Source organism: Actinia tenebrosa, unplaced genomic scaffold (assembly GCF_029948245.1).
Source record: "Actinia tenebrosa isolate PJP-AT-01 unplaced genomic scaffold, QUT_ActTen_1.0 PGA_scaffold11__36_contigs__length_13525064, whole genome shotgun sequence".
Lineage (NCBI taxonomy): Eukaryota > Metazoa > Cnidaria > Anthozoa > Actiniaria > Actiniidae > Actinia > Actinia tenebrosa.
This window is the reverse complement of record NW_028292571.1, coordinates 4,901,770-5,118,563: the sequence shown is the minus strand read 5'-3', so window position 1 is coordinate 5,118,563 and position 216,794 is coordinate 4,901,770. Positions and strand designations below refer to the sequence as shown.

General features: G+C 37.0%; 12 protein-coding genes and 1 non-coding gene across 24 annotated transcripts in view; 7 read left to right on the top strand and 6 right to left on the bottom strand.

Moving 5' to 3' along the window:
- Nucleotides 1-1,110: 1,110 nt before the first annotated feature.
- LOC116307803 (uncharacterized) lies at nucleotides 1,111-39,243 on the bottom strand. 6 transcript variants are annotated; one of them, XM_031718122.2, is made up of 19 exons: nucleotides 39,121-39,243; nucleotides 16,509-16,697; nucleotides 13,440-13,528; nucleotides 12,849-13,040; nucleotides 12,172-12,264; nucleotides 11,248-11,389; nucleotides 10,468-10,543; nucleotides 10,149-10,208; nucleotides 9,151-9,294; nucleotides 8,529-8,655; nucleotides 8,087-8,197; nucleotides 7,430-7,503; nucleotides 6,861-6,976; nucleotides 5,977-6,273; nucleotides 4,885-4,953; nucleotides 4,120-4,370; nucleotides 2,539-3,509; nucleotides 1,933-2,090; nucleotides 1,111-1,609 (listed from the first exon to the last, which is right to left on the bottom strand). In XM_031718122.2, the coding sequence occupies exons 3-19, from the start codon at nucleotides 13,509-13,511 to the stop codon at nucleotides 1,338-1,340; spliced, it is 3,225 nt and encodes a 1,074-aa protein (XP_031573982.1). In that variant the 5' UTR covers nucleotides 13,512-13,528; nucleotides 16,509-16,697; nucleotides 39,121-39,243; the 3' UTR covers nucleotides 1,111-1,337. The 6 variants fall into 6 exon arrangements, with proteins under 6 accessions (XP_031573982.1, XP_088883873.1, XP_031573983.1 ...); XM_089027747.1 differs by having other exon boundaries at nucleotides 39,125-39,222; XM_031718123.2 differs by lacking the exon at nucleotides 39,121-39,243 and adding an exon at nucleotides 29,022-29,123.
- Nucleotides 39,244-41,050: 1,807 nt separating this feature from the next.
- LOC116307800 (A disintegrin and metalloproteinase with thrombospondin motifs 16) lies at nucleotides 41,051-57,272 on the top strand. The gene is made up of 23 exons (XM_031718116.2): nucleotides 41,051-42,265; nucleotides 43,303-43,366; nucleotides 43,705-44,018; nucleotides 45,001-45,181; nucleotides 45,831-46,015; nucleotides 46,331-46,414; nucleotides 46,998-47,122; nucleotides 47,308-47,366; nucleotides 47,595-47,700; nucleotides 48,495-48,629; nucleotides 49,221-49,374; nucleotides 49,688-49,780; nucleotides 50,455-50,603; nucleotides 51,185-51,248; nucleotides 51,523-51,640; nucleotides 51,989-52,128; nucleotides 52,363-52,507; nucleotides 53,158-53,241; nucleotides 53,976-54,136; nucleotides 54,645-54,795; nucleotides 55,149-55,284; nucleotides 55,672-55,882; nucleotides 56,524-57,272. The coding sequence occupies exons 1-23, from the start codon at nucleotides 42,107-42,109 to the stop codon at nucleotides 56,683-56,685; spliced, it is 3,180 nt and encodes a 1,059-aa protein (XP_031573976.1). The 5' UTR covers nucleotides 41,051-42,106; the 3' UTR covers nucleotides 56,686-57,272.
- Nucleotides 57,273-61,941: 4,669 nt separating this feature from the next.
- On the top strand, nucleotides 61,942-73,406 carry LOC116307802 (cyclin-dependent kinase 6). Its single transcript, XM_031718118.2, has 7 exons — nucleotides 61,942-62,107; nucleotides 62,275-62,651; nucleotides 65,774-65,912; nucleotides 66,454-66,621; nucleotides 68,758-68,918; nucleotides 69,758-69,893; nucleotides 70,317-73,406. The coding sequence occupies exons 2-7, from the start codon at nucleotides 62,443-62,445 to the stop codon at nucleotides 70,443-70,445; spliced, it is 942 nt and encodes a 313-aa protein (XP_031573978.1). The 5' UTR covers nucleotides 61,942-62,107; nucleotides 62,275-62,442; the 3' UTR covers nucleotides 70,446-73,406.
- LOC116307801 (THUMP domain-containing protein 1) lies at nucleotides 68,720-77,786 on the bottom strand. Its single transcript, XM_031718117.2, has 7 exons — nucleotides 77,587-77,786; nucleotides 77,387-77,491; nucleotides 76,396-76,652; nucleotides 76,007-76,127; nucleotides 75,461-75,610; nucleotides 74,476-75,001; nucleotides 68,720-69,884 (listed from the first exon to the last, which is right to left on the bottom strand). Exons 1-6 carry the CDS (start codon nucleotides 77,695-77,697, stop codon nucleotides 74,510-74,512), a joined length of 1,236 nt encoding a protein of 411 aa, XP_031573977.2. The 5' UTR covers nucleotides 77,698-77,786; the 3' UTR covers nucleotides 68,720-69,884; nucleotides 74,476-74,509.
- Nucleotides 77,787-78,378: 592 nt separating this feature from the next.
- On the top strand, nucleotides 78,379-80,698 carry LOC148912383 (uncharacterized). Its single transcript, XM_089027605.1, has 2 exons — nucleotides 78,379-78,666; nucleotides 80,312-80,698. Exons 1-2 carry the CDS (start codon nucleotides 78,379-78,381, stop codon nucleotides 80,696-80,698), a joined length of 675 nt encoding a protein of 224 aa, XP_088883731.1.
- A 472-nt stretch (nucleotides 80,699-81,170) lies between these two features.
- LOC116307819 (ATP-binding cassette sub-family F member 2) lies at nucleotides 81,171-92,800 on the bottom strand. The gene is made up of 11 exons (XM_031718136.2): nucleotides 92,430-92,800; nucleotides 90,223-90,421; nucleotides 89,102-89,356; nucleotides 88,495-88,597; nucleotides 87,517-87,612; nucleotides 86,887-87,006; nucleotides 86,459-86,548; nucleotides 85,781-85,954; nucleotides 84,995-85,123; nucleotides 84,222-84,425; nucleotides 81,171-83,998 (listed from the first exon to the last, which is right to left on the bottom strand). The coding sequence occupies exons 1-11, from the start codon at nucleotides 92,722-92,724 to the stop codon at nucleotides 83,858-83,860; spliced, it is 1,806 nt and encodes a 601-aa protein (XP_031573996.1). The 5' UTR covers nucleotides 92,725-92,800; the 3' UTR covers nucleotides 81,171-83,857.
- A 428-nt stretch (nucleotides 92,801-93,228) lies between these two features.
- Trnae-uuc (transfer RNA glutamic acid (anticodon UUC)) lies at nucleotides 93,229-93,300 on the bottom strand. Its single transcript has one exon. It is a non-coding gene; the product is annotated as a tRNA-Glu (tRNA).
- A 1,027-nt stretch (nucleotides 93,301-94,327) lies between these two features.
- LOC116307820 (small glutamine-rich tetratricopeptide repeat-containing protein alpha) lies at nucleotides 94,328-103,972 on the bottom strand. The gene is made up of 12 exons (XM_089027674.1): nucleotides 103,740-103,972; nucleotides 102,408-102,532; nucleotides 101,084-101,156; nucleotides 100,741-100,840; nucleotides 99,635-99,739; nucleotides 99,180-99,234; nucleotides 98,326-98,482; nucleotides 97,899-97,963; nucleotides 97,325-97,362; nucleotides 96,444-96,527; nucleotides 95,715-95,860; nucleotides 94,328-95,236 (listed from the first exon to the last, which is right to left on the bottom strand). Exons 1-12 carry the CDS (start codon nucleotides 103,837-103,839, stop codon nucleotides 95,214-95,216), a joined length of 1,071 nt encoding a protein of 356 aa, XP_088883800.1. The 5' UTR covers nucleotides 103,840-103,972; the 3' UTR covers nucleotides 94,328-95,213.
- Nucleotides 103,973-105,882: 1,910 nt separating this feature from the next.
- Nucleotides 105,883-134,815, top strand: LOC116307821 (methionine--tRNA ligase, cytoplasmic). 5 transcript variants are annotated; one of them, XM_089027670.1, is made up of 28 exons: nucleotides 105,883-106,106; nucleotides 117,436-117,473; nucleotides 118,075-118,133; nucleotides 118,375-118,474; nucleotides 118,735-118,863; nucleotides 119,252-119,327; nucleotides 119,823-119,932; nucleotides 120,313-120,355; nucleotides 121,167-121,192; nucleotides 122,160-122,278; nucleotides 122,494-122,610; nucleotides 122,960-123,035; nucleotides 123,320-123,447; nucleotides 123,875-123,964; nucleotides 124,214-124,265; nucleotides 124,816-124,875; nucleotides 125,527-125,601; nucleotides 126,109-126,154; nucleotides 126,255-126,411; nucleotides 126,557-126,620; nucleotides 126,868-126,985; nucleotides 127,180-127,313; nucleotides 127,927-128,006; nucleotides 129,104-129,235; nucleotides 130,187-130,291; nucleotides 132,167-132,278; nucleotides 132,849-132,920; nucleotides 133,213-134,815. In XM_089027670.1, the coding sequence occupies exons 1-28, from the start codon at nucleotides 105,899-105,901 to the stop codon at nucleotides 133,354-133,356; spliced, it is 2,670 nt and encodes an 889-aa protein (XP_088883796.1). In that variant the 5' UTR covers nucleotides 105,883-105,898; the 3' UTR covers nucleotides 133,357-134,815. The 5 variants fall into 5 exon arrangements, with proteins under 5 accessions (XP_088883796.1, XP_088883798.1, XP_088883797.1 ...); XM_089027672.1 differs by lacking the exon at nucleotides 105,883-106,106 and adding an exon at nucleotides 107,574-107,784; XM_089027671.1 differs by lacking the exon at nucleotides 105,883-106,106 and adding an exon at nucleotides 110,669-110,943.
- A 9,019-nt stretch (nucleotides 134,816-143,834) lies between these two features.
- On the top strand, nucleotides 143,835-148,114 carry LOC116307799 (fibroblast growth factor 1-like). Of its 2 annotated transcripts, none has more exons than XM_031718114.2 (4): nucleotides 143,835-144,025; nucleotides 145,163-145,433; nucleotides 146,210-146,313; nucleotides 146,813-148,114. In XM_031718114.2, the coding sequence occupies exons 1-4, from the start codon at nucleotides 144,002-144,004 to the stop codon at nucleotides 147,011-147,013; spliced, it is 600 nt and encodes a 199-aa protein (XP_031573974.1). In that variant the 5' UTR covers nucleotides 143,835-144,001; the 3' UTR covers nucleotides 147,014-148,114. The 2 variants fall into 2 exon arrangements, with proteins under 2 accessions (XP_031573974.1, XP_031573975.1); XM_031718115.2 differs by lacking the exon at nucleotides 143,835-144,025 and adding an exon at nucleotides 144,982-145,065.
- Nucleotides 148,115-153,412: 5,298 nt separating this feature from the next.
- Nucleotides 153,413-201,997, bottom strand: LOC116307805 (uncharacterized). Of its 2 annotated transcripts, none has more exons than XM_031718125.2 (43): nucleotides 201,239-201,997; nucleotides 201,116-201,161; nucleotides 195,724-195,957; nucleotides 194,782-195,015; nucleotides 193,684-193,992; nucleotides 192,650-192,915; nucleotides 191,481-191,610; nucleotides 189,594-189,769; nucleotides 188,904-189,050; nucleotides 187,289-187,433; nucleotides 185,735-185,989; nucleotides 183,929-184,084; nucleotides 183,392-183,535; nucleotides 181,682-181,929; nucleotides 180,853-180,973; nucleotides 180,266-180,508; nucleotides 179,653-179,940; nucleotides 178,892-178,999; nucleotides 178,082-178,393; nucleotides 176,864-177,232; nucleotides 176,071-176,186; nucleotides 174,896-174,948; nucleotides 174,244-174,365; nucleotides 172,969-173,268; nucleotides 172,157-172,462; nucleotides 171,361-171,672; nucleotides 170,497-170,808; nucleotides 169,317-169,628; nucleotides 168,263-168,577; nucleotides 167,325-167,554; nucleotides 167,014-167,089; nucleotides 165,747-166,058; nucleotides 164,997-165,344; nucleotides 163,630-163,989; nucleotides 162,961-163,254; nucleotides 161,459-161,761; nucleotides 160,842-161,323; nucleotides 159,806-159,900; nucleotides 159,222-159,378; nucleotides 158,862-158,928; nucleotides 157,667-157,944; nucleotides 156,450-156,624; nucleotides 153,413-155,747 (listed from the first exon to the last, which is right to left on the bottom strand). In XM_031718125.2, exons 1-43 carry the CDS (start codon nucleotides 201,260-201,262, stop codon nucleotides 155,512-155,514), a joined length of 9,516 nt encoding a protein of 3,171 aa, XP_031573985.2. In that variant the 5' UTR covers nucleotides 201,263-201,997; the 3' UTR covers nucleotides 153,413-155,511. The 2 variants fall into 2 exon arrangements, with proteins under 2 accessions (XP_031573985.2, XP_088883542.1); XM_089027416.1 differs by having other exon boundaries at nucleotides 153,413-155,744.
- A 4,590-nt stretch (nucleotides 201,998-206,587) lies between these two features.
- Nucleotides 206,588-209,302, top strand: LOC116307822 (dermatan-sulfate epimerase-like protein). The gene has a single exon (XM_031718141.2). The coding sequence runs from the start codon at nucleotides 206,837-206,839 to the stop codon at nucleotides 209,180-209,182; it is 2,346 nt and encodes a 781-aa protein (XP_031574001.1). The 5' UTR covers nucleotides 206,588-206,836; the 3' UTR covers nucleotides 209,183-209,302.
- Nucleotides 209,303-213,796: 4,494 nt separating this feature from the next.
- The window catches only part of LOC116307818 (uncharacterized), a 5,607-nt gene continuing 2,609 nt past the window's right edge, over nucleotides 213,797-216,794 (top strand). Inside the window, exon 1 of the mRNA XM_031718135.2 lies at nucleotides 213,797-214,013. Coding sequence (XP_031573995.1) covers nucleotides 213,957-214,013 — 57 coding nt within the window. The 5' untranslated portion in view covers nucleotides 213,797-213,956. The remainder of the gene's footprint in view (nucleotides 214,014-216,794) is intronic.

Here is a 216,794-nt window from a genome sequence, read left to right as displayed (position 1 = left end):
GCACTGGTCAGATTTACCTATATTCAATATAAATCCCGAAAGAATTTTCTTGGTTGCATACGTCTACCACTTCTTGTAACACTGACTGTTTCGGCTTCTTCTTCCTCTCTGTCATCGTCTTCCTCGCTATCAGAAATTCCTATTTCATGAGTAACAATGTCAGTTTCTTCGTCGCTATCCAAATCTTCAGTATCCTCATCAGTGTCCTCACATGAATTATCATCATCTTCAGTGTCCTCGCTTAAAGTACCATCTTCATGCTCTTCCTCTGTTGTCGAAGTATTTAAAAGCTGCATAGACAGTCAAGCATTCATTACTTGGACTTTCTCACTATTGTACATTTCGCGCTTGAGCAAGTCGTGCTTTTTTAAAGAGTTCCAAGACTGCAACCCTCTGCTTCTTAAGCATTCCGCTTTCTTGTATGTCTTACCAGTCATAGTCTTCGTATGCTTTAATAATAAGTTTCTCTGCTTCCTTTTCATTTGCCCTTTTAATTTTTCTCATTCGAATTAAGCTACTGCAGATGTTCTACATACTTCCTAACCAGATCCTCTGCAAATGCAAATTTCCTTAAGAAATTCTGATGATGACAATTATAATACTCCATATTTTGGGTAATAAGTTCATGTTCTAGAGGAATACAATGCATATATTGTATAGCAGTGTATTGTTTTATATTGTATGCATTGTCTTGTCTTCTATTGTTGTTCTATTGTTTCTAGAACATGAACGAACTACCCTATTTGGTAATAGCCCACCCTTTTTAGAGTAAAGTCATTAAACCCGCACTTTAATAGACCCTAATTCCATATTGTTTTCCTTTGTGTCTATTTGAGTATTACACGTTGACTAGTATCTTTTGTTTCACGGGTTAAATGCCTTCACTCTAGTTGTCAAATTTTATCAACAGCCCACCCCTTTGAAGGAAATGTAACCTACCACTTCGCCTACGGCCTCATCCAATTTTGTCAGTCCTCAGAATTTTCCTCGTCCAGTTAGCATGGAGTCCTATTACATATACTACTAATAATAAATACATAAGTAAAGCTGACTTTTTACTATCTAATACATTGGAGAATTTATTCATACAGAGAACTCTAGCCAAACAACTTCTTTCAATGCATTTTAATAACATTCAATTCTTACACTTTGTTACGACTTTTTAGAGGCGCGCACCCTCTATTTTATTGCTATTTCATTATCATCAGTCTTGCCTTCCGACACATTTCCCTAAGTAGACCTTTCACAATGAGAACTCGATTAGAGTCAACAAGAATTGCCATATAAAAATCAAAGTACAAAGTAAAAATAAAGCCATATTATTACTTAAAAAAATCCTATGGGTTCGATTGCACTTGCGAATTGTTGTCCGTCGTACTGGAGGATCCGGGCAAGCGAAGTTTGAAGTTAGGGCTGTTGATCTGTGCTAGAGCTTGCTCGGCGTCTGCCGCGCTTGTAAAGACTGCGCGCAGTGTTTCGCCGGAACTAGGGCTGTTGTCACTCGGCCGTTTTATTCTGGCGCCTTTTGAAATAAGTTCATCAAAAATGTCGGCCTCGTGGTCCTTCACTCCACCAATCATATTGTAGATTTCTAGCACAGTTCCCCCACCTGTGAGAAATACAGGACATTCATAGTTAGATGGATAAAGTGATGACGAACAAGTGTTTAGATAGTTGAGAACAAACTCTGGCCCCGTGAGAAATTCTAGGATATTTAGCTATGTGATGGTCGTAGAAAAGAGGAAAAATAAACGAAACGAAATTAAAAGCAAAGAAAGGGAGGGAAAGCAACGGCACAGCACAGCGATGCAAAGCATTACAAATGAGAGTAAAGCAAGGCAAGGGAAACCAAGGCAAGGCAAGGGAAAGTATGGCGTGGCTTGGCGAGGAGAGGCAAGACAAAGGAAAGAAAAGCTCTAAATAAATACTCACCGCTTGAATTTTCGGTGTCTGACGACTTGCTGCCTTGTCTCTTCAAGGAACTTTGTTCGCGTGGGCTATCTTTCTTTTTGTGATATTGTTTAGACTTGTGTTTTGAGTATTGTTGATGCTGTGCCCCTTGTATACTTCCTCCCTGTGTTGGGTTGAACCTGGTATCACAAAAACAAATGCAAGTTATTTGACATGATGAAATAATGCATTTAATTTAAAAACGAGGCACGTATTTGATCTCTGGAAGACAGGTCAAATAGGATTTTAATAGTTGGATTTTACGGAGGGAGAAAACCCGGAGAAAAACCCTCGAAGCACAGAAGAGAACTGGTCACAAACGACATACGACACCGAGACTGGCGGGACTCAAAAACTGTGCACATTGGTAACATCGCTACGTCACCCGTTACTCTATGTTTCTATTTCCTATAGGAACGTAGAGAAACGCTCAGACATTAGGACATTGGACTTTATATTCCTGATGCCGCAGATTATTTTTGGCAGATGCCCCAATGATTCCTTAAAAATCTCACTGCTTAGCTTTCTTGTTGACTAACTTGACTGAAATAAGTATACAGTAGTAGAATAAGAGAAGCTATATCACACCTTTGGGCTTGATAATACTGTGTATAATGTCCTCTTTCTCCTGCAACCATTCCCATTGGTTCTCCATATTGAGTAACAGCTACTTGCCCCATGGCAGAACCCCCCTGACCTGCCATCATCGCAGATTCAGCCGTGTATAAATCCGAGGACTTCTGTGTTCTCCTATCTAAATTATACATTCTGTTCTGACCAGGAGGGTGAAACGGTGCCGGAACTTGGACTACGTGTTGTGGGTAGTGTATGGTGCCACCCTGAGCTTGCATCTGTCCAGGTTGATTGCCTGGAATGACAGGAGCTCCTACCTGGACAGGATGGGCACCAGCAACGACAACAGGAACCATTGGTCTAAGAACTTGGGACTGTGAATGCGATGTGTTGTGGTACTGTGTGTTTTGGACCTGTTGGTTGCTTAGCGAGTTTGCAGCAATAGATTGGTTGTATGGTGTTGCAAGTACTGGGGATGATGTTTGAGGTGGTGTTGGTGGTGACTGCGACCGCTGGTGCTGCAGGATAGTTCCATCCTTGCTGAAGCCATAAGTGGGCTGGTAAGTTGAGGGCGAATAAGGTGTCTGCGCTGTCACCACAAAGGCTTGATTCTGCTGTGATGAGGTTCCTTGCTGCATGGCTTGTGGTACCATGTGTGAATGGACTGGTTGCCCAACCATGGAATGAAGGGGTTGATGAGGATGCATTCCCTGAGGTGGCATCATCATGTACTGAACTTGACCTGCCTGCCCCGACCCACTAGCTTGGGATACACTTGCTACATACAGGGGTGGGGTGGTAGTTGATGACGCTACAACCCCTGAATCTCCACCGCCAATCATTCCCTGTTGCATGGTTTGATCAACTTCTTGAGGTTGTCCAGATACAGACATGTTAGTGAACTGATTACTCAAGTCTCGATATGATGGGGACGTCATTGGCTGAGCACTAACCGTCCATTGGGACTGGGTAGGGCTATCTGTTCCCTGAAAAGTAATACAAACCAAAGAAAACCTCAAATGCAATGTTCCTCTGACCATCGTCCTAACCATTTATCTCATGCCAGTACTAAATCAGTTGTAATATTATGATTGACAGTTACCATAACCTTTTTTCCCTTCCTTCCTTCCTTCGTTCCTTCCTCCCTCCCTACCTCCCTCCCTTTCAGCATCACAAGTGAGTAGACTTTGTTAGGTCTCTCCCTTGCTACGAGGGTTTTTCTTTCCCTCCACAAAAATAGGACGTTTGCATGGTGGCGTTTTTTAACTTCCACTACCAAGATGCTTCGCGAATTTTTTTTCTTATTCAAATTCGTACTTCGTCGTGATAACAGTAAGACTACTGAATAAAAGAAAGTGCGCACGGGATTCTGGTAGTTGGAATTCAAACGTCCTATTCAAATTCGATCTGTGAGTTAGCTGTGCCCTGACAAAGTTTTTTCAGGGCTTGATATTGGCTCTGGTATATCGTGCAAGTATTTCATCAAACAAAAGATAACAATGCACTAAAGATTGCTAGAATGTTTGTTTCCTTCTCCCTAACATTTCCAACACACTGCTTTCCTAAAGATGTAATTCTTTCAACATTACTACCAACCTGCTGCTGCCCATAGTGCGACCTGTTGGGCTGTTGTACCATATACATAGATGGCTGTACACCCCCGACATACTGCGGCACCACTACCTGGCCACCCTGAGGTGACATGGTAGCACCCTGTGGCATGGGCTGCTGTTGTTGTCTGTGTTGCTGTGGTTGTTGAGCATACCCTGGATTATTTCCTGACTTCATTACCATGGGTTGGTATGGTGACTGGACAATAAACATTGGGTTACCATCGGGACCCACAGCTGCAATAGTAAATGGTAATATGGCCGTTAAGCCTGGTTCTCATTAGCGCGCAACACAAGCCGGCACAATTATAAGGACAAGCGCAAGCCAACGCAAGAAAAACTAGACGCATATCTGCGTGAACTCGGGCTTCATAGCAGAAAATTGAAAGAATTCTTCGTAACACTGTCATCCTTCTGACGAAACCTTGAAAAATTCCGCCATTGCTCGACCATGTGCTTATGTGGCGCATACTACGCACGCGCATAGAACTTGCACATGCGCTTAGAACGCAACTACGATTTGAGACAGAACGCAAAAAAAGGCCAATTTATTCCTCGGGCATTTCTTTGAAAGCCCGAGTAATAAAATCTTCCTTTTTTGCGCTTGCATCGATTCTTTTCATAGTGAGAATATGGAGTCGCGTCTGCTTGCGTCGCTAGTGAGAAACATTAACAACCTCTGCAGCAACGACATGTTAACAATTGGTGATAGTGATATATATGTTGCAAGAGATGAAAATACAATATGTACCTGCATTAGGGTTTATAAGCATCATTCCTTGCTGTAGTGAATCAGAAGGTACCGACCACATGACATTACCTGTAACAGTAAAATGTCGTATACCTTTACAGCGCTTCTAAATCACACACGTGAAATCGTACAATTTGCAATCGTGAGGAAGAAGGTTTTGGTGACGTCAATCGATGCGTTTCCATGACATTCCATAGGCACGTGCACTTAAAAGCTTTGTGTTTTCTGACAATGCTGGTAAACACTTTGATTGGCGTCCACCAAAACTCTATTATGTCTGGAATAAACTTTTTCACGATTTCGCGTGTATGATTGAGATACACACTACAAATCTTTACTTGGGTTAATCAATACCTCACCATCCCTTACCTACTACCCCTAAGAAACTACCAAGTACATCATTTTTTAATCAACAAATTTACCATGGTTTTACCTGGCATGTTCTCTAATTTACCAAGATATGACGTCATGATCAATGTATGTACTCATGAGACAACTATATAATTTAGACCAACTGTTTGAATCGTATCATGGTGAATAAGAGGACATACCACACACACAAAATCGGAAATTTGTTTTTTTACTACAAAAAAAAAAGAGTTTGAAAGAAAAATAATTTTAGGATCAGCTGGCTGCTCGAGCCATTCATAATGTGTTGAAGTAATTTGTTGGTATGTCCTCTTATACCACAGCTCTTGGCCAATCATAGAGTGAGAAAACTTACATTTGTATTAAAAGAGAGATTTTCAGAGGGTAGGTTTTTTAATTCTACACAAGATGACAAAATATGAAAACAAATCTTATGGTCGGTGTAGTAGCAGCAAGGAAATAAGCTTGATAACCAAAACGACATAGTAAAGTTTTAACCGTACTGATTTATTTCTGGCAGACATGTTTCGCCGTTCTACTACATATTACACTACGCATATACACGTACTATTCACTGTATTTAAGCATTTGTAAGGACTATCTTGTCACACTGATGATGGCGTAAGGATGCCGAAACATGTCTGCCGGAAATAAATCAGTACAGTTAAAACTTTACTTTGTCCTTTTGATTATCGAGAATAAATCACTAAAGCTTCCTCGTACCTTGCGAAGGTCCACCAGCAGTCATTACAGGAACCATTCCCCCCTGCATACCAGCTGGCATCCCCTGGGTTTGGACCATCTGTACCTCACCTCCTTGTACAGGTACAAAGGGCACTCCCTCTGGTGTCCAATACTGTACCCCAGACACAGGCATAGTGTAGCTGGTCAGAGGAAGCCTGCTTCCCTTAGGGCTTCCTGAACCTTTGGACATGTGCTCGGCAGCTGCAAAGGCAGTAGCACTAGCACCTGGGCTGCTGTATGACCTGGTCATCATTTTGTTCGACATGATTCTTATGCCTTTAAACACAAGAATAATGTTACTGGAAAATTTCCTTATATCGCAACCCTTCATTTTTTAAAATTGGTTGGATTTTTGGACTTTTTTTTCTAAGAGAATGCAAAGCATTTCTTTTGTATTTTCCTGCAAGCCTCAACATTTTCGTAATGAACATCACGTGATTTGTTTGTAACAGCACTGACATTTTGGCTTCTATGTTAAAGAAATTATTTCAAAAGATTAGATTCTGGATTCTTTGGTCTTATCATCCAGCACTGTGGCTATTGGGGGATATACTTTCCTTTCCCATATTAGTATCTTATATTTTCCAATCTTAGCCTCCCCCCCTTCTTCCTAAGGAGCTTGACAGTCCTTGTGTTGTTAGAAATTTTTAATAGTCCATATTACAGTTCCTTGCACCATCTTAAAAGGTAGCCGTGCCTTTGCATTGAAGAGAGACAAACAGTGGGCTTGCAATGATAGAGACCCTTTTTTAACACCTTGGATTATTATATACATCTCTATCAATACAAGCCAAGTAAACTATTTGTGGTCTTATTTCCAGGGGACATTTGATGGGCAGTTTTGCAAGAAGATTATAGTTTACCTGATGCAGAGGAAGCCCTCTTGTCCATAGTTCTCTCATTATCAAAGGACTGCGACTTGTATTTTCGTACAACTTGTTCTCTTGGTAGCTCCTGTGTTATTATATCTGGATCATCTCTGCAATGAAACCACATCCTAAAAGTTACTAAGAGTAGAATGAATTGGAATAGACCTTTCCAGAATTTGCTTGACTAATCACGAAACAATGGTTTCTAGTTGAGGTTGAACTTGATGAATAAAAGAATCAAGTTCAGTCTCAACATCAAACCATTGTTTCGTGGTCATCCAAGCGATTTGGGGAAAGGACTATTGGTTGGTTTTTACGGCTTGTTTTGCAAGGGTAAGAGTTAATGCCCAGTGGCAAACAAACCCCCATCTGTTGCCCTTGTTCCATGATCAACTTGGGATTTAGAAGTTGATTTTAGTGGAGGGAGGAAAATTGTAGATTTTATAGACATTTCTGGAACTACACATTATGGAAATGGTATAACATTAAATATGGCTCATATCTCTCTACAGCATATCTCTTGGACTGTTAAATCTTACACTGGCTTGGTCCAATTTTATTACCTTGTGAGTATCTGTGTTTGGGGCATATCACTTGGATCTCCCTTGGACGACTGAGAAGACTGTGATGAAAAAGACTGAAAAGAATAGAACAGAAAGATTAATCAATAAAATAATCTCTTTCTCCCCTTCCACAAGCAGGGTTTTTTTATTTCAATAGGAACACTGTCCAGCTATTCCATGTTCAGAAGGAAATCAATGGAATCATAGGACTCTTAGGACCCCCTGTCTACCACCACGGGTTAATCCCAGGACTTCCTAGCACTCAGACCATGTAGCACCTTGAATATTTTGGAGGTGATGAGGGGGTGTTGGATTGAAACCTATTGCAGCATGTCAGAATGCAGCTCAATTTGGAGGACATAACAATAGGTTTCCAATTCTCATGAGATTAAAATTCTCTTGTTTTGTCCTCCAAATTGAGCTCACATTTTTTGATGTCACATGCAAGGGGTCTATATAGCAGACTACACTGTAGCATGGGAAAGGCTAAAATTGGGTTGAGGGGAGAGAAGGCCTTTCCATGGTGCTACTTTTAAGTCCTTTCTTACATAACAATGCACCATTTCTACATTATCGTGATACTCATCAAAGGAAAGACACCTGCTCTGAAATGGAAAATACATGGTTTTGGTCTGTTAGATTCAATTAACTCCTTACATCCTGGTTGAAGATTCTTTCTCTTGCTTTATGGTACTCCTCTACTCTTTGTTCGATGGACTTGGACCTTTTATCCTCCATTCCAAGACTTGTATTCGATGGGCTGTCAACCTGGAGCAATTAAGCATTTTTTTTGATAAACTATGAAGAAACAGTCTATATTGAACTCTTTAGCTCAGACTTAATGTAATCCATTTCAGAGCAACAATGAATGACAATAGACCCCTTCACAGTTCCCTGCGCCATCTTGAAAGGTGCCTCTACATCGAAGCGAGAGCTTGTGAGCTTGCAATGATAGAGACATGTGAATAATTGTTCAAGGTGTTAAAAAAAGGTCTCAATCATTGGAAGCTCATCATTCTTCTCGCTTCCATTCAAAGGCATGGCTACCTTTCAAGATGGTGCAGGGAACTGTGAAGGGGTCAATTTATCTTTAAATTACCTTTGGGGGAGTGCTTTCTCCTGACGGTGTGTTCTGTCGTCTCAGTATTGCTCTTGGCATAGAACCCTCAGAATCTTCTGATTCTTCTCTACTCAAAGACACAAGATCTGCAAATCGTTGCTCTGGACTAAAGGAAAAATAACAAAAACAATAAAATGACATAAGCTAAGGTCTCTAACCGATGACAGTCATAAAGAAGAAAAAGAACAAGAACAAGAACAAGGAAAGAATGGGCAATGAAAGGGAAAAGAGGTCTGCTTGCCATCATGACAAGTTAATATCCCAAGTGAAATGGTCACCATAGGGACTACAAATTTTGTGTTAAAGTTATACCCTCAAGGCTCTGATTAATAACCAGTCACACAATGGTAAATCCATTGATTAATTTCACAAATGGCAGCAAAGATTCATGCCATATACAATCCCATTATATTAATAAAAGTATTACAAGGACTGTGAAAGGCCCTAGATTGAAAAAAAAAGAAATGGTGGAGAGCCTCTCATTCTCCTTTGTGCCTGTATACTATAGTTAAATAGGGTCTCTCTTGTAAATCACCTTATGGTGACAGCGATAACCTCAATAAAGATTATTTATTATTATAAATACATGCTATAAACTTACATTCTAGTATTTATACTTCTGTTGATGATAACAGACTTGCCAGTCTGCTGGTCAACATTGTGCTCCATACCAAAAAATGCAGCAACTCTATGCACTATCATCCTGTAGTAGGATGTCATCGGGGGATATTTAATAAAGATTATCCTACAAGAAAAAAGACAATCCACATTAAGATATACTTTAATGTCTTTTAAATACAATGTGAGGAATTTGTGCAAGAAAGCTTCGCATGGCTGCATGGCCGTTATGCTGGTTTTGGCAATCCTTCAAGCGCGACTCCATGAACGTTTTAAGGAGCAGTTATCAAGTATGAAATTAATTCAAGGAGTTTAACAATCACTATTTTGCATATGAGAATATATATAAACTATATATTTGTACTGCAGTTGTAATGTATCTAATCGAGCTGATCTGTGCAGTATATCAAGCAACTTATGCAGATGCTGCGGGATTTGAACCCGTGCACTGGCAATTTGGGTGCTATGCTCTAACCACTGAGTTACCAAGTCTCATATGAGACTTACGAGGACACATTATTTGGGTTTATCGGCCAGATAGGATATATACATGTATGTATATGAGAATGTATATATAAACTGTAATAAAATTATATTTGTACTGCAGTTTTAATGAGCTGATCTAATTAAGCTGATCTACAAAGTATAAGCACTCTTTTGCAGGCATGTCATAGGGCAGGGATGATATCATGCTAGAGGCAAGTACTACTCACACTTCTTGTCATAAGTACTTTTGATACATCCTGTGTGCTTTATTACTGAACAGAGCATGGAAAAAGCGGTTTTATTTGCTTGAACGAAAAAAATCTGCTGCAGTTTTCAATGCTGTTTTTTCTTACACCATTTTGCAGTTTGCTTGGACATGCATGGTTGGTGTCAGCCACGATTCATTTACTAAATACAGCACAGTTGTCAACCAATCAGAGCACTGTGCATACATTTACTATTTAAGCTATAAAATAAAAAAATTATTGGACTTACATTGGATCTTGGATAAAATTCAAAAAATCGTGCTCCAATTTCAGAACAAATTTTCTGTCTCTGAAATAAAAGTATATCCAAAGATTGAGCCAACATCCACAGCGGCAATGAGACACATGGGAATCAAGGGTGGAGTAGTAGCAGTAGTGCACTTATCTCCCAGGGGGAGGGGGAATCCGGGGTAAAAGTATCCGGTATGCTAGTCATATTTTTAGGGCTGAAAATAATTTGGTATACTGTGCTTCCAAGCTTATTTAATAACATACCGTTTGTCTTCTATACTAGCAGTAAATTTAAAATTTTATTGGTACTACTGTACCTTGGATTTCGGAGAGTCTTGACAATAAATTCATGTAAATCTGTGCCTGTAGAATCGGTGTATTCAAATGAATTATCTAAAAAAATAAAGATTTAAAACCTCAATTATTAGATTCTCACCAAACCTTTAGAGGACCTTTTTAGAGTAAAGTATAGAAGACTGTTACTGTCAGCATGTGTTATCTTTCATGCCTTTTTCATAATCATGCAACCCAGACACATGGCTATAATGGACTACTTCTACGGTACGGCAACCATCTTGGAATGCAAGGCATCCAGGGTGCAAATTTAATGCTTCGTTACAGTATTGATGTCCATTGATATTAACAAATCAACACAAGAGAATACAACAAAAGATGAATTAATATGGCACATTGGTCACCTTTATATAACTATAACTATAACTACTATAGGAGAAAGACAAAAACACCAAACTTTTTTTTTGTTTTACATTTTGCCTCTTGCCAAGATGGCCACCATATCATTGAAGTAGTTCAATCAAGACGTCTGGTTTTTCAGCTTTCAAAAATAAAATTTCTGACATCCAAAGTTTGTATTTTTTGATTGGCAGAAACCAAAACCCAAGATAGCTCTGGCACATGTTAGTCACATAAAAACTTTACACGTATGAAAATGGGAGTAAAACAAAGTGGTACCAACCAACCAAAAAGTTTGTATTTTTTGATTGGCAGAAGCCAAAACCCAAGATAGCTCTGGCACATGTTAGTCACATAAAACATTTACACGCAAGAAAATGGGTGTAAAACAAAGTGCTACCAACCTCTAGAAAATGAACCCTGTTTAGAAGTCCTGCCGAGACTTTCTTGTCTGGACATTGTTGTCTCACGCAGCACTTCATTGTCACTGGACTGGTATATGTAAGAGTCAAAACTAGTGTTTGTAACCGTTTGAGGTGTAGGTGCCTACCAAGAAAACATTGGAGTTGAATTCATTAACATAGTTTCAAGTGTATCATTTCAAGGGTAGATCCAGGTCGGGGATGGGAGTGGATTGGGTGGCTAGCAACACCCGTTTCAGAGTTTTAAAAATGTGAATAATGAGCTAGGGTTGCAGCAAGGAAGGCTTTCTTTTCTGTGAATACTACAGAGGCAAAAAAGTGCCACAATTTCGCATCCAAACGTCTAAGATTCCACACACAAACGTCAAACTTTTAGTCTACATTCCTTTCTCCATGTGTCAGTATCCATTTGATAATTTGTGGGAAATAAAATGATCAAAGGATGCTGACATGTGAGAAAGGAAATGCAAGACTAAAAGTTTGATGTTTGTGTGTGGAATCATAGACATTTGGAGGTGTGACCATTGCATTTTTTTTTTTTGTCTCAGTTTCGCAGTTGGCTTACATCCGTAGTAATAATTATTTTATTTACATTTTTGCACCTTGAATCTTGGTACTAGAACTGTATTTATTCATGCAGGATTCTGTTGATATGGTTGGCAACACTATGAAGGTCCTGAAGGAAAATGGGACCTGGGATTTGCTTTGTTAAGCTGGGGAAATGGGATTTTATGCACTGCGAATAGGATTCACAAACAAAAAAAAAACAATCAAAAAATGGGAATGGGATTGAGAATTGGGCAAAACATAGGCTATGGGATTTGGTCAAAATGGGGGCTGGGAAATTGGATAAGTACCTCCTTCAGTACCCTGCACTAAAGATGTAACATTTAAATATGTACGTACCTCTGTGGCTTCTTCGTTGGGCAGTGGCGGAGATGGAGTGCTTCGTACAGCTGCACTTCTTACAAGCGTCTTGCGAGGATTGTGTGGTGATGGCTAAAATAATAACAACAAATTTAAGTTACTTAAATAAATAGCAATGATAACAATCAAAACTGCTACAAATGAATAAATAAATAGTCCTTGTTTTTTTTGTTTTTTGTTTTTTGTTTAAAAAAAACCTGTGGCCATTGTTCCATGATTGAATTGGAAATTAGAAGTTGATTTTTGTGGAGGGAGGAAAACCAGAGAAACTGGATGAAAACCAGAGAAACTGGAGAAAAAACCCTCAAGCACAGGAGAGAACCAAAAACCTACTCTACCCACACACAATATCACATCCAATGAAACCCATGTTACATGGATAAGAGGCAAGCACTCTCACTGCTACATTACCCTTGCTTCTTAAGTGATAGTAATAACAATGTACACTGTATTAGTCTCCTTGTACTAATTCCCAATCTGGGGGACAAAAAAAGAATTCCCTTCTTATGGATTGAAATCTTTTTTGCTGTCAATAAATTTCATTGTTTTCACTCCCAGGTAGGGATATATATGAGATACATTCAGTAATCACAAGAGAAGCTTTTTGATACAGTGGCTGTTTGATTTGCAGCAAGCCAATGTACACATTACAGTACCTCCGAAGCAGCCTTCGGTAAAAGCAGTGTTCTCATTCCCGAAATAGCTTGGCTCTGCTGTACATGGACGGTGCTATACGACACTGAGGGTATGTCTGTTGCCATGGTTACTGCTTGGGGTTGTTGTCGAGGTGATTCTGTTGTCTCTGCACTGGAAACTTCAGCAGTTGTGACAGTAGCAATGGATGAATTCTGAGAAATTAGAAAATGGGTCAATAATGGTAATTCAGTAAAAAACTTGGTGTAAAACACAAAACAAAGTCCTACAACAGAAAAAGAAGTCAACCACTACTTGCAGTTTTCGATATTCCAAAGACTCTGAGAACTCAGTAACTGTAAGCTGCATTGCTGAAATTTGTTTTTTCTAAGCTTTTTTACAGCCTGACATTTAAAAGTATGAGCAGCGATAACATTATTGACATTACTCTTATGCAGTTTTTTTTACATAAACAAGTGAAGCTGGCTGGCTTTACCAAACAAGTTGTGTAAAAGCTCGTTTAGCAGCAAAACTCCTGTGCACAGAATCATGCAAACACAATAAACATATTCACATTTTTGCATGTTGCGCTGTAATAGTGCAAGTATACTTACATCTGGTGAATGGTTGTTTTGCAGTTTGGTCATGTCCTGACTACTAGAATCTTGAGATAAACCTTTATCCATTATCTGTAAGAGTGTGCCTGAAAAAAGATTTGGTTGAGTTAGATCACATCTAATATGGTCCATATACAATCAACTCTCGTTACAGCAGAAACCCTTGGGACCGTCAATTGGTGTCCGTAATAGCAAGCGTCCACAATAGCAAGAATTGATTACGGTCATTTCTTTGTCAATATTTTTGTCGGGGATTTTTCTCCAGTCCGTAATAGTGAGTTGTCCGTAATATCGGGGTGTCCGCAAGGTGAGAGTTGACTGTATACATTTTATTAGAAATGACTGTAATATATTTTGCATTTTCTGTTTCTTTGTTTGCATCCAATGGCTATTCTAATTTGTATCATAAATTTTATATCAATAAAAACTTGCCCACAGTACATGTTGGAGTTGGCAGAATGCTCGAGAAGTGTTAAGAAGCACTTTGCTACAAACCACCCTTCTCATTGCATTCTGTCAATCCCTAAATGTTTTGCAAGGTTTCCTTTGCAACAATTTCTTCACAATAAGAGGAGTTAAAATTATGCTCAACATAAGGTGAGAGTAGTCTTCACGTCGGCTGCTATTGTTTCCACCTTGAGTGTAAGTCAGATACTGAAATCATATGATTTGAACTATTAACTAAACTCACACCATGTAAATATTAACCTTTTGCATTTGTTGCGTTTCCTAAGTTTGAATTCCAAATGCATGGAATCAATGCAACAATTCCTATGCATCCATTATTCATAGGAATCAAAAGCAATGTCACTTTTGCATATCAAAATATTAGTTTCAATTTTTTATGCCATATGTAGACGACAACTATTTGATTTCCTAATTAGTGTAGGTTATTAATATTCATAAGTTGAAATTATGGGATGTAAGCCGGGACAGGCAGCAAGACGATCGTAATACGTACACCATATGGTATGTCAAGATTATATTTGATTTTCCGTAAGATATAGGCTTTTAATTTGTAACTTTTTATTTCTAGTGAGCCTCGTAATTATAAATCTGTCTATTGTGAATGAAATAACTGAAGAACATCAAGATTATCGAGAATTAAATCGCTGATATAATCGACGAGCGTTTTGCGTTGTGTACCCATTACTGAATTAGATGTCCCCACTGAACGAAAGAAGATGTCCGCTACACCATAATAAAGCCAAAACAAAGAATGCACAAGCCAAAAATTTTTTGCCATCATAGAAAATATTTTTTGAATTTTTTCAAGAGATTGAATTAGGGAAAAAGACTCCTAAGAAATTTAACTTGTCATAATATTATAAATCAATTTGCAAGTTATACAATTTGATTTGATTATTTCATGATAACTTGCAATCATGTAAACAACTACTAAACCTTTCCTGTTCAATGGCTGAAAGTATCTAAAATTATTTTGAATCATTTTGAATTTGATTAGAAATTTCTAATGGTGAAATTAAAAGCATAATATCCAATAAAGATATATATCTTTCTGTAAACATCCTTCAAAAAAAGATACTTAGTTATGCAGGATTTCATCAATATTTAAACTGTACTAGCTAGCAGAACCTTAGAACAAACACAGGATTTAGTTGTTCTATGCAAAGAATCAGAGCTATAAAATGCAAGGCTGGAAGCTTCTGCACTTGAAATTTTTTGGGGGAAACCTGAAAAACATTTTCATAAAACCTGCCAAGTGAAAATTGTCACAGAATAAGATATGCCAATCTAGTGAAAATGCTTTAGACATGTTTTTTAGAAAACAGTTTGTCTAATTTAATTGATTTTCGATGTAAGAATATTGAAGATATGTGCAAAACTAACACAGGAGTACATTTTGCACTATGAAAACTATTAATGCCTTTTCACTTTCCTTTCTACAAATTCTACAAGTTTGCTAATGTATTTTCACAAATTTGCTTTGAAAAAAATAACCCTAAGAGGCATGACACTGCTGAGAGTAACACAAACACTCTAGGTTTGCTCTGGGCTATAGTTCTGATAACATGTCAATCTATAATCACAAAACGACATTTCAAAGTGATTTATATGCATTTAACAGCTAAGACTTTATAAGATTTGTAACATACACCTAGATCTCTTCAGCCGGCTGGGACATTAAATAATTCTAATTTAATTTTCTTTAAATAATAATCACATAAATGGATAAAATATAAATAGCGTAAGTCACCTTAAAAAAGTGAACACTAAAAAGCTTGTATATTTAAAATGAATTAATTTAGTGTTCTACAAGTGCTATCAACCATAGGTTTCAAAGGAGGTCCCTTTGAAATGCATTATTAGTTATTTTGTTAGAAAAAGTGATGGATGTATTTAAATTAGCCGTTAAGGCCAATGTGAAGGTCATCATTCAAAAAATATATCTTATTCATTGCAAAAAAATTCTCAGATCTCAATAATAACATATAAAAGATACCATCTTTAAAATCGAAATCAAGAAGGCTCTTAATGACATTATACCTTTATTTGAAAAGGTTAAGTTACTAAAGAAAAATTGACAATTTTTAAAGTATATTTGGTACAATGTAATTTCTTGTTAGCATAAAATGTAGTAATTTGATTTTCACTAGCTTACAGTCTATAGTAAAAGCAAAGTAGCAGACATGTGCTAAATATCACAGAAATTAGTTCTTTGGCAACTTGAATAAGTATGTGTGGGGGAGGGGTAAATGCAAGGACAATGACGAAAATAGGATCTTTTTAGGCAAACTTTGGAGAACGAATTAGTTGGTATGTCTGCCTGAAAAGCTTGTTATTGAGCACAAAAACTTCATGCATGAATTAAAATTTACAACATTGGAGTTATTCTGAAAGGTGGCTTGTATTCTTCTTAAACCAACTTTAAATAAAATTAAGGTTTTTAAGGATAAACCGGCATGCGACCCTTTATTGATAAAACCAGATCTCAAAGCACTTAAATCCCAAATCTATTGTGCACAGCCTTATTGATGCTCAAATCTGTGCCTCATCAAATACACTTGGTTGAATCGAACTTAAACATAGAATTTCTCAACGTACCTTGTATTTTGGTGTGTGTGAAGTCATCTTGTTTTATTCCTGGCTGTAGGATTTATCTTTACGCAGTGTAGACCATCGTTTTGGAAGTGAATTATACATCTAATGATAAACAGAAGTTTAGGATGTGGTTTGGTAGAGGACGTTGCTTGGTACTGTTCTACTCGAAGGAGCTGCCCATCATCCAGTTATCTGCGAATCCATTGAAATATACAGGTACATGTTAAAAGTGATCTGGGATTTCTATGGGTATCAATAGCTGCAAAGGTTGTGGAGAGAGAGAATAATGACAACTGAGCCATAACTCCTCTCTCAAGGACTGAAGGCCATTGAAAGAAAGCGCTGTGAGGTGTGTGACAAGACGTTCTAAGAGGAGTCTCGGCGAGTAACACCATAAAAGCTTCCCTTCAATACAACGAAATACGTCAATGGACTGAGGAAAAAAGAAGTCTTAGAAACCTAGGATAAGTTTTCCCAAAGCAGAATTCACAAACACCAAGGGTTTTCCACTAAGCTGACGGCATAAAATCGGCAGGCTATATGTAACACTAGTTGATTAATAATTCAACTTATTGGAACTCTCTAGTATTAACAAGGAGCAAGTACTACTTCCACTTCGCGTCAAAATCTATTCTACCTAGCGAGACTGCATCAGTATTTCTTCAAATTCGGGGTAAAACAACGCCCCGGAAAGGAGGGAAACTGTTCAAAGACACGCGGATTTGAAAGCATATTAAGGGAATAAAATGACAGAAGAAATGTATTAACTGTAGTGAAACAGGAAAGGTACACATCCCAAAGAACGCCACCATATTCCCCTAACTTATCTCGAAAGCGTGGGCGAGAGTTAATTTTAAATTCGTCTAGTGAAACCCGGGAATTCATAGGTAGCCGTTCTATCTTACCTGGATCTCTCTAGTGCATATTTAAAACGTTTGTTCAATAGAAAAGCTGTTCTATCTGAGGAGAAATCCCGACTGATGAATTGCAGGACACAGTTTTGAAGTGACTTAAAGAAACCGTTTGTACTCAAACCCCGGCCAATTTTGACGGACAATAACGGGCTTTACACACCGTCCTCTGTTGTTCCACCAAGCAGGTTTAGAAGATTTGGATAGGAAAACAGAAAAAAACCCTCAGAAGTAGAACAAAAATATGACATGTATCAGGCATGGGAGCTTTATACAACACCGGCTCAAACCATACACTGACCGCTGCGATCCATGGGTGAAATGACGTCATAGTAAATGACAATATTTAGAACACTTCGGGAGGTCTTCGTACGCCCGAGGCCGAAGCGGGACTCCTGACGAATGATTCCGAAAAGCCGAAACGCTGTCGGGTTTCTAATTTATATGACTTCATTCATTCAAAGTTATTTACTCGAAATTAAATGAAGACTACTGTTTTGGTTATTCAATATTAATGGTACGAAAATACCAGGGGTACCGTTTGCGATTTGGCAGGTCTCTATGTAAATCAAAACATTTAGAAAAATATTTTCAAGTGTGGGACGTAAAAAATTATAAAAATAGAGAAATATTGAATAATGATAAAGCGATACTATTAATGAAGAAATACAGCAATGAAAGTACGTTTTAAATGGCATTTATTTAACGTTGTGACTCTTAGGGACATGAAGTAGTATAGCCTTAAGCCACAGCGCAAAATGTGGGTGATTGTAAAAAAAAATCATTAAAATGCGAGACTGAACGAGTCTACTTCAACGTGGAAAAGATACCAAAAATTTGCGGGTGAATAAATATCTAAAATAAACTTTCCAAAGATGAAAACTCAAAATCTTTATTTAGAAAATATTAGAAAATGCTGGCCTCTAGTTCTGGCTAGTGTTACGAATGATTCTGCTTCTTGCCTCGTGATCAGAGCGAACATATAGAACTTGAAATTTGAAAAACACAAAGAAAACTATTAATAAATGCTTATATTCAATTTGAATTGACTCGTTTTCCTTTTTCTTTTTTCTTTTCGCTTAATGTAATGGAAATTTTATCAACTATTATCAATAGTTATAGACAAGAAATCACAACATTCCAATAGTGTAACCTTATCAATTTTTTTACTTTCAGTTTCCTATAAGGTTTAATTTCAATTCAGTATGCAATTTATAATACTATTTTTTAAATTTTTTTGCTGATTTGCCTTAATTATTTTGAATAGAATTCAGCTTCAAGCATGATCATTGGTAGTTGTCTTAGCGATTTTTAGAAAAATAACTGATTTATTATTTGAATATTGTGCAGCACTGCCTGTTCTCAGCTCAATCATTATAAAAACAATGTTAGTATGAGATGGCTTCCGCAAACTGGAGCACTCTAATTGGATGAACTGGGATTCCATTCTAGAGTCACGACAGCTCTCAAAAGGCTTCCCACTTTCAAAATTCCTTTCCAAACGTGACATTTGGCAAAGCGTAATCATGACTACTATCGAGCACCGTGATTAGGTAATCTGCATTTCATTTCTATTTGATTGGTTAAGAGCGCAATCACAGTGAACGTGCGCTTCCAAAATGCTTCCCCCACTCACGTACTACTTATTACGATCCTCCGCAAAGCTCGAATTCATGAATTAACAATTGCTTCGGGCACATACGGCATTTTAATGGCTATTTTTCTATCACATTTCTATCATTAGTCATTTAGACATTTAGTGGTCTGACGCACTGATTTGGAATGACGTTCCAGTTTGGAATTCATATTTATGCTTCATACAAAATAGCTCGAAGTTTATATCAGCAAGTAAGCCTGGACCCTCCATGTTACGCATTAAAATGACGTTATTTTCTTGAATCGCGTCACTCTGATAAGCGTGTTATTAACCGCAGTCACCACAGAAAAGACGAAAATATAGAACCTAGAGCGTGGAGCGTCAACCGACGTCAGTTGTGTTTGGCCTAAAATGCTAAAAATAACATGAGTTTTTCTGCGTGTCGAATCATTCGTGCCTATCTGTCTGTCTATCCGTCTGGTCATTATCTGCCTATCTATCTCTGTCTCATTCTGTCCATTCGTTTGCCTATCTGTCGGTCAATCCGTCTGGTTTGTCTGCCTATCTATCTGTCTGTCTGTCCATCCTTCAGGTTTGTCTACCTGTCTGTCTGTTCATCCGTCAGCTTTGTCTGCCTATCTGTCTGTCTATCCATCCTTCAGGTTTGTCTACCTATCTGTCTGTATGTCTGTCCATCCGTCAGCTTTGTCTACATCTGTCTCCTTGTCTGTCTGTCTGTCTGTCTGTCTGTCTGTCTACACTTAATTCATACTCGAATCCATCTCAAAACGGTTGCATCAGTCAAGGTAATTACTAAAGTACCCTAGACTATTTTGAAAATACATAGTCCTGGTTAAAAAAATATTACAAATAGCCAAACTAATATTTTATACACTCTAAATTCCAGTTTGATCACGGAAAGAGGGCGACAGGTTTGTTAGCCAAAAGGCCGGTCTATTAATAATTGAATTGCTTTGTAAACTTATTTTATCTCTTATAATAACGAATCCACACGTCCACACGTATACGTTTTCATTCGTGACGCATAAGCGTTTAGCCCTTCCGTCCACACGTAAACGATGAAAACGCTTACCGTAAACACATACTTTTGAAAACGCTCTCCAAAGTGGACACTTTTGAAGAAAGAAAGTTAATGAACTACTTCGACGATACGGCGGCCATCTTGGATCGTGAGGCATTATGGGGCGTCCCGGGGGCAAAAACAAATCAAAGATGTCGTGTGTTTGTTTTTCTTTGGGTAAAGATGATCGATATGCTGTGTTTGGTTGTATATAATAACGGGCGTTATAAAGAGCCGGAACGTATACATTAGCTCTATATTAACCCTCTGGACGCCCCACAATGCCTTACAAACCAAATGGCCGCTGTATCGTCGAAATAGCCTATTCAACTGCCTTCATTTGTACGTCCTATGAAATACCATGTTGTTGAGTAATGAACTGACAAGCATCTACAAAAATGTTCTCTATTACGGAAAAGTAGGAACGCCACATATGGTACTTATCGTTTATTATTCCTATCAATAAATGTAATTGTCGATCTACGTGTGTTAGTATCACACGTGTGTTAGTACATGAAGTACCATAAGACTAAGGCCTGTCAATCAAGTTTGAAATTTAAACTATCGAACGTGGCCTTGATTAATGACAAAAAAAGTATCTTGCTGTTAGCCGCCTCTCATGTGAAATAATTTTGTTATTTAGGATCTTATAACTAACTTTATAACAATATTCCGTACATAAAGGTACGAACCATACCGTGAAATCCGAATGACATATAACGAAAGACAGTGGCGGATCCAGGGGGGTCGAAGGGGTCCACGGAACCCCCTTGAAAGTTTGATCTTTTAGGTAATAGAAATATGTTTTATATAAATTTTGCTTAAAAGTATCCACAAAGATAATATTGAACACGAAATGATAGATATTTGCTGTTATAATGTTTAATTTACCTTTAATTTCCGTTACTAGATAGTAAATTAGGTGATTAGAGCCAATTTTTTCGTCAAACATCGACTAAACAAAAGAGAATTATACACAGTTTAAGAAACGGAACCCCCTTTTGAAAAATCCTGGATCCGCCACTGAAAAAATTTAAGTGTAATATTTCAAAAGAAGTGGTCGCAAATCCAACTAAACTTCCCGGCATTCCCTGCGAGATATAATCTTGGCATAATACTCAGGCTAGAATCCATATCAGTGTGTTAACATAATGGTTCAAACACCGCTGATCACTGTACAATATCACCTTGAAGCTTACTACCATGCCATATGTTCGAGTCATCTAGCTCAGAATTAAAAGAATAAAAATATCATTCAAATTTCCTATTTAGGTTTCTACGGATTCAGAAGCTGAAATTTTTTCTTTGTCAATCGATTTTTCTCCGTTAACTTTGGTATTTATGCCTTTTTCTTTTTTATATATGATAGCTTCCCTCGTATCTAAACTCAAAAAGATTATCCCATCTTTAGTGGGAGCTATTTCCGTCCTCATATCTCAACACTAATTCAGTCAAGTTGATATATTTACGGACGGATGCGTTATTCATATAACCATAGTAATGTGTTGCTCAGACACAAAAGGCACGATTCGACTTGCGGTTGGATCTGCCAGTCAATAAGCATGACATTATTTGTGTACACACTAACTCCTTCATGTTCTTAATAAATTTATATGATTATTAATGAGATTACTCTGTCTTACGACGTGTGGGAGCAAACGGTCAAGGTGAATTCAGAGAACGGGTAAGCTATATTGCCGACTAGGTGAATTTTATATTTGAATAAATTTTTACTCTGGAAGGAAGTTACATTTACCGAATTAATTTGAAATTCTTTTTTTTACTTTTTTCTTATTTTTCTCTCATTCGAAAAAAAAATGCATTCATTTATTTAGAAATACTCTAGCTTCATTCAGTTGGAACCCCAAAACAGTTAGTTATTTCATCCAAGTTTCAACAGCCAATCCCCTCAAAAAGACAACAACAACAACAAAATAGAAAAAAAACACTCACACACAACCCCCCCTCCCCATGATTTCAATCCAAACTGTAAGATTTATTGCTGTTCAATTTTTTTTTTTTTTAATTTCATTACTAAAATTTGGAATGACCATTTTCTTGTCCACGAGTCAATTTTATGCATCCCCAATTCCTTGCGTGACAAACTAATGTTATTGAAATTACAATTAATTTCTTGGCTTATTTAGCTATTAGCTAGAAAACAATTTGAGAGATAGGTTCGTTGATTTACTGAATCAGGACCTCTGTTTGTTTGGAAGTCAAGATATTGATATTTTGAAGCAAGCCAAGCTTATTGTTTAGTACAGATTGACAAGACAAGAAATGGGGAAAACCTGGGAAAAAGTAAGAAAATAAGACGTACATTCAAAATGATTGCTATATTCATTAAATGCTGAGAGAGAGAAAACATGTTATATCTTCATACTTTAGGATGATAAAGCTGAAATTTTTGATAGCTCAATAATAATAAAAACGACAAGTAGGCAAATTTGGATACGAGTTTAAAAATATATATTACAATCAGAGGTATTATATCAGAAGACATTTCGCTAGAGTTTGTCCCTGGCCAATTTCCCGTTGTCGATCAAAAGTTCAACTCGTGAGGGGAAGAGCGGTGTTTTGTCCGTGAAAAATGGCTTATAATATTTACCGAAAAAGCCAGAGAGTTCAATTCAAAGGACTGTCCTACCTTAGTGCATTCTGTAACGTTTTCCAAGACAAGCGACGGCGGCAGAGAGAGCGAAAGTGTTGCCTGAGAGTGCAGAGCGGTGGAGGAGATCTCAAGGTTTCCAGAATTGGAGGCACTTTTCACTCGGGCGTTGACTGGATTACGTCACCAGAAATAGTAGTTCACATTTAGAATCACCAGCCCACGCTTTAACCGCCCCCACAAAGGAATACGCGCGCTTCTTTTACGTAGAAATCCAGAATCGAGCAGGTGAAAAGGGTCGTGTTTCTATTTATGATGGTCGATACCTCATTAACATACAGCCTTCAAAAGGTAGATAAGTTGAGCGGTGACGTCATCGTGACGTCAATCTGTCGTTTCTGTGTATTTTAGACAAAGGCGATGTAAAATAGAAGGGGGAAAAAAAGATTGGATATTATAAGATTTTCAGGTTATTTGCCTTAGCGATATAAATATGCTGCGCTCTTCCGTGAACCGAAAATAAGTGTACCGGGAAACAATTAATTGTTCGTGCTATTTGTAGCAAATATAAAGTATTAAAAAAATATGAGAATTAAGATATTTTTAGACGACGGATTAAGCATTTAAAAGATATGTTTCGATAGCAACTTATATCTCATTGTTTTGGTTAATATTCTAATATCGTTTTTTTAAGTGCACTGAACTCTCTATTACGCTACCTTTTTCCTCCTCAATCACGATCTCTCGATGGAAATACTTCTGAACGAGATTCTTGTAATGTATGATTATCTGTCTCATTACATAAATACCAATTTCATGTGGGGCAGTCTGATTACGATGTACCCTAGGCTATTCCTGGATTATTTACACTTTCCGCAAGAGAACCTTTAGTATTATTTATATAGCACACTGGATGACCATGAGCTTCAAGTCCACTTGTTTTCACCCCAAGACTTGAAGATGAAAACCCTGCACCTTACGGAATCTATCACACGCAATGTTTTAATTCGAATCTCAAAATAAAGAAAGAAAAAAAGAAAAAAATATATAAGAAATGAATTTTTTGAAAGGTCATCGACATTTGAGGTCAAATTTGCGGTCGAGACATTTATAAAAGATGGTTTGATTTGTCATAGTAAGAATAAGTAGGAAGTTGGAAGAATAAATTATACAAAAACCATTCTAGTGCCGAAAGAGGAAACGTTACTTTGCAAGGGAAAAAACTTAAAAAGTTAAACATAAACTATCTTTTAGACCGGAAAAGAATTGAAGATTTAAGCTGGAAAAAAAACTCTTGAAGTTTTCTATTATAAATCCGCGCCAATGAAGTTATCTTCAATGGAGTTTAATTTTTGTGTCAGGATTATGTACAATCAATACCTTTAGAGCTCGTCTTTCAATCCCGGTTTTCCACGGCGTAATCTTGTTGAGCACGTAGCCATTTCGTAGCTAGTAGAAAGTGAGTAGCTACAATGCCTTAGCGCACCTTGTGGTGACAATTTTGTTTTAATCACCCACGTAAAAAAGGTTTTAAAGAAAATAATTACTACTGGATATAACTCTAAGAACAGACGTTTTCAACATCCTACGTTCATGCAGTTTAATACAACTCAGAGGCTCAAAAAACATCTTCAAAATACATCATTAGTTTTCTAAATTCAAGGGAGAAATTCTACTTCGTTCTTTTTATATATGAGAATCCTGATAGTCCGACATTGCGGCATAGTAGTCGAATCTGGTATTTCTCTAAAGTCTTGAACTGTTTACCTTTATACCTGACCAATCATTGATTTATAAACGGTATCATTAGAAAAACATGGAACTGTAAGTGTGAAACGAACTGGGACTTAACAGTAGCTAAAGTAGTGCCGATTCAAGACATAAGCATCGAAAAGAATCATTCAGATTCCTTCTCCCAGAAGGCCTGTTTTAGGAGGGACGTCTGAGACGGGGGGGCTAGGCGGGCTATAGCCCCCCACCTTTTCTACACTAAACTAGCACATCTCCTTGCACGTTTTATATCACTTACATATAATCTTAATTGTAGCGGGCCCCCCGTTAAAAACAACGCTCCGACTTCCCTGGATTAGTGGGGGTTTTGACATGCTATAGCGACTTGGCAGTTCAATAAACGTTAAGTTAAAAGTATGTTATACTGTGTGTATTGATAAACACACAAAATAAAATATCCAAGGTTTTCGATCAGTATATTTCAGTTCGGCAAAATTTGTTCGAAGGAAGGCGAGTCTGATAGAACAGGAACTCAAAAATGTGGGTCGAAATGTACTCTAAAAAATATTCTACAAAAACTGAAAACTTTTGAAAATAGGTTGAATGGCTTATTGAAGCAAAGAGAAGGTTATGTGTGGATAATAAGAAACAGAATGTCACCGGATGTAAGCTCGTCCCTTGTCGCTCTAGATATGTCCATATTTTGTATGTCTAGCTCACTCATTCTCCCCCACACAAGCCGGAATTCATTCACTAACACTTAAACTTAAACGTGATGAAACGACAGAGCAAACACTGTTCTTTGAGCGCTGGAAATTCAATCAAACATGTTGGGAGCACAGCCTTTAAATGCGTCAAGCGTTTGAACACAATGCTTGAACAAGGAAAAACATAGTAAAGGTTTTTGAAAGTACAGGATTGTATCGTTGTTTTCTCTTAAACTATACCGAAGTGTTTAGGCGAATGAATTAACTCTTTAGTAATGGACGTTGATATATGGATATGTTATTGCTGTTATTGTTGTTGCTTTTGTTATATATTTAACTCAACCACTTCTAATTGCGTCAGTTTACATATCCCTGAGTTTATAACAACTAGCGCGTCGGAAATGTTACGTACATCTTGTATGATCAGTATACTGAACGAAACTGACGAGAAGGGAAGCGAGCACGGCTTGATAGACGAGAATGAAGTCATCCAAGGAATAAGAGCAAGATGGAACCTTAATTTTGTTAATAGTAGGAACTAGATATATTAGCAGTGACGAAGTTCAAATACTACATATTTCGATACAAGCGAAAATGATTGAAGCGATAGTTTTTGGTTTCTAGCGCACGTATTGTAGGTAAAACAAAAAACAAAAAAAAACACGGGGATTAAATCCGGTTATCAACTGACATACCAGATACAGCCAAAGCATATTTGATTATTGATGATACCGGTTCTTGCTTTAACTACTTCTCGTAGGTGAAAACAAATACTGAATTGTCATCTATTTTTTGCTTTCTACTCGGTTTTCAGTTCACGTACAACTCTTGGTGAAAACACGGAGAGCGATTTGGCACATTTATCAACTATTATGCTAGCTCGATACAGCTAAAGCACTCCTATTGATTACCGATTGTCGCTTAGCTTTATCTACTATTCCTAGTTCAGTACAGAGAGAATAAGAGAAAAATATCAAATGCCCTTAGTTCAGTACACGTGCTTTAGGTGAAAACCGCCGGACGACTTAACACAGTTATCATCTATTATAACCGGCTCCCTACGATGGCCAATCTTTTATTCTTGTACCAGTTCTTACCTTACCTACTCTTCATGAGTGCATGCACCTAACTAGGTGAAAACAGAGTGACTAAGCACAGCTATCATCAGTATTATAATCCCTACGATTGCCAATCTTTCATCTTTCTTCCTGTGCACGTATCATTGGTAAAACACAGTGACTTAACTTGACTATCATCCATTATACACCAACACATCTTTTGTAGATATTCCTTTATACACGTTCTAGAAACAAGGTCAAATCGGCTTAGTAATAAGCCTTTCATACAAAAAAGAAAGCACAGCAAAGCTAGTCATGACGAAGCGAAGGCTCCTGCTACCTTTTCATTTCTTGATTTGTATTCTTACTTGTTAAAAAGTTACTGTATCTGACTCTAACAAGTATTGGACTTATACCTCGACTCGCTCTCTCTAAATGAATCCCATCAAAGTTGGTATGTACTGAAACACTAATACAGGTTACTGAGTTAACCCAAAACAGATATAACAGACATATCATTATAGTCTTTTCTCAGCCTTTTCTAACAGCTTATTCCTCACTGATATGTTTGCTCCTCTGGTATGTCATTCATTTTGTTTTAAGAGGAAACGAGCAATAATGGCAAAAAGCGCCAAAAACTAGACCTTGGTAGGATTTTTTGCCCCAATTTTCGTTTTGGGTTAACACTCAAAACCTTTTTTGAACAGTTAGAAATTGATGCACTATGATAAAATGCTTGTTTGAAGCCGTATTTTCAATCGTAGAAAGATGTTTTGTTGCATTTGTGTTAGAATGTAGCTTTGTCAGGCTTTTTTATAGGAAATGTATGGGAAATAAGCAAATGAAGGCCTAAACCTCATTTTCGATTCAAATTTTTGCTTTGGTTTAGCACTTTTATTCCACTTTCATCGGTCATCTCCACTTCCAAACAAGTTAAGCTTTCTGAATAACAAGATTTTAGCCTTGTACAACAGCCTTTCTTCAAGAAAATAGTTTTGGCGCTCACCGCTTGAATACGAAAAGAATTCTCTCTTAATTCTCAGGCTCGATTGCAGGTATTCATCATATTTTGATAACTTCAATACTAGTGTATTCACTCGTTCCTAGATCTGATATCATGTGTCTACTGAGCTAACTTTCTTCGAGTCAGTAAATTGAAAATCAGCTAACATAATACCTGAATTATCCTTGAGTAATTTAAAGTGTATCTTCTTTCAAAACAGCTGAAATATTGCATGAGTTTTTTTCGTTGTTTTTTGTTTTGTTTTTTCGTTTGTTTTGTTTACCAAATAAAAAATGAAGCAATCTTAGGTTGCGTCTTACAATGGCTGACTATGTAGTTGGTTTAACTTCCTATTCAGTGAGCTTATTTCTTTTTTACCCAGTCTTTAAATGGAATTTTTCCTCGCTAATTTCAACTTATAAACACCCCGCAACCTTTACAACAAAAATGATTGATACATCAATAGGTTGGTCTTTGTTCATCTTGTTGAAACAGCTAGTGTAGCAAGAATAACCGCGGTCGATCAAACGAGACTGATTCTATAACAGACAATCATAACTGAACAATAAACTACTTATTCTCTTAATTTCAGGGTTTTTTCTCGGGGTACTCGGGTTTTTCTCTCTCCTCAAAACCCAACACGCTATATCTAAATTCGACCTGCGAATCGGCCGTACCCTGAATTAGATCAGCCGAGAGGTTGCTTCACGATTAATTTCGAAGATCTGTGAGTTAGCAGTGACCTGTTCATCAGTCAAGAGGTTGTTTCAGGGTTCGATCTGTGAGTTACCCGTGCCTTCTGTGAATTTGATCAGAACCCAGAGGTTGTTTCAGGGTCCGTTAAAATTGATGTTCATCAAAGCCGGAAAGAACAGAAGAAGTTTAATATCGAAAATAGATCAAAATTAAGCCTCAATGATCTTTTTTAGTTCACCGACCATTCTTTAATCTTTTTTAAAAATTTTAACCAAATCTGATGTGAAGGTTAAGAGATACAAATGTGACACTAGACCGTTCAACTAATGTCTTAACGGCCAACCTACACTAACAATTTATTAGCAGAGAGCTTTAAGTTTCTACTCGGTTGGTATATCAGTTATCTCTTGTAGTTTCATTGGAACTAAACTTCACTTTTTTTCTTTTTTTTTTTTTTTTTTTTCTAAACGGCAAGCTTCCTACGCTAGCCTCCCATATAAGCCTCTACAACTTATTTGCCAGGTTTTCGAGATCTGGATCTGTCTGGTTCACAAAAGACTTTCATTGAAGTTCACGACTTTAGCGATGGATTTCAGGGAAAATCAAAGGAATGTTTTTAAAAACGCTTTGCTTGTATTTTCTCTCTCTTCGTAACTGCTCCTCACTGAGTGATATCGTTCCGTGTAACAACTTAGCAACGTCTGGCTAGAATCATCCCGAATTCATAGCGGTTCACTGAATTTCTTGATGCAAAATTGCACCGAAAATTATTGGGTGTTGGAAATACTGCTCCACAATCTGGCACAGTGTGTTGTCAAAATGTTTTAGATAGACTGAATCAAATAGACATCAAGAGTTTCAAACACTGAAAGATTTAACAGGTTGAATGCGACATTTTTCGTGCATTTGCAGCGGACTCTCCGTGCATCTGCAGGCTATCATGCATTTAGTCTCAATAAAAGCCAAGATTTAAAATGACCAACTTGGATTTCTAGTGATTTTGAATACCTTAGATTGATGTAACTTTTCTATTGCTCTACTAGGCTTCAAAGTAAAAGTTCTACTGGGCTAGCTTAAAAGTAAGAGATTCTCTAGTCATGGGCCCCATCCTACAAACTTACCATGGAAAACGCCAGTAGATTTCCAATACAAAAGTTCTGCTACAAAAACTTTTCTTTTAAGTTGATCAAAATGGATTACTCTTTCGTTTGTAGACTTGTCTAGCTACTGATCTTTGTTTCTGTAATCAAAAAAGCAATTTTATCACACATGAAGGGTCGATATATATCCGTTTGACAAAGCACAGGGAGCTCAATTTAGATAAAAGTTAATGGTAAAAATAAAATCAGACAAATTAAATAATCAATTACTGTATTTTTTTATTCGAGGCCAAGATAATATCCTTCTTTATACGAAAGAGTAAAAAAGTCGATAAAAAATGTACTAGAAATTTTTTTTTCGCGCGCGCCTTTGTTTTCCTATATAATTCCCCTATGGTATCTAATGTCGCTCATGCCCTTTACGGTGAACTGGAAACTGCAAATTTTGTCGTTTTATCGACCTTAAACATGAAATAAACAAATCATCACATGTTTAGAGCCTGATATTTTTTTTATTCACTCGTTTTGCATATTATATTACTCACTCCCTCGCGGACTCGTTCGTTCGCGATAAATGGAAACTCGTGAATGGAAACGATATCAAGCTCTTAACATGTAGCAATCTCTATATATAATGGAATTATTTTAGAAGGACCATTCGTTTTACAAAAGATTAAAGTCAAGATGTTTACAAAATCTTCATTATTTTCGAATTTCTTGATTTTCCAAAGAGATGGTATTCAAAAGCCGCTTTGTATGGAGCCCCAGACGGCGCATGTTCAATAAATATAAAACTGACAATTGAGTTGCCAAATAAGATGCAAGTTAAATTGACAATTGCAAGTTGACAAATACGAGTTAAGTTGACACTTAAATTTACAATTATCAAACTCGGTTATCACAAAATATCGTGATTTGTTATTAGTGTCTCAAGCACTCATTTGCCTCTGCCTTTAGCATCACCAAATAATTGCTCGCTCGCTACCAACAAATCACGATATTTTGCTCAACCTCGTCCAATAATAGCTTATTGTTCCACGTGCAAAGTAAAATCACTCTAGCTAATTCACCATTAGTCATGCAAAATTAGGCTGGACGTGTCGCTGGACGTTAGTCTCCCCCGCAACCGTTCTTTGCACAAAGACTTAGACTGTGGGGGAGACTATTGGACTACTTGGAGTATGCTCAAGGTTAAGTAAGAGGTTCCTTCCACTTCTGTTTTAAGAACACATTGTTTAAAGAGTGTTTCTCTTGACTTGGTGTGTTTTTCCTTTGTGAGTTAGGCATTCTGGTGATATGTAGGGACACGTTTCTGTTTTCTCTCTCAAAATATTAGCCATAACGAATGTGGTTACCTTACCTTATAACAGAACGTTCACATGAAGGTAGGATGACCCAGGTGCTAGGGACAAGTCTTGGTTTGAAGGGAGGGTGACCCTGGTGCTAGGGACAAGTCTTGGTTTGAAGGGAGGGTGACCCTGGTGCTAGGGACAAGTCTTGGTTTGAAGGGAGGGTGACCCAGGTGCTAGGGATAGGTCTTGGTTTGAAGGGAGGGTGACCCTGGTGCTAGGGACAAGTCTTGGTTTGAAGGTAGGATGACCCTGGTGCTAGGGACAAGTCTTGGTTTGAAGGTAGGATGACCCTGGTGCTAGGGACAAGTCTTGGTTCGAAGAGAGGGTGACCCAGGTGCTAGGGACAAGTCTTGGTTCGAAGGGAGGGTGACCCTGGTGCTAGGGACAAGTCTTGGTTGGAAGGGAGGGTGACCCAGGTGCTAGGGGCAAGTCTTGGTTAGAAGGGAGGGTGACCCTGGTGCTAGGGACAAGTCTTGGTTTGAAGGTAGGATGACCCTGGTGCTAGGGACAAGTCTTAGTTTGAAGGGAGGATGACCCTGGTGCTAGGGACAAGTCTTGGTTTTAAGGGAGGGTGACCCAGGTGCTAGGGACAAGTCTTGGTTTGAACGGAGGGTGACCCTGGTGCTAGGGACAATCTTGGTTTGAAGGGAGGGTGACCCTGGTGCTAGGGACAAGTCTTGGTTTGAAGGGAGGATGACCATGGTGCTAGGGACAAGTCTTGGTTTGAAGGGAGGGTGACCCTGGTGCTAGGGACAAGTTTTGGTTTGAAGGGAGGGTGCCCCTGATGCTAGGAACAAGTCTTGGTTCGAAGGGAGGGTGCCCCTGGTGCTAGGAACAAGTCTTGGTTTGAAGGGAGGGTGCCCCTGATGCTAGGAACAAGTCTTGGTTTGAAGGGAGGGTGACCCTGGTGCTAGGGACAAGTCTTGGTTTGAAGGGAGGGTGCCCCTGGTGCTAGGAACAAGTCTTGGTTTGAAGGGAGGGTGACCCTGGTGAAAGTCTTTTGTGTTCTTTCTCCAGGGAACACCAAAAACAAAAGAACTATCCCTAGCAGTAGGTTCACCTTATCTTCATTGAAACGGTCTACACTATGCCAAGACTACTTTATTATTTCATTCAGAGTAAATTTGAAAATCATAAGTAATCTTAGAAATACATTTTGAAAGTTCATTTTGTCGACTTATTTATTTTATTTTATCGTTTATCCTCATTTCTTCCATTGCACCTCTTCTCGTTTACCAAGCTTTCAAATGAAGGGTAAACTTAAGTTTCATCCCATTAAGCTACGAAGATTGTTTGCTCATTTTGATATCTTTGAACTTAAAAGTGAACTTGACAAAATTGGTCCCCGGCTTTAATGGGCGCTCGTGGACAAAGAAAGACATTTTAAAAAGCGGACCAATTATAACGTTTGCTTTCATACTAATAAGGGACGCATAAAGTAATTCATAGAGTCACACTTTTGTAGTGTTTGCCTTTAGAATAGCGCTACTCACCAATAGCTGTGCCACTTTGGGAATACTCATCTTTTTAAGGTCGAAAATGACCTTCATAAAACGCTTGAGAAAGAATCAGTAGGTCATGCTCCAAAGACCGCTCAAGACTGTTTAAATAACTCTTGCGGATCACTCGCAGCTGTTCTTCCAGACTGATTGATGGATATTAGTAGACGCCCTCTCTTTCCGCTCTTGTAGTCCTATCAACGGACATTACTAACTCGCAACGATGCATTTACGGAACGAGTTAGATCATCTTGGCTAAAGTACTTTTGAAGAGATTTCCGTTCCGCGTTCCCTAGTTAATGACCTGCCCCAGCTCAGCCAACTAAAACTCAATCCGATAATCAATGACTTAAATCGTCGTGATTTTGGCTTCTATCGATGGACTATATTATATACACCAGTAAACCGTGCGCAAAAGAGTGGAAAATTATTGTGTCGTTGGAGAAAGTGGACCATTTGTTCCCATTACCGGTGAAGGATTCACGAGTGATAATCGAATAGGAAGCGTAATAATGAACCGTTCAATTAATGCTTTTGTAATCAACTAGGTGAAAAGAAATTGAAAGTGATTCTATAGTTACACAGCCCAACAAAATAGAATGGTTTTGGTGGCTGGTTTAGGGAGTGTTTTGAGCCATATTATACAAATGACTGCTATAATACTGGAATATAGAAAGAGATTTACTGACTTCATTCACCGTAGTAGATAATATGAAATCAATAGAATAGATTACTGTTCGAGATGTTTTATGTGACGAACCCCACAAAAATATCACGTGTTTTTAATCTAAATAAGAGAGAGATTGTTTAGAATTTAGAATTTTAAATTCATTGAGATAAATTTTATATAACTAGGCCGGTATGCGTAGAAGTATCTTGTTACGCACGCTAAAGCTATCTAGAAAATGAAGAAATTAGTTCCAAGTATGTAGGCGGTACTCGAGATGGTAATACAATGCTGTTATGAATTCCGGATTCTTTTTCTTTTTTTTGAAATGTTCGACAACCTAATGGGCTGAAACTAAGCCTTAAGTGGATGGGTAGTTAGGATGTAATTTATACAGAGATGTAATTTATAAGACAGATGTAACTACACTAACTGATTGTGAAGGTCGTACTCTGTGGGCTTGGGTTTGGCTGGATGTTGCACTGTTGGCTAAGCCTTGAGCGGCCAAATGGAAAACTTAGAGGTTAGACTCAATGATGCTACCCAATCATAGACGCTTTGCACTTTGTCCTCTGCATGAAATGCACGTCTTCTGAGAGGTTTAGTGCTCTGGTGTGAATTCGTGCTTCACCTACTGGAGGTTCATCTGGAACTCTCAGGCTTCTTTTCCATCTCAATTGTTCCTCAGTGGCGCTCGGCCTTGGCAATTTCCTTTTCCAATGCAAGTCTTTTTCATATTTCCTTTTTCTCTATCAGCCTTCAGGGAATCTTGATACAGCTTGTCTTGCTCATTTTCTATTTTCCTTCGTTCTTCTAAACTTTCCAAAAGCGTTTGTGGTGCTTCAATATTCACACAATTCATGGGGGCATGACTTATTCTTTCCCTGTATCCTGTGAATTGAATTTTTTATCTTAAAAACTGGAATCTCTAAATCAGGATCATCACTGTTGTCAATGTCACTTACATCGACATCCTTGTCTGTGATGTCAGCTTCATTACAACTTGCTTCCAGGTCCGTGTCGTTGATAACACTGGTCTCTTCGTCTGTGTTTGATGATACAACCCCAAAACCAGCAGGTTTTAAAGTAAAATACAATATACTTCTTGTCAGCTTGTTCTGATCTATACATCTTGCAGAGTAAAAGGTAGGGTCAATCCTCCCACACTGATTTTGCTTACATCTTTCGGTTTGAAATTCGCTATTTCAAAACCCATCGGTCAAATTAACTAGCACTGTTGTCAATTTAAATGTCAAGTTAACTTGCAATTGTCAATTTAACTTGCAATTGTCAACTTAACTTGCAATTGTCAACTTGACTTGCACTTGTCAATTTAACTTGCAATTGTCAATTTAACTTGCAATTGTCAACTTGTCAATTTGCATCTTTTGCAATTGTCAACTTGACTTGCAATTGTCAACTTGACTTGCAATTGTCAATTTAACTTGCACTTGTCAATTCAATTTGCATCTTTTTTGACAACTTAAATATCAGTTTAATATTTGGTGAGCATGAGCCGACTGGGGCCTCCGTATCTACAAAATGGCGGAACCAAAAATACAATTTGCAGCACTTGCAAATCAGACTTTCTATCAAACAAAATTCAACAAAGCTAATTTCTGGAAAATAACAATTCGATTTTCATTGGAAAAAAAAAACTGTAGGCAAACCTTTAGTGTTTCAGTTTCAGTTTCAGCTTAAGCACTTTTGATATGATGGAGCGTGAAACCAAAAAAAAAAAAAAAAAGAATCATCATTTCTTGCCGGCTAAGATAGAAAATAAAAAAATACGATTTTCTACAACTGTCCATCACTACTTAAATACTATCAGTTTTCAAGCTGTAGAAGGCATATTTGGGAAAAAATAACAAAAACCTTAGGATTCGATACTTCATTTATGCTGCAAAAGAAAAGGTAATTTGAATTAATTCAAGTGGTCAGTCAAAAAGGATAGCCTCATCGAGTTCTATCTACATGGCAGTCAGTCCAGTTTAGTTCAGTTCTCTAGCCTATACATTTGTTAATACCTGACCAAATAATTTCCAAATAATCAAAAGAGGAGCGATTTTAAGGGATGAAAACTTCAAATTTTTGGTATATGAGTCGGACTAATTAATTATCTGGATTGCAAATCATCTGAAAATCATTAGCTCAGGCCACCATCTTTCTTACTTTCAGTTTTGCTATAACATTTGTGTAGCGTATACAAGCATTCATGATAAATTTTTATCGAATGATGAACTTACTATAGTATTGTTACTCGCCGAATTTGGTACTTTTATGTAATTGCATTAGATATCGTATTCTCATCTTTTGAATACCGTAAATTATTGATACTTATTGTTGAAATAGTTGTATATATTGAGTATATATATATATATGTTTATAATTTCTATATATTTTCTATTTTTATCGTAATTTCTTCTTACACTGCTGCTGAAAAGCCCTCATAGTGAGCACCGATAAAATGTATGTGTGTGTGTGTGTTGATGTTGTCAGAATAGAGATAAAGATTAGGAGCTATTAGAAAATGAACAGCCAGTCCTGAAGTGATCTGAACCTAAAGTGTCGACTCACTTTTTCTTCAATATAATCCTTCCCTACACGCCTACGTTCAAAGACTTAAAGCTTCACTGCATTTAACACTGAAATCAAATCCAACCCACATTGAGCAAGGTCGCATTTAAGCTCATCCTAACTTTGCCCAAAATCTTTCTATGATAAACAAACTATTTCGAAATGATTGCATGTATTTTGTATAAATGGCACTGTATTATAGTATTATGGTATTTGCTTATCGAACATTTTAGCTTAAATCTTATTTCACTGCAACTGTCTTATCAAAACTCAAGATATGTACTTGATGCATTGGGTAGAAAGATACTTTTTTAGTGATGCCAAAAATATCCCCAGTGCTTTCTATAAAAAAAACACTTTCGAATCAACTGCTTATCGAGCTCAGTACGGGGACCAGGGTACCGACTATGACGCAGTAGAGTTTCCCCCTAATAATTAATAATTATTGCTATGATCACAAATTCACACTTCTTCAAGATCTTGAACAATCAAATAAAGCGAGAAAAAAGCACTATTTGTAACTTATCAATTTTAAATTAGGCGAATAGTATGGTTACTTTTTTTAGGTTTTCCAAACGGCGTGAGCCGATGACGATAAATCCTTTATTGCATCTGCAGCTAATAGTGGTTAACCTTGTTGATGTCTTATACACAAAGGACTAGGGCAATGGCAATTTTTTCGGGTGATATATTTTCAAATGTGTTATTGAAAGTTGTCGTGAAACAAGGATGTTGTTTCCACCATGCAGACATATGGCTCAGAGCCGTTCAGTTTAAAGCTGTGCGAAGCACTCCCTGAATAAATCTCTCATCCTTACCTTTTGCCAAAACTTTACCGCTGAAGTCTCTACCAAAATTCTCCTAGACGTTTAGTAAATGATATCACTGAGTATTCGTGATGCGCGCATCATTCCATTAAGCCTAAATCAGTCCAAACCAGGGAACCCTAGTTCAGTCATTCAGTTCTTCTTTCTTCCATACTAGTGCAAGTAAACATGGAATTTAAAAGTAAACTCGGATTTCTAACCGTGAAGGTGGTACTTAAAAACTTTGTTTTAAAGTGAAATCAGTTGAAACTGATGACATAGAAAAAATCTTTTCTCCAGTCTCCAGTTTGCTCGTATGAACTTTATCGAAGCATTCACTGGATGGCAAAATATAAAACAAGTGAAATTCAATTAGAGGGTATCGTGTTCTGAATGAAAAAAGAGTGAAAAACGAGTTTGAAGTCCTCACAACCCCCTTTTATTGGGTCCTCGATAGAACTAGAACGTTCCAGCCGGACGCAATTTTTCAATTGATCCCATTTTCGTGGCTTAATTACAGGACTGAAAATTATAGCTAGAAAAAACAAGCAAGTATCATTCCAAGCTAGTGTAGTGTAATTGTAAAATCTCAGATTTGTCAACCTACATACATCGTGTGGAACCGACAGCGAAGGTACGGCTAGAAATGCAAACGAATGCAAGTAAATTTGTTAAAATCAAAGTTAATCATCAAAGACTGTCTATAGAATCCTCTGCAAAATTTTGTTTGAGATAATTTTGTGAAAACTGATGCTGGATAACAAAAAGTATCAAATATATCTTTTAAGATTGCCAGCAAGAAAACCCATCAAACGCTGCGATAAATTGCCTCTAACAACACTTTTGAAATATAAACGTTTTTGAATATCAAAAACGTTAAAAAAGATCATAAATATGTAGAGAATATGAATTGAGATTTTGAGTAATTTTTCTTCATTTCTTTTTTGTTTTATCAAATAACTAAAAAACAACCTTTGATAAAAGAAACTTCTAGAAAGTGTATTGGCCGCCATCTTGAATCAGTTACGCCGACCGGTGCTTTTCCGGAAAAGATCGAGTTTAGTTCGTTAACTAAAAGACACTAGTTATACGGCATTCAGCTAAGTAGTTTAAAGACCTTAATGCTCCAAGAAACAGCAGCAATTCTTAGTTTTAATTTTTCCACAAGATGAAGTAAGATTGAAGTAAAGTTAGTTTTACAGTCTCAGCCTTGCGACTCCAAAAAACCCATTCGTCAGCAAGTTTAGTTTAGCTTTCGTTTGCTGTTTTTTCTCCTAGATAAAATATTCTTAATTTTCATCAAAATAGTTTTTAAAAGGTTTCTCGGTCGACATGCCTTGGTTGGTGTTGTCGATGATGATCATTTTCGTCGAAAAACAAAAAAAATTGAAGCTATGGACTCGAATATTTTATGACTGATTACAATTCATTTTGTAGCTGGAAGGTTAGCAAAGGTCAACTAAGTTATCTTGCTAAAACGAAATGGAAAAAAAATGTTATAGTAACAACTAAAGGTATTCCATATTTAATCTTTTGTCATGTATGCGGTGAGAAAACTAACTTTACTTCTATTTTACGAGAGCTTTTTTCTCTGCAATATATATATATATATATATTCTGACTTGGTGTCAGAGTGGTGTTGCCTTTCGGTTGCAGAGATCGAAGCCTTTGCCATCACTAAAACTAAAGCTAAAACATAAGCTTAAGACAGTTAAAAACATTACGATCGTTTTGTTAATTAGCTGATTTTCTCTTTTAATCTTTATGGAAAGAGGAAGGTTATGAGAGCGGAATTTTTGATAATAAAAATGAAACACTGAAATGTCATGAGTTGATAGCAAGGAAAGAATGGCGGAAAATGCCACCTTTGCACAAAAAGTACACTTAATTTGAGGACTCGAAGATTGTTCGTATTTCTTCAGTTTTTTAGTAAAAGAAAGACTGCGAAAAAGAAATTAAAAAGCCTTTTTTTATTATTGGATATTAATAAGAAAGTAAAGTTCGAGCTTACCATTTTGTCTAAATGAATAAAATAAAACCGGCTTTTGTTGCCCACAAGGCCTTTGGCGAATTTGCCGATTTTTTTCGCCCCCTGTTCTCTAGTCGTTTTTCAATTTACTTCGTATTAGAAAGAAAACCAGAAAAAAATTCTAGGAGCGAAAAAGAACCTTTAAAATGTTGTGGATAAAAAAAAAAGTGAACAAGTTTTAAAAATCTAGAGATAAATTTTTTGAGATAAGTAAAAAAGAGGTGGGAAAAAAAATGAGATTTAAAGGTGAGGTATTTTCCAGTGTTTATTGTGCGGTATTGAAGTGACAGAAGAGGAGAAAAACCGCTCGGTTAATGTAACTGTCGACTCGATTCAGCCAATGAATTTAAGCCAGAAAAACATTCGTGCTTAGTATTGGCTAAAAAAATACAAGGCTTTGAATTTTTCATGCAACATTACCGACGACGTACGCGAAAAAATGAACGAGGTAAACTGACAATTCATGTCGCTAAATTTTTTCTCCCTCAAGGTAGCAGAAAAAAGTCTGTGAATTAGAATGTTAGAAAACGATATTTCCATTTTATACACTAAAAAAGGTCTTCTAATTGGAGCAAGAGATTTTCACGCCAATTGAAGCAATATTGCCCTCTCAAGCAGAGGGCATGTCAAGTCCGTCAATTTTCGGAACCTAGGAAGAGTCACGATCTCTCTTGTTTAGCAAGGAGATTTCCAGCGGGAGAAAAATTTCCGCACAGAATAAGGAAAACACAAGCGAAATAAAATGAGGAAACCCTCGTTAAAATATTGTCAGCTCAAACCATTTATTATGCATTTTTTAATTTTAAAAAACGTTTATAGCGCCCGGGATAAGAGGAATTTAATTTCTCTTATTTTTTTTAATGCCTGTTCTAGAAAGAATTGAATCGGGCGAAAAATTATGCCAATATTTTTTTCTGCTTTCCTCCAAGCGCCAAATTCTCGGGCTCTTTCGAATATCATTTTCGCCTTTGATCAGCCGATTCAAGAATATTCACAATAAACTCCTAAATACACCGTTCAAGATCTTAGATATTTTTCAAATCCGCGAAAAAGCTCGAAAGATCATAGAAAATTCGAGGACGAAAAATGCGATCATGCAAGATATATCAACATTATGCAAATGAGTGTTTCGGTGGATTTTGCGAGCGTTTGAATGATAATTTTGAATAGATTACTTGTGGATCACTTACGTACGTTTCCCTGGATTCCCAAGCCAGCGGTAGAGGACATAGTAATAGTTTTTCAGTCCAAAAATAGCAAAAGCGAAATGCGTGGGTGTTTGGTGACGATACCCTGTATGTTTGTGTTGCCTTCTTCTGGGAAATCCGAAGTGTAAATCAATAACCGGTTTAAACCGGTTGAGAACGACTAGACAACTCGCTTGAGTTTTGCACCTGCTATTCGCCTCGTGAATTATTCAACGCGGAAAATCATTACGTAAACGGACGGTAAAATATTGTCGCTAAGCGAAAATGTAAACGAAATAAACAAGTTTAAATACCAAATATATGGGATTCAGATAATTCATGAGGATTTCCCCTGACAATTACCAACAATATGAACAAATAAATAAATATATATATATATATTTCAATAAATATGTAAATAACCATAACGAAAAAAGTACTAGCAGTAATAATGATTATATAACGAGTAAAAATAATATAAAAAATTATAATATTCAAATAATAAAAACAAACATAATATATAATAATAATAACAACAATCATGATAATAATAATGATGATGATAATAATAAAGTTTATTTATATAGCGCTCATATCCATGAGCATGTCCAAGGCGCTTTACAACAGGAATGATGATGATGATGATGATCTTATGAATGGACGATCATGGACGATCTAAACTCTATAGTAAGCATGAAAAAGAGCTCGGTTCCCTCGTCCAGACAGTGCGCATATTTAGTGACGACACTGGTATGGACTTTGGAATTTCCAAGGCTTTATTCACACTATACCAGATAGCTTTTTAAAACGACACATTGTATTCCCGGTCCCAATGTGAACAGGCGTGAAACGGAGCATAAGCCAGGATTTTGGATTTTAATACTAGTTACCAACTCCCTCTCTTTACTCAAACCACTTAAACTTCCGGCTACGTACCGGATCATGCTGCTCGTACTGCACTCTAATCGGGACAAAAACTTATCCGATACAAAGTGTAACACGTTTGAAACCGGAGTGGAGCAACATCTATCCATTACAAAAATCACTCCAAAAACAAGCGCTCCATGTGTGAACAGAAGGCTTATCCGGTATACTTTTTGAGCCGAAACGATTGCTATCGGGTATAATGTGCACATAGCCCAAATGCGCAATACTAGTCATGAATAATTTGCTATCAATAGACGTCACTTCCGGTAATTATTATTATTATTTTTTGATGGCTTGTAGAATCCTGGAGGTTGTTTTGATCTCTTGTTTTCTGGTTTGATGTCGTGAAAATAGTCAAACACAATAGTTTGAGGACTTATTTTGATATGTTTTGACTTAACATCCGCTAGTTACCCCCCAGTCAACCGCTTGTTTGCCCCCCCAGTCAACCGCTTGTTTGCCCCCCCAGTCAACTCCAAAAAAGTCACGTGATTGATAGTAAGCAATAGAGGCAAGAAGATCAAGAGTAAAGGAATTTCTCTTCCAGATGGGAGAAAGCTAAAATTGCTAGAAGAAGATGATGATTGCTTTAAGTGCTCGAAGCTGATGAAATTCTACAATCAGAAATAAAGGAAAAGCTACGAACTGAGTATGAAGGCTGGAAAAAACTCCTTATGTCGAAACTCTCATAAAAGCAATTAATACGTGGGCTGTATCATCAATTTGCTACAGAGGAGGAAAAGGAAAGTAAAGTATGTGGCGGATCAGGAGACGTGGAGTCGGCCGGTGATGCGAAGAAAGAAATGCTTATGATTGCCGCTCAAGCAGACTTTAAATGCTAATGTCTTAAATTCTAGAATCGATAACCATGGAATTTTCTCAAAAGTGTGCAATGTGTGGAACAAGTGACGCACAGTAGAGCATATAATTTGCGCCTGCAGTAAACCTGCACAGAGGGAGTACAAGCAACGTCATGTCACACTTGCTGTACTTTCACCCTGGTAGCTGTACAAAAAATATGGATTACCATGTCATGACAAATAGTACGAACATGTTCCTGAAAGTGCGATGGAGGACCATAAAGTCAAGTTGCTGTGGAATTTTACCATGCATTCAGGCAGACAGATAGGATAATAGAGAGTTTTAGATTTACGTTCACGGCAAACGTGAAACGTCAGTTGACCAGTGAAAAATTGTTTCAAATAGCTGAGAAAGTGTCGCAAAAAAGTCCAAGTAGTAGAAAGACAAAAGAGTATTTGGCGCTTGGTGAGAAGGTTTGTAAAAGGTAAAGTAAGATAAAGGAAAACTATGAAAACGTGGTCACGTTTGCCGTTTGCGGGGAGAAAAAAAGTCAATCTAAAACTCTCTAAATCCAAGCGAGCTGGACTTCCAAACTACATTGATGTTGAATAGGAATTAGTCAAGCCTGAAACGGACCGTTTGAACTTCCGCGGCTAAATTACTCAACCAGTTAAGCGTATTTTAACGGAAATTATTGCTAAAGCTTTGAAAACAAAAGCCACCGATGCGAGAACGTCTTTAAGCAACCTCTCGCCATAGTTGATATTAACTATGCTCACGCATTACAAAACCCAAAAACTAAAAACTCAATAACTTCCAATATCGATAAACAAAGCCCATAAAGAGCACTAAGGGGAAGACTATAGAAGACAGGGTTTTTCTACTTCAAATTTATATATTTTTTGACTATCAAAACCTCGACTGGCACTTGCCTTAGACGTTAATTTAGGCGGGAAAAATCCTTACGATAACATTTCAGGAAACCACTAATTGAGAATGAAAAATTTTCAAAATATTTATCGAAAACAGGGTTTTTCTAATTCAAATTTTGTATGTTTTTAACTATCAAAACCACGTCTGGCACTTGCATTTGAACGTTAATTTAGGCGGGAAAAAGCTTTACGATAATATTTCAGGAAACCACCTATTGAGAATGAAGGATTAAAAAAACAAACAAACAATGGAATATAGGAAATGTTTTTGTATATATGAATTGTTGCGTAAATGTTTTGTTCAATGAACGTATAAAACTTCAGCTGTCATGCTAGAATTAGCCATTTTATCTAAGATAGTTCAAGCGGCTATTGCTACTTCATTTTCCTTAGCAAGAATAAGTATGGCAACTCTGGGATTTTTGATTTTATTTTTCGTTTTGGTAATTACTGGAAACTTGTGGAGTGCAGAGGCGAAAAGCTTGACGGTAAGTTAATAGTTTATAAACTTTAAGAAATACTGAGATAACTAGAGAGCCTAGATTTCAAACTGATAACTAAATGATATGGATGGGGAAAGGAAAAAAAGACCTCTAATCTTCAGTTGCAAAATATATAGAAATATTATTATATAAAGCACTATTTTATAAATAAAGGTTATGATTCAAGAAGCTAAACAGATACTTAACTAAGACCTAGCGTAACTCGTGTGAAAACGCGCTAAGTAAAGTATTATAACTGAACCGTGGAGCAGTTTTTTCAAAGTGCCAACTGAAAATTCAACGAGGCCCTACCGGCTGACGATTTTACACAGCTGCATTTCTTAATACTGAATAATGTGCTATAAACAGCAAATTTAGGCCCCGTCCACACTATGCCGAATAAATTTGAACCCGCAACTTTCGCACCGAAACCGAAAAAAAAGTTTTCCGTCCACACATGAAAACGGATAAAATGTTCGCGTTCACACTAGTCCGATCAGAGGGGGTAAAAACGCTTCATTGCACATCTGAGCATGTGCATCGAAGCTGAAATTGAGCCCGCGGTGAATTTTTAGCCTTCCCGCCGTGTTCCCATGACGTCATTGTATTCGAAAATTTCGGGTACAAAATGTTCTCCGTCCACACTAATGCGGCTAGCCGGCGTATTCAAATTGTTCCACTCTGGAGACCGTATTCGAAAAAATTCGTTTTCGGTGAAGAATTGTTCCGGATTCGCCCGAACTAGTGTGGACGGTAGGTCTAACCGAATAAGTAAAAATTCGGATTCAAATTTATCCGGCATAGTGTGGACGTGGCCTTAGATTAAGTTGAAATTTATGGACTAAATCAGTAGGGAATCAAGGGAGGCGTAACGCGCGGGAGTCAGTATGCTTGCCACTAATCTCTGGGGTATCGGGTTATATATTGGACTCAGCATATGTGTTGAAGTAATCTGCTCAATGGGTTTTGCCGAAGCCACACGATATTCAATATTCACAAAACGTTTTTATGCTCGCTCAGTGCATGTTTGTGATCTATCGTAGGACCTACATAAACTGTTGACCGCAGATGAAGTTGAGAAAATCTTTGGAACAGTGACTGAGGACGGTAGGTGACATTTTAAAAAAGCTTTGTTCTCAGAATTACCGTCCCTTCTTTTTTCTTCTCTTCTCTTCTCTTTGCTTTTCTTCTCTTCTGTTCTTCCTTTTTTCCTTTCTTTCTTTTCTTTCTTTCTATTATCGCGGCCGCTCCGAAGTCATTCACCAAACTGGATGAATTTATCAAAAGTACGTACTTTCTTTGTATGGTACTAGTAATCTAAGCAATGAGCACGCCTTATATCCATGGGAATGATTACAAACGCCTCTCAGAGTGGAGGTTTAGATAAGAGCAAACAACTTACAGTCCATATCAAATATGTATCTAAACTGATATTTTTTTACCAGTTCCGGAGTATGACGTCATGCATCCTGTCCAAACCGACCACCGAGGAAGATTCCTTTCATACGATGTATCTTATAGCAACAGCAACAAAGTGAAAAAGAACTTGTTCTTTCGAATATCAGCCTTCAGTTACGTGTTTCCCCTCAATGTATCCATCAACACGGAAGAGTTGTTTTCGCCTGATTTTGTCACCGAGGTGCGAAACAACGGAAAATCGCAGTTGAGTACAAGTCCCCTGCGCTGCCATTACGTTGGTCACGTGGTATCACCGGAAGGACTGCGAGCTAAAGTTGCCATCAGTAACTGTGATGGACTGGTAAGGAGTTATTACTTGTGTGTTTTGCAATAGACTTGCTCTAAGTCTCGCTCGCTAATTTTTTTTCGTAGCAAACTCGGGTTCAAATAGTGCACTTCCGGTTGCGACGGCTTTCCGAGGGGAGTGGCGCGAAGAAGGCGAGCGAGATCTAGTTTTCCAAGAACAATAGAATTATGTATAAAACGTTTTGCTCTTCTCTTACTTTAGTTTCCTTGTTCGCTGTATACCTAGTGTCCTCTTGCATTTGTTCACAATGCCAATTTCGTTCTGATGTCTCGTTATAATCTGAAACACGAGCTCTGGTTCAGAAGACGGCAGCGATTATTCCCATCTCTTCGAGGTTGACTGTGGAGAGATAGGAGGGGTTGGGGTTATAAGGATGTAATAATAAACGAACTACAGTTCACTGCGCCATCTTGAAAGGTAGCCGTGCCTTTGAATCGAAGCGAGACGAACTGTGAGCTTGTGATGATAGAGACCTTTTATTAACACCTTGGACAATTATTTACATGTCTCTATCATTGCAAGCTCGCCTTTCGTCGCGCTTTGATGCAAAGGCACGGCTACCTTTCAAGATGGTGCAGGGAACTGTGAAGGGGACTATTGTTGCCATAAATTTAACTGAAGAAAATGCATAAATTATGCAAAGACCTTTACCCATCCATTAATCTTTCCCAGTAATTATCCATTCCATTCCATCTTTTCCTCCACTCATCCATCCCTCTGGATTCATGCATCGTTAGACTTAAACCAATCTACCTCGTATCAATAATTATCTTTTCATTTTCCCCTACAACTTTTCATTCACCTAACTATACATCCCTGGCCCATTTTCATCCATCCATCTCAATCCACCCATCAATAGAGATTTCGTACTATAACGTCCAGTGGTTTATGTTAGATGGCAGAACAACAGAATCCCTACTCTGGACAATTGAATTGTCTCTCATGTTAAATGACTGCTTGTCGTTTTTGTATTCAGACTGGTATGATTCGCACCAAGAGAGAGATTCTCATGGTTAGTCCTCTACCAAAGAGACTGAACATTAACGAGAATACCAAGCGTGCTCATGTGGTGTACAGGATGTCTAACAGACACGCCGAGACGATGATACGAAAACTGGGCGTCAACACAAGATCAGACACGTGGTGTGGAGTCAAAGGTAACAACCTTTAGGCTTATCGAACACTGAGTCAGGGCAAGGCTAACTCACGGATCGAAACCTGAAACAGCCTCTGATCTGAGTCAGAGCAAGGCTAACTCACGAACCCTGAAACCAGCCTCTGATCTGAGTCAGGGCACGGCTAAATTACGGATCGAACCCTGAAACAACCCCTGGGCTGATCAAAGTCAGGGCAAGGCTAACTTACGAATCGAACCCTGAAACAGCCCCTGGTCTGAGTCAGGGCACGGCTAACTCACGGATTGAACCCTGAAACAACTGGGCTGATCTAAGTCAGGGCACTGCTAGCTCACAGATCGAATCATTAAACAACCAAGCTCTGGGCTGATCAAAGTCAGGGTTCGGCTAATTTACAGATGGAATGTAGTGTAGCGTGTTGTGATGACAAAGAAACGTAATTCTCAAGAGGATGTCATGATGGCCAATGCATGCTAGAGCGGTATATTAACTCATGGTGATTTACATCGCTTTAAGATTCTCAATTATTCCTCTTGTTCTTTTTGCTCTGTCTATCCTGAAACAACAGACTTACACTTACACTTATTTGTCGAGCGTATTGAAACTAAAAATTTATAATAAAAAAAATATTTTAATTAAAAAATAAATAAAATCATGGATCTCTTTACAGCACCAGGTGAAACCTCAAAGAAAGATACGGTCATCCCAGAAAAACAAGATCGCGAGGTGGTATCAGACGTTTCCAAAAGGGATAAACGATATACCATCGAAGCTGTCGTAGTAGCAGACAAGAAAATGACACAGTTTCATGGCGTTGATCAAATTAAGATCTACATCCCAACCCTCATCAATATGGTAAGCAAAATAATGGTTTTGATCAATCTGTCAAGTTGATGATGAACAATGAGAATGAGGAGGGAATGAGATATTCTGACGGAAATGGAAAAATAACGTGAATGGTGAAAAAAGAAATAATAATCAAGGGAATGATATGTTCTGACGGAAATAGGAAAATAACGTTAATGGCGAAAAAAGAAATAATACTCAAGGAAATGACAGGTTCTGACTGAAATAGGAAAATGGCAGCCGGTGATGAGCTGTGTTTAAAGAAACGTGTCACTCAATCCATGGTATGATAATGATTATAATTTAAGTTTTTCTCAACGTCAGGTACATAGTCTGTTAGCTGACAGCTCCATAGGTGTGAACATCAAGTATGTACTCAACAAACTACAGATCCTTGAAACAGACGAGGTGAAGAGCATCTATTTTTATCTATTATTTACTTTTCGATATAATACTTATTTGATCTAGTGCGTTTACTTTGGCTGATTACCAAGCCTTGGTCTTGATGATTTACGATATCATCCTCAACCTCATCCAATAACTGCTTATTAAAAATATGATGATAAAACTTTAAAAATTCTTTTGAATTATTATCGAGACTTGAAGGGCACGGACAACACATAGCTCGAACCCGGAACAACCTCTGGGCTGATCTAATTCAGGGCACGGACAACACATAGCTCGAACCCGGAACAACCTCTGGGCTGATCAAAGTCAGGGCATGACTAACTCACAAATCAAACCCTGAAACAACCTCTAGGCAGATCTAAGTCAGGGCACGGCTAACTCACAGATCGAACCCTGAAACAACCTCTAGGCAGATCTAAGTCAGGGAATGGCTTACAGATCGAATTGGAAATAAGCTGGTTAGGTTTTTGCGGAGTGAAGAAAACCAGAGTAGCAGGAGAACAACCATTGAAGTATTTCACTGTTATAAAGTTGTCGTCGAGCTGCAGAACTGATGTTTGTTGTTTGTACTGGATTGTTTTAGCCTGGCTTAGTGATCAATTCTCATGCTAGTAAAACGCTGTCAAGATTTTGTCGCTGGATGAGTAAAGAAAACCGCGGTGATGATACGAACCCTGCACACTTCGATCACGCTACTCTTATATCAAGGTGTGTATTATCCATTCCACCCATCCGTCCGTCCGTGCATCCATCCGTCCGTCCGTCCGTCCGTCCGTCCGTCCGTCCGTCCGTCCGTCCATCCATCTATCGATTCACTAACAACACACACTGTCCCTGTCATTTACGCATGCGCATAAACAAATTTAATTTGCTAATGTATTTTCTTTTTCCAGGCTTTCGTTCTGTAGCAACACTGTTGACGTCACCAGTCCAAGGTGCAATTCCTTATTAGGTGAGTAAAATTGAACCTATTTTATGCTAACTAAGAAGACGTCTAAGGCATGTTCTAGCACTCTTACATGAGTCTAAAAACCATTGATTTCTTGGAGAAAATCAAAGCAAAAGTTGACCACATTTTATGCTTACTAAGAACACAGTCCAAAGTGATTTACCTGGAGTTATAGAAAGGAGAGTTCCGCTCTGTTCCATTGTTACATGTTTGTTATTAACTCTTGATCAGGTCTTGCTGATCTGGCAGGGATGTGTGGTACTGACACAAGCTGTACCCTGAACACGGACACTGGTCTTGGAACTGCATTCACCATTGCTCATGAAACCGGACACAAGTAAGTAAAGGCGGTTAGCCTGCGAAACGGTTCTCCGGAGAGGGGGGTTTGGGGACTGAAAACTCCCGCGCCAGAGAGCCGTTTCGCAGGCTAAAAGGCGGTGATTACATTCGGTAATGGTCCATTCAACCTGTCTTGCAATAGGCCATTTTCGAATTACGCAAATGTATTCCTTGATCACAGACTTGATTATACGAGGTTAGCCTCATTTCACTGTCCAAATATTCACAAACACCAACGGTAAAGTAAAGAATGTACAACTTTAACAATAAAAACACTTTGAAATTCCAAGGGATTCTTTTGGAATGCGTAAATATTTATAGTAATTCCATACAAAATCGAGGGTAGTTCCGCAGAACAGAGAATCCCAAACTGGAGTATTTTATTGTGCGAGTAAAACGCGTTGTAGTTGAATTAACAGAGGATGTTACATTGGACAATGTTCCTTGCAACTTGTATCACACATTCGACCGTAGTGGACCGAGGCGATAAATAAATAATTTACGACGATGAAATATAGACAAATAGCAGGAAGGGTGATACACTAGGCAATGTCTTGACATTGTTACCGCAATTCTTGAAGTGCAACCACATGCATGACTCAAAATCCCTCTATATATGAAACAGCCTCCATGGTTGATCTAACAAGAGAAGCTAGTGAGGAATGCTTTGTTGTCTGCGTCAATCAATATGGCGGCTATGACGTAACATGCACCCCAAGAATAATAAGGGAGGTTGGGTTATTTTAAATGCATCGATCTGACAGTTTGTTTGTTTGTTTGTTGGTTTGTTAGTCTTGGTGCCGAACATGACAGTGAAGGGAACAGGTGCCCTAACGGAGTCAACATCATGGCAACTAAAGCAAGCGGGAAAGCAACTGCTTTCGAATGGTCAGCCTGCAGCTCCAAGTACATCACCAAGTTTCTCAGGTGAATTCAGTTTGACTTTCGCACTAAATCTTGCCATGTTGAATGAATTTCTCCTCCAACATGGTAGCCATGGCGAAAAATGTTTTTTTAAAAAAAAGTTCGTGAAATGACACTTGAAATGGAACATAATTCTTCACTCAAGCGCCTCCAGCAGAAATATTTGTCCAATGGGTGAACGTCCCAAATTTGAGTCCATCCTGTTTTGTGTCATTACCACGCGCAAGAAGCTGATTTAGTCATGTAGCTGTTATGCTGTTTTGCTACACCGTGCTGAAGAGACCCAACAACGTCAAAACAGCTGTCCACGGTTGCATTTTGACTTTCAGTTTAGATTTATCATGTCGTTGTTGTTTTAAGTATTCAACGTAGTATACTGAGCCTTGCCTGTTGCAGATAATTTATTTTTATGTTATTTTTGGCTTATTAGATCTTTTTACAGATCCTACGTTTATCGCGGCATTTTCGTACACTTCACATTTCTTACCAGAAATATCCACATACATCTAAGTTTATTATTTTACAAAACTGTATTCCTCCAGAAAAGTCGGAGATTTGAATTCAAAATTGTTATATTTTTGTTTTTGTTATTAGTGGGTACACCTCAGGTTGTTTGAACGATCGGCCAGGAAGGTCCGTACCATTACCAAAGGCCCTTGCAGGCCAGGAGTACTCGCTGGATGACCAATGCCGAAGAATGGTTAAAGGTTCGTCAGGAGCTTGTAAAATGGCTGATAAAACAGGATCGGTATGTACTTCATTTGTTGTATAATTCGTTTCATTTCCAAGCTCAATTGGTTCATATTGGATCCCAGGACAGGTCATAAACTGGGTATAAAGGACTCAGTCCTTTTATGATCCATGTCGTTTTTTAGAGATCAAGACAACAAACGGAAATAGCGCGCGCCTGCTAGTTGACACACAGGAGTTGGGTAACGCGAAATTTAAACACATGCGCGATATTAAGAAGTTTTCCTATCTTATTTATACGCTCTCTTGATTTTCCATATATATATATATATATATTTCTGAATATGCTCTTACCTGATTGGCTGCTGCAGATCACGTGTTACCAGCTGTGGTGTACAGTAGGGGATAGTTGTACGACGATCAACGAGCCAGCTGCTGAAGGGTCATCTTGTGGGAAAAGAAAAGTAAGTATAAATATAATGAGCACACGGTAACGGTACGAAGTGACGTTATTCGTTAACCCGCAAAAGTGCGCAAAACCTGTGACCTGTGTTGAGAAAATTAGAATGCTGGGAAAGCACGCCGTCACGGTCACGGCACAGCATGCTGTAGCAAAAGTGTTTCAGATAATTTAGTCTTCGTGTCCTCTATATTATTACAAACACATGGGGGGAAGGGGGGGAGAAGGTTAGTATTATTTGCTAATGGGCTACCTCATACGGCTGTAGTTGGTAGTTGTGGGTTGGACAATAGGCTACGTCATGTTTGGGTAAAGTTTTTTAGAAGAATATTTTTTTCCATTTTGTTTGTAAAATACAAATTTCAAAAAACCGTTCATTGGATATGAATGACAAATATAAAACGCTTGAGCATAAATTTAAATCATAAATCCAACACTTAGATTTATAATATTAATCTTACAATTGTTAGTCCCGTTGCATCGGAGAACTTTTCTCCTTTTACATAACCGAATACTTTCTTCTGGGACCGCTGTAATTTATTTGCCCATTCGATCTGTAGCACAAGTTTCTTCGATTTCTTCTATAGCTGTGAAAGAGCGCCTCGTTTGAAAGGAATTTATATCTTACAAGATAATTTTTTATCCAAATTAATCATGTATATCTTTTTTAATCTTCAGTGGTGCAGAAGAGGTGTCTGTGTTCGGATAGGCAAAGAAGGACCAAAAGCTGTCGATGGAGGATACTCAAAATGGTCCCCTTGGGGAAAATGTTCGCACCCGTGTGGCGGAGGGGTCAGGACTAGGACTCGTCAGTGCAATAATCCAACGTATGTAATGATCTTTGGTTATGGTGATACGTATTTCTGACAGTTGTCGTTGTTAGATATTGTTTATGGATCAGCTGCTGAATGATTGATAGGTTGAAGAGTCAGATTTATAAAAAGGTTCAAAACCAATAAAGGCAGTCAGGATTTTAAAAACCTTTTTAAACGCACGTGTTTAAGGTGCGGTAACCTCGACTTGTTGAAATTATACGAGCAGCCACAACTTGTAATATCAATGTTTGTTACGTGAGAAGTTGCGTACGTTAGTGGTAAAGCAACAATGTTGCGCAAGGAGGTGCACGATTTTGTTGCTTAAATTACCGCACCTTTACATGCACTCTGAGACTGCATATTATCTTTCTTCCTTTTGTTCTTTCCTTTGCTCCCTTTCTTTCTTTCTTTCTTTCTTTCTTTAATTCTTTCTTTTTTATCTTTAGTTCCTTCCTTTTTGCTTTTTTCTGTTCTCTTGTCATAATATCTTTCTTTTTTCTTTCTCATTTACGTCTATCGTTGCTTCCTTCTTTCTTTCCTTCTTTCTTTCCTTCTTCTTTCCTTCTTAATTCTTGATTCCATTCCTTTCTCAGGCCTAGAAATGGCGGAAAATTATGCGTAGGAGAATCAAAAAAGTTTCAATATTGCAACAACCAGGTAACCAAAGAACAGAAATTATTTGAGGTGCTGTTTAGAAAAAGATTCCTTTCTCCGCAAAAACCAACATTCCTTTTGCGCCCAGTGTCATTTGCCTACGTGGCAGCGATTTCCCCTCCATTATCAAGGCAGAAACGAGTTCTTTGACACATTTTTGCTTCGGCATCGAACGTCATGATAATGAATTCAAAATGTGTTGTCGGACAACGGCCATCCATGTGAACTGAAAACCTCCCCAGGGCTTATTTAACCAGTTTTTTAACGTTAACCATAGAAATGTTCCTCGAACGTTCCTGATACACGAATGATACAGTGCAAGAGTAAACGCAATCAGAAGTTTGAATATGGAGTCAAGTACAACTGGGTCTACAACCCGAAGGCACCTGTACCAAGTATGTACTGTTATTCCAGGAAGAAGTAGCGCACCGAGGGTGGCAGAGTTTCAGGGCACGAGAGCACGCGTTTTGGCGCGCGGAACTCCATTAGTATGAGTCAAATCCTTTTGTTGGCTGTCCCAATATTGAGAGTCCCAAAGTGGGGCGAACGCGCGTGTTTTGGCGCGAAAAAGATCGCACTGAATACCCAGGGACTCTATTAGTATAAATCAAGTTTTTATCGGCTGTCACAATAGTTCCAAAGTTAATTGCTTCAGAAATCAAGGATTCAGTTGCTATAGTATGTCATTTGAGTACATTTTTAACAACAATTCGCTAAGGTGTCATTTTACTTGTTCTTTTTAGAAAAAAAACGATGTTCATTGTTTTGTGAAGCTCCAATGGACTTCAACGAAGTAATGTTCTATGACTTTGGTAAAGTAAAGGATGGCACAAAATGCAATGGTGATGGGCCGGATGGTGTGTGTATTGCAGGCGTGTGTAAGGTAAGGTGGTGAGGTAGACAGAGTTGATTTCTGTCGTTCGTTTGACTGGCTGGCTCTACATACTGATATATATATTAATGGCTGGTACTCAGAAAAACTGATCGAATTTCGATAAGGTATGACTGAACTATGAAAAAAGGAAGGAAGCGATCAATAGCAAGGAGAGAAAAGCCTATATGATCCAGCTTTAACTAGGTGACTATATAACCTATAATTTCGACTTCTTTTCTTCAGGTGGTTGGTTGTGATAACGTCCTTGGATCAACAGCAAAGAAAGATAGATGTGGTGTTTGTAAAGGAGACGGTACAAGCTGCAAGGATAAGACTATCAATACTATAACGAGAAAAATATACGACCAGTACCCGGACCCTTATGGTGGTAAGCAAACAAATAACCTGTAATTATCGACCACTCTTGGTCATAGTGCGCTCATAATATATTAAAATATACGGCCAGTACCCGGACCCTTATGGTGGTAAGCAAACAGATAACCTGTAATTATCGACCACTATTGGTCACAGTGCACTCCTAATATATTAAAATATACGACCAGTACCCGGACCCTGATGGTGGTAAGCAAACAGATAACCCGTAATTATCAACCACTCTTGGTCATAGTGCACTCATAAAGTATTAAAATATGCGACCAGTAACCGAACCCTAATTAAAAATTATGAAAAAATTACATCTTGATTTTTTGCACGAAATCAGCATAAAATTACTAGCTATGAATATTAAGCTAAAAATTATAGAATGAAAGCTGAAAATTGAGCGTAAAAACGTTTCACGATCCGCACGATCCAGTTAACCGAAGTCCAGTCCATTTCACTAATGCACGGTTCCAAATTTTCCAAAAATAAAAATCTCTCAAAACTGGGAATCTAGACGCATAAATCAAATTTTAAAGGTTGGAAATGTTTTTGCTATACATTACGGTTACCCTCACCTTTTAAAAAGCTAAAAGTTTGACGAATTTTTTTGTGATCCAAAACCCTCATATGCATTATATATGCTATTTATCCTTACGGCTTACTACCAGACCATCACAACCATTCCCGTTGGTGCTCGAGACATCGAGATCAAAGAACTAAAGCGCTCAAGTAATGTCTTGTGTAAGTAGATTTCTTATATTGGCATCCTGTGTTACTGTACCCAAATAGCTTAATCCACAGGAAGCCCAAACTCGATTTTTGTATTGATGTTTCACAGAAACGCTTTTTTCACAGCATTGTATTTTTGCTTAAGTTTTGGATGGAGGACAATATTTTTCCCTTAAACTACTCAAATTTTAAAATGGCGTTTTTGCAGAATACTCTAGTACTCAAGGTTAGCTTATATTCTATGCACAATTCTTCGATTGCCATTTAACAAAAGATTTCTTATTAGCATCCATTGTTAACGGCACCACAATGGCCGCCATGCTTTTGTCTTTTAACTCTCTTGGGAATGCTTGCAACCATCAATATTAATGTATTCCAGTGAAGGTCCGTGAAATTTTAAAGTGTTTGTGCATTCTTTGCTACTTAACGTTGGTATTTGTGAATATTCTATCACTGTAAAGGCCGGTTTAGACGGTACGATTTTCGCCTACAACTATTGTATACAACACGCTCATGTCTGTCATAGGCGAGTTGTAGGCTTGATTTACACGCTACGACTCGAGTTGTAGGATGACGCGAGCGTGTTGTATACGATAGTTGTAGGCGAAAATCGTACCGTCTAAACCGGCCTTAATGATGAGCCTAAGCCTGAGTAAATAAGTCTGTAATCAAGAAACACAGCGGGATTGTAAGAATTCGAAAATCACAATCACTCGTTAATCACGTGCTATTACTATTGTTCACAGCTTTGATAACTCTAAATGACGAACCAATCACTGACGAGTATTTCAAGTCAAATAAAAAGTACAAATACCACGAGGCGGGGACGACGTTCGAGGTCATAAAAAAGAATGCAAAGGAAATGATCACAGCTAAAGGACCGCTGACCAAAGCTGTTATATTGGAGGTACAAACATTTAAAAATATTTTTATATTTCTTGTCTGTTGCTTGCGGTCGATCAATATAGAGCATGTGCATGTTACGTCATAACCGCCATCTTGTTTGACGATAACAAAGCATTTCTCATTAGCTTCTCTTGTTAGATCAACCATAGTTAACTATGCAACAACCGGTCGTTTCATCGTTCTTCATACTTCAAGGGACTTTGAGTAACATAGTTGCACACATTGTATTCGGATCCGAAGGGAGTCGAGCTGTGGTATAATTCCGTGTTTAAGATGCTGCCTGGACTCAGTACACGGACAAAATTTGTTAGCCCCACTTGGTTCTCTTTCTGTTTTCTTTTCCATTGATATGTTACTGGAGCTACTAACTATGTACATATCCCAAAAGGGCCCGTACAACAAATAAGTGGCCAGCCCCTCCCCTCACATTCATTTAAGGTTTATACAATACAAAACTGACCCGAACCTCTAACACTGGGTTTCAAATCTACCATTCTTTTTTTTTTAAGTATTATGTTGAAAACTGGGATAGCAAGTATAAGGTTTCCTACAAGTATTCCATGACGTCATCCACCCCGTCGCGTGCAGTATCCAGTGACACTACCACTCATTACAAATGGATGACAAAGACCCACGGATGCTCGGCTGAATGCGGTGGAGGTATGTCTGGCTCGAGACGAAGAAATATTCATTCAACTTAAATGACACAAAATATTTTTAAAGTACTTGAATGCAGCTTGTTTCATTCGAGAAACATATTTTCGTTTGAGGACGTGATTTCAAGCTGATGAACTTTTGATCCTATTTTCTCGGTGGATGCGGGATTCTATAGGGATTCTCAGTTGGAAATATTAAAGACCACCCAGGTGGATAATTTTGGGAATCTTGCAATATTTTCTTAATCTACCTGAAAATGGAAGAACTTATGGGATTCCTGCGTCCTGCGCAAGCCCATTATTGCGAAGAAAGAGCGAAATTTTGAGTGATATTTATTAGACTGTTATCTTTTTCAGGCAAGATGTTACTACTGGTTTCGTGCGTGAGAGAAGATAATGGCTCACCGGTGTCCCATGAACTTTGCAGTGCTAAGGAAATACCTGACATTGAACAGGCATCCGTTGACTGTAACACGCGGCCTTGCAAACCAAGGTAACTGGATCTCTTGCAATCTTGTTATAATTGCACAGCAACACTACCGACTGTCGTCACAGGTCATCAGTAATAGTTACTAGCTTGGGATACCTGTGTCGCGTCACAGGTCATCAGTAATACGTATATACTAGCATGGGATACCTGTGTCGCGTCACAGGTCATCAGTAATAATTATGGGATACCTGTGTCCAGTCACAAGCCATCCGTAATGACTGATAACACATAAGAAGGTGAAGTAACCGTGTCATCCAAGATGGCAGCCATGACCAGTTCATGACAAACTAGTCGATTTCTATTTTACCTAAACTCTCTGATTTCTTTCACATCAATAAAATTGTCAGCAGTCGATTAACTCGAAAAATACGGTATTCTTTTGTCCATCAGTTGGAACAAGGGGGAGTGGGGCGACTGCAGTAAAACGTGTAACGACGGTTCTCCTGGTCAGCAGCAAAGAGAAGTCACGTGCGTCAGAAAGACCAAAGGCTTAGAAGAACTGCTGGAGGATTCTAAGTGCGAGGGACCTAAACCTGCTATGGTCAGGATGTGTGGAGAAATGGAGTGCCCAGCTGAATGGGTCACAGTGAAAAGTGGACCTGTAAGTACCATACCAAAACGTGATTCTAGTGTTTCCAAATAGAGCTGGCTAAACTGAGGAGTTTAGATCGAATAGCAAGGAAAATTTGAGTGACTTTTACAAAAGGATGAGCTCGAATGGTTGCGCTTCTGGGCTATGTCCCTACCTGCACGGGTTTCCCTTGAAAATTTAGAGCGAGGATTCAAACAGAAACTAAATGAACGTGACAATTGAGTATTTTCTTGTGCACTGACATCTATTTCTGGGAGCATCTTCTAAATCCAAAGGAACTGAGCCAATACGCCATTCTAGTATCCTTCTGCATGTACCGCAAATCTATTGTATTCTTTGTTAGCTTCGTTCAGTATTGTATAACTTAGGGTCTTTGGTCGTTTCTATTGCATTATGTAAACTGTTCAATACCCGAAGGAGCCCCATATCGTACAATACCGCTGTGTTCCTCGATTACAAACTTATTTACTCAGGGTTTGCCTCACTTCTGTGTTAAAATACTCACAAATACCAATAGTAAAGTAAAGAATGCACAACTTCAACACGTTGAAATGTTTTTGAAAATGGGATCGGAAAAAAAAAATCTTTTTTCATGAATATCTGGACACGTGTGGACGGCGCCTTTAGCATTATTTTCTGTGATTTTCTAGTGTTCCTCGTTATGCGGCAAGGGAATCCAAGCTCTAGAAGTGGTGTGCAAGAAGACGGGCACTAATGGAAGGATCGTTAGAGTACCAGACGAAAAATGTCCTAAGGATAATAAACCACCGACTACGGTCACGTGTCATGCTGTCTTATCCTGCGAAGCATGATGGGTAATGGCCTCTGAACCTTGATTGGTTTGTCTTTGTTTGATGAATGTAGGGTTGTAAAATATTGTAAATATCTTAAAGGATTAGAGAGTTGTTAACGTAATGTAGTGGAACCCTCAACGAATGACCCCTTGATTAGTGAGCCATCTTATCAAAATTATTTAGGTATTTCATTAAATGAAGTTTTTGGCGCGCTTCTAGATCTACCGGCGGGCTTTGATTGGTCAAATGAAATGACTTCACAGTTGTCCAAGGACTGTTACAATAACTAGCCTCGTACATGCAAATAAGCTGGATTTCAGATCCTGTGACAGTGACGTGACAGTGCAATGCGATACACCCGGCTTAAATTAGTCGCCTACGCAGCCGCTATATATATTAATGTCGTCACGAACTATAGTGGCTGCGTAGGATACTAGGGTTGGAGGACTAAGGCTTACAATTGATCGGTCCCGGACCCCTTAAGCCTTTCTCGCCCATTGCGTCATTTCCTAGAGTATCATTTCTTTGTTAATGGTTGCACATGAAAAGATATATGAATATTATTGTTACGACTCAAACAAAGAATCTTATTCTCAAATGAATGACACGCGGTCAAATGGACTGAAACATTACGCCAAAGCTGAAGTGGTCTATTCAAATTAATAATCGTTGGTAACGCACTCTCTTGGATGCTCACTAGAAACTGCGTCACAATCCAATTTCAGAAATCAGGTCATGTAAACTCTATACCAACTTTACAATGAATATGCTAATTAGATACCACTAATTTAAATTTCTCGCTTCACGCAGCCGCGAGGTAACAACATTCGATTCTCGATAACATTTACATCACTATTTCTAAGCACCACGAAAATGTTATTCTCCTACCGATTGGTCTGTCGGACCACGATTGGTCTGTTGGACCTCTCTTGTGTTCGCCCTAACTCTTCACCGCAGCATGGTACTTTAATATCGATCATCCAACTAGTATACGCTACTAATAATGCAGGCCTACAAAGAGGCAAGCCCTTGTCAATGCTTTGTACAACAAATTGGACCCCTCCCCCCCCTCTTTATCATAAACCTCATTTTGTGAATCAGTTTGCTTTTTTCTCGATGACATTGTCGATCATCAACAAGTGATGGGTCGCAAGCCTTCCAAGAGAGGTAAAAGACAAAAGCATGGCAACCATTGTGGTAGCGTTAACAATGGATGCTAATAAGAAATCTTTTTGATATATGGCACTAACCGCGCTCCCCCGAGAAGCCGCGATAACTTAACGTGCAATCGAAGGGTGGAAAGGCATCTACCACTGCGCACAACCAAGTACCATCCTCAAGACAAACCATGGACAACCGAAAATATTAAAAACGTACTTGGTCTGTAAGAGACAAAAAACCTGGTCATCTGGCCACACCCTCAAGTACAACTTCTTCCGCAAACAAGTTAGGAAACTGTGCAAATCATCGCGTAAGTCGTATTACGACAAACAAATATTCTCAACAATCGAGTAACGAATCCAAAGAAATGCCCAGTGACGGAATAACGCTAAAGCCATCTCTGGTTTTTCGAAAACTGAACCACTCCCAACGAGTATCTTTCATGACGGTGAGTTTAAAAGTGGACTTGAAATATTGCTACTGATTGCAGATTCTCTCTGCAATGTCGCAAATAGTTTACCAGCATTTAGTTTTTCCACTTTTTTTCCATTTCAGAACACGTTGCATTCCCGCCTAAGGTATCATTTCTTTGTTTAATGATAGAAGACACTTGGTCTTAAGCATTTCAAAACATTACGCCCAATTGGATTTGGTCCATTAGTAGATTAGTATTAGAAGTCGATTGTTACGGAGGGCGGAAAACCGGAGAAACCCCTTAAAGCATACACAGGAGAGAACTATCAAACAACCCTACTCACATATCATGGCAAGTCCGATGATCGAAACATGACCAGAACGACGCGCGCATAGCAGCCGGAGTACCATGGTACTGAAGGTAAATTTGATTAAATATATTAGGGTTGTCGGCCGGTTATTGAGTATTGTTGACGTAACGAGCATCGCGCTGTCGCCTTGTTGTTGTTGGTACTTACAGAGCCAAGTACGGAACGTACGGCCCTTATTTAAAGTGGAATATTTAAGTTAAAACCCTTTGACCTTTGGAGTTAAACAACAATTTTGCAGTCAAGGAACAAAACGATATCCAAGACAAGATAAGTAAATACAACTGAGTATAAAGATCTTTTGACTTAATCAATCGGGGGTAAAACATACAAAAAATCCAAGCACTTTAGGTGTCCTAGTGCTCTTGGTCCCTGACTAATAACGGCTACGGCGGAGGAGACTACCTCGTCCTGGAGCGGCGAGGGTTTTTGGGTGGTCTTGGTATGGGATCAATATCTATCATACAGGTTTAATTATCTGTGGTTAATTTCGTATTATCAATCGTGGGCTTAGAGATAAGGGATGGACCATTCGATAATTCATGGGGGGTTGCAGGAATTTTGGTTGCATGATATTTATTTTTTTGGCTCAACCCTTGCACGTTATTTTTTTGCGTACAGTTAGATATTTTTCTTCTAGCAGAAGAGGTTGCACGATATTTTTTTGAGGTTTAAGTGCTTGCTCGATAATTTTTTGGGGCTTTACGCGACCACCCCCCCCCCCCCCCCCCCATCAACTATCTAATGGTCCGTCCCTAAGCAACAAGTCAGCATCGCTTCAGATAACTGTAAGTTTGCAACTCCGCATTCAAGCTATACTCAGTATTTGGAAGATATTTTTAAAGGTGTATTTTTTTGTTAGTTGCCATCGTTTGTTTGTGTTTGTTATTATATTTGTTTGCTTTTTTTGTGTTGGTTGATTTGCTTTTCTTTGTCCGCTCTTGTTTACTTGTTTGTTCTTTTTCGTTGTTTATTTTCGTTATTTTTATAATCATTATCATTAGTATCACCGCCATTACTACCATCATCATCATTACTACATCGTTGTTGTGGTTGTTGTTGTCAGTGGTGTTCCTCTATAATCTCCTGGAACTCGTTGTTATTATTATCTTTATTGTCGTAATATTCTATAGTGTAGTGACAGGTAGCTATAACTCGTACGATAAACACACTCACGCGTCACGTCATGATAAAGTAAAAGCACTCCACATCCCCAATGAATCAACATCCAGAGGGCAAGCGAACCTATTTCACTTACACACAACAGAGGCCAGAGAGCAGAACCCATTCATCTACATACACCAGCGGCAACATCCACTTGTTTGGAATAGCCCTCGATATTGTACTCTTTGATCGAACAAACCCTATCCACTTATAATATTAAATAATACTACAATAACTAATGCCATACCTGCCATTAACAGTCATTTATTCATTCTGACTGCAGTATTCTTCATACCGGGGGGTCCAATTCAAACAACACGTCTTTCACAATACTTCATCCGGTAAAGCAGACTTACGAGATTCTTTTGTTTTCATTTTTTCGAAGTTTAAAAAAAAAACCAACTTCTTCATCTGATCGGTCACCACAGAGGCTCTAACAATAAGTTCGTGGATCATAAGAATATACGTCGATACAGAACGATTAAGCGTAACGATATTCGAACGGCCATGCTGACATTGAAAAATTATGCATACATAGTACCGGTTTAGCAAGGGCTTTGATTTTAGATCTGACGTGGTTGATTGGGAAGGGGTATCTCACAGACCAGAACCACATGTAAAAACCAATCAACTATCATCTAAACAATGCTTTTTGAGTTTCAGAAGCAAATTCAAGAAAGGTTCACACCAGCCTTAGCTATCATACCAGTCAAATGCATTAGCGTACACAATTCTAGGAATTGATAATTATGTATAGCCGAATCGTGGAGATTAGACGCTACAAATGGTCCCCTTTTAGAACGTTTTCGCTATACTATGACTAAAGGTATGAACTAAACTAAGCACAAAGAGGTCTTCGTGGTAAATGGAGGAGGATAAATGGATACGAGTTGAGAGCCTTAATCCGTGCCTAATCAGAAGTATTCATTGCATGAGTAACAATTGCCACTAATGGTCGGATACTTTGTCCACGTGGACCGTGGGCGTGGTACCCAATCCATCTTAAAAGATTACTTTATTTTGACAGAAGGCAGGAAAGCATATTTCTTCTGCGCTTAAAGGAATTTCAATGAGCGCTCCGCGTTTTCGTTTTTTTTTTTTTTTTTTTTTGGTCATTCTCTGCCTAGTTAACGCTCAGGAAGGAGAAACGAAATGTTTACCCTTTACGTCGTGATAAACGTGGCGGTATTTTTTCCTTTGATGGCTTTCTTTTTCGTTATCGGATGCCGAGCCATGGTGCACCAAGAATTTGTTTATTTTCTATTTTTAGATTACCATATGCACGCGTCATATTAATAAAAGTACTCTTCAAGCATAACTATACCTTGGTTTTCATTTCGTCTCAGGCGTGGATTTTTCTAGACTAGAAGCAACAGACTGCACATGGACTTCAACACGATACTTCCACGGTATGGTCGGCTTGTTGCTGGTGGACTATGAGTGAAACTCTCTGCCAAGAATAATGACACTTGGAAAGTCTGGGGGAAAATCATAAATGCATTAAAGTAAATGAATGATAACTTAAGCATATTCTTTTTTTTTTTTTTTTTTTGGTAACGGATACTTGGTAAAAATGTTTGGTAAAAACGTAAAAATAAGTTTCTACCATTATTTTTTAAACTATAAATGGCAAAAAAAGCATGACTATTTTTTTAGTAAGACAAAATAACCGTTAGGAAAACAACAATTTCGGGGAAAAACCCAGACGGCGTGTAATGGTCTTGCAGCTTTGGTTACTGAGCGTCCACCGTTACAAAAAACGCCAGCTGGAAATTGAAAAAGTCTTTACGCTTCGCTACCACAAAAATGAATCATGTAGTTAGCAAAATACCTGTAGGGTACCATAGCAACGGGATTCTTCCACAGACACGAATCAAAAACCGGGTTTATTTGTTCGTTACACGGAAACAGAAAATTTTCATTTTCAGAACTGGAAGGACGGGAGATTGACCCGGAACACGAAAGGGATAGTTCAATTTTTTTGGAGGGAATGTTTCAGTATTGATTGACCACCTCAGCTAGGTGCTCGGAGATATCATTTTGGGGTATCATATATGCACAGTGCAGCGATGAACCAATGGCTGCCTCGCATACCGATACAGCCATCGATCCGCCCACAGCAACCAATCAGAGCCCACACAGGAAACGCAAAACAACACAGGGAACACGTGGATGCACTAAGCCTCGAAATTGACCGTATTTTCAGTAATTTAAGGGTTTCATTCATTCAATGCTGTTCGCTTAAGGTATCGACGAATACAATTAAACCCTACATCTTCAAAAACTCGGACATTTCTCTGGAACCTGTTTAAGGCCCACGTACTACGCCTCAGGTATGTGATTCACTCAGTTTACATAACCAAATAATTCTAATTTTTTGGAGTAGATCTGAAACTTCTGCAGGAAGAGATCGAGTCAGTATGTCTAATCTTCAACCATGAGGTTGATGGTTCGCTATGAAAGACGGCTTTTTAGATCCTTAGATTGATATATTTTTCAGATCGGACCAGCATTCCGAGTGTCTTCCACCATGAGCCCCTCTATATACTAGGCAAACACGACGACTGTTCGAAATTCCAATAAAATCGTGTTTGCCTTACTGTCACTCCAACAAAAGCTCGACATGGATTGATTGCTGGGCATCAGCGCCGCATCTAATTCTTCTGCAATGGCTACAAAATACGAAGAAGTGGCTGAAATCGGAACCGGAGCGTTTGGAACCGTCTACAAGGCAAGAGATCTGTTGAACGATGGCCAGTTCGTAGCACTAAAGAGAGTTCGCATTATCAACACCGAAGACGGTATCCCACTCTCTACCATCCGAGAGATCGCCTTATTAAAACAGATTGATCACTGTGCTCATCCGAATGTTGTTAGGTAAGGAAATTACAGGCATGATTGTTATTTTGATTGATAATATTCAATCAAGAATCTGTCCTATTCCGTGCTGTAAGCGGAACTCACAAATATCATTTCCAAACTCGAGGCATGCAGGAATCTGATCTTCAGTCTTGAAGCTCTCGGAACTCGAATATCATTCTTTGATTTTATTCTTAGAAAATTAGCAAAAATCTACTCAGTATCGGATTAATTCGTAATCACGTTATTAACAGTATTAAATTTGTGATAATAAAAAAATTACGAATTTTCTGACTTGGTCGATTTCACAATGACCAAGTTCATTATCATGTCGAACAATAAAAAGTTCAATAAATGACACATTCCTCAAGCAGACTTGAGCTACACTGCTGCATTATTTTGACATGCTAACAATTTATTACTTAACTTCTAATAGGGCATACTTCAAAAATGCATCTTGCATATTCGTGCAGGGCTGGTTGACTTTACAGAATATTATTCTAAATTACCAAGTCTGTATGCTCAGGGAGATTAGGCCTTCTTTAGCATAAAAATAGAATCATTCCCTAGAGAAATTACATAAGAATCATTGGTGCTCCGGAAGTCCAGGCTCTTTTATCAACCCAAATATTTTCAATTGTTTATTTTTTTCTGTGCGCGATCAAAAATATTGCAATTCATTCGATATTCGATCGTTTCCGGTTGATCAGTTTGTGTGTGAAATTCACTCCCAAGCAACAGGAAATAGATTCGAATACAAACTCCAACGTGATTGGTTCGATTTTGGTGGGTAATTTAAAACCCCAAGTTAAGTCGTAGATTTCCATAAAAACCATTATGAAAAATCCGCTATATTTTGTTTGAAAACAAGCAGTTTTTTGGACTCCGCTATGTAAAATATGTTTTTACCCGAAAATAGGTTTATTGACCTAATCCTCCCTGGGATTAAGTACGACATTTTGTGTGTTTTTGTGTGCTAACGTAGTCAAGGATCGAATTTCACTCCATGATCTAAAACTCACTAAAAACCATTCAAATCCTCTCAAAATATACCACAAAAAACCAATTTAAAATTAATCTTAAACCTCCTTAAGTTTAAGATATTTTAAGTTGAAACAGACTAAAATATTTATAAATTCAAGGATATTTTTGTTAAGTGTTTGGACTTTGATTACTTTGTGGATTTGACATTTTGATAAAAGTTCAAAGTTAAGAATGCATAATTTTTAAAACATTTTCCCCAATGAGTTAGGATTTTTGGAAGAGATAAAAGACTAGGGAAAATAGTAAATTAAACTCTGAGTTCTTGATTAAAAAAGAAATTGTAGATGGTGGAGGAAGGTAAAAAGAAGCAGTACAGGTCTAATGAGCTTGCTTAAGTTGTCATAAGGATTCCAAACTCAAGTTTCTTAACCATGGTTCTTATTTGTCTTTTCACAATTAGTCAAAGTATTTTTAATTCTTGTACTAACAAAACCAAGCTAGTAATTGACAACTTCTGATGAGGTTAGAAAAGGTTGTCTGGTGATTGCATTCCTCATTCAATGTCAAACCAAACTGTAGTTTATTGGATTGGGGGGAAAAAACCAGCATGAAATATCATTCTTTTGTCTTGCTACAGTACATTTGTACCAGAATAATAGCCTGTGTTTCTGTTCCATTCATTCTCCATGTGTATTTTAAGTATACTTCAAAGAGTCACATTAAACAATGGCTGATATTTATCTACTAATCTCATTGAAGTGCTACTAAAACTTCTCTTAAACCTTTTTTGATAGAAAACTCAAATTTACCACAACTACTACAATCCTAAAAAAAAATTAGCCACCTCATATGACTATAGAGAGACAAGTTACATACTTTATTATTATTATCTTTCCCCATAAGGGCTTTTCAAAGTTTAACTCTACCACACCCAGGAGCTACATAATAATAAAATACATTTTTGACTCAGTTACTTTGGAGAATTGATTTTCATCTAGAAACTCAAGGTTATAGAGTCAAAGATAAAATCCTTGAGATACTTTAATAGCACTTTTAGTGAAGTCAACTTTTATTATCTCTGCCGAAAGAATAAACTATTAAGGAGCACATGGTTCTTAGTACATTAAGAATGATATTTAGCAGGTACCAAAGGGTTCTCCAGATTATTTTCTTCAATGAATGAAGTGAATACCTTAATGTGCTATAGATGAGAGGTTCTGCACAATAACAAGCATTGTATGGTTGACATCAGGTACGCTTGGCTTTAGATTGAATTGAAATATAAAGCTAGTGCAGTATTTTAAAGAAAACTCCATTCAACTTCAACAACACTTGGCTATTCTAATGAATATTGACTTCAGCATCTGTTAGGAAATAATTCATTTTAATTTTTTTTCAAGCCCTTTGATGAAATTGTTCCAAGTTGATAAACAACCCAGGATTGGAGCTGTTTATGGCAATTTCTAGGAAATTCTAGACTTGACATCTAACATAACTATGGTATCCTCTAGACTTTTTTTTTGAATGTTAATGTTTGCATCCATGCCTAGAAGCTTGGTGTAATACATATTTTGGTACTTGCAATATTGTTCTTCTCAATATATGCACATATTATTATGTAATGATGTGACAAATAACATATTTAGAGATAAAGGTTTTCAAATGTGTGGCATTATTAGTTAAATTATTTAGCTATTTTTATTGCAAAATATTAATTTTTCTTTTAAAAAAGGATTTATTATTATATTGAAATCAAGTAACTGGTCAATCCTTTAAAAACATGAAGCTATTTTGATAAGTTTAAATTAAACTTATATTTTCCAACCTGTTGCATTCTTTCACAAATTAAGCTTCTAATAAAGACATTAATCTTGAAGCTTAAAGTTTGACTTAAATATTTCTGGAGAAAGCATATGTAACTCAATTCTCATCTGCAAGTTTAGGATAATCATTGAGGGTCGTAGATTGAAGAACACTTGGGTAACTGAGCAAAATGCTCTGGCTTATATAAACTACCATTGTCTTCTCCTATTATTTTAAAACTTAAATGAAAATTCTGCCAGGAATCTTAAGCTAGTTCATTTTCTCCTATTTTTCAAGACTTAATGAAAACCCTGCTAGAATAATTATTAGAGGATTTTTGTTTGTCTTTACAGACTACTAGACATCTTTCATATTCCCATGGTCTTGCTCAAGGAAACACATCTTAATCTGGTGTTTGAGCATGTTGAACAAGACCTTGCTGCTTACATCGATGAATGCCCTTCACCAGGAATAAGTGAATGGAAAGCAAAAGTAAGTAGCACCTTTGCTTTGCAGCATTCTTCTAGCTTATTGATTAAACTCCTGCTCAAGTCATACTACCTCTAATTATTATATTAGAATGAACCACAAGTTTTGAAGTTGAATTCTTTAATCAAAAGTCTGGTATATTTTAATGCTGTTTTTTGATAAATGCAAAGTTACAAAGACTGCAAAAGATGAGTCCTGATGCTTTGTGATACATTTAGTTGGTTATTCTTGGAAAACAAGGAAGTCCATGCATTCATCAGCTTGTATGCTGTTACCTACATCTAACCATGGGTGGGGCTCAAGCAGCGTTAGTAATAATTAAGCATGCATAAATGCATGAAGAAATCTATATTGCAATGTTTTCTTACCATCTGTCTTAGATTTTTCTAGATTGGATTAGTTCTGTGAGGGGGTTAATAAAATAATTCTAACCGTCTAGCAATCTTTAAATTCATTATTCACTGAAAAACCAGATGGCATCAAACCACAAGCATATAACACAAACATTATTGAATGTTTTGAAATGTTTACTCTTTGTTGACAGGATATTTCTTACCAGCTTCTCAATGGGGTGGATTTCTTACACACACATCGCATAGTTCACCGCGACCTTAAACCACAAAATATTCTCATTACGAAAGAAGGACAAGTCAAGATTGCTGACTTTGGACTTGCAAGAGTTTACAAGGATGCCATGGCTCTGACGTCTGTGGTAAGAATTTCCTACAGCTTGTTAATTAATTATGAAATTATCTTGACATTAAGTTGTTAATATTGTTTGACAGCTAATTTATTTTTAACTTTAATAAATAATTTACGAGAAATTATTAAAACTTTTCTATTACTCTTTAGAGTCTTAAAAACAAAATGTTGGTAGAATGACAATTGCTGAGACTTGTGCAAGCATGTGAGAACTTGAAAAACAAAGTCTGTTTATTTTATGTTTGCAAAGTTATTAAAACTACCTAAGCCAATCAGAATGCCCATTCACATGAGCACAACAAGTTTTTTCAAAAAAAAAAAGATTGTTACAAATATATGACCAGTCTAGTAATTTGCGTGTTCAAATTACCATTTAACTCTGTTAATTGTTGGTAGTGGTTAAAGAAACCATAATAGCAGTTATGTATAGTTGACTTCAGAGTTGAGAGTCACCAACAGCTGTCAGTCACCTAAAAAAACAATCTTTGCCAAAACTACACCACCCACCCAGACTATTCCATTCAACAATCAAATTACAACCATGTTGACTAAAATGTTTGCTTGAGTTTAATAAAGTCAGGTATTTATTGTGCAGGATACATGGTGCATGAGCAGAGCTCCTAGGGAAATTATATGTATATTATAATTATTATATCATAGTATATATCATAGTATATATTATAGTATATCATAGTATGTTATATCAGATATTATATCATAATATCTAGAGAGTTTTAAGAATTTTAGACTTACAAATACAACTTAGGAAGTTATGGGTAGCACAGTAGGGAATAGGGAGGTAATTTATAAATCATATTGTATTTTTCATCTTCTAATTATTTAATTTATTATCAGTTTTATGTGATGTAGGCATTCCTGAATAAAGATTGATTATTATTATTATCATTATTATTATTATATACGAATGCCAAGGCATGTCATAATAAATAACTCGACTAATTTTCACTTGAATTCATAGTTTTGAATCTAATTAAGTTACTGTTACATCAAGTCGATCCAAAATGTTTAACCCTAAATGTGTGTCATTTCCACTGAACTTTAAGAAGTTGTTTGAAGAAAAAACAAGCAAAATAAATAAGAAAAAAAATCAAGACACCAAACTACAAGATTTTTTTGGTATCATCAAATGTGTCATTGAATTATACAGAACTGTCAAAGTGGGTGTGGTGTGGAAATGTGGGCATATTACATCATGTAACTCGCAAATACTTCAGTTTTGAAATGATTTCTGTGTTGCTTGGGACTACGCTTTATTTTATGTAGAATATTCATGCGTTGCAGTGTATCATTATTTATAAGTTTAATATTTATTACACTTTGTTTGTGACAAATCTCAAAAATACAGAATGTCAGGACACCATGCGTGTCCAACAGTGAAACTAATTATAGCCAGTCTAATTACTTACGGAATTGCAAGGTCTTTGTATTATTGAATTTATATCTTTACTCTACTGTTGGTATTCATGAAAATGTTTATGCTAAGATGATAGTACCTCTGAAGAAATGAGTCTGTAATCAAAAAACATAGCAGTATTTTACAACAAATTTAAGATAGGGCTAACCCATAACTTGAAAAACTCCCTCCTTCAACAAATGCTGCTCTGATTTAATATTTTTTTATAGTTGTCATACATGCATGCACTAATATAATAGCATGCACTAATTTAGCGTCTAAAGAATAGATAAGATCGCCATGTCATTAAGAAATCATTTGTAAAAGTCATTAGTCATAATTTACAAGATGAAAAATAATCACTGTGTCTGTACAAACAAGCTAATGTTGTTAAACAACCCCATTAAATGCCTATTAAATTACAACCAACGTTGATAGTCCACAAAAAAAATGATCCCAAATGTAACTTATTTGCCTCCAATGACCACATAGTTTTTGTTTGGGGGGGAGGGGTGGGGGAATTGGAAAAGGGTGGGATTCTGGTTGTACCTTTAAGGGTTCCACATCTGTAATTTGGTACCTCTTAGGGTGTAAATAAAAAGGACCACCAGAGAGTAAGCCATTACCTCTTAAGGTGTTTGTCAGGTAATAAGATACCGGAGTTCATATTAATGACAGCCAGAATGGTCTTGACTTCTGTGTCTGAACTAAACTTTTTTATTTGACTTCCAGGTCGTTACATTGTGGTATAGAGCACCTGAAGTCTTGCTACAGTCTAGTTATGCTACGGCAGTCGACATATGGAGCGTGGCATGCATAATGGCCGAGTTGTACAACAGAACTCCCTTGTTTGAGGGAAAGTCAGAAATGAATCAGTTAGTCAAGATTTTTAGGTAGGATTTTTTAGAGAATGCCTGGAACTGTAGAATCTGATTGGCTTACGTCATAACAAAAGATGGATTCTCTGTATATGATTAGCTAAAAATATTAGATTCCCTTTTCTTGCACTGAAATGTAATGGATCCAGAGGATGGGCTGACTGGGTGGCAATCCCACAGCTCTTTCAAAACAATCCTTTGATAAACTGTTGGCCATTCTGCCTTACAACAGGGACTCAGTTCTGGTCGTCAAATACATCTCTTATTACAGACTCCCACATCAAAACCTGTTTAAACCAGTATCAAACCGAAAAACTATGCATCTCATTATCCAGATTCTTGGATAGCGGCATTAAGAAAGAACCACATGACTTCTGCAGTCTCCTTTCTTTCTCTCACTCAGGAGAAATTAAAGAGAGACTCTGTCAGCAGGATACCAATCACAGTACCCGAAACTCTATAATTCAATAGACCAGTTTCGAATTCCAAATTACCGCTGTGTTTCTTGATTACAGACTCATTTGCACAGGGTTAGCCTCGTATCAGTGTTTAAATATTCACAAATAACAATGGTAAAGTAAAGAATGCACAACTTCAACAATACAAACACTTTTAAACTCGACGGACCTTGACTGGAACACATGAATATTCTGCACAAACTTGAGGCTAACCCTGTGCAAATGAAACACAGCGGTAATTTTGGAATTCGAAACTGGTCTATTTTGAAATTATACTAATGATTATTATTATTATTATCATTATTTATGACATTTAGTTATGCAGCCTCCTGTTATATCAGCCCCCTGTAATACCTTTGATCCATCCACTTATGCAGTCATTCTTTTGCCCTCTAGTGTAATAGGATTACCACCTCAAGCAGATTGGCCACAAGGGGTCTCAATACCATGGCTGTCATTCCACAAGTACACTCCTGAACCTCTTGAAAACTTAATCCCAGAAATGTGTCCAGAAGGCTTTGATCTAATGAAGGTAATAGGGAAAATGTGTGCACTTTATTTCTAGAGAGATTCTAGTAAAAGATTTCATATGGCAATCATAATCAGTCAAGTCAAGATATTAAAATTCTGCACAATATTGAGGTTCTCTGGGAAAAAATGTTCAAAGCCATAGCAGGGACAGATCCAGGGGTGGTAAAAGAGGTGACAAGTCACCCCCCCCCCCCCCCCCCCCCCACCTAGCTTACAATGTAAATATCTAAGTATATCATTAGTTACAGTCACTCCCCTTTTCCTCGTGTTCCTGTTAAAATCTTCATAATAGTCAACCCCCCTTCTAAAATTCCTGGATCCATTCCTGCGTAGGGGGTACAATCGATTGTGTTTAATGAGGTTTGGATAAACCCCACCTAGATAGTATTTCCTTGAATGACATTTTTCATTATCCTTGATATAGAAAATGCTGGTGTTCAACTCAAAGAGTAGGCCAACAGCTTGTGAATCAATGCAGCACCCATACTTTCAGGAGCTTCAAGAAAACGACAAAGAGAATTCACAAAGTAACTCAAACACAAAAAGCCATTGACATGGCCAGATGACAGACAGTCAGGCAGAGGGACAGACACTTCCATGAATGGATGAATATTGACAGTGAGTGAAATAGTGTCTTGAACAACATTATCCCTACATTGTACAAAGTGTGCGTAAGGAACAGGATACTAAGAGTGACCAAAAAAGTAACAATCTAACAGTTTCATGAAGGGTATAAATGTGTTCCTGCGTGATAGTTATCTTATTAAATTAGAGTATTTGCAGTTTTTATTATTAATAGAGTGTTATTTATTATAATTATCAAAACTTGATTTAACGAAAACTTAAGTGTGATTATTTCGTTGCTATTTTCCTGATATAAGTGCATATGGTTTTGCTATTTTGCCTTAAAAGCAACCCCAATAATATTATCAAATACTAGAAAGACAGAAAAATGGGGAAAACTTATTTGAGGTTTGGATCCATTCTTATTTTAGGGAATTTAGTAACCAAATGCATTAAGTCATTTAAAGGTGCTTTTATATGAGACAGTGTTCCTTGCAACTTGTCTTGCGATTTCACTTTAAGTTCAATTAATTGCACGAGCTTCAAGTAGCATACCAAAAGCTTCTCTCGCAATAAGTATGGATGCCACTATCACTAAAAGAAATATGAGATCATATTGCTTGCGCACATTAATTGCAACACTGAAACATTCGCTGTTAGAGCAACTGCATGGCACAACAGATTGGAACGTAAGAAAAGTTACAATGAACATTGGCTAGTCTAAATAAAGCACCTTAAACCAAGTGTGACACAACTTGTCATTACCACAAGTTAACAAAAAATTGAGTGTACATGATTTTTATTAAGATTAAATAATCTTTAGTCAAATCAATTTAATATTTAGTTTCAAAAGTGTTGATCAAATGATTTTTTATTGGAGAGTATTATTTTTATTGCGTGTTTTATATGATACTAGGTCAGTTTTTTTACCAAATGTGTATTTATAACTTTAAAAAAGTCAATGGAAGTCAGTGTTATATTTTGGTAATAATCCAGTTATAAAACTCATCAAAGTTCAGTTCCTCTTTAGCTTGGGCACAATGTTTTCCCATTTCAGACCATGTGTCGTTCTCTTGAGAGTAAGATTCTTTATTTGACCTATATGCATGTTTGTGTCTCTTCTTGTGTGGAAAATCACAAGCTATGGGAGACTTTGATTAGGTTTCACAGTAGCAAAATTTCATGTATACTAAAGGGTAATTCTATGGGAGGTTTACTTTTTGTGGGTTCTCCTGAATCTTGTCAAGGAATGCCTCTATGCCTTTAAAATGTGAGAAATTTATAGCATCTCTGATAATGATAAATATTTTTGTCACCACTAAAATCACAAACCTTTGGCACATGTAACATTGATTCTTGGGGGCCAACACACCCTCAACCAAATGAATCTAGATACAACACTAGAAAAATATAAGAATAACCCGTAATGGATTTTCAAAATTGTAGACATGAGTATCTAGACAGGAGGGTACGCACTTAGTGTAGACACCCAAAGTATTCCGATAGGCACACCCAACAAGATTATACATACTTTTATGGTAACCCACATTTTACTTGCAGCGAGCACAATCGAACCTTGAACACTTTGAGTTTTTTTCAGGTTATTGTATTTCCCAAACTTTGTACCGTTTCAAGCTCTTCAAAATGAAGCAAACAGTTGAAATACATGGAGTGACCCATTTCAAGGGATCATTTACTAATAACAGTATGCATTTTGAAAAGGTGACAAAAAATTGAAGTGTTCACGGTCCGAGTGTCCTCACTGTAGTATTACTAGGAAGCCTGTTTTCTAGGCTTTATTTTTTACTTTTAATTAATATTATCCCTGCTAGAGTTTTGATATATTGAATGTGGCATATTGGCATTAACATTTAAAATAGGTATGTATATATCATCATCATCATATTAGTATAGTAACTTAACATTTAAGCAGTTCTGAATCGATGGTTACAGCCCATTGATACCTAGTATATAAGCATTAACTCTGGAAATGTAAACTTCAAAAACTTTCTTGGAACCCAAGAACTTATCAGTAACTGAATTATTGATGTCAGTGTTTAGAATATCGTAACTTTGACGAAGAGAATTACTCTTACAAAACATGATCTTGAATAATAATTTCTCTTGATAGTTTCTATTTTTTCTAATTCATGTAACCTACCTCCCCCTACAGAGGAAGATATTTAGATACCCCCTCTACCTACCCGGAAATTCAATGGCCATACAAACTCTGTAATTTTGTTCCTTCTTTGACCCCCCTACCCCTTGGATAGTCCAACTTCCTCTGTGGGGGGGAGGGTATGGATAATTTCTGGAACTACACATTCATATGTGTAGTATTTGTACATGTATGTTTCTGTATGGATTGGTATTGTTAATTCCTAATTAGGCTGCATTCATAATGTATGGCAGAGGGGTTGGGGGTAGGTGAAATCTTTATATGACAAAAAAATTCTTAAGACCCCCCTTGAAGTTCCCCAAAAAATAACTATCCCCCCGGGTAATCTCTCGTAGCTTCTTCTAAAAATTTTCCATCCCTCCAATTCTCTGAAAAAAATTTTCAAACCTCCCCATTTTACTGGTAAACATTTTTCTGATCCCCACTAAATTTCACCTGCCCTCCCCCCTTATAATAACTATAAATAGTAAGCATATTACCTCAAAACCATTAGCTTACTGTTGTACTATTAAACAAGACCCCATTTTCAAGTGACAAGTGGTAATCCATGGAATGGCATTAGAAAGTGCTGAATAATCGTTTCAACTCCTACCATTAAGAAAATTATCTATACATGATACACATGACAAAAGAGTGACCCTGACCATATTGTATAAGGAATAGATGTGTTTGTCTCATTTTAGTATGTAACATCAAATTCCATAATCAACTTTGAGTGTGTAATAAAGTGTGGAGAAAGGTTCGTTGAATAAAAATAATTCAAAATTATAATTGTGTTGTGATGGTTTAATAGAACAATCTTCAGCCTGAAAACTCAGTTACTCAAATCTCTCGAAAATCAAATAAAACCTTGGTTTTAGATAATTTTTTCAAAAACATTAACTGCAGAGCTAGGACATAAAACATTACTAAGAATGATGATGTCATAATTATTATAAAAATGACGAACTCAGAAATCAAAAGAAAAATAGAATGATTTCATTTCTTGGAAAACAATCCTGGATCTTAGACACCAAGTTATTAGAAGGTGTTATCACTAAATATGAACATTGCCAGCTATTTGGATGGATTGCATAATTTGCTGGTATATGGAATGATATCATTTCTTGTAAAATAATTGACAAGTTATTATGAGACGTCATATTTAAGATCTGAGCATTACCAGCTATTTAAAGATGGATTGCATAACTTCCTGGTATTTCCTTAAAGTCAAACAACTTGACAGCTCAACCTTAATCTTACAATTTCGCAAGGAATTTCATGTACCGTAGAATTTTTTAACATAATTTCCTTTCCCCACAATTATCAAGAGAATGCTTACATGTGGAAAAAGGATGCCGACACATGGAGAAAGGAATGCAGACTAAAAGGTTGATGTTTTTGGGCATAACGTCATATGCAATTTGCTCACATGGTACATAGAACTTAAGCTATCATATTACAGATTTTTAATTGGACCAAGACAAAATGACTGGTAGATGCCACAATCTACTGATGTCCATAGTACTTTAGTGAGACGCACTCAAAGTTTTCGATAGAGTTCTGATAAAGTTCTGGATCAAATGGGTCCTGAAGCAATCACTGTGGCTCCCAGTACTTTGACAGCCCTTGTTAACAGTAGCAAGTTTATAATTTATGCTTAATTTTCTAAATAATAAAGGATGTTTTTCAGATTTTTTTCCCTTTAAAAATGTATTTTCAAATAACCCAACATGTATGTCTTAAAGCCCAATTTGTTAAATATTTAACAGATATGATTATAATATAAGAAAAATAGATTAAAATAACAGTAATAATAATAGTTATAAAACTACCAGTAATAATTCCTCTATATAGTTACCTGTAAACTCTACATCTTTGTTTTCTCTTTTAAATCATTCTTTTTCCTCATCTTCAGATTCTACCTCATCTGTTATCTTCACATTTTCTCCCATCTTTTCTTGTTCTTTCTTTTTTTCATCTTTTATTTTAGTCTCTACATTTTCATTCGCATCTTTGGATTCTATTTCTAAGCCTTCTTTAGTGTCTTGACCCTCGTCAGCTGTCGTATCCACGTTTTCTTTGTCATCTTTATTATCTACATTTTCATTGGCATCTTTGGATTCTATTTCTAAGCCTTCTTTAGTGTCTTGTTCCTCATCAACTGTTGTATCCACTTTCTGCACATTTTGTTTGTCATCTTCTCTATGTTCACTGCAAGTATTATCAGATGAGTTCAGACAATTAGTTTTGTCATTCTTGTTCGTACTCTCTTTGACTGGTGACTCTTTGATAGGATCATTCTTGTTGGCAACATTTTGGACCTCTTGTATGTTATATCTTTTCAGCTTATGGAAATCTTTTACCACAGTGAGACAGCAAATATTCTAGATAAAATAAAAGTATTGATAATTAGGGTTTTACTATATTTTTCCATTTCAGTTACAGTAAAAACAAACTGTATTTATTAGCCATATACTTAAAAAATAAAATAACCTCAAGGAAATGATTCATACTCTATTCTAAAAAAGTAAAATTTAATGCCTTAAATAACGAGGTTTATTAATGACAAAGATAGTTGAATTCAACATATGGGATGGCATAACAAGAATGCAATTGAATTTTCATTTTTTTTAACTGCGAGCTCACAGATAGAATTGGAATTTAGCTGGTTGGGTTAAATTGTGAAGAGAGGAAGACCCAAAGAAGGAGAAACTCTACTCATATGTGATGCTGGGTCCAGGAATCAAACCTGAATCCCCAGAGGTGAAAGGAAATTGCACTACCACTAGGCTACACTTGCTTGCAAAAATATCACAAATTCATAAATTTTCCATAAAGCTTACCCTGATAATTTCAACACAAATAGTCAGGTCTGGATATTTGAGGTCAACACTATGATCTTTCCCGGAATCCAACACCAAGCGTGCAAGGATACCAACAACATCATCACGATGAACTGTATCATTATTCCTTGCTTTGTAAATCACACAAAACTGAAAATGAAAACAGATTTTTATTTTCCACAATTATAATATTAAACTAGTTTTATTGCTGCTGTGCTGCCACTGTGCTGCAGTTAATAAAGAAAAGAAAGGGTGCACAACCAAGAATTCTGCCATGCATGGCATTATATAATTACATGCCCACATTAGGCCTTCTTCTAAGTTTGTTAAAAATGATGCATTGTGGTCTTACTTGGGTACAAGTTACAAGCCTATAATAGGGAATGATGAACATGCGATAAACAGGATGCATTGTGGTCTTACTTGGGTACAAAAAAGCCCATAATAGGGAATGATGAACAGGTGATACCACAGTGTAAAATGTTCGCTATCTCAGAAAAGGTCTTTGTCACGCTCAGTAGCAGCTTTTTATAATTTCATTTTCACCTTGGTTGGCTGGGCACTGTCATTGAAGAAATGTTCATCAAAATATTTTTCGGCAGCCTTCTCTATCTCTTCTGTCCTGGCATAGCAGCATACACCAATGGGAAGAAAGCGCAAACAATGCCTGAAAATCATTAATACTTGTAATCAATAATCAACATTATTTAATCTATCCACCCTTTTGCCCACTTACGAGAACACACCCATCCATTTACCCAACCCTCCCATCCATCTGCCTATCCATCCACTCATCTATCAACCCACCCATCCATAAACTTACACATCAATCCATCCATGTATCATTTACTCACCCCCATCTCCCCATCTATCCATCCCTAAGACCATTCAACTCATCCACCCAGAAATACGCATGCCAACCAAAAGACATTTACCTTGTCTTCTGGTACCCGTTCTCCAGAACATCTGTCAGAATACCATGTACCAAACGATCAGGATATTCATCTTCTGGAAGCATAGTCCTTACAAATATCACATTCTTTGCTCCACTTTTGACTGACTGAAACCTCCTGAAGTCTTTTTTCATGTCTTGCTTCTCCTTTGCAATGGCCTGTTCTATATCTTCCTCTTCACTAGAATCGCTTTTATCAGCTTGGCTCTCAAACTGACTTCCATATAGCTTGTCTGCATACTACAATCATGAAAAACAAGGACATCTCATTCTAAGCTTAAGTAGAGTAACTCACACTTTATCTGTGAAAAAGTGCAAAATTTAGTTTGCACTAAAACAGCACAAAATAGTTCAATGTTTTCTATTTTTTTATCAGTGCTATTTAGTACTAAATCATGCCAAATATGTAGTATACTGTTTCACATAAACACATTGTTTGATTACACTTGACACCATTTCCTGTCTCATGCAGAGGATTTGCCTTTTTTGGGCTGGGAAAATGGGATTATATGCACTGGGAATAGGATTCACAAACAACAAAAAAAAAAAACAATCAAAAAATGGGAATTAACTTGCATGCAAGCAGTTTCTACACCATCTCGATCACTCACTGCTTAAAACTTAATAAACGGGGTGGCTATTCGTACACCGTGACACTGACCCTCAGACTTACCCAAAAAAATTCTGTGTCGCGAAAGTGAGTTGCTCGCTACTGAGTACCGACTCGTCAAATGAGTTTGAATCAAAATACATCACTGACATGAATATTAGGTTGGAAAAGAATACAGAGTTCCCGAGAAAATCGACGAAATTTTTGACTCCCGTACGAATATCAATTACAAGTCGCCGTACGGGTGACGTACGAATAGCCACTCCGTTTATAAAACATGGCTAAAACTGCTATAAACCCAGGGGAAAAACAACGAAAAGAGTATCTAGTCATGATATACAATATTACTAAAACAGATACTTACCTCGTTTAGGACATTATAAGCTTCTCTTACACAGTTTTTCTCTTTTTCATTACACGTGACAAGAACACCCTTCATGCCTACAGCAAGCGACTCTAAACCTCGTTTCTAATACAAGAAAAAGAAAGGAAAAATAAATAAGAACATGCCTTGAAGATGCATGATGCTATGACATTAATAATTCCATTGTAGGAGAGCTTTACCTTTTTATTAGCACCGGCATATTGGTTCTTCTTAAACTTTCTCTTCTTGTTGTTTGAATCGTCCGCCATTTTGAGTTCCTGTTCTAATGAGTAATTCCGCTGAGTGATCATCGTAGTCTCAACACAGGGAGCCCATAAGATGAATACTTCGGCAGTACTGAAGGAGCTCTGATGCTTCGCAAATGGGATTTGAATGAGATTTAGATCACTTGGAGCTGGAAATTAGAGCATATTTTTGCTAAATGATCTTTGTAGTCTCGTAACCACAGAGAGCTCATGAGGTGAATACGTTAACCTGTTTTGTGGAGGCGCGGTTTGTCATAACATACAACGCATTGAATAAAAGAAGTTAGAAAACTGGAAAAAGTAAACATGTTTTAATCATGGAGTTGTGATTCATTTTCACCTGGCGCAAAAGTTTAAAAAAATTTTTTTCAAACTCTGCAAAACCTTAGTTTAAGGTTATTAATCGGCTCGTTTTTGTTATGAATGTTTTTCTCCTGGTCAATATATAACAATAATTTTAGTTTGGAAAGACAACCGGTATCTTCTCAGATGATGGCAACCATTACACTGCAACCCTTATTCATTCATTTTCTCATTGATGACATCACGCGCGTTTCAACACGTGATCACATTTGATGACGTCAGAAATAGCGGTAGGCTGAATGTCCAGTCCCGAAGACGAACATTTTGCTTTCCTTTTTTTCTAAATATTGCCGCAGTTTGTGAACTTCAGTCAGTTTTTCAAGTCGCGATCGACCTCAAGGTCAAAGTAACATCCCCTACTGAATGGAAAACAAAGCAGACAAAGAGCTTTACGCACAGTTTGTTACTTTTAGTACTGCTGGTAATATACCTCCAGAACTGTTCCAGCAATCCTGGATCCCTCAAGCAAAAGGACTTGCTATTCGAGGCATTGGAAACATCATTTTATCTGAAAAAATAATTGTTCCCGGAGAGTTTAATCCCTACAAGTTCGTGTCCAAGAATTGGTGGGATTCAGTTAAAGCTGTTAAGATAACATTCCCTAATGGCCTACCTGGACCATCTACTAGAGGACATATAACAGTATCTCAGGTAAAGTGCATCAAAACGAGTTTGACAATTAATCTAGTAAAGACGCGTACAATAGGTCAAAAGAGGTGCGCGCGAGCTTCTTTTTTTCGCTCGCGTCTGCGCGCGCAGCAAACTGATCGATCGAATGAGCTGCGCGCGCGCGTTCAAACAAATGAAAGAGCAGTTATCAGTATGATTGCAAAACGATACGGCAATTTCGTATCCGTACCGTAATTACCGTAGACGTAACTACGGATTATGATTGGATGAATTACTGGAAATCAATTCTAGTTTTACGGCATATCATACCGTTTACGTGCTGTAAGACGTCAGTCACTCGTCGGAAGACCGAGTCTATTGAAGAAATAGAAAACGCGCGCGTGTGCTGTGTGCTGTCATAAAGCACGCGGGGGTTGGCAGAACACGAGAGAAGTGTTGGGAGAAGCACGACGCGTAGCGGAGTGCTTCTCGACACTTCTCGAGTGTTCTGCCAACCCCCAAGTGCTTTATGACTGCACACAGCACAGCAAGCAAGTTTTTTATTTCTTTTATAAAATACAAATTACAATAATAGATAGGAATGACGCAACGGAAAGTGCGCGCGCGTGCAATGTGCTCTCATAAAGCACGCGCTCCAAACCAATCAGAACGCGACATTCATAACAGTTATTTTATAATGTATAGCATTCTTAAATATACAGGTAATAAAAACTATGACGCACGAATTCCTTCTACATCCGTCATTTAAAGTTGAACAAGGAACTAAGCAGCAACTTGCAAAAGTTAACATTGACAGAATTACTGTAGGTTATGAAGTAGTCAATTCTAAATCGTGCGTAAGAAACTTAGGCGCGTGGTTTGATTCAACGCTAAGTATGTCTGCGCATATAAATAAGACCTGCGGCGCAGCCTTCTACCATCCACACAACATAAGTCGAATAAATTACGCAAATTCTTAAGCAAAGATGATGCTATTACACTTATTCATACTTTTATAACATCACGTCTTGATTACTGCAACAGTCTATTGTATGGTCTTCCAGCGTGCCAGCTTAATAAAACACAGCGCGTTTTTAACGCTGCCGCGAGACTCATTTGTTGCGCACCGCGTTGTTTATTACATTACACCACTATTAGTTGATCTACACTGGCCACCAGTGAAAGAACGTACGCAATTTCAGATCTTGCTATTTGTTTTCAAAGCTATAAATGGTATCGCACCTAATTACATTTCTGAGCTTATCAACATAAAGGATAAGTGGAGTTATAACTTAAGATCAGCAAAAGTTTATTACTTGCCCCATTTAATAGCAAGACCAGGATAACAATGGGGAAAAGGTCATTTTCTGTGGCGGCACCCGTTCTCTGGAACGCACTTCCCGCAGACCTTCGCGCCATTAAAGACGTTAGTTTGTTTAAGCGCCATCTTAAAACCCACTTTTTTAAATCAGCATTTTGATAGACATCCTCTGTCTATCTCATGATATATATTTTTTAGTTATGGCATATATTTTCAGTATATATTAATATATACTTATTCATTTTATTTGTAAATAGTTAAATAGTTACATATATTATTAATGAAATGCACGCATGATCATTGTATGGAATGCGCACACAATAAGTGATTAAATTATTATTATTGTAATTTCTTTTTTTATTCAAGGGCGGTGTCTTCAAAGCAGTTTACTGGACAGATGAGCTACTAGAATACCACACCTCAATGCACCCATACACAAAAGGTGATTTCAAGCTCTTATTCATGTTACCAACTCAGTGTTCCACACCAAGCGATGACGAAATCAAGGCAATTTGGGATTTTCTCTACAGAATGACAGGCTTTAAGAGCCAATGCGTATTCAAAATCGACCCCAGCTCAGGGGATTATTCATGCGTATGGCTGTATTCTTGGATCATAGAAGTGTATTTTGGTGCGGGAGATATTATGCCAGCAGCCGTGGTGGAAAAGGTTCGAAATAGTGAGAAGTTCTCGCGGGAATGGAAAATTTGTATAATGAAGGACGATGTACAGGTCACGCCATCTGAATATTAAAATGAAGTTATTCTTTCTCCAGCTAAACATTTGAAATAGTTGTAGCTAAATTACGAGTGTACTGTAAGGAACGTTTAGAAATATACTAAAACGTCATGTAATCAAGATAAATGAACAATGTGTTCATTTAGTACTAGTGGTCGCTAAAGAGGGAAAGTGTAGAGAGTGTACGGGAGAGAGAGTGGAAGAATGAAGAAAAAACAAGTAAGAGAAGGGGTGAGAAAGAACAAATGAAAGAATGAAAAAATGAAGAAAGAAAGCACGCAAGCAACGAACGAAGAAAACAGAAAAAGGAGTAAAAGAAGAAAGAATGGAAAAATGAAACAAAAGAAACGGGAGGCGGCAAAGAAGGTTATTGCTGTAAAATGTGTTTGACATAATATGGGCTTTTGTTCCAGCAAACTTGTTCATAACAATAAACTAACATTAGAACTACGCGAAGGTCAAAATAAAAGGTATCCATGCAAGAGAATTACAAGAACATTGATAGTTGTTTATTCCAGTAAAACAATATATATCTTAGCACTGACAAGTGAAGTAATTAGAGCGGTTTTCATTAACCATGAAACAAAGTGTACTAATTAAAGTGTAATAGTCAGATAAAAACAATAGAGAACAAAAGAATTAGGTTATGAAAATCACTAGACCTAATACAGTGAAATGAATATTAGGCTAACACACTTCAGTAGAACCTAATTATATTGTTTTCTTTTGTCTATTTGACTATTACACGTTGACTAGTATTTTTTTCCCACGGGTTAAATGCCTTCACTCTATTCAAATTAATAATATCTTAAATAAATTGAAATGTAAATTGCAAGTATTCTACAATAGTCTAAAATACTTTGTTTTAGTATTATTATCTATATAAAGTCAAAACCTTTTTTTACAGGCAATTCTTTCTTATTTATTTCTATTTATTTCCCAAACTTAAGATAGCTCATGAACAGGCTGTTGAGATAAGGGGGACCAGGCAAAGAGAAAAGCCAATAGCCAGTTCACAGGCTAACGTGCAAAATGCATCAACTTCACTTCTGAGGTGATCAAGCCCCTTGCCAACCCGACCACCTTCATTTCCTCTCTACATATTGCCGTTGCACTCTAACCTACAAGATTAGCTTTATTTTACAAGTTGTATTCAATCATCTGAAATTACTAAAATAAATTCTTTACAAGTCCAGGATATCATGGGTCATCCAGCCCCATTAACTCCTGCTTTGAAAAACACAGGCAACCCATGATGGGTTTGTATAAAATTATGTTAAATAAGCTATGCATAATTTATATACAGTATCTTATATAGAATTTCAATTTTTTACTAGCAGGAATTCTTTAAATCTCCTCCTTCAGGGAAGCGAGATTCAGGAGGTAGTAGTAGCATTTCAAACATGAAATGCATGAAGCTCTAATTCTTATTTTATGTGACTGCATTATTTGTCAAGTATTTTGTGTATACACCTATACCATAAATCTTTGTCCAAGCAGAAAGCAAGAAGAAAGAAGCTGATGACTGAAATAAATGGTAGGTTGTCTTGTGATCTACTCAAGTCAGACTTTTTTTTGAACCAAGGGGAATATGTGACCTTAGTTCCTGGTAGGTATACTAACATTGTTGGGCAGGTCAAGGGGATGAAGAGCAGTGACCATGCAGCTAATCAATAGACCTATCCCAAATTTGCTTGACTGACCACGAAACGATGGTTTGAAGTCAAGATTGAACTTGATTCTTTTATTCATCAAGTTCAACCTTGACTTGAAACCATTGTTTCGTGACCAGTCAAGCGAATTCGGGATAGGTCTATTGTTCCTGTCAGATTACCGAAACTTCAAATACACAATGAAACCAAACAGATCTGTTGGCAAAGCATTGTTGAAGCCTTATCTGCTATTTGCCATAAAATTATAGATGAAGGTGAAGTGTGATATGTGAAGATGCACATGAAAATGTTCATGGTCTGTAAATGTACTATAGATATAAGTCTGATATTACTAAATTACAAGACCATGCATTCCAGCATTCATTTCAGGCTGCTTCCTGCTTGTTGCTTTCAGACTGCCTGAATGATGATTCTTAGAAATCAGTAGATGTATATTTTTATCATTTTAAACAGAATTTTAAATAAAATAGTATTTACTATATTTGAATATTAATTATATTTTAAAAAGCTATAACCCTTAAATGCCTGAAGTAAGGAACCATTTATAATAATAGGTTGGGGGAGAGGAAGGTTTATGTGGATTTCAAGGAAGGCCATCTATTTTTTCAAATGACAATTATTATTAAGGGCAATTATAATGGTATACAATACCATTGAAAATGAGGGGAAATGTCAAAAGAAACAAAAGAGTGTGGTAAAAGAAGAGATTTTGAAAGCATTTGTATTAAGTTTGTAAATTATCACTGCATGATGTTTCTAAAAAGAGCTATTAAAAGGGTAATACTTTAAAACCCAGAATTATGTGCATATAAATATATACTTGTAGCCCCTCCCTCTTCCCCCCTACCACCCATACTGGCAGCCCCCCCTCTCCCCAACCCATAAATTATGGATGGTCCCTAAGTAAGATTGTCACACCTTATTACCTCTAGATAAATTTCCCTTATCAATGGAGATAAGAGCAGAAAGTACTTTGATCGTGAAAAGCTGTGATTAGCTTCAAGATGATAATACTTATCAAATCTTTTCTTGACTTATTTATAAGCCTGAAGCGAGATGACGTTTTACCCCCGACTCTATACCATAATAGTTTTTTAAATTCTTTCATATTAAAATTTTTCATTCCTTAGAGAATACAGGAACAATAGTCATAATTAAAGAACAAAAGCAATGTGAAAAGGATTATGGTCTAGAGACGGGGGTAAAACGTCATCTCGCTTCAGGTTTATTGGACTAAGGCTTTGTGACTGGTTGCAATGGAAAGACTGTGTTATGCTTCCCCTTTATAAAAGTAGTTTAGTTTAGAGAACTCAGAGAAAAATCAAAATCATTGAATGGAAGGGGGAAGCAACAAGCAACTCTACTCACATATGATGGCAAAGTCAAGCATCAAACCCTTGACCACAGCAGTAAGAGATGGTACATTTGCAGCCCACACCACCAATGATTATCACAAGAAACAAAAAATACTCTTTCCCTTGCTGGTTAAAGTTATAAATTATCAACGTTGGTTTATTTTGGCTCTTCTTGCTTTTGCTTTTTCCTTATCAACCCTTTTCTTTAACTCCTCCTTGTATGATATAATGTCTCCTTTCCATGGAGTAATTGTCTGCTTTTCACACACCCAAATTTCTTCAGCAACCTGAGAAATAACAGCCAGATGTTATTTTTATTGAACATGAATGATAAAGAATGGCCAAAATTGGAAGATATCTGGCCAAATTCCTCATAGTCTTTACCTACCAGTCATCTTAACCAGTTGCATTGATTGTTATTTTAATTCAATTTTTTATTAATAAATGTCGAACATCATAGAGGAAAAAGAAGCTGCCTTGAACCGTTATAAATTAACATATCTTACCCACCTGATTGATGAGTCTAAAGTCATGGCTCACAAGAAGAAGACCACCTTCAAAATCATTGATGGCTTCAGCAAGTGAATCAATTGTCTCCATGTCCAAATGATTTGTAGGTTCGTCAAGCAACAGGAGGTGGGGAGTCTGGAAGGCTAGCCATGCAAAGACTACACGACATCTCTGACCATCTGACAGGTTAGCCATGGGACATGTCTGTTGATTGAATCATTGAGAAGCAAACAATTACTGGTTTGTCCATTTTAGGCCATGCCTTATTCCCTTGTGTATTATTTCTTTGCTAATACCACATCTACATAAAATAACTGTTTCTGAATGGCCGTTATTTATTTCTAAATCCATGCAATTAATTAATTGCACAGCCCACACACATGAATTAATTGCACACATCTGGGAACTTTGTGCAAATATTTCCTATACTAATCAAACCTTCAATTTTTTACCTTTATTCAGATCTTATTAACCGAGCGGGAGGTCTGTACGGGATAATCTTGACGAAGGTCTGTACCCGACCGAGGTCAAGATTATCCCTTACAGACCGACCAAGCTCGGTTGATAAGAGTTTTATTATATGACCACTTTTCATTGAAAAGGACAAAATGTTTTCGCCGTAAGATTAATATGTGATCGGACCGGTCAATACCGGAGAATCTAGACCAGTCCACGATGCGATCTATCCAATCAGATTGCTCCATTTGCTAGTGTCCAGGCTCTAAGATTCACGGTCATATAATAAATGAGGAAATAAACCATATTTTACTAACCTGCTGTTTGCCTGTCAGTCCGTATCTTCCAATGGATTTTCTCATGTCTTCTATTTCTTTCACCTCAGTAAAACATTTCATCATGAACTCCAGAGCAGAGAGCTCTAATTCAAGCATGTCTTGTAAATGCTACAAACAATGAAAACATTAATAAAAACAAGCTTTTTACATGCAGCCTTGCTCTGTTGTTTCTGTCCCACATAGGCCAGTGTTCTGAGTATAAACATGATGCATTCTGATCTAGATTGGGTACAAACAACCTCATATAAGGCATGATGTTCCAGATATTTGCACTCAAGCTAGACCATGATGCAATGTATTCACTAGCTCAGAAAAGCACTATGTTGTGTTAACATAAAAAAACATTTTTTCTCATTTTTTTATTTGCATTTTTTATAAACTATAATTCACTAGTCTTTAAACTCCAGTGTATGCGGGCTTAACCTCAAATCCAGGAGTTGCTTGTTTTGTTATTTTAATTTCTATTCTGCTTTTGTTAATCGACCTCAGAAGTAAGGCTAAGCCTGCATACACTGGAGTTTTAAGAGTCACAGGGGTGGATCCAGGGGTGGTAAAATAGGTGACTAGTCACTGCCCTTTCACTCAAATTTCTCAGTATTTATGTTATTTAACAGTCACCCACCTTTTCCTCGAATTCTAGGTAAAAACTTTGTAACATTCACCCCCCTTCTAAAATATCTGGATCCGCCCCAGAGTCACCAATAGAGTATAATATAGAGTAAAGAATTGTTTTTCTATCTAAGAGTATTAATAAAAGATCTATACCTGATGATATCTACAGATCTTCAAGTGTCCGTGCCGTCTTATAAGACCATCAGTAGGAGTCAAGGATCCTTCTATTAATTTTAAAAGAGTTGATTTGCCTGCTCCATTTGGTCCTACTAGAGCCACTCTTGTATCAAGATCTAATCCAAAGTCTAGATTCTTGTAGATGTATGGCTAAAATTTGAAAATGATAAATTCAATAATTTAATAATTATTGAAGGAATAGAAAATGTGCACGTGTGCTGTGTGCAGTTATGAAGCATGTGGGGGTTGGCGAGAGAAGTGTTAGGAGAAGCATGACAAGTAGCAGAGTGTTCTGTAAAATACAGAAAGCACACGCTCCAAACCAATCAGAACGCAAGATTCATAACAGTTATTTCATATTTACAATTATTGCAATAATAATAATAACAACTACAACAACAACAATTGCCTTAAAACTGATTCATTTTTGACTTTCGCATTTCTATTCATACCACATTTTCATTTAATATTTTTGACTGGGTAATGATGCTATGCAATGTCAAAATGTTGTGGTATTTCATAAGATACTAAGGTGTTTCTTATGGATTTAAATACATTTTTAGTTTATAATCTTTGCTTTAAAATATTGATATTATTATCAATAATAAATCATCAATAAAATTAATACCACTGTTATTATTTTATCAGACATACCTTATCTACAGAATATCTGAAACTCATCATCTGAACTGAAATGACAGGAGGTGGAAGCTTGCCGCAGTCAGGAAAGTAGAAACTAAGTGTCTGCAAGTGGAAAAACAGATACTTTCCTTTTTTACACATTCCTACGATAATTATATTTGCGTTTTCTAATCTTTTTTTAAGTCTTTGTTTATTATTTACTTTGAATACCTTAATGAATAAAAATAATAATCACATGTGAGTAGAGTTTTTTTTGTCTATAGAGTTACTTTATTCCAGGATTTTTCTTAAGATTCTTTAGGAAGCACAGGTGGCATAGCATTGAAAGCATCACTGTAGGTTACAATTCATAGTGGATGCGACAAATAATAATTAAATGAATCATATGAAAATAAATTAAATAAATAGAAAATAAAAAAACTCTTTTTTCTTTATGTTACCTTGTCTCTGAAAACTTTTTCTGTCAAACCTCCAGCCTTCATTTTTGCAAGAACTTTCTCTTTACTTTGAGCTTGTCTAGCAAGCTTTGCAGAACCATGACCAAATCTAGCAATATAGTTCTACAAGTAGGAAAAAAAGATAAATTAAAACAACCTGTTTTTCTTCTTTTTTTTCCCTTTCATATTCGTTCATTCGCTAGAATATCATTTCTTTGTTTAATTGTTGTGCATGAGAAGGCACAAGAATAGGGATACAACTCAGACAAGGTTTTGCACCAGCAAGTGTAACAATATCTAATCGTTTCATAAGAAAGAAATTCAATTCCCACAAGCAAAGGGATTCTATTATTCTGCCATCTAACCACTGGCAAGCTGTAGTATGGGCATTGGCATGGGCAAGTGAATTTGCACCGTTTTCTCAAGGATGTGTGCGCATCCAACTTGATGGGCCTCAAACTGAAAACCGCAAATTCAGTAAAGATGAAGACAGTTTTCTATTTAAAGTGGATGCACAGGCAATCTTGAGAAAACGATCTATGGAAAAACATTGCTCCAAAACAAATTGTCCTATTACTAGTTAGACTAAGGAAACATCTGTTTTCATGTTTGGAAGGGAAAATAAACACTTACCACCATGTGTTTTATTTCATCCTGTTCTCTGTTGTACTGTTTCATTTGATTCTCCTCTAATTCAGATCTTGTTTTAATATAAGAATCATAATTTCCCTAAAACATTTGAAAAAATTCTTGATAAGATAAAATTTTATAAATTTACTTAACTCTATACCAATCAGTTATTACAATAACAGTGGTTTTCATAAACCTGTGAAATAAATACTAATCAATAGTTTAAGTATAATAGCCAAATGACAGCAAAAGAAAACAATGGATATTAGGGTCTATTAATGTGTATTAGTTTAATATTCTATTTTACGTTAAGTTGATCGTCTAATAAACTTAATTACAGTACCCCTTACTCTCTAAATAATAAACTTTGTTATCAAACTCATTAATAATTCATGAGGAAAACACAACAGAAATTACGACCATGAAAAGTGTTGCAAATCTGATACAAAACTGTGTTCATTTGCATAAACTTTAAGTCGGATTTTCTTGGCCAAATTCACTTTAATTTTGAAAATTTTAGTGAAACACAAAGGAACTAACCTAGACGTTTGGTAAGTCATATACAGTATTCGTGTCTGTGTTGTATCAGACATACAATCACTTGGCTACGCCTCGTGGTTGTATATCTGATACAACACGGCCACTCATACTGTTTATATTACTTAATTTCACATAAGGTTAATGAAAACCACTCAGCTAGTTATTTAATAGATATAGAAATCATTTAATCAGTATGTTGGTGAGAGTTGTGTGCCTAGACCATTATATGTAGTATCAGTGAGAGTGGAGTGTGTCATATGCATAAACATTAGCCTCTGGTAGATATAAGGAGACTATGCAATGACTCCTGATATCACAAAGCATTTTACACGCTTGAAAATGTTAAAGAAAATGCGCAATTTGTAAATAATGAATTATTATTATTAAAGGGAAAAGTAAAGATTTAAAAAAAAATTACTTTATTATGTGCTGTCTACTTACTCCATAATAATTGAGTTTTCCTTGTGTTAGATGAATAATATTTGTACAGACTCCATTAAGAAAATCTTGGGAATGAGACACTATGACTAAAATTCTTTTATAGCTAGAAAAGGAAAGAAGAGAAAAACAACTTCTTCATTATGGATAAACAATGCAACATGGTATAAAATCAAAGATGTTACAGAGTCTTTGCACCAAACCCCTACCTGGGGTCAAAACAAAGACAAATGCATGAATTACTGTAAAAAAAAGATTTCAATCCTCAAGAAAAGGGAAGTCTTTTACAGGGCTTAAAATAACAGCTGGTACGTCACTGGTCATGATGACCAGCCAAATTAGTTTTAGCTTGGCCATAGAGTCCATATACGGTAACATTGAATCAGAGACCAAAGAGGTGGGTGGTGAGGGCTCATTTCCTGTTATAAGTTGCCTAATGCTTTGAAACTAATTTAATACAATAAGTATGTTTCACCAGAAACTGTATTTCTAAGAGCCTCTATTGCAAAATATTCAGGGTTTAATTCCAATTTCCAGATAAGCCCACCTCCCCAACCCAAAATTGTGCTCTGTGGTCCCTTTGAATATAGTCAGAATTATTATAACTTACTCTTTTAATTCTTCCTCCAGCCATACACAAGCATCAAGATCCAAATGGTTAGTTGGTTCATCAAGAAGTAGGACTGAAGGTTTAAGAAATAAAGCTCTAGCTAATGCTATTCTCATTCTCCATCCACCAGAAAAGTCTTTAGTACATGTGTTTTGCATGGTTTTTGTAAAGCCCAGTCCATGGAGAATCTCGGCAGCTAAGACCTCAGCTTTTTCGGCATCTAGCTCCTCCAGTCTCTCATATACCTCAAATAATCTGGTTAAAAATAAAGATATAATGTATCAAATAATATTCTAAATCAATGCCAGCAAATTGATGCCATTGGATGAATGGCTGATATTCATAGATTTTACATTGCTGATTGTTTTTTTTTTATCAGGATAGATAAAGATGTTATTATTGTTATTCTTAAATATCAGATCTCACCTTATCTACCATAATAATAATAATGGGGTTTTTATGTAGCGCATTTTATATTGCCTCAATGCACTTTACATGCAGTGGAGGACTTTACGGGCAGCATATTAAGGCGCTATCAGCAGCCGTGCAGCTTACAATCAGGTGTGATTTGTTAGTACATATAAGTGTTATGCCTCCAAATTGGGATAGGCTGTTGAACCGGGACACAATCCCCTACTCTTACATGAATAATTCAACAGGTTCTTTCATGTCCCCCATTTACTGTAGGTTAGGAAGGGTTTGGAGACAGGGCCTACAGTTTTAAGTCCTTGATTCTCATCTATATTGAAAATACGAGGGACTATAGAAACTAGTACATTATACGGAGGGCTGTGAGACTTTATTCTCCGAGTAGTTGTTGATACCCACTAAATTTTCAAATCTAAGCCCGCTGTACCCCAAATATATAACCAAGGGGTCATATGTATGTGTTATTATTTCGAGCAATTTGATCAAAACATAATAATTGATGGCAAGAGGTCAGTTACACATAGTGTATCGCTTCAAGGATGTGTCCATCATACCATCCCATAACCCACAAGGAGTTACAAGGCTGGTATTAAAACTCGGCCTTTTATGTCATCATTCCAATTGCCATTCAATTTCTCAAAATCGTTTCTCACACTTTATCTTGAATGAAGCTCGTAAAAAAAATGCCTTACCGATCACTTGCTTCATCGCCAAGGTGAGCTAGCTCGGCAGCCTCTGCCTCCAGCCTGTGTCGCTCTTTATCAACCTCCATAACAGCCTGGAGTGCAGTTTTATCACTAGCTTCTATTTCTCCGTGTAAATGAAAGATGTCAAAGTGTTCTGGGATGGGAATCTCTCTTTTACCAATGGCCATCAACATGGTGGATTTACCTGAAAGTTTATAACAGCATTAGTACTTATAATGTACCTGCAACCCAGACAATTCTAAACACAGTCCATTTTTGAAATTTGCCTTCTAGGACTAAAAATAATATCTGGTCAGTCGCCAGTCATGATGGCAAGCCAAATTTGTTTTAAGTTGGTTATACCTCATGTCTGGCTAAATGTTACTTGTCAAAATGACCAGCAATTAAGCAACAAAAATGGCCAGACAATTTCCAATTTGATTTGGCTAAGCAGTGTCTGATGAGCCGACGTTATCTTTAGTTATGGCTTTTGAGAAGTCAATAGAGAGGTAGGTGATAGGGGATATAGCCTTCTCATTCTTATTTATCCTCTAAATTTTAAAGTCTTCCTTTCTTACTCTTATGCATACTAATAATATTTTCAAATCTTTGCCCCATCTTTCAATAAGCCTGAAGCGAGATGATGTTTTACCCCCGTCTTTAGACCATAATCCTTTTCACACTGCTTTTGTTCTTTTATTATGACTATTGTTCCCGTATTCTCTAAGCAATCAAAAATCTTATATGAAAGAATTTTAAAAACTATTATGGTATAGAGTCGGAGGTAAAACGTCATCTCGCTTCAGGCTTATTGATGGAAGCCATAAACCCAGATATTTGAAGTTCCCAAGGTCAGAAACGAAAAGTGCAATATTAGTTCACAAATAAAACAACTTATTCTGCACTCCGTTCAGTAATAAAGCAGGCAGGAAGTGGCATAAGTATAAAGAAGTGTAAGGAGTAGCATGAGCCATATACAAGTGCTTCTCACACTAAGTGAAGTCTTCTTTAGTGCTTACGGTGCTTCCAAAGTGCTTTATTGTTGAATGGAGCACGGAAAAAGCTGTTTTATTTGTTTTATCATATAGCTACTTATTTTTTCTATAACTAATTTTTTTCGGTATTGAATTTATTTAGGCAAAAAGAAAGACGCTCACAGGATCTAGCAGCACTTCAGGTGCGCTGATGGGTAAGCACTGTGCTCTGGTCACTAATGAAGTGCAGTTTTTCGACATTATCATTATTTTTACCACAATTGTAAATTTTCTCGCGTGCTGATTGGTTAAAAAACGTCGTAAATAAGAGGCCATACCAACAAATGGCGTCATGCAAGATTTCGTGCAGTCTATTTCCTAGAGTTTTGTGAGTTTTGTAGTAAAAAACAAATTTACGATGGTTTAGCGTGGTATGTCCTCTTATTTACCACGATATGACGCCAAACGTTGGTCAAAATTAGTTATGGACCCACTCGGCTTACGCCTCGTGAGTCCATAACATTTTGACCAACTTTTGACGTCATATCGTGGTAAATAAGAGGGCATACCACGCTCAACCATCGTAAATTTGTTAAATATAAACCTTTACTTCTACTGCATACTGAAAACAAGCCTAAAGCAAAATGAAACAAAGTTTTTAGGAAAAGTGTATTTGAACCTTAATATTTGAGGAAAAAACCCTACGTAATTATACTTCAAAACAAATAAATCCACTTAATTTTCGCTATTTTCTAAAAAAAATTCACTATTTTGAAAATATTTTTTATTCCTCAACAGGTCTTCGTTTACTTCTGTGAACACGAATTAGAACATATTTTCTACACTAAATATTTAACTTATTCATAATTTTTTTTGGTCGATTATTTAACATCTGAAAAAATCTGAGTTATAACCATTTTAAACAAGTGTAAAACTCCTATATCTATTCACTACGTTTTAAGCTTCAATAAAATGAAGATCCTGAACGAAGGAAAGAGGTTTTTAAAATATTCAAAGGACAGCAAGAAAGAACAAGATTTTTTTCTCCCTCAAGGTGCCAGTAAAATGTGCCAAATAAATAGAAATCATATATTTGGGAACGTGATTTTATGGCTCAAGGTGAATAGCGGTTTCTAAATATGAACCAGAAGACTTTCTATATAAAAGTTCGGCTGTGAATGACTTTATTACTTTGACATAATTTTTTTAACTATATACGTCAGCTTCCTTAATACGTACCACAACCATTCAGCCCAATAAATCCGTATCTTCTACCACAGTTCAACTCTAACTTGGCATCTTTCAGTAGTTCAACGCCATGAAAAGTTATAGAGAAGTTCTCGATCTTGAGATCTTTTGCTAAAGGATGTGAGGCCAAAACGCCGGTACAAGCTCGTGAAGAAAGCTCGAGACTTTGCTCGACGCCATTTGAAATTTGTTCTTCTTTTGAGTTTGCTGCCGCTTTTGGCTTCCCCCTTGACTGTGCTGCCGCCTTTTTCTTTGCTTGACGTTTCTTGGCGGATTCTGAAGGCATATTATGTGGAATTGGTGTATAATTCGGAGTTTAAATTCGCTTTGAATGAAAAAATTCCTTGTCTAAAATTTTTCTTTAGCGCCTTATGTTGCAATACCACACGTGGTTTGGCCCACGCTTTCTCGACTAAACTGCACTCGGATCTCCCTCGGTTGAGACTCGGATACTATTCGGGACTGTTTATCAAGCCGATACTTTATGCGATTGAAAATAATAATTATTTTCTAAATTTATGTAAAATGGCTGTAATGATTTTTTAGTTGCTAAGTTATCAAAGGAATTGATTTCGGAATTAAAAGACTTCGGTTTCATCGTCTAAAATGCTCTCGGATGTCACTCGGTCGACACTCGGAAACGGTTAGGATTTGTTATTCTGAGCCGTTCGATCGAGAAAATTTTTGGGATAAAAAATTAAATCATCCAGAATAGTGAAAATTTATTCGTGGGGGAAAAACTGATTTTAAAGGCAAAGGAAAAATAGATGTCCAAAGACAAAAACATATGTTCCCATACCGGGAGTCGAACCCGGGCCGCCTGGGTGAAAGCCAGGAATCCTAACCGCTAGACCATATGGGATAACGTTAAAGAAATGTTTTCAGTTTTACTATATAAATCATAATATGGACGTGCAGTCACAACCATAACTTTACATGCAAATGATAGAATATCCGAAAATGGGAGTTTTTTCCCCATGCACAATTTTAAAAACTTTTCAGTCTTTTGCTTTCAGAAATTTTAACTTTATTTTTTTATTAATTAACAAAAGATTTTTTTTTTTCAAAGGCAACTTTTTTTCTATATCTGCCTTCCCAAAATTCTTATTCCTATTTTTTCTTCATTTGCTTTCTTCTAAATGAAGTGGAAAAAACAAGAGTGGATTTGTGGAAGTCTACTGTGAGTGTTTCAGGCTTACCACTATCTTAACAGGAAAATATGAATATGTATTTTATTTTTTTAATGAGAGCATTTTTTTGCCACTTCTTTTCACATTTCCTCTCTCCAATATGGAATAGGTATTCATGTTTTCCTTATCAGAGTGATTAGCCTGCAAAAAAAGTGCAAGGCGCCTAAGTACCGTGGCCACCCAACCTATTTTTTTACAAATGCTGTTGATTCCTTTACCGCCAAGTGTTTCCATCGATCAACTAAAAGAGATTTTTACAAAAGTGTCCAGTTATTGGGTTAGTGTTAGCAAGCAAATTTATAGGGACCAAAATAGGTATGACCTAGGCAAATTCCTAGCCATTTATTTGCATTTTTGTTGCAGAGTACAAAATAATTTTGAATATTTGTGGTTACGCTGAGTGAGTTCACATGCATTTATGTACGAATTCTCACTGTCTGATTGGCTAACTAGTAACAAAATAAGTTAGGTGGCTAAGGCTAGGAGCATCACACTGTAATAGCTTGTATCATTGCTTTGTCTAACTGTTGGGCATGAAACAAGGATATAACTCAAAGAATCTTATTCCAAAGAGAATGACAATTGGTCTGATCATGAAATGGGAAAACATTAGACCCAAGCCAAAGCCCATTTTGGAGTCAGAAGCAGAATCAGAAGCAGTTCTTGCATGAAATTGCAATAGAAAAGAAAAATGAAACCTTTAGATCCCTTCATTTTTATTGCCCTTCTGCCTCAGGATTACGACAACATGGCTTCCACTTCATCACAAGTTGCTTCCAACTCAGATTACAAAACTTATTCCATCCCCAGTGAAAACCAGCCTATACCAAGCTTTTTTGCACTGTTGCAAATAATTTTCAAATTGAATGGCATTTTAATGATGCTAACTGTTAATTAAAAGTAGTTTTCACAATATTAACATCCAGTTGAGTTGACCATGTTCTTATAAAGGCATTACAATGAATTCAACTATTTTGGTTAGCATTTTCATAGCAGGGACTGAGTACAATGTAGATTTCTCTACTTGTTGATTGAAAATTATGGAATTCCGCCATTAGTTTGACTAGCATTTACAATCAATTTAAAGAATGAGGAATTCATATTTCATGGGTTCTCTTAGCAGAATCATGGTAAATCAAAGATTATACTTATTCATTTGTCTCACAATTTGTCTCAGCCAGACTGACGGTACATGAGTAGACCACCTTCCAGTCTTCACCATCGCCTGATGAAGAGCTACTAGCAGCAGCAGTCGAAATGTTGCAGTCCACCCCACTGCTACAATTGCGAGACAAAGGAATAATAAGTATAATCTATGATTTACATCCACGATGAATAACCTTTCCATTTTATCATGGAAAATGCTAATCAAAACAAGATGTCGAATCCTCAATTCCGATTAGTTGACCTTGAGTTCCTTCTGAAGGTCAACTTAGCTGGATAAAAATGATTAAGGAATACAGTACAATGAGATCAAGGAAGTACACTATTTTTTTCTTGAATTTAGTTTACATCATTTTGTTATTATCATAAATACTGAATTTTCACCACTGATAACTATTTGTTTGTAATTTTTTGCTATTTTTCATTCCTTTCCACTTCCATCACCTAAAAATAAAAAATAAATAAAACAGATAATAATATGAATGAATAAGAGCAAGAACTTCTGTAATAACAGTGCTTCTCAATGAATTATGGCTTCAGAAAATATTTGAGAAATGTTTCCACTTTTGTGTCACTGATAAGAGCAGTCAGACATGTCTGGTTTACAAGATGCTTTTCATTAAAGCACCAAGCCGCTACCTGAACCTGCAATGAGATTCCTTTAAAGCCTAAGTATTATTCTTATGGCACATTTTGATGACATATTATTCACTGACATTGTAATAAGTAAACTAGAATTCATTGCTTTGTCACTATTGAGAATTATGGCTGTAGGCATTGAATCGTTGAGTAAAAGAAATGCTGTTGTCATAAACTGTGATTAAATCAATCCAAGATAGGTTAGAAAGAGGCAGTATGAGTACCAAGTTTCCCCCCTAAAATACAGAATTATTTATGCTAGGTAAATACTAGGAATTATTACCTTTTTCTTCAGGCTGGCTGTTTTGGTCATTGGCATTTGGATCTTCAGGATCACCATTTGTGTTAAAAGCAGACTGTGCTTGGGTCCGTAAGTCAGTCATGAGATCTGCGTTGGTTTCTTGCAGCTGTTCTCCAAACATTTGAGCTCTGAAAGACAATGACATATTAAATGTAAAGATGGTAGTATGTCAAATTGACAGCCAAATAAATGTGAGAGCTCTAAGTAAACTGAGTGATTTATTTGGGTTATAAATGAACACTTTTTTATTTGCCCAAAAAGGGGGTTTGACTGATCATCCCCCCACTCTTCCCCCCTCCTCCCCTCCCTTCCCCCCTCACTACTGCAGTATTTGCCCCTGAGATATGGGAAAAACATTAGTTCTAGGAATAAAGGGTGACAAAAATTCTAGGAAGGTCAATGATCAATGAAGTATAATCCTCCTAAGTACTGTCAATATGAAGTGAGTAGGCTATTCTGATCAACAGGGCGGGGTGGTGGGGTAAGGCTTTGATGATTTTATGAGAAAATAAAGGTTTCAGACCATAAGTCATTCCCGAGAGTATTATTTCTTTGGGTTGACTGTTTGACAGTTGAATATGAGAAAATAAATAAGTATCCACACAACTCAAACAATTAAAAAATTTATTCTCCAAGGAATGACACATGGTCTATAATGGAAAAACATTGCACCATGACTAACGAGACTGTTGTTTTTTTTTTAAAACTTACGCCTGGAAGAGGCTGCTCATATTACCACCCCCTCCTGGTCCTGTGAAACCTGGCCCAGCACCTCCTTGCATCACACTAGCAACCCTACAGAAAATAGTAAAATATAAAAATATTAATAATAATATTACACAATAAAAAATAAATTTTTTTTAAAATATAAGGAATGATTCTTGAACTAAAATGGGCATAATATTTTACCCAATAAGAACGAATTTTACCCGTAAGAACATGTGCCATTATAATAAAGGGTCATAAAGTGGGCTTGCACTAATGGACCAATAACCTTTGAATTTCATTGAACCCTATAATGACCTCTGGACTGATTTAAATCAGGGCATGGCTAACTTACAGGGCTTAGTTTATTTGAGGGAGAAAAGAGAAATCAGATAGATAAATCCTTAACCGACAGAGTGATTAAATTGATGCTGTTATCCCATGAATTTATAGTCCACTGGATATGAATTATCTGTCAGATAGCACTAGTATCCATCCTTTGTGTTCCCTGCTAGCAGAGCCTATTTTCCTTTTGTTTTGGTGGAGTGAGAAAAATAGACTCTGCCGATGTAGGACCTTATACTTGTCGCGCCTGCGTGGTGTAACTTAGCAAAGCTGTCATGATTTTGACAGCTGCTTTCGTCAAACAACGTTTGGTGCCATGGTGTGTTACATTTGCTTATGTGCACTACCTGTACCCGGTTAAAAACAGGTTTTAAAACTGGTTTTGTTCATCCACAATTGTGGACGGCTGTGTATCGCCTATCTCCTTTGGCTTTGAACACCTTTTTTCAAATAGGTGTACATGTAAATGAATCCTTTTCTCAAATAGATGAAAAAGAAATAGAAAGGAAAAAAGAAATTCAATATACAATTCTATTACTTACATTTGCTGCATTTGTGGACTCTGCATAAATGATTGTGCCTGAGAAATGAATGAATGAACTTAGCATCTTGTATTGTACTGTATTATTCCTTTCAATACCAACTTGTATGTTGATAATAATAATTTATCAACTATCTTATATTGTGCAGTTATCAATGTAATTTTTTTAGCTGGGCATAAATACACGACATATACAAAACATACCATATGTCATTATTGATCATTAGCACATTACTGTGTGACTGCACACCAACCAAGATCACCCAGACAAATTTTTCATACAAATTAGCCAATCAAGATTGAGTATTCAAACAATAGAATCTGTACTAATTTTCAAATTTTCCTCTTTAAGTCATATATTTTACTTTATTATACGTGTGTGTGTATGATCAAAAGTTAACAAGAAAGTTTAATTAAAACCCAGAATTCACTAATTCATCACTGTTATGCAGTGTTAAAAATGTGATTTGTGAATTTGATTTTAAATGTTTGTGTGGGTTGAAGTAATGTTGCACTAAATACCCTTACTCATATAAACAAACTAGTGAGCTGTGCTATTATAGACCTAGTCTCACCATGTTCATGACTGCTGGGTTTGACAGTAGAGAAGCAAAGTCTAGACCACCTAAGTTTGGCATTCCTAATACAAAGAAAAAGATTTTAAAAAAAGATATTCAAATAAAGGGTATCTGGTACTTTCATTACAGCCATGTACTTTTGAAACCATACTTTGCTTTCACTTTCAATCATAGTACAAAATTTGCTTAATCCATATTTTCTCTTCATTACCAAAAGTTTGAAAGCAATATTGAATAATTTTTGACAATTAATATTACAACACAATATGGCTAATCAAACAAAGATTTAGTCTCACCAGTGAACACCTGCTTAAGCTACAGCACTACAGTGGATATCTACTGATTTTGAATATTATCTTATTTCGAAGAGCCTTGACATCAAGCTAGAATTTCAATATTTTGAAAATGGCCTATGAAGAAATACCTCCAGTGGCAGTACTTCCAGGAACACCTCCAGCGGCAGTACCCATACCAGCTCCTCCCATTGAACCTCCAGCTGAGCTCTGCCCTTGAGATAACTTATCTTCTACCAGCTGAAGGTTGTTCTTGTAGAATGCATTATCTGGCTCCATTTCAATGGCCTTTAAGAAATTTGAAAATTAGTTTAGATGAAGTTTGAGCAGATTTTATAGGGATATCATATAATAATACTACTACTACTACTAATAATAATAATAATGATGGTGATCTGATGATGATGATGATAATAATAATAATAATGATGGGGTACTTATATAGCGCATTTCAAATATCTCAATGCACTTTACATTTATAACCAGTGGAGGACTTTACAGGCTGCATCATCACCATCCATTGCTGTCGTGAGTTAACCACATAGTGCCGAAGGGACTCAGCGTGGCATGTGGTAACATTTGCGTGTCTCTCACAGATGCATGCTAGGATTCATTGATTCTAAATGTGAGTAAAATTGCTTGTTGGTTCTCTCCTATTATTATACTGTGAGGGTTTTTCTCCTGTTTCTAGAGTTTTGTTCCTATTAGAATTAACTAACTTCTAGATCATTTCAAGTGGATTCTAGAGATTGAAAGCAACTTTGTAGAAACACTGTTTTATCCACTTTATTATTGTTAATATAATAATTGACCAAAACAATGGAAGTTAAATGTGAAATATATGATCAGAATTAGTTTTCTAGTTAACAGCTGTGTTATTTCTAAAAGTCAAAGTTACCCAATCCTTTTAAAATCTAAAAAAAATCTAAAAGTTTGACTAGTCATACAACTACATATGATGCCTGAATGAATCATAAATTCATACCTTTTTGTAACTCTCCTTAGCATTTGCAAAGTCACCAAGACTTTGATATGACAAGCTGAAGAAAATAGAAATCAAACTAAAGATTATAGTCTTAATTAGAATTTATACACGTAAATGAATTTAGTTATATCGAGATAAGTTTTATATTAGTAGGAAATCGCACAATCTCAAGTACAATCCGGAAGATACAAGTGATGTTTTGATAATTTTCAAAATTGGACAAGCCTGTTAGGTGAGTCAGATTTTGAGAACTCTCAAAACATCAAGAGTATCTATAAATTCCAAATTATACGAGAACATTGTGTGATTTTTTGTTTATAATACACTTAACAAAATTGAGAAATTTAATTGGGACTTGAAAGAGTACAATTTGGGATTTAATCGTACTCCTTTTGTCCAATCGCAATACAGTAATTTTGTTGAGTGTATTATAATAATTCATGTAACATGCTCACCCCATACGGCCATATGCTTTACTATATTTTGGATCTAATTTAAGAGCTCTCTTGCAGTCTTCAACAGCCTTCTTGTTTTCACCTATTTTACTATATGCAGCAGCTCTAGAATGATATCATTAAATTAACAGCCTGAGTCAATAAAAAATTTAGTTACAAATACATACAGTTGTAAGAAAAATATGTACACATGCTTCAAGTCTGTACACTCAATAGCTGCAAACATGTCAAGTGTATATTGTTTTGTAGGTTGCTTTCATAATGATAACATTATTATTATAGCAAAAGGTTGATAAAAGTTTTGTTGCCTGTTGCATATTGCATGTTTCACATTGCACACCAAGCTTAAAAAGGTATTGTAGATCATATAGTTATATTCATATAACAAAAAAAATGAGCTTCTTCGTTTACAGTCAAACCACCTCAATTATGAACACGTAGAGGTCATTAATGACTTTATTTTTGGACTCTTGATTTCATTTTTCGATTCGAAGATTCATTAATGAAAATCTTCAATATTCAAAAAATAATAATAATTTGAAAATTCAATGAACTTTGCTTGTAGGCTCTTGTTTATAATGCAAACAGAAGGTAAGTCATTAATATTACATATTCCTTGCACAAAAAGTTGATTTGCATTTCAGTTGCATTATATGCTTGGCTTTTGTGTATGCTAGTTTTGAAGATTCGTTTTCAATAATGAATGTTCAGATAATCGAATAATCAAGAATCCAAAAATAAAGTCATTAATGACCTCTACGTGTTCGCGCTTGAGATGGTTTGACTGTAACTTCAGTTTGTAAAATGAGATATGGGGCATGGACCATAACAGAGTGATGTGTTTGAAGGCACTACTAATAGCTATGAACAACTTTAGCACTAAAAACACTTAGAAATTCCATGGAGGACCTTCAATTGAACACATGAATATACTCAAAATAATTTCATATTAAATCAAGCTTAATCCTATGTAAGAGAGAATTCACCACTGGAGTATTTAATGCAGAAGGAAAAATGCATAGACACAATACAGTACATTTACATTCAAAAGGTTCAGTATTTCTGTGCCCTGATTCTTTCACATAACGATTATTTTAATGGATTACCTGTTACAAGGATAGACTGGATTAGTATTGTCCATTTCAATTGCTCGAGTATAACAGCTTATTGCTTCTTGGTATTTTTCATGCTTCATTAATTGGTTACCTAAAAAATGAATTAGGAAAGAACTTGATAAAATTCACAAACTTATACTAAGAGCATAAAAAATTACTTTTAATGTCAATTGTTAATCAAAGAAATCATACTCTAGGGAATGACACATGGTCTTTAGTGAGAAAACATAACTGCAACAAGATGAAAATTGGTCTATTAGATGTGGGAAAAAAAGGTTTTAAGATATGATAGAAGTGTTGAGTGTATGGTATTTAAATTTGACAACTACAGCACCTTCAGTTTTAAGTTCCTCTGCTTTTACTCTGTCTTCTGCAGTTGGTTGCATAGCAGTTGTACCCCCAGTTGTCTGGAAGTTATTGAATAATAAGACCAGGGTTGTCAATAAAATTTTTGGTAGGTGGTTATGAAATTAAAATAGGCGGTAAACGGGAAATCACTTGAACATGTAATTGAGGCATACTGGTCACCAGTCTCACTCTTCTGACAAAAATTCAAGATGGCGGACAATGATCATCACAATTTTAGTTAAGAATGTTTAATACACTGTAGCTATTTATTTTAAACATAAATCTACCCTCTGTAAAGGATTTCACTTAATACTAGAACATTGTACAGTACAGGCCAGAAGTTTTTCAGGGTCCCCACGCGCGGGAAATGGACGGGCTCTGCGCACAGGCTCCGCTCGTACGCGTGTGCTTAATTTATGCACGAAGTGTGGACCCCGCTCGTACGCGTGGAATATTCTTTTGTAATACAGTTTTTTGTTCTGCCTAAATAGTTTGTATGTGACTGATAAACTTTTATCAAAATCATCGAAGGAAATGTCTGTGAAGTTGATTTTAAAACATGATCGAATTTTTCACGGGCTCTCGGACTCGTATTTTTCTTCCTGAATCAAAATACTGTCGGCGTCAAAGAGTTCCCAAGAGAGCCGAGTTAAAGTTAATGAGCTCTTTATGCTGCGTGGGACCTCATTAACTTTTCCCACTCGTACGGACGGGATGCACGCGTACGGTAGGATCCCATGTGTACGAGCAGATCCCGTGCGCAGGGTCCGTGCGCGATACACGCAGTTGACCCTGAAAAACTTTCGGCCTGTACTGTACGTATCCTGAACATCTCTGAATGCCATTCATTTATATTTCTTATTTTTTCTTCTTTTAAAGACAGTCCCTTGGAGTATACAAGACTTTAGACTTGTATAGTTTTTTCTCATTGGTTTCTTTCGTCTTGTTCTCAGTATATAAACACTCCTTTCTACCACCTCTTTCTCTTTTACTCCGATGGAGGACTAGCGTCTGAAACATCAGTACGTTTTTTCATCTTTTCACGGTGTAAAATTCCCCTTTTATCATTACTGTTTCATTAGAAACACCGACACAGCTCACACTAGTTTTTAGCTAGTTATCTCTGCAGACTGTGACATACTGTACTCATCACACCTTCCTGATTTATTGGTTGGTTGGTGACCACATTGATTAGCACTTGTCACCAAGCTCTCATGGTACTGACAAATCCTTACTCAAGCGCACACACATGCACACACACACACACACACCCAGAAGTTGTAGTGCAGCTTGCTTGTTTTAAATCTTACCTCAGGTGTTTTGGTCACTACAGCATCAAATATTTCTTGTAATGGTTTATTAACCTTGACTGCTTGTTTAGCATCATTGTTATAACTGTCTACCTTGAAAACTTGCTCTAAACACTGAATAGCAACTGTAAAAACAGAAATGGTTTAGCAGCAAATAAATTTACCATTGCATTTCAGTTTACGACCTTCTTATTTCCCAGTATATCTGTCAGATCTTGAATATGTATTACATTATAGGCTGTTTACTAACAAGACGCTATGGCTGTTGCTACGTCTTGACCAAGTCAAGAATGCCCTGAAGGCATAAACTTCCTGCCTGCTCAATGACCTTATATAATGACCAGGTATACAAGACCAACCAACATGAGAAGGCTGTGCTAATTTAAATAATGGCTGGTCATCAGACAATGTTAGGCCAGAACTGAAACTTGTCTGGTCAATTTTTGCCTTGCTGGTCATTTTAACCTGCAGTAATGTTGAGCCAAAAATGAGGTATGGTTGAGCTAAGACTAATTTGGCCAGTCGTCATGACTGGTGACAGAACAGCCATTAATTCTAGCCCCGCCAGTCAATGTGACCAGTCAAGATGCATCTGCCTAATAGCAGCCTAACATTATCCTGACCACTGACTGATTCTTATTTTGAAACTCGCAAGCCCTGAGGATGCATAGTAAATGCCTTAATATTGTTTATCTGAGTAATTCCTAGAGATTCTTTGGCTTGGAAGTATAAAGAAATGTATTCCCCCAAAAAAAACAAGAAATGTAAAAATAACCACTATGCCCCCCAAATCCCCCCCCCCCCCCCCCCCCTCCCAAAAAAAAATTAAACAAAAAATTCTTTAAAAATCAGGGGTGTCCTCCATGGAAAGAAGGGATTTTTGGGGGACAAGGAGAAAAGCATTAGAATTAGACATTTTCAACCAGATAAGAAGCAGAAACTAAATTGAAAATGCAAAGTTCCACCCATCATAATTATTAATAAGTTCCCTCATAAACCACAAATTCATTTTGATATCCATTCATATTGTCAAGTAATCTTAATTTCTTTTCGATTTTTTTAAAAATCGTAAAAAAACTTAAACAACTGAAGTCTAAATATTAATTTGCAGAATCCAATTTGCAGCCAACTTACATAATTTCACAGGTTGGGCCCCGCATGCATACGTGTATAAATGTTCTTAAAATGTATATAGCCACAAAGGTATAAATTTATCTCAACCACAACGAATAAACTCATAATTTCAAAGCCCTCTCGATGTGTTAACTAAGATTTTTTAAATTGTAAAAAGCTTTTAATAAAGTTTTATGTGAGCAACTCTTTCTTACTTACCTTCTAAAGTCTCTGCCGTATCTCCAGTCAAAGTTCCACTGTTCAATATCCCTGATAGATGATCCAGAATTGCAAAAGCTAGTTTTTCTGAGTTTGACATTATTGACTAAAGATATTCGTTCTCATAAACGATATTTTTGGTGAGAATGTGACTATATATTTGGTTTAAAAATGAAAATAAAAATGAAAATCACTTTTTGAGTTAGATCCTTGGCAATCAGCTGCATGTGAGCCTGCAATGTCAGCGGATTATATTACCCAGCAGCCTTCACGATTTATTTCACTTCCTCTTTCTCTTTGCGACTAGTCGGATGTTTGGGAAGTCCACAGGGAGTCCAATTTAGATTAAAGTTAATGGTGAAAATAAAATCGGAAAAATTAAAAAATTGATTATTTTTTAAATTCGAGATCAAGATAATGTCCTCCGTAATGTGAAAGAGTAAAAAAATTAATAAAAAATGCACTAGAACATTGTGCACATTTTATGCATCATGGCTTTGGCAGTTGTTATCTAGGTCGACCGACTTTGCTCTACTGTGCACTTTTACATGTCTATATGCAAATATGATACACATTTCGGAGCACCAAAAATCCTTTTAGCTTCCATGATATGACCTTCTCGTACCCGACTACGTTTTTTCAATTAGGTTTATATGTCAGAATATATATACATAAGATCGACATTACGTGCCATAGGGAAATTGTCTAGGAAAACAAAGGCAAGCGTTAAGCAATTTTTTATTTTTTATTAATTTTTTACTCTTTCGCATTACGGAGGACATTATCTTAATCTTGAATTTAGAAAGTATTTAATTTTTTATTTTTTCCGATTTTATTTTCACCATTCACTTTAATCTAAATTGGGCTCCCTTGGGAAGTCTGATAGATGATCTAGAATTGCAAAAGCTAGTTTCTCTGAGTTTGACATCATTTACTAAAGATATTCGTTCTCATAAACGATATTTGTGGTCAGAATGTGACTATATATTTGGTTTAAAAATGAAAATGAAAATGAAAGTCACTTTTTGAGTTAGATCCTTGGCAATCAGCTGCATGTGAGCCTGCAATGTCAGCGGATTATATTACCCAGCAGCCTTCACGATTTCACTTCCTCTTTCTCTTTGTGACTAGTCGGATGTTTGGGAAGTCCACAGGGAGTCCAATTTAGATTAAAGTTAATGGTGAAAATAAAATCGGAAAAATTAAAAAATTGATTATTTTTTAAATTCGAGATCAAGATAATGTCCTCCGTAATGTGAAAGAGTAAAAAAATTAATACAAAATGCACTAGAACATTGTACACATTTTATGCATCATGGCTTTGGCAGTTGTTATCTAGGTCGACCGACTTTGCTCTACTGTGCACTTTTACATGTCTATATGCAAATATGATACACATTTCGGAGCACCAAAAATCCTTTTAGCTTCCATGATATGACCTTCTCGAACCCGGCTACGTTTCTTCAATTAGGTTTATATGTCAGAATATATATACATAAGATCGACATTACATGCCATAGGGAAATTGTCTAGGAAAACAAAGGCAAGCGTAAAACAACTTTTTATTTTTTATTAATTTTTTACTCTTTCGCATTACGGAGGACATTGTCTTAATCTTGAATTTAGAAAGTATTTAGTTTTTCCGATTTTATTTTCACCATTCACTTTAATCTAAATTGGGCTCCCTTGGGAAGTCTGATAGATGATCCAGAATTGCAAAAGCTAGTTTCTCTGAGTTTGACATCATTTACTAAAGATATTCGTTCTCATAAACGATATTTGTGGTCAGAATGTGACTATATATTTGGTTTAAACATGAAATGAAAATGAAAGTCACTTTTTGAGTTAGATCCTTGGCAATCAGCTGCATGTGAGCCTGAAATGTCAGCGGATTATATTACCCAGCAGCCTTCACGATCTATTTCACTTCCTCTTTCTTTCTCTTTTTACTAAAGATATTCGTTCTCATAAACAATATTTTTGGTGAGAATGTGACTATATATTTGGTTTAAAAATGAAAATAAAATTGAAAGTCACTTTTTGAGTTAGATCCTTGGCAGTCAGCGGCATGTGAGCCTCGATGGAAGCGGATTATATTACCCAGCAGCTTTCACGATATATTTCACTTCCTCTTTCTCTTTCCGACTAGATTGCATCAGATGTTTGGGAAGTCAACAGGTATTTTACTTGGTAATTTACGCTTAAACAAGGTTTTCTTTAGATTTTCAAGTTATCGAGGATACAGCTATAACATCAGTAGAGACATGAAACTATATACTGATAAAGGAAATCCGAATCTGCTTCGGATTTTCGCCGCTAAGAATTTGTCTGGAGTCGCTTTGGACGTGCTTTACTTGAATCAAGAAGGTACGAACATATTTTCTTTCAATGGTATTTACTTTAAAATAAAGCTTTAAATTATTCTTTTTTATACATAAAGTAAGTTTGGGATATTTTTTTGAGATCGATTATGAGCAATGGCGAGATCTGACAATTAAGCCAAAAAACTGTCAACACACAAGACGCGAATGAAAAATCCAGCTTTGATCAGTTTTGTTTATGAAAGATCGTTCTAGTTAATATTTTACAAGGTCGACAAGTTAATATTTTACAGGAACTATCGATAATATATGTATTTCAAGGATTTCACATGCCTCGAGCAGTAACTACAGCCGTTGAGAAACACAACAAACAAATTTTCTCTTCCTTCTGTACCCAAAACGAAATTCTTGAAAAACAGTTTTAGTTATAGTGGTGCTAAGCTATGGAATGCACTACCAGAGGAAATACGAAGCTGCAAATCGCTTACATCCTTTAAACGGAAATTATAGATAGCATTCCTTTGGCCTTAACTATTATTGGTTTTTCTTTAATAATCTAATATATTATACTTATATTAGTTTTTTATATATATCTATTTTAAAATTGTTTCTATTGCGGCACGCCCCCAATGGAAACCAGCATTTGTTGATTTAGGCTAGCGTGTGTGAATAAAGTTGACCTTACCTTACCTCATATATATTACATATATGACGGAAAGTGAGTGGACATGCCTGGGGTAGTAATGATGTAAAGAAAAGTGAAACTTCTTCAGTCATAAACGTTTTAATTTGTAGTTAGACGTTTCGCCGGTTAGGAATGGGTGTCGATTAACAATTGCCATTGTTTATATGACTCGATATGGAAATGGAGTTATGACGAGAAAAGGGCTCGCTCGATGTGCTAAGGTAAAAGCGTGACAATAATACAACCAATCAAATGGAGATTACTCTGCCTATGCAGTCATTCAAGACGTTGGGCGATTTTCGGATTTTCATAGCTTCTATCATTTTTTTCTCTCTCTGGCTTTTGATGTTAGCATGTAGCGTCTTCCACTGGATGTTTTGGCCTTATAGTAGATTCACATTGTGACTTTTGAGATGGTTATAGACCGTTATATATAGACAAATGAATGCCATGAACATCTGTGACCTTCTATCCGAATCTAATATAGAGGATATTACATGGGCGCGCGGAGATACGAAATTTATCTTCGAGTGTTGAAAAATGCAGCAGTTTTCACGATCCATTTCACTTCCTCTTTCTCTTTGCGACTAGATTGCATCAGATGTTTGGGAAGTCTTATTTACTAAAGATATTCGTTCTCATAAACGATATTTTTGGTGAGAATGTGACTATATATTTGGTTTAAAAATGAAAATGAAAATGAAAGTCACTTTTTGAGTTAGATCCTTGGCAACAGCTGCATGTGAGCCTGCAATGTCAGCGGATTATATTACCCAGCAGCTTTCACGATATATTTCACTTCCTCTTTCTCTTTCCGACTAGATTGCATCAGAATTTGGGAAGTCAATAGGTATTTTACTTGATAATTTACGGCGGTTAATCTAGGTTTTCTTCAGATTTTCAAGTTATCGAGGATACAGCTATCTCAGTAGCGACATGAAGCTATATACTGATAAAGGAAATCCGAATCTGCTTCGGATTTTCGCCGCTAAGAATTTGTCTGGAGTCAGGCTAGACGTGCTTTACTTGAATCAAGAAGGTACGAACATATTTTCTTTCAATGGTATTTACTTTGGAATAAAGCTTTGAATTATTTTTTTTATGCGGTAAGTTTCGGATATTTTTTTGAGATCGATGTTGAGCAATGGTGGGATCTGACAATTAAGCCAAAAAATTGTCAATACACAATTAGACGCGAATGAAAAATCCAGCTTTGATCATTTTTGTTTATGAAAGTTCGTTCTAGTTAATATTTTACAAGGTCGTTCAAGTTGATATTTTACAGGAACTATCGATAATATATGTATTTCAAGGATTTCACATGCCTCGAGCAGTAACTACAGCCGTTGAGAAACACAGCAAACAACTTTTGTCTTCCTTCTGTACCCAAAACGAAATTCTTGAAAAACAGTTTTAGTTATAGTGGTGCTAAGCTATGGAATGCACTACCAGAGGGAATACGAAGCTGCAAATCGCTTACATCCTTTAAACGGAAATTGTAGATAGCATTCCTTTGGCATTAACTATCATTGGTTTTTCTTTAATAATCTAATATATTATACTTACATTAAGTTTTTTTATATTTATTAAAGCGTTTCTATTGCGGCACGCCCCCAATGGAAACCAGCATTTGTTGATTTAGGCTATGGTGTGTAAATAAAGTTGACCTTAGTAAGGGCGGATTCAGGGGGGCAAAGGGGGGCTGAAGCCCCCTTTAGCAGAAACAAAACGATGCTTTTTTATATTGTTTTCCGTTGTGTTGACGGAAGAAACCCAATAACCCCCCCCCCCCCCTCTAAAATTTTGGCTCGATCCGCCCTTACTTACCTTACCTTATATATATCTATGACGGAAAGTGAGTGGACATGCCTTGGGTAGTAATGATGTAAAGAAAAGTGAAACTTCTTCAGACATAAACGTTTTAATTTGTAGTTAGACGTTTCGCCGGTTAGGGATGTGCGTCGATTAACAATTGCCATTGTTTATATGACTCGATATGGAAATGGAGTTATGACGAGAAAAGGTTCTCGCTCGATGTGCTAAGGTAAAAGCGTGACAATAATACAACCAATCAAATGGAGATGACTCTGCCGATACAGCTGTTCATGACGTTGGGCGGTTTTCGGCTATTCATAGCTTCTATTATTTTTCTTACTCTCTGGCTTTTGATGTTAGCATGTAGGATCTTCCACTGGATGTTTTGGCCTTGTAGTAGATTCACATTGTGACTTTTGAGATGGTTATAGACCGTTATATATAGACCTATCGATGCCACGAACATCTGTGACCTTCTATCCGAATCTAATAACAATATATTATATTGATCGATGATCAATCGATGATCTATATTTATCGATTGGCATTCCGTCTTGTGACCTATCGATTGGTCATCGATTGTCCGATACCAATCGATATCAATCAACTAATTATATCGATTGCTATCGAGTAATCGATTGGGTTTTAGATGATCGATTTTCATCGATTGCCTGTACCGGGAATCGCTCTATGTTAACAAATTGAACTGCTTTTGTGCAAAAGACCTGCAAGCTGTGTGACTGGAACTCTACTTGGTTCTCGATCATGCGAAACAACACGAAGCTTGTGCTCAACATGAGTAAGGGATTTAGCATAACGAGACGTGCATTCCTTTGATAAATATGACTCTTTATTGGGATGAAAAAATACAGATAATTGTACAGCTTTTTCGAATGTATCGCAGAGAGTTTACCAAAGACTTCTTGATTCTGGAAACGCATGTTTTTATTTAGAGACATTCCAATATAGCGTCCATGTTGTTTGGAATATTTTCTCTGTTGTCTCTCTCATCAGACTGCAGAGCAGACCGCAGACCGCCGAGCAGCGCAGGCTTACACACTTTCGACAGCGTCGATAGATAGACTGATAGATAGATAGAAAACCGAAACCTGGACTCGGCTTACCACAGGTAGCCCGAGTAAAAAGCTTTTAATAAAGTTTTCTGTGAGCAACTCTTTATTTTACGTACCTTGTATTAAAGTCTGCCGTGTCTTCAGTCAAAGTTCCACTGTTCAAGTCCCTGATAGATGATCCCGAGAATTGCAAAAGCTAGTTTCTCTGAGTTTGACAATATTTACCAAGGATATTCGTTGTCATAAACGATATTCAGTTTGGTGAGAATGTGACTATATATTTGGTTTAAAAATGAAAATAAAAATAAAAGTCACTTTTTGAGTTAGATTCTTGGCAATCAGCTGCATGTGAGCCTGCAATGTCAGCGGATTATATTACCCAGCAGCCTTCACGATCTATTTCATTTCCTCTTTCTCTTCCCGACCAGATTGCATCAGATGTTTGGGAGAGTCTGATAGATGATCCAGAATTGCAAAACCCAGCAGCCTTCACGATCTATTTCACTTCCTCTTTCTCTTTCCGACTAGATTGCATCAGATGTTTGGGAAGTCTGATAGATGATCCAGAATTGCAAAAGCTAGTTTCTCTGAGTTTGACATTAATTACTAAAGATATTCGTTCTCATAAATGATATTTTTGGTGAGAATGTGACTATATATTTGGTTTAAAAATGAAAATAAAATTGCCCTATTTCACTATGACTGCTTGTTTATGTGGGGGATAGAATCGCCAAATCCAATAGAAAATTCAACAAAATTTGATCATAGCGAAACAGTTTAATCTAAAATGGCCTGGTTTTCAGATATTATATGTGTTAATATGTACTAAAAAAAATTCGGAGCGTTTGCTGGCTATTCTACTTCTCTTCGTGAATTGATACGGATTTTAGAACAATTTTCGGTGAATTTGCGTTGATTTGACCCCCTCCGACGACCATGATCCTTTGCGTTTAAGCAATAGATTGTTTTGATGTGACTTTTTGAGTTAGATCCTTGGTAGTCAGCGACACGTGAGCCTCGATGGAAGCGGATTATATTACCCAGCAGCTTTCACGATATATTTCACTTCCTCTTTCTCTTTCCGACTAGATTGCAGCAGATGTTTGGGAAGTCAACAGGTATTTTACTTGGTAATTTACGGCGGTTAATCTAGGTTTTCTTTAGATTTTCAAGTTATCGAGGATACAGCTATAACATCAGTAGTGACATGAAGCTATATACTGATAAAGGAAATCCGAATCTGCTTCGGATTTTCGCCGCTAAGAATTTGTCTGGAGTCAGGCTGGACGTGCTTTACTTGAATCAAGAAGGTACGAACATATTTTCTTTCAATGGTATTTACTTTGGAATAAAGCTTTGAATTATTTTTCTTATACATAAAGTAAGTGTGGGATATTTTTTGAGATCGATGTTGAGCAATGGTGGAATCAGACAAGCCAAGAAATTGTCAACACACAAGACGCGAATGAAAAATCCAGCTTTGATCAGTTTTGTTTATGAAAGGTCGTTCTAGTTAATATTTTACAAGGTCGTTCAAGTTGATATTTTACAGGAACTATCGATAATATATGTATTTCAAGGATTTCACATGCCTCGAGCAGTAACTACAGCCGTTGAGAAACACAACAAACAAATTTTCTCTTCCTTCTGTACCCAAAACGAAATTCTTGAAAAACAGTTTTAGTTATAGTGGTGCTAAGCTATGGAATGCACTACCAGAGGAAATACGAAGCTGCAAATCGCTTACATCCTTTAAACGGAAATTGTAGATAGCATTCCTTTGGCATTAACTATCATTGGTTTTTCTTTAATAATCTAACATATTATACTTACATTAAGTTTTTTTATATTTTTTAAATCGTTCCTATTGCGGCACGCCCCCAATGGAAACCAGCATTTGTTGATTTAGGCTAGCGTGTGTGAATAAAGTTGACCTTACCTTACCTTATATATATTACATATATGACGGAAAGTGAGTGGACATGCCTTGGGTAGTAATGATGTAAAGAAAAGTGAAACTTCTTCAGGCATAAACGTTTTAATTTGTAGTTAGACGTTTCGTCGGTTAGGGATGTGCGTCGATTAACAATTGGCATTGTTTATATGACTCGATATCGAAATGGAAGTTATGATGAGAAAAGGTTCTCGCTTGAAGTACTAAGGTAAAATCGTGACAATAATCCAACCATACAAATGTAGATTACTCTGCCGATGCAGCCATTCATGACGTTGGGCCATTTTCAGCTATGTCACTTCCTCTTTGTCTTTGCGATTAGATTACATCAATGTTTGGGAAGTCTGATAGACGATCCAGAATTGCAAAAGCTAGTTTCTCTGAATTTGACATTATTTACTAAAGATATTCGTTCTCATAAACGATATTTGTGGTCAGAATGTGACTATATATTTGGTTTAAAAATGAAAATGAAAATGAAAGTCACTTTTTGAGTTAGATCCTTGGCAATCAGCTGCATGTGAGCCTGCAATGTCAGCGGATTATATTAACCAGCAGCTTTCACGATATATTTTACTTCCTCTTTCTCTTTCCGACTACAGATATTTAGGAAGTCAACAGGTATTTTACTTGGTAATTTACGGCGCTTAAACAAGGTTTTCTTTAGATTTTCAAGTTATCGAGGATACAGCTATAACATCAGTAGCGACATGAAGCTATATACTGATAAAGGAAATCCGAATCTGCTTCGGATTTTCGCCGCTAAGAATTTGTCTGGAGTCACTTTGGACGTGCTTTACTTGAATCAAGAAGGTACGAACATATTTTCTTTCAATGGTATTTACTTTAAAATAGAGCTTTAAATCAATTTGTTCATGCATAAAGTAAGTTTGGGATTTTTTTTTTGAGATCGATTATGAGCAATGGTGGAATCAGACAAGCCAAGAAATTGTCAACACACAAGACGCGAATGAAAAATCCAGCTTTGTTCATTTTTGTTTATGAAAGATCGTTCTAGTTAATATTTTGCAAGGTCGTTCAAGTTGATATTTTACAGAACTATCGATAATATATGTATATATGTATATATATATATATATATATATATATATATATATATATATATTATATATGACGGAAATGAGCGGACATGTGCCTGGAGTATTAATGATGTAAAGAAAAGTGAAACTTCTTCATGCATAAACGTTTTAATTTGTAGTTAGAAGTTTCGCCGGTTAGGGATGGGCGTCTATTAACAATTGGCATTGTTATGACTCGATATGGAAATGGAAGTTATGATGAGAAAAGGTTTGATTGTTCTCTCTTGAAGTACTAAGGTATAAGCGTGCCAATAATCCAACCAATCAAATGGAGATGACTCTGCCGATACAGCTGTTCATGATGTTGGGCGGTTTTCGGCTATTCATAGCTTCTATTATTTTTCTTACTCTCTGGCTTTTGGCATGTAGGATCTTCCACTGGATGTTTTGGCTTTGCAGTGGACTCACGTTGTGACTTTTGAGATGGTTGTAGACTATTATATATAGACCAATCGATGCCACGAACATCTGTGTCCTTCTATCCGAATCTAATAACAAAATATTACATTGATCGATGATCAATCGATGATCGATATTCATCGATTATCCGATATCAAATTTATATCAATCAACTAATTATATCGATTGCTATCGAGTCGTCGATTGGGTTTTCGATGATCGATTTCCATCGATTGCCTGTACCGGGAATCGCTCTATGTTAACAAATTGAACTGCTTTTGTGCAAAAGACCTGCAAGCTGTTTGACTGGAACTCTACTTGGTTCTGGATCACGCGAAACAACACGAGGCTTGTGCTCAGGCATGAGTAAGGAAGACCTGCATTCCTTTGATGAATTTGACTCTATTGGGATGAACAAATACAGATAATTGTACAGCTTTTTCGAATATATCGCAGTAATAATGCAGAGAATTTACCAAAGTCTTTGTTGACACATTTATGATATGTTGTACAACCAAAACCATGCACAAGGCAAAGATCAACACACTCGTTTAATAATGATAGCTGAACGAACGATAAACTGTTGAAGAAACTAATCAAAATTGCAAACAAAATAATGAACAAAAAACTTATCCTCACTGTAATTGATGTAAGTCCAAGACTTCTTGATTCTGAAAACGCATTTTTATCTATAGAGATTGCAATATAGCGTTCATGTTGTTTGGGATATTTTCTCTCGTTGTCTCCACAGGTAGCCCAAGCTTGGTTTCTGTGGTGTCATGTTATAAGAATATGTATGGGGATTCATCAAAAACTTCAATAAAATCATTGAAACGTGAAATAAAGCCTCGAAATTTTTCCCGATCATTGAGAAATAGCACTTCTTTCGCTCTGTGTGGTTATTTTTTGAATTTAGCCCGTTTTAAGGATTTTTTTTCCCCACCAGTAAGAAAAAATCCTTAAAACGGGCTAAATTCAAAAAATAACCACACAGAGCGAAAGAATTACCATTTCTCAATGATCGGGTAAAGTGTCGAGACTTTATTTCACGTTTCAATGATTTTATTGAAATTTTTGATGAATCCCCAAACATTTTCTTATAACGTGACACCACAGAAACCAAGCTTGGGCTACCTGTGTAGTCTCTCTCATCAGACTGCAGAGCAGACCGCAGACCGCCGAGCAGCGCAGGCTTACACACTTTCGACAGCGTCGATAGATAGACTGATAGATAGATAGAAAACCGAAACCCGGACTCGGCTTACCACAGGTAGCCCGAGTAAAAAGCTTTTAATAAAGTTTTCTGTGAGCAACTCTTTATTTTACGTACCTTGTATTAAAGTCTGCCGTGTGTCCAGTCAAAGTTCCACTGTTCAAGTCCCTGATAGATGATCCCGAGAATTGCAAAAGCTAGTTTCTCTGAGTTTGACAATATTTACCAAGGATATTCGTTGTCATAAACGATATTCAGTTTGGTGAGAATGTGACTATATACTTGGTTTAAAAATGAAAATAAAAAAAAAAGTCACATTTTGAGTTAGATTCTTGGCAATCAGCTGCATGTGAGCACGCAATGTCAGCGGATTATATTAACCATTAGCTTTCACGATCTATTTCACTTCCTCTTTCTTTTTGCGACTAGATTGCATCAGATGTTTGGGAATAGCTAGAAGTCTAATAGATAATCCAGAATTGCAAAAGCTAGTTTCTCTGAGTTTGACATTATTTACTAAATATATTCGTTCTCATAAACGATATTTGTGGTCAGAATATTTGGTTTAAACATGAAGTTACTTTTTGAAGCTGCATTGAGCCCGCAATGTCAGCGGATTATATTACCCAGCAGCCTTCACGATCTATTTCACTTCCTCTTTCTTTCTCTTTTTACTAAAGATATTCGTTCTCATAAACAATATTTTTGGTGAGAATGTGACTATATATTTGATTTAAAGATGAAAATAAAAATGAAAGTCACTTTTTGAGTTAGATCATTGGCAATCAGCTGCATGTGAGCCTGCAATGTCAGCGGATTATATTACCCAGCAGCTTTCACGATATATTTCACTTCCTCTTTCTCTTTCGGACTAGATTGCATCAGATGTTTGGGAGGTCAACAGGTATTTTATTTGGTAATTTACGGCGCTTAAACAAGGTTTTCTTTAGATTTTCAAGTTATCGAGGATACAGCTATAACATCAGTAGTGACATGAAGCTATATACTGATAAAGGAAATCCAAATTTGCTTCGGATTTTCGCTGCTAAGAATTTGTCTGGAGTCGCTTTGGACGTGCTTTACTTGAATCAAGGAGGTACGAACATATTTTCTTTCAATGGTATTTATCTTAAACTAAAGCTTTAAATTATTTTTTTCATGCATAAAGTAAATTTGGAATATTTTTTGAGATCGATGTTGAGCAATGGTGGGATCTGACAATTAAGCCAAAAAATTGTCAACACACAAGACGCGAATGAAAAATCTAGCTTTGATCATTTTTGTTTATGAAAGATCGTTCTAGTTAATATTTTAGAAGGTCGTTCAAGTTAATATTTTACAGAACTATCGATAATATATATATATCGATATTATATGTATATATAGATATCTATCTATCTATGACGGAAAGTGAGTGGACATGCCTGGGGTATTAATGTAAAGAAAAGTGAAACTTCTTCAGGCATAAACATTTAGATTTGTAGTTAGACGCTTTGCAGGTTAGGGATGGGTGTCAATTAACGATTGGCATTGTTATGACTTGATATGTAAATCGAGTCATGATGAGAAAAGGTTCATTGTACCCGCTTGAAGTACTAAGGTAAGGGCGTGACAATAATCCAACCAATCAAATAGAGATGACTCTACCGATGCAGCTGTTCATGACGTTAGGCGATTTTTGGATTTCCATAGCTTCTATTATTTTTCTTACACTGGATGTTTTGGCCTTGCAGTGGATTCACGTTGTGACTTTTGAGATGAGTATAGGCCGTTATAATCGATGATTGATAACAATTGATGACATTTGATGAAAATTGATACTAAATTAATATAAAGCAATGCGCCATCTTAAATCTTTGCTGTAGACAATAATTGATTGAAGTAAAAACTTCAGATGTAACAACAGATCGATCAACTCATAACGAATATAAAGAGAGTTAACGAAACTAAAATGCGATTCTAATCAGCTTCAGATGAATAGCTGACAGTGCGTCAAAACCCCAAATCATTGAGGTTTCAAGAGCCAAATTTAATTGCTCCATGAGAGTAGAACAAAAAAAGGTCATGCAACTGTTCTATTTACTGATCTTGAACAAAGGCAACCCCATATTCCATGATAAAATAATTATTTCCTTCTTCCGGGGTGCACGGACGTATATAAACATAATATTTAATCAGTCATTGTTGTAGTGTAACGATCAACCGTAAATACTAATCCAGGCAAGACAAAAGAAAAATGGGGACATATATATAAGTATATATATCCCATAAATGCCACAATTATATATATATATAATTAATATATAATCAGTATATTAATATATAATAAAATTAATAAAAATATTTAATGATAAATTGAATATTTATATATATATTTATATATAAATCTGGATGCTTGACTCAATACTGTCATTAGAGTGCTCGATGCAATAAGTTGCAGAGCTTGATAGTTTGTAGATAGATCAAATACAAGACTTCACTTTAGCTGTTACTCCGAGTTTCACGCTTATGCGATCATCAGACAGACTTTAATGTGATTAAAGTCTGTCTGAATACTGATGATCATGTATGCGTGAAACTCGGAGTAACAGCTTGTAATGTCTTGTATTTGATCTATCTACAATCAATATATATATATATATTATATATATTTGTGTATTAGGGATGGGAGGGATGGTTTTGGGAGTACAGTATTAGTATAATGATGATGATAATTCATGTATATTAATAGTATAACATATAAAATATAATAATATTCGTCTAGCATATCTTCCTCTTTCTTAGTTACAACAGTGTAACAACAGCTAGAGTTTTATATGAGGGGAGAGCCTGACTTATAAAGATCTAAATACTATACTTTTTGGTGTATATTCATAGCTCAAAGTGGTGGCCTATCAAATCCTGTTTAACCAGCAAGGCTATTCTTGGGGTGTTATGTCCCAGCTGCAAAGTTGGTTGATGATAAGAAAGCATTCCTCATTACCTTCTCTGTAATATTTATAACTCAAGGGGTTTTTAGTCATTTGATTGCACTCCAAGAATAGTTTGTGTTTTTGCACAGAATTGTTTCTTGTATATATTAATTATCATAAACACATAATATTGATACATAGAATATTTTGATTTCTCAAACCAGATCAACCAGGATTCAAATTTTCAGGATCTACCAGCAAGGTGAGTTGGAGGAATTGTATAATATGTTATAATTTATGGTATATATGCTAGGATGTTTGCACAATGGCATCATTTTACTGCAAGTACCAAAATGCTTTGCAGATTTCTTTTCTTATTCAAATTTGAATTGTCTATGTTCTATTGTCTAGAATAATAAGACAATTGGTGCTCAGGGTTTTCAATAGAAGCCAGCAACCGGCAGATTCTGCCGTCTACTCTTGCTAATTCAGCTGCCTACTGTACTTAGCCACTTCTCAATGTAATTGTAAATTTTGATGAAAGTTCTTTAAAGTTTGTTAAAATAAATTTTAACCCAATCTTTGTTGCTGTACTACGAAAACTGCAACGCAATCGAAACTATGACGTGAAGAGTGAGACTGGTGACAAGTATGCCTCGATTACATGCTCCAGTGATTTCCGGTTTACCACCTATTTTAATTCAACTGCCTGCCAAAAATTTTATTGAAAACCCTTGGTGCTTATTAATTGCGTAAAAGGAAAGTGTGCATGGGACTGATTTTGATAGTTGATGATATTTTCTTCTCCCATGCAGTCATAAATGAAAATAAAAATTATGATTATTATTGTGTATATCTTTTAGCTTCCTGCTCTTGAAGTGGAGGATGGAAACTACCTCTTCAGTCCCAATGCTATATGCAGGTAAATAAATTTTCCACTTGTGGTGTTATTAGAGCTTCTCAATTTGTGTCAAACAGTCTCGTACACCTCATATAATTCTAGCTATGTTCTATAAAAACCCACCCATCTCATGATTCCCTTGTAACTAGAGCTAATAATAATAATAAACCTTGTTGAAGTAAGATTCCAAACTAAAAAAATAATGCACCAATATACATGTATCTGCAATTCTAAATCTTTAATAATTATTGTGTGAACCTAGATATGTTTTCAAATCAAGCCAAACTCAAGCTGCAGCACAGGATGTTGAAAAACAGGCAGCTGTCGATCAGTGGATAGAATGGGAAAGCTTGTATTTACAGGTAAATTTATTTAAGAAATAGAAATTTGCTCACAAGCTATCTGCAGTAGTAGAGCGAACAGGAGTTGACAGCTAGAACACAAGAGAGAAAGCCAGTATCTATATTGTAGGAAGTGGACTTGTATGTGGCTGAACGGACTTTACAAACAGGAAGTGAAAACTCTTTAGAACTTGCAAAAAGAAAGTTTTTATGGTCAGGCACAGTGACCAAACACAGTCGTAAATCTATGTTGATCTTTAAGTGACTATTTATCATTTCAGCCTGCAGTAGAGTCACAAATTTTGTCCATTGCTCATAAATCAGCAACAAGTAGCGATCAGAAACAGTCCTTGCCTGAACTCCTTAAGAAGATAGATGAAAGTCTAAAGAAGCAGAAAAACCTATCAGGGGTAAGATAATAAACTCAAGTCTCAAGTCTTAATAATATGTACTTATTGACTGAATGGGAGGGCCGTACCGAAAGATATTTGCAAGCTTCCATGTGGATGTGAGTAGAAGTTGCTTGTTCATTCATTCCTGTAATTTGAGTGTTTTTTTGGGTTTCCTCTCTCTGCAAAAACCAAATTCTAAATCCCCAGTTATTCAGACCATAGAGATGCCTCTGCTAAATACCATCATTCGCTCATTCGTTTGTTTGTTTGTTTATTTTTTCATTCGTTCATTCCTTTCCATTCATTCTTATCTAATTTCTATAGAGATGCATCTGCTTAATCCCATTATTTATTCCTTCATTTTATTCATTTGTTTTATCTCATTTGTAATATAAATTTGCTTTAGGAAACTATTGGGCTTGCCGATGTTGTGGTGTGGGGCTCCCTCTTTCCTCTTACATCACAGCAACCAGAATTGATAGGTATTTTTAATTTACCAGATCAAAAACAGTTTTCCGTGTTTGATACTCTGATCAAAACACGGGAGATTTTGAGAGAACACCAGAGGAGCGTAGGAAACCACGATGCGTAGCGGAGTGGTTTCCAGCTTCTTGAGTGTTCTCCCAACATACCAAGTGTTTTGATCAGAGTATCAAACACGGAAAACTGTTTTTGATTTGTTTCATAAAATAACAAACAAAAGATCAAAAAAAAGCAAAGTATAAGTGAATTCTCCCTACGTGCCGTCTTATTCAAACTGACCAATGAGCGCGCGCGATAGATTAAAATCTGACAGTTGCAATACTCACGCGCGCTAAAATGACAATAGCATGTTTTGATACACTCATCAAACATGCCTAGCGCACGTATTATCTCAATTATTTTATAAATTCTTTTTCAAAATGGAAAATGTTCTAATATTTCCATCGTTTACAGTATAAAATATTGAAAATTCCCAATTTCATTATAAATCATAGGTTCTGAGTTTGAAAGTCTAAGAAAATGGCACTCAAATATCATCTCTCAAGAGGCTTTTAAAAATGGTGCACAAGAAGCAATGGGAGAAAGAGGACCTGCAGCATTTAAAGTAAGCAGTGCATTGACAGTACAGTAAGGCTTGATTACAGCTGGTTGGTCTTGTCAATAATTCTGCTCTATACCATGAATATCTCTTTACTATACTTACACTAAGAAGAGATAACTAGCTAAAAACTAGTGTGAGCTGCGTCGGTGTTTCTAATGAAACAATAATGATAAATGGGTAAATTTTATGCCGTGAAAAGATGAAAAAACTGACGTTTCGGACGCTAGTCCTTCATTAGAGTAAAAGAGAAAGAGGTGATAGAAAGGAGTGTTTATATACTGAGAACAAGACAAAAGACAAGTCTTGTTTTTTCATCTTTTCACAGTTTAAGATTTACCCTTTTATCACTATACTTACACTAAGGTCTGGCGCTGTTTTTTCAGGATTATTATCTGGCTCAGACTAGTAAAGAATCCAAGGAAAAAGGTCAGTGAGAACAGCTAATACACTTGTCTAATGAAAAAGTAATATATTATAGTAAAGAGTTGTCATCAATGACTGGGAATTATGCATGCAGTACAGCAACTTTAGCTCCTGAATGTTTCAGTTGTGATACTACAGTAACTATAACCTTTTTCAGCAATGATGGTCAATGATGGGCTAATAATTAATAGATACATAGATCACTATGAATGATTATTGACATATACATCACGGAAATAAATGTGTTCATCAACACTAATACACTCTTAATTGATGCATAATACAGCACACTACATGTGCAAGTAAAAGTGATTTAGTGATTTAGTTTCCATGGCAATTGGAATGATGACATAAAAGACCGAGTTTTAATACCAGCCTTGTAACTCCTTGTGGGTTATGGGACGGTATGATGGACACATCCTTGAAGCGATACACTATGTGTAACTGACCTCTTGCCTTGATCAGTAATAGCACTGAACACAATCCCAAAATTGGTGTCATAGGGTATGGGCCAACAGCATACTGACACTCTACTGCCACGTTATTGATACCCTAAATTGAAACCTGGCTAATTAGCCATTTCGAGGTCAAGGAAAAAGCCGGGTCGAATTCATGGTATTACAGTGCATTGTAGAACTATCTTACGGACAAAATAGACCCCATCTGTGAAATGTCCCCTAAAACAGCCCCACAATGCATCACAATGCCAACTCAACCCAGTTTTTCCTCAACCTCGGAACAACCAATAGCCGCCAGTATTCTACTGGTCATCATGTTGTTTTACATCAACACTGTACCGAAATCTGCCTTTCAGCTTCAAAGAATGAACCAACTGAGGAGGTATGTAAAATCTTTTTTAACTTGCTGCTATTGTATCTTATCCTTGCTATAAAAAAAAATAAAATAAAATGACTTAATTTAATGAGGGTGACATACATTACTGGTGACCCAGTAGTTTCCATTATGGCCCTCCTAAGATTAACAAACTGAAATGAAAGATTAAATGAACATGAAGCGTGTTAAGAATCCCAACTGGCAAGGAGGCAAACCAGTTGGCTATTTACAAGCATGGTCAAGAAACTGAATCTGAACTAATCAGGAATCAGAACAAATACAGTCTCAGCTAGTGGCCACAGCGGGACTCGAACCCAGCACCACCTAATTGCAAGACCGACGCTATGACCACTCGACCATGCTGCCTCCTGGCTGTCTGCCAGCTGCACACTGGAATTTGGTTTTTCATTGCCATCAATCAAAACTAATCAATCTAACCTAAAACTGACCTTTCATATTTTTGACTGGTGGCAGCAAAAAACCAAATTCCAGCATGCAGCTAGCAGCAACAGAGTTCGCATGTTTATGAAAATAGCAGTATCTGGTAAAAATATACTTCATGCCCAGCCAAGACGCATCAAAAGACAGTCAGCCAAATGTTGATTAACACCTGTTGGCTAATAATAAAATACATAATTAATTTAATATTCATATCCTAGTCTTCAAGTGGCATTGCTAACTGTAGAACAATTGAAGGGAGAGAGAGACTAAGGCTTGGAGAAGGATCTTCTGTCCTTCAAAAAACTTTTACAGTGTCTGCAACATTTTCTGTGGAAGCTAGAAACTGAAAACTGTAGCAAACCATCTAAAAGTAATAATAGAGCATAATAAAAAAGAATTCAAAAGCCACAAATTATAGTTTGTCATCTCTTCTTTATGTATAATTTAGTATCCTACTAAATTTAGTGTTCTTCCTGTCAGTAGATAAATGCAAGTCATTTAATCTTACTTCAAAACTTCTATTTACTTGCAGAATGGAGGGATCACCATTGCGAAAATACAAGCATCTGCTGATGAGATCAATAATGCTTTTGATGCTTGGACTCAAAGTGATTCTAAAATGCCTAAAGCTAGGAAACTCAGCAATCCAGTGTGAGTGAGATTGGCCTTCAATTCTGAGGTCAAATCAATCATTCAATATTATTGTAAAAATAAATATCTTATTTATCAGAACCTTGAAAATCACATTCATAAGTGAAGAAGCTCCCTGTTAAAACATGAATGTAAATAAATAAAATAAATAAATAGTAGATTTCCATAACAGACAATAGATATAATAATAAATAATAATAAATATTTCATATCAGATTGCCCATTGAAGGAGAGAAGAACTATCTCATTACCAGTGCTTTACCATACGTCAACAATGTACCTCATCTTGGGAATATCATTGGTTGTGTCCTCAGTGCTGATGTCTTTGCCAGGTATAGTGACAGACTCAGAATGGTCGACTTGCATTAGCAATGTCCCTACACCCTTTAAATCAAGGGCTGTATGAAAATGAACACTGGAATTGAAAAAAAAGCTCCTTCAGTTGATATTAGTAAGAATGCAGAGTTTCAGTGAGTTCATAATGTTGACTATAGGAAAAATGACATTAAATATAAAATTAAATATATTATAAGGATTTAAGATAATGGGTTGGCTAGCAAGCTCTTGTCATCCAGTGATTCCCCTCCCCCTCCCCCTCCCCCTCCCCAACCAGAATTGTAGCAGAAAACCTATTGAAGAGAATGTGGCAATGTAAAAAGATGGAATGATTTTGTTTTTCAGATATTGCAGGCTTCGTGGTTACAATACCCTTTACATTTGTGGCACAGATGAGTATGGAACAGCCACAGAGACAAAGGTAAAGTATAAGTTTTGACGAAAAAAGAAAATTCCCAAAAATAGACCTCTTGCAGCACGTCAGAACGGAGCTCAATTTGGAGGGCAAAGCAACTGTTTATCATTTTGTCAGTAGAAAGAAATTTCTCTTGTTTTGTTTTCCAAGTTGAGCTTCTTTCACGTCACATGCCAGTTTTCTATAGGAATGAGGCTATTCTCAATAAAACATGCAGCAACTGTACTATTTCTTTATTTCTTGTTTTTGGCTATGACTTATATATGCTCCGTAAACTTAATTTCCATCAGGCCCTGGAGGAAGGGATAACACCTCAAGAGATATGTGACAAGTACTTCAAGATCCATTCTGATGTCTATTCATGGTTTAATATTGACTTCGATTTCTTTGGTCGCACTTGCACTGAACAACAAACCAAGTAAGCTCAGCAGAAATATAAAATACGTTATTGCGGTTTTCAATATCCTTGGGAATCAAGGTTTGTGTAGCTCTCACCTCTTTCTGGCCTCAGCTTCAAATGTTAGTAGAATATTTTTTCTCTGAGTTCTCTGGTTTTCCTCCCTCCGCAATACCCAATTGATATGCTTAATTCCAAATCTGTGAGTTAGCTGTGCCCTAACTTCATTAGCCCAGTGGTTGTTTCAGGGTTCGATCTGTGAGTTAGCCGTACCCTGACTTTAACCAGCCCATAGGTTGTTTTGGGGTATCAATAAAATATGCATCTAGTATTTTAAAAATGCTTTGATTGGTGTCCACCAAAACCCTATTTTTTTGCAAATTGGTTTGATTCCACATGTGCTATTGAGAAGCATTTTAAAATACTGACAATGTATTCTCTGCTGCAGAATTTCACAGGACATTTTCTGGAGACTTCACGAGAGAGGTAATATCGTAGAAGATTCTATTAAACAGCTACAGTGCTTGGACTGTAAAAGGTATGTTCTCAGAGGTTGTTTAAGGGTATCGATAAAATTTAAATGCAGTTTTTTTTTTGATTGGATGAACAGAATCTCGTGCACTGTAACTCAAACAGCAGAGACACCAAAGGTCTTGACAGTTCTTATGTTCACTGTCCATCCCAGTTATGTCCAATGTGCATACTTCACATCCTTGTCAAATAAGTCTCATCAAACCGAATAGCAGTAACCAACTAATACCTATGTGTGTGTTTTAAATAATTTCAGGTTTCTAGCTGATCGCTTCGTAGAAGGCACTTGTCCATTTTGCAATTACCCGGTAAAACCATTTCTTCATTCAGTTTTGCTTTTGATGTTTTTTTAAAATTACCATGTTATGATAATTATTAATTATTTTTGTCATATCTACTACTGTATGATATGGTTCAGGATTTGTATGTTCATTATGGATTTTTTAAAACCTCCTTGTTTTACGGTGAACTACTTTGACGAAGAGGTGGCCATCTTAGATCACAAGGCATTGTGGGTTGTCCAGGGGTGCAAGTTACAATAATGTCCTCTTTTGACATTTAGGGTTCACAAAAGACAATCTTGACAAGATACAATCTTAAAAAATCGATAATCCCACAACTGAGGAAATTTCTCAAATATTGTTGGGTCATCATTTTAGCATCTTTAGCAACCCATAATGCCATGCAATTCAAGATGGTAACTGCATCGTTGAAGTAGTCCAGCTGTGGCCCTGGTTCCATGATCGAATTGGTATTTAGAAGTTGACAGTTCTGGTACACTTAAACTCTGCTCTAGTTCAGTTCATAAACCTACTGTTTGTCTTTATTATTGTCTTACCTCTACTGTTTATGGTGTAGGATGCACGTGGTGATCAATGTGACTCCTGTGGGAAACTGATCAATGCAATTGAATTAAAGGTCAGTAAGATGTTGCTTAAACTAGTAAGGATTCCAGACCACATGTCATTCCCAAAAGTATAGTTTCTTTGTATAACGGTTGTGCATGAGAAGACACATGCATGAATGTCTGAAAGAAAGAATCTCATTCTGAAGAGAATAACATTTGGTCTGAAGTGGGAGCTTTTTATGTCCAAGCTAAAGTGGTCTATTTGGAACAGACACACACCTGCATAAGCAACAGATTTGCAGCTCTTCTTTAACTGGTGTCAGTGAGGCAACTAAGGTAGTTGTGTGAAAACAAGGCACCTACAGAGTCTACAAATAGTACTCATACTTGTGATTCAAAAAAAAAGTATCGTGCTTTCAGGTTTAATCACTCTTTACCGTTATTCACTCACCATTCCAATTTACTGCCGTTAGCTATGAGCAATTTAATGTATCATTGTCGTCTAGTAATTATGTTATTGTAAGTGTGTGAGTGTGTGGGGCCTACCTCACCAGGACCTTGAGTCCGTTTGCCTGCCCCTCATCACGCTCAAACGTTAGCTTTTATATTTATTGTTTTGTTGTTGTTGTTGTATTTTTTGTTCTCCTTTGTAAGTCAAGCATGATGAAAGCCTATAAATAAATAAAAAAAGGAAAAAAATAAATAATTCCATTATTTTACAGAATCCTAAATGCAAAGTTTGTGGTGGAAAACCTGAAGCGAATTCCAGCAAACACTTGTTTTTAGATCTAGCTGAGGTAAGTTCATGTTCTACTTTACGACAACCTAAAAAGAATGAGGAAAAGGAAAAAATATATAAACGAAAAGACCAGAGATGTGCTAAACTTCAAGCATTTTTCTCTTGGCTTTAAACAAAATATAATTGGACATGTAAATTATGCTTTCATCAAGCTAATTTTTCTCGAAAAAAAAAGTTCGGGATTCAGACCCGTGATGTTTTGTTTTTCTTGTCAGACGCTCTATCCACTGAGGAGCTATAGATGCTTTGCACCATCACGTGATGGCAGCCATGACAGGAGGCAGGAACAATTGAATCTGGTCTAATCTGATTTACATGAGAAAAAGTTCTGTTTCCCAGGGGAATGAGACCTCTTGTCATGTCTGTCATCACGTGATGGTGCAAAGCTTCTTTACTGAAACTCATAGTGGTGAGTGGGGTCTAGATGGTATTTGACTGCTGTAATAATTTACCAAGGCATAAAACACCTAATAACTAACATGTCATTCACTTTCTTTCTTAAAAGCTTGAACCCACCTTGAAAGCTTGGGTTGAAAAGTCTTCAAACGAAGGTAACAATGACAAGGCTATTCTGTTCTGGGTTGAAATAAAGGCATTTTACTGTATATGACAATAGCTTTGCTAAGAAAACTAATCCAAATCTTAACTCAGGTTGCTGGTCATCAAACGCTCGTCAAATCACTCGAAGCTGGATCCAAGAGGGTCTCAAACCACGTTGTATCACCAGAGATCTTAAATGGGGCACACCTGTTCCCCTTGAGGGGTACACTGATAAGGTGTTTTATGTCTGGTTTGATGCACCTATTGGGTGAGTAGATCTCCTCTCCTCTCCTCTCCTCTCCTCTTTCCTTATTATCTCCAGCCATCTCCTTTTTTCCACATTGAATCATTAACCTGTCTCTCAAGGGCATATTATGGTTCGTTTTCTAAAGGTCTTCCTTCTTGATCCGCAGATACTTGTCCATCACAGCCAACTACACTGAACAATGGGAGAAATGGTGGAAAAATCCTCAACATGTAAGTGCTAGACAATCCATAATAAAAGACGTTTTTAGCTTCGTATGCAAATTTACCATTTCAAATCACATAACATTCCCTTGAGAATAATTGCTCTTTTATGATGAACATGTTAAGATATTTACACTCCCAAGAGTGGCTAAAAAGAGGCTATTCTCTTGTAAAATCGCCGAATATTTAGAACATTCTACTGCTCTGACTTACCTGCTAACTTGTTGCTATATTTCTGCATGATTTCGTTCTTCAGGTGGCTTCATACCAGTTCATGGCCAAGGATAATGTACCTTTCCATACTGTGGTCTTTCCCTGTACTTTGCTTGGTGCTGATGACAATTATACTTTACTGGACAGCATTAATGCTACAGGTATTGAAGGCAGCTTTCATTCGTCCATTCATGACATCAGACCATCCTCTTTTATTGCAGCCTCATCTTATCCTATCCATCCGTCCATCCATCTATCCATCCCATCCCATCCCATCCATCTTTCCACCCTTCATATCCAACGATTTATCTAAATTTGCTTAAATCTAGCGTCTTGTTCCATGTATTCCGTTTAGAATATCTGAATTATGAGGATGACAAGTTTTCTAAAAGCCGAGGTGTTGGTGTGTTCGGGGACGATGCAGAAGACTCTGGTATCCCAGCAGACATCTGGCGCTTCTACCTGCTGTACATCAGACCTGAAGGGCAGGTAAAAAATTTAACATTGGAACTTTTGCATTTCCACACCCGCAATAGACATTTTTACCTCTGGCGTAATGTTTTCTCATTTCAGACCACGTGTCCGTAATATAGAGATGTCCGTTATATAGAGGTGTCCGTAATATAGAGGTGTCCATAATATAGAGGTGTCCGTGATATGGAGATGTCCGTGATATGGAGGTGTCCGTAATATAGAGGTGTACGTGATATGGAGGTGTCCGTGATGTGGAGATGTCCGTAATATAGAGGTGTCCGTGATATAGAAGTGTCCAGTATATAGAGGTGTCCAGTATATAGAGGTGTCCGTAATATAGAGATGTCCGTAATATAGGTGTCCGTAATATAGAGGTGTCCGTAATATAGAGGTGTCCATAATAGAGTGCAAACAATTAATCCATGAAACACTAATTACTAAATAGTACAAAATAGTGCTATTTAAACAATCAAAAACAATGGAATTTGCAAGAAATTGTGCTATTTAGTATTTCTAAAGTTTCATGGTTATATTGCTTGCGCTCTATAGAGGTGTGTGTGATATAGAGATGTTCGAAAGGACTGTGCCTTTTTAATCCTCGTCTTTCTTTCTTTCTTTTTGTTTTCAGGACAGTGCCTTCAGTTGGTCAGACTTTGTCCTGAAAAACAATTCTGAACTTCTGAACAATCTTGGCAACTTTATCAACAGGTTAGTAACAAAAACGTCCTAAGACGAACTAAGTCATGTCTTATGCAATATGTTCCTGGAAAATATTTTAGTTCGCAAAGTTATTCACCAAAAAAAAAACTACAATTCAATCAGTGAGTTAGCCATGCTTCCCTGACTTAGATCAGCCCAGAGGTTACTTTAGGGTTCGATTTGTGAGTTAGCCATGCCCTGACTTGGATCAGCCCAGAGGTTACTTTAGGGTTCGATTTGTGAGTTAGCCATGCCCTGACTTAGATCAGCCCAGAGGTTGTTTCCGGGTTTGATTTGTGAGTTAGCCATGCCCTGACTTGGATCAGCCCAGAGGTTACTTTAGGGTTTGATTTGTGAGTTAGCCATGCCCTGACTTGGATCAGCCCAGAGGTTACTTTAGGGTTTGATTTGTGAGTTAGCCATGCCCTGACTTAGATCAGCCCACAGGTTGTTTCCGGGTTAGCCATGCCCTGACTTGGATCAGCCCAGAGGTTACTTTAGGGTTTAATTTGTGAGTTAGCCATGCCTTGACTTGGATCAGCCCAGAGGTTGTTTCAGGGTTCGATCTGTGAGTTAGCCATGCCTTGACTTGGATCAGCCCAGAGGTTACTTTAGGGTTTAATTTGTGAGTTAGCCATGCCGTGACTTTGATCAGCCCAGAGGTTGTTTAAGGGTTCGATCTGTGAGTTAGCCATGCCTTGACTTGGATCAGCCCAGAGGTTACTTTAGGGTTTAATTTGTGAGTTAGCCATGCCTTGACTTGGATCAGCCCAGAGGTTACTTTAGGGTTTAATTTGTGAGTTAGCCATGCCTTGACTTGGATCAGCCCAGAGGTTGTTTCAGGGTTCGATCTGTGAGTTAGCCATGCCCTGACTTGGATCAGCCCAAAGGTTGTTTCAGGGTTCGATCTGTGAGTTAGCCATGCCCTGACTTTGACCAGCCCAGAGGTTGTTTCAGGGTTCGATTTGTGAGTTAGCCGAACCCTAACTTAGATCAGACTATAGGTTGTTTTAGGGTATCGACCACTCCAACTGGTACTGTTGTCCATGTAGAGATTCTGTACTTACGTCCGAGGAAATAAAATATTTAAACTTTACTTTTTCCAGAGCCTTGATGTTTTTGAATAACAACTTCAATGGGGTAGTACCAGAAATGACCCTCAATGACGAGGACAAGAACTTTGTCGCTCTGATCAATCGTGAGCTCAAGACTTACGTTGAAAACATGGAAAAAATAAGGTAATACAATGGTCTGTCTGTCTATCCGTCAACAAGGAAACAAGCTATGAAGTTAAACTCCTATATAAAGGGGTGGTTCAAAAAAAGAGTGGTTCGAAAACCTTTTAAAAATTACTTCATTGCTTTCTCTGCCTTTTTTTTTTTTTTTTTTTTTTTTTTTTTTTTTCTTCTCTTTTCTTTTTCTTTCTTTTTCTTTCTTTTCTATTCTATTTTTATTGTCCCTCTTCTACTTTTTTTTGAATTTCATCATGCTTCCCATATGAATCCAACTATTTCAAAAAAGGTTAACGAAGCGGTGTTGTTTCATGTTGTTTGCCAGGCTATTCAAATATAAATAACGTCAACAAAGAAGAAAATATACCGAAAAAACGTGCAGATAAAGCTTGATTAAATTCCAGATGTGACCTTTCACTGATTGAACTCGCAGAGTGTATTTTAGGGCCTGGTTGTACGAAGCCTGGATAGCGCTATCCGACGGATAAATCCTTATCCAGTGGATAAGTCGATGCTGTTATCCAATAAATTTATCCACTGGATAAGATTTATCCTTGGGATAGCGCTATCCAGGCTTCATACAACCAGGCCCAGGGCTTCACCAAGCTTCACCAACCTTTTTTGAAATAGCTGTATACACTTATTTCAATAAAGTTAGTCACCTGAAAAGCTACAAAGCTGAGACCAGCAAGGATTATGGGTAGCTACATTTTGTTGATGGATTTTAGATCTTTTGCCAGTTGCAGTCTCACTACTTCTGAGCCTCCTCAAGCTGCAAATTGTACCAAAAACTTTACTATTTTGATGTTAAAAGTTTCCCATGATCCTCAGTGATCTCAGCTTTCTAGGTTTTTTGGTGACTAACTTTATTGAAATAAGTGTATAATGTGTGCCTAAGCTTCACCAACCTTTTTTGAAATAGCTGTATATAATGGGTGTCGTATTATTCTTTATTAGGCTTCGAGAGGGCCTAAAGGTACTCCTAAACATTTCTAAATATGGCAATCAATACGTGCAGGGCAACAAGCCCTGGGTACTGATCAAAGGCAGCGAGGCTGAAAGGTAAGCATCATGTAGAAAAACTTCAGGTAATAAATTTATTATGTCAAGTTCACACGCTATCAGGGATTGGCTGAATGTTCTCGACCAATCACAGGCAAGATAATTAGATGTATGATGATAAGAATGATTGTCTTTTTTGAGGTGAACAAATGAAAATGAATGCATGAAAACTTCATTTTAATGGAGCGAACCACGGTCACCTTGTCGCTATTCAATACTAGATGAAGAAAATCTGCTTATATTTCGGTCCTCTTGGAATTGCCCTATTTCACTATTTTACACAGCTTGTTTATAAGGGGGACAGAATGGTGAAGAACAATAAGAATTTGGACTAATTTTACTCTGCAGCTGAATTGATAGCTCTGATATATCTTGCTTTGAAGCGGTTTTTATCCTATATAGATATATTCCTATACATAAGATATATGGCATTTGGTTGCTATTATTGCTTTTCTTAGTTCTAAAGTATGTATTGTTTTGTATATATTTTCCTTTGTGCTGATGCTGTTTTGGTCCCCTCCCAAAACCATTTGTCTTAGCTTTAATACAACAGATTGTTTCCATATACCATCACAGTTTATTAGGGCAATACACCAATCTAGCATTCGATGTATACCGCTGTTTTAATAGACCACCTTCTCATTTGCACAGCCTCGTTTAAAAAGTCAGCCATTAACAGATACCATTAAAACTACTCCGTGGGATTAGTCAAAACATCGGTGTTATTCAACATGCACGTTCTTTACATCAGTCGACAGATGACTTTTGCAAATGGTTTGCTCTTTACCGAGGCTAATACCAAAATGTAATTACCAAATGAGAAGAAACTCAATTAAAGACCTGAACTTAGCTAAGCAAGTTTGGCAGAAGTTTTCGTTTGACGTCTTCAATCCGCAGGTGGTGACTCGTGGATGATATATTATATCATTGAAAAAATCAACTACGCTTTTAAACACTTTAATGACAGTATCCTCCCTCGGTGTTCTGATTAAATAATCGATTAACTCGCGCCGTGCGACTGATAAAAATGTATTATCTTTGGACTCCGTGCTGTGTTCAGGCAACCGACCCCATCCCCGTATTCCGTATTACCCTAATGAACGATGATGAACTAACCCTTTCAAATTGGTTGACCAAAATAATTATCGACTTCATATCGTGAATAGTGCTGTGGTCGCAACACATTGTCACAGTACCATGATTAGACTGATATTTTACAATCTTATTGATCTTAATCTTGTTGGCGTTACCGGCTTTAGGAGCCAGGGTGGATCCACGTCATAAAGAGGGGGTTCTGCGTTCAAGGGGCATCCACCTGTACTAGAAGCCGAATCAAAAACCAAAAGCAAACGGACAGTACATGTTAAAGAAGAAATCGAAATTCTCATAGGGGGAGGGGGTGGGGGAAGGAAGAGCGAGAGTACCAAACCCCCAGCGGCCAAAACCTGGCTTTAACCTGGGTTCAAAGTGCATTTGTATTTCAAGGCGACCCAGTCTTAACATAATATACAATATATCCAGATGTCGACCATCACAAACGCTTTGAAATAATAATATGATTTCTTTAAAGTTACAAGTCAGTTTTGCTCGAAAATAATGACGTTTGAGAGTTGTTTAATAACAAATGCTTTTTAAGGTTTATTTTTACTCAGATTAAGCCGAGAGTCCGTACGTTGTTCTTGTTGAAATACACGAATGCGTAAACCTTTTTCTTGAGTGACAAATTATATTGTTGATCTCGCTCCCAAAACCTTAATTTTGTCGAGCACAAGCAGTGAGAAATAAGGGCTCTGAGAACGAGATTGGATTGGTTGTAAAGATTTTTCTGTGCCGTTTATTCGTTCATGACAAGCAATTTGATTTATTCTTTTCCAGGCATCGTGCTGGTACTGTTATTGGCGTAGCAACTAACCTTTCATTCCTCCTCTCTGTTCTCGTTCATCCCTACATGCCAGTCACTAGCCAGGAAATACGTTCTCAACTCAAGGTTAGTATACAATGATTCTGTTATTACAGTATTATCTGCAAGAGAAATTGAAAATTATTTAAGCAAGAACGACTACCCTTTTACAAGAGCTGTTTTCGCATGGTACGGTACTGACTTACACCACGTGCACGGTCGTCATGCTGTAACATTGAAATGGCTTCCCAAAGGAAAGGTTCTCGTATGAGTGGGAAACATACAGTTCTGACTTACAGTACGCGGTAGAACATGCCGTAGCATTGAAATTGCTTCCCATAAGAATGTTTATCGTATGAATGGGAAACATACAGTACTTTCTTACAGCACTGACTTACAGCACGTGTACGGTAAGACAGGCTGTAACATTGAAATGGCTTCTTATTGTCTTCCGGCAGTTGATCTATCACAGTGCATAGTTACGGCTACGGTACGATATGGTACGGAAAATCATACGACTACACAGAAATGTGTCCTTCTTCTAACCATACTCATGTCAAAACCGTTCTAATTAGCGTATCATTACTCTTCAAAGTCATGCATTTTCTATCAGTAAACGTTTTGCGTGTACTTAAATTCTGCCATGTTTCACGTCAGGTTGACGACGACACCAACGCCCTAACGGAGCAGTTCGTACCAGTTTTGAAGCCTGGTCACAAGATTGGAACGGTAAGTAAACGTTTGAATATATCTCTTTGGAAAGGCACCCACGAAATAAAATCAATGCAAAATTCAAAGCTCTTACACCTCTCGCCCAGGTATTTACCATCTCCTAAGTGAAGGTTTATACTTTCAATAATGTTAATGACTGTGACATTAAGTAAGGTATTTGAGTGTATTAGTTGAAACAGAGACACACCTTCCTGGTTGAAACTAGTAACGAAAGTATAGCCGAAGGGTTCATGTGCACACCCTTTACGTCTTGCATTCCGCATTAAATCAGTTTTTTCCTTGCTTTTAGCCCAAGCCGTTATTCCAAAAGATCGAGTCGTCTCTAGCAGAAGAATTGAGGAAGAAGTATGCTGGACAAACAAAGGTCACGGCTGAAGAACCCTCTCCGGCTCCGGCTGCTGCTGCGGAACAGAAGGACGCTTCTGGTAAATGAGCCGAAAAAATGAGCCGGCAGATAATTTACAACTGAAGGAAAATTTACAAAAATAATTTGGAAAATGTTTTATAGTTTAGCTGTGACAAGCAGGTCGAAATAGCGTGACTTTGAAATGGCTTCTCATTGCTCACGACTAATCAAAAAGCAGTTATAATAGTGATTGATTTTAGGGCTGTCCACAAAAGTTGCTCCAAAAACTCAAAAATGTTGCTCAAAATTTGCCAAAAAGTTGCCCCAAACTCTAAAAGTTGCTCAAAATTTGCCAAAACACTTCACGAAATCTTTTTTTACTACAAATTGATAAATTACCTATAAAATTTCCAGCTTTAATAACTTTAATAACTTTGTAGACATACAATATTTTCTTGTCTTTTTCAAAACTTAATGCAAAATGTCAATGTTACTTGACTACTGTTGTGTACTGATAACTATCGAAGCATCTGTTATGCTTCTTCTTCTTCCGAATGTTTTTAAGTGCTTTCACGGCCATTATAACATCATATCAATCCCGTTTTGTCTAATTAGTCTCAGGGAGTACGAGAAGTGCAAGCAATTTCCTTGCTTAGGGACTCATTCTTTAACCGTATTGTTATCTTGTGGAATGCACTTCCACTTCATATACGTAAAGCTCCCTCTGTAACTTCTTTCAAGAAAATGCTCTATGAACTCTACTTAGACAAGTTCACCTGTTTTTTCGACGCTTCTAGAATTCAGACATGGAAATCTGTATGTCCTCATTGTAGATCGGTTAATAGCTTTCATTGTTGTTAATATGTGTTTTGTACACCACTTTATTGAATTTTTTCCTATCAACTTCTACTTAGTTATTATTTTGCTTTGTTTTATTGGGGCGAGCCTCGATGGGACTACGAGTCCGTTCGCTCTGCCCCTCTTGTAGTTTACCCGTATCCGTTTTTTTGGATTCCCATTATCATTATTATTAAAAAAATTTGTATTTTTTTAATATTTATGTAATCTGCATGGAAGTCACTAATAAATAAATAAATAGAATCACTTGAGTATGCATTTGCCATTTTGTTTTAACAGTAAAACCGCTGACTTTCTGATCGCTTGCATAGATTACCACAGGCAACCCATTTTTAAATTTTACAAATTAGCTATTTTTGAAACTTTGAGCGACAAGAAAACAACTTATATTCTGTTATTGGGTCTGATAATTTGCTAGAACTCGAGGAAAAACTCGGGGGAAAAAAAGGCTCATATAGAAAAAAAGTTGCCCGTAATTGAAAAAGTTGCTCGAAATCCGGTAAAAGTTGCCGAGCAACTCGTGGACAGCCCTAATTAATTTAGGAAGCCATTTGAAATAATTTCAAGATAACTGTAGAATTCATTCCTAGCCGAAGTAAAACATAAGTGACTAGTTCGGCTTCCATTGATAGCAGTTGAATTTCAACTGAAGGAACTACCGACGTTAAATATAGTAGCTTTACCTTTACCTTTTTAGTTCGTCATGCATCGTTTTTCGTGTTTTTTTCTTTTTTAAATCGACATATATACTTATTTCAATAAAGTTAGTCACCAAAAACCTAGAAAGCTGTGATCGCTGAGAATCATGGGGAAATGCTTTATATCCAGCAAGTAAAGCTTTTGACACAAATTGCAGCAGTTGAGGATGCTCAGAGGAGGTTAACTTGTAACTGGTAGAAGATCTCAAGTCCATCAACAGTTATCAAGCGGTTGAAACATGTAAAATGTATCTATCCATAATCCTTGTCGGTCTCAGCTTTGTAGCTTTTCAGGTGACTAACTTTATTGAAATAAGTGTAATCTAGAGTCAAGAAACCAAGGTGTATCAAACCCTTACGTTATCTCGTCATACACGAACGACTCATGGCTAGCTAGTTGAGGCCAGTTTTCTGTTTTTTTAACTCTCTAATTCAGTAGTTAGCGTAATTTCATTTCCTGTGCATCTTGAACCTCGTTGCACTCTGAGCAGAACGCCAGCGAAAGTTCTTGCCACGCTGCATGCTCTAGACTGGATCAATGGTTTCCGGTTTTGCAGTCTCCATTTTGACGTCATTGTATTGACTGGAGTCTAAAGGACAGACACAAGGAATCTCTTTAAACGTTTCTTTTTTCAAAATAGCCGACAATCCATGAAGTTATAAGTTAGTCAATACCCATAAAATGATGAAGCTTTAACAGCGTAAATTTCAAAAAGCAGTTATGATCTACAAATCACTACATGACCTTGCTCTCGAGTATTCAGTATTTGCGATCCTTGTTTGTAGATCGTAGCAGCGTAACGAGCTATTCTCTGAGAAACACCGAGAACAAACTAGCCAGCCTAAGCCCTGCATTAACAACCGTAAAAACAGTTTTGGGTACAGTGGTGCGGTGCTATGGAACAGTCTGCCAAATGATCTGCGAACGGCAAACACCCTAAGCAAATTGAGACAAGGTTACATTAAGCTTATCATTTATTAGAAGTAGCATTAATTTGCACAGCACTCGTGAAAAGCAGGTTTTTAATTTTTTTATAGTACATTATTTAATATATTTAGCAAGTTTTAAATTATAGTATCGATTTAGTAATATAAAAAAGTATTAATTTTAAGATTTATTTATCTAGTATTTCTTTGTAGAATTCTGATGAGTTTACTGTGGTTAAATAAAGCTATCCTATCTTAATTCTACTCTGATCTCTGATCTATAGCGCGTCGTTATTTATTCTCTTGGGGGGGAGGTGTTGTAATATTCAGTATCTCCAAAATTATTCAAAACGATTTTGCAACTTTTTAAATTCGCAATAATCTTGTTTCTCGTATATCGAGTATAATTATTTGTATACATCTCATAGCAAATTTATCGTAGATAATGAAGGCGTAGCTATATTTTGATTTTCAAGCACTAGTAATGCAGGTAAATTGCTATTTTAAACTAACTTATTTGTATTTCTTTTCGAGTATTTTGATTTTACTTGATCGATTTTTCTGAAATTTTAAAGCTCCATCGGTTAATATAAAATGCTTAGATTTTTAAATTCCTAAAAAAAAGTTTGAAAAATATCTAATAGTTAATTTTGACACCAGTTCGCTGCATTTTTCCGACCCGAGTTCGAGAGCTCTTCAAAATTTCGCTTCGTGTTATACACTCTACGGCTTATAGTTTATAATTTCACATATTGGCATCATGGATATCAAATTTTGTTGCACTGTAGGTTAGTCGATCAAGTTAGCCAACGGGTACAGAAGCTTGAATTGTGACTGGAACTTTGTTGAATGACAGTGCAGTTGCTTGAAAGCCATAGGGATGACCTAAGCCTTGATTATGCCTTTAAAATTTACCTATTATTTTTAGAATTGTCATGATCACCACTAAGACTTAGGTCTAGTTAAGACGTCGAATTTTTGCCGCGTCGAATCTCTATTTGAGGCCAGGAGCCAAGAAAACGCCTAGAATTACTACATAAGACATCATGATCAGCTCTTTTGCTTAGCGCCAGGAGAAGGTATACGTTAACTTTGGTATACACCTATTTCTAAAATCGTTGTCGCACCAAGAGCCTCAAGTAACAAGAAGAGGCTCCAGAGAGAGAACAACGGTACTTTTAATTATAATTGATTTATTCATGGTTCATGCAAGTGGCTATAGCTCTCCACTAATTATCATGATCTCAAGCAGCCTTGCTTGGAGCAATTTGTGAAGTCAAGAAATAAAAATGCGCCATGAAGAAACTAATTACAGCTAAAAGTACCGGCGTTCTCTGCAGTCTTGGCTTGTTGCTTGAGGCTTTTGGTGCGACAATGATTTATGAAATAGGTGTATATACTTCTTCTAGCTTCAACGTAAAACTGCGCTCGACCTTCGAAGGCAATTAGATTTACCGCGACGCTTAGGCCCAGTTTACATTAAGTTTAGATTTCGATGACTTTGATACTATAGGACTAGTCATACGTTTAATGTACTCCACTATGGAAAAAAATTAAAGCGATAGATTTGACCCTCTTTGTCCCTTATATGCAATTAAGAGGCCGGCACCCTTCCTTCAAACGCGCGGGCATGCACAAATAAAGAAACCAATCTTTGAGTCCACATTGTGGGTGGACGTTATTAGATAAAATTGATGTCTTGTCTATTTTTCATATGGGTAGCCCCTCCTGCATCTTTTGAGTCATAAACGTCATGACTCCTGAATAGCTGTAGTAGCCAAACCCATACAAGGGTCGACAATGCGTACAAGTATTTTTCTTTATTTTTGAGCCACAAACGTCAGGTGGACAAATTAATTCCAATCGAAAACTTGATCAGCCAAACCCAAGGGTTGTCGAATATGTACGCGTGCAAGTATTTTTAGATTCGAATCAAAATGCGTCGATCAACGCAAACGGAATAGTCTAGATACAATCGCGGTTACCTAACGTCTACGTACGCGTTTTTCATACTCAAGAGATCGTTAAGAAGCTTAATATAGACTATACTCGCTGGTTTTCTTTAGAGGCTTAGTATGCAGGCAGAATCCGGCACTTGCTCAACCATGCAATCACTAACGTTATATTTCTATTAAAGGATTTGACATGACTTTATCAACATTTATTGGCTTAGGCTCAGGTCAAAAATCGAACTTCACATGAACCGAACCTGTTGCCGGTGTCATTAGGTTCGACTCATGTGAAGTTCGAAGTTTGACACGAGCCTAAGACTGTAATATTTGATATTACATAGTAGGTCATTGTAGTTTTCTTCACAGCAGGCAGATGCTGGACCAGTACGTGCAAGCAATCGCCCAAGGGAGCATGGATGCTTAATTAATCAGAATCAGTATTTGAACTATAAGTTGTTACTGGAATCCTTGAGAGCATGTGTTATAGATAGATACAAGGATGTGGTCAAATCAGCGTCATTCGTGGTTCTTAATAGCCCTTTGGCTCTTTCTTGATATTGCAAGGCACCTGAAGCATGAAGACAACAAAACAATAGCCATGGATAATGAATTAGGAGCTAAACAATCAATACCCTGCAAAACAAAAGCCCTAACCCAGAATACAATTATTTTTGCTATACCAAGAAAGAACCGACCCTTGTAAATACCACAGAATCCACGACTCGATCGACACAGCAGTTTTAAATTTTATTGTCGGCTTGTGTCCCGTTCAAATTGTTCGAGCTTTAGTTTTGTTAATAAATAAACAAAAGGCCAGTGCTGTTGTCGCCAAAATAACAACGGTATCTATCTAGTCCACTACTGATACAGCTACATTTCATCTTAACCAAAATATTTTCTGGATTCAGACGAGAAGTAAAATAAGCAATTGGCTGACGAAAACGATGTTGAAGCTAATAACTTGTTTTCTCTAAGAAGATCCTGCAACATGCATATCTGATCACAATTGACTACCGTACTTTACTTTTTACACAAATGGATCTCCTATGTTTTGCATTTAGCACTAAGGCATTTTGCTACCCTAAGCCGGTTCAGTACAAAAGATGTTGTAATAAATTAAACTTTACATAGACGTCAGAAAGCATGCTTGCTATGAGCAAGTTTCAAATTTTTCATGCAGTCAAGTTCATTTAAGTTCTTGCATTGTCACACCAAAGAAGAAATATTGAAGAAATATTTTCATATGCAGCTTAAATTCTTATTTTAAATTGTCGGCAATTTTTTCCACACCCATAATGTTAAAATCCTTAAAAATTAATTATATTTTTCAGAAGTGTGGGGCTATGAAATGCCTCTATCCTAAATTAGTTTTCAGTAGCTTCATTTAGTTTAGCTTTTTAGTTTAGAAAACTGAAAAGAATGAACAAAAAAATTCTTCCCGAATGGTCCCAGACAACATCACCTTGTAAATGACGATAGCTGCCGAGGACAAGCCGATTTCCCCCCGAAACAAAATGACGAAGAATTCTTCGATCAAATCGTTTCAAATCATTTTTAAAAACTGTTTCTGCTTGCATTCATTCAATCGTTTCAGTCTAACCGACCATAACTAATCTTCGGAAGTGAATTTTACGTCGGACGGAGACTCAGTCTGGTAGCTAGTCCGTGTGTCTGCACAGATGACTAACGTAAGAATAAAAAAATAGGAAACATGCTCCATAGCCCAGGGTAGGACGTGGTAGACGTGAAGGATTCTACCACGATACTATGGCATTTTCTTAATCCTCCGGAATTGTGCCAGCAGAAAGTCAAAAAGCATTTCAAGAATGCAAGGATGTGTGTGAAAAATGACGATAGAATTGAATCTATTTCCTATTAAGATTTTTACAATAACTAAAAAAGAGAAAAAGCCCTTATAGAATGTCCTTTAAAGTGCAGATGAACCCTTCAACAATACATTCAGTACTGGTTCTACATAAAGTAAATAGTTGATTGGTAAAATATTTCTTGATTTGAGTGATGCGTCTCTAAGTTATAAAGGTTTATACTTACAGTATGTTAATGATTTTGACGTCAGGTAAGGTATTTGAGCGTTTTTGTTGTAACTAGTAATACTAAATGCTGGCCATTTCGAAAATACAAATTTAAAATAGCTTTCATGTAAAGCATGAGTAAAATAATGATGCTTTTTAAATACTGTACCTATGAACCAGTTCAATTTTGTATATCAATTAAGCCTTAATAGACGTCACACTTATTAACATATTGGAAGTATAAACCTTCATAACTTAGAGATGCATCACTCAAATCAAGAAATATTTTACCATTCAACTATTTACTTCGTGTAGAATCAGTACTGAAAGTATTGTCGAATGGTTCATTTGCACTTTAATTTATGTGTTATGAATCATAGTTCTTCTAGTAAAATTTAACAATTCATTCCAATCTTTAATTGCTTTGTTTCCCTTTTTTATAATCCGAAATAAAATGGTTTTTCTTTTACCGACATGCAGCCTCGAGTCCCATTCTGGGCACAAATTTTCCTTTTCACTTTATTCTATGTATTTAATTAATTAATTGTTATTGCTTTCACTTACATATATATGTAATAACATACTAAAGAGAAAGATTGACAGAAAATGAGGGAACGATTAATGCACCTAAAATAACTAAGAGGCTACAAAAGATAGAGCCAAACTCAATATAATAAAAAAGTAATTGTGGTTTTTCAAGTGACGGCAAGCTGCACTCAAATTTGTTTGAATTGAAAAAGTGGTTGATATTTTAAAGTTGTCATATCGTCATAAGTAAAATTTCAAAGTTTCGTGAACATTCCACTAAACTATTTGAGATATGATTTAACATGAAATTTTACAAAGAAACGTTTGTTGGGAGGCACTCAAAAAATTTGTTCAAAGTGTAAGAGATGACAGCGAAACGTTGTCTTTTACAACTAGTTTTCTTACTAAATTGTATACCTAAAATTACCCTTATCAAGTTTTAAAAATTGTAAGGTTCAAAATTCCATGCTTCGATTATTTCTCTGGATTATTGACAATCTTCACGAAACTTTACAATTTGACAAATATCTATATGAGCCATTTTACCGTACTCTTTTTCTGATAAAACGAAAAAAAAATTCGATAGCGTGACCACATATTGAAAGACCTGAATAGAACTATGGCAAACGTTTTTATGAAGTCAGCAGAAAGAATGAGAACAAGTTTTGGCGAGATAGAATGCTTGAGGCAGATGAATGTGGGCAACATTGGGCAAACAGCTTGAAACGTTTGCCCAACCTCTAAGCTTCACTGAATTATTGGGCAAACCCTTAAAGTAATTTGCTTAGTTTGTTGAATGTAATTAATCTAAATATTTATGGTACTATAAAAGTATATATATATTTGTTCTTACACGAATTTATTTGGTTTAGTTTCTGATGGAGGAAAGCCGGCAGAGATTGATAAACTCAAACTTTAACTTGTACATAGAGGCTATAAATGGTGATCTTTGTTTGGCCTGAAACAAGGCAAAAATTGGTCGCAAACAGGAAGACAACACTATTGAAGGAGACGTCAAATGGTATTTAGTCTAGTTTATTGTTGAGTCTAGCTTTCTCTGCATCCTATCTGTTCCTTTTCGTTTCTTGTTGCTAGAGGCGGGAAACGGGCTTTGTCTGTCTGTGTATACATATTTTCAACACGCGCGGACTGGCAGGGATACACTACAAACCATCAAATCCACCTGCCCCTGTGTTTTAAATTTCCGGCACTTTCTGTTCTAAAAGTATGATTAAAAAAGTATAATTAATTTAGGTCGAAAAACGCACACACACAGACAAAGAATTTGAATGACAGAAGGGAATTCTTAGAATATAGAATTCAATTTTACTCCGTGCAAGTTTCATTTTTATATCAGTCGCAGTCTTTACCAAGTTTATATTATTCTTGTCTTGTTAAACTTTGCTTTAGTTTTACCGTAAACGATGAAAATAGAAATTAAACACTGATATCAAAACACTTTAATTGAGAAATATTCTGCGATAGTCTTTTGCCCATAGATATATATCGGATATATTATACTTTTACTTGTATATGAGCCTATAGTTAAAGCAATGTCAACACTGTAATTGGCTATAAAACCAACGCATTACAAAACGAATATCTTTATATAACACCCAAAACATCATTTCAACCTAAGAGTCAGTGTTTAAGAACGTCTAAGGACGGCTATAAATTCAATATTTTAGATCGTCTTCGTGATACTGGCCTTAAGTACATAAAAACATGACTAATTTTATGACACCAACGCGCCAAGAAAAAGCCATTTTAAATGTGCCTAAGTTCGAATTCCTTGACTTTTTTAACAGATGTTCAAACGTGTGAATTCATTTAATGAGTACCTATGAATATTTGAAATCAAGTTAGAAAAGGTTATTGAAAAAGTTTTTCCGAAATTACAAGATGTCACTTAGTTGCCAAGCGAGTTCATTTTCATGATTTACGTGGTGTGTTTTGTACTTTTGAAACATTTGTCGTGTCAGTTAAGATTTCTTTTTCTCTTTTTTGCTCTTCTATTCTCTCATCGTTTTGTCTTTTTGTCTCTCTTTTGTCCTTTTTTCTTCCTTTCTTTTCTAAATAACTATCTTATAGTCACCAGCTTTCGTCAGCAAGCCGGAAATATCTTCCCACCAACAAAGTCCAAAAACACTTCTCTTTCTTTTTACACTAAAAAAATCTCACTTTCCTTACAGGAAGAACAAATTACATTTCTCATTGGAACTATTTATCTTATCTATATGGGATTTTCACACGTGTTTAATACAGCCCGATAAGAATTCTCTTTTATTTTGTACCGTTATCGGTATCCAGATAAGACGCCAACTTCCTTCAGAAGTGTCGTCGTCACAATGCTGCAATAGCAAGACAACCGACAGAGATCGCCACGGTTGAACATTCTAGATTTGATTATTATATAAAAACTAAAATTTCAGCAATTTGGGAAACTTAAATTTTCTCAGAAATGCAAAAAATTTCTGATGAAATTTCAAGCCAAAATGTCAGGAATAGTTTTTCGCACGAAAGACAAAGATATCCAGATATCGGAAGGATACAGCCACGACGAGTTTTTTAGGCCCTCTGTAATCGCGGAACATCATTTTGCAGACCGTGGATTTCCTCTTCCTGCCCGCGTATAGGTAAATTTAAATGTATTTGTTAATTCGCTTTTATAACTACATTCCCGGGGCTTTCAAGAGCATGGGTGTGGAAAACTATTACCTAATCTTATCGATGTCAAATGTATTATCAATTATGTAAGTGCGACTTTGGTGAACAACAAAAGCCAATGAACCATTGAAGGTTTTCCTTTATGCAAATTGTTGAGCAAACACAGTCTCGTGCCATTGTTAACGACTTGATAACAACCTATGAATGGTTGTTCAACGAGATACTACAGTGTACAGTAAATGACTCGATATTGAATATCATGTACGAAAATGAGAGAAAACTGTATACGTACTTGGGGAACTTTGCTGCAGTCTGACCAATTTTCGTGTATAGTTTTTTTGATAGCTCTATTCACAGTTCAGTGACTAGACACCACATTTTTAGCATATTACTTCAAAATCACTTAGTATAACGAATAAAAAGCCCTCGTAGTAGTGCCGAATGAGTAACCCTTAAAGTTCTTGCAGCTATTAGCACATTATCGCTTCCTATCGAGGTAGACCTGCAGCTATAGTACCATAGACATACTTATACTGACATAGCAATATTCCCTGGTATAAATAGTAACAATTTCGACCATGAGAGAAAATCTTTCATAATCATAGAATATTCCGCATCCACTCAAATTCTTGGTTGTATTTTACGTCATTTAGTGTGCCTCCTGTTCTTTATCAGCCGTGGTAAGCCTACCATGGATTGAGGGGGGCGTTAGTTTTCCCGAAATAGCTAAAAGATTATTGGCCTTCTAGCAATAATATGACGATATGTGCAGAGAATTTCTCTCTAACTTCCTAACTTCTGACGTAATTTTGCTTTATTTGCCTCGGACTATCTCCTCGGCAACCAGGGTCTATAAAAAAACATGGCGGGTTTACTTCGAGCACACACATTCCAGCCTGCGACTGGGACAACACCATCAGAGCTCCAATCACTAGCTACACTAGCTGTAAGAAAGAAAAAGGCGTACTCAATACAGAAGAGAATCATAGATTTTTTCGATATTATCATTGAATAGTTTGGAAAATTATTTCATTCTGTAGTTGGATCAACGTTCACTTATTTACCAAGAATGCATAAGACAACTTCAATGATGGTAAGTGAAACTCTCAGAAAATTTTTTAAGTAAATAGTGAAGTAAATCAAAGATTAAAATCTGTGATGAATTTGTTGAAAACACGAGGAAATAATTAGTTAATTGTCAGAAAATATTATCCGTAATCTAGATTGTACGCGAATTTAGGATCCCGACCTAGAACTATTACTAGGCTGTCATGCTACTAGAAAGTTTTCAAGTTGTTTAAATAGTTTAGATTTTTTGTGGGCAAAACACGAAAGTAGTTTTGAGATTTAGAGTAAAACCTGCATATTTTGTTTAGAGGTGCATTTTCTGCAAGACAGGTTGATTTTTATCGCTGACTCAACCAAAATAATTCTTATTTATCCTAGAACATAAACTTATTATTCCGTATTTGGAGTTTCGGCTTTGTGCTATGAACCTTATCCTAATTTTGTCGTTACATAGAAAAATATTTTTAAATCCAAAAAATTTGATCCCAAAGACTTTTTTACTCTTTTAGTCCTTTTGCAAAATTTCTCTTGAATTATGATTGGCTGATCAACCAAATCAGAGAGAGCCTGGGATATCATAAAGGTTTAAGAATAAGAACTCGGGGTTTTCCCTGTGTGGTAAAGTGAATTACAATTAGGGTTGACAAGGGGTCTTCCCTAATTATTTTATCGCGACTGGTTTCCGTCAATTGAACGCGGAAGCTCAGTAAAGTTGCATCTGGATGCATTCAAGTATTTGGCCCTCCTAGCTGTTTGAATAAGGCATATCGAAGTCACCATATTTTAACAGTGCAGGCGATCTTGATGCGGAAGTCGATAAGAGAGCGACGAGATCGTTTGCGTGGGAGAATTGAATTAAGGGTTTTCATTAATTATAGAACGAGGAATAAAATATCTCATTTGATAAGGGGGTAATCACCAATATTTATAAGTAGGTGTTTCTCTCGTAGTTTGAAGCTATATAAACGACGCTCACTAGATCGTTTTATCATTCCGAGCAGACATATATCAGGGGAAAGCAGTTTCTGACCACAACATCGTAAAATGGGTGTTGTGTCTTTAGAGGTACAAGACGAACCGGCAAACCCAATATGGCTAACTGCTTCGGTTTCGCTCTTAGATCTACTAACTGACTAATCTTTAATGTACTTTGCTTTTGCAGGCATTACTTTTTATCCTAGTTGCAATATTTGCATGGAATTGTCATGCCAGACCAAGTACTAGAGGAAGGGGGAACATCGAAGATCTAATTCGTAGACCAAATTCATTCGAAGAGGAATTGCTAGACTCCATTGTATTCAGGGACAGACCAAAAAGGCAAGCGATTAGGACTACTGTTAGGATAAATGCTAGATTACAAAGCAAATATGGATGGTTCTTAGCGATTAAAGACGACGGCAGTGTTAAAGGAACTACCTATAATAGTCCAAATGGTAAGTCGACTTTTCTCTTAGCCTGCCGCACGTGTATAATATCCTGATGTTGCATTGAAATTTTCGAAAGCGAGTCCCTATATCTTTTCTTTTTCCAAACTATTACCAACTAGATTTTCCATTTGCAAAACAATTTTTCTTAATAAAACTTATTGAAAGTACCAAATCGAATGGCTGGAAAAGCTGCATAAGCTTCCTAAAAAAGTATTATCAATTCAAATGTTGGCAAATTTAGTGCGAAAAAAACGTGGTTGGAAGTTTCAACCTGTTTTATTTGACTTGAAACCTGTTGTATTTGTTATACGAAACACATTTCAGTTTGGATTTATAGTTTGATTAATTGATTACCGATAAAAATGTGTGTACATGATGTTGGTGCATTGCAGGTGTGTTTAACCGACTTATATACGCGACGACACATGTACTATAATTCTGTCTTCGCCTTATTATACATCTTGATACCATAACTACCAGAATCTTTTTCGATTTCCTTTTTCTTGTTCAATTTTTTTAACTCTTGCGATTCGCAAGATAGTGTTGTTTATCTATTTGACAAAATGAGGTGCGATTCTATAAATGTGGTATTAAAATATAATAGGACTTAGAATGGAAAATTCTAAAATTCTAGATACTTCTGTCCTATGGGAATGGAAAATTGGTATGAACATTGCAAGTATTCAATACTTCTTGCAGTAAATCATTTTTGACAGTCAATTAACTGTAATTTCCCTACATAAAACAGAACATAAACTTAGTGTAATTTCTTTTTGTCACAGCTGTTCTTCGACTAGAAGTCGTTGGTAAAAGCTTACTTCGAATTTATGGCATAAAAGTGAAGAAATATCTTGCAATGGATGCCAAAGGACGGCTATACTCAACGGTAAGAGACTTTACTTCCGTAAACAACGCCTCTCTCTTTATTCCGTTAAAAGTTCCGCTCCAGCTGGTCATACAACTGAATGAGCGAGACAGTAGAGATACTTCTATCGTATGTTGGGTGGTAGCCAAAACAAATACTAGTTTTCACTATTGAAAAGATGTTTGTGCTCAACTACTTTATAATTTATAATATTCTCTAAATATACTTCCTTCAACCACAAAAGGATGTAGCTGCATAATGAAAATGAGATGTGTTTTATGCTTAAGTAAATATTATATCAAAATTTATGGCAAAAGTAAATAATTTGTAAATATAAGTATTTCTTTACAAAAAGTGGTGTAAAGGCATGACAGTTCTTTTAACGGCCTAGTTTTTGAATTCCAAAAGAGTACTTTTATTACTGGACAAATGTCCTAATGACAATTCGAAAAATGTGTATTTTCGGTGTGAAGGTAGACGAGGTTTTAACGTTATTTTTTTCTTTCTTTTTTTGTTACAGAGCCAGCTTAATAATGATACTTTATTCAATCAGTACCAGGGACCATTAGGTTTTAACACATTTTCCTCTGCGACTCATCTTAGCAAATCTCAAAAGAAAATGTACGTGGCTTTGCGTGACAATGGAGAAACCAAGAAAGGATCTCGAACGAAGGGAACCCATAAATCGGCACAATTCACAGTTGTAAGACTCACTAAGTAAATAATTCCGTGAGTGAATTCATATTTGTTGAGCAAGTATTTTTTAGTACTTTTAGCTGGCTAAAAAACAAAGCTAGAAGATTCTAAACTAGAATATTAATTTGTATACGTATAAGAAGAATATATTTATTTTGAAAACGTAATTAATAGATAATTAATAAATCATATCACTCGAGAAATTAAATATATATATCTATATAGAGAGAAAAATTCTAAACGAAAATCAAAATTATTATACAAAATTATGCATGTGTTGAAATTTGTGAACCAAAATGCTTTTTGATCGCCTCCGAGAAACGAAGAGTTCTGAAGAAACATAACTGTATTTTGATTGGCTAAGCCAGCAAAATTTAGAACCAATGAATTCAGTTCTGTTCCGTAGGGTTCGCCCAAATCTAAAGTTGTTGGCCTCAGACCAAAAGAAACGTGGGCTCTAGAAACGAGAACGACCGAAAGGAACTCTGGATAATCAGATATTGATTATTCTAAACATCAAACAACTTTACAATATATTAGGCCGATTTTGAAAAGTAATTTATCCCGGTAGTTATATAAGGAGTATTAAATAAAGAATTTTTAAATTGCACAAAGAAACATAAAAACGTGTTTCAAATTCAATTAATTTTCACTAAAAAATATAATTCCTTAATGAAAATGTTTCTCTCTTCAAAGCATTTAAAATATAGTATATTTATTTAATTAGCTAGAAAATATTTAAATTCAGCAAAATAGGTTTATATATGGAAGTCTTTTAGTTATGATTAGCTAATTGAATCAATTGAATTTTTAACATTTAAGGCATTTATTCACAAAAGACAAACCTATAAAATATTATATAACTTATTCAAAAAAATTTAAATCTATGAAATAATATAAGATATAAGAAGTTGATGATATATTGTTACATTATTGAATGTAGTTAGATTATTGGTAAGTAATAGTATTATAGTATTATCATATTTGTTATGTGTATGCCGTATATATATGGTATTTTTTTAGTAAGCGGTATTGTAATTCACCCCACAAAGTGGTAGATGTAGATCTGTGTCAGATGGAAATATGTTCTATCCAATGGAATATCTAATAAAAAAAATTAAATGAAGAATAAGGATTTTTATTTATCTTGGTTGTTCATGGAACACAAGTAGAAAGGGAGGGAGGGAGGGAGGGAGGAAGAAAGGCAAGAAAACAGGAGAGAAAGAATGATGGATGAATGGATGGATGGATGGATGGAAAAATATTTATATAGGCAGATGGCTCCACAATTTTGATGCAGCTTGTTACAAAGCGCGATCCCCAACATATTTTAAAACTTTATACCTAGATAACTTAATAATAGAATACCATTGTCGTTGCGCCTAGCTAGAATAAATGAGAGAAATTTCTTTAATTGAAAAACTTTAAAAAAAACCTTAAAATTAAACCTAGTTTAAGTAAAATGGAATCCTTTCACTGCAGTAAATCAGTAGAATGAAAAATGAATGAATATAATTTTTTAATATATAATTACCAATGAAATATCTATTTTTCTCTATTTCGAAAAATTGAACATGTTATTTTCACGTGTGAAGGTAATACCATTGCGATGGCTATTCAAAAATACACGGAAAGAATTGCCTGAAAAAGCCAAAACATACTTTCATTGATAATTATATAATAAACAGAATATTACATGGGCGCTTGGAGATAAATTTATCTTCTCGTGTTGAAAATCTCTCACTCGTTCGCTGCGCTCACTTGTGAGAGATCTTTTCAACACTCGAAGATAAATTTCGTATCTCCGCGCACCCATGTAATATCCTCTATTAATTTTGCCTATATTCTTTTTGTAAACAGCGCAGTTGAACATTTAATGCTAATTTGCGCTTTATAACCCTTCACAGTCCCCTGCGCCATCTTGAAAGGTAGCCGTGCCTTTGCATGGAAGCGAGACGAAGAGCTTGCAATGATAGAGACATGTGAATAATTGTCCAAGGTGTTAAAAAAGGGTCTCTATCATTACATTTATATGTACTGATTTAGAAATACCAGATAAAAGCTTATTCTCTCGTAACGAGCAAAAGGCAGACTCTTAATTCTTCGCACAACAACAAAAATTTCAGTGAAAGCCAAAGTTAATATTTCAATTTATTTTTAGCTCGGGCAATAACATTGGTCATCAGATAGTACTTATAGCGAGTGGGCGGAGAAATAAAAAGTACGAAGATCTAATGACAAAAAAATCAATTACTCTAGCCTAAAAATCGTTGATTGATTTTTTAAATTAGATTTCATGAATGGCCATAAGCACTTATTTTTCTGATTATAACAACACGTCATTTAACATATCTAGATACACCCACTTGCAAGAACGTTGTCATACGATATTAGAACATTAGTAATTTAGTGAGAAAGGAATACATTAAAAGACAAAAGAAAAAGTTCAGCTTCAGTGATCTTCTTTTGTTTTTTAATATAATTCCTATCCCACTAAATCACTAATGTTCTATATTCGTATGTCAACGTTCTTGCAAGTAGGTGTATAAAAAAACACACTGAGAAATCATCAAAAACAGAAATCATCAATCGAAAATATAATTGTAAAAATACATCAACATTTTGGTATTACTGCTATTCCCAGTGACACGCGACCAAGTGAGACCAAAATCACAAAAGAAAAATTGAGTTTTGGTGGACGTCAATCAAAAGGGTTTCTTAAACATGTCTAAGGACTCGGACTCCGAATTTCAAACGTTTAACTGCAAACTATCAGTATTGACTTATCCTAAATATATCCAGAGTGAGAAATTCACATCGACAAGAAGCATGAGATAAAGACAACGATTTTTTCACATTTGCACCTGTTCACGTGAGTATTCACATCAGTCCTGGTGTAGAAACCAATAGAAACGATAGAAACCCTTTTGATTGACGTCCACCCAAATTCAATTTTTCGTTTGTGATGAATGTCTGGTTGGTCGCGTGTGACTGGGAATCGCAGTAAAAATTTAGTAAATTAAAGTTCAAATATTATTAATTATACCGATTGTTGAAACGAATTAAAAACTATTGGTTGATAATCACAGTACAAAAAGAAATAAACCTTTAAAGTTACCAAAGACTGAAAATTCGCACCATAATGCTAGATAGATTTTTAACGAAATTTCATGCATTCTTTATCAGTGTACGATTTCACAACTTTTGCTTGGGCTAACTGTGGTGTACTCAAATTCGAAGTAGAGAAAAATATAACCCCCGTACCCTCCCCCATTGTTGACTCATGGTAAGAAGATTCGTACATTTGACGACATAGGATATTATAGAGAATATACATATATAGAAACACCAACGCACGCGAGAAAAAAGTTCTAGTGCGCGCATTTTTTAATGGATTTTTCACTCGTTCGTAAAACAGAGAACATTATCTTGACCTCGAATAGAATATGTATTGAAATCGATTTTCTTCGATCGCCGATATATTTTATTTCACCTTTCAGTTTTATTTAAATTGGGCTCCCTTTGTTTGCAATGACTTCGGCCCCGTCCACACGTATCCGGAAATTTTTGTATCCGCAATTGTTTTTTTGTGACCGTATCCGCAAATTCTACGAAAACGGACACGTGTGGACGGTGAAAACGATTCGAATACGCTGCGTGTGGACGCAAACATTTTCGTATCCGCAAAAAATAATTTGCGGATACAAAAATTTTCGGATACATGTGGACGGGGCCTTAAAATTCGAATGAAATTAAAGGTTCGTTTTCGTAAATAAGCGTCAGTAGCACATGTTACTGCAATTTTCACTAACATGCGAACTCTGTGGCCCCGTCCACACGTATCCGGAAATTTTTGTGTCCGGAAAATTTTTTTTGCGGATACATGTTACGTCCACGCGTGTCCGCAAATTTTTGTATCCGTATCCGGAAATTTTCGAAAACGGTCTCCAGAGTGGAAATTTTTGAATGCGCTCCTAATACGGATAGGTGTGGATGGTTGTATCCGCAAATTTTCGAAAGGGACTAAACGCTAGCGTGCATCAGGGCGGATCAAGAAATTTCCGGCGATACGTGTGGACAGTGAAAACGATTCGAAAACGATTCGAATAGGCTGCGTGTGGACGCGAACATTTTCGTATCCGCAAAAAAAAAAAAAAAAAAAAAAAAAAAAAAAAAAAAAAAAATGCGGATGCCAAAATTTCCGGATGCGTGTGGACGGGCCCTGTGTCTCCGATTTTCACGCTGAAATTGGTTTTTCGCTGCCGCCAGTCAAAAGTATGAAAGGTACCGACTGATTAGGTTTGATTGACGGCAGTGAAGAACCAAATTTCAGCTTGCAGCTGTTATGAGAGAGAAAATAAATATTTTTACAGATTAATTAAGCAAGACATGAGTTTTCTAATTACCACTGCTCATCTCAAGAAGACAAGATAAAAATTATCAATATCTAAGTCCATTAGCTATATAAAAATATCGATATAAGATTTCAGCAAGGCTGCCATCACGCACAAGTTTAGATATTGATATGCATTGAATTCACAAGTAAACCTCTTAGCTCCTACCATTAGCATTTGTACCTCTGGTTACGCCCTACACAGTTTTAACCCCAGTTATTTTCGGATTATTCTCTAGAATCGTATGATAGAAATATTCCTCGTAGCCTTTTCTATACATTTACAATATATTCATATATTAACTTTAGTTTAAACTGTGTTTCATTACAAGATTTATTTTCACTCGTATTACTCGTGATTAGAATATTATACTTAGGTATTTACTATTTCTTTTAGCCAATCATGATTCAACGATATGATCACATTGATTATAGAATGACACCTGTCATAGAATTACTATAAATACAGCTCATGCAGTTAGTTCAATAGAGAGAGTAGAATAAAGATCCCGAAGCTCATACCGAGAGCGGTCGTCCAATAGAGTGACCACAGTAAATCCGTGAAACACTAATTACTAAATAGTACAAAATAGTGCTAGTTAAACAATAGAAAACAATGGAATTTGCATGAATTTGTGCTATTTAGTATTACTAAAGTTTTTAGGATTTACTGTGGTCACTCTAACTCAGCTCGGCAGACACAGAGTTCGCATGTTTTTGAAAATCGCAGTAAACTAAGAATAACCGAAACGTTTTGCACTTTTGATATTTATAACTTTCTAAAAATTCAGCGGAATAAAATTAATTTAAAGTCAAAGTCGCTCAAAGATTTGGCTTGTTGACTTTGCTAGAGGCAAAAGATTTAGAACATCGAAATCTCAATGAACTAAGAAGCATATAAATAACTATGCTACGCTCGTGAAAGATAAAAAAAATCAAACTACTATACTTACCAACCTTTTTGATATTCACCCTGGAAGCTTTGCTACTGGTCTGTAGAACGAAACTATCAATGCATCGGCGTTTATGTGATGCTGCCAGGTCGGTCCTCGAGTTGTTTATGCAGCCTGTAAATCTATTCACCTCAAAGGATGCATTAGAGCTTGCAATCTTTTGGCATTGTTTTAATGTATTTGGTACGTGGAAAGTTCGTCGACTGCGGACTTGTGTCTAATGAAGGCTATTGTCTTTTCTCTATTCAGATATATTGATTGTATTGTATTGATTCATACTCCGTCTTTGCGTCTTGATATGGTTTTATTGTTTATTTGATTTCTTTTTCTTTTTCTTTTTCTTTTTCTTTTTCTTTTTCTTTTTGAATAAAAAAAAAACAGCTTCGTGCTCACAAGGTGATATGGTGTGATCACGTGATAATAATATCAAACAAGGAAGGACGGAGCAAATACCATGATTTTTTGTCACCCTTAAAAAGAACAAGACGACAGACGAAAAAAAGTGGTATTATCCGACAGATTTTTTCAAGAAAATCGTGCTTAAAAGTATTAAAATTAGAATTGTTCACTTCTCTGGGCTACCTTTGCTGTTAATTGCAAGCTCCCAGTCCCTCCCGGTCATTATTTTTTACATATATAACAAGAGCAGGAAATAACATCAAGAGCCAATCCACAACTGCTCAATAAAACCAAGATTGGGTAATCGCTCTCATACACTTGCAGGTCGCTGAATACTATCCATTCTGATTTGAGGTTGGGTGAAAAAGTAGGCGGAGTTGCATTTTAGGGGAGATATGTCCAAGATGGCGTTTATTCCTTCCCCTAAAACAATCACACAATGCTCTGCAATGCCAACTCGACCCAGTTTTCCTCTAAACCTCGGAATAACTAATAGATCGACCCCTTGCAGCAATTCGGAATGCAGCTTCATTTGGAAGACATAGGTTTCCAATTCTCATGAGATTGAAATTCATTTGTTTTATCTTCCAAATTGAGCTGCTTTGACGTCACAGTAAGGAGACCATAGCAATGGCAAAAGAACGCCAGAGCGAGAGAAAGACAAATTGAACACGCCAAGAACAGTGAATATTCTTTATTTGTTAACTGTGCTACTAGTGAGCTCATTATTTGTGTCTTGAATATTCAAATGAGGAAATTCTGGATGATGTATGTTTGTACAAATCGGTGTATAAAAGCGCAGGAAGATTTTTAAAAAAATTCGCGCTCAAAAAGCGCATTGTGGTAGAAGAAAAATAATAATAATTGGAATTTAACCTAGATATTAAATGTGAAATGGTTGATCTGAGGCCAATAGGAATTGTGAGCGGTTCATGATGGCCGTCCTGTGGTGTTAATCAAGGACTTACATCCCAATGACAATAGTGGCTTCGCCTCTACGGGGAGTAGCCACAAAAAGAATTAACCATAGTGGTCAATTTGGATTACAAAGGAATTTTGGTAAATAACATAGGTCCAATATGGCGGTTTACAACTATTTCGATAAAGGTTGAAGAAAAGAAAAACAGCGATAGGTTAAAAGCGATAGGATATAGGTCATCTCATGTCCAAGAATAGCTAGAATGACTGGTGTTTTGTTATTATCATTCTCGTCAAGAACAAAGAGATTAATGTTATCATTTGAGACACTCCGATTATTTGTGTTTAGCATATGCCAACATTTCCTTTTTATTCAACTGCCAATCACTGATTACCATTTGCCGTTTGTCTCCTCAAATCTTTATGAAATAGCTGTATGTTGTTTCACATACAACACGTGATTGAAGAATTGCATACTTGCGTGAAGCAAGAGTACTAATTGTAGGATCGACCAAATGCAATGTTACATGTTATACTCAAACGAATAATATTTGTTATATTTAACGAAAGCTTTATCGAATTTTCAAAACTTCAAAACGGGCTTCAGGTCAAAAACTATTGTTCCAACAATCATTGGCATTTTGTGAATTCGATAAACACAATGCATTATGGTATAGCTTGGGTACAAACAACACCATATAAGGCGTGATGAACGAAATATACTTGTACTATTAAACCGATACTTTTCTCAGAAAAAAGCTATGGCTAAACCGCTTTAAAAGCGAAAATTATTTTGTTGAAATTTTTCAAAGATTGCTGGCAGGATCATTAGCCCCTTTCGGTACTAACATATCACGTAAAAAAAAAAAATACACAATAACTAATAAATAATAAAAGCATTCAGCAAGATATAAATAGTCTACCCTAATGTCAAGCTATTATTCATATTTATAATTTTGATCCAAAATGCTGAAAGTTTTTAAACAGCAAAATGCAAACAGTTTATTCGTAAAATAGCACCAATGAAAACAATAAAAACAAGAGAAACTAATATGTTAAGTGCTACTTAGTTTTTGTGCTAATTCACGGATATATGGATTGCACTTTGAGATATGGTGCCGCTGCTTTAAAACTATGGATTTTTCTACAGCCATGCAGGACAAGGGTGTGGTCTACGTGAGGTATAGGCTCTTAAATGTAGTACAGTAACCATAGTGCAATGGGCAAATCAGTTGATTACTATACCTAGAATACACCTAATAGAGTGAAGTCACTAAACCCGTGAAATAGATGTTAGACTAAAGCTCATGTCAAACGTCGCACTTCACATGAGCCGAACCTAATTGAAAAAAGGGATAACGAGGCGGTCTTCTTTGATGTAGTTTTATATACATTAATAAACTGATATTCATTGGTTTTTTTGTGTGTGTGTGTGTGTGTGACTATTTGGCTATTTCACGTTGACTAGTATTCAAAAGCCTTCACTCTTTAATAGAGTTAGCTCTAGCAGTAAGGTCACCCTATCGTCAAATTCGAAAGGCCTAGCAAAAAAAAAAAAAAAAAAGAACAACAACAACAACAACAGCAAAAACGAAACAAGAGTTAGCCCTAACAACATCACTCTAGTGCTAGTAAAAAAACTTTTGTTTTCTATTTTCTGTTCAGGGTTCCTACCTTATGACAGACCGTTCATGTGAAGGTAGGATGACCCTGGTGATAGCAACAAGTTTTTAGTTTTCTTACTTTAGGGTAGACCCAAAACGAGGGTAACGCTAGCAAAGTCATGCGAACGCCCTGTTAGTGCGTAAGTACGTATTGCTAAGTCTCGGCACAAGTATTTTGAAGAAAATGTGATTTACGTTAGCGTGAAGGAAAGAATTTCTTATCTTTCAGTTGTTCGATCGGCAAATGTCCTTTGCCTTGTTGGAAAGAGTCATTATCCTTTAAGTTTTTTCGACGAAGAAAAGCCCTCAGCTCAGCCTTGTGTTTCTCTCGGAGGTTAATCAGTTTGATTTCCAGATTTTTCAAGAAATTTAAGGTAAATTCGCTCATTTCACGCACCATAATTTCCTTGTAGCTTTTCGCTGCTGAATCTGCTGCAAAAGGAGAAGAAAAAAGGTTGATTACACACGAAGTCATATGTTTAAAGAGCTAGACACCAGATTGAATAGGAATAGGTCTCTTCAACTTTAGCGTAATGTTTTCCCATTTCAGACCACTTGTGAATATAATATTCTTTGTTCGAGTTGCATACATATTTATGTGTCTTCTCATGTGTAAAATTTAAATAAAGAAATGATACTCTAGAGAATGATAAGTAGTCAATAATGGGAAAATATTACGCCAAACTAAAGAGGTAAATTTGTAAGTTAGTTTAGCAGAGGGAGGAAAACCCGAAGAAAGACTCTCAAGGCACAGGAGAGAACTTGAGCCGGAACGTGGGACGAATCTGAGACTACTGCTAAATGAAGAATTAGCAGCGACACAATCTCTCCCACGGCGGGCATGTCACCGCACGTACAAAATGGGATATTTTAGGGACATATATAGGGGATCCAGTAAAGGTCCAGGTGGAATAGACCTAATCCACTGCTTTCCCATTTCAGACCACGTGTCATTCCCTTGAGTATCATTATTTTGTTTAACAGTTGCACACGAGAAGACACATGAATATGGATACAACTCATGATCAAACAAAGAATCAAGAGAGTAACACACTGTCTGAAAGGAGCAAAACATTACGCTCAATTGGATTAGTTCTCCACGCCTTCCGAGTAGCAAAAGCTTTCGTTAAATACCTGCTAATTTGTTTTTCTTTCTCTTTCTAATTTGATAAAATATTTCCCAAATCACCCCAGGGATAGCGAGGATTGCAAGAGCAATGAGACTGTACTGAAGAAATCCTTTGAAGACCGAGGACTCTGGATCGAACAGACCAGTCGTTATTTCTACCATTTCGTTGACCTCTTCTTCCTATGTAAAGGGAAAACAATTTGCCATTATTAATATTATTAGCTGATATTTTCTTTGCTTGGATTCCAAAAGATTTGGTTATTTCTTGAAACGAGATTCTAAACCTTTAAAATAATCTTCAAATTCTCTTCTTTACCTCAGCTGCATTGATTTGTGGTAGTTTGTGACAAAAAGTTTCTTCAAAAATGCAAAAACTTAGTTGGTTTTTATATGGCTGTAGAGACTTAGACTTTCACTGAAGTACAAAAGTATATATTAGCTACAAACCGTTTTTTGTTCACCAAAGATTAATTATTTTTTCATTTACTGTTTTCATTATTTCGCTTTTGCTAGTTTAATTTTCTTTCTTTGTAATGTAAATATTATGGATGTGAGCCCCCATGTTAAGCTTTACAGCTTTTGGGGCAAATGTTTAGTCAAATATGTTTAAATAAAATAATAATAATAATAATAATCTTTAACGCATTATTATTATTAGCGAAAAAAGCTTAAGAAAGATTAAACACCTTGGGAAAAAAGGTTTAGAGCTATATCAAATAATACACCTCTTTACCAGCGTGGCGGGATTAGGGGGATTTAGGGAGATGCCACAAGGCACCAGTGACTCTTCTTTCTAGTAAGGAATTAGTAGATCAGTCAGTATAAACATATTATTGCTAAAAAGGTACATCTCCTTGATTTTGCGACCCCCTTACTCAACATCCTAGATTCTTGCAAACTTGTATACCATATCAGGCAATGTTTATAAAAAGCAACCCGTTTCTAAGACCATTCCTTTTCTAAGGACCGCATTTTAAGTACATTTGAAAAGGGATCCAACCCGACCCCTAATCAAAGGGTGTACTGCGGTTTTCGATAATCTGCGAACTCAGAAATTACAACTGCTTGTTGTGAAATTGGTTCACACTGCCGCCAGTCAAGAATATAATTTCTGCGTTAAGCTTGCAACTATCGAGTTTGCAGGATATTGAAAGCCGCAGTAAAGAGTCTCACGAAGCGAACCCTGTGACAACGCAATAGTTTTATTTCTCGAGTAACTTACCTGTACCACTTTAATAAACTTAGCAATATGAGCGGACATTTCTGCTCTATGTCCACTCATCCAGTTACGCGAACATTGATATAATCTGGTTGAACGGCCAGCCAAAACGACTCCAAATGTCGAAGCGAAGTCATAAACTTTGTGGATGCGAATAAGACCACCGGATTTCAAGAACTGTTCTCTCTTTGTTCCTGCTTCATAAGCATCCATTAGCATCCCAGTTACTTTCCTGTCCACTAATGCTTGGAGGACTTCTTCGAATGAGGTATAGTTGGCCTCTGTGGGTTGATAACAGTAGCATCACATGTAAATAAGAACATTCCTTAAGTTACAATAATGTCGAGGACCGAATCGGAGTAAACAGATAGTGCACTCGCCTCTCCTCTATTAAGTTCTCAGGTTTGAACTCAGGTATCATATGTGGATAGATAACGATTATCACATGTTAAGAGGTTGATATCGTTTTTATCTACGAGTTTCCATATCATAGTCAAAAAAGAGCAATATTATACGGAAGAATATCAGGCCCTTAACAATGTAATAATTAAGTCAAATAGTTCCTTGTTTGTTGTTGTTACATTCATAATAATTTGTCTTATCAACCATTAATTCAATAAATATGATCTGAGCTTTTGGCCTACTCTGCCATCCTCAGGGAAATGAAAAACGTTACAATTGACAAAGAAAAACGCGATCAAATCATGGCATATGTGAGCGCGCATTAAATTAAACAAAATCGCGCGCGCTTAGGGAAAAAAATATGCCATATGCCTTGGATTGATCGCGTTTTTCTTTGTCAATTGTAACGTTTTTCATTTCCCTGAGGATGGCGGAGTAAGCCGAAAGCTCTGATCATATTATGAAATTTATGGTTGATAAAACAAACTATTATGGATGTAATTATTTGTTAGTTACACATTCAGGGATCGATAAAATAACACAGTTTACTGCTTCCAGTTTACCGTGAAGTGATATGGTTTTGTTTAGGGCTTTATCAAGCTGATATCGATAAGATAAATCGCCAAGCATTTTGGTAGTCAAAAATGTTTTCAACACATCGTGCTTCAAACCAAAAAAAAACTCATGTATAATACATTTTGGTAGTGCTAGTAAAATGACGCAATCATGTGAAAGTTCTATCAATGGCATTCGGGGAAACTTTTATGAACAGTTACTGTTGAGTCAAGATACTCACCTGTGTTGACTTTCGCGTTTCTACGTACAGCAAATCTGTACTCTGGGGTGTCGGCTATCGTTGCCACCTTCAAGAAAGAAACCAAGATCAGAATAGAGAATCATCAACACACATCTTTACAATAATAGAGCGTATTCTCGCAATCTGATTGGCTGACAGCTATGATCAATAGGAGGACAGACACATAGAATAAGGAAGGTCTCGCGCACGGAGCCAGCGTGCGCATGAAACCGTTCTTTTAAACTGCGCAGAACCACAAGCGCAGCGACTCCCGGTTATATTTAAACTCCAAAGAAAGGGGGGAGGGGGTGTACGAGGACGACAAGCCACGCAATCTACCCTTGTGTCATGCGTAATTACCTTTGAGCCATAAAGCTGCGTACTGGACTGATAGACGATAGTAGTAAAGGCAGTAGTGATGGAGCCGCTAAGGATGCCGTATACAACGAGACCAGTAAGAACCCATATAACAGCAAATACTTTGGAGTGAGTCGCTGCTGGAACTTTATCACCGTATCTGATAAAATAACGCGCAATATTCAGAATATTGCATGGCATGAAGCAAGGGGCAGGGCAGGGCAGGGATGGTGTACAGTTGAAGCAGCTATAGAGGGGAAAACCATGAAATCCCGTCACTATAGATATCTGACAAGAATAGTATTCAGTGACAAGAATCGGACACCTATAACAGCAAATGCTTTGAAGTGATTCGCTCCATGATCTAATGATGCTCAGGGCAGGGAAGGTACAGTGTATACGATTGAAGCAGCTATCGATATCTTGATACGCTTATTACCAGCACCTTTCGTAGTTATGTTTTGTCACTTGATTAAAACAAGTATCAAAATGTAATAGGGGGGACAAAGAATTCTGGTCACGAACTTTAAATTTCATATACTGTACATGATGAGAGATGATAAATAGATTTGCAAAGTTATACTAACCCAAGTGTTGTCATAGAGATGAAAGCCCACCACCAACCGTTGCCAACTCCTCTAAGATAGCTATGAGGAAACTGCTCCTCGTTATAAGCTGTGTCCTGAAGAAAAAATGCCGAGAGAAAGAACATTTTAATGAGTACGGTAAACTAGGAAGGTAATTTTACTAGAGTGTATACCATATATCCGTGAAATAGTACTAATTAGTACCAAATAGCATCAATGAAACAATTGAAAACAAAAGAAATAGATGTGTTTAGTGCTTTTTTTTTTTTGTGCATTTTTTGTGCATTATTTTTTTGGTGTATTTTTTTCATGGATATATGGATTGCACTCTAACTGATGGCACAACAAAATCTATTTGTTTTTGAAAATGTTTTTATTTTGCTATTATATATTTATATAGGTCAATATTTATACAGGAACATCCAGTTTAGCAAGGCTGGTTTATATGGTGTCCTGAGATAATATACATAACAGGGATGTTCATAGGTATTGACATTGTGTGCTGTGGTAATGTGCCAACCAATAGTCCCCTTCACAGTTTCCTGCACCTTCTTGAAAGGTAGCCGAGCCTTTGTATAGAAGCGAGACGAACGGTGAGCTTGCAATGATAGAGACGTGAATAATTGTCCAAGGGTCTCTATCATTACAAGCTCGCCGTTCATCTCGCTTCGATGCAAAGGTTCGGCTACCTTTCAAGATGGCGCAGGGAACTGTGAAGGGGACTATTTAGTTTTTGTTGGATTGTCCTAGAGGTTCAAATCTGGTTGGCAATTCAAATAACAATCGCTCAAAACAAATCACGTTATCGTAAGCCCAAATCCAGCTACATAGCGAATCCAATATTTTAGATTTGGATGGGTCAGGCCACTCGTTGGTTTGAGGATTTTTTTCTCCGGTGTCTACGGTTTTACTCGCTCCGCAAAACCCAACACGCTAAATTCCAATTCCATCTGCGAGTTAGCCGTGCCCTGACTTTATCAGCCCTGAGGCCGTTTCAGGGTCGCTTAGGGGGAAAAATGAGATCAGAAAGACATACCAGGAACCAGATAACTATTCCAGCCAAGAGTGCCATCATGAGAGTAATCAGAATGTATGGCCAAGTGTCTATGATCGAGCTGACTACAGCTTTTAAAGGACTTTCTGTCTCCGGCTCCTTGAGAAGAAACGCAAACCCAGGTGACTCAACCAGTGGAATGTAGCGATAGATGCCCTGGTAACGATCTTGCCATTTCCACCCGTAAACAGGAAAACTGAGGTCATTAGTGTCATCGATCAATGCTTGGACGTCTAGCTCGTTGTGTTGAAATGCTGACATGTTTCTTCCGTTTTGGACAAAGTCAACGAACGATGCACCGTGTGCTTGACATGTTTGACAGCAATCTACTGTTAGGTTGTTGAGGATTTCTGGGATCATGCCTGACATGTTGATCGTCTTCAGATCCGCGGAGATGGATACGCTGTTGTATGGCGAAAAAATGCGGTAGTTGGTGGTGACTCTCTTGAAGCAACGGCACGTATCTAGAAAGAAACAAATTAAGTCAACAGTAGTTTCTTTTCTCCTTCATCTACAAGTTTTGCTGCTGCGACCTAGTACTCACGACATGTACTGATCACAACTCTGCAAACAGTTGCAGCTGTTCGGAGGACACTTACCTCCCCACACTACCCCAGAAGGTCCATTACCACCACGTGTGAAGCCGGATATTTCAACCTGGTAATGAGCGTAGTTCAAGAGACCTCCGATAACTGTCTCTACGGTGTCCTTCCTGACAGTGTAGTTATACCACGGTGCATCTTCTATAATTTCCTCCCCCTCGGACAACACCTTCCATGAAACTCGGTAACCAAGTAATTTGTCAATAACCGTATCGTCCTCGATTGGCTTCCATTCTACAGTTAGTGTGGTTGGAGTTGTAAAATTGAACGTTGTCACGTTGATTGGCTTGCTTCGGGGACCTGAAAATAATTTCAACCAAGTATTGGTCAGCTGATTAGTCATGAATACGGGCCAGAGTTTTTTTACAGGAATGAAAGCAGGTGTAACCAAACGTTTTTCGTACAAGCTTTATGGAATGATGATATAATGATGATATACAGGGAATTCGAGGTACTCCCCGCTATTGTATCAGATCACACCAAGTAAATAATTAACGATTGTTATAAAGCTACGAAATTTTTCGACATAACGAACACTCTCATTGGTTCAAAGATGACCACGTGACACTAGCTAAATCTAAATGTATCCCCTTCGGGAAATAAGAAACTTATTTCCCGGTCAAGAAATAAGTTGCACGTGACAAGAATGGTGAAAATAAACAAGTGCACGTGATCAGAACGTGAAAAAAGAGTGGCGTGATATTTTGCACCAATCACAAACAACAGAGCGGGAGCAGGTATTTTGCTGGAATTTTAAAATGGAACTCAAAGCAAAAAATAAATAAAATAAAACAAAAAATGCCCCGCAATGCACTGAAATGCCAACTCGACCCACTGAGCCACCGAGGTGAATAATTGTTTTAATATAATTTTAGACTTGACAATCAGAGAAATCTCGTCGCTCTGGAAAACTCGTCGCTCGAGCAGTGATTATCGTCTCAGAACCACTTGTCGCTCGACCAATCACAGCTCGTGAAATTCTGTATTCAAGTTTAAAATTATACTAATGACCATCAACACGATTTTCGTTGTTACATTGTATATCTGATATAAGCCTAACGAATACTAAGTAACAGGTCTAGATCGTCTAGGTCTTGGTCTAGATCGGGTCAGAGGTTGTTTCAGGATTCGTTCTGTGAGTTAGTCGTGCCTCTGACTTAAATCAGCCCAGAGGTTGTTTCCTGGTTTGATTTGTGAGTTAGCCATGCCCTGACTTAGATCAGTGCAGAGGTTGTTTCAGGGTCTGATTTGTGAGTTAGCCATGCCCTGACCTAGATCAGCCCAGAGGTTGTTTCAGAGTTTGATTTGTAAGTTAGCCATGCCCTGACTTAGCAGCCGCAGAGGTTGCTTCAGGGTTTGATTTGTGAGTTGGCCGTTTCCAGACTTAGGTCAGCCCAGAGGTTGTTTCAGGGTTTGATTTGTGAGTTAGCCATGCCCTGACTTAGATCAGTCCAGAGGTTGTTTCAGGGTTTGATAAAATGATATTAAAAATCCCTTACCCATTTTGTCGGGCTGCGCAAGATCAAAGGAGGCATTCCCGTCCCCTATCCTCGTAAAAGCCATAAGTTCAACAGTATAGTTAGCATCACTGTTCATGTTCTCTATATCGTAGTACCGTTCCGAAGCCGTAAAGTTAACAATCACGGAAGGCTTGTTTGGCAACTCTTTGTAGATCAGTCGGTAGCCCAGTATGATTCCGTTACGGCAGTGCCGCTGTACATCTTTCCATTGAATACGAAGTGATGACGGTTTTGGTATATCAAAAGTAATATAATGAGGGGGGAGACAAGGAACTGCAGATAAAGAAAAAAACAAAAAAGTTATAAATATAACTTGTGACCCCTGGGGCAAAGCAACATAAGATCAACGTTTATGACCCTCCACCCTTTTTCTAGGTATCGAGAGCCCCAGTGATTAAAAGTGCCCAAGTGCCAAAAAGACAGACCATTTCAAAGATAGGCAGCATAATGCTTCGGTCTGATTCATCATTAGCAGGAGCCCCCAGAGACGGACCCTGATTTGCCGGCAGGTGTATGGGGTTGCGGTGAGGGGTTGGGGTTAAGCGGCTCAAACTCTGAAGCTTTTATGGAGTTTTCGTTTAATACAATTTTATGGAATTACGTCCGAACCGTCTATAACCTCCAATGGTCTGATGACTTCGTACTTACTGTCTTCATCCGTCGACAGAATCGTTTCGTTCGTTCGTGGACCGACTTTAATCGTATTTGCCGCCACTTGAAGCGAGTAATTTGTCCATATTTGAAGTCCCGTCAAATTGAACCTGTACTCGGGAGCACTAGACAGTGATCGTCTCAACCTTCGTGCAGAAGCTTTTGGAACTCGAATCTGGTCTTCGTTCAAGGTGATGTTGCGTTCCACCACCAGTGGCCAATCAGCCAGCCAGTAGTAGATAACAAACGAACGTATTATTCCATGTCTGTAGTCAGGAGGAACGTTGTTCCATTCTAGTAGTATACTGGTGGAGCTGGAGTTTCGGATTGTCAGGTTAGCCACTGTCTTTGATGGAGCTGAAAAAATTGAATAGTTAACATCTATTTCAAAAAAACTTTGTCGGTTCGAGATCTGAGATGGGCGATCTGAGACTGAAAGGAATATTTGTTCTTGAAGGTCATGTTTCGTATTCCAATGTAAAAGGAAACTAGGTTGTTCGGCTGTGATATATTACAATTACAGTTATATATTACAATATTATAATATGATAAATTACATAGCATTATATATTACAATATAATTACAATTTGAAGCGTGCTACTCGGTCTTAGATTTCAGACGTCATATCTACTACCGACAACGTTTTAAAAATAGACGAAGATCGTTTGAGCGAATTAGGGAATTATGATGAGGGTGCTTTTTAATCTCGTCTTGAATTTCAGTGGGGATTCAAGGCATGGCCAAGCTGTATAGGGCAAGAGATAAGAGATTTTTTTTACTACATAAGAAAATATCGTGAAATTATTATTCTTGATATTTAAACGTAGGTCATCTTATAATTATTAGGAACTTGAGAAAATAAAAACATGGTGAATTACCATCAAGCGGCAAAAGATAACAATTTTCAAACTCGATTCTAGTTTCAAGTGATTTCCTGTCTCGTGCGAAATGTTCATCGGTTGAATCACAAGCATGGGAGTAGCAGATACAGGGGTGATTTTATGACTTCAGCTCCATGGGTTCCATAGAGAACCCCTAACCCTTCTGTGAATATCTGTAAAGCCAATCATTTTCTTTAGACTCAGAAAAATAGAATTGGAACCGCCCCGATCGCACCAGCTTTCTCTGCGTGGCGGCCATTTTGAAAGTCGTACTTTTTTTTAAATTCCTGGCTAGGCCCCTGCACATGTATGGTGGTCAGTGTTTGACTATCACATGAACAGATAGTGAGATTCAAAGACTCATATCAGCCGATTGAAGCCTTTCATTTTCTAAAATATACATTGACTTGTGGGTATCTACAAACAGTTGACTTTCTCGTTACAGAAAAAATATGATATTTTACTGTTGTTATATTTCTTACCATCTTCAGCGGTTTTGACATACACCACAGGGCTGAGCGGACCTTCCTTTATAGTATATCCATATAACTGAACACCATATTCAGTAAACTTCTTCAGGCCCGTTATCGTTTGGGAGTGTTCGTCTATCGCGATTTCCCTGCGGCGTCGGCGAGCCAGATTACTGGGCCTGTATTTCAGGATTGTGGTATAATTCGAGGATGTGTTAACCAAGGCCCTTTCGAATATCTTGATGTAATACCATCGAATTACTCCATTTTGCTCGAACCTAGGGATGTCAAACCAGTTTATTTGAACGGATGTTGAGCTTGCATTCTGTGCCGTGATGTTTGGTGGAGGCTGCGATGGCGCTAGAATGGTGAAGTCAAAGCAAAAGTATTAGAGATTAATTTGAAAAGAGTGTAATTGGAAGTCGAGTCCTTGTGTGACAAATATGAATGATTTATAAAATAGGAAGGAAGGAAGGAAGGAAGGAAGGAAGGACGCAAGGAATAATAAAAAAAGCAAGCAAGCAAACCGATCAAATGACAAAGAAAGGAGGGCAGGAAGGAAGGAAGAAAGGAAGGAAGGAAGGAAGGAAGGAAGGAAGGACGCAAGGAATAATAAAAAAAGCAAGCAAGCAAACCGATCAAATGACAAAGAAAGGAGGGCAGGAAGAAAGTAGGACAGGAATGAAGGAAGGAAGGACGCAAGGAATAATAAAAAGAGCAAGCAAGCAAACCGATCAAACGAGGAAGGAAGGAAGACCTTACCAGCCTCTTTGGTTTGGCAATACATGATCTCGCTTTTGTTGCCAGCACCATATAGATTAAATGCTGCTACACGAATCTCATAGTTCGTGAATTCCTCTAATGACTGCAGAATTTGCTGGGTCGAATTGTTTCCCGTAACTTTTATGACTGTTTCAGTATTATTCGTTCCTGATATTCTATAGTACACATTGTAGCCAAGCACGCGGCCGTCCGGATCTGGATTACTGTTGTTACACTCACGCCATTGCAGAGAACAGTTTCTTTCAGTGCTGTCGTACAGTTGTGTGACGTTACCCGGGATTCCATCTGGTGCTGAGGAAGCAAAATTATATTCATTTAAATATAACAACAAACTTTTAGAGTTAATCTGAGATTATGGATTCCACATTTCGATAATTAGTACCCTGTATCAGGAATTAGAAATCCCACTTCTTGAACTGATTTCGGGGCCCGTATCTGGGATACCTGATTCCACATCTTGGATTCTGTACCCCGTATCTGGGATACCTGATTCCACATCTTGGATTCTGTACCCCGTATCTGGATACTGAATTCCACATTTTGGATTCTGTACCCCGTATCTGGGATACCTGATTCCACATCTTGGATTCTGTACCCTGTATCTGGGATACCCGATTCCACATCTTGGATTCTGTACCCCGTATCTGGGATACCTGATTCCACATCTTGGATTCTGTACCCCGTATCTGGGATACTGGATTCCACATTTTGGATTCCGTACCCCGTATCTGGGATATCTGATTCCACATTTTGGATTCTGTACCCCGTATCTGGGATACCTGATTCCACATTTTGGATTCTGTACCCCGTATCTGGGATACCCGATTCCACATTTTGGATTCTGTACCCCGTATCTGGGATATCTGATTCCACATTTTGGATTCTGTACCCCGTATCTGGGATACCTGATTCCACATTTTGGATTCTGTACCCCGTATCTGGGATATCTGATTCCACATTTTGGATTCTGTACCCCGTATCTGGGATATCTGATTCCACATTTTGGATTCTGTACCCCGTATCTGGGATACCCGATTCCACGTTGTACACCGTATCTGGGATACTGGATTTCGGATCTCGGATTTTTCGTTTAAACCCAATTATATAGCTCCAAAAGGTACCTTAACACGTGCAGCCAAATATACCATTGCGAGACGCAAATAAAAAAACATTGTGAATTACGCGATATATATTTTTTCATTATTTGTTCTACAGGACAGTCAGTTACTTTAGATGGTAGACTTACGCGGCAACCATTTGGAATCCGTAAAGACGTAGGTGCAATTAGTTTTAATTCCTGGACCAACTGTTACAGCAGCGACCTGTGGAATAACAATGTGTGGTCAGAACGATAAGCAATAGAACTGGCAAAATTTGGACTTCTGCTTGGGTGTGCAAAAATGTCATATTCCCCTAGCCCTTATCGTATGGTTTCGCAAAGCCCTCAAATTGGACAGCTGGCCGCGCTACTAATGAAATACGCCCTATCATATTTGCCAAACTCGCACACCCTAGATAATCAATCAAAGCAATAAGAAGTATGATATTGTTAACTACCTGTAAACAGTAAAGGGTAAACAGTTGCAAACCACCAATTTCGAGCGTTTTGGTCTTCAAAGAAACGCTTGCGTTTTGCGTTGTGTCTTCACTGGCATTCCATACTCGGTAGCTCACCAAGTAACCTCGAAGAATACCAGGAGGTTCTCGGGGGAGATCGTCCCATTCGACCTTCAAACTGTATGCGCTTGTGTTGCGTCCACGAACATTTAGTGGCGCTTCTCTTGGAACTGAAACATTGAAACGCGATCGACAAGATTAGCCTATATATATATGTATGTAAAACAAAACAAAAAACAAAAACAAACAAAAACAAACAAACAAACAAACAAAAACAAACAAAACAAAAACAAAAAAAAAACACACAAAAACAACAACAAAAAAAAACAAAAACAAAAACAAAAAACAAACAAACAAGAGTAAAAGGAAATATGGGAATGAAAAGAAAAAAGGATATAAGGGAAGTTACGTTTATAATTAGAGGGGTGGTGAAAGGAGGGCTGAGGCTTCAGAGAGGAGGAACTTTTTGGATGGTCAAACCTTTTTTTTTTTTTGTTTGACGAAAGCTGTTTCCTTGCAGAGCCACTATGAGGTAAGCGAGGCAGTTGCTTTTTCAGTTACCTCAAAACTATGGAAATCACATTTCCGCTTTCCCTGCAAATATTCTCGAATCCCCCTAGTTGCTCCTGCCTTTGCTGCTCGTTTACATTGGTAAAAAATTTGGTTTGGCTATGGCCCGCCTGCCTTGTTGAATTAATAGAAGGGTCATGAATTTCTTACTAAAAAAATTACTACAAACCCTCCAGTCCTTTCCCCTCTAATAAAAAAAACCTAAATATGGCACACACACAAAAATAGAGATAAGAATAATAATTATGAAATGGTAATGGAAGTCAAAATATAAATCAAAAGAAAAAATTGAAATGAAATCAACTCACCTCCTTCACCTGTCTTGCACTCAACTGGTTCGTAGCTAAAGTTACCCTCCTTGATTGTCACTGCCTTTGCTTTCATAGAATATGAACTATACTCTTCCAGATCAGTCAGGTTCCAGCAAAACACCGGCGGGGTGCTTACGGTATCCTCAGTCAAACTTTTGCTGTACCACCAGGATTGATTGAGGACCTGATAGAAGATCTTGTACTCTCGCACGATGCCTTGCCTGAGGATAAGAGGTATCTCATCCCAGCATACCTCGATGACTGATGAAGTCTTCATCTTGCATCGAAGGTTAGGAGGGGGGATAAGTGGCTCTGTACGAAAATAGGAAGCAATCGAAGGTTAGAAAAAGTGGAAGCAATCGAAGTTTAGGAAAAATGGCAAGCAATCGAAGGTTAGGAGGGGAAGTGAGTGACTCTGTACAAAAATGGCAAGCAGTCGAAGGTTGGGTGGGGGGATTGAGTGACTGTACAAAAATGGCAAGCAATCAAAGGTTGGGTGGGGGCAGGAGTGACTCTGTACAAAAATGGCAAGCAAACCATGAACAGATAATAAAGGATAGAAAACTGAATTTATGTATTCTTTACTTTTTTATTAAAGGATCCTTGTATATATCTTTAACTTAGTAGCATAAATGAACTTATAAATACAAAGAAGAAACAATTATATAGGGGGGTGGTGTGGCGGAACAGAATTTGCATCTCGCTTGACATTCCACTCCCCCCTCCCCTCCCACTTTGGCCATGTGAAGTTCGACCATCATTGACCTTCGTCTTTGCCGTGTCTTAGCGTTGATCAGCCCAGATGTCTCCCGTTTCGATAATTTTTGTTTTTGTTGTCGAAGGTACAAAAAAGAACCAAGATTGGCCGAGCTCTAGTTTCAGCGTTTTTCCTTGAATGATGTTTATTCTTTCACCATTCAATGGCGCGGCGAGTGTGGTGGCAGGCGTGCTTATTTGAAATGAAATCTCCGGCCAAACCTACAGGATGTCTTCACTTAACCAATTTAGTCCAATATAATTCATATCATTTCTAAAGTCTAAAAATACTCACGGTCCTCTTCGGTCAAACATTGCAACGGCTCACTTTTGTTGCTGACAGCCCTCGAGTTGAATCCCGATACGGTAATGTTATACATGTGGAAAGGTTTGAGATCCTTAAAAGTGGCGTTCAAATCCGACGCGCAAGTGACTTGGAATCCAGTAAAATTATTTGCAATGTCTGTCGAATTCACATTTTCAATAACGGCCTCGTATCCCAAGATGATACCATTAGCCAGGTTTGCAGGAATACCTGACCACGAAAACTTGCAGCTTACGTTGCTCTTTTCCATTATGGCTAGATTTTGTGGGACGCCATCGGGAGCTGGGAAAATAACCGTAAAAAGATTTTAGAAGTGCAAAACATCTTGCCAAAAATCCCACAGTCTTCGTCGGTAAAATATTAGATGAGAAGTCTATACGTGTGCTCGAAAGGTGGTTGTAAACCCTTGGGAGTTTGTTTTCGTTTAGAATAATAGATAGTTTGGGTTGCCTGTGTTGGTGTCATATCTTGGAACAAACGAGGTTTCGGTCAGGAAAGAAAAAGGGATAACAGGGATAAAAGAGAGGGTCTTTTTTTGTATCGCCCGAATATTCTATTATACTTCTAAATATGTAAATGATCTACTTCAACGATGTGGCGGCCATCTTGAATCACAAGACATTATGGGTCGTCCAGGGGGCAAATAGACCTAGCTTTGTTACAATAGTGGCGTAGATTTACATTTACGGTTCACAACAAGACAAATTGCCAAGAGATGAATTGAAAAAAAAAAATGGACAGTTCCACGACTGAGGAAACTTCTCAAATATCGTGTGGTCGTGATTTCAGAATATTTGATTTGTTTTCCCTTTGTAATGCCTTGCGATTCAAGATGGCCGCCTTATCAGTCCATTGTTTTGTTAGTTGGCACATTTACAAGACATCGTAAACAGGAATATTTTCTATTGTTTTATCTACAGCGAATCGTGTTCTACTGAACGTGTATAATTGTTAATTTATCGAATCGAATGGGTATGATTATGAAATGAACAGAAGATTTATTGCGTTATTTGAATAAATTTGATTATTTTAAATCGCTCGTATCGCGTCACAAATACTCATTCTCGCCGCCCAATTCATATATTGGACCGACAACATTTTTAAAAAGTGGGTGTATTACATGTGACAAAAAAAGGCAGCAGTTACTTACCACTCTCCCAAGTCATGCATTCCGTTGCATGAAGACCAGTTTCATTACCAAGACCTTTTATTGTATAAGCAGCTATGGTAATGTTATACTTGGTGAATATTTCCAGGCTTAACAGTTCCGTTGTATTACTCAAGGCTCCAGTGACTAACACAAACTTCAGTTCGGCGCTAGGGTCGTCTTGTTTGAGGTAGGTGATATTATAGCCTAAGATAAGTCCATTTTGGAGGGCAACAGGAACCTGGCCCCATTGAACAAGACAGCTGGTTTGGCTGTTTCCTCTTACTCGAACGTTTGAAGGAGGTGCGCCGGGCACTAGATAAATAAAATAAGATATTTTACATTATTATTATATTATTATATTATTATATTATTATATTATACAGCTGGTTGGGCTGCTGTTATTAGCTTGAATGTTTGAACGAGATGCGCCTGGTACTAAACGATCTATAAGATAATATACATCTAGTCTCCCTCGCAGCCGTTTTTAATCTCGCTCCATTCGCCTACGGTCCACTTCTCTCCCCGCAAACGGCTATTTTCTTTCTTTCTTTCTTTCTTTCTTTCTTTCTTTCTTTGTTTCTTTGTTTCTTTCTATCTTTCTTTGATTCTTTGTTTCTTTCTTTCCTTCTTTCTTTCTTTCTTCCCTTCTTTCTTTCTTTCTTTTTCTTTCTTTCTTTCTTTCTTTCTTTCTTTCTTGCCTTACTTCCATCTTTCATTCCTTATTTCATGCCTTCCTTCCTCCCTCCTTCTTTCCATTTTCCTTTTTATTATTTCTTTCTTTCTTGGCACCCCAAAACCCAAAACCTCTATTAAAGTACCATCTATACAAGTGCGGAATAATAAATCAAACCATGACGTCCATACCTGTTCCCTCAGTATAGCAGTAAACAGGCGTACTGTAAGGACTAAGACCTTTTTGGTTAGCAGCTGCTACAACCACTTCGTATATACTGTACAAATCGAGTTCTTTAAGAAGTTTACTTGTATTGCAAACTCCGATTTCACTATAAATAGTCTTGTTCTCATTGCGTTTAGAGTAGACTACACGGTATGACGTCAGGTTGCCGTTTGTCGTTTCGGGAGGGGGAGGGAGCCAGGTTATGAGGCAAGTACTTATCGGATCATGCGGTTTAGTTCCATTCAGTGACGTAACATTAATAGGTGGAGACATCGGGGCTGAAAGAAACAGATGGGGAAAACAAGTTAACGAATGGGATGTTAGACACTGTTTAGCCAATAAAATTCCACAATGTTCGTATAGAAATAATTAATGTGATTCTCAATCCCGTCTTTGGCAATGTGTCTGTAATACTCTAGTTTCGATTTCTCTGTTGTACAGGGTTAGCCTTGATTTTGTATGGAATTATTAAATAAATAAATAAATAACTTTATTTAAGTGTGTAGTCGTTCAAGCGCTTTCGCTCTGATTTGGACACTTTTCACTCGCACACACTATCATTATATTCAAAGTCCTATGTACACAACGCTCAACTCACATTTTTGAATATTCATGTGTTCCAGTGGAGGCCCGTGGAATTCCAAAATGTGTGTATTGTTGAGGTTGTGCATTCTTTTCTTTACCGTTGGTATTTGTGAATATTCTCACGCTAAAACGAGGCTAACCCTGTATAAATGAGCCTGTCATCGATTATATATTTACATTTTCCTGTAGTGCTAGTTGTCTTCAATTCAGTGAAAGGCCCTAATCCAATGGTAAAAGCCGCAATTTGAACTTGGTATTCAGTTTCTGATGGCAAGCCACAGAGCTCGTGCAAATATATGGTCTTATTAAAATAATACACAACCAATGTCTCATTTTGGAAGTCATTTTCGTTTGTTCGATTGTACTTTATTTGAAAGCCTCGAATGCGTCCAGGGACTGGTGCCTGCGGATCTTGCCACTGTAACTTGATACATGTGGAATTCAGGGGCATCGCTTCAAAGTTAAGTGGCGCCGTTTCTGGAACTGAAGTTATAAAAATAGAAAGGAAAGAATGTTAAAAACGAGGGACAACAATTAACAAAACTATATCATTTTATAAGAAGGAATAATGAAGTCGAATCAATGTAGGTGAAATCCCTGCAGTGACTACTTTAGCAAAATATAATTTGCAAAGTTTATGAAGAATTCAACGCTGATTCAAAATAAGGAAAGAAAATGGGGTGTCCCAAACTCTTTTTCGAGATATTTAATTTTAACAAGTTTATTTTCTCTTGATCTTAAATATTACCTTCTTATTAAATTATTAAATATTACCAAGCTTCGCACAAATCAAATCATCACTCGAAAGCTAAAAAAGCTGTCACATTGTGTGACCACGTCTTACAATAGTTTCCCCAAAGTGACCTTACCAAAAAAAAAAAAAAAATTAAAAAGCCCAGTAAGACCGCTATTAAGCGGCCAACCACGGGGAATCGTCAATTTTTGTCACATTTCAAAATATTGAAACAAATATCAAGTTAAATAAGTACCTCTTTCTCCAGTCCAAATTATAGTTTTCAACGTTCTATACGTCCCTCCGAGATAATGCAACTGCAACGTAACATTGTACGGCATGTAGCTGGTAAGATTTTCGAAACTCCATTGAGTAACGTATCTTTCTTGCGTGATGTTCTTTATTAATGAAGGGTCATTCATGGGATAATACAAGAGAGTGTATCCTTGGTAGATACCAGACCACTGTTCATCTTCACCACCAGGCACTTCCAATGAAACGTTGATGCTGTAAGCGCTGGTGTTATAGCCACTTATTGTCATGACCTTGTTCGACACTGAAAATATACATGTAATTTAATAAAAGGAACTTATAAGACAGTCGAAACTTTCCAGATTTGAAGTCAGTATTAAATTTCAATTCGGAAAATCGAAGTTATAAAAAAAAGTTTAAATCGTTTTCCAAAAGTAGGCTGTCACCTTAATATGTTTTTGTGTTATGGTTAAATTTTGCATTTCTGTATGTATTGATCAAGATAAATAACAAAAGCTAGTTACATATGTATGTATTTATAGACATCTAGAGGGTAACATTTAGTGTTACCCTCCTTTATTGTAAATAATACACCATTGTAAAAAAACTGTTATAAAACCTCTCGCGTTATGACTGGAATCAAGAGAATATGAACTAAGAGAAGGAATCCCCGTGCCCCATCATGTGCACACTTTGATGCTATTTTTAGAATCATAGTGCTATTTTTAACTCGTTACCATGCCCGCTTGAAAATCATGCTTTCCTTTAATGCCTCGTTTTGGGACACGAAAAGCGCCATATTTCGTTTCGTCCACGACAAAAACACAGGCTTTGTTTACTGCAAGACTGGAAGCCGTCTACCCTCAAGAAATCACACAATCAGGTTCTTCGCTCAAAATATCTTAAGCTAAAAATAGCATCAAACTGTGCACATGATGGTTACAAGGCTATATAGGTAGGATTCGTTCTCTTAGTTCATATTCTCTTGTTGGAATTTTAAGTAAAATAGCTATTCTACTACAACTCACTTCGGGCGTCATTAATAAAGTTTATTCGACACACATTTCGAGGATTCACCGGACTTCCCTTCGAGCTCCCAAACTCAACACGTGTTCAACCCAACCACAGGGAATCCAATATCACAATTCGCAAAGTAATTTGAAATCTAAATTATTCTCTCTCCTCCCCTCGCCTCGTACTGGAAGACCTATCGCTAATTTGACGAATAAAATAGCTGAACACGTTATATACATTTAATATAAATGTTACACAAACATACCGCCAGTTTGGGAGTGGCCAATTATATTGTTCTTTAAGCCACCGTTGTACAATGAAATCGTTGTGTCACCGTCATTGAAGTCGACGCCAATGGTAATATTGCAGGTTAGAAAGGATGGTCCACTGAAAAATGATATGACGCAAAGAAAAAAATAAAAATAAAAAATTAGGAAAGCAATCCACTCTAGTAAATGAGAAATTAATGGATCGTGAATGCGAGGCAACATGAAAATACAAAAACAAAAGAAATCGCACTTTTTCTCGATGGAATTTATGGCATTCCTTTTGTCATTCCATGTTAGCCTTGTATTCAAGACAATTTTAAAAGAAGGGTGCATTTATTCCTTCTGGCAGATAGCCCCGAGTGAATATTAACCAGTGTGTAATCAAGTTCACTACGATGTTTATCGGGTGCGACCCACGTGACTCAAAAAGTCTCGAGACATAAACAACAAGAAAAGGCCCCATTTTGGTTGATATAACAAGAGACATATATATTTGGTACTAGCTTTTAAAAATATTTCGTTTGGCATTTTTTTGTATGAAAATAAATTCGAAGAGTTTCCCAAAATTGATCGAGGAAGGATATTCAGTCGTCATACTTTACGCTCTTCTATTAAGTATATTCATTTTTCAAAAGCAAAATGCCTTACCCGCAATGAAACGAGATATCATTTGCAGTTATTCCAGGGAAATCAGTCTTTGCCTGAAATATTAAAGATAAAGGAATGTGAAATGAGCTGAGATTGATTGATGAAAGGCAATGAGTTCATCCATTCAACTATCTATCCCTCCATTCCCCCACTCTCCATTATCCATTAATCCATCCTTCTATTTTTTTGCTTTCTTTCTTTCTTTCTCCCTTCCTTCCTTCCTTCCTTCCTCCCTTCCTTCCTTCCTCCCTTCCTCCCTTCCTCCCTCCCTCCCTCCCTCCCTTCATTCCTTCCTTCCTTTTTTCCTTCCTCTCCTATTCGCTCATTCGCTCACACTCTTACTACTGATGATGGCAATTGTATTGCCGAAACATATCTAGTTAAAACGTCTTAACGAATTGTCTTTGAAAATTGTCTTTATTCGTATTTATTCATCAATCCATTTCTTTATTCTACTGCGGTTTACCAGACTTATTTCAATTTACAGTCAAAACGGCTCAAGCTAATCCTCCTAGGTGCCATTAATGGTTTCATTTTTCAAATATTTAAATCTGTTATTCTTTTTGAGAATACGAAATGGTAACCGATTCAAAACTCGAATTTTGACTGGATTATGGTGTTCCTTATATGGAATTATCCAATCAGAATTCGAATTTTTAATCGGTTATTATTTTAAAACCGGAGTCTTGTACCCCATTCACACCTAAACGTGTTTAGTTAAACTATGTTTTCATTAGGAAAAAAATTGAGGAACTAGAAACCTACAATATAATGAAACTTTCTAAAATATTGTCAGAGCAAGACAAAGGATAGTTTACATGCATTATTTCACCAAATATTGTGTAGTGTTCGTAGATAGTTTTCCAAACCTGTTTAGTTAAACCACTTTTAAACATGTTTAAGCCTTGGTGTGAATGGGGTATTGGTATTCTCAGAAAGAATAATAAATATCAATAAATAAATATCAATAAATAAATATCAACAAATAAATATCAATAAATAATTATCAATAAATAATTATCAATAAATAAATATCAATAAATAAATATCAATAAATAAATATCAATAAATAAATATCAATAAATAAATATCAAGTGATGAAAGCATTAATGGAACCTGGGGGGGGGGGGGGGGTAAGATTGAACCGTTTTGACTGTAACGATACTCTTACATACCCATGATATGACGCCGTCTTTGAACGTATTAAAACGATTTGACTCAAAATTACTATAATCACTCCAAAGCTTATCCTTGAATTCCATATACATAAACACACGAAACCCTGGTGGTCCTGGGGGGAAATCGCATGAAATTATCATCGTTAGAACTTTAAAACATTTTGGCTCTTGAATGTATTTTAATTTTTAATACTAAACACTATCCATTATGAGAAATCAAATTTACAATCAACATTGTGGAAACCTTGAGTATAATTATGATGCATTTTTGATGCTGTTTGTGTGGACCAGTTAAAATTTGTATATATGGAGCCTGGGGTGACGTCACAGTCAGTAACACATCGGAAGTATAAACCTTCATGACTTAAACACGCGCAACATTCGAATGGATAAATATTTCACCATTCAACTATAAACTTTATGTAGAATCATTGCTGAAAGTATTGCATGAGGGGTTAGGTGCACTTTAAACCAAGAAAAATTATTCTCAGGAGAATGACACTCGGTCTGAAATTGCAAAACATTACGCCCAAGGTAAAGAGGTCTATATGCAAAGAATCTCACTTTAAAACTGCATAGTAAAGTGAGACCTTTTATTTTGTTTAGACAGCAAATGGAAAGAGCGCGTGCGCGCTAGTTGACGGCGCACGGGAGTAGGGTAAGGCGAATTGAAACTGCATCCGGTTTCTAAAAATAGCCCGACCGGGAACTTACGTCCGTGTTCTATTTTTTGTAATACCTGTGATGCGGGCGAATTTGTAAATAAATATCCTGAAAAGAGTTCTCTTACCATGGAAAAAACGGAAGATTTCATCGGCCTCTTGAGATGTTAAACCCTTGCACCATATACCTATTTCATCAAACCAGGCTACTGGAGCAACACTTTGCTCACCAAGATAAATACTCGTATCAGCAGCTCCTGTTACGGCACACCCAAAACATATGTCGTATTCTATGTCAACTGGTTTGCCATTTCGAAATACAACGAGCGAATCTGCCGGAGACGTCCAAGAGATCACCAAGTGAGACCAGACGTTTGAAGGACAACGAAAGCGATAGCTAAGCCTTTTGTTATTAGCGTTTACCATAATAGACAATTCCTCTGAGGTGCTGTTGGGGTGTGAGATCTGTAAACGGGAATCGCCCTTATCTGAGTGACCTGGATAGAAAAGAAACCAAAGTTACTTAAAAAAAACGAACATTTCTGTATTTTGACTGATGAATGTATATAAGGCACAAAGGTTGGTGTTTCGGGAGAACACTTGTCTCTCACGTTTGGGGTTTTGAGTTCGATTCCTAGACTCGGCATCACATGTGAGTAGTGTTTGCTAGGTCTCTCCCTTGATTCGAGGGGGTTATCTCTGGGTTCTCCATCTTTCCTTCCCCCGCAAAATCTAAGATCAAATTTCAAAGTTCAAATTCTATCTGTGAGTTAGCCGTGCTTTGACTTTGATCAGTCCAGCAGCTATTTCAGGGTGTCGATAAAATTTGAACAAGTTTTTTTAATTACACATTTTGCGCACCGCAATAACAATTTTCTTTTTCATAATGGGTGAACAAATTCATGGTTCCGCTCCCCGTAGCTGCCGTTGCTATGTCCCACAAGCTCAACAAATTAGCTAGAATATAAATAAAATTCATAATAATAGAATTCATTCGCTAATTGTAAGAAAAGAGCGGGAAACATTGATTTTCGAAAATGGTACACGCGTCTACCAGAAGAACCGAAAAGAGCGGGAAAAGTGGATCGCCTTAATCAGAAGACCAAATTTTCTGGAAATTTCCGATAGGAATGATGCATACCATTTGTTATACAGCCGGAATTTTTCAGTGTACCATTAAGCGGAAGTCGAAATTCCCGCGTTCTTCTGCTGGTAGACACGTGTACCGTTTTACCGGAAATAAAAATTTCCCAGTCTTTTTTTAGTTGGTAGGCGCGTGTAGCATTTACCGGAAGTATATACCAGTACCGGAAGTATTAATTATTAGCCAGTGATTATATACTTACCGATTGTAAACAAAGTCTGTCTGTCTGCTCCCGCCTTCGTTGCATACTTTATCCACAGACTAACAGATAGACCAGCAGACGAGTTGTCGAAAATGCAGGTATTTGCGTAGTCACCGAGTGTCACGCTTGCAGTTCCATCCAGTTTGATAGCTTTTCTACTAATGCCGTTAGGAACTGCAACAGAGCCAGAACTGACTGGAACACTTCTTTGTGTTTTCACATCAAGGATTTTAGGGTGTTCATCAAAATTCCAATATGTGTCGGGGCTGCGATCATAAGAATCGAAGATGCCCAAGAATGCTTGGGGTTGACCTGAGTCAAGAAAAAAGGATAAATTAGTAGATAAGTAGGTCGTGAAAAGAGTTTTATCGGAGTCTGCTATTGTTTAACAGCTGTTTATTTTTTTGTACTCTGGTAATTTACAGTGAGAGTAGAAATTAAAGTAGAAATAATTGCATGATGAAAGAGCACAGCTGCTTAAAAATAGCATAAACCAATCGAGCTTATTATGCAACAGCTTATTTGTCAGTTGTGGTGTACTCAGAATGGCTTCAAAGACTCAAAGACTGCTTGTTACCTATCAGTGGCATAAAAATATTAGCCATTTGGAGGTCGAGAAAAAACTGGGTCGAGTGGCATTGCAGTGCATTGTGGGAATTTTTTGGGAACATATTTCCAAGATGGCGGGTATTTCGTTCACTAAAACACCCCCAAAATGCACTGCAATGCCACTCGACCCAGCTTTGTTCTGAAACTCGAATGGCTTATCAAGTGCAGATAAATGAAGTGTCTTTTTAGCTTTGGACTTACCTTTCAAACACGAGTGTATTAGACGGTCGGAATAATCGCATTCGCACTTTGCATTTGTTTCCTTACACTTCCAGTCCGGCAACGCGCACCATTTATCGCATGGAAAATCTGTGGATTAAACTAAAATGGTTAATAAAAACTCTGAGATAGCATTGTTTTTACCTGGTAATTTGTCAAGGTCAAAAACCCATTCAAATCTCATTTTTTTAAAGAATTCATATCTGTAGAGGTGACAGGCAATTTTTCCATGATAATAAAAAGCCATTTAAAAAAAGAAGCCTAGCCGTAATGTTGGTTGACATAATGAAAGAAAACAACACCCATTCTCGTGTGTAAAGATATCCAACATGGCGGCTATGACGTCACATGCTTGCACATACTGATCTTGAACAAAGGAAACCCCAAATGCTTTACATTCAAGGAAATGACTAGAGGCTAATGGAACCGTAAGGTTTTCAAAGTTAGACCCTTGGCAATTTAAGTTATAATTTTATTCAGTAGCTTCAGACAGTAACACAAAAAAATATAGCAGCAGAAAAGCGAAGGTGACAGATATGCCACAGCAAAGCGACAAGACATAACACGAACAAGAAATAAAGAGGAAGACGAATATTGAAAGTGAATTAATCTTGTGTTTTTTTCCACCGAACGAATTTTGTTTGGTTAAAAAATATTGTTACCCTTATTTTGAAACAGTATATAGACATTTGTTTGAATTCAGGGGGTAGATTATATGACAGTATTCTTGCAATTAGGTGTACCTCCTGGGTAGAAGACTTCTAACTCGTCTGGGGTAAATGACGAAGTTCCGGTGAGATAACTTGCATCACTGACGTTTTGTCCATAGTCTTGCCCAAGATTTGTTTTCACCGTGAAGCTGCTCGTTACTTCTAATCCTTGACCAAAATGCGGTCCATTGGCACTATTGATTAGTATAGCTCGAGAGCGAGAAGAAGGTTTGATGGGAAAGACCTTCGGAGTGGACGATGGGTTTGTCAACGAAAATATAAAAGCCTTGGAGCTAGCAATCTCATATCCTGTGCTGGGATCTAGGAATCATTATGAAGTAAAGAACGTTAAACGACATCAGCGACAAAATCAACAATAACAAAAACAAAATGACAAAAACAAAAACAACAATTAAATAGAAAGAAAAAAAAGAAAAGGGAAAGGGAACGGAAAAATACAAAATGAGTGGAAAGTAAAAACGAAAAGGAAAGTCACGAAGAGACGAAGAAGGAGAAGGAGAAGGAGAAGGAGAAGGAGAAGGAGAAGGAGAAGGAGAACGAGAACGAGAACGAGAAGGAGGATTGGCTCAAAAACTGATGACACCTTTGCCTACTACGTTTATAGCTTTTATAATCAGTTTCAAACCTTTGTCTGGAGAACCTGCCCAATCTCTATCACTGTACGCGCCAAAAATGTATTGATCCTTCTTGCCAACTACAACGGTTGGTCCCCTTTCTTTGCAGTTTTGCCAAAACCCTTCCAAGGTATCTTGTCTGGATTTTATGAAGCACGGTTTCCAAAAGGTGTTTGGTGCACCTGCATACTTCAGCATGTTCATCAGATATCCGCCTTGCTTTAACACACCAATGACTTTAGATTCAGCGAATCCTGAAGAGAGCGGGAAAGAGAAATGGATGGTTGAATGAGTCGAATAGTGAATTGATCAATGGAGAAACGAAAAAGAAGAATGAAAATGGAAAATAGGTGGTGTAAACATAACATACATAGGTGGATGGATGGATGGAGGAATGGAGGGATGGATGGATGGATGGATGGATGGATGGATGGAGGGATGGGTGGGTGGATGGATGGATGGATGGATGGATGGATGGATGGATGGATGGAGGGAGGGAGGGATGGAAGGATGGATGGATGGAGGGAGGGAGGGAGGGAGGGAGGGAGGGAGCGATGGATGGATGGATGGATGGACGGACGGACGGATGGATACCTACCAGTGCTATAGGTGGGGCTTGATACCGGAGGGGTGGATTCACATCTTTCAACTCTAAAGTGAAATGAATCCACAGCGATATCACCTTGGAAACCATCTCCAACAACACCTTCTATAATTATCTAAAATCATATAATTAAATACATTCAGTAGTTATATAAAATAAATGTCATAAATCTTGCTTTCTGATTGGTAAGTGGCACGTGCTTTATGAGAGCACACAGCACGAGCAGCACTTTACTTTCTTTCTATGCTGTCATTCGTATACAAAATATTTAACCAAATTTCTCTTGCTTCTAATACTTCGTTCGTGTGTTCTTTTCATTGTCACGTGTCTTAGAACTGCACTAATTGCACTGCGTTTTTATTTTTTCATTATAATGAAGAAGAAGGAGGAGAAGAGGAGAAGAGGAGAAGGAGGAGAACTTGGGTCGGCAGCACGTTTGCTTTGGCACGTTTACTTCGCGATACAGGTATTAGGGAAATAAAGATATGGGTAGTGCACTTCCACGTCACTTCTGGGGTCTCGCGTTTGATTTCTGGGCTGATGTGGACTTTGATCAGGCCAGACTTTGTTTTTGAGTTCGATAAAATTGAAGTTCTTGGCACACGGAGTATGAGCCGACGTAATTCGGTTGCGAGAGTATCAGAGCTGGAAGGGCAAGCACTCACGAAAATCAAATCCCCAGGTAGCCCAGCAAAATAGGAAAACACGATTTTTTTACGTCAAACTTTGGGTGGGATAGGGGCGGTCTCCCTCGCCTCTCACCTCGCTACTCCCCTGCGCCGTATTCATGTATAATTCTCTTATATAATAAGAAAATCCCTACCTTAAAAGCCCTTGGTTGTGACAGTGAAATATTAGCTTGATGCCATCGATTTCCCTGGTCACCACCAAGTCTCCAGACAAGTTTCGTTTCTCCATAAAAATCTCTTGCGTAGACATTCAACCTGCCAACATTCTGTCCCCACATGTGATACGCAAAGCTAAAGCACTTATAAGCGCTAACACGGTGGTAACTCTCAACAATGGCATTGCTGCCTTCAAAGGCATCGCTAGCTTCCAAATAGAGAAAAGCTGTCGGGGAAAAAGCAGCAAGTTCAGGGACCTTATTATTTATTAATGAATCAATTAATCAGGAACTTATTAATTATCAGGGATTTATTATTAATTAATCAATTAGCTCAGGGATCTTATTATTTATTCATTAATAAATTAATCATCAAAGATTTCAAGGGTGCCAGTTAACGATAGTACACTCGCCTCTAGCTTAATCTGTAAGTGGTCTCGGGTTTATAATCATATATGTTCAGTGGCGGATCTAGGGATGGGTTTCGGGGGTTGCAACCCCCCCCCCTATGAGAACCATCGTGATTATTATTATTATTATTATTATTATCATCATTATTATTATTATCATCATCATCATCATCATCATTATTATTATTATTATTATTATTATTATTATTATTGTTTTCATGACAACACCAACAGCATCGCGAGTTTTATTAAAACAGGGGTGCCGAACACATTTCGCTCGCTTTTTTTCTATGTGCCGTGTGGGACCTGAAACAACCATGCTCGCCTCCAGCAAATAATCATTATCATAAGTTTCTCAAGGTTTACTCAAGGTTTATTCCCTTCTCAAAATTCATTAATAATGATGATAATAATAATAATAATAATAATGATAAACTTTATTACCGCGTCAAAATATTTAGCTATAAAGCTAATTGAAGACACGAAATAAATTAATAATTAAATATAACTAAAATATAGCTAAAAAAAAAGAACAATCAAAATAAAAAAGATAAATAACTAAATGAATACTGATAATGATAATAAAGTTCTATATAGATATTCATTCTGCTAAATCACTGAAGCTCAGTTCGATCAGGGTGTTAGCCATGCCCTGACTTTGTTTAGCCAAGAGGTTGTTTCAGGGTTCGATCTGTTAGTTTGCCGTGCCCTGACTTAGATCAGCTTAGAGGTTATTTTAGTGTTCAATCTTTTAGTTAGCCGTGCTAGAGGGTCCTGAAGGGGTAAAATGGAAGCTGGGATTCGCCTTTTCAGTTGGGCTGGGAAAATGTGATTTTATGCACTGGAAATGTACCCTGGGCTCCAGAGGTTCTATTCGCTTTTCCCGGAACATTGGACGATGCCGGAGCGAGAATACAATAACCTCTGGGCCCCAGGGTACTGGAAATGGGATTCACAAAAAAAAAAAAAAAAAAAAAAAAAGAATCAAAAAAAGGGAATGGGATTGAGATTTAAGCAAAACATAGGCTGGGACTATGGGATCTGGTCAAAAGAGGGTTGGAAAAAGTGATTAGGACCTACATTCAGGACCTTAAAACGTAAAACGTCATGCCGTAATTTTTAGGTTCGGCGTTTGGGGGCTCAAACAAAATAGCGGATTTTTGAATTCGCCATACCCCCCCCCCCCTTTTTCTCGGAAAATCCTGTCTACGCCCCTGTCTACGCTCCTGACCAGTCTATTTAGTGTATTAAAAAATTTGAATCAGAAGCATTGATTTACCTCCGCCTTGTGAGCCTATACACGGGCCTGTCCCGTTTGGCTGACTTCCTGTACAACTTTTTAGAAGATTCCAGCCTTTGTTTAAATAAGGAACCGAAGCAGACCCTACATGAGGAGTATCCATTTTGAAAACAACAGGACCATCTGTGAAAAAAGTCAAAATATTTAACAAATAGACATCAGTTTTTTATGTGATGTCTGTCCTCTTGTTGACGATAAATTGCGTCATCACGTTGTCAAAGTAGTGTGGATCCACGAGGCAAAGCCGGAGAACCCGGAGAAAAACCATCCAAAGAGTAACGAAGCCTAGATCTGACTTAATAAAAAAAACTTAGATATTATAACGACCATAGGAATAAAAGATTATGATTGGCCGAGGTCAAGTGCGATGCTAAGTCTGCTCTTTCTTTGCCATAGATGAGATGCAATGTATACTCTCTCCTGATTGGTTGAATGCAGTTTTCAATCTACATAGTGATTGGTTAACTTTGTTAAAGTGGGCCCAGTTAGTGAATGTTTACGCTGTAAAATACTTACCGGCAATCTTGTCTAGATCAGCTTTCAAAGCATTTTTATCGCTGGTGGTTGCCCTCCAGACTGTGACGTCAGACAGTTGAATATTTTCAGGGTTGCTTGAATTGAACGTAGAATGGTCAATAGTCACAACTTGGAATTTGCTTGTAGGAAAATCACCTAAGAGAAAAAAGTAGTCCTCAATTAAGACTCTTATCACTGTTTTCAGACCCTCAGTCATCGGTTGGATTTTTGTTTGATTTTCATTCACATTCTTCGTCATCGCGGCCATGTTGGCGATATTTAAAAAAAATATTTCCAGTTGCTTCCATAGTTTATACCCCCATCCTGGCCGCTATGTCTTTGTCATTGCAAATCAATAATTATTGAATCTTTTTAAAGATGATTCGCAAGCAAATGAAATAATACTAAAGAGAATGGCGCGCGGTTTGAAATATTTAGAGCTATCGGAATTTCATGAAGAGTACTGATGCAAAAGAAGCTAATGACTTCCGCAGTCTATAAACTTTAAAAAAAAAAGTGTTTGCATTTCGTAAAAATTTTCATTTATAAAGAAAGTTGGCAAGCAGTTTTTCAAATGACGAGCGTGCGCAAACGTTTCCTGTGCAAGTGATTCCCATTGTTGGACTGCATGTGAGCTACGCCATATTATATTTTCGGAAAACTATCGGTTAAAGTAAAGAATGCACAAGTATAATAATATAAACACTTCGAAATTCTACAAAATCTCACTGGAACACAGAGGAGATTCCAGGGCTATCCCAAGCGCCTTTGCAAGCTTATTGTTTTCTTTGGTTTCAACCGCTTTATGTGCATCTCCTTTTAATGATACTTGTGCTACTAATAACAGTACTAAGGTATAGGTGGGCGCCAATGACGCCATTTGTTTTGATCAAGAACATGAAATTCTTGGAAATTCAAGCAATAAACAAACAAACGTCAAAAGTGGCAAGATCCTATCGCTTTGGAAGATATCTGAGAATTTGAGGACAAATCTCTTGATGGTTTTCAAGTTAACCTTGTGAAATTTGACAGTAAATGTATGTTGGTGTTGGCAAGTTGTTGCCAACCAACCTACATTTACTGCAAAATTTAGCAACTTTACTTTAATTAATTATATCTCCTGAACTAATGAAGCAACTGCTCTCAAATTGATAAATATTATCAACAGTTATGACTTCTTGATATTTCTTAAGTCCAATCGTTTATGGCTCAAAAGTTGATTTTTGGAAATGTAACCAGTACGCCCACCTATTGCTGTAGCATTTGATGAAGACATTATTCACTAATGTGGCAAGTAGCCAGTTGTAGGATATGTACTGAACCTTAAGTACTCCAAAGTACTGCAGTATTTTGACTAGTATCTCTACATTTCTTGAAGGATTTCTGAAATAGATATCGCTAAAAGGTGACATGCACTCTAATTAAGTACAAATGATTTTTTTTTTATAACTCCAATTTAAGCTGTTTTAATGGAAAATATATCTCCACTCGCAATGCATGATGGGATAACCCTGGATCATTTTCTGACTGGAACATAATATTCTACACAAAAACGAGGCTAATCATGAACAACAAAGAATAAGCCTGAAGCGAGATGACGTTTTACCCCCGTCTCTAGACCATAATCATTTTCACACTGCTTTTGTTCTTTAATTATGACTATTGTACCTGTATTCTCTAAGGAATCAAAAATTTTAATATGAAAGAATTTTAAAAACTATTATGGTATAGAGTCGGGGGTAAAACGTCATCTCGCTTCAGGCTTATTAGAAACTGACTGGTGCATTTATGCGAAAATATTCTTACTGTTTGTTTTCACTGAAGGTACTCTGGCTTCTTGATCATTCTCAAACAAAATCCCATCGTTGGTATCTATAACAGTCCAATAAGTAACTCGGGTCCACTTTGCAAAGGAAACTGGATTTGAACTTTTTTTAATAGAGGTTTTGGTCTTAGTAACGGCTTTGCCTTCGAGGGTTGAATTGTAAACTGACACTCCAAATCCAGCTTGGCCGAAGGAAAAATTACCAGTGGACACTAAAGTTGTAGGAAGCTGATAATCTAAAGGAGATAAATAACAACGTGAGAGATAACTGAAACCGCGCCCGCCTCGCACCAGTAGGACCTGGGTTTGAGTCTTGCCGGGCTCGGTGTCATACGTCAGTAGAGTTGCTTGTTGGTTCTCTCCTGTGCTTCAAGGGTTTTCTGGGTTCTCTGGCTTTCCTTCCTCCGCAAAAATCAACTTCTGAATTCCAATTGGAATTTCAGTGGACGAATAGAAACTCTGTAAAAATTTCACTGCTAAATCCCATTTATTTTAGCAAAGATGTAAAAGAAGATCCCAGCTATTGAGCTATCAGTTGTACACGTAGCAAAGATGTAAAAGAGATCTTAGCTATTGAGCTATCAGTTGTACACGTAGCAAAGATGTAAAAGAGATCTTAGCTATTGAGCTATCAGTTGTACACGTAGCAAAGATGTAAAAGAGATCTTAGCTATTGAGCTATCTGTTGTACACGTAGCAAAGACGTAAAAGAGATCTTAGCTATTGAGCTATCAGTTGTACACGTAGCAAAGATGTAAAAGAGACCTTAGCTATTGAGCTATCAGTTGTACACGCAGCAAAGACGTAAAAGAGATCTTAGCTATTGAGCTATCTGTTGTACACGTAGCAAAGACGTAAAAGAGATCTTAGCTATTGAGCTATCTGTTGTACACGTAGCAAAGATGTAAAAGAGATCTTAGCTATTGAGCTATCTGTTGTACACGTAGCAGGAGACGCAAAAAAGATCCCAGCTATTGAGATATCTGTTGTACACGTAGATAAGTGCTTAGAAAAATGAATAAAACTAAATCAGTTTTTTACTCCAAGATCCAAGTCTTATCAAAGTGAGAATTTGGCATCTCTAAAGGAACATACAATATGGGATTGTATTGCCACAAAAGCAATGGCCGCACGGTTTAACTCCACACATTTCTTTATAGGAACCGGGCAATGAACGGGGTCAAAATTTCAAATTTCACTAATATTTCAACATTTCTGGACAACATAATATCCAAATGATTGAAACATCTGGAGGAAGTAAAGCACAACCAAACAAGCCCAAACTCAAAAGAATGTCGCGCCATGTTGTTTTAGCCCCCGAAGCGCCGAACCAAAATGATTAGACTAAATATATATAAAAAATAAAAAAAGACCGAGATTATGTATTACGTTTTATTTTTACGTAAGTAAAAAACAAAGGATTGATAATTACCATATAAATCCCCCACCCCCCCTCCCCCCCACCCCCCCCCCCCCCCCCCACACACACACACACTTCTGGTTGTCTTAGTTGGTACGCGTGCATAATGACTTACTTTTGTTTGAGACAAAACCATAGAGTTCAGCTCTCATTGCTACTTCATCGTGAGGATAAATACGAATAAGTCGTGCAGCAATTGGGGGTATTAGCTCCAACTTCTTAACATTACTGGTGCCAGAAAGTTCAGATGTATCAAACATCTAGATTGAAAAGTAAAAAAAACGGTTAATATATCACGTTGGTATCCAATAAATGAGAAAAAACATTTTGAGTGAAAATATTCTTCCCAGTGGGTGCACTCGGGTGGGTAATATGACGGGGAGGTCCGACGTATTTTTTTGGGTTGACAGTTTTCGTTCCCGGTATTTTTTTGGGCCAAGAGACCAGCCACGTATTTTTTTGGGTCTTGAAATGAAACCCGTATTTTTTTTTGGGTCGTCACATCTCCGAGTTCGATTTTCGTATCAGAAAATTATTTGAAGAGCCTGTTGAATTCAAGAAATCAGTTTTGAAGTCTTGTATTTTTTTGGGTCAGAAATTTGGATGCCATGTATTTTTTGGGTGTAAAATTTCAGGTTTGAGTATTTTTTTTGGGTTGAAATATGAAGCTCCGTCGGACCCCCCCCCCCCCCCCCCGTCATGTTACCCACGCGAGTACACCCCCTGGGATATTCTTACTAACGATATAGAAGCTTTGCCTCATCACGTCATGGCAGCCATGACAGGATGAATACTTGTGATGAATGAATTCTCTCATGTAAATCGGATTTGATCATGCCTATTCAATTGTTCCTGCCTCCTGTCATGGCTGCCATCACGTGATGTACAATTCCTCTTTACCCCTAGCTTATATTTCAAGATTCTCAGGGTACCACCACATCACTTAAAATCCCATGAGATATAAATAACAATGACAGAGCTTCCAAGTTGGTTGATCTAACGAGAGAAGCTAATGAGGAATGCTTTATTATCGTCAACCAACATGGCGGCTATGACGTAACATGCACAACCTTAAAGAATAAAACGTCCAGGGTCCTTAATACTCTTTATGAACACCTTGTCTGGATGCCAGACACAAATGTTCATACTTGGTGTATCCGTTTTGTAAATCGAATTTTTCCATAATATATAATAAGCGCACCCATAGTTCTTTTCGCCGTTCGCCGTTCTCCGTTCGCCGTTCGCCGTTCGCCGTTCGCCGTTCGCCGTTCGCCGTTCGCCGTTCGCCGTTCGCCGTTCGCCGTTCGCCGTTCGCCGTTCGCCGTTCGCCGTTCGCTCTTCCGTAAGGCAACCTTTTTTGTAATAAGACTATTTTGTTATCACTAAATGATATAATCACCGCGAGAATTAATGACATAAAATTAATTTTTACACTTCTTTCTTACACAGTTATTCTATACATACCCTACATATCTTTAGCAAAAGTCGGATCGAAATGCTTGTTGATCGCTGATTGTTTTGAAAATCCCGCGCTCTTATTGGCTTATTGTCACAAGGATTGTGACAAAGTTGTGATTGTTTTCCACGGGAAAAAATGTGAAGTGTTGGAAGATTAATTAAACCATTTTTTCCAGAAAACTCATTAAATACTCATTTAATACACTAGTAAAAAGTCCTTAGATTAAATAGATTCAAATTAGATAGATAGCAACTAAAGAAACTGTACTTACATGCTGAAATTGTCTGTTCCCGTTGTATGGCAGAAAAGCCTGGTCTTCTAAAGCGTATTCTATCTTAACTTTCTTTGGGTGATCCTCATCTTTAGCGCATCTTTGAATTCCAATGGCTGTTACCGTTGTTACTACTAGTAGATCAATCTGAAAGAAAAGAATTCGAAATCTGAGAAGATATGTTGGTAATCTTTTGTTTGTGTAGTGAGGCGGTAGTAGTGAGGCAGCACTACTAGTAGTAGTAGTGGCAGTACGTAGCAGCGTTAGCGATGGTGGTGGTAGTAGTAGTACTAGTAGTACTAGTAGCAGTAGCAGTAGCAGCGTTGGCGATGGTGGTAGTGGTAGTAGTAGTAGCAGTGATGGGGCTGTAGTGCTGGTGCTAGTGGTTGTGGTGGTAGCAGTGGTAGCGATGACCATATTGGTGTTGGGGTAGTAGTAGTAGCAGTGATGGGGCTGTGGTGCTGGTGCTAGTAGTGGTAGTGGTTGTGGTGGTGGCAGTGGTAGCGATGACCATATTGGTGGTGGGGTAGTAGTAGTGGTTGTTTAGAGAAGGGGTGGTAGTGGTTATGGTAGTAGCTGTGGTTATGGCAGTGGTAGTGGTCGTAGTGGTAATAGTGTTGTTAATAATAGTTATCAAAAGCAAAGGCAGTATGTAGCAGCAGCAGCAGTAGCAGTTAAACTTAGAATAACCTGTAAATACGCGTCAGCGCTGCTTTTCCAGCATCCTTTCTCTCCGAGGCTTTGATTTGCACGACTAAACCAGGCACTATATTTATGAGGCTTATCCGGCTCTTTTATGCTTGAGGCTGTAATTTGATTATCAAGGATAGCACCGCTTTCCATGCCAAGAGCAGCATCAAATGTTTCTGGTTAAGAGCAAAATAAAAAAATAGTTTAGAAAGTATGTCTGTTTAGCTATTGTGCCGAATCGGACAATGGACGGGGTCTAATTTTTAAATTTCACGAAATTTTGCGTGTAGTTTTTTTATTATTATATAGACAAATCCACAAAGTAAAACTACGCAAGTTAATCAAAACAGGTCCCGGAAAACATCGCAAGTAACGTCAACGATATCCTCACTAGTGAAGATATGGAAAATACAGTCAATTCAAAAAACGTTGTCGTCGACCGGCTCAAGCCTACGCGACTGGACCGAAAGGAATATGGGTAAAATTCACTGAAGCGGTTAAATATTCGTTCTGAATTAATTGTTCCCGCTAGTAATAAGATAATGGCGAGAAACAATCCATCAAATGCATGTCTTTGGCTTTAGGGAAAGAAAAACAAAGTAGTTATGATTCAGTTCACAATTTCGAAAATGTGAAGGCATCAAAAAAACGTCTCCTTCAACACTTCCCGCTCGCCTACAAAGGTTCGTGCTGTAAACCAAGCATAACTAGTCAGATAAAATTATGGAGTCAACTCGGCTTCAATGATTACTACCCAGAGTTCCTTTCGGTCCAGTCGCGTAGGCTTGAGTTGGTCGACGACAACATTTTTTGAATTGACTGTATGTTACTCTGGTCCCCGATGTAGTTTGTACGAAAAATACGAGTGGCGTATTTCCCAGTAAAACGCGCATGTCTATATAATAAACTAAAGTACTTCTCATGTTTAATACCTACTGAGTGGCTATTAAATGCTTCCTTCAAAAACAAGCAAGGACGATTTTTCTCTCTCGCAAAACAAAGATAATGTATAACTAGGGGCGACTGTTTGTTTAATGTTTGTTTGCTGTATGCTGCTTTCGTTCAGTTCGCGTCTAGAGGTGCTAATGTCATCTAACTTGTTCTTTCTTCAGGTACCGGACACACTTTAGTTTATGTAATGGGATACTTCGAGGATACCGAGACCATCTGGCAAGGCATTGTGGGTTGTGCAAGGGGCAAAACCAAACTGAAAGATGGTGAATATAATGTAAAGTTTCGTGTTTTGTCTTTCTTTCATGAGTAAAAGTGATCGATGTGTCGTCTTTGGCTGTTAATAATACTGGCAATATAAAGAAAAATAGATCATCAAGTAGACGCCCCATAATGCCTTGCTTAATTCACAATGGCCGCCGTATTGTCGAAGTAGTCTAAGGTATTCAATAAAAACAACGAAAGACCCCAAGTTTTTCAATTATACGAAGGATACACTAGTTTTCCTGTATATGCAGAAGGACCCATACAGGTGATGGAGTAAACTCTAATGTCCCGCGCCTTTGTTAAACAAAGGAAAACGGAAGACTTATCCCACACTCAAGAACTATCCCACTTCATGTAGATAGATCAATTTTCGTATGACTGTGAAAAGCTCACGACACGAACACGATCGATCATGACACGGCAAGGCATGCACCAGCCCAATTACATTGCACGAGAATTCACTCTCCATCCAATCAAATGCCTAAAGCATGGCATGAACACGGCGTGGACACGGTTTACCCAATGTCACGGCACTGCCAGTCCAATCACATTGCGCGAGAAAAAAATCCGCCAATCAAAATTCTAGAAAACATCACAGTCGCGGCAAGGCACGCATTCGGCACCGACTTTTTCACAGTCATACGAAAAGTGCTCTAAGATTGCTTTTACCTCGATCACAGCCGTAAATCTCAACGGCGAGCTTACAGCCTGTCTGACTGAGAACAAACTTAATTGCTGATGTAGAAATTGACGAGAGTAAAGCGTATCGTACAGTCACGTTTTCTTTCAAAACAAATTCCTAAAAATTGGCAAAAACAGAATAGCTAGTCAGTCAGTCGGTAGTTAGTTAGTTAGTTAGTTAGTTCGAGCGAACTCCAAATAAAATTAAACAATATAATTCTATTAATTTTTGTCTAAGTATATTATCTTATATTATTATGTTGTGGTCTACTGTAGATTAGTCCCCCTGCATTGATCGTGGATTTTTCATTTATCTTATTTTATTCATATATATTTTTTCAACCTGTATTGGATCTGCAACTTTTTCTCTTGCTATATCATGTGTTTATTTTTATCTGATTTATTTGGACGACCCACCCTTTTAGGGCCACCCATCGTTTTTTGTGTGATACATTATTTCTGGTGACCCATCCTTTTAGGGTCACCCATCGTTTTTTGTGTCATACATCATTTCTGGTGACCCACCCTTTTAGGGCCACCCATCGTGTTTTGCGTTATACATTATTTCTGGTGACCCACCCTTTTTGGGCCACCCATCGTTTTTTGTGTGGTACATCATTTCTGGTGACCCACCCTTTTTGGGCCACCCATCGTTTTTTGTGTGATACATTATTTCTGGTGACCCACCCTTTTAGGGTCACCCATCGTTTTTTTGTGTCATACATTATTTCTGGTGACCCATCCTTTTAGGGCCACCCATCGTTTTTTGTGTCATACATTATTTCTGGTGACCCACCCTTTTAGGGTCACCCATCGTTTTTTGTGTCATACATCATTTCTGGTGACCCATCCTTTTAGGGCCACCCATCGTTTTTTGTGTCATACATCATTTCTGGTGACCCACCCTTTTTTGGGCCACCCATCGTTTTCTGTGTGATACATTATTTCTGGTGACCCACCCTTTTAGGGCCACCCATCGTTTTTTGTGTCATACATCATTTCTGGTGACCCACCCTTTTTTGGGCAATACATATTTTTGGTGACTAACCCTTTGTGAGTGGCCAACCCTTTTTTTGGGTGATATCGAATTTCTGGTGACCCACCCTCTTTTGGGCCCCAAAACGTGCTGATTAAGATTATTCTGTCATAAGTTGTACCTTAGGAGAACCATTCTCTTGGTAGTCTTGCTCATCGCCGTTGGCATCTTCATATGTAATATTAAATTCAGCACAAGATTGAGCACGGACAGCAAAACCAGTAATAAAGGAATTGGCAGTCAGCTGGACTTTTAGATAGTCATTTATAGGCGAAACAGTATTCGATTTTAGCCGTACATTATCTTTTTCAAGAGTACTCGAAGAGGCACTCGTCAAACTTGAGTTCTCAATTCTTCCACTATCCATGCCAAGACCACTGGAACATTCTTTAAAAAAACACACAAAATGTTTAGAAATTTGACAAACTGACAAATTTTCTCCCCACACTCTTCTCCCCAACAAATTTGTTTTTTACCGATACGCCGGCCATCTTGAATTCTATTGTTTTAATTGAGACATCATGGGATGGCCGCCACCCGCTTAGCTCAGTTGGTAAGAGCATCGGTCTGTTGTGCAGGAGGTCGTGGTTCAAGCCTCACTAGACCAATACTCAGGGTCTTAAAATAAATAAAGCCTTAAAATAACTAAAGAGAAGGTTCTGTCTTTGTAATGACGTCTGCAAATGGTTAGACCTTCACGTGGCTCGGATGATCACGTTAATGGCGATACCTTCCCTAATTAACCAGAGATGTTAAGAGAGGACCACAGGTTTATTTTCCGAATCCTTTTTCTCAATGAAAGTCTGTAATTTCTCTGTACGAACAATGGAAAATCTCGAGCTCCATTTGTACTGAAAATTCAAGCAAAATAGCTGCTCCCGCATTTGTTGTTTGTAATTGTTGCAAAATATCACGACACCTGATCACGTGCACTTGTTTATTTTCACGATTATTGTCACGTGCAACTTGTTTCCTGACCGGTCGGGATACATTTAGATTTAGCTAGTGTCACGTGGTCATCTTTCAACCAATGAGAGTGTTCGTTATATCGGAAAATTTCGTAGCTATATAACAAAATTATTTATTATATTAATATTATTTATCATATTATATTATTTATTATATTAATATTTATACTAAGTAATATTACATTACCCATGTAAAAGACTTCCATAGCTGACAGAGCAAATTTGTCGCTACCAGCAAGAAGGGTTTTCGCATCATCTGTACCCTTTGTATAGCCGTTTGGTAGATGGTAGTCTGTCCCAAGGGCATCACAGTTCGAATTACCATCTTGCTGAGGGTTGCTTCCAATCACCAGATCACCATTACCAAATATAGGACCGGAGGCAGGTAAACTCTTTATGGCATTATCTTTGAAATTCAAAGTTAGGATAGGTAGTGTTTTATTATCGACGTTTTTCAGCGAAAATAGGAAGCCTTTATCTGCATACTGAGAAGCACCTTTGAAAAAAGAGATAAGGTCAAAACAATAGCCATCTTACGGGACCAGATTTAGAGTAGTATCAAGTATCAAGCTTTTAAAACGGATATCTGAAAGTGGAGGGGTTATTTACCAGTAGCCATCAGCTAAGCCAAAAGAATTGGTTTCCTATTTTGGACCATCGAATTGCTTACTATCAATCACGTGACTTTCTTGGAGTTGACTGGGGTAGGGGGGGGGGGGGGGGGGGGGGGGGGCAAACAAGCGGTTGACTGAGGGGCAACTAGCGGATGCTAAGTCAAAACATGTCAAAATGAGTCCTCAAACTATTGTATTTGACTATTTTTACGACATGAAACCAGAAAACAAGAGATCAAAACAACCTCCTAAATTCTACAAGGCATTAAAAAAGAGCTATTACAGGAAGTGACGTCTATTGATAGCAACCTATTATAAAAATATCAAAATAGGCCTCTAGTATTCAAGAGTGACCAGTTGCAATGACAAAGCTTTGTAGCCCATAGTAGACGACGATAAAAAAAACTTTTTTGAAATGGGCAGGTCAAAGTGAAATGAATCGACCTTAGAAAAAAGAAAGAAAACGAAAGTACAAATTTTCCTTGTATTTCAAGTATAGTTCTTTTTGTGCGCACGAACTGGAAAATGAAGCAAAAAATAAATGAAATGCAACTGAGAATGGCTTGCTTTTTGTCTTTCGATCGGTCAAGAAATGAAAATACTGTATTTGAACATAGTGGGCTCTCTGTGGTTAAACAAGAGTTATAATAAAAAAAGAGTGGTTGGCTTACCACCCCAGTCTGCTGTCGTAAAGCCTCCAAATATAGCATCATCGCGTATTTTAAAAAGCGACACGGTCGGGCCTTTATTGTCACATTTGGTATGGAAATCTACCATATTCCAGCCATGATGCCTACTGTTAAAACAACTTAACCATCTAACATTGTTGGGAGTTTCTGTGCTGAGGTGCTTGAATAATTTGGTATGATACTCTGTGTTGTCAGCGAGGATATCAGATATAAAACCTATAGAGAATCGAAAAAAAGACGCAATTTAAATAAGCTACAATCGTTGCCAAATGTATTGGCACGATAAAGGTTTTTCATACAAAGATGCAGCATTAAATCACGAGAACACTACCCTCTCCCTCCCCCCTCAATCTTCGGTGTGCGAACACATTTTGGCAGAGATTGTATCTTCTTTTGTTGCTGTTTTTCCCTCTGCCTCTCCCCCTCCCACAACCATAAATCTTAGCGTTAAAACAAAAAGAAAAAACAAGCAAAAAACAAAAACAAACAAACAAAACAAAACAAAACAAAACAACAACAAAATGTGTCGTTATAGTTAAATAGGCCAATTATGCCTTCTCAGGATCTTGCTTTTCTTGCTCTCATGTCTATCTATTCATTCGTTCATATGTACTTTCTTACTTTCTGTTTTCTATTCATTCATTCAATCATCCATTTTGTTTCATTCATATATTCATTCATTTTATTCATTCATTCATTCAACCACCCATCCATCCATATTCATTCATTCATTTATTCATTCGTTCGTTTATACTCTCGTTTTCTTGTCTTTATTTCATTCTATTCTTCCATCCTTTTTTCTTCCATTTTTCCTGATTTACACACACATACCTTTTATAGACACTCCCGATACCCCCTCTCCCTCTCCCAACATACGGCTGACCAATAATTAGCAAAGCTGTTTTCACCACAGTCACCACCTACCTTTGTATCTCATCCAGAACTGAACACCAATGACATCATTGCAATCAGAATTTATATTCCTTATACAAGTTTTGCCAGTACTAGTAGAAGTATAGGCAAGGCTTCTTTTTTCTACAGAATAAACGCCTTGTTTCAGGTTGGTTTCGAATTCTTTCTTCCATTTTATTCCACCGTATTTTGCAGTGTCTCCCGAAGTTATATTATCTGTCATCAACCGCGCCAGCACATCTACATCTTTAAATAAAAAAGTATTGTGTAATGAGATGGACATTCTTATGAAGACGGCGTTCCTGGGTACCAGGGAACATTATTACGAAACCTTACTTTCATATACACCTATTACAATAAACGTCGTCATCGGAAAAAGGCGATAGGCAATAGGTCATTCCGACATGGAAATGGTTTCGTTCAATACAAACAACATTGAATCAGTCTTAACACTAAGGTCCATGATCTTGACGAGAATAAGAAGCAGAAACACAAGTCATTCCAGCTATTCTCGGATCTTGGAATGACCGATCTCACATCGCTTTTCGCCTAATTGCCTGTCGTCTTTGGCGATGACAAATATGAAATAGGTTTATACACTCAATGGACTACTATGACGATGCGGCGGCCATTTTGAATCACATTATGGGTCTTCCTGGGGGCAAATACACAAAGCTTTGCTACAATAATGGCGTATATTGATATTTATGGTTAACAGAAAGGCAAATTGACAAGAGATGCATTGAAATAAGTGGACAGTTCCAAAACTAAGAAAATTTCTCAAATAACGTGGGACCGTCATTTCAGCATCTTTGTTTTGTTTTCCCCCCTGGGCGACCCATAATGCCTTGCGATTCAAGATGGCCGCCGCATCGTCGAAGTAGTCCATTGCAAAATAATTGTCGGGTTCAATAACATAGGACATCACACCGCCTTCACCCAAAGTGATCAACGGTTATATACACACACATTCATACCTATATTACCTATATATACCTATTAAAGAATTAATACAAAGAATTAAGGGCGGAATGCAAACCTCGATAATAGACCTTTTTTGAGTTCCAAATAAGCCTGAAGCGAGATGATGTTTTACCCCCGTCTCTAGACCATAATCTAGAGAAATATTTATTTTTTTCTTTTACCCATTCATTTACAACTTACAAAGTTAGAGAAAGTCAGATTATTTTACTCCCAAAAAGAAGTTTAAAACGGCTAATATCATCACGACAATTCCTCTGAGAAGGGAAAAGTTTTTTTTTTTAGAAAAAAAAAGTTTAATCTAAAGCAAGCAGCTACTCAATTTCTCACAATTTTTTTTTGTGTTTTGAAAAAGGAGATTTAGACTAAATAAAGACATCATGAATATCATCATTATGGAAATGTGAGAGCATTCACGTCGTATGACAATTTTTATGACGTATTTTATCAATATTTCAGAACACTCCATTCCAATTAAGCTTGAAGCGATATGACGTTTTACCCCCGTCTCTATACCATAATCCTTTTCACACTGCTTTTGTTCTTTAATTATGACTATTGTTCCTGTATTCTCTAAGGAATCAAAAATTTTAATATGAAAGAATTTTAAAAACTATTATGGTATAGAGTCGGGGGTAAAACGTAATCTCGCTTCAGGCTTATTTGGAATGGAGTGTTCTTTGATTACAGACTCATTTACACAGGGTTAGCCTCATATCAGTGTTGAAATATTCACAAATACCAATGGTAAAGTAAAGAATGCACGACTTCACCAATAAAAACACTTCTTGAAATATTCTCAGGCAAAAAATCGAGGCTAATTCTGAGCAACAGAGAATTAGAAACAGGAGTATTGTTCACGCCACCTTCTACTTATGCAGAGATCACGGAGCAAAGACGTAAGCACGGGCGAAATTGTCCGATTTCATTATGACCTCACATGAAAAACAAACCTTTGTTTTATCAAGAAGAGATAACTAGCTAAAAACTAGTGTGAGCTGCGTCGGTGTTTCTAATGAAACAGTAATGATAAAAAGGTAAACTATACACCGTGAAAAGATGAAAAAACTTGCTGACGTTTCGGACGCTAGTCCTTCGTCGGAGCTTACTAAGCAACGTGCAGGATGCAACATGCAACATGTAATGAAACCCTCGCCAGCCTTTTTCGAAATAGCAATAAATTGTAATAAAGATAAACACCGGTTTATGAAATGTATAAAAACAAGATATGTCTGAGCTATCAATGCTGTAGAGTAGGCTTAGTCCAAATTCGTATTGTGTTTTGAAACGCAAAATTTTCAATTTTTGATTCTTATTTAGAAATTATGAACAGAATTATAAACCTGCACGTCTATGCTTTTAATATTTAATTACAAATAGACCGTCTTTCATAGCACTAGTTGCTGTTACGTAAACTGCCTATTGATGTTACTATGCCAAACAGAGATCGATTAGCTGATGGAATTTGGCAACTTCTGGAACTTGGCAAAAACTATTGTGATAAAGGTTGGTAAATTAGAGCAGTTTTCAAACTGTGAAAAGCTCGCCGCACGAAAGCCGTCGCATCACGGCAAGGCATATACCAGATCAATTTAATTGAGTTAGAATTTGAGTTGGGTCGAATTGAATTTGCCGTGCATTTTTGGATTATTTTAGGGGACGGAATATATACTTATTTCAATAAAGTTAGTCACCAAAAACCTAGAAAGCTGTGATCGCTGAGAATCATGGGGAAATGTTTTATATCCAACAAGTAAAGCTTTTGATACAAACTGTAGCAGTTGAGGATGCTCAGAGGGGTTAACTTGTAACTGGTAGAAGATCTCAAGTCCATCAACAGTTATCAAGCGGTTGAAACATGTAAAATGTATCTATCCATAATCCTTGTCGGTCTCACCTTTGTAGCTTTTCAGGTGACTAACTTTATTGAAATAAGTATATGCCATTTTGGAAACTATCAAGTCTCCTAAAACAGGTCAACAATGCACTGCAATAACCACTAGACCCAGTCTTTCACCCATTCATTTACAACTTACAAAGTTAGAGAAAGTCAGATTATTTTACTCCCAAAAAGAAGTTTAAAACGGCTAATATCATCACAACAATTCCTCTGAGAAGGGAAAAGTTGTTTTTTTTTTTAGAAAAAAAAGTTTAATTTAAAGTAAGCAGCTACTCAATTTCTCACAAATTTTTTTTTTTTGTGTTTTGGAAAAGGAGATTTAGACTAAATAAAGAAATCATGAATATCATCATTATGGAAATGTGGGAGCACTCACGTCGTATGACATAATTTCTTATGACGTATTTTATTAATATTTCAAAACGACACTCACTGACCAATCAGAGCGCGCATCATTCAATAATAACGAACTTTGAACTCACATTAGGCGATCTAAAACATTATGTTCTTCCATTTGAAAAAATTATATGAATAACTAAAAGTATTGAGAAGCTACGTTACATAACAAGATAGAAAACGTATGGACATGCTCGTAAGCAAATTAGTCAAAAACATTGATCTTCATTGAAAAATGTGCAAATTTGAATTTAAAACTTGCTTGTTTAAAAATTGTCTAAACTTAAACTCAGTTCATAAAAACTTGAGCGAATTTGTAGTTACTTCATTGATACAGCATACAGCAAGTATATCGACCGGGGGAGGAGGAGGGGGGGGACTCCGGGAAAAAAGTACCGGGGATGCTCGTCGTATCTCTTAGGGGTAAAAATTCGCGATTTGGTATCTTTTAGGGTGTTAAATGCGAATTTTTGAAAATCAGCATTTTTTGGTATCTCTTAAGGCCTATTTACACGGCACGATCAGCCACGCCCTTTTTTAAAGACTTCCGGTATCTTTTAGGGGTCTGAAAATTTCCGACGAGCATCCCCGGTACTCCCCCCCCTCCGGCGTGTATCGTCAAATATAATCGGAGAAAACGAGTAATCCTTTTTCATGCTGAATCTAAAACGTTCTTGAATTCCTCTTTAAAATCATACACGGACTGTATAGCGGCTGCCAGAGGCACCTTCACATTGCTTTTTCAATTCGACCCTTTTGAGCTGTGCCACTTCTGTATTTGCGGTGGTGACTAGCAATTAACTCAGCTGTTTTAACTAACTTATTTTAATAAAGTCTAATATTTGACATAAATTATCCTAAGGGGGTCTTAACCTATTCAAGCCGCCAGAAATGTTGCTAAATTTAACTCCAGTCCCAGTGATGAACCTTGGAGAAATCCTATGCTAGGGTTCCTATTTATAATCCTCAGTCATTTAAATTCAATTCCCAATGCACCGCAGTTCCAGAAGCAAATTTACAATCGAATTTGAGCCCTCTTCGGGACCATGCCGTGCGCGGACTCGCGCGGCTTTCCATAAACGGCCATTATAAGTTAGATGAACTATTAGAGGATCCACTTAAGCAGTTTACCGAATCTTTTATTGCTCCTAAATTTCTGAGATTAATGAATAGCTTTCTGCAAAAACGATCGCAATAATAATCGGATCATACATTTGGACAACTGAAAATAGTAGAATTTGCAGAAACATTTCGATGACGCATGTAAAAATATGTTTTAAAATAAATAAATAAAAACAAGACATTTATTTTAATAGATGCGAAAAAATTCTTAATTTTGGAAGAAAAAAGCAGCATGGATTTTTTTAAACTACAAGTTATGAATGTCAAAACCGAAGTGAATTATTTTTGGGGAAAAGTTTTCTTGTAAAAACTCCTCGCACCGAATGTTGCACGGATATATTGTTTTTAATGGTGTATTAGGGTCCTTTATAGAGTAATGGGTATATATTCAGTTGAATAATTGCCTAATTATCACTGATAACGGAGTAAAAAAGACTAAGAATGCACAAACAAAACTAAAAATTGTAAAAATTTAAACCTAAATCTAAAAGGGAAAGGATGAAATTTGAGTGAAAACTTAGGACTGTCTTTCAAATTTTTTGGGACCCCGACATTTCATAAAATTAATTTTTATTTTATTTTACTGTATCTCTACTTTTTTCCTTTTTGTATTTTTCACTGGTAAAATAACATCGCCATAACCGTTTTTAAGCGGATTACATGTACATCTTAAGAGTTAGCTTTATGCAAAAACGATGAAGCTAATGATTATTAGCTTATATTAGGTATTTTGAAGTCTTAGTGTTTTCTTTGTGAGAACTATTATACAAAAAAAGGAAAAATTGCAATATTTTTCTTTTGTGGCTTCTAAGTTTACAAACCTCAAATTTTTCCCCCAGAAAGTCAATTCATTTTCGTCCCAAAAAGAAGCTTAAAAAGTCGAGCTTAAGTATATCTACTAAGGCGGAATAATTCCGACATGAAAATTAAGATCAATAATCTGTAGTTATGCTATATATCTTTACTTTATCAAAAAGTCAATTGTTATGTCAATAAATCTCTTACTTGCAAATACGTAGTTCACATTCCATGCTCCAAGAATGATTACCAACTGAAAATAAGAATCGAGATGTCAATGATTTTAAAAGAATCTTCGTAACTTTAATATTCAAGAAACCACGGACATACCTTCAATATGATCACACATGCCATTGCTGGCGATGAAAGAAACTCTCCTTTTCTTGTTTAGAAACTCCCCTAATTTTTGTACACTTTTTCAACGACGTTGATATTCTTTCGTGCGAAAAATCGAGAGAACAATTTTCCAACTTGTTTTCGGTAGGTCTCCTGAACTAGAATATTCACCTTATGAGACCAGCTGCCAATGGTAGTCGCGGAAACCATGTTTGTCAATTCCTACGATTGTTTTCCCTCTTTAATTATTTAACGAGACATAAAATAGCTTTTTTTCCCACGCCATCAAATAGGTTCTAAACGTCAAATTCCAACCTCTTTCCTTACTAGAATCTTGCTTTTCTGTTCCATTCTGGTTTGGGTAGTTTTTGTCTTCACTTTTTAGCATAAGAAAAGCGAAATTTTGAGTCTCCCATGGTCTAACTACTTCACTAAGCAGCTTCAGAATGAATATAATTCATATTACTAATTATAGAGCTTTACATCTTTGACAAAGTAGAAAATTGCCATTCTGAAACCGGTCTATCGTGGTTCGAGTAGTCCCCCCCCCACTTTAAAAGAAGTGTCCGCGACTGATCTAAGTGGTAGAACTGCAGCTACTTCACTAACCAACTCGAAGCTCAAAAAAATTTCTATTACTAATTAACAGAGTTTCAGAACTTGCGTTTCTGAAACCGATATGCCGTTACAACAAACATTCACCAAGCCGTTTCGATAACTAGACTGTTTCTTCGGAAATTGAAGTGCGGTTCCAGTATTCTCTAAAAAATAAATGTGAAAACGAATTTGAATTTGAATTTGAATATAGTTATATGCGTACCTGAACTGCATGGTTTAAATATATTTGAACTACCTATTTCTTGAAGAGGTGAACTTAAGGATGATTGAAATTTATTTATCCTTCAAAATTGATATGACAGGTATAAACGTTTATAAAGTTTGCAGTAAAAATAGGACACTATGATTCAAATTCAAATTAAGTGCGCGAGTCTGAGAGCAGACAGGTGCAAAATACGAGCTATTCTCTGTCCACAAGTATCCGAATATATTTTTTTAAAGGAAGTTCGTTTTCATTCCATCCTCAAAAATTCTCGTCCACATGTAGCGCTTTTGAATCGTTTTCGCCCGTCCACAAGTACCGTTTTTGAAAAGAAGTATTTTCAAGGTCATTTTTCAAGGCAAAGAAAAAAATTCCGTTAAAAAAAAAAAAAAAAAATCCGGGACCTATAAAATAGTCGTGTGGCGTGTCTGTAATATTTAAAAATGCGCGGTACAAATTTGTGCTTGGAATTACTTTAATGTTGCAAAATCATCATTAGTTTTCTTAAAATGCCTATGCAATAGCATACTTATAGCTATTATTACATGTATTTACGCTTTGACACATTTCGTTTTGATATGGAAATAGAATTCCAGCATTTCTTACTGCTGACTATTGATGGGTTGCAAGCATTTCCAAGAGAGGTAAAAGACAAATGCATGGCGGCCATTGTGGTAGCGTTAACAATGGATGCTAATAAGAAATCTTTTGTTAAATGGCAGCAACGCTACCCCGAGAGGCCTCGATGACTTGATGAATTGAGCAGAGAAATGGGAGATCTTTACCATGATTATTTATTCTCTCATACCTCTTCTTAATTTGCATAAAGTTAACTTTCAAGCTACAGACGAACGAAGAATTATAATCAAAAGAAAATCATATTTTTCAGCCCTAAAATTTGGAAGTATTACATCTTGAATATTTTTGAAGCTACACTAGACCTTAATGAAATAAAATAAGATAAAATAAAATAAAATAAAATAAAATAAAATAAAATAAAATAAAATAAAATAAAATAAAATAAAATAAAATAAAACAGCAAAATTCACGAAGAAAGGGTGGCTGCCTGGCAAGCATTCCATTAGCATTACATATATTTCTTGTCCAATAAAAAAGACATTCCTTTAAAAAATACTAGTATCAAAATAGAATAACATTTTCAATACCCATTGAACCCTTTTCCGGACGTGCAGTTTAATTTATGCTAACTTTAAAAAAAGTAAAAATGACGTCAGAGGAGACGAACCTGTTACTAAGGACACGAATAAAAAACGTCTGCGCATGCTCTGAATCCGTATGTAAATTAGTCAAAACATATGTAAATTTGACTTTCAAACATGCCTAAGTAATTGGACTTCACCAAATGCCAAAATTTAGTGTCCATGCTTGAAACTTAAGGCTAATTCTTTCATATTGTAAAGTATATTCGCGAACTTTTTTGTATACTTGGAGAAAACAAACATTTATTTTCTCACTCAAAATTCTTAGAAAACGTGCTGAAGTGCACGCATGCGCAAACGTTTTTCTCTAGTGTTGTTACTAAGTCCAGTGAACAATGGAAAGTGAGCAAGAGATTCTGAAAATGGTAGCATATGATAAACTAACGACAAATTTCAGAAACTCTTGCTTTGTCTTTTCCGCTTTTCGTTTCACTTTTTACGAGACACAAATGCTTCAGGCCGGATAGGATAAGGCAGACTTTTCTTTCCAGCTGATTCCATTCCTGAGTTCCGTTCGACACTAAAATGGTTTCCGCTGTCAATAACCATGAAAACGCATGCACAGAGAGCCGAGGCAATGGTTTATCTAACTCTATTAAAATGTCTAAAAAATATCAACAATAAAATAAATGATTCTTCACCTCTGCTATCATTCGCCAGAGGAATTATTTCCCCTCCAGAGACAAAATATAATTTTTTAAATATATTAAGTAAATATTTTATCAGATTACTGTAAGGTTGCCTTTATGTTTCGGAGAAGATCGTGATGACTAAACGAAAACATCGAGCATCGAAAATAACTTTAATTAACTTTACTGATTGACTTGAAACGCTTTCCAAAACAACCCCATGTGGTTGAATGTAGAGAAAATTATAGTTTTTTTGATTACTGAAGTTTTTATCTATGAAAATAGGTTATTTATGCCCAAAAAATTTAATGGAAGAGTCCATTTTTAATAAAGAAATAAGGCATACCGTGGAAGTAAATACGAGTCAACAAATCTCCAAGAGTTTTTTCCTGTTCTAATATTTCCTTCCATGACATTATGTACAAAGACATTATAAAGAACCATACTGAGCATTGTTTTCATAGGAAAATTGAGAAGAGATTCTTTTGTATGGGAGTATTATCCTGAATACACACGCTGATTCTACTGATGAATGAAAATTGGAATTCTTTGTGAGACCATCGACAACATCGAAGATCTACGTTTTTTTTGACCCTTCAAAAAGTTCCAAGACGTACTGCTCCCCCTCCTTTGAGTCTTAGCTGAATCTTTGAGACATAGTTTGCACCTCCTTTACTGTGCGGATACTCCAGGACCACTATGATAAACTAGTATCATTAACCAATCATATTGCAACATTTAGTTCAACATTTTTAACCAGCCAATCAGATAGCGCATCCATATAATAAGAGCGTGAGAATGTAATAATCTGATTGGCTAACGCTGTTATCAGATCAGTCTCTGTCTAGTTTACTGTTTTCTGACTGGCCAGTTTTATTCAAGAGGTCCCAGTTAGTGTGTCCGCACAGTAATCTGCTGGCAAAGTTTCAGTGCGATCGGAGGCTTTAAATGATTCTTTTTAAATTTTCTTTTTCTCTCAAAATTTTAGAGTTCTTTAAGATTTCTATGGAAACTGTTGTCAGTGGAAAAAAAAAAAAAAAAAATTAATAATAATAATAACAATAATAATAATAATAATAATAATAATAATTAAATAAATAAATAATACACTTATATATTTATCTTCAACGCAACACAACTAATGATTTGCGAAAAGACTTTCAAAAGTATCATAAAATATTTACCTTAAAATTAAAACGGAAATTAAAACTACGGCAAAAGCCTCATAATTTCAGAAATAATAATATTTTCCCCCAACCCCATATCAATTAACTCTATGGAAACCATATCCACACAAAAGAATTTTCAATCTGCGTAGTAGTTGTTTGGCCTTATCAGTTGTGCGTAATTTATCAATTTATTCTTTTCAATCACCTTATTTCGTCGTTATATATATAAATATATATAAACCAGTCCATTTTTTGTCTTTTCTGTTCGAATTTCTTTGCTTAATATAGTACAATTTAAATTTTTTTTGTTTTCTGATTCATATGTAAATCAAACTCTGACAATTTATACTGAAGTGCCGAGGAGCTTTGTTTTTAAAACCACCCTTGACCAGACGTTGAATTCTCACGAAAAGTTTAAAATACTACCATATTATCATTGAAGTGCAAGCCGCGAAGTTTGACGTCTCGTTAAACTAGCGTTTCAACGACCGTGAGTAAAGAACTAACAAAAAGAATATCTTGAAGGAGATTTTGGGCTGAATTGAAAATTCTAATCCTCGAATCCCCTAAAATATTTAATTCAGTCCAAAATCTTCCTCAGGATATTTATTCCCCCCCCCCCCCCCCCCCCCCCTTCCCCTAATGATTGCAGTTCTTTGATTGACGGTCGTTGAAATGCTAATGGACGAACGAGATATCAAGCAAGCTTCGCGGGTCGCACTCCAACGATAAAGAAAGAGCCGGAAAATGGGAACGTCTCTGTCATCATTTTATCGTTTAACTTTTTCTTTGCGTCGCATGGAAATGAATATAAGACGTTTGACCCTGATGTTTGCCTAACTACGTTAGAACTGATGTCACAAAGATCTAAAGCATACAAGTTTTTTGTACTTGCCTCAGGCTATGGTGATAAACTTTGGCACAGTGAAAAATAAACGCCCGGGAGATAACAAGTTAAAAGAAATTTGATTCATATATTTTTGATAAATAAACGGCTAACGTTGCTTTTCAGTAGCATCGTAGGTAAAAAAATACTCGTGACGACGACAGCTTAGAACCTTACCTCAGTGTACTTATTTTTAAGAGAATTATAACTTGGTTAAATTAAGTGAAATCAAAAATAGATCTTCAAAGCCTGGCATATACAAAATCCAAGCATATATGCAACTGAAATGCAAAAACAACTTTTTGTGCAAGGAATGTGTAATATTAATGACTTACGTTCTGTTTGCGCTATAAACAAGATCCTACAAGCCAAGTTCATCGAATTTTCAAATTATTATTTTTTTTTGAATATTGAAGATTTGTTTTCATTAATGAATGTTCGAATCGAATAATGAAATCAAGAATCCAAAAATAAAGTCATTAATGACCTCTACGTGCTCACACTTGAAGTGGTTTGATTGTAATTGCAAAATAATGACGACTAAATGTCACTAAACGATCTACATTGAATACTAAATAATAAAATCTTCGTCTAAGAGCTGTTTGACAGCCAATTGTTTGAGAGGATTTAACACCTATACGGAAGCTAGACGTTTACTTTAATGGAAAATTCATTAATATGGTACATGATATACATAGGTTTCTGGAGGCGAAATGCACGATGTGGCAAAATTATCAACAAAGATAATATCAAATCCACTACTGGTCATTTTTTCAACATAGGAGTTTTGTTAGGCCGACCTGGTGACCTGAATAATATCCTTTTGATTGAAGTTCCATGCTAGAGGAAGTTGTTTCCACCATTTTGTATGAGAAATACACCACGCTCAATCTTCACCATGAAACCCGAGGTCTTAGCAAGAATATATTTTTTAATTTTATTAAGTTTTCTTACAGCTGGATCTGCCTCCTGTAAACATCCAATTTTGTATTACTCCAGCGAAGAAGTTGAAGAACTCCAACAAAAAGCGAGAACTTCACATCGGCATATATTCTCTCGCCTCCGCGAAGCAGCAGAGGAAATGAAGGGAAACTCACAAACTTACACTCCGCCTTCTAACTGGACTGACTTCTCTCGCTCGTGGAACGAAATTTATGGGAATAGTTTAATCTCACTCGCGTTTTACTGTGTGTTGAACCCCACCGATTACGAGGCGTTCGGGCTCGCGAGAAACATCATAAAGAGATTCACCGTGTTGAGAAACTGGAGGTGTTCGCTTAACATAGATGATGACGTTCCTGTAGCACACAGCTTGGTTGCCGTAGCAACAGCTTATGATTTCCTTTGGAATCGACTGGATGATAATGAACGTCATTTGATTGTTGATAAAATAAAACATGAATCGCGCGTTATTTACCAAAGATCCTTCGAGAAATGGTGGGGAAAGATTTACATTCAAAATCACATGGCGACAAATTATATGGCCCTTATGACCGCTGCTTTAGTTTTGAAGAGCAAGAATGATCATGAAACGTTTTTGTGGGAGAAAAGAGCTCACCTAATGCTTAACAGAACAATGTTCCTTCTTAGCTTCGTAACGGATGGAACACTCGACGAAGGAGTTTCTTACGGGAGCTATACATCTCGCTCTCTGACCCAGTACATTGCACTCGCCAAAAGACATTTTGATATCGATTTTACGAAGAGCGAATGGCTGAAGAAGCATTTCTGGTTTCTATATCGGACAATTCTGCCCAGTTTTGATGAAGCTCTAGGCATTGCAGACTCGAATGGTAAGTGGTTTTACGGACCAGAGAGTCAGTTGGTATTCTTGGACAAGATGGTGTTGAAAAACGGATTCGGTAATTGGTTGGCAATGGCCATACAACGCATGCGCAAAGATGGAAAAACGCTGTCCCTTGCACGTGCGCATTGTTTTGCCACCTTATACACCGAGTTTTTGTTTTACGACGAGAAAATAGGTGAGAGACCACCACCAGTGTCTAATGTTTCTACTCTTCACATCTTTAAAGATTGGGGTGTTGTCGTCTTTGGGCGTGGTGCGGAAACACCACGTGCAGTTTCCAGACAAAAGTTATCAACTTTTGTGTCATTTAAATGCGGAGTACTCCACGGAGAAGCTATAAACAACATCGTCAACACTAAACCTTGGCCTTGGATTAAAGGATGGAGGCAATTCAACCCAGGGCATGAACATCCAGATCATGGCTCTTTCACTTTCTACCCAAACGGCATCCCGTTTATTACTGAAGCCCTGTATGGTCCAAAGTACACATGGTTGAACAACGCGCTGTTATTTGGCTGTAGTTCTTCACTGAACAATGCTTGCTTTACAGGTCAACTCTCTGAGAACAAAGCGTGGCTCAGGTTTGAGAGTGATACATTTTGGAAAGCTAAGGGAACGATTCTCGCTGCAATTGCTCAACACGAAAACGTTTACATCACTGGAGAATACTCGGGATGGTATAACAAAGAACTTGGCTTAAAAAAAGTTTATCGGACGCTTTTACTTGTACGCTCAGATCTTCTCATCGTTTGTGATTCAATCTTCAAGAAAAACGACAGCTCGTTAGATAAAATGTCAGCTTTCTTCCACAACAGATTTTCGCCTTTTTCCATCAGAGAAAGAAAAAATGGCGAGACGTTTGCTGAAGTAATACAGGGAGGACAAGCTCAAACGGTTTATTGGGCAAGTTCTGCTGGAAAAACCATCGATGTACGTAGTCAACACGCACAGTTCAAAGCAGAGGCCGGGAAAAGGAAAACCAATTTTGTGAACATAACCACACCCATGCTAGGTCATTCAACATATGTGGTTTATACCTTTGCTGGAAATAATTTAAAAGTAAGGCACTTAAGATTATTCGATATTAACGGTACCGTAATGATAAAAATGGACCTCGAAGACTCGACTTTGATCCGAATCACCATACCATCAAGACCAGAAAAGTACAATACTTTACTGGCAACACGATTTGACGATTACGTTGATATTGAAGTTGAATACGAAGTTGAAATATCGGATCGCAGTGTGATTTACTTGGTTGGAAAACTCGTTTTTATTGGCCTATTATTCCTTATGTTATGTTTCTGGTATTCCTTTAGACTAAAAGGCAAGAGAATGATGAGAAAAATTCTCTTAAAAATACTCCATAAAATAGAGGGATGTTTTGTGGCACAGATATTGAATTGACTACTTTTTTTCCATGTACGAACAGGTTTCATTGCCTTATCAGTTATTCTTGTTTACCAGTAATGCTTCAGAAAATGATTGTCAAGAATATTATGTCCAAATTAAAGAAATAATACTCAAGGTAATGACGCGTGCTCTGAAATAAAAAACATTACGCCTATATTAAATCAATAATAACACGCTGTCTGAGATGGGTAAGAATGTGCCCAAAGCAAAGAAATAATACGCAAGAGAATGAAGCGTGCTCTGAAATAAAAAACATTACGCCCAAATTAAATCTATAACACCCTGTCTGAGATGGGTAAGAATGTGCCCAAAGCAAAGAAATAATACGCAAGAGAATGACGCGTGCTCTGAAATAAAGAAACCTTAGGCCCAAATTAAATCTATAATAACATGCTGTCTGAGATGGGTAAGAATGTGCCCAAAGCAAAGAAATAATACGCAAGAGAATGACGCGTGCTCTGAAATAGAGAAACCTTAGGCCCAAGTTAGATGATGGTGATACATGATGTTGCTGTTGATGATGATGATATATGATTATGATGATTATGGATGATGATGATGATGATACATGATGATGATGATGGTAATGATACATGATGATGATGATGATAATGATGGTGATGCATAATGATGATGATGTTGATGATCATGATGACAATGAAACTTTAAAGCACCTCATTTTCCCACGAGGCTGAAAAATTGGGATTATTTTGTATTTTCCTGTTCGACTCATTTTGAAATTAATTAATTTAGATTAGAGCAGACAGCTTGTCTACGGTCCTTTGAATTCAACTAAATGAATAGTGATCCTCGAAATTTAAAAGCACGCAAGCCCCCTATTTACACAAATGATTGCTTTATTGGACATGTTCTCACGTCTCACCTCTGGGGTCTCAGAATCATTTCTTCAGTAGACTCACACGTGCGTAGAGTTATACGTTTGTTAGGTCTCTCTCTTGAATTCGAAGTTTTTTCTAAATTCTCTGGTTTTCTTATTCCCTAAAAACTAACATGGTGAATGAGTTTACATCGTGGCCCAACCTTGTCCCCTGATAGTATACAGTCAATTCAAAAAACGTTGTCGTCGACCGGCTCAAGCCTACGCGACTGGACCGAAAGGAATATGGGTAAAAATCACTGAAGCGGTTAAATATTCGTTCTGAATTAATTGTTCCCGCTAGTAATAAGATAATAATGGCGAGAAACAATCCATCAAATGCATGTCTTTGGGTTTAGGGAAAGAAAAACAAAGCAGTTATGATTCAGTTCACAATTTTGAAAATATGAAGGCATTAAAAAAAGTCTCCTTCAACACTTCCCGCTCGCCTACGAAGGTTCGTGTTGTAAACAAGGCATAACTAGTCGGATAAAATTATGGAGTCAACTCGGCTTCAATGATTGCTACCCAGAGTTCCTTTCGGTCCAGTCGCGTAGGCTTGAGTTGGTCGACGACAACGTTTTTTGAATTGACTGTATATAAGATACACTAGGAGTAATGACCTTACACTCGATATACCCGTATCGAAATAATAATAATTCAATACTTATATTGCGCGTATTACATAGGGAGATGCTCACACCCGAATTACAAACTGATTGAAATAATTTACCTCCTAGAAATATAAATTATGATCTAAACATACCATGTGCACCTGTTGCATCAACCCCAAACCAGCGCAACCCGGTGGGCAAGCAACGAACTGGCCATAAGGTAGTGTCTATTGCTCTGCCAACCGAATCACGCCCAGCAGGAGTTGTTGTAAGGAAATCGCAATAACAGATATAAATATACACAGTTGTCTTGAGAGTCTCGTTCCTTCTTATTTCTTATGAAACGGTAGTTCTTACATCTGAGGCCGTTTCCCAAACTTTTATTCTTACTATTTAGTTAGAGTTATGTAAAAATACCATATCTATGGAGGCTCGACCAAAATCGCAACAAGTTTTGAATCGCGATTCTCTTATCGCGAGGTAACTCGGAGCTGACAATGAGGGTTTATAGATTTGCGGTTCTCTCCCGATCAAAAAATTAATTTTTGGTATGTTTTTTGTTGTCCGTGTAAAATAAAACTTAGCCCTAGGGCAAACGTCGAACTTTCCATGCACCGAACTCAATAAAAACTATGGATATCAGGTGATAATGAGTCGGCATTCTCTGATGTAATTAAGTTCGGTGCATGGAAAGTTCGACGTTTGCCCTAGGCCCTAGAAAACAATGAAAATAAGATACAAAAATTTCTATCAGTCTACTAACTAATTCCGCAAGGGACATAAAGTAATTTCACTCTATTAGATAATTTTTTTTTCGATATTGTCGAGAGCAGTAATACGCGTCCGTTGGATTATGCCGTTGTTTTGAGGGAAGCTTCATCAATCTTTTAACATTCTATCAGCTCAATAAATGAAATAATTTTGAAAATTAACAAGAGAATTAAGGATTCCTAACCTTTTCTTTCGCACTTCAATATCAGCAAGCGAAAAAGACGCCATATTAGACTAAAGGGTACTCTAAAACATCCCCATCATGCAACGCGTTCTGGAACTCCGGAACGGTTAACAAAGTGCGATATTACCGTCGTTCTTTGCTCAGTAATTGATTGGGAAGCGTCCTTAATGGACTTTGGCATAACTAATATACCTAGAACAAGAACATTCTCTCAAAGCTCATCCGTTCCACAAGTTTTAACACCGTTTCGCGCGTATATTCCTAGGCAGGTGACGGGGTTATATGACTAGCTTCCAAGCATTCGTTCATAAAATATTGACCAAAAATGAACCGTACTGAACTCGTACCACCAGTAATGAGAGTCTCTCATAAGATCAAACAATAAAATATTCCACGAGTGTTTCCTGCGTGCTCTCTTATATCAAAAAGTATGTTGGCTTTCAGGGAGAAATAGAGTGTCTGGGAAGATGCTAATGTGATCCTACTTCAAAACGGCCATTGGTTTGAATTTTTATTTCATTTTTAATAAAGTATCCTGGACTATTAGGAGCCTTCAAATTTAAAATCCTTCAAATGTATCGATACTTTAAAACAATATCGGGGCTAAATAAAGTCAGGGCATGGCTATCTCACAAATTGATTTGAATTAAATGCTAACTTAGATAACGAGCGAGATGATTAGGAGTAAATTCCAGAAAATATTCTACTGTAAGACAATTCTTTAAGAAAATAAAGTAAAATTTGCTTTACAGCGTAAAAACAGTATTGCTTACTTGTTCTGGTCTCATTAAAGCCAAAAAATGTGAAACCTATATTCCCATCGCAACGCTTCTGCAATGAGAGTTTCCGATTTTCAATTATTTCAGGCATTTTAAACATTTCAAAAAATAGTGTTTTCGAATAAAAATATTTTTTGGAATTAGTGACAGCATTGTATTACCATCTCATCTCAAGTACCGTCTACATATTTGAAACTAATTTCTTCATTTTCTAGATATCTTTATCAATTCTAAGTGTAAAAAGAAGACCTGCGAATATAGAAGAAAATATGGCGGTAACAAAATACTACTAACCCCACGCAAACCCCAGATATCTAAAATTACTCTAAATCATTTTAAAATCCTAATTTCTAAACAATATCTCTCTTAAGTCAGGTGATATTTTTTTGGTGGGGCTTATTTTAAGGTTATGTAAAACAGCTCCAGCAGCGTATTCTGGGAATAACTAAAGCACGCATGCGCAAAGGTACTGAAGTAGTTTCTGTCACGAGCAGTATTCAGGGAATAACTAAAGCACACATGCGCAAAGGTACTGAAGTAGTTTCTGTCGTTAGATAAAATTATCGAAAAGTGGATTTGAAATGGGGAAAAATGATTACTCGTAAGGAAAGACGTTTAAGCTGGGTCGCGATTGACTGGAACACAGCCAATTTGATGTGTTTTAGTTAGCTTGACATGTGGAATAATGTGACTAAGTGATAAAGTGATAAAATAAACCCGCTCTAAGAAATGTCGTTTTCGAAAAATTTTGTAAGAAAAAAAGAAATAATATATTTAGAAAGCCAGCTTTGTGACACTTTCTACTTGTTGTTACTCAGTTTTGTTTCATTATAACTGAAAAACGTTTTCACTTATTATTCTCTCTTATTCATTCGATTTCATATTATCTACTACGGTGAATGAAGGCAGTAAATCTCTTCCTATATTCCAGTATTATTGCAGTCATTTGTATAATATGGCCCAAAACACTCCCTAAACCAGCCACCAAAACCATTCTATTTTGTTGGGCTGGGTGACTATAGAATCACTTTCAATTTCTTTTCACCTAATTGATTACAAAAGCATTAATTGAACGGTTCATTATTACGCTTCCTATTCGATTATTCACTCGTGAATCCTTCACCGGTAATGGGAACAAATGGTCCACTTTCTCCGACGACACAATAATTTTCCACTCTTTTGCGCACGGTTTACTTATGTATATAATATAGTCCATCGATAGAAGCCAAAATCAAGACGATTTAAGTCATTGATTATCGGATTGAGTTTTAGTCGGCTGGGCTGGGGCAGGTCATTAACTAGGGAACGCGAAACGGAAATCTCTTCAAAAGTACTTTAGCCAAGATGATCTAACTCGTTCCGTAAATGCATCGTTGCGAGTTAGTAATGTCCGTTGATAGGACTACCAGAGCGGAAAGAGAGGGCGTCTACTAATATCCATCAATCAGTCTGGAAGAACAGCTGCGAGTGATTCGCAAGAGTTATTTAAACAGTCTTGAGCGCTCTTTGGTGCATGAGCTACTGATTCTTTTTCAAGCGTTTTATGAAGGACATTTTCGACCTTAAAAAGATGAGTATCCCCAAAGTGGCACAGCTATTGGTGAGTAGCGCTATTCTAAAGACAAACACTACAAAAGAGTGACTCTATGAATTACTTTATGCGTCCCTTATTCGTATGAAAAGCAAACGCTATAATTGGTCCGCTTTTTAAAATGTCTTTCTTTGTCCACGAGCGCCCATTAAAGCCGGGGATCAATTTTGTCAAGTTTACTTTTAAGTTCAAAGATATCAAAATGAGCAAACAATCTTCGTAGCTTAAATGGGATGAAACTTAAGTTTACCCTTCATTTGAAAGCTTGGTAAACGAGAAGAGGTGAAAGAAATGAGGATTTTCTCTCTTTATTAATAGGCCGGAAGGATATCGTTTTGAAGTTAAATAATTAGTCGACAAAAATGAATTTTCCGTACGTGCCTCTTGGTAACTAACACTTCATGCTTTCAAAATGTATTTCTAAGATTACTTATGATTTTTAAATTTACTCTGAATGAAATAATAAAGTATTGTACAGATAAAAGCAGGCATAGTATAAATTTCGATTAAGAAACCTTTCAATTTGGGACAGTTTTTTGATTGGTTACCCCCCAAAAACGCTAGGCATTATGGGGATGTGAAAGTCGAGAATAGAGATTGTTTCAGGTTTCGATCTCTGAATTAGGCCATGCCCTGGCTTAGATCAGCCGAGAGGTTGTCTTGAGGGTTCGATCTGTGAGTTAGCCGTACCCTGACTTAGATCAGCCCAGAGGTTGTTTCGAGGTATCGATTAGATTTGAAAGTTTCTTTTTACCCTGATTATTGACGCAGAGTCCGAAAGATTGTTTTTTTTTCTTGTAGTTGATATATAACCGAAGATTACACGAATATTGTATTTATATGGCGCCTACGTAACCGTAGACAAGTTTTAGAATTAGAATGTCTTACGCTGTCTCCTATACATTACAGGAAAAACACGAGTCGAGAGTAACACTCTTTAACAAAGTGTTCTTAACACATAAGTGGGAGGAACCTTTTACTTTAATCTCGAGTATGCTCTGAGGTTTTGAGGTTTTGCACCATCACGTGACGGCAGCCATGTTAGATGGCAGGAACAATGCAATCGTTTTACATAAGAAAGAATTCAATTCCCAAGAGCAAAGGATTTTATTGCTCTGGCGTCCAACCACAGGCAACTCAAGCTATATTATGGCCGCTGTATCATTTTTTTAAATACGCGAAGTCGTACGTCCCGTAGTCTCCCCCACAATCTAAGTCTTTGCGCTAAGAATGGTTGCGGGGGAGACTAACGTCCAGCGACACGTCCAGCCTAATTTTGCATGACTAAGTAATGTTTACAACATGAGCGGCAGTGTTGTATCGGCTATTGCATGTAATAGCGCAGCGCGCTGATTCTAAAAAAATAGCTTAAAGATTCGGACAAACATTGCATTCTGTTTAACCGCTACGAGGATTATACGAACCGATTTTATTATTTTTACTTAAAGTTACAATAATAACCCATGTAAACTAAGATCAACTGCGATCGGCTGTGAAAATTATCTGCTGAAAGTAAACTTGTAAGTTTGTTTTTCCGAATTTCGCCTTTGTCTTCGTTTTTATGACGTCACGACTGCGCTGCGCTATTCATTGCTCCTTTGGTTTCGAAGTCCTGTGATCTTGACTCAGGACCTGCTAATGTTCTTAAAAAGTGTTTTGAGACTCTTCTTCCTGTTCTTACTAAGATTGTTAATCTTTCATTAACAACTGGTACTATGCCACCTGAACTGAAGGTTGCAGTCATAAGACCTATTCTCAAGAAACAGACACTGTCTCCAGAGGAGTTTAATAGCTCTCGACCGATTTCAAACTTAAAGTTTCTTTCCAAAGTCATCGAAAAGGTAGCTGCCTCTCAATTGGTCGAATATCTTGAACATAATGCCCTTAACGAAACATTTCAATCAGCCTATAAGAAATTTCATAGCGTTAAAACAGCTCTTCTCAGAGTTCACAATAATATTTTGGAAAGCATTGACAGTCAAGGCGCTGTTATCCTTTTCTTGCTTGACCTATCAGCGGCTTTCGATACTGTTGACCATGGTCTGTTGCTAAAAAGGCTTAACATTAGGTACGGCATTAATGGCTTAGCTCTTCAATGGTTTAAATCTTATCTATCTGAAAGATCTTTTCGTGTCAAAGTACAGAGTAGCTAATCTGCATCTCGTACTTTTTCATGTGGTGTTCCTCAGGTTCAGTTTTAGGCCCCATTCTTTTTCTCTTGTATACATCACCTCTTGGTGATATAGTACGGAAGTATAACATTGATTTTCATTTATATGCTGATGATACACAGTTTATATATTTTACTTTTCCTGCATCCTCTTTCCCAGAACTTTCAATTGCGAAGACTAAAATAGAAGCTTGCGCAGCCGACATTAACAGATGGATGGCTGCCAATAAGTTAAAATTTAATGGCGATAAAACTGAAATTTTGATCTTATCAAATTTTCATCGTCCTCGACCACCTATTGTTTCTCTTAATATAGCTGAGTCAGATATCTTCCCATCTCAATCTGCAAGGAATATTGGAGTAACTTTTGACGAGAAAATCACATTTGATGAACATATAACTGCTGTGTGCAAATCTCGTTTTTTCTTTATTCATAATTTTTGGACAATTCGTAGGTACCTAAGTATAAGTGCATGTGAGACTCTTGTCCATGCCTTCATTACATCTAAACTTGACTTTTGTAACTCTCTTTTATATGGGCTTCCAAAATCCTCTCTCCAGAAGCTTCAGATTGTTCAAAATACAACGGCGAGGCGTGTAGCTTTGATACATAAGCAACA

Bases quoted from the DNA above. Each gene is read 5' to 3' on its own strand.
- LOC116307821 (XM_089027669.1), top strand. From the start codon at position 115,185: ATGTTTGGGAGGTCAACAGGTATTTTATTTGGTAATTTACGGCGCTTA. The intron at 117,474-118,074 runs GTGAGTTGGAGG...TATATCTTTTAG, and splicing joins TTTCAGGATCTACCAGCAAG to CTTCCTGCTCTTGAAGTGGA. The intron at 123,448-123,874 runs GTAAGCTCAGCA...TCTCTGCTGCAG, and splicing joins TGCACTGAACAACAAACCAA to AATTTCACAGGACATTTTCT.
- LOC148912383 (XM_089027605.1), top strand. From the start codon at position 78,379: ATGGAAAACAAAGCAGACAAAGAGCTTTACGCACAGTTTGTTACTTTT. The intron at 78,667-80,311 runs GTAAAGTGCATC...TTTTTATTCAAG, and splicing joins GACATATAACAGTATCTCAG to GGCGGTGTCTTCAAAGCAGT.
- LOC116307820 (XM_089027674.1), bottom strand. From the start codon at position 103,839: ATGTCAAACTCAGAAAAACTAGCTTTTGCAATTCTGGATCATCTATCA. The intron at 98,483-99,179 runs GTATGAATTTAT...AATTTCTTAAAG, and splicing joins CTAAGGAGAGTTACAAAAAG to GCCATTGAAATGGAGCCAGA. The intron at 95,861-96,443 runs GTAAGTTTTAAA...ATTGTCTTTCAG, and splicing joins ATGAGCAGCCTCTTCCAGGC to AGCTCAAATGTTTGGAGAAC.
- LOC116307801 (XM_031718117.2), bottom strand. From the start codon at position 77,697: ATGATCACTCAGCGGAATTACTCATTAGAACAGGAACTCAAAATGGCG. The intron at 76,653-77,386 runs GTAAGTATCTGT...TCATGATTGTAG, and splicing joins CTTATAATGTCCTAAACGAG to TATGCAGACAAGCTATATGG. The intron at 76,128-76,395 runs GTAAATGTCTTT...AATGATTTTCAG, and splicing joins AACGGGTACCAGAAGACAAG to GCATTGTTTGCGCTTTCTTC.
- LOC116307799 (XM_031718114.2), top strand. From the start codon at position 144,002: ATGCATAAGACAACTTCAATGATG. The intron at 144,026-145,162 runs GTAAGTGAAACT...TTGCTTTTGCAG, and splicing joins ATAAGACAACTTCAATGATG to GCATTACTTTTTATCCTAGT. The intron at 145,434-146,209 runs GTAAGTCGACTT...TTTTTGTCACAG, and splicing joins TACCTATAATAGTCCAAATG to CTGTTCTTCGACTAGAAGTC.
- LOC116307822 (XM_031718141.2), top strand. From the start codon at position 206,837: ATGAGAAATACACCACGCTCAATCTTCACCATGAAACCCGAGGTCTTA.
- LOC116307800 (XM_031718116.2), top strand. From the start codon at position 42,107: ATGCTAGAATTAGCCATTTTATCTAAGATAGTTCAAGCGGCTATTGCT. The intron at 46,016-46,330 runs GTAAGCAAAATA...TCTCAACGTCAG, and splicing joins TCCCAACCCTCATCAATATG to GTACATAGTCTGTTAGCTGA. The intron at 54,137-54,644 runs GTACAAACATTT...TTTTTTTTTAAG, and splicing joins CCAAAGCTGTTATATTGGAG to TATTATGTTGAAAACTGGGA.
- LOC116307805 (XM_031718125.2), bottom strand. From the start codon at position 201,262: ATGGCATGTGTGATCATATTGAAG. The intron at 193,993-194,781 runs GTAAGCCAACCA...CTTTTTTCAAAG, and splicing joins TACGACAGCAGACTGGGGTG to GTGCTTCTCAGTATGCAGAT. The intron at 185,990-187,288 runs GTAAGTCATTAT...TATCTCCTTTAG, and splicing joins TGGTTTTGTCTCAAACAAAA to ATTATCAGCTTCCTACAACT.
- LOC116307819 (XM_031718136.2), bottom strand. From the start codon at position 92,724: ATGCCTTCAGAATCCGCCAAGAAACGTCAAGCAAAGAAAAAGGCGGCA. The intron at 85,124-85,780 runs GTATAGATCTTT...CATTGTTTGTAG, and splicing joins AGATCTGTAGATATCATCAG to CATTTACAAGACATGCTTGA. The intron at 84,426-84,994 runs GTTAGTAAAATA...TTCAATCAACAG, and splicing joins GACTGACAGGCAAACAGCAG to ACATGTCCCATGGCTAACCT.
- LOC116307802 (XM_031718118.2), top strand. From the start codon at position 62,443: ATGGCTACAAAATACGAAGAAGTGGCTGAAATCGGAACCGGAGCGTTT. The intron at 62,652-65,773 runs GTAAGGAAATTA...TTGTCTTTACAG, and splicing joins GCTCATCCGAATGTTGTTAG to ACTACTAGACATCTTTCATA. The intron at 68,919-69,757 runs GTAGGATTTTTT...TTTGCCCTCTAG, and splicing joins CAGTTAGTCAAGATTTTTAG to TGTAATAGGATTACCACCTC.
- LOC116307803 (XM_031718122.2), bottom strand. From the start codon at position 13,511: ATGGATAAAGGTTTATCTCAAGATTCTAGTAGTCAGGACATGACCAAA. The intron at 9,295-10,148 runs GTAAGTCCAATA...TTTTTCTTGTAG, and splicing joins AATTTTATCCAAGATCCAAT to GATAATCTTTATTAAATATC. The intron at 1,610-1,932 runs GTGAGTATTTAT...TATTTCTCACAG, and splicing joins AGACACCGAAAATTCAAGCG to GTGGGGGAACTGTGCTAGAA.